The sequence below is a fragment of the Myodes glareolus genome, chromosome 15 (genome assembly GCF_982192425.1).
Source record: "Myodes glareolus chromosome 15, mMyoGla1.1, whole genome shotgun sequence".
NCBI classification, from domain to species: domain Eukaryota; kingdom Metazoa; phylum Chordata; class Mammalia; order Rodentia; family Cricetidae; genus Myodes; species Myodes glareolus.
The window spans coordinates 42,588,032-42,876,389 of NC_142040.1; positions in this window are offsets into that span (position 1 = coordinate 42,588,032).

Genomic DNA, 288,358 nt, shown 5'->3' on the forward strand with positions numbered 1-288,358 from the left:
GAATTTTTCTTACCTCATAGTATTTTTAGTTATATATACCTATAACTAATAAAATTATACACACACATACATTTTTAAAGACTTCAATCTATAACATGACATGTGGCTTATTTCCATAAAAGTGTTTTTTCTATGGGCTAGAGAGAAGACTCAGTGGTTAAGAGTACTTCTAGTTGTTCCAAAGGTCCTGCGTTCAATTCCCAGCAAGCTCATGGTGGCTCACAACGATCTGTAATGAGATCTGCTGCCTGCTTGAGGAAGAGACCTTGTCAATTATCCTCATCAATTTAGACCATGAAATTCAACATGGACAAGTTCAACAGAACTGTCATATATGGTCTGCCTATGCATGTTTCAGCATTGCCAGCACATAAATTTCATTCATTTTTCAATTTCATATTTTATACAGTCATTGAATACATGATTGAATTTGGGGAATAGATAGAATACATTTCTACCCTGTAAAACCAGACGTCCATGGCCGGGTGATGGTGGCTCCCACCTTTAATCCCAGCACTTGGGAGGCAGAGGGAGGTAGATCTGTGGAAAACAACAACAATAAAACAGACATCCAATTCCAAGCTTTCCACCAGTATGGCTGGTGCTGGACTGAAGTTTCATTCACATCCTCATGCTTCAGCTTCTTGCAAGAGGACTCACAGTGAAAAATTCCCCAGAAACAAGGACATTGCAGCCACAGAAAGGAGTTCTTCCAGTTTCTTTTTCTCAACTCTCTGAACGCTTCTATCTATTGTTCTCAGTACTTGGAAATAGGCTAGAACACAAATTTACTTAGTCAATGAAAAAATTATTGACTATAGTTCTCAATATATAAAAAACATAAATGAATGAGTTACTTAGTTATTGAACCCCATATCAGTATAAATTGTGACAAAAACTTATTATAAGTACCACAGCTAACACTAGCAAAGGATTCCTTTGTTCCAGGTGCCATGCAGGTAACTGTCTATACGTAATCTCTTAATGCCTGTTCATCATGGCAGTAGCATAATTCTCCTTTTTGAGAGAAATAGTTAGAGATTGAAGATGATATAAAGATCACCCAGGTTTGCTGGGAAGATAGCCGAAGCTGAAACTGCTAACCATAATCCCACCATGACTCTCCCTAAAGAAAGAGAAGCCACAAACTGTAAATAGTAAAGAAGAGTTTGGATGATGGAAAGAGGAAGAAATAATAAAATTTTATCATGTCATATATTGATATATATGAATACATATATATATATATACAAATATATGCATATGCATACATATGGCTGATGAGATGACTCAGACAGTAAATGACACCAAGTCTAAAGATGTGAGTTCCATCCTTGGGACCACACTTTTATGTTCAGTAATAGAATTGGTCTAGAATTCATGATTTTCCATGAGCTTGGTTCGTTTCTCTCTGTAGAATTCCCCATCATGATCTTGACCTCCCTTATGTATATATTTCCTCCTTCTTTTCTTCAACTGGATTTGTGGAGCTCAGTCTGGTGCTTGGTTGTGGATCTCTGCATCTGGCTCCTTCAGTTATTGGCTGAGGGCTCTATGTTGATAGTTGGGCTATTTACCAATCTGATTATACATGTGAAGGTCAGTTCATACACCATCTTCACTATTGTTAAGAGTCTTATTTGGAGTCATCTTTCTAGATTCTTGGGAGACTACCTAGCACCAGCTATCAATTCTTATAGGGAAAACATTTCACTTGGGCTCGCTTACTGTTTAGAGGTTAGTCCATTGTCACCATGGAAGGGAACGTGGTGGCATGCAAGCAGACATGATGCTAAAGAGTAACTGAGATTTCTACATCTGGATCTGAGGGAGCAGGAAGAGTGCGACACACTGGGCCTGGCTTGACCATCTGAAACCTCAAAGCTTACTCTCAGTGACACAATGTCTTCAGTAAGGCTTAACTACTCAAATAAGGCCTACCTCCTAATAGTGCTACTCCCTACGATCCTTGAGACCCTTTACATTCAAACTACCACAATTAACCAAACAGCAGTCTTGTATAAAAGTTTCTTTCACATTTTTGCTAGAAAGAAAGTAGGAAGATGTATCGCCCCCACCCCCAAACGTTACCCATAAGAGAATGACTTTCTTTCCAAACATCTCCTATAGGCAGTCATACAGGTATCTTCAAAACTGTGTGTGGATTTCAACTCTTTTCCATCTTTTCTTAAAGATATGTGATCCAAATCCTATATCTCAGAAAACCTTACCCATAATCCCCTTTTTGCAATTCCTCACACAATTCTGGGTTGCCGCCGTTAAGGATGAAAGGTCACTTCTACTTTCTCTTCTAACTTCCAGCACCTGCTCCCTCTGTTTCAGGTTCTACGTTCCATGCTGATTCTTAATTCAATGGAAAGGGTTGAATAAGTTACAAAGGAATGTGCATGCTTTCATAAATCTCTTCCTCTCCCTTATTGTCTATCAAGGATGAATAATCATTGAACCAAACACCAAGCCTATCACCGGATCTTACTGTTCTTTACCTTGCAAAGGCATTACTCTAGAAATGTCTTCACTCTTGTTGACATCACACCTTTTCATTGATGTAGTTTCTGCAAACCTAAAAACAAGCTGTTATCTCATATTATAAAACAAAACAAAATCCATTTACTTTCTGCTTCTTCTCTAGTTAGTGACTATATTGCCTTACCTTCAGAACAAATTTCTAATCATCTTCAAGGTCATAAAATGTTACTGGAGCTTGGCTCTACACTGTGTCCTAAAAAAATCATGTTACAAGTTTGATGCTCTTGAAGACGTTTGAATCTATAAATCATATGGACTTTTGGAAGGCCTTCCAGAAAATTTCCCTTGGAGTGGAAAATGGGCCTGCCCTCACTTTCTTTCGCTTCACAGTCATAATACAACGCAAGTGGCTTTATCCTCCTATGTATCTGCAGACTGGTGCACTGCCTTCTTTCTGGAACAAAGCTGTAGTCAGTCATGGAACAAAAACTAGAAATATGCAAGCTAAAGAATCCTTTAGTCTTTATTAGCTATTTATGGAAAATTGATTAAGACACCATATTCTATTATCTAGTCTTATTCTTTCTTGAGACCACACTCTCCATATCTTCTTCCTGACATGCTATTTTGTTATCCTTAGCCAGATGTTGACCTTGAACAATGACAAAAATGCTGCTGAGACCAATAATGAATTCTTTGTTCCTAATTTACTTAATGTGACACTGTTGTTTAATTCATCTGAGTACCAGGCACCAAACACTAGGTACCCTTCTTGCTATTTTATACCTTCATAGTCTTCCTTGTTGTTTCTGACTCATTTTCAATCCTTTAACTGCTAAAATTTCCACAGGATTAAATCTGCCAATGCATTGTTTTTCATTTCTCTAGTCAGATTTAAATACCAGTTATACATCTATATCTTAAAATTAAAGCATATAGGCAATTCCTCCAGGAAAATGTTTGCGTATCCCCACTGTATTTAGATACTTTCAATAAATTGCTACAATTGTATCTCATGGTGTCTCAAACTTGAAGAATCCAGTGTCTATCTTCCCTCCCAAATTCTAATCTCAAAATCATCATAATATGTTATGGTGGCCACACCCTGATCGAAGCACTTTAATATTAAACAATTTGAATGTCTTAACAGCACTGTGCTCTAATTATAATTATGCTCTTCAAAATCTACAAGTGAGGAAATAAAAATATTAAAAAGATAAATCACTTTTCTACAAGCAAAAGAGTAAGCGATTATGACTGTAATGCTAATAGTATGGCTTGAATGACTGAGTTCAATGCACACTTAATTTGATCATATCTGAATAAACTTTTGGCGCCTGGATTGAAAGACTGACTCCATGCACATTGTCCAAGCACTCTGCCATTGAACTACATCTCTCATCACAATATATTGCATTCAAATCATTATCTTTTGCCATGTCTTCTGTATTGTGTACTTCAAATCTTCAGTTTTATATCTCTTTTCTTCACATCGAATTTCTATAGAAAGTATTGCATTAATCCTGTTAGTGCCACTAGAAATATCCACATATATCTAGAAACTTACTGCTTTGTCAATACTTCTAGCTCTGCATTTGCCTCAGCCATCATCCTTCTTAATCCTAATTATTTTATGTATTTGCAATGTGGAAGCATGTGTTTGGCAAGTTCTCTACCACTAACTTAAACCCATAGCCATCATGTGTATTATTGAATGAGTCTCTCATTCCTCCTCTTGTTTCTGATTTTGTTCTTCTGTCTTAGACAGTAACACCTTTTTTTTTTTTTCAAATGTTAGCCATGGCCTCATTTTTTGAAATAAACTTGAACATTTTTTGTTGCTCTATAGTTGCCTTATGTATTTTCCATGTACCTAATGCATTCTCATCATCTCTGGTCTCTTTTGGAATATTCTTGCCTTGATTCCCTAGCTCTACAGGTTTCCATATTTTCTTCAAACATCCTAGTCACATTCTAGAGTCTTTCATTTATCCTTCGCAAATAGTCTCATCACCCACTGTCTTGATAGCTTTGGTTAATTTTTATGTTTACCTTCCTAGAGGCCAGTTCTGGCTACTCTTTCACATGATCACAGCCTTCAAGACGCTTCACCTTTTTGACTTGGTTCCTTGTAGTCTGTAATTTAATGAATGGTATGTTTCCATTATTAACTCGGTCTCACTCTCCTAAAATATTAGCTGCATGATGGCTCTTGCAGCCATTGTGTTGGCCCCTAGAGAAAAGGCAGTGTCGAACCAGTCTTTCCTGAAAGTGTGACCCACAGGCTTTCCCATCAGCAGTCACTCATTTTTTTCTAGTATTTTTAAGTTGTTTTATGCAATGTTTTATTTGGCATATGATTTTTATTTCAGGTTTGTAATCTTATTCCACAGATTAAAAGTCCTCTAGCCCATGTTTAGGTGGTGCGGGAGAATTTTCTGTAATCTGTCAATTATATTTTGAATAAATGCTGATTGGCCAGGCAGGAAGTATAGGCGGGAAAACCAGACAGGAAGTAGAGGTGATGCAATGAGAACAGGAGAATTCTGGGAAACAGGAAGCTCCCTCTGCCATTCCTGCCCAAATCAACAAAGAAGCAACATGTGAGCTGACAGTTGATAAAGGTACTGAGCCACATGGCTAACACAGATAAGAATTATGGGTTACCGTAAGATGTAAGAACTAGTTAATAAGAAGACTGAGGTAATGCACCAATCAGTTTATAATCTTATGGAGTCCTGTGTGTGGTTTTCTTTGGGGCTTGCCAACTTGTTGGGGTACTGAGAGGGACAGAAACCCCAACAAGCCGGCCCCTCATGTTACAGTTAGGTTTCCTCTGAATACTACTACTACTACTACTACTACTACTACTACTACTACTACTACTACTCTTATTATTATTATGTGTGTTATATGTGAGTGTGGACACATTAGTGCCACTGTACATGTTTGGAGGCCTGATTACAGCCTTATATGGACTTGCGTCTCTCATTCCTCATTCTTTTAGCTACTGAGATGTTTAGCCAGTTCTCCCTCAATTGCTTTGATTGTCTTGGCTCTTGCCTATTGTGATTGCTTCAGTTTTGTTATATTTTATTTCTTATTTTCATTAACAGGCAAAATTGTACGTACTTTCTGTACACAACATTGCTTTTATGTACAGATTGTGGAATGATTAAACCCAGCTAATAGGAAAAAAATTCCTTTTGCCAAGTAACTGACAATTCTTAAAAACTCTGCTACTGAAAAACAAACAAACAAAGCCAATATCTTCCTCTTAATTTCCACTGTGAACCTGCTAGCTCAAATCTCCATCATTTTTGTTTTAACACTGAAAGGTAATCCTGACTGCTATGTCTGACTTCACTCATGGCACCCTCAATGTATGCTTTATACAGAAACACGACCACTTTCAAAACTAAAGATCCATTCATGCTGACTCTGCTTTATGTTGTCAGTGCAACTAATTGCTCTTGAGAACATAAAGTTCGCATAGTGCTCCTTACCTACTCTCCAGTGACATTTCAGGCCACTCATTTTTGTTAATACTAGAGAATTATGCAAGATTGTTTCTTTTTTCAGTTGTGCTCAAGAAGAATGCATGCAAGCTTCATTTGGGCTTGGTGATCCCGCACTTATGCTGGTCCATGTCGTTCTCTGCCAATGGAAGATGTGCGGCAACCCTTAACAACAGGCTCTGTCCACACAATTTTTAAACAGCGTGTGATGACTTATATCTCTCTGCTATGTTTTGGAAATATTATTTCACATTTCATCAGCACCCTCTTTATGTCTACCATTATGGAGCTGTTATTTTGATCAGCTGTTAACGATCTTTTTCTATCGGAATAATTTTGGACCATCGTGAGCTGTGCCTATATGAGAAAATGAACTTAACTGGATTCTAATTGCTTCACTAACTGGTCTTTGCTTCATCATTCCCCTTTCTGCAAACCTCCTTATTCCCTATGACACATGCCTTCAAACTGAGCCAATGAATGTTCCAGTGAAGGAAAGAATTTATTATTTCTCCTTTTAAAGTCAAAGTTAGCAGTGTAATAATCATGTTCATGGCAAAAGAGGTGCAAATCCAAGGTTGTAAGTGAAGCCTCATTTGGGTGAGGTGGCACACTCCTTTAATGCAGGCTCTCCAGTGACAGATGCAGGTGGATCTCTATTTATTTATTTATTAAAATTTTCCACCTCCACCCCGCCTCCCTTTTCCTTCCCCCTCCCCACCTCACCTCCTCAATCTAGTCCTAAGAGCAGTCAGGGTTCCCTGCCCCGTGGGAAGTCCAAGGTCCTCCCCTCTCCGTCCAGGTCTATAAAGGTGAGCATCCAAACAAACCAGGCTCTCACTAAGTCAGTCCATGCAGCAGAATCAAAACCCAGTGCCATTGTCCTTGGCTTCTCAGTCAGCCTTCATTGCCAACCACATTGAGAATGTCCAATCTGATCACATGCTCCATCACTCCCAGTCCAGCTGGCCTTGGTGAGCTCCCATTAAATCAGTCCCATTGTCTCAGTGGGTGGACACACCCCTCGTGGTCCTGACTTACTTGCTCATGTTCTCCCTCCTTCTGCTCCTCATTTGGACCTTGGGAGCTAAGGAGCAGGTGGATCTCTATGAGTTTCAGGCCAGGCACCTGGCTCCAGGGGAACTGACATCTTTGGTCTCTCTACTCTTGAGCATATGCCCTTATAGAGGCACATAGGCAAACATACAATTGAATTGATAATCACAGAATAAATCTATATTAAAACATTAGGCTTCTTCTGCCGGTTGGTAATCCTAATCTGAAGACTGATCCAGCTTCCAGTCCTATTCAAGGCAAGAGAGGCACAGAAGCAGTAGAAGAAACTTCTGAGGTCAGTTTCTGAGGGTCTATGTAGTTTAAACAAAGAAATCACTCCCATAATGTCAAAGATGGAGCAGAAACTGCAGAAATCCATGAAGAGGGTCTAGGTAATACGGATGAGAGAGTTACCCCTACAAGCACATCTTCAACTAGAGAAAGCAGCTTCATAGTGGAAAAAGATGCCATCTGTGGCTCTCACTTTAAGGCTGCAACCATTGTCAGGGGCTATTGTGGATGATGACCTCGTGGAGAAGCTCAGAGTCATCAGTCCTTCTGAAAACTCCAAGGCTCTTACAAATGATCCCAAAATCCCTTCTGCCTATGCCCTATGAACATCACTCCATGACCGGATAGTACATCTGTTTTCAACATGAGTTCCTGAATATTTTAAGGCCACTGATGAGAGCTACATCTCACGGAAAGATGCCTTTTACAGTATCATTGCCAAACAGTGATGCTTCTGCTTCCCCAGCCACTCGGCTGTGTCGGTATAATGGGATTAGTCTTGTTCGTATGCTGCAGTTTCTGGGTCGGGGGTCACTTTGGCTTTTGCACCTGATTACTTAAGAACTGCTCTTCACAAAGCTGTGGCTACCATAGATGGCAAATCCTCAGGCAGAGATAAACATAGTCAAAGAAAAACTTTCGTGAAATAATAAACTATTCTAGATAAGTCTACACATTATCCTGAAAGAAGATATCTCCTATTCAGGACTATTCAGGAGAGGAGTTAAAGATTTCATAGTGTAGCCCTCACACATAACATTGAATAGCTCAGTCTCAGGGGTGGGTGTGGTCGGGAATAGCTACAGGTTCAGAATTGGAAATAGGATCTGAAAATGCACGTACAGTGCTGTGACCTCAGAGTAAAAAATTTCCATGGAAACATACTTGTTTCTTCTTATGGATGGGCAAAGAAAGTGTTTTTCTAAAATGAGCTTGAGGCTGGTGACAAGACCGAGAGCATGGTTGAAATGACAATGGATTTCAAATACCACATGGCCTAGTTTTATAAAGCAGTGGCAAGAGATGAGGAATGTGATTCCAGTTTTGCAAGACAGCCGATGGCGTTCAAATGCTAACAGATAGCATCTCATGCAACAGAGAAGGCCTTTTTAGAGAACAATCAATAAGCCCAGCAAACTTCTGTTTCCTAGTTTTAATATATTGCCACTGGCATCCACACCTTCAATAAGCATCACCTACCCAGTTCTCCTCCCTAACGGGACAAAATACGACCTCTAGAAGAAACACAGAGCATGATCATCCTGTGTTAGACTCACGCAGCAGAAAGATATGCACACCACGGTTCCTTTCTGTCACTATCTTTTCTTTCAGGCCGGCACCCCAGGTCATGGGATGCTGCTGCATGATTTCATGGTGGTTCTTCCCTCATCAGCGAGTGCCTCTTGAAACACCTTCATAGAGACGCCTAAAGCTGTCTGTGACTCTTTTAAATCCAGTATCACAGATAATGAAGACTAAATCGCATTGGAACATAGAAAAGTTTATGGTATTGCATCCATGTAATGTTCGACAGTTCTTTTAAAGTCAGTTTCCTTGAAATTCTCATCCAATCAAGTAGTCTTCAGTGTGACAATGAAAACAGTCATTTGTGATGAATTTTGTTATTTTTATTTATAAAAGTTTATTAATTTATAAAAGTTTCCATTTCTGCCCCTCCTTCCAACACCCTCCCACTCCCCCCACTCCCTCTCCTCCTCCCTCTCCATCCCTAAGAGCAGTCAGGGTTTCCTGCCCTGCGGGAAGTTCAAGTTCCTCCCCCCTCCCTCCAGGAATGTAATTCTACCTTTGAATGATTCTTAAGAAATCTTCAATGGCACTGAGTTTTGATTCTACTGCATGGACTGGCTTTGTGGGAGCCTGGTTTGTTTGGATGCTCACCTTCCTGGACCTGGATGGAGTGGGGAGGACCTTGGACTTCCCACGGGGCAGGGAACCCTGACTGCTCTTAGGATTGGAGAGGGAAGGGGAGCAGGAGTGGGGGCAGCGCGAGGGAAATGGGAGGTGGGGAGGAGGTGGAAATTTTTAATAAATAAATAAAAAAGAAATCTTCAAGTCAACTTCACCATTGAAAAATTAAAGTGAGCATTTAAGATTAAGTTCTCTTTTTTGTTTTTGTTTTATTGTTTATGTTTTTTTGGGCAGGGTTTCTCTGTGTAACAGCCCTAACTGTCCTGGAACTAGCTCTTATAGACCAGGCTGACCTAAAACTAATGAGATCCACCTGACTCTACTCCTCCAAATACTGGAATTAAAGGCATGTGTCACTACCGGCTGGGTAAGTATTCAAATTTAAATTATCAAATTTTTAACCTCAACTGAATACTTAGGTTGTAGAGCAGAAGTATATACAAACTGAATGAAATTTTCTTAATCTGGATTTTATAAATTCATACAAATTTGTTACTATATATTTTGTTCACAGACAATGAATGGAAATATGCAAGTGGTATACAGCTCCAGCTAGCTAGGTGAGTCTGGAGTTTTCCTATAAAGTCTATAATCGGCATTCTTTTTACATCTTTTGGTTCAAATTAGACTACTTATGTTTACTTTATCAGTCATACTGATAGCTCCCACCCAAGACTTGCTGTCTACACTGTAACTCGCTGAAATTAAAGCTAGCACCCTCCTTGTCATTATTTGTGGAAGAATTCTGCATCCTGCTTTGTTTTTGGAAGTCAGGGAAGGTCATGAGCTTAATTAAATGCCTTTCAGATAGCTTTCACTGACTGAGCTGCTCTACCTCCTGGGACATTATTACATACCATGTCATACTGTTGTCTCTACAAGAGCCAAACTAACTTCGAATGCTTGGGAAATTCCTGAGGTTAAGGAGTCACTGTAACGAAGATATGAATATTATGTAGGCTAGTGTTATAAAATTCGAGGCTCATAATTAAAACAATGTCAAATGACATTAAATTTTGAAAGTTGAAATGATAACAAAAGCTTTTGAAAAGTTAAACTTTGACTATGAATGGTGGTACATATGTGTAATTTCAATACAAAAGACAGAAGCAGAAAGATCAGTTGTTTTAGCATTGGCCTAGTCATCATAATAAGTTTTAGGCTCTCTAGGGCCATGTAGTAAGGCTCTGTGTCAGGAAACAGAAACAACAACAAAATAAACTCATGATACTAAATACATTAATTACGGTTAGATTTTAGATTTTATTTTACTAATAAGGAAAGATTATATAGCTTTTTAACAGAGAACTCACAGACGTGTGATGAAGCTATTAATTATAAGTTTCCAAATTTCTCAATATATAAGGCTCAAATGGTAGGCTTAAGAAATCAAATAATAGTTCCATCATTGATTTGGTCAGTGCACAAATAAAAGCATGACTAACTATTTTGTTGCATACTTCTTGTTAAGTGAACACTATATTCCAGGGCATAAATACACATGAATAATGATAATTATGATGCTATATAAATAATAGTATACAATTTGAACATTTCAAAATATTTGCTTACCTAATGGTGCTAATTATACCTGCATTCTTTATAACTATTATTAAAGATTTGTTAGTTGAGTTTTTGCAACTATCACCAGCGCTGTGATGAATAGCCGGCATATCAATTTTCCTAATTATAAAAACTTGACACTAGAAAATGGTAATGAATATAGCATGCATCTAATTGCTTCTACACCAACTGCAGGAATATTTTATTTAAGGCAATTAAGAAATTGTGCTTTGACAGGTTTCAGATTTCACCCATCTGTTTGCATATGATTTTCTGGATGGATATATGAATATTAATAGAGCTGTAAACAGGTGCTACAATTCTTCTCTCTGGGAAACAATTTTGTCACATGTGCATGGCCCTGGTCAGTAATGAACTAATTTTGTCACTGTTTACTACCTAATAGCTCGCATGGCAGTGACATCATTTATCCTATGGGTGGCATCTGCTGCCCGTGCCATAGCTATGCATTCATTCATATATATATATATATATACATATATATATATATATATATGAATTCTTAGAAACATTTATTGTAACAAACAGCAACTGCAGTGCAGTAAGGGTGGGGAAGCTAGAATGTGAGAAATGGTAATTATTTTTCTATTTGTGACACAAACATGGGTTCAGTAAAACATTTTATGTTGTAATGCTATATGTTAGATTTATTATTTTTTTCTTATGGATTATTTATTATTTGCAGGCTTAGCTATGACATCCTTGAACTGTTGAATTCAACCAATCACAGATAAGATTAGATGTCCCAAATTTCAATTTCACAAATTTTGCTATCAATGAGAAGAGTAAGAACAAACTCTAATGTGCATTCATCATTCCTAATCTACAAATTCATTCCACTGTTGTGTTTATAGTTCAACACAAAATACTTTTAAATACCCATAGCAATGCTAACATCATCGTGAATTTAATCTTTTCCATTAACTATATGACTTAGAGCCCTGTTTTAGTTATTTGCATATATTTCCTAGATCAGATAAGTTATTTAACTTGTACATGAGAAAAATCTCAGAAAATTCTGTCTAAACACCACTTATAATACACAGAGACAAATCTGTGGTTGTAAATGGTGGAAACAATGGTAGAAGATGAAGGGCAGTGGAAATCGTAATTCTTCCAGAAAAAGATGAGAGGGGTCTTTTAATGCTCCCACTAGAGAAGAGGTTTGTGTGTGTCCTCTAAATAGTCTCTAAAGAGATCGGAGCCCTAACATTCAAAAAATAACACCACTTTGAGAATTTAAACACAAACATTTATTATCCGTTATTATATGGATAATAAACTCAATCATCCTTAGAAATAAGGCAAAAAAAGAAAATATTTACTTAACACAAAAGTCTCACTCTTTCACTGTTGCACTTAATATTCTAGATTAGAAATATAACTTTAGAAACACATGAAGCTAGGTCCCTGTCTTTAAGAAGCTTCCAGTCTGCTCCTCTGAAGAAACATGCATTTATAATATGGAAATAAATAAATGATTATGGAAAGCACACACCGAATATAGATCTTACTTTTATGCACATATAAATGTAAAATTAAAAAATGCTTGAGAATTTCAGGAGATCCTTGAGAGTCTCAAAAATATATAATGTAGTGCAATTTTTATCTAGCACTATAAAGAGTTATGCATAAAATATAGCCAATATAAATAAAAAATTTTTCAGAAGTACATAATTTTAATTCAAAAGGCATTACTTTTCAATAGAGGAAATATTGAAGCAATTTAAATTTTTTTCATTTGTGAATAATTAGAAAACACCCCCCCATTTCAACACTTACTCTTTAAATTCTCAAATCAATATGACACACTCCATTGGAATTCTTAAATCCTGAGGGAAGAAAGGACAGGAAGAAAAAATGCAGAATGATTGACAACTTTGGATCAATTTGATGATTGTATCAATTTCAGATTCTCTGCTGACAATAGAAGCCTGATTGGACACCACTGACTTTATTGGGAAGTGGATGGAATATAATACACTTTGCAGTGCATTACTTGTTTGCGTTGATTGGATGAAAGACAGATTTCACATGGAGGAGAGTCTGAATCCCATCACTGTTGCAATTACACTGAACGCCAGTGGGCAAGGGCCCTGTTGCTCCTTCGACCTGATCAGAATGGGAACCGTTTCCCCCAAGCTGCTGCCTTCCAGAACTTCTTCCGATTTCTTTTCAATAAATTATATTCTTTTATTCTTAAGCATCCTTAATAGTAAATTAAGTAATGGACTCTCCAAAGCCATGTTTGCTTTTAAATAGACTTCTTTTTTCTTTCACTGTGGTGACATCCGATAGGTTGGTCCTTGAATCACACCAATTGAGAATTATTTTATTTTTTCCTTCTATTTTAAGTGATGACATGTGTTTTAAAAGCATGTTAATAAAGAAAATCATTAATGCTTCCTTTTGTCAGCAAACTGAAAACTTTGTGATTGTTGAGATTTGGAGACCGTATCTTTTCAGTGATGAATTTATAATGTCTATACTCCAGTATTTCATGAACGGGGTCCTTCACAAGGTATTTATTGAATTAGGTTACTAGAAAATGTAACATAAACACTTTGTAAACAAATAAATATATTTTATTGAGTCATTTATCTTACTCTTCAATTTGGTGCCATCAGTCTAGTTATGAGATACTTTGGGATGATCAAGTCTCTGAGACCAAACAACAGAGAAGTAATCTGATTGAAGCTGCTTTCTCAGTAACATTTTTAAAAACCATTTATCAAACCTCTCGGCTCTGGTAGGCTTCACAAAATGACAAGGCTATTTTAGAGTCATAAACCTCAATGCCCTGTGCAGTTATGGCATGCAACCAAAGACGACTGAAGAGAAAATGAAGCCATAATTGACTACAGCTGCTCACGCCTAACATTTCCTAATAGCAACCCAAGATTCGTAGGTTGGTGTTCTTTCTCCCTCCCCTGTGATAGACCTCCATGATTTATCAACTGAAGGAGTCTCAAGGTAGCTCCTGGGGTCTCCTCATGGCTCAGCATATGAAGAAGCGACCTCCCAAACCAATGATTGGTATACATTTGATTGCTATTCACTTGTTATATTCTGTTCTCGGGATGAAGGTGAAATGACAGTAATTTTCCATGCTCACGTGCCATTTTTAACCTGGTACACGGCCTTGCCTTCAAATCACAGGGAAGTGCTCTGTCCTTTGGAGGTTGCTATTAAAAATATAGAATGGAACCATTACAATTTATTGGCTTAGCCTTTCCCTGCACTACCTATAAAATCAGACACTGCTTTACAAACCTCTCCCTAATGTCCACTTCTTGGGGGTGGAGCTGACCTCATGAAGTTTACGGCTTGTCTGTTAGTGGGGACTAATTAACTTTGACTTTGTTGTTAGGGAGCCCTAATCTGGAGGGCCATCTTAAATAATCTGAAGAAAAGCTGCGTTCAGACCAAGCCGCAGAAATTGGTGATGTGTAACAGTATTCAGAAACTTCTTGTTCTCTACTCCATGGGTCATACTTAGAAGAACATTGTGGGAATGTGTAGCAAGTTCATCATTCTTCAGTCATGAAACATGTCATGCTGATGAACATTTACATTGTAACAGAGTTGAGTGTGATTGCATTTTGAGATCCTTTTCCCATAAGAAATGCAGTCCAATTAAAGCCATCACAAAATATTTGAAAAAAAATTTTTACTGATTACTGTATTGTTTGATAATTAAAACTCTAGAACTGTCCTAAATATTAATATATCCATTTTCACATTGATTTTTATTATAACATTAATCTGCAGTCATTGGAGGATCTACAGAATAAATAAGTTACATAATTTTCATCTTTAGAGAGTTTGCATTATATTTTATTTTGTTTAAGATAATTAATATTTATAAAATTCCATTTTAATGTATTTAAAATAACATAACAAGACTGTAAGTAGTTTTCTAGAGGAATTATGTGTATTATTCAAGTATGCCAGAATAAAATATTTTATAATTAGTCAAGGCTTGTTCATATTGGAATAAAAGTAAAAAGCAGTGTTGACTATATCTCATTTTAAGATACCAAAACAATCAGCATGACTCTCATGTTTCATACTCATCTTAAGTGACAAAAGTTACTATAAGACCATCATTACTAATATTAGTATTGTTAATATTTTTATTTAGTTCAATTTGTGTGAAAAGTGTTTATCATAATAAAAATATATTTCACAGACAAACCAAAGCATTTAAGAACTACATCTTTAATTTTTTAAAATAATGTTTTATTTACCTTTGAGAAGTTTATACAATATGTATCTACCATATTCATTCTCATCCCTCAACTTCTTTCCAATCTCCCCGTAGCTCTACCTATTCAACTTCTATTTTCTCTATCTCTCTTTCTTTCTCCTTCTCTGTATGAAAGGAACATGAAGTCACAAATTGTGGAGTCCAGCTTGTGATGACCAGCTTCTTCTTGGCACAGGGCCAGTCTGGAATGTGGTTAATACACATAGGAACAACTGTCCATTGAAGACATGCAGCAGAAAGCAAATGTTGATTGTCCCTGGCTATGGGCGTGACTTCTTTCGAAGCTCTCCTCCTCCCTTCTGAGATTCTGTTGGGCAGAAACCTGTGATAGTCTTGTGAAAATTATCACAGTCTTTGATGTCATATATGTGTCTGCCTGGTTGTCTCTGGAAAACGCTGTTTTCATGAAATTATTCACAACTTCTGATTTTTCACAATCTTTTTACCCTCCTCTGCTTTTCACATTGATCATTGAGTCTTGAGAGGCCTGGCTTAACATAAACATCCAATTTAGAACTGAGCATCCAAGAGTCTCTTACTCTTTGCACATGAACCCTTTGCATGCTGCTATGTTAATTGTCATCTACTGCTAGAAAAAGACCCTCAGATGAGGCAGGAGTGAAGCACTGATCCATGAGTATACCGATATGTCATTAGGAAACTTTTTTTGCTATTTTCATTTAGCATAATAATAAATAGCAGTATATTTTCTCCAGTACATCGTGACTTATCTTGTCTCAGACTCTTGTCCTCACTGACTGTCATGTACCAGTTCCATCTCATACACCAGGCCTCAACCTGGTTACTACCACATTTGTGCTCCTTTTTCGCGGGTGGGCATATCTTACAGGACAGGCTGTCTTTGTAACTTCCAGGCTTCAAAGCAGATAAGATTGATCATTGCATTTCTCTTTTGGCAGCAAGTCTAGGATCTCTGAAGAAAGTTAAACTAAAATCAAACTTGAAGTCCAATGCTCAAAAAGTCAAGCAAATATCACAGAGGTGTCTATCACCAGCAGGTTATATCAAGTGAAATAAAAGAATGTTATATCTCAAAAGTATGGTAAAGGAAATATATCACCCAGTGTGTGTGGGGGAACAGGTGGAAAACATTGAGGAAATATGGGACACTGAGAAGGAACAAACATAATTGATGAGCGTAGGAGAAAAAATTCAAATCAAAGATATAGCGCACGTTTTCAACAAACCTATAGAAGAAACTTATCCAATTCTAAGAAAGCTGTGCTTGCTAAGGTGTGCAAGACATAGAGAACAGGAAATAGACCGAAATGGAAAAGAAACCATCAGGGACATACAATAATCAAAACAAGAAATGTACAGAACAAAGGATACTGAAAGCCTCAAGGGAAAGGCAAGCCCCTGATAAAGGCAGCCCTGTTAGAATAACATGCTACAGGCTATGATTTTATTTGCAGCCCAGTCTTGTTCTGTTCCTGTGCAGGAAGACAGAGAGCTTCAGTGATTCTCAGCCCCGTTGTGCCAAGAAGACACCATTCCACAGCCCTCCTCTCGAGTTCTTACAATCTCACCATTCTCTCTACTGCAATGTATGTACCATTTGCCTTGGGCTGTGGAAAAAGTATGAGACAAATGTTTCCTTTAAGGCCAGCACACAACAGTCTCAGGCACATCACACTTTGAGCCTCTGTGAGTTTTTATAGTGTTTTTTACTCTGGAAAGAAGCATTTTGGTGAATGTTGAGAGCAGCACTAATCTTTGGGTAAAATGATATTATTTATATGTCATTTTGCTGTCATGTCCATTTAACAAAATAATAGTAGTATGTTCTTTCCTGGGATCTATGATTTTCTCAGGCATGGGATCTTGACTGGTTTTACAGTGGTACACCTGAGTTCTCCTCTGTGGTACAAGCTTTAAACACAACCAGAGAGCAGCTCATTACCCTGGTAACATCCACACCACTATCACCGTCACTATTGCACCAATGAACATATTTTGCCTGAATGGTTTTACAGCTGAATGCTTGAATTTTCTCCCCTAGCAGTCTATGGCATTAGGAAAACCAGTAAACATTAAGAAAGCTTTCAAGTCATTTCTAATTTGATTTCTTCATGTCTTGTGACCAAAGTTCATGGCTCTCTTCTGCAATAGGATCTAACCAACTTGTTTCAGTGAGAAAACAAGAACAACTTCAATAACTTTACTAGTTTGAGGTTTTCTGAGACCTCCTTGATGACCAAAATATGGGGAGGTATCCCATCTTTCATGGAAGAAGCAGGGACTATTGACAATTCATGCTAACTAAAGAAGGGATGTCACTCTCGTTGGTGGGCTTTCCCTTGATCAGTTTCCTGTAACACAATAAACAATCATCCCCCATGCTTGTGTAGGTAACCATATTTAAAGTGAGAACTGGGAAGAGGCATGGGAGAAAGAGTAATAGGGGTAAAAGAAATTAAGATTGATTATATACATGTATTAAACTGTCAGATAGTAAAATCAATGCATTAGAATAAATTCAAATCCATAGTAAGAGAAATTTAAATCTTTTAAAGAAGTTGGTGCTTTTTTTCTTTTAAATTACCACAAAACCACAGATGAAAATTGAGCCCCACAGACAAAGATCTGTTATTTTTCCATAATCGAGTTAGATTTCTCAGAATAACAGAAGCCATAATTTGTGGCAGAATCTTTTGTTTCTAAACACTAGGGGAGAGTAAAAGTTCATAGTGGGAGGCCAGGTATTCTGACACATGTCTTTAATCCAAGCAATTGGGAGGCTAAATCAAGCAGATATGTGAAATCCAAGCTAGCCTGGTCTACAAAGCAAGTTCATGGACATCCAAGGATTCATAAAAAAAAAAAACCTGTCGTAAAACAAACAAACAAAGAACAACAAAAAAGAAAGATAAAAATTTACAGTGAGGTAGACATATATCACTGAGTTGTGTCCTTACTATAGCATGCTATTGACAAGAATTAATTTAATTGCAATTTAGAATGACCATAGGAAATAATTGCATGGATAAGGTAGTAGTATTAAAGTATTTGTGATATACTTAAGGAGCTTTGGATTTTGATTGCTAGGGTTGGCAAGTTTCAAAGCTTGTAGAGATCTCACACGGAATCTGATGCTACAGCTTTAAGGTTTGTGGAAGACCTCAGTGATTTCTTCCAAATCCTTCAACTAGTTACAGGATGCACATTTACGTGTTTGAGGCCAATTTGCTTAAATTAAGCTCATTGTAGATTGTACCCGTAGCTATAAAATATGTCCACTACAACACCAACAGCAACAAAATGGAGACAGGATGAGATACCCACTAAGGCCATATATTCAGTAACCTCCTTCAGCTAAGACCTATCCCCTAAAGTTTACATAAACTCCCCAAACAGTACTACTATCTGAGGTACAAGTCTTCAACAAATGAGCTCTGTGCAGGACAATTCATACTCCAAATATGATAGCCTTTGGTCAAACAACTGAGCACTTGAACATAGTCAAACAAATGCATATAAATTTAATAATGAGATTCTTTTTCTTTGCTGTATTAACTCAAAGCTACATAGTTTTTGTGTTTGTGACATTATTTTTGCTTTATCAACTTACTTTCACTCATAGGAATCTGTGCTGTGTCTTTTCCAAACTTCTCTGTCTCCTATCTGTTTTCTTTTTGCTGTTATTGTTGTTTTGATTTATTTTCTTTCCCTGTGAATATAGGATGTTTTCTTAAATAAAACTTTTACTGTTGCACTTGAGCAAAAATAGAATAGACAAAAGATCATGTCTGACCTGCTTTATGCATAATTTTACTGGTTGTAAAACAGCAGTAAGATTCTAGTAGAATTTATACTATTTCTTTTTTACTATCTAGATGGGGCAAGCGTAGTCAAATAGTGAGACTGTTACCTGCATTATTGATATGCTCCTTGGTTTATGTGAAAGAAAATGTGAGAGTATGGCTAGTGTCCTAACCATGCTACCCTTCCTTTATTTTAATATTGTGACAATGCTTATTTCATGACTTGTATAATGCATTTAAAAATACTGTAGCTGTCTATGACACCGAATACTTTAATAGCAAGTGTCAACTGTTGCAATTAAAATAATACCTTTCTATTATTTGTGAATGTTTATATTGACATTGAAATAATTCTGGTGTCATACAGTAGAGTAAATAGAGATTTGTTAACCAAACAGCTTTGCTTTTCATGCTGGTTCTGTCATTTACAAACTGTGCGACCTTGGGCCAGTTTATTTAACCTGGTTGGCCCTCAGGTTCATTATGTGTAAAGGAAGCAAAATAAATCATTTAGGCTGGTTATTATAATAAATGAAATGAAATCAGGAATATTTGCTAGCATGCCATACAGTATGGCATGCTTACTTTCATGTCAGTGAAAGTAAGACACATGATGGGTATCAATTATTTTTATTTTTGAGAATATAATAGAATTATATCTTTTCCTCCATACAAACTCTCTTTTCCAAATTCATGGTCTGTTTTATCAATAATTGTTGTTATATACATATATGTATATTGCATATATAATGTATATTTATAAATTATATATGTTTTAATATATGTATGTATATCTATACAAACACACACGCATATATACATACATACAGGCTCACTTGTGCATGTGTGTGCGTGTGTATGCATGTGTTAGTCTGTATAATGTTACTTGTATTTATGTTTTCAGGGATGACCGCCCAGTAATGAATAAGCAATTGGTGTGTTTCCCCTCTTGGTATTCCTTCATTGTCCATGGTTTATTGTGTAGGGTTTAGGCATCCTGCCTCCTGGGCTTACCCTCCTAACTCTTCCATGTCAACTGCTGTTGTCCTTGGTCACTCTTATTTAGGTGAGACTTCATAGATGCAGCTTCGGACATGTCTAAAAGAAACAATCACGTAGCCCACTCCCTCTTCCTTTGGCTCTCACAATCTTTTATCTTTATTTTCTGCAATGATTTCTGAGCCTTAAGTGCAGTAATTGTATTGTAGATATATCTTCTGGTACAGGTCTCCATACCTTTGCAGTTTAATAGGTTGTGTTCTTCTGTAATGGTCTCCTTCTATTGCAAAGAAAAGCTTCCTTAATGAAGGATGAGGATGTGCTTATCTGGGAGCATAATAAAAGTATTTAGATTGTTGCTATGGTTACACTGATTTAGCAAAGTAGTATTTATTTGAAGGTTCAACTCAGGATCTATGACTTCACTAGCACGGAGTAGTTTACTATGTTACTAGCACCAAGAACGATTTCCTTCTTGTCCAACAAGAGGGTCCTTATGGGTCTGAAGATCAATTAGAGAGTTGTTGGCTGGCTTTATACTGCCCACGTCTGAATGACATTACTGTACCTTAGGATTGTTGGGCTGTCCTCATTGCTGCAATGGTTAATAGACATCACAGGTCTGTTGATTGCTTCAATCCTTTGGAAACTTGCATGGTACCACTAAAGCTAATCATCAGAGAGGAGGTTTTCAGGTGATGACAATCTACCTGTGATGTCTGTCTACAGCTTATTGCCAGGGTTGACTCAGCTGATTTAGTTACTAGATGGGAGTCCCCTCTTTCTTTCATAACTCTATGTGTGTTTGGTAGAAGAGGATACCTTCCCCCAAATGGAACACTTTGAAATGTTTCCTAACCAGCTTGTATTTTTTTCTTTGAAGAATTCTATTTAGTTCTGTATTCTAGTTTTTAATTGGATTGTTAGCTTTCTTGGTATTTAGATTTGAGTTCTTTGTATGTTCTAAACATTAATCCTCTGTCAGAAGTATATCTGACAAAGATTTTAGCATTCTGCAGACTACCTCTTCTCTCTAAAAACAATTGGTTTTGTTTTAGAGAAGCTTGTTTTAACTTTCAAGAGATCCTATTTGTCAACTGTTTTCCATATTTCCTATGCTACTTGAGTCTTACTCAGAAAATCATTACCCGTTACCCCGGGCTGTATGTTGAAATTCATTCCCTACTTTTTCCTTTAGAATTTTAGAGTGCCAAGTCTTATGTTGAAGTTTTGAGCTATTTATATTTGAGTTTCAATTAAAGTGAGAGATAGGAATGTTGTTTAATTCTTCTGCATTTTAAAATCAAGTTTTCTTGATTTTATTATTTTAATAAGATATTATTATTTTTCACTGTATCATCTTGGCATAGTTGCTAAAAAGTCACGTATCTCTAGTTGCATGAACTTAAACCTGGGGTTTTTCTTCTACTCTGTTACCTGTGTGTGCTTTGCACTGGAACCTCCTGCTTTATTACTATGGCCCTGTAGAACAACTTGGAATCAATAAGGCTCCTCAGAGCCGACTTATTTAGATATAACTTGGCTATCTTCGATCTTTTCTGCTTCTGTATAAGCTTTAAGGTTATATTTTATATCTGTGAAGAAAGGCCTTGAAATTTTTATTGAGAGTACAATAATACATAATTTGCTTGTAGACAGCTTCTCCTCCCCCCTAAAAAACCATTTTCAGAATATTTTTAAAAGTTGCTATTTTAGTGCACAATATTTAGTTGATTAAAATTTTCTTGATTAAATAATGTAAATAAATTTAGATATTTGTACCTATTATAATGTGTAAATGAAATGGCTACAATTTTATGATATATATATATATATTTATATTATCTTTCTGTGTGTCATAAAATGTATTTTTTCAACAGATCTATCTAGCTTTGGCTATCTTGGAATTCGCTATGTAGCCCAGACTGGCTTTACACTCACAGAGATCTGCCTGCCTTTTTCTCCTGACTGTTGGAATTCGAGGTGTGTACTCCCATACCCAGCTATCAAAACTTTATGCAGTGTCTTTTGAATAGGTCTTTTCCCTCCCTTATCTTTCATACTGACTATACTTTCAAGACATGGCATCTATTTCCCTCCATTTTAAAAGTAATTCTGATCTAATTAGAAAACGTGTATTCCTCAGTACCTCTAAATATAAAAATATGTCAGTTGTTTTGTATAAATCTATTGTGTTATCACAGCAAAATATATACAATGGACTACTTTGAACATTAATAAAAACAGTTTAAGTTTATTTGTTTATTAGAAAACCCTACAGTATCTGTGTACTTTCTTTAACTGTGGATGAGAATGTAGAAAGATACGCATCAAACTAAGTCCATGAGATATGAATATGGAAGCCAAATACATATGAGGTAATGAAATTATACTTGAGCATTGAGCAGCAAGTGGTTCCTAAATGGAACCCTGGGTTTTTAAAGACAAAGGAATTCCTCGTATCTATACTACTTAGATCAAGCATTGTAAAGGTAGTCTGCTCTTGTTACAAGAGGGTCCAACATGATGATGTAGATGTCGCCTCCTTTATCCAGATATTGGTTCAATCAGAGGAAAAGGCAATGTGTATTCTTACCTATAAAAATTCTCTGACAAGGAAATGAAATATTTACTCAAATCACAGGTTATTAGCTATACTGTTTTTCATTATAAAATATCCAGCAAATGTAACCTCCTACAGTACCCGAAGGTAAAGAACACAGATGATCATGACTATCCCCAAAGACATACCATCAGTAGAAACTCCTTACTAATTTTTCTTCATTCTTCTTTCTGCTGTTTTACACCCCTTTCCCTACTTCTGGAAATGTATAAAGTGCCTAAACATTTAGAGATAAGAGATAGGTCAATTTTTTACCATTTTCTTCACCATTCCTGCACTGAAAAGGGGGGTTGCAGAAAGACAGAAGGAAAGCTGGGTTTCATCAGACATTGTCATGTACTCACATATTGTTCGGAAGGTACTCTAGTACTCAGTAGAGCCTCTCTCTCATGTGCCATTTTTTCTTGATGAGAAAGTAAGAAGTGTAAGAACAGAACATAAGCCGGGCGGTGGTGGTGTCTGCCTTTAATCACAACATTCAGGAGACAGAGGCAGGTGGATCTCTGTGAGTTCAAGGCTAGCCTGGTGTAGAGAGTGAGTTCCAGGACAGACTCCAGAGATATACAAAGAAGCTCTGTCTTGAAAAACAAAACAAAATAAAACAAATATGACCTTAAACAACACCAACACAAAACAGGCAGGTAATCCTTTCCAGAACAAAGACACTAAGCAACTTTTAGGATTTAAACTAACACTTTGAGTCCTTCTTTGATTTTCCCTGAGGTTACTTTGGGGAAGGCTAGTAGACATGATGTACTGCTTTCTAATAGAGAGGGATGGGAGACTCAAAAATCCACTAAAATACTTGAGATCTTGTAGAACAACCAAAGATGGGAAGAAACCCTCAAAACTAAACTACACTGAAGAATGAGGGTTTCCTAAATCTATAAATGAAAGAAAGTTATTCTTAGGTATATAAAATGAAAATTAGGAGATGGTTGTTATGTAAAAGGGAGTCTATAACTAAGTAGTGAGGCAGAGAAAATGAACATTACATGCATTTCTGTCCTAAGCTGCAATGCCAAGCAGTGATTTTATACTGGCAGAGGCTAAAATGCAATGTGGCAAAATCCTACGTCTTCCTTCCCATCAAATTAGCACAGTGTCATAGGTGTTAAGGCAGTGAATCTAACTTGTTTGGATAGAGGTTCACATGGCATAATGCATTATTGTCCACTTCCAACCATAACTGAAGATTCACACCATAGTGCCCTTGCTACAGAAAAAATAATGATGTGCTTAAATGAAAGCAGGGTAAGTAAATACCATATTTGTTGTATTTGTGTTTTTAAAGAATACTTATAACAGCCTATATTTGAAATATGATCCAAAATACTGTGCCTATGTTAAAATACTGATTGACAATTATGTTTATTAATGTAAGGGGGAAATACAATCAAAGCTTCCTTTGTAGCAATTGATTTACTAATTGAGAAATAATGAAATTACCATGCTTGTGTTTTCATATTATGGATAAACAAGTGCACAAGGACTGACTTTTCTTTTGTAGCAATATTTTCAAACTTCCCTGCCTGCAAAATGTCATGATGGAAAGTGATATAAGTGAAGGCCAGAACCCAAGACTCACTGAAGCCAGCAAGTTGGTAACTGTGATATCTGTTCATTAATACTCCATTTATACACCGTGAGTTCTGCAGCATGAATCTGAAATTCTGTTAGGAGTACACTGGAGGCAGTTCTGATTTTAAGAATTCTGAAAGAAGGTATTCTTTACGATCTGGGTGAATATGGAGTGTCTCTTTGTGTCTGATATTTGCAAATGCCAGGGGAAAAAGCTCAGATGATGCAAGTGGAAATATCAAACTTAAGAATTAGACTGATGTCATTTTTTAAAATTAACTCCTAACTGCTAATACTAACTTTATGCTAAGGATTTTTATTCTTGCATTGTTTTGATTTGAATTTTTTAGATGTTAGGATCGCATTGTAAGACTTTCATTGGCCTTTAGCCAAAAATAATAAAATTCTGACCTGACCTGCCTCTCCCTTGAAAAGCAGAAAAGATCCCAAGGGAATGCAATTTTAGATCTCACACATAATTTCCCATTCCCCACCTATAAATCAGGCTTCTGTAGAATGCTGAGTTATACCATTCACATTTCCGCAGATACTAAAAATCCACATTCATTTTCCAGTCTGCATTCTTCAAGAAAGGATGTTAGCAGAGATTGTTAAAAGTTGTGGTAGCCAAAAATAATTGGCAGTGTTCCAGTTTGTATAACTTGTTGACATTCTGCCAATTCCTTTAAACCCAAGGAATAGTTAAAATGTTGAAATATTTCTATTCTAGTAGGCAAATAGCTACTACCCCATGCTTCCTTGTATCCGTGGCTTACCCCAGTTTAACAGGTAACCACCTCCCTGGTAAACCTCCTCAACTGAACATACAACCATGCATTCACAATGTAATATGAACACTGGAAAGAACATCTATGACCAGGATCCAGGTGGACTATGGATATATTTAGCTTGTTCGATGCCCACTCTCTGTCAGTTACTGAATATTTTGAATTTAATTTTTCCTGAATGTTTCTAAGCGTGTGCGACACAAAGAGAGATATGAAAAGGAAGTTCTAATAATTCAATGCTGGAGCAGCTGGGATGCCTTACAGTGTTGACAGATTGCCCCTCATTTCTTTACCAGCATCAGCAAATCTCCTTCCAGAATGTATTGAGACTTTACACTGTCCTTCATTTAGTACTTCTCGATAGCTTATTTCTCCCACATTAGGGTAAGTTTAGCTCAAAAAATAATCAAGAAAATAGTAACATTTATATATTGTATGCCAAGGGGTGAAGTATATTAAGTGCTAATTGAAGAGACTGCAAAGAAGGAAGCAAGAATGGGTTGATAGGCTATCCTTGAAGCAAACCTTTAAATGTCCAGGTTGATGTTTCACACTCACTGAAATTGTCTTCCTCTTCATTGCTTACAAATAGTCCACCTGGCCACCTCTTTTAAAATCAAGTATAAATAATACTTATTGAATAAAATCAATACCTTGAGCATATAATAATTTCTATTTTGAAGCTCTTTCTATCGAGTTAAGAATACTTTCCTTCGGCCAGGCTGTGGTGGTACATGCCTTTAATCCCAGCATTTGGGAGGCAGAGGCAGGTGAACTCTGTGAGTTCGAGGCCAGCATAGACTGCAAGAGCTAGTTCCAGGACAGGTTCCAAAGCTACAGAATATATGCAAAGGTTCATGATTCATAAATGACACAGCCGAGATACTAAGTTGGTCTTGTTCCTCAAGCCCTTTCTGTCATTTTGTGGATGCTCAGTGGTATTTACAAGCTGCTTTTTCTGCATTAGTCATCCGTAGGTCATTGCCATAGGTTATTTACAATCACCAAAGCTATCAGCCAGTCTGAGCCTATTTTAGATTTTATATTAGAAAATTGAGCATGTAGGAACAAGTAAAAGGTAATCTATGTCTTTGCTGGAAAGACTCACAGGTCCGCTTGACTAATCCATGAGTTTTATCCATGGAGACAGTCACTGTCAAGTTATTAGAACAATAGGAGACTCTTAAGCTAAAGAGACTCAACAAATTATTTGAAAACAGCAATCATATTTTCCATCACATCCTCCTATTTTTTTCAGGAAAAGCTCACCCATTGTGTTCATGTTTCATAGGACTTGGTCTTCAGGCCAATACAAAGCTATCATCAACTTTGGGTACCAGAAGTCACCATATTTCACCCAAATGTGACCAACCAGTGCCTATAAAAACAAAGATGTTTAAATTTAACTTTATTTAAAGTCAGCTACACCTCGGTTTATTTTGGTAAGTCACTGCCTCATTATATCTTCCTCACTAAATTTCACACATCTTTTTATCTATTTCTACTAATCAAATTCTCAGTTTGAGTATGAGTGTGGGAATTTAAACGTGCTCGCTTCAGATTCTCTCACTAGCCCTAGTTTGTGTTCCCATTGAGTGGCAGAACTTCATATTTCTGATATAGAAGCAAGTAATGTGCACGTGCTATATTTTTATATTAAGTTGTTTGAAACTGAAGCTTTGCATCTTAAATTCTGTTCTCTAGGATATCATAAGGGCCCAAGCAAGAAACCTCGCCACTATTCAGTGAGACCAATACGAAGTGGAACAATGTTAAGATTGATCACTTTCTCCATTAGGGATTCAGTTAAGACATACTATGAAGCAGTGCCCTAGTTGTTGGTGCAGCAGGAGAAAACTAACGGACAAAAAACCCTTTCCTCTATAAGCATGCATAATAGACAGCAGGGACGGGCTCTAAACAAATAGCTGAGGAATCTACAAAAGGCATTTGTAATGATGGCATGAGGAAAACACAGCAGGAAGTGAAAGATGGAGTGTCAGGTATTGATTGGAGGGAAGGGGACTGGCTTATCTTCTAAATTCTTACCAGAAACCTCTACCATGATTTGTGCTGTTTGGCCAGTCTCTTGACACATTGCCAAGCACAATATGCTTTAAAATCTTACATTGTGCCATCTGGAATTACAAGCTATATTTTATGAAAATCAGAGTTCAATCCAAGAAAATGCTAAACCAAAGCAAGCCAAAGTCTACCAAACCAACAAAAATCAATTAACTTACCCAAAATAGCATGATGTATTAAAGATTATTTCTAAAGGATAGTTCTTATGGTGGCATGCTGGATAACAGAGTAAAGAAAGATGGAAAGGAAAGAAAGAAAGAACAATTCTACTCCGCGCAAGTACATGAAGTACTTGCTTTTCCTCTTTCTAAAGCAGTGCAGTCCCGGGTCTGAGGAACACCAGGCAGAGGCCACATTAGCAATTGATAAAATGTATAAATCCAAACAGGGATCAAGGAGTCATCAGGGTCTTATTCACTGGTCATGCCGTAATGAGGCTGATTTCAGTGATAATCTACCACTCTGGCCAAGCTGCATGCAAGTTCCTAAAAGAAATAAAATGAGTTCTGGGCAGTGATAAGCAAAAGCCACAGGAGACAGATTACACTATAGAAGTGAATAGCACCTTGTCCACACTTATCTTTGCTCATTGCTCAATTCTTCCACCTCTGAATGAAGCAAAGTGCTGGATTCTGAAGACTACTGTCTCCATCATGACAATGAGAACATGGCTCAATTGTAGATTTACATCTTAAATTTGAAATTAGAAATTTTGAATAGACTTTTCAAATAAAAGATATACAAATGAATCTCACATTTTGCATGATTTGCTTTCACTATTAATATATGATTAAAAGTACTTAAGTTATAAATATTTTATGCTATTTATAGCCTTATTTTCAATAAGGCTATATACCCTCTATATTGTAAGCATTTAATGGTTCAAAAATGAAGAAAACTGGAATTATAGTGGAAGCACTGCAGTTCAAATTAGTAGTTTATTCCAAATAAAAATACATCCAATAAATACCACAACTACCACAGTATTTAAATGTGTTTTAATTTCTTTATTTTATAAGAATAAAGGAAAATTTATTGAATTTTAAAGATAATGTTGGATCATTTTATGTTTATGATTCTACCAGAATGGTATTTGATGAATAAAAATATGTATCTGAAGTCACAATGTGAATTGTTTCTCCTTTTAAGAATAATGCCATGATATTTTTGAAGCATAAATAAAAGTTATATACAGAATATGAACTAGGGATCTTTTATACATTACTTATTAATGAAATATGCCTAAAAGACAGATGCAAGAGGTTGAAGGAAATGGGACACGGAAGAGGAAAAGACAGCTGCATTTCAAGAAATGTGTTGCATCCACCTGCCTGTGCTGCGAGCTTTGTGACTTCTAGTGGTTCACACCCCATGCCATCAGCCACCAGCCACTGATAGATTGAGAGTGAATGAAATGCCTCTGCTAGTCCTCAGAAAGACGTGCAGTTATAAGGAATTAGAAACAGGGTGCCAAATTTGTGCATTACTTAGGAAGATGCAATGCGAGTGTCGTTTACTATTTACATATTCACCCTAAGACCCATTTTAAATGTGTGCATTCTAAAGTATTATACTTTAATCAGAATTTGTTTAATCATGACTTTATTTTGGGTATAGTATACTATGTGATATAGTGAGGTACAAATAAATAAGAAAATAAATCCAATATTCCACCACCAAAAATAAAATAATTATTTTTTGAATATAATTATATGGTAATATAGATATGAATATATAAAATGGGATTTCAGTATATACTCTGAAAGTTGTCAGTTAGTCTCAAAACATTGTACGATTTTAATGCAATTCCAATGAGTATTCCTAGGTTTATTTTTTGAAGTATATATACATGTATGCATGCATGTGTGTTTGTATGTGCATGAATGCAAATAAGTATTTGGTCTAATGTATGCCTTTTTAGCATACAAAAATATCATATCATAGTGCTATCCTTAAAAGTAATGCAAAAGACATGATTCTGGGTTAGAATAGGGAACCAACAGGTACACTATGTAGTGGTGGGGCATTTAATAAATTATCTTTTATTTATTTATTTATTTTATTGATTTTATTGAGCTATATATTTTTCTCTTCTCCCTTCCCTTCCTACTTCCTCCCCTTCTACCCTCTTCCATGGCTTCCACGCTCCCAATTTACTTAGGAGATCTTGCCTTTTTCTACTTTCCATGTAGAACCATGTATGTCTCTCTTAGGGTCCTCACTGTTGTCTAGGTTCTCTGGGATTGCGAATTGTAGGCTGGATTTCTTTGCTTTATGTCTAAAAACCACTGATGAGTGAGTCCATATGATATCTGTCTTTCTGGGTCTGGGCTACTTCACTCAATATGATGTTTTCTAGATTCATCCATTTGCCTGCAAAATTCAAGATGTCATTATTCTTTTCTTCTGTGTAGTACTCACCTTCCTCAAGGCCCAACAATACCACTTTGGGGTATATACCTAAAGATGTTCAATCGTACCACAAGAACATGTGCTCAACTATGTTCATAGCTTTGTTTGTCAGAGCCAGAACCTAGAAACAACCTAAATGCCCCTCCACCAAAGAATGGATGAGGAAAAAGTAGTACATTTACACAATGGAGTACTACATACAAGAAAAATTGTCTTTTAAAAGCAGATCATCCAACTTATACTAATTTTTTTTTTTGATTTTTGAGACAGGGTTTCTCTGTAGTTTTTGGTGCCTGTCCTGGAACTAGCTCTTGTAGACCAGGCTGGCCTCGAACTCACAGAGATCCACCTGCCTCTGCCTCCCAAGTCTTATACTAAAATTTAAAAGCTAATTTATGGTTACAAAAATAAAAGGAAAGCATCAAATAATAACATTCATATGATTTCAAGGTTGATAAATATGACTGAATTAACATTGCAAATTTCTTAGGCCAATGTGTTGCCTGGGCAGTTTAGAGCACTTATTTCTCTTGCATAGAACCTGAGTTGGATTTCAAACATCAACATGGCACAACTATCTACAGTCCCAGTCCCAGAGTATCTGATGCCCTCTTCTGACTTCCACAGACAATGAGTGTACACATTGTACACATATATACATGAAGAATATTTTTTTCTGAAAAATATCTTTGAATGAACAAAAGGAAAATATGCATCACAGGTAATAATTGAACATCTAACTACATTTAAACTACTCTCCTTCAATAAAACTACAACAAACAATATGACAAAATTAGAGAAATAATATAAACAGAATTCACAGAAGTCCAACTGGTCAGCCCAGTTCTCTCAAGGTCTGTGAAGAAGTTTGATGGGATTTTGATGGGGATTGCATTGAATCTATAGATTGCTTTTGGTAGAATTGCCATTTTTATTATGTTGATTCTCCCAATCCAAGAGCAGGGGAGGTCTTTCCATTTTCTGGTGTCCTCCTCAATTTCTTTCTTCAAAGACTTAAAGTTCTTGTCAAATAGGTCTTTCACATCCTTGGTTAGAGTAACCCCAAGATATTTTATGCTATTTGTGGCTATCGTGAAAGGTGATGTTTCTCTGATTTCCCTCTCTGCTTCTTTATCCTTTGTGTATAGGAGGGCAACTGATTTTTTGGAGTTGATCTTGTATCCTGCCACATTACTAAAGGTGTTTATCAGCTGTAGGAGTTCTTTGGTAGAGTTTTTGGGGTCGCTTATGTACACTATCATATCGTCAGCAAATAACGAAAGTTTAACTTCATCCTTTCCAATTTGAATCCCCTTGATCCCCTTATGTTGTCTTATTGCTATTGCTAGAACTTCAAGCACTATATTGAAGAGGTATGGAGAGAGTGGACAGCCTTGTCGTGTTCCTGATTTTAGTGGAAAGGCTTTGAGTTTCTCTCCATTCAGTTTGATGTTAGCTGTCGGCTTGCTGTAAATAGCTTTTATTTTATTTAGGTATGATTCTTGTATCCCCAATCTCTCCAACCTTTATCATAAAGGGGTGTTGAGTTTTGTCAAATGCTTTTTCAGCATCCAATGAAATGATCATGTGGGTTTTTTTTCAGTTTATTTATATGATAGATTACACTGATAGATTTGCGTATGTTGAACCAGCTCTGCATCTCTGGAATGAAGCCCACTTGATTATAATGGATGATTTTTCTAATGTGTTCTTGGATTCGGTTTGCCAGTATTTTATTGAGAATTTTCGCGTAGATGTTCATGAGTGATATTGGTCTGTAATTCTCTTTCTTGGTTGTGTCTTTGTGTGGTTTTGGTATTAGGGTAACTGTAGCTTCATAAAAAGAGTTTGGCAATGACTCTTCTGTTTCTATATTGTGAAATACATTAAGGAGTGTAGGTATTAGCTCTTCCTGGACGTTCTGGTAGAATTCTGCATTGAAACCATCTGGTCCTGGGCTTTTTTTGGTAGGGAGTTTTTTGATAACAGCTTCTAATTCTTCATGACTGACAGGTCTATTTAGATTGTTCACCTGGTCTTGGTTCAACTTTGGTATAGATAGAGACAGAGACACATATTGGAACACTGGACTTAACTCCCTAGATCCAAATGAGAAGCAGAAGGAGGGAAAACCTGAGCAAGATAGGCAGGACCAAAGGGAACATTCATCCTATCATGGATGGCGATAGAGACAGAGACCCACATTGGAGCACTGGACTGAGCCCCCAAGGTCCAAATGAGGAGCAGAAGGAGGGAGAACATGAAAAAGGAAATCAGGACCGCGAGGGGTGCGCTCACCCACTGATACAAGGGGACTGATCTAATGAGAGCTCACCAAGGCCAGCTGGACTGGGACTGAAGGAGCATGTGATCAAACCGGATTTTCTGAATGTGGTTGACATGGGGGCTGACTGAGAAGCCATTTACAATAGCACTGGGTCTTGTTAAGTCTGCATGTACTGGCTTTTTGTGATTCTAGTCTGTTTGGATGCTCACCTTCCTAGACCTGGAGGGAGCGGGGAGGAACTTGAACTTCCCACAGGGCAGGAAACCCTGACTGCTCTTTGGACTGGAGAGGGAGGAGGAGAGGGAGTGGGGGGGGGGGGAAGAGGGCGTGGGGGGAATGGGAGGGTATGGGGAGGAGGGGAGGAAGTGGAAATTTTTTTTTGAAAGTAAATTTTATTAAATTATAAAAGTTTCCATTTCCGCCCCTCTTCCCAACACCCTCCCACTCCCCCCACTCCCTCTCCTCCTCCCTCTTCGTCCCTTAGGGCAGTCAGGGTTTCCTGCCCTGTGGGAAGTTCAAGTTCCTCCCCCTCCCTCCAGGTCCAGGAAGGTGAGTATCCAAACAGACTGGATCCCCAAAATCCAGAATATGCAGAGGAAACAGGTCCCAGTATCATAGTCAATGGCTTTTCAGAAAGACTTCGGGCCAGCCACATTCAGAGAATCCGGCCAAATTCCGAGAATCTGGTTAGATCACGTCCTCGTTCAGACCCAGTCCAACTGGCCTTGGTAAACTCTCATTAGATCCGTTTCCTTGTATCAGTGGGTGATAGCATCCCTCGCAGTACTGATTTCGTTTTTCATGTTCTTCCTCCTTCTGCTCCTCATTTGGACCTCGGGGGGCTCAGTCCGGTGCTCCAATGTGGGTCTCCGACTTTATCGCTGTCCTTCGCCAGATGAAGGATCTATGGTGATAAGCAAAATATACATCAGTATGGTTATGGGCCACGGCCGATTCAGGCACCCTCTCCTCTGTCCAGAGAACAATCTGGGGGATCTCTGGAAGTGGAAATTTTTATAAACAAACAAATAAATAAATATATAAATAAATAAAACATTTAAAAAAAGAAAGAAAAAAAAAAGGTAATCTTCCCATCTCCTGCTGTGTGACTTTTGGTACCAATATGTCTTAGGAGGTTTTGCTCTAGTTCTCTAAAGCCAAGACTGTAAATATTGATCTAGAGAACTTATTAAGACCGTTGGTTTGGTTTGTTGAGTTCACAGCTGCAGCTTTTTTTGTACTGAATTGTTCTTTTTATCAGAGTAATAGACTTAAAATGTCCCACTCACGTCTGTTTTCATGGATTTTAAGACATCTTTCGGAATAATCTTAGAAGCAAAATATTAAAATAGACCTTAAGAAAGAAAGACGAGAAATTTGTTTGTCAACATCAGCTTTTGCGGTAGTTTGGGAATGTGACACTCATAGGCTCATTTGAATTCTTGATCCTCAATGAGTGAAAACATTTGAGAAAGACTAGAAGGAATTGACGTTGTTGGAGATGTGTCACTGGGGATTAACAAACTCCATACAGAACCCACTGGTGTTTCCTCTGCCGGCTGCCTGTGGATAAGAATGTAAGACTCTCAGCTACCGCTCCTGCATCTTGTCTGTCTGTTTTCCCCCGTGAAGATAGGAATTAACTGTCTAAAACTATAAGCACGATCCAATTAAATGCTATCCTCTATGAGATGCCTTGGTCATGGTATCTCTTCAAAGCAATACAACAGTGGCCAAGGCAGTTATTTTTGTTTGTTTGTTTGTTTTGTTTCCCTCATTTCCAAATGTTATTTTCCCTGTCTCCATTTGTCAAGCTGTCATTTGTATGTTCTGTTAAAACATACTTATCCACATGGTCAATAACACCTAATGGGTCAAATCCTAAGCACCACTCTTGACTATTTTTTTCCTCTTCAATTTCTAAATGTAATAGTTTATTTTTCCACATTGTACTAGAGTCCTATGAATTTCATATATTGAATCTTTCTCTTTTGAAAGTAACTTGAAATTCTAGAGGTGCCAATAATAATTATTCCTGATATCTTTCAACATATTTCCCTTCTTAATAGAACCGATCCTCATGTAAGAAGTTAACAACAAGACACAAAGCAGCAGAGGACGGGACCAGAAAAACCCAGATGTCCCATGATGTTAATATTCCCATCTTTTATCCTCACTGTCAGACACTGGTCTGTCTTGGTCCTGGCTCAATAATTTTGTTGATTCATATGTATGCATTAAAGATGCACCTGCATTAGCACCCTGTGGCGATGATGCTAACATGTTGACCGAGCCTGAGGAGCATTGGTTTATGTATATTCTACTTCCCTTGTAACCACAGCCCTACTAGAGAAAAGTCACTTTTACAAACTGCAAGCTTGCTGAAAAGTAGCACGTGGATGTCAAGCTATCTTTGAAGCAATTTTGAGAACCAATAACATTTCCTCCTTCCAGGGAAAGTATTTGTCATATTATTCCTGATGGAGGTAGAGGACCGTGGAGGTACAGATATGCTGATCAGATCCCTCTTGGAGAAAGGACTTTCTAGTCCATTATAATAAATACATCTGGAAGATGACTCCTAATTGTCACCTGCTTCAAGTGAGGGACTGAGGAGGGATATCTGCAAACGTCTATTTTATGATTCTATGAAAAGAATCATATTGGGAAAATGCATGATTTCTAGTTACTTTAAAATTGTGGACTAAAATCAGTCAGTCTTACTTTATGTACCTACAAAAAAAAAGCAAAAAACAAAACAAACCAAGCAACAAAAGACATAGAACTCGGTGGGTAGGAAGGAAAGGGAGTCTGCGAGGTGCTTAGGGCGTTTAGGGAATAAGCTTGGGGTGTGTTGCTTTATTTTTTTAATAAAGAAGATGAGAGAAGAGAATCAAATTTTAAACTACTTATCCAGATTATTTGAAATCAAAATTTATAGAAATATTTAACAAAGAGAACAATATTCAGTATTCTTATAGTATTTTAAAAAAAATATCTGTCCATGTTAGAAAAGGCAGAAAATTCTAGTAGGCCACAAACTCATGAGTTCATGCACATATGAGCTGAGAACCAGAAAGGGACTACACTAACACAGAAATACAAAGAGATAATCCTTTTTTCTTTTTTTTGGTTGGTTAATTTAAAATTTGGGATTTTGTCTGAGTTTTAAATACGAACCACAATGTAACAGAGTAGTCTGGGATAAATTTGGATTCAATTTGGTAATTCTTTTCTTGAGAATTAGAAATAAGATTTTATTTAAATTCCTACTTAAAATGCAGTCTTATTGAACACTTAAATTTCAATTGTATATGCAAATTCCACATTTTTCATACTGCTTTGTAATTATTACACATGTAAATAAATAGTCTGGTGGTTAATAATTCATTTGCACGTGCAAACCTACAATTTTACTACAGAGATGCCAATTGGTATGTGGAAATATTATTCTGTGAAAATAAAGTTTCGGGGTCTCTTTTTAGAGACAATGATCCTTAAATAGTATTATATCCATGCCAAAAATTACATCGATATTTAAAGATTAAATAATTTAATTAAATTTAAAATTACATATATATTTTTTAAAAAAGGATGTTAGCTTGGCACTTTCTAGGGAACATGCAATTTTGTTATTTTTGTCACAGACTTATTGCCTACAATATGCACATTCATGAAATGCCTGTTTATCTTTGATTAGAAATATAAACTTGTGATACAGCTGACTCCGAATTTATCATCCTACCACTTTCCAAACTTAAATAGCATAAAAGCCTTTTTTCTTCCAAAGACCAATATTTAAAGGGTGTTGATTTATGTAAATCAATAATTTATCAACTTGCTGTCTCTCCTTGCTGCCAGCCAGATGCTTCTTGCTTTGCTAGGCCAGACAATGTCAGCTGCAGCATATAATGGCTTCTGCTTCATGTAGAAATAAGAGCATAAATATTTTAAAAATCCTGCCACAGGAAGTAAGGAGGGTAGGGGTGAGGGTGAAAGATTTGGCTGGTTATTGTGAGAGGAGAGCAAGTCTACATGTTTTATGGTTTGTTTTTTATCAGAAGTGAAGTCAGGGGCGTCTCATAGCCTGATTTTTATCTCCTAACAAGACTGGCAGACCAAAGTCTTTTCATAGCAATTTGTTGAAGACATCTGGTGAAGCTTTCTAAGGGATGAACACACTGCAGAGTGTTCCTCTGGTATCAGTTGGCATGGCAACCAGTGAAAGACTATTCAGCATCAGTAGGTTTCAAAAAGGTTGAGGCATAGTTGAAAATCCATTTGGGCTCCTACCTGCAAAATTCTTTTGAAAATGCACTAAATCTTTTTCAGGGCTCCAGAGACTGAAGCAATATGTACTGCTGTAGTACCTTCAATCTTAAATAATTTTCAAAACATGGGATTAGTGATTACAGTCACCAGAGGTATTACAAAAGATAAGGACTTATAGCCACTGTGAAGAAGAGACTATTAGTTGAAATATGTTGGTTTTTTTCCTTTGTGTCTTATCATAAAGGAGAAAAAAGTGGTATTTTCAAATTTCTAGAAGTTTTAAAAGATTCAAATGAATGAACTAAAGTTGTGGCATGTAATTTTAAAATCATATACAATTATGTCAAGATAAAATAAGGTGGACAAACAGTTATCTATTCCTTTATAACTCTTTGGAAGTCAAACAAGCAATAGTAGCAACTTTTACAATACATCATAATAAGTTATAGCCAAGAAAAAGTATGTTAACCAAAATGTAAAAAATCCCCATTATGATTTATTCAAATATATGCTGACTTGTTTTGGAGATTTCTAGCCACAGTTCTATAAAAAATAAAGAAAATTCCAAAAGTATAATCTAAAACATATATTACATGAAAGAAAGTAAATCAAAATATGCTATATCATTGCCCTCGATCATGAGTTTTAGGGCCTAAAATTTCGTTCAAATTATCCATTTGCCAGAGTAGAGCTATTAAATTTAATTTTTAATTAAGGAATTTTAAAATTCAACTAATAAAGTTGTTAGTAGCTATTGAATCTTCATTTAGTTGTCTTTCTAGTCTAATAATAACTACCACTATCACCACCACAATATGGAGAAAAAATCAGTGGCAATGTCATATCACAACTCCTGGTAATATAACATAAAAATATGACAATCAGAATATCACAGAATACTCACAGTGTGAGTTTCCTAAGGTAATGAATTAAGCATATCCAAAGAGAAATGTATCTGTAGCATGTACAAGTCACCATGGCTAACCTGGGTCAGTCTATTGCCTCAAAGACAATGAAAATATTTCAAATGTTGATTCAGTCAAAAGTAGAGAACAAGAAGCCAAGGGTTTAAATGCTTCCCTTGTTATAAATCTAATCTGAGAGTCAAAAAGTTGCCCTGTACTTCCATATTATAATATTCTCAGAAAACTGAGGATGACTGTGTTTCCTACTAATCTGAATGTGGTGAATCTGGTCAATTTCGTGTGACAGAGGTTTGAGAACAGGCAGAGTTTTTAAAGTATATATTGCTAATGTGGCTTATGGAGTAAAGGAAGTTTGGAACTGAAATTCTAGGATAGTAATATTCCACATAATCAAAACCATTAATTTTGAAATATATAGAAACCCAATATTTGTATGATCCATGACACAATGCTGAATAGCAGATGCCTCTTCTGAACCTGGGAGAATATGTTGTCCTGCTAGATTTTTCTCTCATTCCCTATTAATTTCATTCTTACATTTGTCAGGAAATTGCCAAGATACCCTAGGTGTTTTGTTGAAACTGGAAATAAGAAATAAGAAATTGAAAAAGGATAGAGTTGTTCTTGCTTCAGATTACATTGACACTTTCCTTACTAATTCTGCTGCAGTGTGCTTCAAAACACAGTGCAATACACTGCTGATAATGACAATAATAAATAAATTAAATGCCAGGCAGTAAGTCATGATTGGCACATTACCTCAATACCTCCCTCATTTTTATCTACAACTCCTAAGGATATTTGTTAATGTTATGAATGTATAAACTGGGGTAGATAAAGATTAAGCAATTTCTGCAGGGAATGAGAAAGATTGTACAAAAGACTGGCTCCACATATACCCAATGATGTTCAAATTTGGGAAAATAGTCAATATTTTAGAAAGTTAGATATTTTTTATTTACTGAAAAAATGATGAATATGTCTAGAAATCTATGCTCTTGGACCCCCAAATGATGCAACAAAGCACGTGTTTGTGGCTCCAGAGCTCCAGACTTTTCTTCAGGATTAGAGACAGTAATTCATTGCTGAATAAAAGATCACAAATAGAGGTTTATCTTTCATGCAGCATGGAGTTCCTTCTTCCTACATCCTTCACACAGTTCTAACTTAAAGGGAAGATTGGTACAAATGATGCACAAGGCTTCAGTTTCCCTTCCCAGCTTCACTTCTCATCACCAGTCTTTGGTGAAAAGTTCCCTTCTCCAAGCTCAGCAGATGGATTCTGCTCCATCTTGAAGGTCATTGGATTCAGGAGCAAAGAATAGGCAGAACTAGATAATTAGCATGACACATGAACTTAATTTAAGTGGATGGAAATAAATTTTTAATTGGAACATATGTTGGCTACATGTCCTCAGGGAAGTGACAGTTGTGTTCTGTGTTATGCTGAACTTGCTACAGACAGTGATGTGACGATCCAATCTATTGCTAATGTGGAAGTTCCAAAAGGCAAGATGCTTCACTTAAGTATGTATGATGAGGAGCATCTTGGTGCAAAACGACATATTTGCTCACCAGTGAAGTCTGAATGGAAGAGAATTTCATCATGAGACCTGGTCTTTACACCATGCTGAGACTTCAGATGCATTATTCTGTTGTGGCTTGAGACACCACACACACACAATAACATCTATACTTCGAACAACGTCTGGAGATTGATTTCATACTAATGCCAACTTCCTACACAAATAACTGCTTTCCAAAAATCTAAAAAATAAAAAGGTCACAACATCAACTTTAGCATTTAGCAGTTTACCACCCTGAAGAAGCTAGAAAAATGGAGGGAAGTTAGTATAAAATAACAGCAGTATTCTGGGTGGTAGTGACAAAAGCCTTTAATACCAGCATTTGGGAGGCAAAGGCATTTTTTTGGATCTCTGTGAATCTGAGTTCAGCTTTCTCTACAGAGTGAGTTCCAGGACAGGCTCCAAAGCTACATACAGAAAAACATTGCCAAAAAAAAGAAAGAAATCAAAACAAACAAACAAATGAAAACCCTCAAGCAGTTTAAAAGGTATAAGAGGAGTCATATTGTGTTATAATTTCAACAGGATTCACGCACCATCCCTAGATAACTCAAGGATTACAATGTTTGTATAAGAATTTGACAGTTTTCTAGGCAGCGTAGTGAATAAGAATGCAGTGTCTAGTTGAAGACTAGATCAGTGAAGCTGGAAAAGTATGTTCTCCTGGAAAACAGTCAGGATGACACAAACCCAGAGCCCAACACATCTCAACCATGAAAGGCATCCTGAAAGCAGGACGCTTTGTCCTTGGTGAAACAAAATTAGATGCAATTTTATAATAAGTTTGAAAATACTGTTACTAAAGTGAAGTGATGAAAACTTGCACAAGTTTCCACCCTGGACAAAAAAAAAATAACAACATAATGAAGTTTTATCACGGCTCATTGTAACAAAAATTAAATCACATGTCTAAATATTCTAAAGAAATAGGGTTGGTTGTGAATGTCTAACACATTCTTGCTGAGAAAGGGTCACAAAACACTGGAGCAGTTGGGTTATGGTTCTAAGGAAGTTTCCTGTTGATAAGATGTCTTGTAGTTCCGACCCATCCTTCTGAATATTACATAATTGATGATGCTGTTGATCTGCATGTATCTTTTGCACAAACTTGGAATCATATTCAAACTAATTTTCAATTAATCATTTCTCGAGCAAATGATAAGGCATAATTCTACTCAAAAACTGATTGACATGCTCCAATGTGCATATAATTCATTCCAATGAAGCACATAGTTTTAACTTACTTTGAATTTTATATCTCTTGACACTTATGAGACATGATATCAGAAAATTAAAAAAAACACATGTCCTACTTCTTCCTTTAATTCAAAATATTTTACTTAATTCATTTTTTGGTTTTAGAATATATATTGATTTATTTTTAACTCTCTTTCTCTTTTCACACACACACACACACACACACACACACACACACACACACACCCTGTGAATAAGTATATATTGGCCTGAATTTGCATTATCATCTTTCAAGGACATCTTGCTCTAACCAAAATTGTATAGGCTTCACCCTTTATTGTTCTTTTGTTTTGTGGTATTTTGCTGAGCCATATCTCACTGTAGTTTCAGATGGGCATGCAACTTGCTATTTCGTTCAATCCTGCCTCCAACTCATTACCCCCTCCCTAAACACCGCCTTGCTGTGGGTGCTAGGATTACTTACACTTGCTAGTAATTACAGGTGCTAGCAGAGGCCACCATACCTGGCAACTTCACACTTGCATTGACTGATTTGTGTGGAGGCTCATCAGACCTGGAGACCCACAATGTCACCACTGACTGAACATCTTAAATTCCAATTAATTATAGCCATATTGAGTTTCAAAGCCACTTTCTTGTTTGCCTTGTTGCTCACTGAACCACTTAATTCTTGTTCTTCACATAGTTATGCAGTTTGAAACCACAGAACATTTAAGGAAAAATAACAGGCTGTAATCAACATTTATTGGGTCCCAAATATATTGTAGATGGACTAAACACAGGGATGTAAAAATAAATAAAAATGATGAAAGCTTCTCCTCTCAGATTGGGATCCTACTGCTTCCCGTCACTATGGCGTTGTGTCTGAGTGCTAAGGGAGCATGAAATAGGAAGTAACCTGTTCTGTCTGAAAGGTCAAGGAAGGGTTTCACAAAGGAAGTGATATTTGAGCTGCAATTTAGTGGATGGATGTGTCTCGTTTGGGTGGGAAAGAGACGGGGGAATTCTAAGAGGGAAAACAGTTGAGAAGAGACTGGAAGATGAAATAATTTGAAGAAATATTCTGCAATGTAAAATTAGGTAAGTGATCTTCCTGTAAGACTTCTGTGAATGGAATTTTGATTCTTTCTTAGCAAATAAGGATAAATGCAAACAGCTAACCTCTCAATAAAGGTCTTTTTTTTTCTACTAGAAGAAATAAACTAAGGATTTTCTTTGTCCTTCAGACTCGGAGTCATCCTCTGAAGAACTGGGTGAGAACAGGGAAGGAAGGACTCAAATAAGCCCCTCAGCATGGAAGTCCCTTGCGGTTATTCCTTCTCTTGTTTGACAAATATTTACGGACTCCTGTATTTGTGCAGTAGGAAAGAGTACGATTGTTTAAAATGTCAGTGGCGTCACTCTGACAGGCATCCCAACAGTGAGGAGAAAGACAGAGCAGAAGCAGCCTGAACAGCAAGAGTGAGCTGCACAGTGTGTTACTGGGTTTCCCAGTGACATGAGGATTTCTGGGAAAGACAGCCCAACCACTAAGTCATGATCAATGAGCAAGAAATACCCTTCTGAAGTCTGCGCCCAGTTAGCCTTTTCAAAGCCTCTTTCCTCATTTGTAATGACCAGAGGCTGGATCCAGGGCCAACGCTCTTTGTTGTGTCTTTGAATTATAGGAAGATTTTTAAATCCCCTACTGCCTGAAACTTATGCAGACTCAAAGAATAATGTACAAGACCAAAGTCAAGGCTTTGTTTAAAGAATAAAATTAACCTATTTTATTTTCTGCCTTCACTTTGAATTTTATCCAATATTACTTATATTTCATTTTTCTTCATCAGTATTTTATAAATTGCAATGCATCTAAATAACTTATCCACATAAGGCCTTCTGTCTTACTGAAAGTTTTATTTAATATTGTGTCACTTTTGAAATCTCTTAGTAAAAATTAATAAAAAGAAAATTAGATAAGTAGTAAAATTATAAGAAGTTAAGCTAAATTACTTTTATAGAAATACATATAGGTTACTGAAGATGAAAGCATTTTATAATTATAAAGAGTCACATATGTATAGTTTATTTTTATATAACATTTATTTATTTCAGAAATTTTAATAGGTCCTATTCTGGGTGCTGAAAATTTGGAGGAAAAGCTACTCATAAAAACACATATTTCTGAATTTTAAAGGAGAGAATACCACTAAATACACATAATTACATGTATGTTTGAGTGTACATGTATGCATAGTGCTATGTATCAATGGACTCATTGAAAGTTAATAAGGTTTAGTAAGATCATGGGTATGAGTAAAAAGAAGATATTGCAAATGGTTGGACATAGACTCTTTCTTTGAACTACCTAGGCATCCTGATTATTTTGTGATTTTTGCATTGATTTAGAGAAAGTGATGGGAGTCTACTTTTTCATTCATTAAAATAGTCGGAATCTTTCAAATGCAAGCAAATTGATTTATGATGACAACCAAGAACCGAGAAGTTTCCCCACATTGTACTAACTTTCAAATAGGCCATTTCTGTTCCTCATCTATCTGTAACTTTCCTCAGTCTGTATATGAAAGAAATTATCCTATGTTTATTCTTAATATCTGAAAGGATTCAATTCTATGATTAAGAGGAAATATTTATTTTAGTGTCTTAAGGTGTCTGGTAGGCTAGGTTTAGCCACACAAACACACATACACAGCTTGAATTTGCTAGGACTATAAAAAAAGTATCTTTAGTGTACCTGAAAGAGACTACTGATGGCCAAATATCAGTTAGAAGAAGACATCACGAGATTTAAGTCAAAACACCCTTTTTTTTCAGATGTGATAAGACTTTTTAACATCCAAGTAAAATGGGAGATGATTCGATTGTTTCTTTACAATAACATTCAAAGGAAGTGGCAGGAGGGTAATAGATGGAAAAAGCAGAATAAAAAGTTCTGCGAGTTCCAGCCACACATGTGTACAGAGGATTCAACTTTGATGGAAAACCGCAGGCACATTCTCATAAAATCAAACAGGGTTTCCCACTTGTGCTGCTGACAGGAAATGTCACTGCGAGGAAATAAGGCAGCATCAGCACCTTGGAGATAGATGAAAAGATGGGGGCCCTGTGTAAACAAACGTGACCTGTGCCCTGGATGGATACGTGTGACTTCCTGGAGCTTGTTTGTATCGTTTTAGGTGAGAAGGGTATTTAAAGAATTTTAGAGGAGTATTCTTTTCCTGGAGACAATGGATCACGTTGGAGAAATATGCAACAATGTTGGGAAGAAATCAAAATGTAAGGGAAAACAGAGAAAAAGGTACATAGTTTGGGATATGGTGTTGTTTATCAGACCCATGTGCAATAGCCAGCCACAAACTTTGTGTGCTATTAAAACACACTTGAAAAATTATGTGTTTGTTTATTCATGTATGTATAATTCATATGTAAATACATAAAATACCTAGAATATTCTACTCAGAAATAGTGTTGGGTTTGGTATAAAAAGATACATTCTAATTTTCCTCTGTGTGTGCACAGGAAGAACAATTTCAATGAAGATACTATATATTCTATTTTTAAAATACAACGTCTAGATTTGAAGTTTACATGTATATGTATACACTTAATCTATCTTAAAACACATTTCAGCAATCAATTTATATTTCATGTACTTTACCTAGAAGTTTGTACTTCACCAAAGGGTTCTAGAGTCCATTAGCTGATCTGAATTTATTACAATAAAGACCTGCATGTGCAGCTGTGATAGGAATTGCATGCCTCTAATGAGTAATAAATGTGGATAAGTCACGTGTCCCACTGGGATACTTGGCTAAATCACATTTAGAGGACAGTTAATTATCTAAAATTTATCCAAATCCAATACAAATTTTATTGCCACTAATTGCCTTTGCAGATTTGGGGACATTAAACGTGTTCAAATGTATCTGTCAGAGCACCATCTCACAGGCACAGTATGTGAATGACAGAAGCATTACTACCTAGTTTAAGCATTTCAGCTATTTTGGTATTTGACATTTGACCATGATGACTAAATGTGGGTGATCTTCCATTTTTGACACTATAACTTTTTTCATTTTTAATAAAATGTTTTTGTCATGAGTAACACATTCTTACAGTATGGCAGTTTTTGAACCAACTAACTGTATCAGCATTACTTATAAGTAAGATATTTTTAACACTTGTTAGCACCATTGTGGGTTAATTCACATTGCCATTTCACAGTAGTTGAATTCCTTTACTCAATGTCTTAGTTAGGGTTTCTATTGCTGTCAAGAGACACTATGACCCTAGCAATTCTTATAAAGGAAAACATTTATTTGGGTGTTTGATCATTTCAGAGATAGAGTCCCTTATTATCATGGCAGGACATGGCAGGACATGGCAGTGTGCAGGCAGACATGGCACTAGAGAAGTAGCTGTGAGCCCTCCATCTGAAATCGCAGACAACTAGAAGTAGTCTATGCTTGGCTTGAACATACATGAGACCTCAAAGTCCACCCCACAGTGAGACACTTCCTTCAACAAGGCCATACCAGTTGCAGCAAAGCCACACCTCCTAATAAGAGTGATACACCCTAGGAGCTTAGGGGGGCCAGTTCTTCAAATTACCACATTTCACTTTCTGGCCCCCATAAACTTACAAAAATATCATAGGGCAAAATGCAACCTATCCAACTTCAAAAGTCCCCATAGTCTATCACAGTCTGAGCAATGTTTTAAAGTCCAAAGTTCAAAGTCTCTTCTATGATTCGTGTAATTTCTTAACTGTAATCCCCTATAAAATCAAAATCAAAAACAGATCACATACTTCCAACATATAATGGCACAGGATATGCATTCTCATTACAAAACTTACAGAAAGGAGCATAGTGTGGAAATACTGGGCGAAAGCAAGACCAAAATTCAGCTAGTCAAAGTCCAAACTCTGTATCTCTATGTCAAATGACAAAACGCTCTTCAGATTTCCAGTTCCTTTTAGTCTTGTTTATTGGAACACACATCTCTCTCTTGGGCTAGTTCCATTCCCTTTTAGCATCTTTTCTTTGCAGGTCTCCCATGAATCTGGCACCTCTAACATCTTGGGGTCTCCCAGGCAATCCAGGATTCACCTTCACAGTTTCACAGAATGACCTCCCTGGGCCTCTATTCAGGGACACCCCTGAAACGTGCCTGCCCTCAGCGACTTTCTTTAGTCAGAAAAGGAACTTCCATAGCCCCTTTCTTTTATCTGACTCTAAAGCCAGAACCACGTGGTTGTAGCTGCCAAGATCTGTTGCTTGCTCGGACTGGAACATGGATCCCTTTTCCACTACATATTCACCAGCTTTATTTTTACCATGGTTTCCATCACTGCCCAAGCTTTGATGTTCTGGAACTAGCTCTGTAGACTAGACTGGCCTCAAACTCAGAGATCTCCCAGCCTCTGCCTTCTGAGTGCTGAGATTAAAGGTGTCCATCACCACACCTGGATCTAAACTTTCCTTTAATACCCGTTCACAAGTTGGAAACTCAGCTAGGCGGATCTTGCCCCAAGGTTACCACTCCCTTTATTTTATTTCTTAGTTTGTCTATCTCCTTGAACACAAGACTTAGCTCTACCCCAGCTTCCTGGGGCTCTTTTTCTCCTTAAATTGTACATTTTGTATTTTTTCTTGCTCAGATTATTCCTTTTCAGTAAAATCTTTATAAGCATGAACACTAATAAACAAATGACAGAGTCTACAATAGGCTGTTTTTGAGATTTTCTCTGACAATGGAATTAATCAACTCTCTTAATTTTAGCATTAGGCAGACTTTCTGAACAAGGGCAAAAAGAAGCCACTTTTTAAAAATCAAAATATCCCAAGAATGATCTGCAGACTACCTATTTATATTCTTCTCTAAAACTTCTTGAGTCAGGTCCCCAAATTTCATCAAATCACACGCAACACCACTGTCTTCCATGTTTCTACTGGTAGTACCCATAAAGCAGTACCTTAAGCATTCAACTGCTTTTCTAATCCACAGTTCCAATGGCCATAGTCCTTCAAACAAAAGCACTGTCAAATCTATCCCCGCAATACCTCAATTCCTGGTGTCAACTTCTGTCATAGTTCAGGTTCCTATTGCTATGAAGAGATACCATGACCATGGCAACTTTTATAAAAAAAAAATAAATAATTGGGTGGCTTAAAGTTTCACAAATTTAGTTCATTGTCATGATGGCAGAACATGATGGTGGGCAGGCAGACATGCAGTTGGAGAAGAAGCTAAAAATTCTACATCTTTTATCCCAAAGCAACAGGAAATGAACTGAGACACCGAGTGTAGATTAAGCATATATGAGACTTCAAAGCACACCTCACAATGCCCTCTTCCTCCAACAAGGCCATAGCTGTTGTCACAAAGCCATACCTCCTAATAGTGCCACTCCTTATGAGCTTGTGGGGGCAGTTACAATCAACCGCCACACTCAATTTTTAAAACTTTCATTTTTTAAAAAGTGAATCTAAAAAAATAAGCCAATATATAAAATTTCATGCAAGGCATATGATTTTGTATAAAAATATATTTCACTTCTTTTCATACTTTATTTTTTAATTAAGAATTGATTTTTAATACAATATCTCTTGATTACAGTTTCTCTCACTCTATTTCATCTATTTTCTACCTGTAGGTCATGGTCTTTTTGAAGGGCCTACAATCCCTTCACAGTGGTTACATATCAGATATTCTATGAATTATATTTTATATTATAATTCACAGCTAGCAAGTTTACAGTTATGATGTAACAACAAAAATAATTCTATGGTAGGGGTCACTGCAACATGAGGAACTGTATTAATGAGTATCAGCATTAGGTAGGTTGAGAACCATTACTCTATTTCTCCAATTCTTTCCTGCTTCCTCTTCCATCCATATCCACCAACTCTTGGTCTTTCATTAGAAAACAAATAGATATCTAATGGACAATCTAAACCAAAACATAACAATATAATATAAACAATCAGAATTGAACAAAACAAACATGCAGATGGAAAAAAACCCAAGAAAAAGCACAAGAAACAGATACAGACCCACTGATTTATCCATCAGGAATGGCATAAAACACAAACAAGGAAGTTATAATATATACACAAAGGACTTGTAGGAATAATAATAATAATAATAATAAATTTTTAAAAAGAAGAAAAGAAAAGGACCTGAGTAAACATTATGGAACAAAGAACCTTCAAAGATGTCACAGAGTTTCTTTTCCATTAGCTGTCTACTGTTGGGCATGCAGCCTACCTTAAAAGATTGTTGCCCCATTGAGACTCACTTTGAAAAAAACAATTTTCCATTTGCAAGTGCTTATTAACTTGAGATAGTTTCTGGCTGAAGTATGGGTATATGTTTTCACTTCTCCTCTCAGTTCTAAGACCCCACTGGGTTCAGACTCATGCAAGACCCTGTGCATGCTGCCTCAGTCTCTGTGAGTTGGTCTTGCTGTGTTTAGAAGGCCTTGTCTCATTTGTGTCCTCCATTCCCTCTGGCTCTTACATTCCTTCCCCCTCCCTGAATACTGAGGGGAGGGATTTTATGGAAACATTCCTTTTTGGGTTGAGTGTTCCAGTGTCTCTCACTCTCTACATGATGTCTGAGTGTGGGTCTCTGTATTGTTCACAAATCCTGGAAGATGTAACCTCTCTGATGATGGCTCTGCAAAGCACTCATACATGGATATAGAAGGATGCCATTAGGAGTGATTTTTACTTACGTGTTGCTTTAGCAGAACAGTAATATTTTCTTTTCCCCTGGATCCTTGAGGTTCTAGTCTCAGGTTCTTGGTCACCCAAGCAGTGTTGGGAATGGGTTTCATCTTGTGGAATGGGCCTTAAGTCAAAACAGATATTGATGGGTTGCGATAGTACCTCTTGTAGTCAGGGCACCACTGTAGATGAAAAAGTTTGTAGCTGCGTTGCAGTTTATATTTCTCCTTTGGTAGCACACAGAGTACCTTTTGGTATGAAAAACACTAACTAGTCCATATGGTTAAAGTATCAGTGGAGGCACCAGCTCAACATTGTGTTAAGTGAATCGTGTGGGTGTTGGCTTCAGTAATAAGGCCTTACTTTCAGCTTGTAGAAAGCACCTATATATAGCTTTGGCAACAGCCTGAATTGTTTGGGGTTTATTAAGTGACCCTTTGGCCAACAACTCAATTAGATGTTACTCATTGTGGGTTACATCTGATAACTGGGTACTGGATAGTGGATACTGAAGCATCATTTGATGGCAAGAATGTCAAGTTGGGGGTCTGTCACCCATTATTTGGCAATTTTATCTATATCAACTTCATATATGTATATATTTTAGGAAGCTTCTACTGTGCTAGGTTTCTAGAGTACCCTCAAATGGCCTTTAATTTTACCTAGTTCTCTCTTTATTCTCTCCCTCATCCCCCTCTTTCCTTGCCCTCTTCCCTCCCCTGAAAACCTTGATTCTCTTACCTATTCTAGTCCCTCAATTCCTCTACCAATAACTATCCAATTTCTTTGGCCTTTTTAGGGGGATCTATTTCTCCCACCTTGTCCCTCACATGGCTTAGATGCTTAGATGGCTTATAACTTACTTATAATTGATTTAACAGCTAATATCTGCATAAACGTGAATACATAGCTTATTTGTCTGTATGGGTCTGAGGCACCGGACTAGGGATGATTTTTGTTGTTGTGAACACGCATTTACCTCTGAATTTCAGGATTTCCATTTTAAATGGGTTTTGCAATATTCCATTGTGTAAATGTACCACATTTTCTTTATTTATACTTCTGTTGAGAGATCACTAGATTATTTTCAATTTATGTAGGTTATAAATTCCAGGGATCTCTGAGGTAGGATGAGACAACCTTTGGACATACATCCAAGAGCAGTATTACTAGATATTTAGGTCCTAAACGGATTACTAGGTGGATTGTGAGAAACTTCACACTGTTTTCCATGGTGGCTGTACAAGTGTGCAAGTCCTCCAGCAAGTGATGAATTTTGTCCTTGTCCATATCCTTGCCAGCAGGAGATGCCAATTGTTTTTGATCCTAGCGATTCTGACAAGTGAAAGGTGAAATCTCAAAGTCGTTTTGATTTGCACTTCCCTGATGATTAAGGACATTGAACATTCATTTAAGTATTTCTTGGCCGTTTGAGTTTACTCTTTTTTGAGAACTCTCTGTTTAGATCATTACCTCACTTTAGAACGGGCTTGATATCTTGATATCTAGTGTGTATTGTTTACTTGATATTTACTGTGTATGTGTGTGAGTGTGTGTGTGTGTGTGTGTGTGTGTGTCTTCTATCAAATGTAGAATTGGCAAAAAAAAATCTTTTCCCATTATGTAGATTGCTATTATATTATGGTTTCCTTTGCCATGCAGAAACTTAGTAAAAAGAAATTTTAAATTATAGAAAAATGTATAAATTTAGCTATACAAGCTTTAAATATGATACAATGTAGGTAGAAACTATATTTTAATATATTTCTATAGAAATTTTAAGTTTTATTTTATTAACAGCTTCATAAAACTATAATAAGTACTAAAATAGTTTATAAAACGGTATTTTTATATTGGAATGAACTTCAAAGAAAAGGCCAGTGAAGAATTATTCAGCAGAAAGCAGGATCAACACTAAGAAGGATGAATAATGGTGTGTTTCTAATCAAAACATTTAGAAAAATAACAATTTCAGGCAACATGTTGATTTTACTATGTTTTCCTATTCCACACATGAAGAAATTTTGGGTAAAGTCTAAAAATTATGCATGAATACTTAAGTGTGTGAGTGCTGAGAAAGGAAATCTTTGATTTAGGAATGGAGCAGGCGCCACTCTGGTAGGCACCAGGGTCAGATACACTGCTCATTGCAAGTGGGAGTTGGAGGGTTGCCACCTAAGTCACCAAAGTCATGGTGTAGATGGGACTGGCACTCTGCACAGACACATGGCAAGCCCCAGCACGAAATCTAAGTCTCACTCTTGGTCAGAAGTGGATCTAGAATATTATATATACCAAATCTCTGGATAATCATTAGGCACATTTCCTAGTTGGTTGTTGACATTTGTTTTCTTGGAACAGTTTTATTTTTAAGTATCCTGACGTTTTCTTGCATGGGAAAAGGTCATCCTCCAGTGCCTGTGTTGAAGATATCCAAACAAAAATCTGTGCAGTGTTCAGTACTGAGGCGACGTGAAGATCTAATACCAGAGAGCTAATCTTGTCTTGTTTGCCCCTGTCTTTCAAAGATTTCAACTGTTTTGATGAGACTCCAGCTACGAGTAAGAATCCTGTTTTCTGGAGCAGAAGCCTGTGAAATAAAATCACCCAGAAAACACGGTTTTAAACTTCTTGACTGTGCAGACATTGTGCTTAGCGGAGAGTTTGCAGTGGGCTTCTGAGTACCAAGCTTGCTCTTAAATCTTTGTTTTTTCAATACCAATTCTTTTCTGTCAAAGCAATAGTCTGCAGTGAACAGATTACCACGCTTGGACTCATGACACTAGCTTTTTAGAGTTTTCTACTTAGTTTATTTTATCTTATTTTATCAATTTCCTAGTCTGATTTTAAATTCTTTTTATTTCTAGAGAATACACTTGAAACCAGTGTTTTGCTTTATAGACATTATCTTGCTCATATTTGGGAAAATATATTTCACTGACATTTTGTGTTTACATAGTAGCTAAGAATTGCTTTTATTTTTGGAATGCCCAAAATATTAAATAGAATGTTAAATAATATCAGAGAAGTTACTTTTAAAGCAAATAAAACATCAAAACAAAAGAGACATTGAAGGAAAATCTTGTAGAAAATCAGATAATATATATGTTTTGAAATTGAAACTAATAAAAAAACTTCTTGATAGAAATGGTAACTAAAATTTATTGAGATATTGATAAAATTGATGTTTCTAAATAAAGTTTCACAAATGTACATTCAATAAATTCATGAGACATTAAAATCTTTCTAGACTGAATGGATGTACTTTTAAATTAAAAGTTATAAACAATTAAAAATTGTGTATAAATATGCATATATCTTATATATACATGCATGTATTTAATATATACACATATGTAAAAACACATGTATATACAATATGTACATATATACATCTAGTATAATACATACTATTAATTTATAACACACACACATATATATATATATATATATTAGTTACCTTTTTCAAATCTTAGACTTTCAGATTACGTAAATATGGGAGAAAAAAAATCCTGAAAAAGATGTAAGATTAGTCAACACATAGCTTTTAAAAATTAAATGCATCAAAAATGGATTAACCAGTGCATAAGACAAACATTAGTATCAAGTCATCACAGTGACTTCCAGAATTTTCATGTTTTGTATAATTAACCCAAATGTTTCCATACATGCCTGCCAATGGCCTTACACATCCTGCCTACCTAGGAAAGTTCAACCTGAGTGTGCTATTCTCTGACTTGAATTTTGCTGCTACTGAGCAGGTTTTTCTGGGCAGCTGTTTCATACACAATATGACAGACGTTGTGTGGACCAAAGAAACCCTCTAGTATCCCTGCATGACAGGCGGCTTTTAAACTATAATTTTCCTTTTTTTTTTTTTTTGCAAGGAAGGAAGTTGATTTAAACCTTTGCTATATATACAGAAGAAAAAAAAATCATGCAAAACTGAGGTAATGATCTCAGGCACCCGACTGATCAGTTAGGAGGAACCGCACCACTTTTGTGTCTGTGCTCACCCACACGCACTAGCAACAACAGCACATGGGGAACTGCACGGAGAAAGAGATTAAGTTTAGTCATAAACTCAGAGGCTCAGAGAAACAGAAAAAGGTAGTGAACAGAGGAATATTTACAGGGTGTAAACATATTCTATTCTCATTTCTCATAGTTATGGTTTTTATCATTCACATTTCAATAGTGTCATATATACATTTTTATATGTATTTTCACTACATGTTACTAACAGAATTGCACAATCAACAGTGTTATTTGAATTTTGATTCTGTGAAGTTGAGTTTAAGTTTAAGGAAGTGTTTAGATTTTTGGTTTGTTTTTGGGTTTCAGATTTTTTTTTTTTTTTTTTTTGCTAAAGTTTAAAATAGAAAACAAGGGAAAGAACAGACAAAATTCTAAATTCAGGAACAACACCCAAACGGTGACACATGTTTTATATAAGAACAAAGTGCACAAAGTATCCAAGTTAGCTAGAAGGAAAAGGCAGAGGACTGCAGCTAGCAAGTCTTTTTTGTAGTCGATGGAAACAGGCTGAGCTGTTTAAGAGTTGTGTGTGGCCGTTACTGAAGCGAAAGGTCAGGTACAAGGTGGTAAAAGCTTTCTGAAATACACACGAGAATTTCCCGCACCGCCAGCCCAAATGTCAGGCCTTGATCGAGATAAATAAAATGAGTAGCTTTAGAAATTCTGATCGACAACGGGGCTGAGCATCTCAAATGGTGAACAAACTTGACAGGTGTTGCCCGTTTATAAAATGATGAAAGCTAATCAAAGGGTGACAGATGAGGAGACGGGGGGCTGTTTTGATAGCGAAAACTGAAACTGGAGGCATTTGGGGAATAGGTGATGCGGCGCGTAACAGCGCTCAACGAGAAGAAAAAGGTGACTCAAGCAGAGAATAGGACACAGCTTAATAAACGCACCTACCTGACTCTTCCAAACAAGTCATAGTTGGCTCAAGAAGTTAAACATAAAATATAGTTTTAACAAAATGTGATATAAGAAGATAAAAGTAAAACTCTCGCAGGGAAGCCGGACGAGACAAATGTAAAGAAGGAAAAGAGCTCAAGAGAAGGCCCAAAACGCAAGGTGCTCCTCCTTCGCATACACACGAATCCCATAAAACCACTGAACTGGAAGCTGCAGTATATGTGCCGACGACCTCCTGCAGGTCCATGTATGCCATGTGCATGCTGCCCTAGTCTCTGGGATTTGTATGAACTTTGACCATGGCCTTGTCTCCTTTATGTCTTCTTTCCCTTCTGTGCTTTACGCTTTTTCTGCCTCCTCTTTTTCAGGACTCTCTAATCTGTTTCTATTTTGTGGAATAATGTGAGAAACATTGGCTTTAAAAAACATGGCTGGTAGAATCCTGTGCTCAAACAATCTATCCTTGGACATTTTTATTGGTTGGTAGACTTTGGTACAGCTTCTATTTTACTAAGGGATTATAGGTCTGTTAAAATTATCTGGCTTTGGGAGAGAGCTGAAGGGGAGGGGAGAGGCAGGGAGGGCAGCAGAGAAAATTGTAGAGATCAATGAAAATCAATAAAAAAGAATTCATAGATCAAAGATAAAAAATTATCTGGTCTTGGTTTAACTTGTGTAACTGCTTTTCCTCAGTGTCTGTTGTTAGGTCCCTCTTTTAACTTGTAATGTTGTTAATTTGCATATTCTTTCTGTCTTTTAGTTAACTTGAATAAGGATTTGTCAAACTTACTGATTTCCTCAAAGAACCAACTTTTTGTTTCATTTGTTCTTTGTATTTTTGTTGTTATTGTTGTTTCTATTTTAATTTTTTCAGTGCTGAGTTGAGTATTTCATACTGTCTACTCCTTTTAGGTTCAATTTCTTCTTTTTTATTCTAGAACTTTCGGTTATGCTGTGAAATTACTAGTATGAGATCTCTCCAAGTTTGTCTTCTTTTCTCTCTCTCTCTCTCTCTCTCTCTCTCTCTCTCTCTCTCTCTCTCTCTCTCTTAATTTGGACACTTAGTGATTTGAACTTCTCTGTAGACACCTTTTTCATGTCCCAGAAATTGGTTATGTGTTTCATTCATCCAAAGAGCATCTTTGATTTCTTTCTTAATTTCTATCAACTCATTTTTCATCCAACAAAATACTCCTGATCTACAAGTCCTAGCACAGAAATATAAACAGCATGAAAAACAAAGATATGCCCCTTTCAGAAATTACTCCCATTATAATGGCGCCTAATAAAAATGACCTGGAAGAACTTCTAAACAACGAATGCCAATGAATGATTGCAAGTCCAGCTCAGAGAGGATGTAAGCAATCTCCAAGAAAACAAGAGCAAAGGCTGAGTGAAATAACAAAGTCACTCTGAGATATTTAGATATCAACATTCATGCTAAAATGAAAGGAGGGAACTCTCTCAGGATCCTAGACAAAAATTTATTGGCAACTAACTGCTGATAGAGAATTGTCTCTCCAGGTGATGAGCCCCCTAATTTGTTATCCAGTGCAAAGTGGTGAGCCCTGAAACACACACACACACACACACACACACACACACGAACAACAAAAATGGACTCAGAAGGTTATCATATATATGTACATATATACATATAAATACATATATATTATGAAAGGAAATGAGGCTATCAGGTTTTCTCGAGTGGGGACTGGGAAGAGTTGGAAGGAGGGGAGTTGGGAGAGTCTAGAGGTAGGAATAAAAGGGGGAAGTACTGCAGTAATATTTTAATTAAAATGTATAAGAATAAATAAAACATTCTTTTTTTCAAAAAACTCAATAAAGAAATTAAAGCACTTAAAAAGTGTCAAACAGAAATAATGCTGAAAAAGTCAGTAAAAACTTGGTTTAAAGTCTCAGCAATAAAATGGGTCACAATCTTAATATTTCTGTACAGCTGTAATAAAAATTAATCATTGATGACATCTACTGAATAATTTACGTATATATGTCCAAATTATTGGACATATTTTAAGGAAATCAGCAAGACCCAATGTTCAAGTTCACAAGTGTTGGCATCACACTGACCAAACTAGAGCTCCATTTTGGCCAGTCTTTTGGGGGTGGCTTAATCCTCTTCAGTATTGAAATAATTTTTGGGAAATGTACACGAAGAAACAATGAACAACTAAACATTTTAACTAAAGCTTACAAGATAAATTGGATAGTCTGCCTAGAACCTCCCTTTTTGTATATATATATTTTTAACCAGATGTTTTACCTCACTGTAGAGCAGTGTCCATAATATAAATGGAAGATCACGCAGTTGGGGATGTGTGTGTTCCTCAGACTAGCATTGATGCAGATAGAGAGCCTCCAAAATGAAATCTTTCATATTAGATAGTTTCTAGCAGAACACTAACATTTTATTTGCATAGTGCATTTGTTTATTTTTTACTCCATTTTATTAACATATGAAAATGGTTTCTGGAAAGCTTTCCGCTGTACATTATTCTCCTAAGAAATCTGAGATAAAAGAGCAAAAACAGACACTTATCACAGGATAAGTACATATTGTACAATGTTCTGATTATATTTCTAAAATATTGTTCCCAGATTCATGCATACATTTGTGGAAAATAGCCAAACATATTTATTATGTATGTTTTAAGTGGGAGAAATACCATTAAAGTCCATGAAGTAAATATGTAGCTATTTTGTAAATTATTTAACTGGGAGTCTCAGGAGCATGTTGAGCTGTTTCATCTGTCAGTTAAATTTGTGTTAGTAGTATAAGTAATAGTTTTCTGATATTATTGTATAAAGTATCCATGAAAGTATGTGCAATTTACTTGCATGAGTGATCAAATAAATAAAGATATAAGGGTATATCCTGTCTTGATCAACATCTGTAACTTCATAATAATCAGACTTCTGCTTCTTCTGACAACACAGTATTTATTCATTTCTAAAAAGTGAATTATGTGTCATATTTTAATGATTCAGATATTCATAGAGTTGTATGTAAAGGAAATAAAACACTTAAAATGAATTATTATTAATGTACAGTGAAAATATTGAAATAATCTAAATATAATCTATTGCTTTCTTTCGGCTCACCTAAAAAGATATGTGGAGGTTATATGTAGTACTGATTTGTGAGAATAAAAAACTTAAATAATCAGCATACACACTTATTAAAAATATATGTTGTATGCGTATACATTTTTACATAGTATACATTGTATTAAAAATGGTTATTTTAAACATATTTCCCTTTTAAAGATACAAATTTAGAGAGCATTAAGTAACGCTTCAGAAGGTTTTCTACAGAAACTTAATGTGTCAGGCTTGTTGACTCTCCATGGGAGACTTTATCTTTTCTGAGGAGTGGATGGAAGGGGTGAATGGGGGGGAAGGTGGGGAAGAGAGCAAGAGGATGGAAGGATGGAGGAAGTGTGTTTGGTATGTAAAATGACTAAAAAAATTAATTAAAAAATCTCCTGCTATGTAAGTCATAGTGGACATACTCACAAATGTCCCAAGCAAACAGTAGTAATAACAAAATGATACATTTTTAAAAATTTAAAGTCTTGGAAACCAAAGAGCAGAGCTCTCAGCTCACACATGTAATCCCACCACCATGGGAAGGAGGCAGGGGCAGGAATAAGTTCTGGCTGTACTTGTCAACACTGAGCGATTCTACCTAATAATGAAGCTGAATAGAAATCTACAGATATATATCTGTGTGTATATGATGGAAACAACCATATTCCCTACGTGAGTCTGCAGTTTGAAGGAAGAATTTATAACTAGCAATATAATAAATGAGAAATCAATGTTCAGAAGTTAATTTTATCTAAATCAAAGATGAGAGTCTGAGAGAAATAAAAATAGGAAGGGTAGATGAACTGACTTCAACTTTTTAAAAGTGATTTTATAAATAACGGAGGAAGAGCAACAATTAAACCCAAAACTGACAGTTAAAACCAAAATAAACAGTGAAATCTAAGGAAAAATGTAAAATAAAGGCACAGTGATGCACAAGCAAACATGAATTGTTTCAATGAAGGAGGAACATCTCTATTAGGCATCTTTGAAAGGCTTAAGGAGATATACAAATAGAAAACTGGAACTTAACAAGATGGGAGTCAGTAATAAAACTGACAGGATCAGTTCCAACATAAGCAAAGAGTGTAAATATATGAACAATATGGCTGCCTGGTTAGTGTGAAGTGCACAACACACATGAATGACAAATTTAAGTGTCCTGTATATTGTAATATAATCAACTTTTTATACTTATTTCACATCTCACATAAATTATAAATTTAAGTGATCTATAGATTGCAAAATATAATTAACTTTTTATACTTACTTTTATCTGACCAAAAAAGGAAAAATCCAATTGTACTAGTTTGTTAGTTTTACCATTACAGCCTTCCAGCCTGGTAGCTTAGACCAAACATTTTTTCTTACAGTTTTGCAGACTAGAGGCTTAGATCAAACTTTTGTGGAGTGTGTTTTCTCTGGATATTTCTCTCTCTGTCTAGCCACACAATCTTCTCATGGCATTAATTGGTATATAGGCATCTCATCTCTATAAAAAAAAACTTGGTAGCTGAGTTTGAGTGAAGAATTTAATTATAGTACATAGTCTCAGAGTTTTGAGTCCATAGATTTTGGTCTCAGACACTTGGGTAGAACATTATGGGTGAAAGTGTACATTGCAGAGATGAATAGTTCAATATTATGGAAGACAGGGGAAACAGGAATGGGCCAAGAATCAAATAAGCAAAATCTTGCTCCCAGGGAACATGTTCCTTCAGGGAGAAGGTTTTCTGGTGTTTATACAACTTCTCACATCATCTAAGAGTCAAAGCATGAGCCTGGAGGGGGGGCTATTCAGATTCAAACAACAATGCCTGGATTTTTTATTACGGCAGCTCTCATATTTTAAGTCAAACTACAAGTCTGGAGAAATGTGTAGAGGATTTGGCTGACAATTTAAACAGAAAAGAACCATGACCTGTTAACTTGAAATGATTTCATCTTCACAACCACCATCATATCGATTTTAGTTTGTGCAAGAACTGTGAGCCATTTCTGGAGCTTTTGTGGTCCCCAGTTATTCTTTATCTAAGAAGCTGGGTGCACATTTGGAAAATTGTAACCCCATATCTTCAATTTCTCAGGTCTTCGTAACCTCATAAAACACCCTACCAAGAAGTAGAAGGGTGATTCTTTTTCTTTTCTTTTTTAATGTGGAACTCAGAATTCTTTTTTTTCAGTCATTTTTTTATTCTGTTCATATCTCAGAATCTCAGAAAAATGGGAAGACCCTGGTTATTTGTTGGCATATATTTCTATTCTATTTTTGTTTCTTCTTCTTCTTCTTCTTCTTCTTCTTCTTCTTCTTCTTCTTCTTCTTCTTCTTCTTCTTCTTCTTCTTCTTCTTCTTCTCCTTCTTCGTAGTCGTCTTCTTTTTTGTCATAGTTATCATTTTTATTTCCTCTTCTTCCTCTTCTTGTTTTTATTAATTCTTTTGTAACTATTCACATCGCTTCTGAAATCTGCAGCTTAGAATATCATATAAATCACTGTTTTGATCATGGACTATGGGACTACAAGTGGGTCTGTGTTGATAGCTATTCTTAGTAATTTTAAGCTTCTAGTTGCAAAATGCTGCTACTCACTATGCTTATAATTTAAATGACGTGAAAATTTTAACTCCTTCCTGGGGGCTTCTAGAAGCTTCAGATGGATGTCGAGTTCTCAATTATTTATCAAGTGATGTTATGAATTTCCCTGTCTCTACAGAAGCCAGTTGGATACTGAGGTTTGACTAGACTGCTCGGAGAGCTACAGTAAAACCATGGAGAATGTGATAGCTCACCTGAAGCTTTGGGTTCAAGGAACTAACTCAAAACATTTCGAGGACCTGTCTCCTTGCCCCTAAGCTCTGCTCTGACATCCTCCACATCCAATGACTCTCCCGGCACACATTAGTATCTCACTATTCACATAGTAGATCGTTCTAGGAATAGTTTTATTTCTTCATCTATTACATACATCAAACTCTGCTAGCAGTGAACTTACCCTCCAATTTTTAAAGCTTTTGCTTCAGTTGAGCTCTGGAAACTCTTCTCTGTTGGATTTCAGGGCACCATCAACCACTGTAAATTTGCAGGCTCATACACAAGGACATTTTCTGATTCTCACAGGGAAGCGTTGTGAGTCCCCAGGACAAAAATTGTCTCGATTCTACCATCTTTTCACTGAAAACATCTCAGTATCTAGACACCAAAAGAAAGCTTCTAATTTAAAAACAAAAGTGACAACAACCTCTGTTTCCATGACATATTCTGAGGGGAATAACATCTGTATTAGATTGGATGTGACAGTACTGACTCTCAATTTGATACAGAGAGCAGTGTCCTATTTTTATTTTAGTCTTACCAAATACTCTTTAATAGTTCAGAAAAATTTCCCAGCCATGATTTGAACTAGTCCATGTGTTCCTGCTTCCAGATTTTCAGAGCTGGAGGGGAAAATTAAGTAAGATACCTGATTGATTAGAAGTCAAACTCACTTCATCATGTGTTTTTCTATTGGACAGTTTAAAAAACAACAACAACCTGACCTTATATTCTTTTCATTGCCAAGTGGAAGCCAAATACAGATCACTGTAATTTAAACAATTAAATAAAAAAAGGTTTGTGTTTCCAGTGCTTTTGAATTGTTCCACAAACCAGTGACTTTCTGTTCCTTTAATTAATCTTCACTCTGTACTCTAATTTTCAATTGGACTTAAGAACTCTGGTACTAAGGTGCTTCTCCAGAAGCTACTGAACTCTTTTAGAACTAACAGTTTACTCAGTTCAACTCTCATACTTTTGAATTCTTACAATATCCATGACCTGTTACGTGCTCATGAGATGTCTATGTTTTCTTTCATTTCTTCAGCTTTTTAGTGTACAAGAAGAGAAAACAAAGGACAGAAGAACAAAGCATGCACACCGCTTGGACTCACCTTTTGAGCAGACTTCTACCGCATTCATTTTTACTTCAGGCTTATTCATTCTACCACTCTTTACAGTCATTGTTGTATCCATCTAACTACCATCCTCCCATACACATGCTTGTGTGTTGGTGAGCATGTTGATATTTTCTGCTGCTATGACAAAGAGCATCAGAAAAACAAGAGCCAGGTGTGGTATCTCATGCCTTCAATCTCAACATGAAAAAAACCTGAGGCAGGAGGATTGCTATTTTATCAAGTCCAGTCTGGGACACATATCAAATTGAGACCAACCTAGATTACGAGTGACTATCTGTATATAAAAAAAACAACTAGAGAAACAGAGAGTGGAAGATAAGAGAAAAAGAAAGGGGAAGAAAGGCAGAGGGAAAGAGGAAAGAAAAATGTGTGAAAAAAGGAGAAAGGGGGAGAGAGAGGAGAAAGAGAGAGAGAGAGAGAGAGAGAGAGAGAGAGAGAGAGAGAGAGCAAGCAAAAGAAGAAATAATAAACAAAAAGAAAGAACAATACAATGAAAATGGCTCTCTGGGGGAAAGTCTGCTGTAGTTTCAGAGCACCAGTGTGTAATCAGTGAACTCCATTGATTTGGTAAGGGTGGTGGGAAGACATAAACAAAGTAGTCAACTCATATTTGTCATGAATCAAAGAGAGGGTAGGAAGAGAGAGGGAAGGTAAAAAGATAAACCCCACTGACTTGTTTCCTGCAATTAAGTCCTACCTCCTTCATTCTTCTCTTACTGATAGCCCACCCAATGGTAAGGATGTCAGTGAATTAATCCACTGAGATCCAGACTTTTGTGTCCAATCACCTTCAAAATCCTGCTTTTCTCGATCCTAGGAAACAGGCCTTTAACGCAAAAGTGTTAGATGTTATTCCAAATAAGATATATAACAGGAAAAATTAAAGTCAATGCAGACATTATGACATTTCATCTTTGAAACTGCCATACTAAATATTAAGGATGTATAAGCTACTTCTGCAATGCCTAGAAAACATTTTAAATACAAAAAAGCAGTAATCAATCTTGAAAAAGTTGGGAATTTAGATTTGTTTTAATTAGTGAATAATTTGTGTATCTCTGTATGTGTGTCTGTGTCTGTCTATCTCTGTGTCTGTCTTTCTCTCTGGCTGTCTGGTTCTCTCTCTCTCTCTCTCTCTCTCTCTCTCTCTCTCTCTCTCTCTCTCTGTGTGTGTGTGTGTGTGTGTGTGTGTGTGTGTGTGTAGTGATAGTCTATTGACTTGTTAGCCTGTGGAAATGGATAATGCTTCTGTTGTTAAGAATATCTGTCAGAACTGTTGCTTCACTTTTTTTTTTTCAAATTTGCCCTCCATTGCTTAATCTTCCTCATTTGAGTATTTGATGTTACACATATTTTTTATGCATATGGCACTTATTTCTTTTAATGTTGTTTATGTGTTTGGAAAGACAGAAGCCAACAAAATATGTTTGACATTATTTATAGGTGTGTAAGGATTTAAACAGAAGAAGAAATTATACACTTTCCTCGTAAAATTCTTTATAAAGACTTTGGACTACTGAAGACTTGAACACAAGGATACAAAACATCCTTGCATGATAAAGTTAGATATTCTTTTCTCATATCTAAACAACAGATACGTGATAGAAGAGTGTCACTTCACTGAGAACACTGTCATATAAAAATATCAGGACTTTATTAAAATACTATGGGAATGGTAAAAGTCTTAACATCAAATAATGCAGCTATTGATAATAGAATCTAACAGTGGCATGTTTAATACCATATTGTAGGAAAAAAAAAACCTCTTCTTGTTTGAGATACAAATGTTTATAACATTTGTCAACAGCTAGCTTTAAGAATATTACTTAAAACTCTTACTTAAAGAATAGGAAGGTTAACATTTTCATGTTGAGCTATAAACTTTTACATATTTATGATAAATAATAGTGTTGAAGATGCCATATACACACTTAAAATTATTATTGTCTGCTTGGGCCATATTGAAGCTTAAGAATTCTAAGAATACACAATGCCTTATATTAAAAACTTGATAAAAAAGAGTTCGATGGATGAGCTTTTAGTATAAAATATAACCAGGGTTTTAATTGTTTCATAGAGTGACGTTATTATTTTCCCTGAGAACTTGCCTTTTCTACTCTTTCATTTTGCCTCCATGGTTTCTATTCATATTAAATGGAAGAACACTGGAGTTCATATTTTTTCTTTTGCAAAGACTACTTTTTGTTTAATAAGGACAGGTAGACATTTCTTTGTGGAGCTAATTGACTGTCTTGCTGTGCACAGAGAACTGCAGTGTGGTAATGAGTTTTAGATAAATAGTGGAAGCTCCTTAACTTTATCACAGTATACTTTCAACTGATGCTGGTACTTTATAGTACCATCAATGAGAGAAATTGTTTAAGTATTAAAAATCATAGAACAATTTTATGCTCCTGTTGTTTAAAACATAAAATGCATTCTTTCAAAAAACGTTAATATAAACTATCCCTAAAGAAAGTCTAGCATAGTGTTGTGTCCATATATTTAAATATATGAATGATATTAAATAATGAATGAAAATAAGATTAATTCTTCCGAAGAATATATAACAATTAGTCCAGTAAATCTTAGGATAACCTGGACAACATAACATATGTATAAAGATGATTGTGTGTATGCAAAAGTTTTGTTGTTAGTTTTGCTACAGAACATGAGTTATAGAGGAATATTGATAGTACATAAAGTTGACGGGTTGTTTAGAAGATACTGCATACAAAAGAAACATATTAGTACAGCATGTTTAGATGAAAAGTGTTTTTTATTCCAGTATAAATGCATACATAACAGTGGTTATACTTAAATGTGAAAAACCAAGGACATCTGTAGTGGCATTTCAACTGTATTTTAATAGATAAAGCCTGCCTGAAGATGTGAGACTAAATCAGCCCTATTGGTCAGCCTTCCACACCAGGTGATGGTAACGCACCCTTTAATCCCAGTAATCACATGACAGACACTTTTAATCCCAGTAGCCACACTAGTTGCCACAGAACCCAGGTGGTATAAGCTTTTCATCATGGTGGTGCATACCTTTAATCCCAGCCCGAAACAGAAATATAGAACGGCAGGAGACAGCTCTCAACACAGTCTCATTCTGAGATTCCTGGAGGCAGAAGCACCTTTTCGGCTGGCATGCTGTATAATTCCAAAGCTAATAAATTATAAATGGGAAATATAATAGCTATACAGTTATTGTGCACATTATGGAAAAAACATCTGATGGGCTTTCAATTTTGTGTTTGGGAATGACAATGAAGTCCTTCTTTCTGGACTGTCAGAGGTTCAAAGGTTTGGAGAATGAGTTTTCACTGTTAACTTCCAACATGTTGAAGACTCTTGAATAGATTCAGATTCCCATGTGTGAAATGCAGTATCTAGTCTTTATGAATGCAGTATCTAGTCTTCACAAAAAGTTCTCTACCTCTTATTCTAAGCAATGATCATACGAGGGGATATGTCCAAGTATAATTATAACAATTAACAACAGGTAAGAAAATGGTATATTCCTTTACATATGATGAAAGCAGTTAATCAAGAAATAAAATGTGATTTATATATAAATTAGGTAACAGTACAGGGAGAAAAAGCAAATAAATATGTTTTGTTTTTTATTTTTGAAAATAATAATATTCACATTCACCTTCAGAATATTGTTTCATTGATTTTATTTATTAAATACTTCTATAACAGCCCGTTTTAAAATGCTTTATTTACAACCCATGAGATATGTCCCTTAACTTCTTTAATCTCTGAATGTATTCTTTAAATTGGTACTTTTTACTGCCTAGGGGTCCTGCAGATAAAGAGAGACCCAGGATCAGGACAAACCTAATCCTTTGGACCTTTGAAAAACTGAAGGAGAAAAGAATGAGAAGAAGAACGATATGAAATGGCAAAAAAAAATCTCAACAGATAAACACTCAACAGAGAATCTGAAAAGACAACCATATGGCAAGACATTTCAAGAAGGCAACTTTGGAAGAAGAGCATGAGGAATGGGAAGAGGAAGTTGGCAATAACTAAAAAGCCATAATACTACTCAAAGTGCAAGAGAAAATGATATGCAAACTAAGAATGGAATAAGGTCTAAGAAAGTTACTAGAAGGTATCTATACTGAGCAGCACTTAGTGCTTAGTATTACTAACTAAATCTAGAATGCTCACCTCACCAGTCATCAGCACATCTTTTTACACAGCTTTTCATTCATGAAAATATATCCTTTATCTATTAAAAAAGAAGTTTTTTCTTATAGAGAAATGATGGGGAACCTCAGCCAATCACATTCTGCTTAGGGTGTCCCCCTGGGGCCACACAAAACAAATAAAAGATCGAAGTGCTCTTGCCTCTTCCTCTTTGCCACCTGCGTTCTCGGATCGTTGGAACGCTGGTTCTGTAAGTTTTCTGTTCTTCTGTTTATTAAAGCTAAATCTTTTATATTAAGCTAGTCTGGTTAATTTTTAACTACCGACCGACCACTCCCACTCAGAGAAAAACTTAGATATAATCAGAAAATGGTTGGTTGTCTCATGTTTGTAAACTCACAACTGCTATGAAGAAAGGTACAACATCTGTCAAAGCTCAAGGCAGAAAATTCCATCAGGGACAGAAGATGTGGGCATTAAGTCCTTCCCTTAGCTGAGAACCCATTGCCAGTTGTTAGCTGCTGAGAAAGAGAATGTGCAATTTTTCTAAAAGTGTAGCACTAGGTAGATCAATGTGTTTCCTCTGGGATGCCACACATCCATGAATATATGGGCAGCATGGATTAGACTTTATGACTTTATAGAGAAGGAGAGAGGTGGGGGGGGGAGGGAGGGAGGGACGGAGAGGGGAAGAGGGAGAGGGAGAGGGAGAACAAATACAACATAAAACTGGACATGTCAAGAAGGTAGGGAAGACCAGGAAAAATCAAGATAGCAGGGAATATGACTAAATTATCTTGCACAAAATTCTCAAAGAATGAATAAAAATGAAGGAAAACTACTAATCAGAACATATAAAATAGGCAAAGGTAGAAAGTCTTAGGTTTGACTTTCTGTCCAAAAAAAAAAAAAAAAAAAAAAGTGGAAACAGTGAACTGCTATAAAATGAATCTATTATTTTCATTCCAATTGTCAATTGTCGTGTTTTTCAGAAGCTGGAGGACCTAATGAGTCAGTGTGAAGCCTAACAAAAAACAGTCTTGAAAGAGAAAAAGAGCAGCCATGTTCCAATACATTTAATCGTAATATTATATGACTCTAAGACCACTAAGAACAAAGATATGGCAGTAGGAATAGAGACATAATGCAATGTCAAAGAAGAAAGAAATAAGCTACCATATCCAGTTAACAGTACTCAGAAAATCACTTTGTAAAAGGATTGGGCTCTATGGAAGCAGGACATCTATTAGAGATGCGGCCCTGGGACAATCATCTTAAATATGTCGCATAAAAAATTTAGATATATTTCTAAATCTCATCACACATGAAAATTAGTTCCAGGTATCTAAAAGATCTAAATAGCTAATAAACATCAAACTCTTAATAGAAATTGTAGGGAATGCCTCACTATGCAAATGCACAGATTTGTTGAAGCATGAAATGAAATACTGCAATTAAAAACTCAAAGATTTGACTGTCTCAGCAACACAAAGATTGATGATCTAGGATTTCATAGACACATTTTAAAATCACGAATATCAAAGTGAATACAAATTTTAGTCTCTAAAATTCATACATAACTTCTGCAAATAAGATAAAAAAGATGACAGTCTAGAAAATAGCAACATGGCCAAACTTAAAGAACAAACACAAACAGAATGAACTTTGATCTCAAGCAAGGGAAGGATAATCCACTTTCTGAGAAATCAAATAAATTTATACGTACTATGTTTTCAACCAATATTCTTACAAAAATCTAAATGCTAATAATAAAATTGAATGGCAATAGAGTATCGACAATGTTGTTGGGAGAACAAGTAGAATCAACAACCCTTAATGAAGATAGGGACTGATTGTTAACTGCTGCGGGGAGGTTTACAGCTAGTAACTACACGCCTACTGGGGCATGGCCTCATAGACTATGTCCCCGGACACAGAAGGGTGTCAGACCCTTTTTCTCATCCCCCTGGTTCCCACTTGGCTAGATCGGATTGTTTTGGATCTCATCTCCATCCGCCATTTAAGCAGAGAATCCTGGCTTTGTAAGTCTCCCCCCTAAATAAATAACGGTCTATCTCTCAATTCTGAGCCAGTGTGAGGTTTCTTTTAAGCGCCCGGATTTCTCTGCCCATCAGTTAACGACGAGCGTGGCGATGTTCAGCAAAGCTGGACACAGGTTACCACAGTAGAGGTATCCTTCAACTCATTCACAGTGGAGGCCGCAGTTAACAGCTACATAGATGCTGCTCATATGAATTCTGTGGAAAAAAGAATAAAAAACTTTAAACATCCAATTCATGGATAAGTGAGGTATACATTGTCACATTCAAAAATACAATACTGGAATAATCTAAGTATATCTATCTATATAAACAGCCAATGATTTTAAACAGTAACACACAGTATGACATATTTATGTTAGGATAATAGAGCATATAAGATTTTCCCTATGTTGTCAAAGTACTGCTTTGAATTACAACAAACCAAATTTAACATCATGCTGACTTTTGAGAGAGAAAAGGAAATACTAAGCCTTGGAAGAATAAAAGTTATCTTGCTGTTTTTCAGTGGCTTCATTTTACCTCTTACTTACAGAAGAAATGTCGAAAGCAAATCTCACCAAAGAATATCATGTCTTCTTTGATTATTTTTAGGTGATTTTTTTCATATTAGTATTAGAATTTTTCAGGTTAGAAGATTAGCAGTATAGTCATCAGCACCACCATTTTATTCAGTAAAATATGCTTTAAGTCAGGTTTGTCACAACTTCCATTGGATCTTAGAAAGATGGCTCTCAGTTTTTACTAATAGTGATGACCAGATAATGTACAATAATGGAGAAATATTGAGTGTGTGAAACCTGAATAAGTATGGGACCATCAGAGACATTCTGATAAGAGTTCATCAGGCACCTGTTTCCCACTAAAGTTTCAAGACAGGGTTATGAAGTCAGAGCATGATTTGTATTACGGAAAGAACCACTGCCATTCTTTAAGGCAACAAGCACCTCACATCAGCCACCTTTATGTAACTGACAGGAACTCAATAATACCCACCAATACTCCAATAATTAGCTGAGGCTGAGAGAGCACAGAATAGAGGATAAAGGTTTTTATTCCACGCCAATCAGAAAGCAGCCAGGTCCCACAGCGAAAGGGAGAATTGCACTGTCAGATTTGTAGGTTCCCGAGAAAAGAGCCAAACCACATGTCCTTGGAGAATTCCAAGCCCTTTATCTTACCTTTTCTTTCACTGACATCAGAATGCTGTCTTTGTCCCAATTTCTATCTGAATAATTATGAATGAAATTTGGTACAAAATGGCTGTGGAATTTCTGATTTATTGAATTCTAAAGGAACCCAATACTCTGCCATAGTATTGGATAGGCAAGAAATTAATTCTTTGATGAATAGAATTGCTACTTAGGGCTTTGTTTTTCCTTAAAGTATAACCTAAATTGACATAATTATCACTGGAAGTCAGGGACCAAAAGTGGCCTGAATTATATTTCTTGTTCAATTCAACAATTGTACTTGTAATAATAATAGCATTTGCGGAGCTCCAGACATTTCAGTTTGTTAAGGAATTGTTTAATCCCAATCATACGTCATTAATGCATGCACCAAAACAAAGGGATGGAGGGGGTTTCAAACAAGCGGATCAGATGGGAGAAATGAAGGAGAAAACAATTCTACATATCTCTTGATGAAATATTAGGAAGAAAAGGAAATATTTCTTTTAAACATCCTCCTCATTTTAGAAAATAACCCCTATGATGATTTCAAAAATGCACGATGTGACATGATATATATAATATATTAATATACATATATTAATATATATAATATATTAATTTTCCAGAAACAAATTAAGCTGGTAAATGTGAGTATGACCCACAACACAGTTTGGCAGGTTCTTGGCTGATGTGCATAATAAAAAAAATAATACTGTGGGTTCTGAACCATGCACTTCCTCCTGTGCTGAGAAATTTTGTGCCTCCCTCTCATTACTTCACTAAACATACAAATTTCAAGGTGTATGTTTACAAACATTTTGTTGTGTTTCTCATGCTATTAGCATTCTGAAGCCCTCTCCTTCCAGGTTTCTATGGCAACCAGGGTACCACACATTCATTAGCAAGAAGTTCTGTTTAATTGATCTACTAATGTGTTGCTTAATAGTAACTGTTAAGCAGTCTTTTGTTTCCAGGTCATATTTAGGGGTCATGAATTTGCATAAAAACATTTCATTAGCTCAAACCAATTATTAATAGTAATTTTCTTTCTTTAGTTTTAAATAAGTAAACCCTCATTGACGGTTTCAGAATAGCAAATATTTGTAGCTTTCAGACTCCACTTGCTATATTGGGCTTGGCTTGCTTTGTTTCTGTGAAAATTATACAGCTTGAAATGTTTGATCTGAGAGGGAAAAAAAAGATGTCTCTCCACTGCAAGTTAAATTTAGACAGCTAGAAAAGCAACTCTAGGTCATATTGTATATTTTTATAACAACAGTAGTTATCAGTTGTCTCAATGACAAAGTATATAAAATATGAACGTAAAATTCCTACTAGAATATATTTTTAGTTCTCAAGGGACATCCTTACACTGTATGTATATTTACATATCTATGGAAATATTTTAGAATATACATATGTATATTTATATAAAAATATTTTAAGTGAAATGAAAATGCCATTTTATTTAGGTTTGAGTAATAATTTATCTTAAAATACGAAGTGGAGAACTTAGAAATGATACTATTTTGTAAAGAAAGTAGGCTTATGGTTCTTGAACATGACTATATATATGAGAATGATTGCATACATATACAACTTTGAGTATGGACTTGTTTATATATTAAGTTATATAAAATAAATATTTTATGACCTTCAGCAAATGTTAATTCTAATAATTTGGATGAACAGATTCATTCTCAATACATTTATTATTGCTGTAATATTAAAAACATTAATTCGAAAAATTAAATATAGAAAAATCCAAATACCAAATATTCACATTATTGGACAAAACATTTCTGTAATATATGTATTCAGATCACATTAGCTTCAAAATTTCAATGCTGTAAATTTTAAATCCTTTAAGTTTACCTTTGGTTGGCTGTCCTCCAGTCTGTCATTTGCAAACTCATATGGAAATTATCATTTTAATCAGATCATACTCTTATAAACACAGTCTAGTACAGTTTACAAAAGGCAGTCACATCATCTTATCAAACTACCAAAAAATGTAATTAACATTTCCTTTATCTTTCTTTCTCCTCTGTTCATTCAAGAATGTCTTATCATTCTTGACCTCTGTTCATCTTTACAGAAACATTAAAAGCATTAACGTTATGCTGTGATTTAAAAACTAGATGGAACAACAATGCCGCTTGACAAGATATTTTTACAATTATTTTTGATGCTATTCATTTAAGAATGAATATCCTTTGAACTTTTGCAAATTAAGTAAATGTTCATCGGATACATTTTTCTATCAAAGTTCTCCTAGCTATCTGATAGATGTTTCTGCTTTGCAGGGTGAAGCATTAGTTGTAATTCACACTACCATACCTATAATTTTGTTTTGTAATCATCATGTTCTTATTGCACAGGCTTCAAAGTTAATTTAGAAAGTGAAATGAAAATATGTCTAAAATGCGTGAAAGTTACATTCTTGATTTTTGGTTTTCATTTGAGGTCACCAAGCTGATTCAGAAAGAATGTAAAACTTTCACTCTGCTTGATAAAAGATATTTTCATATATGACAATTAGATGCAGCTGAGTAAATGTTAGAAAAATATTAGTAATTTACTAATTATAGTAAATGCAAATAGAAATTTTCTATACTGGAAGGTGCATTGCCAACTGTAAAAGTGCATTGGCTAAAAATGGTATATGTATAACTTAATGTGGTAAACACATAGTGTTCAGTCTTATCAGCACTTGAGAATTTTTGTACTTGTGGAAAATGAATGTTGTGCTTGATAAGATTCAAAATCTGAATTTAGACTATTATTACTCCCTAGTCTCTCCTAGTTCAGGCTATCAAACTCTAGGTTTGCAACAGAGAAATAGCACCATTTAATTGTGCTAAAATATTAAATGATTATGACTTTGAGATTCAAAATTCTGAATGAGTTATATTCTTTGTATTTGAACATTTATTTAATTTTTTTGACTAAAATTGTGCTCAGTGCATATTAACTTGACATGTAGGTGAGAGGGTAGATTTAACATAAATGAAGCATATATGAAGTAGAATAAATGGAAAATGCTATTCTCCGAAGATGTGGATTATTAAACAAAAGTCACAGTGTAAGACACAGGATCCCCTTCTATAGGTTATTGGTTAGGGGAGGTTCCAGAGATCTCCAAAACAATAACGACTAATGCCGTTGCTGTTGTTACCTTTCATAATGGCATGGTAAGACTCTATTGCTGATAACATTACACACTTAGGCTGCAAGATAAATAGTAATAAATCTTGAACTGGGTGGGAAACCTCCTTGATGGTTAGTTTTCACAGTCCTGTAAGGTGTTATAAAGGCTGCTGGAGAGGAAAAGACACTTACGTTCTTACCCAGCACTAAACCTGTACTCTGCAATACTGACTTAACAATCAAGATGTCCACAATAGTGCAATGATAGTGTAAATGTTATGGGATAACCAACTGATTTCTGATTGAATTTTTGACTTGCTTAACTGGTTATGTGGGATGTATCTATATGCTCTGGATATGTTTTATTATCATTGGTTAATAAAGAAGTTTATTTGACCACTAGCAAGACAGAATGGAGCCAGGTGGGAAATTCAGAGATACAGGGAGAAAAAGAGTGGAATCAGGGAGATGCCAGCAGCCTCTGGAGAAGCAAGATGTGAGGTAACACCATGGTCACATGGCAATATATAGATTAATAGAAATTTTAAGATATAAAAATTAATTAGTAAAAAACCTGAGGCATAGGCCAGTTTGAAATTAGTATTAAGCCTCAGAATGAATATTCGGGGGCTGGCAGGCAGGAGAGTATTGCTGGGTTCTTCCTCAGGGGAGGGGGTGAAAAGCTTCAACATCAACAAACACAAATGTGAGGAGTCAGGTAAAAGGTTTACAACAGACTCATTTATTTAACAGCCGGGAAAAAGTTATATACCCTCCTGGTACCCAGGTATTCTGATCCATTGACAGTTGACATTTCATGCTTGTCTCTCATTGGCTATGTATGATCAAGACCTCTGACAAGGCCTGTTGCTAGGCACTCAGAAATACTGCTTGGTTGTTCCATATTGGCTAGGTACAGTCAGGACTTCTGACAGCTCCAGGCGGACTCCAGGTTGGCTACTTTTGGCCTGGTAGGCCTTAACTTCCCACATATCCACCCTTTTTTATTTATTATATAGGGTGCTCAGCAGGAGTCAGAGTTCTCTGCTTAGACCTTGTTGACCTAAGCACCTCAGGAGGGCTCAGTCCCTGGACTGTGCCTGTCTTAGGTTGGCCCTCTAAGACCATTGTTCCTGTAAAGGTAAAGTGGTCCCTATTCTGTGGTGCAAGGGGATTTGAAAAAAGCAGTCCTTAATATCTAAAACTAAAATATATTAAGATGGAGGAATAGCATTAGGGTGTGGGAGGCCTGTTTGCGTTGACCCTATTTTTTCTATTTGATCATTAACTGCACGGAGATCCTTCAGGAGGCAGTAGAGTCCTGATCTCTTGGGAATAATAAATCTATGGGTATGATGTTTACTTGTAGTTGATTCTATATGCCCCATCTTTAGCTGTTCTGCAACTAATACCTTTAGGATTGACAATTTTGTTTTAATTACAGGCCACTGTTGTACCCAGATATCATGATTTGAGAGCCATATCAATGGAATATGGCTATAAAATTCAATCATTGAAGGGGCGGGGTTGATCGGTAGTTAAGGATCAACCAGACTAGCTTAATGCAAAAGATACAGTTTTAAATAAACAGAAGGAAAACTTACACCAGAGTTCCCACAGTCTGTCCAGAATGCAGAAGCCAAGCGAGAAAAGGCGGGGAAGTGCACCCACCAGGTTTATAGGTAAATTTTTGCCTTAGGGCAACATGCCCCATGGACAGAATGTGATTGGCTGAACTCCCCTATCAAATCATAGTGGATTTCTGAGGACAGTGGCCCTTAGAATGTGACTTACGTGTAGGATTGCAATTTGCCAAACATATGTATTCATGGATGTAAAGGTTATAAAAAAAACCCCTCTATCATCAGTAGTAAGGATAGCACCCATATTCTCAGAATGTCTCTGGCCCAGAGATTTCCCAGTTCTGTATAAATAATAGGGTGAATGACTCCCTTATTGCCATCAAGATCTCTCCAATGGACCAGATGGGTGGTCATTTTTGAACCTTGCTGACCTCCTACTCCACTAATGGGAGGCCCGGGAATAAATTTCCAAAGAGGGAAGCAGAGCACCTCCATTTCTGTTAATATGGTTACATCAGTACCTATGCTTCCCAAGCCTCTGACAGCTTATCCACCAAGATAGACAGTCATCATTGGGAAACATGAAAAAATGGACAGTATCCAATAGATTTTTAGATTACCAGAGTCTTCTCTAACTGGTTGGACTGAGGAGTGCCCACCTGGACTTCAAAGAGTCGGGTGCTTCAGCAGATTGTGATCTACAATCCTTTGCCCAGTGAAATTCCTTATTATATCTGGGGCATCGGGCTCTAGGTTTTTCTTGGGAGCAGTCACACCACAGTTGGCCTGGTTCACCACAACCCAGCAAGACCTATCTACTTGGGGGCCCTTGGGTGCATCATAGGTGCCATAGCAAGTGGTGTTTCCTAAGTGCCTAGCAGCAGGTACTGTCAGAGGTTCTGATAGTGCCTACCCAATGAGAGATGAGCATGGAAGCTCAATTTTTAAGAGATCAGAATCCCTGGGTACTAGGATGCTAACTGCATACCGGAACCCGGCTAGCTTTATACCCGAAATAATTACACAGAAACTGTATTCTTTTAAACACTGCCCGGCCCATTGTCTCCAGCCCCTTATTGGCTAACTTTCACATATTTATTCAACCCATTTCTAATAATCTGTATGTCACCATGAGGTCGTGGCTTACCGGGAAAGATTCAGCATGTCTGACCTGGCAGCTTCATGGCAGCGGCTCTCTGCCTCTGCTTTCTTCCTCCCAGCATTCAATTCTGTCTTCCCCGCTTACCTATGTTCTGACCTATCGGGCCAGGCAGTTTTCTTTATTAACCAATGAAAGTAACACATAGACAGATGACCCTCCTACATTTTCCCTTTTTCTGTTTAAACAAAAAAGAAAAGCTTTCATTTTAACATAGTAAAATTACATATAACAAAACAGTTATTAAACAAGAATTACAGTTACAATATCGATATCTATTTTATTTTCTATCATAAAAATGAAAAACTATAACTATCTATTTATTCTTCAATTCCATCAAAGACTCCAGAAGAATATAATACTACGTAGGTAAACAAGAAAAAAGCAACTTCCAAACTCTAGAAATGACAGAGACATCTCGCTGCCTGGACAGTCACCCAAAGTTCCTCTGTACCGTTGGGCCATCCATCTTCAGCCTTCAAGCCCATAGTATCCAGCAGACTTTTCCATGAAGCAGGAATTTTCAAAAGCAGTACAGTCACTTTCTGCTGTGTCCTGCAGAATGTCTCGCAGACTCTTTCATGAATCAGGAACCCCGAAAGACCATCTCATCTTTAGGCAAGTTCAGCAGTCCTCTCTGTGGGTTCTCTGTGTCCAATTTATGCAACAGTCCAGGCAAGAGCAGTTTTTTGCCCAAATGGCTATCAAACTCCATAAGTAGCCTCTTCAATGCCCATTTTCCTCTTGAAGTAGATTGGTGTTGCCAGGAGCAGACGTGTCTCATTGTCATGAAAAACCCTAAGTTATTAAAACACTAAATTCTGTAGTCTTTGAAAGATATGAAGAGTGACTATCTGAAATATATCTATACACATCTAGAAAGCCTAACATGACTACAAACTCAACCATTATAGATAATTATCTACTAACAACCTATATTTCCTAATTATACATTACATTTTTAAATGAACTACACAATCACAATACCTTAATCAAGAGCAGAAGTATATATACATATAACAAAATTGACCTTAAAATCCATACCAAAGCAAATTATTCATATCTATATCATATTCCCCTTTAAATGTAAAAGAACATTTATAAACCATATCTGGGAATATGGATGTAGTTATTTCTCTCCAAACTTCTTCCTGCTGTATAGGGGTGCTGTTAATCAGGTCTTTTATGGTGTATCCTATGTGAAGTAATTTTTTGAGGGTGTTCATAACAACCTTTCAGGAGGGCATGGTCTGTCAAACCATATTGAGATAGAAGCAATCCACAGGGTCTCATCCTCTGTGAAAACAAAAGAAAAACCTCCTTTCCAAAGCATCATGTCCTTGGACCCAAATTCTGCAGTCATAATAGTTTTATAATAATATAAATGGTGGTTTAGCCTAGCAGTCCATACAATGAAATGTCTCTCTGTACTTAGTTCCTTCACAGTCAAAAATTTTAAAGAAAACACAATATATATTGTTCCACCCTAATCTGTACCACCCTCCCAGTATGGTTCGCATGCCTCCGTACAGGCCACGAGCTTGGGGCAAAGGCCTGGGGATTGAACAAAAGACACGACACAAAGAGACCTAGGTCATTTGTCAAGAGATAGCCGAATGTCACTTTATTTAGCTTTCTGCAAAGTTAATATACCTTTGCCTCAGTAGAGGAATTCTCTCCCAGCCAGACGGGAAAGCACAGTGCGAGGAACCTGGCGCTGTGTGGGAATTCCTTCCCAGGCAGACGGTTGGGGGCAAAGAGAGCAGCGACAGACAGTGGAGAGGGAACTTGGTGCTGTGTTCTCCCAGGCAGGTGGGAAATTACCATACCAAAAGTAAAACAAAGCCCTGCAGCTAAATCACCAGGGTAAAGCAGAACAGGAGCACAGAAATTAGCAGGAAGTGTGACTTGCACCTCAAGGAGCAGGGGGAAAACCCTGGATCTTACAGTACATAATGCCAACTTTTTGTAAATGTTCCATTTTTACATGACTTATTTTTATTTATTTCTTTTAATCTATAACTATCTGTACTCTGTCTCTTTAAAGACTTTACCCTTTTTTTAAGACATTAACTTTATTCTCTATATTCTTTTTCTTTTCTCTCCCAAGCCTACGTACACTCATCCAACATTGTGACCCATTTAGAGGTCTTTTATGTCTGAATCTGTCCTATTGTGAATCTGTAAATTTTTACTATCCAGGAGCATTTTTGCTTTGAAGTTTTAATTCACTAAGCACTTAAGAATCTAAGCTGAGACATTCCTAGGTCAAAAACAGGTACTGCCTGTTTGCCTCTCCCAGACCAACATGGCGGAGCTGCTTGTGCCTCTGATCCTTGCACATTGCACTGCTAGCATGGCAGAGCTGTTTGTGCCCCTGAGCTGCAGCACGCAATGACCCCCGTTTAGGCACACAGCAAGTCCATTTGCCATCAAACAAATCGTAGCACTTTACTCCAAATGTTCCATTCAAAAGCTCTGTTTCCCTCAGGAGCCAGACAGAGATCGTGATGGCGGCACAGCCCAGAAACCAGTATTACAAAACCGCCATGTTCTAGTAGACCTGATCCCACTGCTTACTCAGGCAGAAAGAGCCAAGCCATGGGCATGGTCTCAGCTACTTTGTTCCTCACCCCAAGTAGGCACACAAACGTCTGGGCCCAGAAATACTCCATAGCCTGTACTAGCGACAGGACCCAGGAAACCATGTTTTAAATGATGCAGCGTTTTTTCTGCTGCTGTTGCTGAATCAGGAAATCTCTCTACAGCACGTCCTAGCAAAAAAGCTATGTTAAACTCTCTTTTCTTTTTTTTCCTTTCTTTTTTTTTTGTCCTCTCAGGTTTTACGTGGTGTTCATTACCACACTGGGAGTCAATCTGTTAATGGATGCATTCTTTTAAACACTGCCTGGTGCCTGACCCATTGTCTCCAGCCCCTTATTGGCTAACTTTCACATATTGATTCAACCCATTTCTAATAATCTGTATGTCACCATGAGGTCGTGGCTTACTGGGAAAGATTCGGCATGTCTGACCTGGCAGCTTCATGGCGGCAGCTCTCTGCCTCTGTTTTCTTCCTCCCAGCATTCAGTTCCGTCTTCCCCGCCTACCTATGTTCTGACCTATCGGGCTAGGCAGTTTCCTTTATTAACCAATGAAAGTAACACATAGATAGATAATCCTCCTACACTGGGAGGGTATATAAGTTTTTCCCCATTGTTAAATAAATGAGTCTGCTGTAAGCCTTCAATCTGATTCCTGGTGTCTGTTCTTTGAAGCTGTACCTTTTCCCCCCCTCCCCCCAAGGAAGATATTAAAACCCAACAACAGGAGAGAAACCTCCAACTACAAACAGAAGAGAATTTTAGGACACTATTGTAATCCTGATCAACAGTCCATGGCTGGGAAGATCATAGGCCCAAGGGACAAGTATGCTTTGGTAAATGGTAAAGTTGTGTTCTTAATACATTTATACACATAGGCCTGGGCTGCTCTCAATTTGGTCTGATAAACTTTTTGCAGTAGTCTGCTCTCAATTTGGTCTGATAAACTTATTAAAGTAGTCTTCAATAAAGGTAGAGGCACATACCAGGTCATATTGCTGAGAACAGGTCACCATGACTACTCCGATCTAAGGGAGCCATCTGTCATCTACTCTGCCAGTTGCCTTAAAGTGAAGATCTGATCAATTGTGCTCCTGTTAGCGCTGAATTCACACTGGGTCTCTGCTATAATTTCCTCTGTTCTGTCCTTATCTTTTGCAGGATAAAGGAGGAGAAGATCTTGCTGCTATGTCACAACAAAGTAATGTTCCTGTAATTTGAGCAGTCCAGAGTGTCCTTCTTCTTGTGTATTGGTATTATGACTGAGTGCTTCCATTCTGAAGGCATCACTTAGTGTTCCCATATCCCTCTTAAAAGTCTAAGAAGTGCCTCGACCCCTGAGCCTATTGTAGAGCCTCTTGCTCCTCCTCCGTGCTGTCATCCAGTCTTGGAGCTTTCATGCATTTTTCTCTCTTGATAGCTTCCCCTGTCTTGCTCCTGTCAATATTTAATATTTCCTCATCATCTCTTGTGTTTGAGTGTTTGCTGAAGTGTTTCTTGTTGTAGTCTACAATGACAGCATTAGAGTCATCATATAGGGTATCAAGGTATTGCTTCACTTCCCCTGTGTCTGTTGATCAAGGACATTACCCATCTTTAATCACCCAAATCTTTTGAGCATATATGGCAGTAATATGTCAGATAGCTTCATTGACAATATGTGTTTATTGTGGAGTGTAGCCTCTTCTTCGTCTTTGCATGTACCTTGTATATGCAGCTCTCTATCTTCTTCGCTCTTCTTTTAATCTCCCTGCACAGATAGTTGTGGTGTTTTGCTGCCTGTGGATTACCTCTCTATTTATTCTTTAGCTTCCTTCTTTCTTTCTAAATTCCCCAGGTTTCCAGGGGACCAAACTGGTTGTTTCCAGTCTTACCATTGAGGAGTCATCTACCAGGAGACCTATGCTGAAAGTAGCTTACACTTATTCATCAATTTCAGTCAAGGCTTTAAATGACCTTGAGAGGCCAAAATGACATTTCTAGATGTAACCACTTGCATGGATGGAGACTTTTCTTTTTAATTAGAATGCTGAATGACCTATTGAAGGGAATAATCCCAGGAAGGTGGGGTCATATTAACCCATGTGAGAGAAATAAGTGGAATACACTTAATGAGATGACAGACCGTTTCCTCTCAGAATTCTGACCCCATGCACATTCTTACATATGGCAAACATGTTCAATAAACCTGCTCTTTTTTCTGATTACACAAAAAGGTAGAAGATTCCCTTTTTCCATATCTGCCCTTAGCATCCATCATGTATCTAACCTACTTACCAACATAATGCAAAGGACATGGCTTTGGTCCATCACTCTGTCATTTTCCTCTTCGGGGTGACTACAAAGATTTATAGTAAGCATACTATGAAATTTTCTTTTAAACTCCAATAAAATTGTTTTTGAGCTCTAAAAAAAACAAAAGAAATGACTGTTTCCTGAAGAGAAAATTACATTAGTAGAACGGAATACAGAAGTCAAAAAACACACGCACATGTGCACAAACACACATGACAAACATGCAAGGACAATACAAAGGAGAAAAATATTCTGAAAAATCAATATTCAAATGAAAAGCAACAAAAGAATCCATCCCTTACAAATTGTAGAACAGTAGTTCAAATATATTTGAGACAGAGATGAGAAATGTAAAATTATAGAACTAATTTAAAATAATAGGAGAAAATCTACATTATGTTAGAGATGAACATTAATTCTATAAAACACTAAAGATATAATACATAAATATCATAATCTTAATATTATTATTTTATACTATAGAGATGATAATGCAAAAAATAATAAAGTAAACCGAATATACTTATAAAAGACATACCTGACAAAGGACTGTTACTTAACACATATAAAATTTATCTACACACAAACAATTTACAAACATCAACATATGAAAATCAGCATCATTAAAAAGGGACACAAACACTTGAACTTCACTAAGAAGATAAACATATGGAATATAATATATGGAAATATGTTTCACCTCATACGCCATTAGAAAATTCAAATTAAGCAACAATGAAACACTCACTCCTTAAGGTAATCTGAGATCAGAGCTCAACAAGAGCATATATTGGCAAGACCCTGAAGCAGCAGGAGCTCCCATTCACCCTTGATGGGAATGAAGATAGTGCAGCCAGCATAGAAGACAGCACGAGGCTTCATGCAGAACTATGTATGCTATGTGTACAGAACTATGTATAAGAGTTTAGCCTGGGATCTCTCAGCGGATCTGTGGTAAGGTCTTACTGCTCTAGTACAGCACGTGTCCCTTGTCGCTGTGCTTTAAACTTTGACCTTGTTCCTGTCCCATCTACCCCCACATTGCTGCCTTATTAATATTCCTCTTTTTCTTTTCTTCTTTAGTTTTAGGAAACACACGTACTATCATTTTATTACTTAGAGCAGTAAGACAGTCTCAGGAATTACATGAAGTTAAATTGTGACTCCACGTAGTTTGTACTAAAGACCGTAATGTTCTTTCTGTTTCGAAAAGGTGAAGAATTATTTTAATACCGCAAACTCACCATTGTAAGTACACTATTCAGTCATAGATAGATAGATAGATAGATAGATAGATAGATAGATAGATAGATAGATAGATAGATAGAGTGCAAGGTCATTGAGGTAACCAGAGAGCCATGACAGGAAAATGTCGATATCTTCAAATTCTATCATTATAGCTGGCCTCTCTTTAATATTCCTTGTAAATAAACAATAAAAATAATTTTCCTTTTGTTTCTGACTCCATTCACTTATCAAAATGTTTTGAAGTCTTATTGATGCTGGTGCGTGCTGATTCCATTATTACATTATTACATCAATGTTCACATTAATAGCAATTGGTAGTACTTCCTTACTGTCATGGTATATTGGGTTTTGAATCCTTATTCTAGAAGTGCATGTGAAATTATCATGTTTTAATTAAAGAATGCATAATATGTTCAGTTCCAAGATAGAGTTACTGGGACAGATGTAATACAACACCCGAGAAACTGGCCCTTCAAAGTGAAAATGCTTGCTGAAGAAGTAAAAAAAAAAAATTAGTGCAATTCTTCCACAGAGATATCATATGTTTAGCTTTCAATTAAGTTCAAAACGTTTGTTTGTTTATATATTATTTTGCCTTCTAAATATGCTTATAAATGTATACCTAAATGATTTTTAAACAACAATGTAGCATAAATTCTATTTGGTCTTAATCATAAAAATTGTAGTGATATTTTGTTTGCGAACTAACAACTAAAGCTTGTCTGAAGATCAGAGTGCAGAGCTAAGCCACTAATTAGCCATAGATGCCAGACTCTAATGACACATTTCTTTAATCCCAGCACTTGATAGATAGATGCAGATGTATCTCTGTGAGTTCAAGGCTACCTTGGGTACACAAGATTGAATCTGGTTAAAAGACAAATGGAACCAGGTGATAGTAGCACCGACCTTTAATCCCAGTACTTGGGAACACATGCCTTTAAGCCCAACACTAAGGAGGTGAAGACAGGAATGATATGGCTGGGCAGAGAAAGGAAATTAAGGTGGGAGGAGACAGGAGCTCAGTCAGTCTAAAGTTTTGAGGAGACAGCATACAGTCTAAAAATTTGTAGGAACAGGATCACATTGGTAAAGGTAAGAACTCTCTCATGGTTGGCTGTTATGCTTCTCTGATCTTTCAGTATTAACCCTTTCATCTGACTCCAGGATTTTTTTCTTTAATAAGAACAATTAGAATTTCATGCTTCAAAAAAACTTGAGGTCATTCATTAGGGGGTGAAATCTGGAGGATCAAAGAAGCAGAGCAGCCATCAAGTAGTTCTTACCTCTACAAAACCCTCAGACCTTGTCTTGTCTGTACAAGTCCTCAGACTGAATGCCCTGAGCTTCTATCTACTCCTGCCTTATAATCCTATCTCTGCCCAGCCTTATACTTTCTTGTCTCCACCTCCCTAGTGCTGGGATTAAAGGTGAGTGACTGTCAAATACTGGGGATTAAAGACATGAGCCAGTACCACCTAACTCTTTCTCTTTTAGACTGAATCAATCTGGTGTAGCCCAGGGTGGTCTTGAACTCTGAGATTCGTCTGCCTCTGTCTCCCAAGTGCTAAGATTAAAAGGTGTGTGCCGCCACTGTGAACTAGTATACAGCTTTCAATCTAGTCTTCAGGCAAGCTTTATGTGTTAGATCATAAAAAAAATCACCACACAGCATACAATTTGATCTATTGGCACAAAGAGCATCCAAAAAGAGACAGAGACCTTGCTCCCATCTATTGGATTTAAACAGTACTGATGTGGGAAGTCTTTTTGTATATGTGTTCACTTTATTAATCAATAAATTTATTAATGAATAAAGAATCTGTTTTGGCTTGTGATAGGGCAGAGTGGAAATAGGTGGGAAAACTAAACTGAATGCTGGAAGAAAGAAGGTGGAGTCAGGGAAAAGCCATGTAGCCACCAATGAAGGAGACAGACACCCAGGAACTTAACCAGTAAACCACGAGCCTCATAGTAAAATATAAAATAATGGGAATGGGTTAATTTAAGATATAAGAGCTAGCTAGCAATACACTTAAGCCATATGCCAAGCAGTGTTTAAAAATACAATTTCTGTGTGGTTATTCCAAGTCTGGGCAGCCAGGAATGAACAACAATCCTCCCCCAACACAGTACTTTGCACACAATAGTATTTATATGCAATCCATATTTTATCCCATATATTGTGTATATGAGTAAAGAAATAGAGAGCTGTTGACCTATGATTTAAAACCATGCTGTCAATCATTATGGTAAAAGGCGATACCCATTTGAAGGCACTGGTTGTGATTTGCTGCTCATAGTCATCTTCTGGGTGACAAGAAGACAGGGAAGTTGAAATAGCGAGATTATCTGGTTCTGAATCAGCATCAAGGATAGAAATCAGAGAGTTACTTAACTAAAAATGTATCCTAGTTTATGCTACCAAATGTGCTTGGACAGGATATGTGTCATTTTTGGGAAACTGCTTTAAAGAATTTTCTGATGAATTTCAATGAAAGCAAAACATATAGCCTTACTATATCGCCTCATCATGCTACCCACTGACTGTGGTAAGTAGCCCTTCTTCTCTTTCTAAACCCTGCTTTAAAAGACAGGATAAATTGAAATATTAGAAGAAAACTGTATATATTGGAAAGTCAAAACAACACCAAAGTGTTCTGAACATTTAGGAGTTCCCGAAGAGTGTGGGGTACATGCCTAGTAGTGAAACTGCAGAGCTCAGAGAGTTCCTGCTCTGCCCAAGGAACACACAGAGCCTCCCAGAAAATGAATGTTTACAGAAAATAAATCACAAAATACTCTAAGCAGTGAAGAACAGAAGGTAAGATGGATATCAGCAAGACAGCTATCTACTCAGAGCCTATCTAAAGGCAGGGGAGCAGCTGCAGGAAGATCCATTTTCATGACAGCTGTTACGGCATTTTCACCAGGACAAAATTCACTAACAGATTTCCTCAAAAACATCAGGGCGTATGCTGAGGGAGACTCAAGAGTCATGCCTAGAGGGCAAAGATGGAAGAAGAATGATCCCCCATCGTCATATGTTCCACTCCTAAAATCAGGGTTTCTGTGATCAGAACCGGTCTTCCCTAAGTGGTCCTTCTTGCTACTAAAATATTATTCAGCCAGCTGGAAACATTAGTCTACTTAGAAAGAGATATACATCATCAGCAAACAGAATCTTTCTGGTAACGAGTGGTCTGAACAAATCAAGGCCATCTCAGGCTAACAGTTGCTAAACCTCACCAAACTAAATGAATAATACTCATAGCATAAACTAACTAAACAATAAAAAAATCAAAATTTATTAAGTCTCAATGTAAGGTCTTGGTGTGGGAGAATTGTCTGTATTCTGTCAATCATGTATTTTAATAAAACGCTGATTGGCCAGGCAGGAAGTATAGGCGGGTCAACCAGACAGGAAGTAGAGGCGGGACAATGAGAATAGGATAAGGCTAGGGAGGAAGAAACTCCCTCGGCGACTCCTGCACAGATCACTGAAGAGGCAGCATGTAACTTGCCCAACTGAGAAAGGTACGGAGCCATTATGGCTAACATAGATGAGAATAATGGGTTAATATAAGTTATAAGAGTTAATAAGAAGCCTGACGTAATGGGCCAATCAGTTTATAACCTTATGGAGTCTTGTGTGTGATTTTCTTTGTTGCTTGCCGGCTGTTGGGGTACTGGGAGGGACAGAAACCCCAACAAGCAGGCCCCTCATGTTACAAGGTCTAATATCAGAAGATATCATTGAGCTTCATGTTGCTATCACAAAATACCTGAAGCAAATAATTAACCAAGAATAAGGTCCACTTTCAATTTTTTGAAGGTTCCAATCCATGATTGTGTGATATCATCATTTTGGGTCTCTGAAAAGAGCAACATATCATGGTGGAAATATTTGGTGAGGCAAGTTGATGTTATTTTTACCCAGTAAACGGAGAGACACAGAGATGTCAGGGCCACACAATCCTCAATCAAGGGCATGCATGGTTCCAGTAAGCCAAGAACTTCTCACTAGATTTCCCTCCTGAAAGTCCACAGCGCCTCACAATTCCACCACCCTGATGACTAATAGAACTTTGGATGATACTCTTCTAATTCACAGTAACAAAAAAGTGAATGATAAAAGATAGCCTGTATCATAAAAATTGCTGGTGCAAAAAGAATTAAGTTACAATATAGGGAAATCCAGTTTTAAATGATTTAAATCCATTAAAAATTGCCAAAATGGGATAAATAATAGAGGAGATTGGTAAAGGTACTGAGAAAGACAGGCCTGAAAAAGTTCTTCCAAACCCAATGCAAAAACTGAAAAATAAAAGAGAGAGAGAACATTTTAAAACTACTTTTGAAAACCTTAGAAAGTACTAGAGCTATATATGCATAAATCCTACAACATACTGTATTGAATCCAGAAGATGATTAAGAGACTATAAAGGAGCAACAAAATATTTCCAGAAAGACATTTTATGCTAATATTTAAATATGACTAAATCTGATAAGTATGTATTTGTTTAACGATATAAAAATGTAAATAAAGCACTTTAAGGACAAGGCATGGGGGCCACCTATAGATTCCATCATTGTTCTGACCCTTTGGAGCCTGCCTTTCTATTTGTGTTTATCAATCCAACATTCTGTGTGCCTTGAACTTGAGCACACAGATAAGCGTGTGAAGATAGAAAATCTCTGTATTCTTTAAAAGAACTATATGTTGACAGATAGGCAGTTATTTCAGGGAGACTTTTATGGACTGAATTTTTAAAAATAAACGAGTATGATGTGGTTGCAGATCAGTTGGCAAATTGCTTAACGCAAGTATAGAGGCCTGTGTTTGATACTCAGAACAGCATAAACCAGATAGGTTAGTGTATAGCTGTACTCCCAAAACTCAGGAGGAGAGGATGGTTGATGAGGAGTTCAAGAGCATCTCAGAGAACTCCTGCTAAATGAGACCCTGTCTCAAAAAAAAAAAAAGTAAGGAAAGAAGGAAGGAAGAAGGCAACAGAGAGAGAAAGGGAAGCAGGGAGGAAGAGAGAGAGGAAGAGAGTAAATGAAATCTCTAATAGAAAATGTGTCTCCCTTCAACTACAAAGTAGTGCAGCTTTTTCTAAATCAGTACTTTCCTCTTGAGATTTGCCTGGCCATTCTTTTTGCCTAGAGTTTTTGATGCCCTTCTAGAAAGGTCACCTGACACCAATTACAAGTTGCATTGCATGTGAAACTGAAAGAAGCCTTTAACATGAGTACCGGCTTGTTGGGGTATCTGTTCCTGCCCGGTACCCCACAACCTGCAAGTCCCAGAGAAAATCAATCACACAGAGATCTCTATAAGTTATAAAGCTGATTGGCCCATTAGGCCAGGCTACTTATTAGTTCTTATGACTTATCTTAACCCACTATTCTGATCTATGTTAGCCTTATGGCTTGGTACCTTTTTCAGCTGTCAGCTCACATGTTGCTTCTTCAGTGATCTGGGCAGGAATGGTGGAGCAAGCTTGCTGCTTCCCAGAATTCTCCTGTTCTCATTGCCTCACCTCTACTTCCTGTCTGGTTTTCCCGCCTATACTTCCTGCCTGGCCAATCAGTATTGATTTAAAATATGATTGACAGATTACAGAAAATTCTCCCACACCAGAAGCCAGGACTAATGTGATAACTGATCAAATGTCCTCACAACGCTACACGCTAGGACAAGTCCATTGAACCTGACCTTGTCTGGTAACATATTAACTTCCCCACCAGCATTTCCCAATTCTTCTTAAGTTCAGGATATCCTATATCCCACATAAAATCCAGACAGGCATCCCTGGCTTCAGATTGATCCTAGGAACATATTAATGTTAAGCAGAATACCTTCCTGGAGCTATTATTACTTTGGGGTTTTTTTATGAGTTTCCACAAAAGCCAGTTAGTAATCATTCAGGAAGAACTAGGTTTGACATGATTGATGTCTAGGGAACTTTGATCAAGGGAAACAGGACAAAGACCATCTCTCTGCTCTTTGGGAATATTATTTGGGGTGCATTTTTGTTATATACATCCCGATAACCTGTATGTGTGTTTGTTGTGATCTTTTCATTCACACCCCCCTCTTTTATGTCTTTTCTTCATCCTTTTCCTTTCTTAATGGTGAGCTTCCTGCTTTTAAATAAATGGCTATCAAATAGGATTTAGCCTGGACTCTGCATTCTGAGAAAGATGTGGACTGAAATACTCTGCGACTTCTGAGATTAAGATATGATATTTAGGGCCGGGCGGTGGTGGCGCACACCTTTAGTCCCAGCACTCGGGAGGCAGAGGCAGGCAAATCCCTGTGAGTTCAAGGCCAGCCTGGTCTACAAGAGCTAGTTCCAGGACAGGCACCAAAAACTACAGAGAAACCCTGTCTCGAAAAATCAAAAAAAAAAAAAGATATGATATTTAAGCTGGGCAGTGGTAGCCCATGCCGTAAAGTATGGAGGCAGGTAGATCTCCAGGACTGAGGACAGTCTGTTCAACATAATAAGTTTCACGGTAACCAGGAATATGCATATAAAAGCTTTCTCGAAAAGCAAACAAAAAGGAAAAAATATATCAAGTAATAATAAAATTGGGTTGAGGCGATAGTTCACGGGTCATGCCTGCTGTATTAACATGAGCAAATGAGTCCAGATCTCTAGCCACCACGTGAAATAATAATGAAAATAAAAATAAAATAGCCGTACTAAAACCAAGAGATAATTACAATATAGTGGTTAAAAATGAGAAGCTCTCCATGAATGTGGCCATTTGAATACTTGATTCCCAGTTAGTAGTGGCTTGGAAGGGATTAGGAAGTGTGAGCTTATTGGAGGGGCTTGTTACTGTGGGTGGGCTTTGGGCTTTCAAAGAACAGTGCCATTTCCATTGTGCTATCTGCCTTAAGCTTGCAGTTCAAGGTGAGCTTCTCAGATGCTACTGCAGCCTCCTACCTCTTGCCTCCTGTTGCTGTCGCTGGACCATCATGCACTAAACCCTGAAATCATAAGCCCAAGATAAACTTTCTTCTGGAAGTTATTTTGGTTATAGTCTTCATCAAAGCAATAGAAAAGAACTAAGACAAATAGAAAACAATAATCAGTGAATTCTTTCCAGTGTTAGACACTGATCCAAGTATTTCCTATCTATTAATTCTTAGCCACAGATAGGAGTGGTATTTACAGCTTCACTTGTTGATATGACAGATATAAGAAAGGAAAATAAACCCCAATGAAGCCACAATGGCAAGCACTATGCAGGAAGATATTACAAACTATTTCCTAATAAGCATGAAGTAAAACAGTATTTCTCTAGATTCAGTTAGCAGTATGGTTGTGCTCTGGAGACAAGTCAATGTCCTTACAGGGGAGAAATAGTTATTTTGATGACCAACAATACAGGGTCAGTGATCTGGTAGCTTTTCAGAGGTATCCATTTCCCCACCTTGACGAGGTATAACAATGAACACTGTGGCCCAACATTCTTACAAGGGAAATGAAGTAGCTCAGGGAACCCCAGATAACATGGCAGATTGGGGGAGCCTCATTGGCCTGTCACAACCTAGGTACAACTTTATAGTTGTCTTCAATCTTGTAAGAGTGCAGGGGACAGAGAAGACTCTAACAGTACTGTAGGTCTTTATCCCATCACCCTTTGTAAAGTGCAGAAGAGCAGCTGTGATCACTACATTGTGCTAATATACTAGTAAGCACACCAGAAATTATTGTTTTTTTTTTGTATATGATGCTGAGGGTTTAGCCCAGATTTTTACTCATAATAAGCATGATGATTTCTACCACTGATCTACATCTCTGAGTGATTTGAGATGGGATAATTTTAACCCAGGCTGGCCTCAAATTCATGATCTTCTTCTTTCATCCTTCAGAGTTAGAAATCCTTTTAGACACCCTTTCACTAAATGAGTGCCAGATGGAAGAAACAGTGTTTGATGCAATGCCCCACAAATGCCAGCTCTTGGGAGCCTAGGGGCAGTATTCTGTTTTCACCAGCACAGCTTCATAGAGAACTAGAAAACTGACTAAACCACTTGGTTTGCTCCAGTGTGGTGATGGTGAGGATTATGTGAAAGAAATGGTACTCCAACCAGAGCTTCATGCTTAAAAGAGCCCTGGATGACCAGAAATATGCACTCCAACCAGAATTTGCGTAAAAGAATAACCAGCCCTGATTCAGAGCCACAGATACCCACACCTGCCTTTGGGCCTCCTAAAAAGGAATTTTTGAGATTTTTTTTTCAAACAAAAACAAAGTAAATATCGAGGAGAACAAAACTGATATTCCCACAACTCAAAAAGTAGAGATTTAAGTGATTATATTTAAGTAATTATGTGAATATCCAGACTCTATCAGTCTATGTATCTCTGTTTGCCTGTCTGTCTATTTGTCTCTCTCCCTCATTCCTCCCTCTTCTCTCCCTTTCCTTTCTCCTTTCTCATCTTCCCACTACCTATCCCTATCTGTCAGATTATCTAATAGCTAAACTCAGCTTTACCATATTTTGTGTTTATTCTCCCAAACTTACGTTTAAGGTTATATAACAACATAGTTTAATGCACATAATAGAAAATTATCTTCCTAAATTTTGAGTAAGGAAAGGTAGAAACAGACTCACAGAAAACTATCTATTTGTACATTCTACCTATGAACAAATTTTTTAAAAAGGAACTCACTTTAGACTTGTCTTAATTTTAACTTAATTTCATTTTCACACTTGTGTTTGCAAACATTTCTAGGAATCTTTCTGTAACGATTGGTTTCCATCAGATTTACCAGCAAAATTAGTGTGAAGACTTTGGAAGTATGGTTCTGATTGAATCTGCATGTAGTTCACTGCACTAATTGATTTGACTGCAGATTAGAGTCAAGGCATTTTTAGGTTATGTTGTATTACACCCGTGGAGACATAGTCTTCGTATCAGCTGACACTTTCTGTCAGGGTCCACCACACTTACAGAATACAGTCTGACTGTGGAAAAGCAAAACATGATTTTGACAGATGAAACACCTAAATATATTCATGCTCTTTAAAATCTAAACCCTCTAGGTGGGTCATTAGAAACAATACTTCAAAATCGAGACTGACAAGTCAAGGAATAGTAAGTATTGCTCCATTGTTAAAGCTCAATATAGCTTCCATACCATTAAAAATGGGGGCTTTGATATACTAACAGAGTGACGTTTTGATTTTACTGCCTCTTCTCACAGCCTCCTCACATTGACAATTTGTAGCAAAGAAAGAACAAATCAAGCAGATAATTTGAATATTGGCTTTTGTCTTCCTTTCTGTCTGCCTTTTCTAAAGAGTAAACTGACAAGGGATGCCTTGTTTTATTCAATCTCAACAATTTCTCTTTCACTTGACATCTTTCATGAGCTCATATGGACTTTTTCTCCCTTTGGATTTTATATGAGATGAAGAAATTGTAATTAAAATGAAACAAAGTATTAGCAACACTAAATCATTTATAGTTTCTAAAAAAACCTATGATCACTGTTGCAATATCATTTAAATAATGCTTTTAAATGTCTATGTATTTATATTTTTAAACTAAATTATGATATATAAATTTCCTTCAGCAGAAATCGCTCCTCCCAAAAGACATCAGTTAGATTTTTCTGGATGTTATTTTTTTTATAAAATAGTTTTTTATTAGTATGTATGACTCCTTTATCATCTATGTCTTAATATCATTCTAAACTTTGAATTTTATTCGTTAACATAAATAAATTTTTATGTATTATTTATTAACATTATTTTAATAATATTTATTATTAACATTTATTTATTAACATATATAGGTATTTATGTCTTCATTTCAGTAAATGAATATTTAAATTAGTGAAACTTACTACTGGATATAGATGTTATTTCTGGTTTCCCTTTTGGATTACAATACTCATACAGAGTCACACGCATATGAATTTTCTGAAATACTTGGTTATTAATAAGAGCATATCACACTGTTTATTCAGTTTCTCCAGTCCAACCTTCAGCTACAACAAATTAAATAAATGTTACTGACTTTGATTGTAGTCAGAAGTTTCTGTACTGCCTTGTCCCGAAGCTGTTCAGTCCCAAGGAAACACACCGAGGCTTATATTAAATATAAACTCTTTGATCTATTGTTCAGGCTTATTACTAACTACCTCTTACAACTTAAATTAACCCATAATTCTTATCTATGTTTAGCCATGTGGCTTTGTTCCTTTCTCAGTAAGGCATTCTCATCTTCTTATTTCCTCTGCATCTGGCTGGTGACTGCATCTCTGCCTTTCTTCTTTCCAGAATTTCCTTAATCTGGTTTCTCCACCTGTACTTCCTGCCTAATTACTGGACAATGAGTATATTACTAAACCAACATGAGTGATAATCTTTACAGTGTAAAAGCACATTATCCCACAGCATTGAACAATCAAGACATACCTAAAGATGTGGTCAGGCAGGAGTGGTTGTTAAAGCCAATGATGGGCAACAGCAGAGCAAAACAGATGGGTCTGATTCTGTTGATGGTGGGAAGCAGGTTGGAAAACGTGAGACATGATTTCTTTGCATTTTTCCCTACGAATATGAATCCCTGTTACTTTATTATATCAAAAATGAAAAATAACAAAATTTACAGGATAGTGCCTAAGTGGAAAACAGGTGAGAGAAGCCCACCTGCACAGACATTCTTTTCTTCTTTATTCTTGTATAACTATAACACCTTAAGGAGACTTTTGTACTGACCCAGTCAGTTTCATTCCAGGTATTCAACTTGATTCATTCAGTACATACAATTCAATAAGTATAATTTATCACATAAATAGATTTAAGGTCACTGATCAAGCGATCATCTTAATTGTTGTGTGAAAGTACTTCTCAAAATACAACACCTGCTAATGATACAAACATTAGGAACAGAAAGAGCTTGCTGTAATATAAAAAGGCAGAATTTGACAGACTTGTTGTCAATACTATATTAAAGAAGAGGAAAACAGGGCCATTTCCTCCATAATCTGGTATGAGACATGTGCTGTGGAACAATGGTTTTGTACTTTATAAAGATTTGTCTCTCGTACTTTAATAAAATGCTGATTGGACAGTAACCAGGCAGGAAGTATAGGTGGGGTGACCAAGCAGGAAGTAGAGGCAGGCAATAAGAATTCTGGAAAGAGGAAAGGTCAGTCTGCTGTTGTAATCTATATACAGAGGAAGCAAGATGAGACTACCTTTCTGATAAAAGGTACCAAGCCATGAGGCTAACACAGACAAGAATTATGGTCTAATATAAGTTATAAGAGTTAATAAGAAACCTGAGCTAGTAGACCTACTAGTTTATAATTAATATAGCTCTCTGTGTATTTCTTTGGGACCGCAGGACCAGATGGGACAGAAACCTCTGTCAACAGACATGGTTATCTACTCTCTCTACTTTTGCTCTGTATGTTGACTGGAACTATATTAAGACTAATTAGACATGAGAATACAAAGTATATCAGCAGTATAAGAAGATTTTAAATTATTTCTACTTGCAGATAGTATTTTTCCAGAGCAAAAATATCATACAGAATCTAAAAGAAAACTCACAGATGTTATTAGTTATCACTTTCAGAAAAGTAGAATAGAAAATGCACAAAACCTGTTAGCTACTTTTTGTAGCAATAATGAATTTACAGAGAAAGCAATGGCGTATGGAACCCAGTCACAATACCGTTGTTTCCTAATTACATATAAAAAAATTCATCAATGAAAGACTATGTAATGAAAACCTTAAAACATGGGAAAAGAATCTGAAGAGGAAACTAGAGGATATAAAGACCTTCAAAGGACAGGCAGGATTAATAGTATGAAAACAACTACATTATAAAAGTGATCAACAGATTGAATAGAATCCCCGTATAAACCCAAATTCTAGTCTATATTAATTTATAGAAAAGCAATTCTAAAATTCGTGTAGAATGACAAAATACTTGAGCAGCCTAAACAACCCTTACCACAAAGAAGATTCATAGAGAGCTATTGCAATGTCTAGTTTCAAAACACATTATAATACAAGAGTAACAAGACCAGCACAGTTCAGTAATGAAACCCACTTAGATATACTAAATATATTGTTATATATTAGAGAATCTAGAAATTAAGCAAACAAACACAGACAGAGAAAAAACAATTTAACCATAAGGGCTAGAAAAAGCTGGATTTTTTATGTAAACAATGACTTTAGACCCTTAATTTTCACCATGATTAAAAATGAACTTAAAGTGAAGCAAAATCTTGAAATGTAAAGACAATAGAGGAAAATTTGGGTATGTGTTCTTGTGTGTTTGTGTGTGAAGGGGTGAGATGTGTAATGATAAGAAGAGGTAATAGAGGTTGCAAATTTGACAGAAAAAAGGAGAGGTACCTGGAGAGTTTAGAGGAAGGAGAGGGGAGGGAAAATTATATAATTATATTTTATTCTCAAAAATTAAAGGAAAATATAGTAAAACTCTGAAAGATACAGATATAGACAGAATTTTCATCAAATGACTGGAATAGTATAAGAAAAATAAAAAAAAGAGTTGAAGAACTGGATTATGTAAAATTATAACACTTCTGTAGAGGGAAGGAAACAATCATCAGAGGAAAAAGGACAAACTAAAATATGGAATAGTTCTTCAGAAACTACATATTAAACAGAAATTAAAATCTGAAATATTTTATGCAATGTAAAACCTAAACACCAACAGAACAAACAATCCAACCAATACATAAGCTATTGAATAGAACAGACAGATCTCTAAAGAATAAAAAAAAATGGCCACCACATTACTGAAAAAGCTTTCTATATTCTTAGCTCTCCCAGAGTTCTAAGTTAAAATGGCTTTCAGATTTCATTTTATCATAATCAGAATGGCATCATCATGAAAATGTGTGGTGACAGTAATATAGGGGGAATGAAGCTTGCTGATGATAAGAATATAAATTTGTGCAGCTTCTGAGGAAATCAGTATGGCAGTGTTTCAGAAAACTAATATCGGAGCTACTCTATGACCCAGTTATACCATTACTGGTTATAAATGTGAGGGAACTAAATCAACATATAACAGTGGTACCCATACATCCATGTTTACTCTTGCAATATTCATAATAGTCAAAGTAAAAACTCAGCTTTGAAGCCTATTAAAAGAGAAATAGATGAGAAAATGTGATCTATATCAAAATGTATACATATACACACATAAAATGTATATATGTACACATATATGTAGAATTCTATTGTACTGTAAAAGGATATAAAACCACAGCATTCTAAGGAAAATGAATGGAGCAAAAAATCATTATGTTAAATGAGATAAGCAATACACACAAAATTAAACATGTCAAGTTGTTTTCATATATCATACCTCAATTTAAAATGTGTGCATATACATGTGTGTGTCTATGCATATGCATATACCTGTGTGTGCATGCATATACATATACCTGTATGTGTTTCAGTCACAATACTATAACATGGATCATGAGAAAGTAGGAAAAGATCTTAAATCAGAGGGAAAGAATAAATATATGTGACAGAAAAACAATGGGAAGTAAGGGAACCAGTCAGAAGAAGGCAAGCTATAATTAGGGGAAGGCAAAAATTGGGAACAAAATAAAATGGGACAAAATATAAAGACAGATACACATGAAAATGATTTAATGAAACCAATTAGCTTCTGCTAACTTAAAAAATGTATTTAGCCCAACAGAGTAATTTTAATTATACTTCTTCTAAGAAATGTCCTCTATCACCTCACATTCTTAATTGAAAGGGAATTACACATGTTCAAAATGGCTGCCTTGAAGCCCTACCAAAATGTGAGATTGGTCTCTAATTAGCATTTTAGTATTTATTTCTAATTAAATACTCACAGTAGATATAGATTACAAGTAACTGTAGTAGGCAAGTCAATGAAGCCACATTTCTTTCAAGCTAAGTGAATGTATATCTGAATGGCAAAAATGAGACAATAAAAACTTATGTCAAGAAGCATGCTAACAGCACATGTGCGGCTAAGGTTACTCCCTTTGACATGGAGAAAAGATTCCTTTGTATGTGCATGGCTAATTCATGAAACAGAGAAACATTATGCATGTAAGTACAAGTGCTTGAAGATTTAAAATGATTCATCATAGACACTATGTGCACATCTGCACATACATATGTGCACACGCATACACCTATCATCTACAATAGTTAATCTTTCTCATATTATAATTATGACATTTTCTATGTCAATAATCAGTTTACTGTATACACTAATGACTTTAACGAATTCATCTTATGCAAAGGAGTTTAGTAAATGTTCAATATAAAAGATTAATTTTGATTTTTTTTTATTCCTGCTAAGAATGTCTCAGGATGAGCTCCTAGATTGTATAAAGCTATAGAGAATAGATTAATAAATATCTCTTAAGCTTGTGATTGGGTGATAAGCCACCGCAAGTATTGCCTAGAAAAGGATTCACAATTTGGTCACAATGTGGAAGATTCTACTCCCTGGGGCAGTTGTAAGTGGCATTTTCTATGCAGCGTTCTCACCAGCATCATGTCTCTGCCATATGGACACCTTATGGAGGACCACCTGTTGTTATTTCAGGAGCAGCAACTTGGCCCACACAATCTGCTTAAAGCCTTGCAGTTTTTCACATTCACCCATTTCTTCTAGTAAGATGTCCTCTGTGCCTAGCTGTAAGTCTCTTGTGAAGATTATTAGGTTTAGGGACTGCACTGTAGCTTCTCAATTTCTGTTCACCACATCTACCTCATAACTAATCCATAACCACACATTTTTACTGTATAAAATAAAAGAAATAGATCTTATTGGCCCATTATATCTGGTCAACTGATAGTGTACAAAGGCAGCACTTGGGGAATACATCCTGCCAAAAGCAAAAAAAGACTTTACAGTGAGAAAACGAACAATTTTATTGTGCTTAAATTCTGCCAAAACATGTTGAGCTTGTTTTCACATATTTTAGGATGAGAAAAATCTAAAAGAAAATTTTCTAGCTATAAGTCCACGCACATGTCCCCAAGGGACTTCAGAGTATATGACACTAATTCACTTCTCCTTAAATCATGATAATGTTTCCCAAGAGTTAGTGATTTCTTAAGCTTTCTTTGGTTCTATTTTTTTATGAATTAAAAAGATATGTTTCACTTATGTCTAATGTCTAAGAGAGGTTATAGTTCAGGTCTGAGTTAAGATATCAGAGAATGTTCTTAAAAGTGCTTTTAATAAATCACATTTAAAAGATGGTCATATTAGTGAGTTTTAGGAGTACTATTAGTGCTCTCTGTACTATTCCTGCTAGAGACTACCAATAGCAGAAGAGACAAGCAAAGGTAGACACAATACATAGATCTCAGGCCCTACTAATGATGCCTGTATGTTTCTTTGAAAAAATTGCAGGTTCCTTGGGATTTAGACTTATAAAGTCTAGAAGTTTTCACATATACTCCTATTAGATTATATGTGTCAGTTGGTGTATTTCACAGAATGAATCTAAAAGTAAGATCATTAATTAGAAAGAATTAATAGGTAAGTCAGAACAATAACATTGTTCTGAATGTCAGAACATGACATTGGTTCTGGGGACACAGGATGAAGTTAAAAACAATGACAAAATGACTACATTGTTTGTTTATTGAAGGATATGAGTTCAAGGAGTGTAAAAAGGAAATAGGACCTGCTATAAAGAGAATAATGGTAAAATATGGGTTCCACCCGAATCTGCGCCTCCCTCCTCCTGGTACGGATTGTATGCCCTCCGTACCTCACCACGAGCTTGGAGCAAGGGTCTGGGGATTAAACAGACACACCCACACACACCCACACCCCCACACCCACACACACACACACACACATACACACACACAGATCTGGGTCATTCGCCAAGAAATAGCCGAATGCCAAATTTATTTAGCTTCCACCAGGTTAATATACTCTTTTCCCCAGAAGAGAAAACTCCCTCCCAGCCAGATGTGAGAGCACAGCACGAACAGCCTGGCGCCTGTGAGGAATTCCTCCATAGGCAGGGAGTGCTAGCAAGGAGCACAGTGACAGACAGTTAAGAGAGGATAAGGTGCCCTGGGAACCCTACTTTGCAGGTGGGAAATTACCATATCAAGGGTAAAACAAGGCTCTAGGCTAATTAACCAGGCTGGTAGAACAGCACAGAAGCTAACAGGAAGCTTGGCTGGTTAGCATAAATAGTCCTTGCATTTTGCATTTTGTGCCTCAAGGAGCAGGGGGGAAACCTGGGATCCAACAGGCCCCCCTTTTATATAAATTTATGCGATTAGGCCTGTCTTAGGTGGCAATGGACGTCAGGCAAAAACTCCTTACCCGTCATGGGAAAGTATCCAGGTTTAAACACATTTTTTTGTCTTAGGTTGGGGCTGCCTCCCATAAAACCTAACCCATCTCTGGCTCATTAGTCATTCATTACCAAGTTTAGCCAGATTTATGCTGAAAGATACTCCAAGGCGAATGCTAAAAGGACTTGCCATGTGGCAACATTGACCTGAGTTAGCCACTGGCTTTGGCATCATGAGATCATGAAGATGGCGCACCAGCACATATAAGCATTCCTAGAGGAGACTGTGCCTGTGCAATCCTTTAAAAGTCTGCTTAAAAGGGAGCCTTTTAAATAGGGACTTTAGCATTGGTGAAAGACCCTGGTATAGATAATTAGAGTAACAATTACTAGCCAATTAGTAAATCTTGTATTTCAGGGTCCATGAAAAACAGCAAAATTTATCCTGACCAAGCAGAGGTCAAAAACCATACCCAATCTGTAAAGATTAATTGTAGTACTCAAATGTAAATTTAGCTTAATTTGAACAACCATGGCATTTGTAACCTGCCCTTGGAAGGTACCCATAGTGTACAGCAGAAGCAGCTGACAGGATAAGGGAAAAAATACTGGTAGCAAGCCGCTTCTGGTGGCTGCAGCAATGACTGACAGATCATGGGGAGGTAGCTGGGGAAGGGAGAGTCCAGGCGCTGGACTACTTTTTAGGAATCCATCAGCTCCACAGTAGACAGGCTAGTGTCTGCTGGACCTCCTGGTTTTGTCCCGTCCTCAGGCCTCTGGGCAGGAGACTCCATAGCATGTACAGCACAGCACAGCATTCTGTGGGAAGACATAGACAAAGCTCCTCTCCCAAATTAATACATGAACTGGACCATATTATATTAGTACATGATCCAGGATCATGTCAGATGCCATCGGCTAGATGAGGCAAATCCTGCCAGCATGTACCACCATAACCGGCTCCCCTTGCCGGTCTCTGGCTGTTTTAGGAACTTAACTGTAACCAGGCTGGCCTTGGACTCACAGAGATATGTAGGTCTCTGCCTCCAACGAGCTGGGATGGGAGGCACGTGCCACCATTGTCCCCCGCAGGGCTGCTGTCCATCACAGTGGCCGCCGGAGCCAAGTGCACACTCGGGTCCCTCCCTGTGCTGCCTCCTGGCTCTGGGCCACTTGCAGGCTCTGCTCCTTGCGGCTCTGTGGCTTGGGCTGGCTTCCCATAATAAAAACAATTTCTAGATCTAGCTCTGTCTGGAACTCATAGATTTTACTTTTTAAATCTCCTTAAGGGTTTTGTTCAAAACTTCTAATTGTTCTTTCACTATCACATCATTATTGAGGAGAGCATCTCTGATTAAACGCCATAGCGAAAAAACTGCTAGGGGAAACGCTCTAGGTCCTCGTTCTTTCTGTGCAATATGAAGGTCAGCCTTTACCTGTTCCCAATTGGTGTGGGAGAATTATCTGTATTCTGTCAATCATGTATTTTAATAAAACGCTGATTGGCCAGGCAGGAAGTATAGGTGGGTCAACCAGACAGGAAGTAGAGGCGGGGGACGATGAGAACAGGAATATTCTGGGAAGCAGGAAGCTCCCTCTGCCATTCCTGCCCAGATCACTGAAGAGGCAATATGTGAGCTGTCACACTGAGAAAGGTACTGAGCCGTGTGGCTAACATAGATAATGATAATGGATTAATATAAGTTACAAGGACTAATAAGAAGCCTGACCTAATGGGTCGATCAGTTTATAATCTTATGGAGTCCTGTGTGTAATTTTCTTTGTTGCTTGCCAGCTGTGGGATACTGGGCGGGACAGATACCCCAACAAGCCGGCCTTTCATGCTACAGATGGTGCCCACATGGATAACCAAATCCACAGAAAGCTTGAGAAAGCTTGGGAAAGAATAGAGTAAAGCATGTTTTCTTGGTGCCAGCAATTTCTCAGGTCTGCGCTGCCTGCTAGAGGCAAGCAAGTGCTCTCATCTAAGAGAGACTTCCTGACTCAGCTTTAGCTGCAAAACCCTGCTGCTCTTTTAAGTGGTCCTGCCATGAAACACTTAAATGGTGTTGATGAAAAGCTGAATGCATGCTTTTCGGTTTTCAGTCATAGCAGGAAAAAAGCTCCGCTGCTGTTTTAAAATGCTGGCTTTCTGGGATGTCCTGCCAGGACAAGCTCTGACTCTTGCAGGCAGGCAGTCCGACTGAGTGTGGTCTGTGAGCAGAATGCTGCAGCTTGCTTGCTGGCAGGGATCTTGAAACACTGTAGAGTTGTGATGATAAAAATGGCTCTGGCGGGTACCTCTGTCATGAGGCTGGAAAGCTAAGGAATAGGCTGGATCCAGCCCTCAAAGCCACAACTTTATCCTCTCCTTAAAGACTCATGTGGTCAGAAAAAGAGAGATATACAGTAAAGAGAGATTCAAAGACGAAGAAAACCTTTAAATGGTTTATAGTGTGTTAAAAATAAATGCAGGATAAAAGTTAAAGCTCTTAAAGTAAAAAGAGAGTAGTTAGGTGTGGTGGTACATACCTTTAATCCCAATGCCCAGGAGGTAGAGGTAGATTGATCTCTGAGACTTCAAGGGGCAGAGGTAGACTGACCTCTGTGACTTCAAGGTGTGGTAGCACACACCTTTAATCCCAATGCCTGGGAGGCAGAGACAGACAGATATCTGTGAGCTCAAGGTGTGGTTGCACACGCCTTTAATCCCAGCACTGAGGAGGCAGAGACAGTGGGACTCTGTGAGTTCAAGGACAACCTGGTCTACAGAGTTATTCCAGGACAAAGATATACAGAGAACCTGTCTCAAAAAGTAAAAGTAAAAATAAAAGAAATAGAAGTTAAAATAAAGCCGAATAAATATGGAAAATACACAGAGAATCTTAATACTGTATGCTATTATGCTCTCTTTGAATTGTTTGAATGCTGAGGATGAAGCAAGAGCTGCTAAAAGATATTTGCTTATAAATGCTGCTGAATTAATCCAAGATAGATATTTTGAAAATACCTTGGCTTCAAAATTGAAGTCAAAAGGTATGCTACTTTGGAGAAGAAATTGTGCTTTTGTTTCCACAGGAAATGAGAGGCTGTGGATTCATTCTGAATTAAGAAAAATTAGGTTCAATCAAGAAAGACCACCTGAGAAATCTCCGATAGAAACAGATGGCCCAGATGACAGAGTTCTACATCCAGAACTGATTCAGGATTGCTGCCTGTGGTGATCAAGACTCACAGGATACTCCAGTCATGACTTAATTATAAGTCTAAATTTTCTTTAGTTCCCCATAAGATTATCAGCGCCCCCATCCAGCAGGAAGTAGCCTGAAATACTACGCCCACATTCCCAACAAATAAATGTACTATAGGTATTTTCCTTTGTTTAAAAAAAAAAAAGAGGAAGTGGTGTGGGAGAATTATCTGTATTCTGTCAATCATGTATTTTAATAAAACGCTGACTAGCCAGGCAGGAAGTATAGGTGGGTCAACCAGACAGGAAGTAGAGGTGGGGGCGATGAGAACGGGAATATTCTGGGAAGCAGGAAGCTCCCTCTGCCATTTCTGCCCAGATCACCGAAGAGGCAACGTGTGAGCTGTCACACTGAGAAAGGTACTGAGCCATGTGGCTAACATAGATAATGATAATGGATTAATATAAGTTACAAGGACTAATAAGAAGCCTGACCTAATGGGCCAATCAGTTTATAATCTTATGGAGTCCTGTGTGTAATTTTCTTTGTTGCTTGCCGGCTGTGAGATACTGGGCGGGACAGATACCCCAACAAGCCGGCCCTTCATGCTACACCCAATTTGTGATATTAAAACCTCCTGTAAGTAGGAACCAAGGACTAAACTCTGAAATCGTCTTAGCGATCTCCTGTGCTGTCTCAATTTTGATTCTGGTGTCCAGTCTCTCCAGAAGGCCCAACAACTGATTTGTTAATCTGTTTTTTAATGTTGAAGCAGACATAGCCTCACCCATTGTCAATCCTGGCCAATCCATCCTCCGCTATTCACTTAGCTGGCCAGCCTACCGAGGGTGACCCCTTTGGATTCTTACCTTCCCAAAAACTCGCAGATGGGTTCCGCAGACGAGTAGAATGTAGCTGATTGTTCTCTGCTCCCAGTGGGGCCTCCAGTTGTGGGATCCACCCAAATCTGCGCCTTCCTCCTCCCGGTACGGATTGAGCACCTTCCGTACCTCACCACAAGCTTGGGGCAAGGGTCTGGGGGTTAAACAAAAACATGCACACACACAGAGATCTGGGTCATTCATCAAAAAATAGCCAAATGCCAAATTTATTTAGCTTCCGCCAGGTTAATATACTCTCCCCCCCCCAAAAAAATACTCCCTCCCAGCCAGATATAAGAACACAACACAAACAGCCTGGTGCATATAAAAAATTCCTCCGCAGGCAGGGGGTGCTAACAAGGAGCACAATGACAGACAGTTAAGAGAGGATAAGGCAACGTGGGAACCCTTCTTTATAGGTGGAAAATTACCATATCAAGGGTAAAACAAGGCTCTAGGCTAATTAACTGGTTGAATGCGCACAAAAGCTAAGAAAAAGTTTGGCTGGTTAGCGTAAATAGTCCTTACATTTTGCATTTTGTGCCTCAAGGAGCAGGGGGGAAACCTGGGATCCAACAGTAAAACTCACCTGACTAGTAACACAAAGAATTCATATCAGAAACTCAAAATACAGTACAGACAAGAGATGGATTCTGAATGGAGATGTCTTGTGTGGAGTTTCTATTGTTGTGTTTAACACCAGGAGCAACATAAGTCAAGGAAGAAAAGGTTTGAGCTTATGGTTCACAGTTCATCATTCATAAAATTCAGGACAGAATTCAAGAAAGAAACCTGGATGCAAGAGCTGGAGAAGAAGCCATAGAGTAATGATGCTTACTGCCTCGTTCCCCAAGCTGGCTCAGCCTGCTTTCTCTTATATTATCCAGGATGACTTGCCCACATGTGGTATCACCCACACTGACTTGGATTCTCCTATATCATTTACCAATCAAGAAAGTGCTCTCCAGACTTACCTAGAAGCCAATTCTATGAAAAAAGTTCAATGTTCTAAATTAAGATTCATCTTTCCAGATGGAACCCACTTGAGTCAAGCAGATACAAAAGTTTACCAGCACATGAGAGCTGCACTAATAAGAGCTAGAATACGAACTACAGAATAAAGCCATCACATTACAGATGATGTTTTGAGACTCAGCCTCAGAGCTACAAGCAGAGTGGTGGTAGGATATAAATCCGAATGATAAGATTTAAAATGAGATACTTCCTTAATTTCAGTTGTAACAGAGAGCTGTAATAGTCGCTGTCAGGACAAAAGACCAGCGGGATTGCTCCAAAAATTCAACTGTGATACTGATTGTTTCAATTGTATACAGAATTTCAAAATGATGACAGCAGAATTTTTTCTATGTGTAAAATTTTTCTAGAACAGTGGGCTCTGTGAATAGGGCCTTTGAGTCTCATCCTGAAACACAATAGTTTATGCAATAAAATGGGGTCTCTGAAAGATCAGATATCTTCCCCATAGATTTCATTTATGGGAAAAATGATGTCACAATATAAATAAACTATAAAATTGTAGTTTGAATGAAATATGACTATTTTTCTCATATATTTATTGAATATCTGAACTCTTCCCACTATCAACTTTATCTGTGTTCCATTTTGATGTACAACCTTCAGAGAAGTGTCAATTAATTTGTTCTTATCAAGAAGACCATAAATCAAGATCTACTTCTCAACATAATAGTCACCGATGGAGTTTAACAAATGGAATTAAGAGAAACAAACATAAAAAGTTTTAATCTGTATATTTTAGCCAAAATAATTTACTTAGGGAGATATACGGTAAAGCAGATTATATTCACTGTGATTTGGATAGAAGGAAATATATTCATTAATTTAATTGTTCCTGCTATTAATTGAACTGAATAGAGAAACTACCAGTAAGAGATCAAGATAATATATGAAAATTATTAGTAGTTATCCAAGGAAATTTTATAAATCAGAAAGGTATTTTTATTTCAGAATTTTAAAAAGTAGATGGCTTAAGCTAGCAGGATTGAATCAGGATTCAATCCATGTAGAGGAGGAAACTATGAAGCATGATCATGGCTAAGTGAAAGTCATGAAATCCTCCTGAATCCTGGGGTGGTACCATGTCCAGATAACATGTAACATGTTCTACCCTCCACAACACCTCATATGCAAATGTACACACACATGCGTGCACGCATTGTGCATGCACACATTAAAAATCCTAAGTGAACCATTAATTGACAAAATGAAAGACTGAAGTGTTATCTGCAGGAATACTGGGCTGGTGTGGGAACTGCTTCACTGTGTATTTTTAGAGGTCTCCTACAAATCCTCAAATTGAACTCAGGTGATCTTAAAGAAGGTGATTTTATGTTATAGAGCCACAGAGGCAGCATGTGTGGGTACCCAAATACTTTCAATGCTGTGCTTGTATTTTTTATAAATGTTTTATTTGTTTATATGTATAGAGGAACTTCTTTTTCTATAGCTATTATTCACAGGTTTGGTCTTTTCATGGTGTCCCAGATTTCCTGCATGTTTTGTGTTAAGAATTTGTTGAATGTGTCATTTTCTTTGACCAATGAATCTCTTTCCTCTATTATATCTTCAATGCCTTAAATTCTCTCTTTCATTTATTCTGTGGTTCCTGTTCATTTACCCAGAATTTTTATTTCTAGCCCATGTTTGTGTTTTCTTTATTGCCTTTATTTCAATTTTTAGTTCTTGAACTGTTTCCTTCATCTCTTTGATTACTTTTTTCTTGTCTTTCCTGACTTTCTTTAAGAAATTTATTAATTTCTCCCATTTTTTGCCCTTTCCTCCATTTCTTTAAGGGAATTTTTTCATTTCCTCCTTAAGGGCTTCTATATAATCTTCATAAAGTTATTTTAAGGTCATTTTCCTCTGCTTCATCTGTGTTGGGAAGTTTAGGTCTTGCTCTTGTAGAACTCCTAGGTTCTGTTGGTGTCGTATTTATCTTTATGATGCTGAATGTGTTCTTACAATGCTTTCTACCCATCTGGGTTTGGGGTAATTATATGTACACAGGCCTTGATTCTTCCTTCAAGTGGTGCAGGCAGTGTCTGTGCCTCAGGGTGCTCCTTTCCCTCCAATTGGTTCAGGTGGAGTCTGTGACTTTGGGTGGCCTCTGATGTCGCTGGGGCTGGTAGTGGCATGGCCTAGTTGAGGAGTTTTTCCTGTTGACTGGTTGTTGGGGTTCTTTCTCCAATCTGTACAGGTGGAGGCTGGACTGTCTGCAGGGGCCCCTGATGCAGCTGGGGATGGTGGGGGAGCAGCATCTTTCTCTTATCAATGAAGGTGTGTGGTAATATCTTGTTTGTACAAATAAAGTTTGCTAACAATAGAGGTCTGAGGTCTGTACAGACAGACAGGAAGCAATATTGTTGGGCAGAGAGGAAGGGATAAGGCAGGAGGAGACAGGAACTCGGTCTCTTTTCAGCTGGGAAGTCGAGTAGGTATGGTGGCTATAGGTTTACTCCTTTGTCTCTCTGATCTCCTAACAGTTTCCCCAATATTTGACCCTGAGCTTTTATTAAAGACCTATTTTATCTAAGACCTATTGGAGCTGATGCTGCACAGGTGGAAACTCTGCATCTGTGATGCACTGATGCAATTCCTCCTCCAGTCAGTGCAGGTGGGGGCTGAAGCACTTTTCTTCATCAACAGTCAAATTATCCTATCAACCATATTCCACTGTGGTAAAAATGTAAAACTTATTCATTCTATTTGAAATTAATACATATTTGATAATTATTTAATGGAATACAGAATAAATTATCATTTCATAAATGTAAAGGTTACACTGAAGCATTCAAATGTCTTAATCTTACCAGCTTATTAGTGTAACGTTCTTTTAAGTGAAATGCAGTCTTTAATGTAAATGAAATTGAGCCTGTATTGATCTTTCTTCAAATTTTCTCTGCAGTGATGTATTTTATGAGGGTCTTGGTGCACAATTAATTATGTATTGTTGCATGAGATGACACTTTCTTTGTGCCAGACTCTACTCACACTCAGTGAGTGTCATCTCATGTGGTCTTGGCAGTGATCCCCAGGGAGTTTTGTCATTTATCCTCAACCTTCCAGTGAAGACAGGAAAGCACAATGAACTCAGGTCACTTACCTGTTGCTAATGTGGCGGATGAGTGTCCTAGGTTAGAGGCCAGGCAGTCTGTCTACAGAGACCATTCTCTTAAGCACTGCCTTACAGTTTCTGCTCTCACAGAGAACTATATCATCTGCAGGAGAGAACTACACCAGAAAAAAATAAAATAAAGCAGTAAGCCACCAGCTGGGTACCCATTTAAATTGAAGTCTCAATGTAAATATATTGTTCAAATAAAATGTTTCTAATATACTAATAAAAATTTCTAGAATGTAACGATAATGTGAAATTTTTTTAAATCGATTTAGTGTTATTCTGAGATTTAAAAAAAAAACATATGCGACTTTCTACAAATTATCTTTTTTTTTCTTTCCTTCTTATTCTCTTCTGTGAGAACAAAGGAAAAATAAAGCTCTAATTCAGAGTCATGTTGTTAGGGGCAATTATCATTTCTTACTGAAAGTTACAGTTTCAAGTGGAAGAAAATGAAGACAATCATATGTCACATGACAATGACTTTTAAATCTCTAAGTGCAGTACACAAATGAAAGCAATATTCAGAGCAACTAGAAAGGGCTGTACACTATACAGTTTTAATAGAAATTGATACATGCCCTTGTAAAATTGCCTTAGTGTATTTTCACATTCAGTCCATTGATAAATGTCATTTCTCAAAATTATTTAAGTGATTAAATCTTCAATCTGACAAATATGCCATGAGAAATATCTCTACAAAAGACTAAAGCTGTAAAACCCCAGACCACTGTAGACAGCCAGCAACACAAAACATTGATTTTGGTTTTTATACCAGCTTAGCATAAACCTACAATATGATCATGTGTCTCCAAAATAGCTATGTCTAGAGTAAACTTTTTGTTTTTCAGAGTCCTAGAGTCCCTGAAAGTATACAGTGGAGAAAATTCTACTCCAAAAATTAATTTTGCAAGGCAAAACTTGGCAATATTTTTAGAGGAGTTAAAGATAAAGATGAATGTTATTCTCCTCACCCCAGCCCTGGCTAGTGCCCTTAGCTGTGCATGGATGTGGAAATGAAGGATTCAATTAAGTATCAGATTTAGGTTTATAGAAGTTATATCAGAAACTCCTGGACTGACCATTTTGAGATTTAGAAATCCTCAAGAGTATAAAAAAAATTCATCCTTATATTTTTCCTTTCTTGCACAAATATACAGATATATACAAATTCCCAGAGGAGTCACACTATGTGATGAATATTTATCTCTGTTCAAAATTCATGTATTGAAGCCCCAAACCCAATACAACAATGGGATGGGAACTTTGGGAGGCACAATGGTGTGGGAGAATTGTCTGTATTCTGTCAATCATATTTTAATAAAACACTGATTGACCAGGCAGGCAGTATAGGTGGGAAAGCCAGACAGGAAGTAGGGGTGGAGCAAAGAGACTGGGAGTATTCTGGGATGCAGGAAGCTCCCTCTGCAGTTCTGCCCAAACCACCGGAGAGAAAAGATGTAAGCTGCCCCACTGGAAAAGGTACTGAGCCATGTGGCTAACATAGATAATGATAATGGGTTAATATAAGTTACAAGGACTAATAAGAAGCCTGACCTAATGGGCCAATCAGCTTTATAATCTTATGGAGTCTTGTGTGTGATTTTCTTTGAGATTTGCCGGCTGTGGGGTACTGGGCGGGATAGACACCCCAACAAGCCGGCCCTCATTTTACAGCGCAATAGTGGAATGTTTGTGTTCTTCCAGACACTCATGGAGATGTCCAGCCTCCATGGAGAGATATCACCTTTGGAAAATTGGTTAAGCAATGAATGATTCAGCCTCACAACATGGAGTAACAATCCTAGTAAAAAGCTCTAAATCAGTCTGTCCTTTTATCTTTTTCACCAAAAAGGGCCACAGTGTTGGGGACATCTGAAAGTTGGAAAGTATCATCATGACAGAATAAATCTCACCAACTCACCTACATCTTGGACTTTGCAGTTTATCATAAAATAAATGTCTGATATTAATGATGACATATGCCTGGGTATTTTTTTTTAATTATCAGAAACAAACTAGCACAAAAGATAATTAGGGTTAGAAGAGGTTACTTGGTCACTGTCCTTTCAGAAAGGAGCTGGGAAGACTAGGGATGGCTCAATCAGCAAAGTGCTGCCATTCCATCAAAGAGAGCTTGAGTACAATCCACAGTGATTTGTCAACAGCCACTCAAGATGTGGAGGCAGGGGAATTGTCATGTTCTCTCGCCCATCAGTCTAGCCAAAGTGGTGAGTTCAGGTTCAGTGAAAGACTGTCTCAAAACACAAGATGAAAAGAAATTGGGGAAGATGCTGAATATAGAGCTTCAGTCTACAACACATACACATTCATGAACACACACATATGTGAACCTGCACACATGTAAACACATGCATTTAAACATGTAGCACACATATGCAGATATACACAGAAACAGACCAACCTTTTCAGTCCTGGTAAGGACAGAAGAAAGCTATATTTTCAACCAAGAGGAGCTCTGCCACCCATCAATTGCCCCTGATCACACTCTGATATCCTATTTTTCAGTCTCCAGAAAAATAAATGACTGCAGTGAGAAATAAATGACTACAGTCGGAGCTACTCGACCTGTGGGATTTTGTTTGAGAACACACGTAGTAAGAATTACTTCTTTCAATTAACTCCTTACTTTTGAAATATGGTCTTTCTGTGTAGACGGGCTGGTCTCAAACTTGCATCATTTTTAACATTTATCACATTTTTTGAAAAAATTGTCGTCAAATAGTATCTCATGTGGAGGAACTAACAGTTAAGACTTTCCTATGTAGAATTCTGGGGAGACTTAGTTTGATCGTGACCATTGAGGAGAACTGGAGTGGACAGTGGAGAAAAGGATGGAGAAACAGGCAGTGAAGAAAATGAGAGTCAATGTGGCTTTTGTATTATGAATGAGACATATTCTAATTTAATGTGCTTTTCTCCTAACTAAATCTCTGGTGGCAAAACAAAGAAAAGAAAAAAAGAAAGAAAGAAGGGAGGGAGGAAGGGAGGAAAGAAGGGAGGTAGAGAAGGAGAGAGGGGGGAAACAACCATAATGTGAAAGAGGCGGCCATCATTTTTGCATTCCCAACGCAATTCTAAAGTTGACCAAACATAGGAAAAATGAAGAATAAATATGAAATTTCATTTTAATGTACCTTCCAATGAAATATGTTGCATGGATACATTAAAAATCACTTTTATTAACGAAAGAAAATTCTTTAAAAAATAATCCCCTGAAAAACATTAATTTAAAAAAAATCCATGAAAACCATAGTTCATAAACAAACTTTTTCCTCTGTTGCATCTTTGGAAACTGATCCTGGTTCCATGCAAGGTCGGGTATACTGCAGTACACTAGGTATTTGTTGTTAGTCAGTGAGCCTCCACTTGCCCCAAAGCATTACCACCTGTTAACAAAGTCTTTGGTTACTGACCTGAACTTCATCATAAGATGAAAACATCAAACCCTTGGGGTTCAGGTCACAGAGCATTGAATCTGGAACTGAGCTGAAGGTTTTCTCCCTGTGGTCTAGTTTCCATAATGCCATATGGATGCTTTTGCAGGGGAAAAGTCATTACCAACGCTTCCCAGCTATGGACCAAAAGAGCTATGAAGGACTGCCCGTTTGCAACGGTACGCCTATAGGTGCAATAGTGGCACCAATGATTAATGTGAGGTTTACTAATGCACGTTCTTGGTTGGATTTGAAGCCTGCTCCACCTGAGAGAACGTATAACTGAACTCTTGGTCAGGAATCTGTGACTGTAGAGGTTGTAAATCTACGGCTGTTTTGGTGATGAACCTTCATCATAGGGCTTTCTAAATACATATGTTTATATGCATAGGCTAATGCTGCTCTCAGCCTTTATCAGAGAAGTTGGTAGCAGTCAATGGTTAACTCAAAGACTCATAACTGGTCACAGTGCAGAGACCAGGTGACAGTTCAATATTCATCCCCTGCATCATTTCTTCCAAAGCTCAGGGAGCATCACAAAAATGGCATAACTTAGAAAAATGAAATAACCAGTGGTTGTGGAAGAGTGTCATGAAAAGAGTGTCTTTGGAATACTGCATGGTTATAATGTTCATAAACGCACCACATCTGTGTTTACCTGCATGAGCCCTGAGCAAGACTTGGACCATTCCACCAAGCATGGGGGAGGGACTCACTAAGCCCCAACCCTCAGTGAAGAACTATTGGCAGTTAATGATTCCTCGGGAAACGGTGCTGTGTTCTTCAGTGATGTAACTATTGATAGCTTTGCCTTGTTTCGGTAAGTAGTACTACCTTTGTTCATGCAAGCAATCATAATTAAACTCAGTGATTCACACATAAAAACAACATCAAAGCAGGAGAAGGCTTGTTGGGAAGGAGGGCTTCAGCAAGAGGGGGGGTATGGGAGTGCAATAAACGTTGAAAAGTGACAAAAATTCATTATATATACTTATGTGTGTATATAAAATGATCAAAGAATAATGACAAAGTATAATGTCTATTTAGACAATAAAAAATTGGATCACTGTTATTCCCCTTATATTCTGAGAAACAAATATGTTAAAACAGTTTGACAGATATTTAATAATATAGTGCTTCTAATTATTTTAGACACATTTCTTGAGATGAAAGACTTTTCATCTTAGAGTATTTTTGACAAAATGACACTATTTCTAATTTTCATTTCATATATCATTTGCCAATAACAAATGCTTTGATAAATACACAAAAATGGTTCTCAAGGACAAATATAATTTACCTAAAAACTGAGAGCATCATTAAGATGGAAGAGTTACTGATCTCATATTTCACAGTCTCATATTTTAAGTACAGAATGCTGTAAATTGATCTCATTAGAATCTTTAATGAAACAAATTTGATGCCATAATATGTCACACTTTGAATCTTAATGTTTTCCTCAATTCCAAGATTTTTGAGATAGGAAATGAACTGAATAGATATATAAAGACTCCAGCTGGCTTATTCACTATCTAGCCTGAGTAAAATTATGGTATGGCAAAGCACATACATATGCCATGTGTCATATCATGGAGACAGTCTTTATGGCTACTAGAAATTTTACTTTATCTGTTATGGTACTACAGTTATTTACCTAAGTTATTAATTGCTTATATATCTTGTGTTACTTTTCAATGCTGTGTCAAAATATCTAATAAAATTAACTTACTAGAAGAACCCTTTAATTAAGCCCACAGCTTCAGAGACTTTTGTCTACCCCAGGACTGGTGCCAGTACTCTGGCCTTTATGTAAAATGAAATATCACAACAGGAAACTTAAGATTGAATGAATCTGCTCATTTTATGGTGTCTGTTACACAAAGAAGCAACAACAGAGGACTGGGCCTTGATATCTCCTCTGTGGACACATCCCTGTTGATGTCCCCTCCATCTGGTTGGTATTAACTAAATAGAAAGTCTGTTTAATTAATTTGAAAAAAATTTGTGCAGTTAATATATTCACAATGATACTTGTCATTCACGGGGTGCTTACTATATGACAGTTGACACGAGTGTTTGGTTGCATGGATTACTGGGTTCTTTTCCTCACAGTAACATAATCTTACAGCATGGATATTGTATTATATTTAGAAATCTTATGAAGATGATTCAGTTAAGAACTGGTAAGAGGGCTGGCTGTACCAGCATGAGGACATTAGTTCACATCCCCAGCTTCCAAATGAAGGCCACACATAAAGTGGGTGTCTGAAGCCCCAGTGCTAGAGAGGAAGAAAGAAACAGAGACTATGGGATCCCTGTAGCTCATAAGCTGGATATGCTGCTGGAAAAGCAGGTTTCATTGAGAATAATTTCTCAAAAAAACAAGCTGAAGAAGAGATTGAGAAGGACATACTAACCTCAGCTTCTGGCCTCCAGATACTCAATGCACCGACATACATGTGCATCCATGCATATCACTCACCCACATACAATATTCATTTTATGATCTTGTAGTACTGGAATCTGAATCAAAGCTTTTGTTTTTGAAACCAAGGAAATTAATGAATTATGGTGTTCAGGAGGCTGGCATGCATAGCCCCCAACATTCACAGCTATGCTTCTTATCAGCCCATGGAAATTTTATAGAAATGTTCTAAACTCCAGCATCCTACGATTCTTGTGCCTCAGTTTTCCATCGGAAAGTTAGGAAGAGTACAAAATACCTATTCATGAGTTGTGCTGAGTTACAATGACTTATTACACTCGAGCACTTAAAATCATCTCCCACTTGGTAGTAAGTACTGCCGGAGTGTTAGCATTTTTATGATCATAGATCACTTTCATTGGATACTACACATTTAGCATTGTAAATTTTTATTGCCTAATTTGCCACCTTGCTTTCAGTGCCAGAATGCATTGCAAACCTGCTCTATGGTTTTCGCTCTGCAGCTATACTGGCAGTGTTTACAGGAGCCCTAATCATTTTCCCTTGAGATAAAATCCCTTTAATTCAAAGCTTGGGTCAAAACCGAGCAAGACCCTGCAGGTGTAACTTACTGCTACCTAAACAGAACGGATGAATAGAGGAGGCGCCTGGGTATTTCTAGGCGGAAACAGAATCAAATAAGTGAGTGACCGCAGGCATCGTATGTCGTACGATTACAAGAGCAATTTGTTAGTCTACTAAACACGTTAGAATATTGGGTTTTAAGCAAACAAAGGAAATAATGAAGGAACATCAACTAATTCTCTGCAAGCACTGCATGTATTGGGTTTAACACAGATTTAAATAATAGGATGCCAAGGAGGAAGAGGACATAGAACTGCATTTCAATGACACTGAATAGTAGCTCTGTTTAAGGAAGGTTATTTTATCTTTTAATGGTGCCAGGTGTAAGAGACAAGGAAAGAATTCCTGAAGGACATCTCAAGAAACAATGGCCAGTCTCAAACAGAGAAATCTCTTGAACACCAGAAATAACCAGAATGATTTGTTGCTTATAATATACAATATCCATTTGTTAGCTACGAGAAAGAACCAGTCCCTCTCCTAATTAGTACAATAGCTTCCACTAATCGCGATCTGTCACACCCTACAATTTGCTCTTCATACCAAATAAAATATTAAAATGTGTGACTTTTTATACCATCAGCCTTAAAAAAAATCTCAGTAAGTTATTTTAATCAATATACTTGTTTTAAGTAAAAGCCATTTACTCTCCTGACTTGTACATTAACCTTCCATTAAGTATTGGTGAAAAAGTTAAATGTACCTTAGTCAATAATGCTAATGCAGGAGCTGTTGTATTACCTATGGAGAAATGCGTATTCATATTATGTTAAAGTGGCTGTTCTTAACGATTAGCCATTATGTGTCAGGAAACTGATAATAAATTTGAAATATTCCACAAGACAATGAATTATAATGTTGAAACTAAGTTCTCTGTACTGTAATAATTTTGAAATGAGGTCATCAGCTTCTTCTGGTCAGTACCTTTTAAGGCAATGATATTGAAGTGATGAAGACACCCTTGGTGACACTTGAACTTCACCTTGCAGTTTCACATCGTGGTGGGTAATAAATGGGTCTGCTAATTGAAACAGAAGCGCGCGCGTCTACTGTGCGGCAGTGGTTTTACCAGCACCCCTTTTAAGTAATGTGCCGAATCTCTAAGCTGCTTATGCTAACGCGGAAATTCTTCTATTTGAAAACCATGACAGAAATTTTTGTTTATCCAACGATCATGAAATGATGCCCATTTTGAATTCCCTATTCCTGAACATCGGCATACACCCTTAAGACTCTGCAGAGTCTCCTGATTTTACTTAGAGTAAAATAAGCGAAGTGAATTCTAATGGACTTGTAAAATCTTGCACAAGTATTTACTCTTCATTGAAAAAAGCTAAATATGTAAATAAAGAGGTGCTTCCAAGTTAGGCAAGAAAAATAAGCAGTTTCTAAATAGTTTTTCCAGGTATCTCCATCTACTGCTGCAAAACGTGGATATTCATTTCTCCTCAGGCCTTAGTACCCACAAATATTCCTTTATGTTTGCAGGACTAACCATGACACATATGGGTGGAGAAAGGTATTTGAGTGTTATAAGTCACTTAAATTAAATTAATGACTGTTTTTGTCTTTTCCAAGTGTGTATACACTTACTTACTCTATTAAAAAAGGAAGCTAAAATTTTACATATACAAATATATACATGTGTATGGCACCTATAAGTATATATTTTCCGCATAGATTTTAGTCTCTAGAGAAAGTCTGTATATGCTAAATATTCATGAAAATTTAACTTTCTTGTGAATCCTTCATTTTAGCATAATTAAAAACGAAACAGAAATGAATGCCTAACCTGAAAGTCAATAAAATGTTTTAAACCCCATGCCATCAGTCCTTTCCTAGCAAACAGGTTAAAAATGCCTTTTCCTGATGCTGATGTTAACACAATGGTGGTCTTATTCTGCACATCAGTTCCCAAGAGTCTCAGTTTGTAAGGAAAAGTAGGATTCCATGAATCTTATATCATCAGCTATATAAGATACTTATTTGTTATATGTTATAATAAACTTAATCTCACCATTCACATAAATTATTAACTCTAGACAGAGCAATATATTTTTGTAAGATCAGCGCTCAGGAGACTAAAGCAGGAGGATTGCTTCAAGTTTGGGTCTAGATCTGAGTTAAATGCCATGTGCCAAGTTGCACAGAATTATATAGGAAGACCTTGTTTCACACACACACACACACACACACACACACACTCACACAAAGTTTGTATTACATCATTTTATGAAATATGTATGAATGAACAAAGAAAGTAGTCAAGGATATCATAGTTTATAATCATGGCTATGTAAAGTTTCTTCAATTTCAAGTAATCATATGTCATTTTCTTTTAATTGTTCTCATCAATAAAACTGCTTTGAGAGATGTAAGGTTTCATACAAGGAAATATTGTAATCTTCTGAAATGAAATGAGAGCATGCTGGGAGAAGGAACAGGGCAGAAATAGCCTAAGAGTCAGAGATTAGATAAAACTGTTGTAAAACCATGTCTTCTGGACAGAAACTTTACACTCATGAATCCACGGTTGCAGGCACTGCCTGCACAAGATTGATACAAGATCAAACTAGACAACGGTCCAGCATGGATACGAAAGGGGACCATGAGATCCAGCCCCTCACTGAGTGACAGTCAGTTTCATCTTTGTTTTTGTTTTCTGAAATGTAGCCCATGATAAGATTGCCCATGCTCCACTGACTGGCCCTAAACCATGAATATACAGACAGTAGTAATTGGATTGATTTGGTTATTAAGATAGGAAAAATATACGGAGCTGGAAAGAAGATTGTGGAAGGACCAGGAAAAGTTGGAGGGGGGGGTAGAAACTGGATATTATCTCAGAAAATGATATGCATACACATATGAAACTATCAAAGAATAATTTTTAAGAAATTGAGAATATTTGCTTAAATAGACTCAAATTTAGAAAATCCCCATGCCAACATAATTTATCATGCTCATAGCATCATCTTGGTTAGCTTTCTGTAAACTGGGTTTAAAACACTGAAACTATTGACTTAGGTAAGGACAATTATATACATTTATACTCTTTGCGTTATCAATTTTTGAGAATGTACAGAGACTAGAAAAAACATAACTACAAACTAAATTTATTTTCTTTGTAAAAATTTACCTTATTTGAGATTAAAAATCATAGGGAGAACAGGCAGTACTCAAACTCACAATGTCCCTTAGTCTCCCAAATGCTGATGACAGGCATGCAGCATCACACCCGTATACAATTATTCTGTTGTTACCATGGTAATATGTGTCCTCAATAGCTTGTCCTTAAATACCATTCAAAATTCTATTGTGGGGGTTGGTAATTATTTTGTCAGGTTGTTTTCCATACTTCAGAGTACAGTCCCTTACTGAGTTGTTACCATAGGCTAAAACAAAAATTCTCCCAACCTTAAATATTTTCGCATTTACCTATTTTGATGGGGCACTGAGCGTGCAAGCGTCAGTTCACATGTCTGAAAAGGAAAGAGAGACTTAGAAAAACATAAATTCATTTTCAGTGAAGAGCCACATGGAAATATTTGGCATTCTGGATAATGCTACCCAAAACACACATTCACCAAAAGGTCTTGAGAACGGAGTGCCAGAAAATTCCTATTCCACAATGTCTTACTTGTCTTCTAATCACGTTGTGGTAGAAACCATGGTTTCAGTCCTGCCAGACACGGGTGGTGAACTGATATATGAGTGTGAGATAGACCAGAGATCTGTGCTTTATTTCTTCCCTATTGAATTTAAAAGATATAATGGACGTAAATCCTTTAAAACTCTTCTGGCAGAAGCAGCCTTCCATCCTGGAAGGAGCTGTATATCATGAAGTTTAACTGCAGACGCTCTGCTGCCAGGCTGCCTGGGTGTGAATCCCCACTTTGCCACATTTCCTTGCTCTGCTCTGAGTAACTGTGCAATCTCTTTGTGTTTGTGGGATTTTTCATCTGTGAAGTAACGAGAGTGATCAGGGGACTTCACAGAATAGATGGAGGATTCAAACAAAACAATCCCTGATGAGTATTCAGAACAGAGCTGTTAATAAGGTCTTAATAAACTGTTATTAGCATGTTATGATTACCAATGCATATAGCACTTAATAAATATCAGCCCGTTTCCTCTCACTTTCCTCTTCTACTTATTTCAAAGAGGACTCGTTTTTATTAGATTTCTGTCTTTTTTTCTATTATATAATGTACTGAATGTTATTTTTCCCTTCATTTACTCCACTGGTGCCTTATCATTATTAATAATGCATTATTGTTGTGTTTAATATTTGAAAGAATATTCAAACCCTCCTTTTGTTTAAAAGAAACCATTCCTATTCAGGGTCTTAAGAAGTGGATTTGCTTTTGAAATGACATTGCATTTTCAAAGAAGATTACTTCTGCTTAGGGAGGATGATATAAAGAATTCATTCTGACCCTTTAGAGCATAAACAAAGACTCTATTCAAGTTTCATAAATTCTTTCAGCATGCCAGATGTAAAATCAATCGGCTGTAGTAGAAATATAGGCTCGTATTTTAAAGGCTGCATGATTCTAATTGCTTGGTCTGCAATTTTTTGAAACAGTAATATGAGGGGTGTTGCTTGAAACACGTTTTTAGTTTTAGAATGTTCTATTTGGTTTTGGAAGGTGCCCTTAGAGCAATGTATCAGGACCCTCTTTTAGAACCTTTATAAGACAAATACACTTTTTATTTCAAAACAACCTCTAAGAAAGTTTGCTCTCATGAAAACAGATAAACAGTGCTCACCATTTACCATGACTATTCAAAAATGAGGGCATATATCCAATGAGAAGTCCTAAAATTTATGATTTAAAAGACTCAAGAGATTGAATATTTTCAATGACATTTTATATTATAAGAAAAAAGAATACATAGCAAACTCAGTTTCAAACTATAATACCAAGAACACAGAAAGTAAGAAATTGAGTGGCCAGTTAATGACTTTTGAAAGGACAGGTTGGCAGGTATTAAAGAACTCAGTTTCGTGTGTCTAGTCTCTATAGATCATAATCATGCTCTAGGAAAACAAAATAAAGGGAATTGCCTGATTCACTTTGGTCATATACAACAAGCCATTAACAAAACAGTTCCAATGGGTAATACTGATAGCACAACCTTCATATCAAATCCTTTCCAGAACAAGGCCTTGCTGAAAATGCTTCCTGCTAAAGACACTTTTATCTATACATGCAATCTAGATCAAAAGCAAGACATTAATTTTCCTTGTTAAATTTAATGAAATTGGAAATCATTCATCTGGAGTGCTTCAGGTCAAATTTATTTTAAAATTTACCTGTTTCTATATTTTAGAAATAAAATATGATCCATATAGAACATTGATATTATAATATTAATTAGTATATCATATAAGTTTACACTATATATAAAGTACATATATATATATTGAAATAAATACAATAAAACCATCAAACTTACAAACCAAAAGTATTTTATTTGGAAGACATTAGGAATTTCTCATTTATAAACAAGTAATTATGAACTTATGATGCAAAAGAAGAAATTAAAATAATTCTTGAATATAGAGTGTAATTACTAAACTCTCATATTTAACCATTTTAGTAAGTGATATGATTGTTGAGGCTGGGAAGATAGCTCAGTCAGCAGTGTTTGCTGTTCCAGTATGAAGGCCTGAGTCTGATACCCAGAACCCAGATTGCGAAAGTTCAGAACAATATTGACGCATATAATCCAAACACTGGTGAGGTTCAGAGATGGAGAGACCCCTGGGGTTCACTGACCAAACAGCCTTGTCTTATTCCTCCCACAATGATTCAAAAAGTAAGCTGGGGCAGTTCCTGAGGAATAGATTAGACAATGACTTCTGGCTTCCACATGAATGTACACACTCCTGCACATAACACTGCATACCCATACTGTACCCATATGAACACACACTCGTGCACGCCCAAAGAGAGTATTGCGACATATAATTTATATCACTCAATGTGCTATCCAAAACTATCAGACAGAAATGAAGAAAAATATACCCAAACAAATTGAAGAAGCACACAGAAAACCAAATAGATATAGCCAAAAAAGTAACTCCTCATAGAATATTATTTTAAAAAACTAATACATACATATGTTTTATAGATATGTACAACATATATATATATATATATATATATATATATATATATATATATATATAAAAACAAAGCATTAATATTGAATACTTCAAGAGAAAAAGCACAAGTCCTGTAAAAAAGGAGTGGCAAACCCCAAATTCTAAGAGGTAACAGATGTCAAACTGAACTAGTACACAGAGTCCAACTGTTAGCCATATTTGAAGGAGAAAGAAAAACTTTCTAAAAGCATTATCATGGGCACCACGTCAGATTTAAAAGTATACCTGAAGCAGTACTTTGTCCAAAAGAGAAGAAGCACAGCCATAGACTTCAGAAAGAAAACAAAGCTAAGCTATAATTACTGAAATATTAAGTGACTAAGAACACAAATAGTAAAAATAAATAAATAAATATCTCCTCAGAGATTGAAAGCTATGAACCACATGAAACAAAAGGATATAAAAAGTATTTCAAGCAGGTGGGAAACGAAAGCAAGAGGACATTGCTATTGAAGCACATGAAAAACACTCCAAACTATAATCAATAAGAAGAGATAAAGAACATTTTATTCAAATCAAGATAAGCATGAGAAGCACTAATTAAGAAGATATTACAATCATAAGTACATGTGCAATCAATCTTGGTACACCTGATATCATAAAAGACATTACCGCTGAAGTGAAAGACAGGATAGTATCAGCATATTAACGGTTGGTTTCAGTGTGCTCGCTTTCTCAGTGTACAGGACATCTGGGCAAAAAGAGGGAACGGAACAAATGAGAACTGAAGAGGAAAACATTGCAAAAAAGAAATTCTGATCATTTGAAATAAATATTTTAAAAGCCTTTGCTTCATTAAATGGGAAATTCTAAAAGAAACAGATGATTGTTTAGATCCATTCAAACTACCAAAATTAAACCAAGAATAGATCCATAGCCTTAACAGAAAAAATAAACCAAGGAGGGCATTGAAACAGTAATAAAGGGTTTTGAAACCAAAAGGAAGTTTAGAGCCAAATGGATTCAAAGCAGAATTCTATCATGTTTTCAATGAAGATCTATAGACAATTCAAAAATATAAAGAGGAATAAATCCAAATTCTTTTCACAAAGTCAGTATTGCTTCAATATCAAAATCAGGTAAAGACACAATGAAAATAAACTATAGTCCAATATCCCTGAAGATAAAGTAGTCTGATATTGGGATTCAAAAATCCTTAGTAAAAATGTTTGCAAACGCCATACATTCATACATTGAAAAGATCATTGATCATGACAATATTGGCTTCATTCTGGAGATGAAAGGATGAATCAACATACCTAATAAATGTTGCACATCATATTAAATACTCAAAGTCAGAAATCAAATGATAATCTCATTAGATGAAGAAAAAAACCTTTAAGAAAATTCAGTTTCTTTGTGAGTAAACTTTTGGAGAGGCCAAGAATTATCATCCTCACCATCATTACCATAATTTTCATAATAATCATTATTATTACTATTCTTACTAACATAGTAAACTATCTATGGGATGGCCTATATCCAACATCATGCTAAGTGTAGAAAAAGTCAAGTCATTCCCCATCAAATCAAGAATAAGACTGTACCATCTGTGCTACTACATATATTATGATACTATGTACGGTACTATGACTTTAGTACAGAGCCTGCCCTACAAGATTTTTCCAAGTTCACGAGCCAGGAAAGGGGTTGGAGCTATAAATGCACAAAGACACACAGACAGAGACACAGGTCATCCTTGAAACAAGAATGCCCCCTTTATTGTCAGCTTATATACTGCTCTGGCCACGCCCCAGCTCTCGATATCTTTCAGCTTCAGGCCTCACCAGAAATCACTCCCGTGCCATCAGGGTCTCGTGCTCAGAGCAGCTGCAGGCTGCACACACTAGTTGTTTATAGAAAATTCAGGGTCTGGTGGTCTGCAGTCCCCAACATATGACAAAGTGTTGCTCTCCCCACCCCTACTCAGTAGTGCTTGATGTCCTAGTTAGAGAAAGAAGACAACAGAAGAAAACAAAAGGGACACAGTAGGAAAAGAAGAAAAGTATTCCCTTTGCAGATGATCTGAATCCATGCATAAGTGACCCTAAAGACACTACCAATAACCTCCAAAAGCTGATAAATGTTTTCAGCACGGTGGTAGTATGATTTTAATCACTAATTATGATTTAATTAGTATGATTTTAATTAGTAGAATTTAATTTTAATTCTGTTCTTAACAACAGAATTCACAAGACAGTAGAGTGCAACCTGGGTCTCTGTGGGAAGAGTGGGTTAGGAAAGGGAACAGCTGATGTGAAAATCTTGAAGTAGGAAGAAGCGTAGCATGCTTGAGGAACAGAGGAGAGCAAACATGATTTGAGAGCGTATGACTAGGGAGAAGGTGCTTTGTGAGGACACAGAGCAGCTTTGGGTCAATTCAGGAAGAGGGTGAGGTAGGAATTGTCTTCTGAGTATCACAATAAGTGATTGCAAAGGTTTATATGAAAGAGGTGGTAACCATTTATCATGCCATCCCACATCATGATTTCTATCTTTTAAAGATAAATATGCTGGGAGGGTAGATTTATGGGAGAAGAAAATAGAAACAGAAAAGTGTTCACTAGACAAGATTGATGGGAATGAATTTCTATTGGGAAATAAAGAAGAAGAAGGGTTCAAGGCTACGTTTATGTATATTATTGAGCTCTTATAAGAAGTTTTGAGGCTTTGTTTAGGTACAGGATGGAGCTCTTACTAGACAGCAAAAATAAGTGAGACAAAGATATCTGCGGGTAGGTAACTGAACATGAAGGAAAGAGATCTGCTTGTGTTGTTGTTTTGTTTTGTTTTTGTTTTTGTTTTTGAGACAAGGTTTTTCTGTGTAACAGCCCTAGCTGTCCTGGAACTAGCTCTTGTAGACCAGCCTGGTCGCGAAGTCAGAGAGATCCACCTACCTCTGTCTCCCGAGTGCTGGATTAGAGGCATGCACCACCATCATCCATCCAAGAGATCTGTTTTTAATGTGTTAAAACTAAAGACTTTTGTGAGACTGCCAAGAAGAAAGTGTGAAGTAAGCAGTCAGCTGTATGAAAGTGAAAGTTGGAAAAGTTATGGATTGCAGCTATGAGGACCTGTTGCCGTAGATGTGATTGCTTAAGGAGAAACGTGGGCTAAAAGAGATAAATGGCTACCCATTTAGCCTTCCTGTACTGTAAGTTTAGACTGGCCTGAGAAAAAAGAGATGCAGAAGCAGAAACAAGAGAATACAAGAAAACCAAAATAAAGTACTTAGAATGCAGTTATTCATTGATTATAATAAGATTCATGTTTACCTAGGACTTACATACTCCTGGTGAAAATATAATGAACATGATAAACATAAAATATGAATAATAACAAAGAATATTTGTTTCCATAAGGAAAATTGATTAAAAAAATAACACTGATGAATATTGTTGCCTTTAGAAAATAATGCTTACAGTGTAAATATTATGGTAATAGGAAATTCTTAACTTTGTCAAAGAGCAAATTAAAGATAAAATGATGTTAGTACAAAAGCTTCTGTATTTGAAGGTATCCTTGAATTTGATAAAGGCAGTCTCAGAGCATGAGACAGTTAAAGTCTGTCCAGAAGAAAATTATTGAATAGGGTGTAGGAAATATCACGGGGGAAATGTATTTCCAATATTAGCTTTGAAAATGCAAAGCTGAATACATTGTTTAGGAATGCAATACTGTCAACGGTCATGGTATCTGAAATGATGTGAGTTAGGTTGAGAGAAATAATCCATTTTGAATCATATGAAATTGATGAAGTAAAATACCTGGAGTGTGTGAAAAAGCACAGTCATTGGGGAGATGAGAAAAAACTGTATCCCAGAGCCTGGTAGAGAGGACACTACCACATTGGAAGGACACTATCACAAATCACTCACAGACCCTCCGTAAAAAGATGAAGATATGGGATCTAGGATTGGTGAGTGTGGAAAGCTTGAGGCAGGGGAGGGGGGAACTGATGACTCCTCCTATGAATGTAAGCCCTTGATTTGGGTTTTCTCGTATCCTCCATTACATATCAGACAAGCTTCTTCCCTGGGTATAAAAACTCACGAAGGAGAGGAGCACATGGCTAAGTGTAAACAAAGTATATGTCTTTGTTAGTTAGTGAAACATCAGTGGAATTACACATAGGTAATAGCAGATATTTGCATCCAGAGATCAAAATGAATCCTAATCCAAAAGTTTTAAAGTATTATCATGTTATTTTCTCTTTTAATTGGTACTGCCTTTTTAACTACATCTATCCTAGTCATCTACAAAAAGAAATTATCTAAATCTCTGTCCCTTTAAGGAACTCAAGATTCAAAGGTTGAGATGGAATTCTGTTCCCCAAAGCGGCTGAATAGCAAGCTGGTGTCTAGCTCACCTCCCCCTGTCTACCAAGAAGTTCTTCTTCTCTTTGCCTCTCCTAGAAAACTCTTCTCCCACAGGTTCCTCCTCCCTATAACTTCCGGTCAGCTAGTTGTGATACAACCTCCTGACCGCAGGTGAATTTTATTTAATCAAACACATCTTTGTATGATTAAACAAATGTTCCAGAACATAAACAAAAGTAACACAGTTTAAAATAATATTCTACAACGTTGTTATTGTGTTTTAAAAGCTTGGATTTAAATGAATTTACCTAGGAAGATAATATGGCACTTAAAACCGTAGAAATACATGTTTTAGGAAATCTCAGCTCTCACGGGCAAGGAGAAAACCTTGAACTTGATGGTATACAACTATAATACAAATATTTCAAATTCTTACATACATGGCTATAATATCGAATACCAAAGAAAAATCCCCCAAGCTATTAAGAGATAAGGACATACCAATGAGAATCCCATTAATAACTGGTCTAGTCAGCTTTTTTGCTGCTGTAAAAAATATACGAAATTATCAAGTCATGAGAAAAGGTTCATTTTCCTCACAATGCTGAAGGTCCTAGTCTGTGACTGTTTGGCACCCTTGCTTTAGTCTTTCTTTGGTAAGTAACAACAGGAAAGCAAGAAAGCATGGAAGAGAAAACAGTTTTCTCCATGGTAAGAGAATAAAAACAAGTAAGAAAACAGGGCCCAACATGCTCTTTTAATATCGTTTCTGAGTGAGCAAAAACTAGACTCTATCTGCCAAACATTTCTACCACCTCCCAAAAGTGTCTTCATATAAGTACCAAATTTTTGGTACCTGAGTCTTCAGGAAACACTTACAACCCAAATGGCCTTAAAAAGCTTAGCAGAGAAATTCTGAAGGAAAGATTTGGGCCTAGAGGCCAAGAGATTGAATGCTGACAGGGAGTGAAGAAATCTAATGGTACCGAGATAGCTTTGTTGCGAGAATCTGAACCATCCACATACAAAAGTAGAAAGTAAGATTGACTTTCAGAACTCGCTATTATGTCCTATGACTTTTATATAGTTTAAAAATAGAAAATTAATCATTTGTATTTGCTAAGATCAAAGTATTCAGTGGGATTTTATAAATGTAGAAGAGAAAATAATTAGAGAAAACAGAAACTAAGAATATGGGTGATATGATGATAATAGCAGGAGTTACCAGAACAAATCTAAGGCAAATAAGTACAATAACTTGAGAGATTTTATCTGAAGTTCAGTTTCATTAATGAAATGTGAAGCAATAAAAATCAGAATATGTTTAATATGAGTTGATGAAAAGCTAAGAAAAAAGACCCTCTTTTCCAAGAAGGCTATGTAGTCCCGGCGTTGGGGGAGAAAAAAAAGGAAAAAGAAAAAAGAACAGCAATATTGACATAAAAGTCTTTAAGTTGAGATACTCAATAAAGAGTTAGTGCCATAAATGAAAGTATTTTTATTAAGAGACTTCTTGCTCCATAGGTGAAAATGATTTTTTTGTGTACAGCCTTTCTGGTCTCTGGATTAAAATCAGGATCTCTTTAAAAGGCATGTGTTAACAGCACAACTTACACGATGAACCAAAGGCTATCAGGAACTAATGGCTCATGTCTATACAAGTTATGTTGTAAAGGAGATAGAACATAAGAAAGGAAATGTAGTTTTGTTTGTTTGATTGGCTTTTGTTGTGTTAGGGATCAACCAAGGTCTTCTGCTTGCTAGACAAGCCTTGGATCACTTAGCTGCATTGCATCCCCCTACCCCTTCCCTTTTGAAATCATGAGATCTGGCTTATGGAGAGCCAGGTTTCTTTGGGGTCATAACGTGGTGATAAAGTCTGGGAATTATTAAGAACATATTTTTAAGTTGTACAAAAATAGTGATTTTTCTGGTTAAGATCCAAAAGACTTGGATGGAAAAATGCCATAGATGTAGCATAGAAAATAAGGCATTTAATTGAGACTTTTATGATGCTCCTGTTGATCAAAGTTGACTTGATAACTGATCTACCTAGAAGAATCGGTTGCCAAGTAACTGACTGATAAGGGGTAGAAGCAAATCTCAAAATGAATTATTTATTGAAAAGTACAATTTTCAAACCTGCTTACTGCAACCATTTTATCAATGAATTAGATGCAATAATATATATGGTATTTATGAAGAGAAGACAAATTATAAAATGTATTAGTGTGCATATAAAGAGAAATGAAAGAAGGGAGGGAAGGGGAAAAAGAAAGAAAAGGGCAGTGAAATGTATTTTTAAATAAGGACGTACATAAAATTTGTCTGCATATCCATAGACTTAATACTCATGACCACCACAGTTCTTGAAAGGGACACAACATAACCATTTGATCTATATCCTTTGCCAAATATTTATGGTTTGATAATTTAGAGAAAAACAAATTTAGAAAGTAAGTAGAAATAGGATGGTAGCATACAATGGTTTGCCAACAGCGTTGGCTCATGTACATAGCCCTTGCCAATAACAGATATAGGATTTAGACTGTCCGTTTACTACACATATCACAGAATTTCATTACTATTTCTAGTCCTCATTTTCTTTTTCTTTGTATGGTTTGCATATCACTGAAACATCAAAGAATAGATACTGTGTAGGTGTGGGTGTTTCTCATATATAATCAATTTGTTCCTATTAAATTGATGTGCTAAATGAACACACGTGTATTTGGGAGTAGCTTTAAAGAGAGAAGAAGTAGGTGAGAGAAATGTTTGTAACAGTTATTTGAATAGTTGAATACTTATTGTTTCAAATTACACCTTTAAAATTTTGGTTTAGATAAATACTTTAGTGTGCAAAATAATGACTGATATGTCACAGAACGAAGACTTGGGGTTATCCAAAATTTAGCTCTCAGCTAGAATTGTGTGGTAACATGCAAACCGTCTAGGAGCAGGATAAAATCGGTCTCTGAAGAGACTCTGAATGAAGATGGAAAGCTGTATGGCTGTAGTTCAGATTCTGAGGAGTAAAATGGGACACAGGGTAGGGGTTATGGAATTATTATCAACAGTTTAGTGCTTCAATTTGAATAAAAGTTTTCTCTCATTCATTTAGAACTTGAAATTTAAATTATATCAGATTTAAGACAGCTGTGATATAGCCTTGTATCTTAAATAAATTGAATGCAGCTGAGTTCTATTGTTAACTAAAGATGTTATCTAACATCTAACATTTTAGCTATTTACTTATGGACACACATCCATACACATACCTTTTAAAGGAGCCATGTAGGCTATTTGACATATGTAACTCCAACGATGGAAAGATTATCCATTGTATTAGTAATAAAATGAATTAACAAGTTTGACTGGGTTTTACTTTTAGAAAAGTCTTAAAATAGGAATCCATTTATAGTAGCTATAGTCTCAGCATCTAAGTTGAACTTAATATATCAATACAGATTTCTTTTCTTAAATGTTGGTAAGTGCATATATTACTGAGGAATACTTAATTGTTTCTTTTTTACTTTTTCTCAACATCGTTGGTCTAAATTGGGGCAAACACTGTCATGCTGAGTATTTCTATCTGCTGGTCTGTAACAGAAAAATGTGTTGATTTTTTTTTCCCCCTCCAAACCTAAGAGAGGAAAATCTATAGTTGTTTTTCTTCTGCTCCTCACCTCTCTTTAGGGACAAGAAATAGAGATAATAACCAAAACACATGCAGTACTTAAATGTTGTCCAATGGTCATCATATTTATATTATTTATGGATGCAACTGTTCATGGCGATTTAAAACTACATTAAAGTCAAACCTGGGAGGACATCATAAACAGCTCTTGTTTAAAGGGCATTGTGAAGGAGAGCCTTTAATCTGATTGATGAAATAAATTGAAAGTAATCTATCCTCTATTCAACAGCTTGTTGATGATATGAAAGAATTCCTACTCGAGCAAGCAAGGCTTTAAAGAGAAAGGACCTCTTTCATCCTGTCAGCCTCTCATTTTTAGAAAAAAGTTAAGTTTTTCATCATGGTTCAGGGGAGTCCTTGTAAAACGTTCATTGAAAATTTAAGAGCAATTACAGTGTCAGACAGCGAGAAAAATTGCTTTTACTGAGTGAGAGTTCTCTGACAGATGCATTGTGGGAGAATTGATTCTTTCTAAGGGATAAGTGAATTGTCATTGTTAGGCCCTTCTCATGACATCTAGCTAGATGGCATCTGCTTTGTAACAGAAGATTTGAATCAGACAACTGTACTCAACACTAGACAGTGTCGAGATTATTTCTGCAAAGAAATGAGGCTTTGCTCTGCATGGCATCCACTGAGCTTTTAAAGATTACAGATGAGCAAGGGTTTCAAAAAAAAGTTAGAAAAATCAAAAACAAAGCTTTATAGCCACTTCAGAAAGCCTGGATGTTTAACCCATAAGGAAGCCCGTCAAATCCTGTGGAAACCATAGAGAGAAAAGATCAATAGGATACCTACTGGCTCCATTAGCTTGGTGTAAAAGGGGGCGAGGGAAGCTGCTCTTCCGCAAGAGAAACTACATTATTCCAGGGATTATGCGGGATCAGTTCACTTCGCAGAGAAGAAGAAGAGAAAGTGAATGAAGATTCTTGGTGGGCCAAGCCAGGAGAGAAAGGGCTTGCCAGGTAATACAACTGGTGATAAGAAAGTGGCTAAGTGACTGGGAGGGGTCTCTAATTAGATGGTCATTTGCATAAAGGAACGTGTCAGTGCTAATCCCGAGTGAGGTGTGAGAACGGAGAGTCAGAGATTCACAGACAGTGCCGTCACTCAAATCTGCTGCACGTTCAGCTAGCAGCGCTAGTGTGCTGTTTGTGCTATTGGAGTGAAAGAAAGGATATGCTTGCTTGGGAAAAACATGCATTTTCATCAAGAAAATAATGCCACATCTCATAAATCGTCGCAGCTGTATGGGTATTGGCTTTAGAATTTGTGCTAAGCGTTTTGTTAAGTACACGGCCATAAAATAACATTACCTCATGTTATAATTGGGATAAATTACAGGTAATCGGTATTTCAGAAGGTTCATTGATAATTTGAATCTGTGCTTCATATTTGTTGTTTAGCATAAATGTTGTGGTTAAATGATCTGACCTGAAAAATCTTTGCACAAAATCAGCTTTTGACATGTTCAGTTGAATTTGAATTCAACAATGGACAAAACTATTTCACATGAAGCATCATGAAAATTTCAATTTAAATAAGGGTTGTTGAATTGACTCACAGATATCTGGTATTCATAGAGCAGTGTAAAAATTTTTACTATTGAATAACTGTGTTTGAAATTTCCAATAAATTTATGTACTTAAAATTCTATAACTTTAACATATACTTTAAAAAATATTTTATGGATCTTATCAAAATGGGCAAAATATTAGCATTCTTTTTTGCCCATTTCATTTATCTTAGATTTATTTTGTACAACTAAATGTCTTAAGAATCTTTAGAAGTACACAATGCCAGCCCAATCTTTGTAGAAAAATAGGTGTTCCCCAAAGAGTGGCATTTGTCCTGATTCCGACTCTGAGCATTCTCGTGTTGAAGTTTTCCCAGAATCCCTTACCAATGTTTGTTTGACTCCTCAAATGAATTGACAATGACTCAAAAGGGCAAATTTGAACGCCACCAGCAGAGTACAGCTAAAATTAAACAACATGCGAATCTCACTGCTTTCACTTCCGGTATTTTTCTTTTAATATCCATACACGTTTGTTTCTCTCAGGATGGCAAAGTGCACTTAAGTACTTTACTAACAACTGAGTTATTTCATGTGTTTCTACCATAGGAAACAATTCATTGCTTGGAGAATTGCACATGGAAAGAGAATATAACCTACCCAAGGAGTTACGATTTAAAATCTTTGACAGAATAAATATCACAATATATATCAAGTTCAAAAGAACGTGCTTGATTGCAGAGAGTTGCGTAGCGATGAATTTAACAGTGACATCAATGCAGCTGAACTGAATGCAACAAGCACAAAAAATGCTGCATCTATCTGGTATTTAAAAACTAATAGGCAAAGAAAATCATGTCTTTTAGCATCACAAGGGGCAACCTATGAATAGTATTATAGGGTCTTTCACTTAAAGCTTGTGGGACAATCTTAAGACAGTTTTTGATAAAGTATTATGAAAACCAAAACTCAAAGGACCTAAATGGACGTATTGTATTTAAATACTTGATTTTCATTTGGTAAGAAACACTGAAGAGTATTCTCAATTCCAAAGTAACAGCATTTTAAAGGGGGTGGGGAAATGTGATGTCATGTGATCTGTGTGCCCCTCAATAGTGTGAACTCTGAAGCATTCCAGAAACAGGTTTAACTATCAACTCCTGTGACAAGACATGTATGGAATTATAAATTCTATCTGATTAATGATCACAGTGGTGCAAGCGAAGTAGGCTATGAACTTCTTTGTTTTAAATAAAATCCGGATTAGAGTTCTATTTTACCTGGAAGTTCATTTTTCCTAAAATTCATTATTTAAAACTATATATTTATTATTATTCATATTATTGATATTGTTATTAATATATGTCTATCATTTTCCTTTCAAGGTACATTGGAAGATGAATATAAGAAAATATGAGATTTTTCAAAGAAAAATGATATAATCTTAATAACAACAGTTAAATATGAGAGTCATTGCCCCATACAGAGAAAGCATTGCTGAGGTCTGGAAGCTGGAGCCCTTCTTTATGACTCATATCCTCCAAGAGCAACCATGGCTGCCATGGTTTACTCCCTGGCTGTCACTGACAACACACAGTGTTTTGCCATATGATGGAGTTTCTAAAACACATGTAAGGCAAACTAAGATATCTAAAATTTTGGTCACTTTATGGTAAATTTGTGCTTTTGAGAGACACAAAAAGTAACATGTGTTACTTCCATTCAAAATGAATGGTTCTCTCGTCCCTTGAATTCTGTCACTCTAGCTGATCATGTGCTTGTGAAACTTTGCCATCTGTGGCAATGTGTGTTATCCAGTGTCGCTATGAAAGCAGCAGTATAGCAGCTTCCTTTCTTCCCAATCTGTGTAGAAGAATTACTTTAATCTTTTCCCTCTATGAGAAAAGATAAATGCTATCTGCTGTATATACCCGATGAAACACTTATCTGTTTTGATAATGAATGAATCCATTTTAAACACATGCTATACTATCCATCTTTTGTGGTTCAAAAATGGATGACAGTGTGATTATGTCTTCATGAGATAAGCAAATGTGTGTATTCTTAGATCCTCTGGCTTTTAAAATACCAGCAAAGTACAACTGTGCAAATTAGTCATTTTTCTTAATGCAGACTTCAAATTTGGTAGCCTTTTATTTCTTATTGAATGTTATGTCATAGTACATTTTAAAGAGATTAATTTACACTTGAGTGGAATGTACTAATAATTTATCACACTTTTATGTAATTATTTTGTAAAGTATATATCATAAAATGTCATCTCCATGACCAGGGATACTATAGCTATGAGAAAAGATATTATCAGTCCTATTTATTGGTCTGAGAAGAAAGTATTAAATTAAATGTAAAACACACAGCTTCCTGATATGCCAGACAGACTAAAGATTTTAACAGAAAGTTATCACCATTCACGAATATAGAACACAGCCATTCAAGCTATAGAAATACAATTTTGGATGTAAGAACAGAAAATACAAATGTATAAGATTTGAAGACTTTTTTTAATTTTTAAACTTAAAAAATTTAAGAAATTTTTCTATGATTATTTATGCATATTTGAAAAATATCCAAAAACAGGCACGCTTAAGGTACTAAAGACATGAAAAGTATTTTCCTCAATGCTAGCTCATCGTCTCATCTTCAACACTGTCCTTTCTGAAAGTCCCTTGCTGTGCCTTCAAAAACATTTCACCCTCCTTGTGCCTTGCCCCAGACATGAATATCTGGAGTTGTCAATCAGCTACCAGCCATGAGAAATATTCTTGAATATGGCAAAAGTACAAGATGGAAGAAGTAAACCTATGTCAAACTCAAAAAAAAAAAGCAGCAAGGTTTGGATGGCTTTTAATTAAATATACTTTCAAAAACTGCTTTTCCTCATCTTCTGTTTCTTACTGTGTACTCAAGATATTTAAAATTAAATGGTCTCCCCCACACTGTGATACTTGCTAACCCCAGTGCATCATGCATCTGAAAAGTTGAAGGCAAAAATTCACCCAGGCTGCTAATCTGCTTATAATAAAATAAAAAAGGAAGCTACAAAACCCTCTCATCAAAATATATATTGTATAAGGGGAGAGAAGAAACTGCTTAAAATGCCCAGAGATTAAGTAAATACCTTTTTCTAACTTTTAATGTGAAACATAAAAACTCTGGTTTAATTTGATCTAAAAGAATGCATTCTTTCTCCTTGAATCAATCAGTTATTTTGGCCACTATTTGACAATGGAGTGGGCAATAATTGGACCGAAAATAGTTTAAACTTTGAGCTTCTTCTACTGGAGCAGCTTCGTTATCACCCTGTGTTGTAATGGCATGCCACCATGGGGATTTGCTTTCCCAAAGTGATTAAAGAAATGGGAAGATAGAAGAGGGCAGCTGGTAACACTGGTGATAGCAGGGTGTCTCTGTGAGTTATATTTTAAGCCGTGATGACACTAAATTGCTCCCTCGAAAATACATTGTTCTGTGTGACATGTCTCGTAGAGTGTAAGATTGACAAATTATGTGTAATATTGAGAATTTTGAATTAATCATTTCTCAATGAAGAGGTGTTTAATTAACGACAGTCTCAATACACTCAAGATGATATATGTTCTCACAGTAGAGAATGTCAATTATGTTTACATGCAGATTCATAAAATTTGAGGTTATTAAGAATTCTTGGAGGTTTTACAGTCCTTATTCAAAGAAGCTTTAACTTCATAGTTCAATTAAATTTACTTTGGAAAATTCTGTCATACTTTTATTAGTTCATGTAAAGTCTATATCCTAAAAGAAACAAGTTATACCCATGCAGAGTACATTAGAGACAAAGCTCCTAAAGCATTTGATCATCATACATGGCTCTCAACTTCTTAGAACATCAAAACATATGTGTTTCCAAATTCTACAACTTGCCATAGGAACAGTCTTGAGGTTAGTTTTGAACAAGCTGTGAAGCAGAACTTAATTTGAGTATCAGGAATTTTGGTTGTAAGCCTAGCCTTTAACGGCTGAGCCATCTCTCCAGCCCAAGTATTTGGAATTTCATTAACATTTTTCCTCTGCCTCTATTTCCCTTCTCTTCATTGCAAATTTAGCCCCATTTTTAAAAGTACTCCATTTGTCTGCATTTGTTCCCTCATCAAGATCCATTTGCCTTATACAATAGTTTCTGAGAACATTAAACAATTTAAGTAAATATGGAGTCAAGAAATCAAAATATTAATGAAGATCGTGCGTTTCCTTTGAAAGTAACAATTTGTGCCACCTGGAAATCTCACTTGATGGAAAAAGAACTAAAAGGAAGCAATCACATAAATTTTGAATTTATGGAATGTCAAGGTGATGAACAGATGTGAAGACATGTCTGGCAAGAGGGGTAACTATGCTAAAGCAACATGACAGTATAACTACAGTATAGTTTTTTAGTTATGTTTCACGTTTAGCTCACCAAAATGCTGACTGATGGAAACTGAGGTTCAAAATGAATCACATATCTCAACTGAATTTATTTCCATGCCCCATTTTGAATCCAATAGATTTAATGTTCTACATTAAAGAGACAATGAACACATTTCTGTTACTCGTCTTTCTGTGTTGTCAAGAACAAAATTAACAATGGAAGGGATTCCTGATTCATAACTCTACTACTGCCTCATCTGTTTGTCAACTGTTTTTCAGTGTCCCTCCTGACTGCAGTTCATAGAATTTTGTAAGTGGAACTGGTGTGGGATAATTGTCTGTATTCTGTCAATCATGTTTTAAATAAATGCTGATTGGCCAGGCAGGAGGTGTAGGTGGGAAAACCAGACAGGAAGTGGAAATGATGCAAGGAGAGCAGGAGAATTCTGGGGAGGAGGAAGTTGATTCCTCCCACTACTGCCCAGATCACCAAAGCAGCAGGATGTGAGATGCCCCACTGCAAAAGGTACTGAGCCATATGGCTAAAATAGATCAGAAAAATGGGTTAATCAAGATGTCAGAGTTAGCCAGTAAGAAGCCTGACCTAACGGGCCAATCAACTTTATAACTTACGGAGTCCCTTGTGTGATTTTACTTTGGGACTAAACAGCTGGGGGAATGGGCAGGACAGATACACAAAAAACAGGCCCCACTCATGTTACATAATGGCGCCCACGTGGATAACTGCATCTACAGAAAGCCTGAAAAAGCTTGGGAAAGAATAGAGTAAAGCATTTCAGCTTTCAGCCGTAGCAGGAAAAAAGCTGCGCTGTTTGACTTTCTATGCCGTCCTGCCAGGGAAAACTCTTTGACTCTTTCAAACAGGCAGTCTGGACTATGGAAACAATGTTGCAGCTTGCTTCCTGGCAAGGACCTTGAAAAGCCATAGGAGCTTTTGAGTGTTGTTTTCTCCATATACCTTAGCAAATTAAAGACCCACATGGTCAGAAAGAGAGAGATAATACAGTAAAGAGAGATTCAAAGAGTAAGAAAACCTATAAATGGTTTACATTGTGTTAAAAATATATACAGGCTAAAGGTTAAAGTTCTCAGAGTTAAAAAAAAAAGAAAAAAGAAAAGAACGAGTAGCCTGGGAGGCAGAGACAGACGGATCTCTGGGAGTTCAAGGATAGCCTGGTCTACAGAGGGAGTTCCAGGACAAAGATATGCAGAGAACCCGTCTCAATAAGCCAAAAGTTAAAAGTAAAAATAAAAGAAATAGAGGTTAAAATAAAGTCACATGAAGATGGAAAATACACAGAGAATCTTGATACTGTATGCTATTATGCTCTCTTTGAATTGTTTAAATACTGAGGAAGGAGCAACAGCTGCTAAAAGATATTTGCTTATAAATGCTGCAGAATTAATCCAAGATAGGTATTTTGAAAATACCTTGGCTTCAAAATTGAAGTCAAAAGGTACATTACTTTGGAGAAGAGATTTTGCTTTTGTTTCCACAGAAAATGAGAGGCTCTGGATTTATTCAGAGTTAAGAAAAATCATCTTTGATCATTTTTTCAAGGCCACCTAAAAAAATCTCCGACAGGAATAGATGGCCCAGATGTCTGAGTTCTTCATCCAGAAGAGGTTCAAGACTGCTGTCTGAGATGATCAAGACTCAGAGGATACTTCAGTCAGGACTTGATCATAACTCTAAATTTTCTTTAGGTTCCCATAAGATTATCAGCGCACCCAACCAGCTGAAAGTAGTCTGGAATACTATGCCCACATCCCCAAAAATGGACTATAGATATTTTCCTTTGTTTTTCTTTTTTAAAAAAGAGGGGGAAGTGGTGCGGGATAATTGTCTGTATTCTGTCAATCATGTTTTAAATAAATGCTGATTGGCCAGGCAGGAGGTGTAGGTGGGAAAACCAGACAGGAAGTGGAAATGATGCAAGAAGAGCAGGAGAATTCTGGGGAGGAGGAAGTTGATTCCTCCCACTCCTGCCCAGATCACCGAAGCAGCAGGATGTGAGCTGCCCCACTGCAAAAGGTACTGAGCCACATGGCTAAAATAGATCAGAAAAATGGGTTAATCACGATGTGAGAGTTAGCTAATAAGTAGCCTGACCTAATGGGCCAATCAGCATTATAACTTATAGAGATTTCTGTGTGATTTTTCTCTGGGACTAAACAGCTCAGGGGAACCGGGAGGGACAGAAACCCACAAACAAACAGGCCCAGCCCCCTCATGTTACATGGAACACAAAAGATGTATATTTAGTCTTACTTAATATGAGTGACTTACATAATGTTTTGTCTCTGAAATTAACTTAAAAATGATATTCTGTCATTTGTCTGCAATTTCAAATACCCTTCATGTTCCTCCCCTTGCCTGAGAGTTCACTGAAGAATTATTTCAGACTTAGCTTTGCATCATTTTAGAATCACAGGAATACATTTAAGAACTATTGGCAATTGTATTTGTGATGAATGAGGCATATAAATTAAGGTGGGTGGTGTTTGCTTGTATGTAATCAATGTAGTATATTTAAACCTGAGTAGTTGTCCAATGCAGAGTGGCCAGGCCTGAAACTATAAACACACAAACAAAAAAAATGGACTTAGTGAGTTCTATTTAAATGACCTACACACATTCATACGTAGCAGTAATAATCAAAGAATAAGAGACTATCAGTTGAGAATGAAGTCATGAGAGGTTGCAAGGGAGTGTATCTGGGAGGGACTGGATGGAGGGAAAGGAGAAGGGAAAGTGATGTAGTCTATTTAAATAAAATGTATTTTTAAGAAAGAAAAAGATCTTTGATTTTCCTCCTTTCTGTATTATCATGCCAATCATTTACTATACAAACGTGTACATACGCACAAGAAAACATACATAAACACATACACATACATAATTCTTGCTGTCTCACCTAGAAATTCTGTCAGGTTTCGAAAAGTAGTCTTCCATGATAACCTGAATAGCATGTTGTACTAGTATCCCCGATAATTGCAAATAAAATTCATAGATGATGAGAACACAAAGGTTGGATTCCATAAGTTGTGTTATTATTTGTAAGAAATGGTCTGGGACCTTGCATTAGGGAGTGTAGAATTTAAGCAGATAGAAGCTTCAACAAGCAGAAAACGAATAAATTTGTGGGGTGAATGACCACCATAACAATTATTTACCCCAATAATGGAAACAACAATTGTTTTTTTATTTCAACCAGTGCCAACAGCAAATTACAAGCTGACAATAAAAAGTGTTGCGATGACAAAGACACAGCAACTTGGCGCTTGACTAGATAACCAGATACTGTAGAGAAAGCAAAGGACAGCCCCATACGAAGACCTCAGAGGCTTCAGTGTGTCACCTATAAGCCTGATAATCACTGTAATCCAGGAGCCTTAAGACACCTGACCCTGTAGTCAAAGCAACATAGTGCTTGTAAAACAGACCTGAGTTTAACTTAGATACCATGCATGGTTCATTTTCTGCAGCTGTGGATGATGGATAATAATGCTGATGGGAAAAACCTTGAAGATATGGATCAAAAGCTTCAATTTGTATTTAGACCATTGACAAAGTGTGAGTTCCTAAGAATTAGGTGAAGATGTCTTTTAGGAAGACACACACAAACTCTGGTCTGAAGACTACAAAGGCTTATTTGACTTCTTCAGAGGCATTTCTTTAGTCAAGTGTACTAGAAGAATGACTGTTCGGTTTAATGATAAAACAAATTGACCACCTAAAAAAAAGTAACTATCTTTTTTCCTATAAAAAACATTTTTATTATAGTATTTTTAAGATTGATTTTATTGAGCTCTACATTTTTCTCTGCTTCCCTCCCTTTCTTTCCCCTCCCTTTCAACCCTCTCTTATGGTCCCCATGCTCCCAGTTTACTCAGGAGATCTTATCCTTTTCTACTTTAAAAATCACTGAGCACATCTGTATTCTGAATTTAGATGTGTTTTCTAACTTTGGGGAAGAAAAAGAAACTGATGAAAACTTTCCAGCATGTGGTGATCACCCAAACAGTTGGAGAAGTTATGTGATTTTTACAATATATCAGTTGATGGTGTCACCACATAATAAAGCAAAATGTGAATCTTTAAGACTCTGTCTCATTGTATACATAGATGATATAATATTTTGCTGAGATCCTAGGCTTTACATCTGCTGCTAGAAAACCCCTTGACCTTGCAATTTGTCTGTCACTATTGAATAAGTTTATATAATATTTATACAAAGCCATAAAGACTGAGCTTATATAGATGAAACATTATAGGGTTTTCTTTCTCAGATACATCCCAAATATTCTTAATAATGTCATACAAACCAATTGTTGACCAATTTCCCATCTTCTCAAGTCCTTCTTTCAAATCTTACAGAGGTGAAATACCACCAGGCAGGAAAGAATCTAGGTGCATGTCTCACACTGCTTTTAGTACCTCTTTGTGCATCATACACATACCTTACACCTCTGCACTCAAGCAATATCTCAGTGGCTGGACTTTCCTAGCACAGTGGAGGGACTGTGCATCAGCGTTTTTCCATGTGCAGTTTTGTTTCCCGAGAGTTCCCTTTTGCATCTTTCTCCTTTCTAATCCCATTACCCTCGGGTGGTATGCTCCCTTCATCTGCAGTGCATACTATCTGGATTTTTTTTAATTGAAGTATCTGCACTGTATATAGTATTTGGTGTGAGTAATCAATGTCTGTTGATAAAGTAAATCAGCAGTATCTCCGTGTAAATGTAGTAAGATGTCTTTCATTTCTTATAATTTTAACACAATTTCTGAAGCAAATTCATATGGAAATTGCTGTCTAGATTTTGTATTTTATTTAAAAGTCTAACAGGCTTTGTCTGTGAGGCATTGCACGTGCTCTTCTATTTAACATATTCTCATTTTAATAACTGTAAATGAGGCTCAAAGAGAATATTTCTTGACTTTTCAATGAGATCTGTGCTCATAATTCTGGGGAAACATAAATTATATACACAGAAACTGTCATCGCTAAAGTGATATGAAAATGTTTATTAATTATCTTAACCTTGGAGCTAGGTCCAAATGAAGTAGCTGATTTAAATAGTTGAATGTACCATATTTCATTTTCCATTAAAGAACAACATGACCTCTTAAGGTGAAGCATAAAATTATCTGTTGTTTTAAGCAGTAAAACAAATATCGTTTGCTTCATTTTGTATACTAATGGTACCAATAGGTTTGGTGGGTGTCAAAAGATTATGGCTTACTTTTGCTGAGACTAAAAAATAATTTAGCTTTCTTAAAACATCTCTTGAACTACAGATACACTGCTTTACAATCAACACTGAAAGCAGTTATGTATTAGGTTTTGAAATAATCTTTATTCATCAGTGAGGGGAAGCAAGACTCCCAGACTTAGTGGAGGGTAAAGAAGAGAAGGGGAACATATTCTCTTTGTACAGCTATTATCTGACTATATCAGGAGATTTCTGCAGACGAACTGTATCAGAATTCACGCAATATATTTTACAATAGCGCTGAAGCACTCTCCTTGGTTGCAGGCTATTTTGTGGTCTTGATGGTGGAACACTTAATAGAACCATACTGCAACAGGGCTCTTTGTAGTCATTCTCAGTATTGAGGATGTTTTCTAAAACTCTATCCTCAATCATGTCTAGTCATACTTTGGAAATTGGGTTGGATGAGAAGGTCCATTAACTTTGGTTTTTGATCCAACCTTTAGCATTAAATTGGACTGGCAAACAAAATAAATATAACTCTGCAGATATAAAGTGGACAAATGGAGATTTTGGTGTACTGTGATTCCAGCAGGAATCAGCAACAAAAGTGGACTGCAAACTAGCAAATAAACTCTTAGATTTAGTGATAACTCAGGGCTCCTTAATAAGTCCTAAGTACATATACTTTGAAAAAATATACTTGCATCTTGGGTCATATCTAAGAATAGTGACCAAATGAGACAAAATAATCTTTGAGTTAGAAGCAGAATAATTGACATCTTTCCCTAAGCTGAGGAAGGTTATAAGAACAAAGGATAATTACTGTAATGTGATAACCCCATGTGGCTGGACTAAAAATACACAATAAGGGGCACAAAAGCAAGACATAGAATGCAGTAGTATATATGTTTGCCTATGTACACTACCACCTCCACACGCAATCAATCAAGCTTCCATCCTTTTTAGCCATCCCAGCACTCCAAAAATGAAACGTGCTTCCTCAAGAATTTGGGAATCTCTAGTGCTGTTGTAACTTGACAATTGACAGAAACTACATTGTACCATTAATTCAGGAATATTAGAGACAAAATTTAAATATTTCATATAGAAAATATGACAGTTGGATTAAATGACTCATGAGGATTCTTTAAGCCGGGAGGGTCATATTTGTGTGTAAGTACCAGTTATAAAAAAATTAAGAATAATACTAATCATAGTAGCAGCCATGGAAGCGTTGCTCATAGCTGTGACACACTGCATACTTGTCATTTACAGCCTCCATAAGCAATGTAAAGTCAGAGTCACTGTTAAGTTCAATTCATAGACATAAGAAGAAGGTTTTGGAAGCTATCTGACTTTCCCGGGAACACACTGAAACAGTGAGTGAGGCTTTAAACACAGGAAGCCATGACTCAGTCCGAACAATCAAGCTGAATTGGTGAACCCAAGAAGCGCAGGGCAATTACAGAAAATCAAAGCCTGTTCACGAAGTTGCCACTGGCTCCAACTAGGAAGAAATTCTTGCCAGTAATCAGTTTTATACACTGGTCTTGTCTCTGCTGTCTATGCTTTGACAAAGGCAAAAACAAAAAAATAAAAATTCGTAACTAGTGAAAATGAACAAGTTAAATACCTGAGCAAATTTTATCTCACCGAAAAGTCTTCTGTTTCCTTCTGTCATCGGAACCATCACATTCTCTCATGCTCTCCTCCCCCTCCACTTTTGTCCCCCCTCGCCTTCTGCCCTCCCTTCTCCCACCCCTCACCTTTAATATAAACATCTTAAGGTAAACATTGAATGAAAACACATCTAGGGGACTTAATTGTAACTCAGTTGGTCGAGTGTTTGCTTAGCAGGCGTCTGCTCAGTCCTCCACACTGCCAAAGCTAGGTGTGATGACACATGCTTATAGGCCTAGCACTAGAGAATTGGTAAAGGATCAGAAGTTCAAAGTCACTCTCTACCACATAGGAAGTTCAAGGCTTATCTATGTAAGGCTTTGTTGAAAGAAAAAAAAAGGAGAAGAGAGAAGGGAGGTAGGTGATGAAGGAAACAAGAAATAAAAATGGGAAAAAATGACAATATCGATTAAGTTTGATAAAGGGACAATGTGGTCACAGATGTAAGCTTTTCACCAAAGATCTTAGCTTATATTTCAAGTAAACAGGATGATAATTTGCCTGCCTCCCTTACTCTGCTTATGCCCAAATGGAGGATGTCACATTATTAGCCTATCAAATTTCATTTGTCATATAACTGGCAAATATTGCTTTTTTGATTCTAAAGCAAATGTAGAAAAGAAATTTACATTTTCTATAAACTTCTATACTGTTGAATAATAATATTCAAGGGTCCATATGTAGTCAGCATGATTTATGAAATACTTTCTGTTCTAAAAATGTGAAAACAAAGAAACAGTTTACTACCACTTGATACACACACACAAGCACCCATACATACACACTGTACTGGTTAGTTTATATGTCAACTTGGCACAGGCCAAAGTCATTTGGAAAGAGAGAACCCAACTAAGGAAATGCCCCTACCAGATTGGCCTGTAGAGTAGTTTGTGGGGCATTGTTTTCTGTTATTGATTGATGTGTTAGGGCCCAGCTCACTGTAGGTGGTGCCACCCCTAGGTGGGAGGTCTTAGATAGCACTGAATGATATAAGAAAGAAGGTTCAGCAAACCATGGGGAGCCAGACATTTAACAGCTTTCTTCCCCAGTTTGTGTTCTAGGTTCCTTCCCTAACCTCCCTCAGTTGTGGACTTAATATTTGTAAGATGAAATAAACCCTTTTCTCCACAATCCTTTGGGAATGGGGGAATGGTATTTTATCACAGTAGTAACACACACACACACACACACACACACACACACACACACACACACACATTTACACACACCCCAAAGGTTAGGACCTGAATTCAGCTCCAGCCATCAAGTCAGGCAGCTCACAGAAGGCTGTAACTCCCAGTCCAGAAGATCTGAACACTTCATCTGGTCTCCAAGAAAACTTGTAGACATGTGTATACACACTGCCCCTACAGAAGCACATGAGTGTGTATACATCCCCACACAAAAACACACAAATGTGCACATACCCCATATGAAACACATGCATTTGCATAAATAAGAATAATAAATACAAATTTTAGGAAGAGAAAAGAGAAGTAGGAAAGGCTAAAAAGAGATTTCTAGTACAGATCTGAAGAAGAAAAGAACTTACAAATGGGGAAAAAAAAGGCAATGAAATTCTTGAGGCCAAGAAAATTAAACAAGCAGATTTCTAAAACTTTCAGATCTTATAAATAATTTTTACAGATAAGAAAAAATGAAACAAAGATATTGCTGTAGAAATAAACAGGGAAATTTCCAGGTTTTAGGCTCTCAACTCATCCTGGTCGAACTTTACTGCTATTTAATGTGAATTTATCGCACACCCCAGTGGAGTGTGCACTCTTAGTGTGGTGTGCATCACTCGTGGTCCCCAAAAGCCCTTTGCCAATCCCCATTTGCAGATCAGTGATGACTACTATGACTCACAATTAAATCAAACAAAAAAGGGAAGATATACACTGACATTTTCTATCTTGAGACAAAAAGAATTTCAGTCATTGTTCTGATTTAAGTAGTAAAGAAAGTTGAACATTTTACTGAAGATACTTGATACAAAAATGTAAAACTGTCTAAAGACTTATAGCATACACAGATCTCCTATAAAACAAATGGCAAGCTTGTTTAAAATCATACACTTTCTCTGCTATGAAACATATCCACTCCATACATTTTTGAAAGAGTGGAAAATCCCACTAGGTCATAAATTTTGGTAGTTCATGCTACCATGACAACTCACTGCTATGAGATGTTCCTCCCTGCTTCTGACCAAACAGGTTTGAATTGGCCATCTTCCAGACACTCCCTGCCAAGACAGGACTAGTCACACTCAAGTCAGAACTTGGAAGCGTCAGACTCACGAGAAGTTGCAAACGAGAAACAATTATTTGATATTGGCCACTGGTACGTGAGAATGTCTGGTGATGTTCTACTGGAAAGGCTGTCAGGGACTCGTACACATAGATGAAATCAAGACTGTCTCATGGGTTAGTTAGGAAGAAGGTTTATCTGGTGGGCACTAGAAAATCCTTAAAAATACAGAACAGGAAATCAAATGAGTGTTCATAATAATCCCAAAGAGAAAAGGAATCTCAATATCAGAGCCTCTGGAAACAGAGAGACAGGGAAGTCTACTCAAAGACACAAACTTAAGATTTGCTTGCTAAAATACAGATGAACTGCTTATTTTTATAAACAGTGTTCATCTAGCTCTGAGCTTTTTCCTTCAGGTTGTTGAGTTCTGTTCATTAAATCTCTGAGACATGTATCATCTTCTCTGACAAAGACCAGGCTTCTCTGTATTGTGATTGATCTATTTGTTCACATGCCTTGGCTTCTTATCACTTTCACTAGAGAGTAATTTTGAGCTTTCTCCCATCTTTAGAATCTAAGTTGATGTTCTTCCACAGTCCTGGGACAGCTTCAATCAAAGTACCCTAGCCATGCTTATTTAGGGAGTTTTCTATAACCCCTGTGGCACTGTAACTCAGAAAAGCAGGGACTAGGTCTAATTTGCTCAATCTTGAATCTCAACTCTTGAAAACAGCACTCCACTTCTTGGAGGAGTCTTCAACATTAAAGAGAACAAATAAGTTGATGAAAAGTATATGTATTAGTCCAGAAATATCCATCCACTGTTTTGTAAATAAAAATTCATACTTCTGCATTTCCATTAAGTACTAAGTTCCAGGCTTCATGGATAAAGCACATTAAAAACACAGTTTAAGTTCCCTCTACAGTAATAAACAGAGATTTGTAGAGTTAGGAAATGTTCCTACCAACACAGAACTAATAACACTGAAAGCTTCTATCTGGACTTAGGAAGACTTAGTTTTCCATTGTCTAGACTTATATAGCATTTGTTTCGTGGTTTTCTATTAGGTTTTGGACTCACTGACACAACTGCGCTCTTATTAAGAACTTACTGCTCATGAGTCAAGAATTCATCATATGATGGTCGTCCAGCAGCAATCATAGCATTTCTTTCTATTGGGGCTCTAGATTTAGCATTACACAATTAAGAATATTCTTTTTAACTCATGCCACAAGTTTATTATTGTGCAGGTAAGGGAGCAGTGGAGGAATTGACGCATACAAAACTCTCATTTACTGAAATTTAGTTTGTGGTTGAATTGTGCGGATCTGTGGAGGACCAGATTCAGAGCAGCACTCGTGCAGCGTTTGTCAAAGTGCTGGTTAAAGTAGTGGACTTGCAACCAAACCTGACTCACATTGTGAACGAAACAACCACAGTCGATGCCATCGCTCGTCTTGCCTCAGGATCAGGTAAGTCACCTGATGGAGCACCCCAGTGGTCTGAGAGCAGCAAGGCTCAGTGGCTCATCTGCCCGCTGTTGTCAGGCAGAGTCAGAGAGAGCAGGATCCCAGGACTCTGGTTACTCAGCGTGGTGGGGCATGCTGGAAACAGAACTTTTCTGCTGTCTTTATAAAGAAATCCATCCTGAGGATCTCCATGGGGACACTACAGAAGTACTTGAGTGTCCAGGTTTTTGAAGATACAGAATCTTCAGGAATTGATGAAGCAGGCTGGGGAATGAATAATAAGCAATGGACCAGGGGACCTCAGAGGGAAGTCTTGTAATGTGCACAGGTCTGCTGTCCAAAAGAGTAAACTCTAATCTGACTATTAAAATCCTGAATTGTGAAGGATATTCAGTGAAATGTACTTCAAGTGTGAGATAAACATTAGGTTCCAAAGAGTCATATGCAAAAAGAAGATAAAGGGTTTCATGGAAAATTGAAATGTTTATTATATGTGTTGAAATAATACTTTAGGTATAAATGGTTAAATGAACTATATTATCAAAATCAATTTTACATGTTTGTCTTTAACTTTTAGAATGTGATCCCTGGAAATTTTAAGTCTATACGTACAGCTTTCCTTTGTGGCTCACTTTTTAAAAATTACTTTGATTAGCATGCATATATCATATGTACCACTGGGTCTCAACATGGTATTGCAACATGTACATAAAACATGACCTTGTTAAATGCAGACTCCTTAACCACTTACTCATACTCTCCAATAACCATCAGAGTATATTCAGATGAACTTCTCTAAAATTTTATTTGGCCTTCTGTGTCTACTATACAGCCGTGTTTCATGACATGGAGACATATATTTTCTTTTAATAGTATTTCAAGCATATCTTTAATTTTCTTCACTTTTAAGGAAAATATAGAATCAAATTTATTAATAGAATGCAAATCAAGTTAAAAATCTTTTAAAATATTTAACTTTGGGGTTTTACTTAGCAGATAACATGGGCACACACAGGAAGTAGTCTACAACATATAGGCACAGGAGGCCTCTTCCTAAGTAGGACCCCAGCAGCACAGACAATAAGAGAAACAATGAATAAATGGGATCTACTGAAACTGAGAAGCTTCTGTAAAGCAAAGGACACTGTCAGTAGGACAAAAAGGCTGCCTTCTGACTGGGAGAAGATCTTCACCAACCCCTCATCAGACAAAGGTCTGATCTCCAAAATATACAAAGAACTCAAGAAACTAGGCACTAAAACTCTAATTAACCCAATTAAAAAATGGGGTACTGAACTTAACAGAGAATTCACAACAGATGAACTTCGAATGGCCAGAAGACACTTAAGGTCATGCTCAACCTCCTTAGTGCTCAGGGAAATGCAAATCAAAACCACTTTGAGATACCATCTTACACCTGTCAGAATAGCTAAAGTCAAAAACACCACTGATAGCCTATGCTGGAGAGGATGTGGGGTGAGGGGAACACTCATCCATTGTTGGTGGGAATGCAAACTCGTGCAGCCACTGTGGAAATCAGTGTGGCGGTTTCTCAGGAAACTGGGAGTCAACCTCCCTCAGGACCCAGCAATTCCACTCTTGGGAATATACCCTAAAGATTCCCTAACATACTACAAAAGCATTTGTTCAACTATGTTCATAGCAGCACTATTTGTAATAGCCAGAACCTGGAAACAGCCTAGGTGCCCCTCAATAGAAGAATGGTTAAAAAAAGTGTGGAACATATACACATTAGAGGTTTACTCAGCGGTAAAAAACAATGACATCTTGAATTTTGCATGCAAACGGATGGAAATAGAAAACGCTTTACTGAGTGAGGTAAACCAGACCCAAAAAGAGGAACACGGTATGTATTCACTCATAAGTGGATTCTAACCATAATTAAAGGTCTTTGAGCCTATTATTCGTGATCCTAGAGAAGCTAAATAAGAAGATGAACCTGATGAAGATTATTTAGCTATCCACCAGGAGGTAGGAAATAGACAAGAGTCCCAGGTAACCTCGGGTGCATGGGGGGGTGGGAGGGTTGCTGGAAGGGGAGAGGGTTAGAGAGAAGGGAGTAGGGGAGGAATGGGGAAAGCTCGGTGGCCTGGGATGGGGGGGGGAGGAAGGATGAATATGGGATCAGGGAAGAATATATTTCAACTAAGGGAGTCATTTTAGGGTTTACAGGAGACTTGATTATATATGGGATCCCAGGTCCAAGGAGAGATCCCCCAGATTGTTCTCTGGACAGAGGAGAGGGTGCCTGAATCGGCCGTGGCCCATAACCATACTGATGTATATTTTGCTTATCACCATAGATCCTTCATCTGGCGAAGGACGGCGATACAGTCGGAGACCCACATTGGAGCACCGGACTGAGCCCCCCGAGGTCCAAATGAGGAGCAGAAGGAGGAAGAACATGAAAAACGAAATCAGTACTGCGAGGGATGCTATCACCCACTGATACAAGGGAACGGATCTAATGAGAGTTTACCAAGGCCATTTGGACTGGGACTGAACGAGGACGTGATCTAACCAGATTCTCGGAATTTGGCCGGATTCTCTGAATGTGGCTGGCCCGAAGTCTTTCTGAAAAGCCATTGACTATGATACTGGGACCTGTTTCCTCTGCATATACTGGATTTTGGGGATCCAGTCTGTTTGGACACTCACCTTCCTGGACCTGGAGGGAGGGGGGAGGAACTGGAACTTCCCACAGGGCAGGAAACCCTGACTGCCCTAAGGGACAAAGAGGGAGGAGGAGAGGGAGTGGGGGGAGGAGGAGGGTGTTGGGAAGAGGGGCGGAAATGGAAACTTTTATAATTTAATAAAATTTACTTTAAAAAAAAAAACATGGGCACACACATACACCATACATTGTATTCATTCTTGTATTAGCAAAGAATTGTGTCATATTAACCAGAATAATTACCATTACTGTCACCTCAAGTACTTTTTCCTTTCAGATGTAAATATTTAAATTAATATCTAAACATTATATAAAGTATTTATTGCAACGTTTCTATCTCAATTTAACTTGTAGAAATTAATCATGGCATTTGTAAACCAGTGTAACATTTCAACAGAAGCCTGAAAAAGCTAGAGAATAATAGTCCTTAACCAGCAGCTATTCTGTGTAAAAGAATTTTTAAAGTGTACAAAATAAATGTAAAATGAAAGCTAAAAAAGAGAACTATAGAAATTAAATATCAATTTATCTTTACTCCCGCTGTTTTCTCATGAGAAACCCATATCCACAGAGATACACACTTTCAACAAAGTTAGTCAGAACCAGTTCTGGGAGTGCAAAGGAGGCATATTGAGGTAAAATGCATGCACAGATCATAAATTTCTAATATGTCTAAATGTGTTTTCAATTCCAATATTAAAATCTTAATGTTCTTAGGATTGTTTTTAGGCTCTGCTATCTCTGGGCTCTTTTGGAAGCCGAATGTTCCCTGGATATTTTACGAGATATTTAAGAATAAAATAAAATGAGAAATAGACTAACAAGGGCAAAATGTCATCACCGCTGACAGTGTTGATGGGACAAAAAAATCAAATGCTTTGACTAAGGAGTAAACAATCTATATGCTAAGAACAGGAGTCCTCTGAGCTACCTGTGGTCAGGAATGCTGGCAGTACCAAGCAGGGATGTAGCATAGATGGGTCCTGCCTTTCTATCCTATTGACTCTGCTCTGCTGGAAACTCTGGTTCAATGAATTAGAGGATAGAGAATAAATGGAGAAATAGGCTATAGTAAAGAACAGTATAGTAAAGAACACACTCATGGTCTACTCTTTACCCAGGAAAATTACATGTAAGATCTAAACAGACATAGTAAGAAACAGAAACAACTAAATGTCATGGTGCGGTCTAACAAAGGAGTGGTCAGATCTTTAACAAATGACACACAAGCATGACATCTTCAGTGTGGAATAGGTTAAGTTGTGGAAACGGAAATTCATGGTAGGAAAAGGCTACAGTAAAGTAAAAGAGAAAACAATATACAAAGAGATACTAGAACACAAGTTATTCTCTTAGTTTGGAAAGAAAAACTTATAATGTATTGCAAAGAACAAGATTAAATTAAAAACAATGAAACTTCATTTGGAGAGATACTTCCCTGAATAAAGTACTTTCTACAGTAGCGTAAGGGTGTGATTCTGGAAACCCAGCAAACACATAACAGCCAGGTTTTTGATCGTAGAATAGGTAAGGTAAAAACAGAAGTTGATTGTCCAATCTAACTGTAATGGAGAGGTTCAGCGTCAGGGAGAGGCCTTGTTTCTAAGTAATGGGGTAAGAAGCAAAAAAGGAAGATATCCATGTCAACCATTAACTACCTGTCCACACACAAGAGTGCATCCACACATATGTGCACACACATGCACACATCACACAAATGAGAAAATAATCACACACAATTGTGTGTGTGCTATATTAATTGTAGTATTGAAGGTTGATTTTTGAATGCAATAATTTGCACTTGGTTAAAATTGTTAATTTGAAATCTCAATGTTACCATAGCATGGGGACCTTTTTCAGTGTTTCCTCACATCTTGTGCTTTATAAGACCTAATAATTATAGACAAGTGAAACAGACTAAGAAAACAGAAAAATATGTGCATAAAATCAAGTTTAACATGAGCCTCTGAATAATTTTCATGACCTGACTTTAATATCCCCACCCATTTTTGATCTCCTAGATAGGGTTTAATCAAGCACTAAGGCTAAACTCCAACTTTGGAAAGCCTTCCTAAGTCTTTCATGTCTGGATCTCTACCCCAAGATATACATGTGAGACCAGAACCATAGTTAAATTCATACCATAGACTATTATGGTACAATGAAAAAGAGAAAAGTGAATAAATGCACTGTTTGCTCTTGCATTTGATTAAAATGGTCTCATTGTTATTAATTTTATAAAATTATTGCACTTCAATTCTCCAGCATTGTAGCATTAAGATAATATTAATTCTATACTGATATTGCAGAGAGAAGAGGGAACCAACAACCCATTTTAGAAAAATTTTTACTATTACAGTACTTCATACTTAGTGAGTATACTTATTATACTTAGTGAGTATATACTTAGTGAGTATACTTATTATTATATTAGTGAGAATACTTATTAAGTACTTCATACTTAGTGAGAAGGTCACAATGTTCATACTGTTTATTTGGTATTTTTTTCTAAATGCACACACAAATACATCCTTGAAACACTGAATTGTTTATCTGTAAGCATCAGGTAGTTAGTATACTTGCAAACTTTTGTTATGTGGCTACTAACTTGAAAGCGAAAACACATATTTCTGATGAGACAAGATCTGTTGTAGAAAAGGGGAGGAGGTCAGGAAATGGGACCAGGACTTATCCTGGATACATATGGTGAGATAGCTTGCTCTGCCTTTATACAGTAGGGAGGGACTTGGTTGTGCCTCAGCCTGGTATGTTAGACTTTGTTAACTCCCCAAAGAAGGCCTTACATCTTCTAAGGAGTGGATGGAGATTGAGAAGGGGGAAAAGGGAAATTGGGGTTGAAATGGAAAATGAAAAAAAAATTGATAATAAAAGAATAAGAGCTTTGAAATGTTATGATATATAACTGGACAAGTGTAATCAATGAATAAATTATGAAACTTAAGAATTCTAATATACTTTACAAATATAAGAATTTAAATATATCAAACAAAGAGCTAAAACTGTCAGGATATAAGTACCAAATTAGTGCATCTTTGGTTGTTTGTACTAGAATGAATTGAACTGACTTTGTGTTTCCTTTGTGTAGGTCTTTTATCCTGAAGCTACAATAAATGGAACATTTTTTAAAAATTTCTTTTTGGCCAGTTTGTGATTGTAATACAAAACAACAATTGACTTTTGTTTTTTTATTTTATTTTTTTATTTAATTTTTTTGCAGATTTAATATTATAAACACAATAGCTGGAAATGGCTATAACTAGTTTTACAGGGCTGATTGATACATAGATTCAAAATATCCCAAAGCAAAAAAGTTGATCATTACAACCAGACAAGTTCTAGGCGTAGTGAGGAAAACCCCTCATGTAGATTGCAAACCTTCTCCCCATGCTCAACCTCATATTTTGAATGTTGAAATTGGACACTATCACTTTGCTGAAAGCGATCAGAAAATTTATGAGTTTTCTGACTAAGTTCAAAGAGTCCTTTAAATACAAGATCATCTTATTTTTGCATATAGATATTTTACTTCCTTTCTATTATTTGTACTATCTATTTTTAAAACTTTAAAATAAATCATTAATTAATATCCATTGACTGATTTACTCATGTCTCTGACTATATTGTGTTTGACTTCTCTATTCAATTTTTGCTAGATTCTCTAATCTTATAATATTCTATGAAAAATATACAATTCTTGTAAAGTAATGAAAAACACTAGGCTAAGTATCTCAAAATTTTTATTCAGCAAATCTAAAGTGGCTGTGAGTATAGTATTTCCAAGAAATCTACCTAACTCCTAATCGAAAGGAATCCCATATTTAGACAAGTCTGAATAAATCTACTGTTATACAATAGCCAGCAATGTCTCGGTTATTTTGACTTAAAGTAATCCTATGAACCATATAATTTTACTCTATTCCTAATAAAATTATCCCATATTAAATAAAATTTGCTGTTAAATTTTTTCACATCTGTAAGGGATTGTCATGTACTTTCAAAATTACATTGCATGTTTGTGGTTATAGTTAGACATAATTCTTAACTCAACATTCATAAGATTTTAAAGAACCAACCACAATTGGAAATAATTATTATGTGTTATGAAAATCATCTCTAAATATTTAAAGCTTTTAGCTTAAATAACTGCTTTGCATATAAAATATTGCTTACAACAAATTACATTATTTGTTACAAAAAAAGATACATGTGTAGACAAAGAATTCACTTTCATTTCTAGAACACCAAGACCCAAATAATTGCACAGAAACTATATTAATTACCACACTGTTTGGCCAATGGCTAAGGCGTATTCCTAGCTAGCTCTTACATCTTAAATTAACCCATTTCTATTAACTATGTATTGCCATGAAGCTGTGGCTTACTGATAATGCTCTGGCATCTTTCTCCTTCGTCAGCTACACAGCATTTCATTGACTCTGCTCTATATCTCTGCTCAGACATCCTGCCTAGCTTTACTCTGCTAAGCCATTGGCCGAAACAGCTTTATCCATCAACCAACAAAAGCAACACATATACAGAAGGGCATCCCAAGCAAATATTGTTAATTGTTCTTTCATAAATGAGGAAAACGAGGCTGAAAATTTAAGTAAAATGTGCAAAATACAATATTAGGACATCAGTTAAAACAGACAATTTCTCAATATTGTCCTGTACTGCTACTCTAGTGAAAAAAAATGGACTGTAATAAACTAATATTTAAACCCAAATCATTAAGGAAGATTTCAATGTTTTCTCTCAGCCTTTTGTTTTCATTATCATCATTGTAAACCTGTGACTTGAGTTACTTTTACAGACATACAGTCCATGTCTAGAAATTTGGCAGCTTGTATATCTTTCATTTTAAATTCAGCTGTCAGTGTAAAGCTGTTGATATCACTGATTTTGAGTGGTTGTTCAGAGGTAACACTGTGGAGAAAATGCATGCTTCATTTGGTTCTTAAGAAAAGTCATACAATGCGTTTCTAGATAAAAATAAGAAAATCCCCAGGGTTGATAACCAAATCAATGAATTTACAATCACCTATCAAGGATGTTTAGAAATAGAAGTAAGGAACCACACTGTTTAAATATCGTTACTATCAATTGTTAAAATTGCTGTGATTTTTAAAATTTTCATTGCTGGCTATACAACCCGTTGATCCTCAACAAATAAACAGGGAAAGCAATCTTGATAAAGTCTTAACTCATCAACAAAACTATTACTGACATATCATTAATATTCTCTCTCTGGATGTATAAGTGTGCATGTGTATGTGTGTGCATGTGTGTATGTGTACAAGCATGTATGTGTCTAAAATCTCAGAATTTATTTACAAACACACACACAGACACACAGACACACACACATGGGGAATAAAGAAAAACTTATTTTTGGTGACTAAGTCTCAGACAATTCTACTTCAAGAAAAAATTTTCCCTAATAATGGACTTTGAGTTCAATCCTCAATACTCTCTCAACACTGAAACATATACACAGTCAGATAAATAGGCATTAGAATAAGTCAGACTATTTATGAGGAGGAAGGAAAAGGTGCAGAACAAATTTTTGAAATGTGTGTGTGTGTGACTAAAAATCCAGTCTCCATAAATTTACTTAGATAATTTCACAAAGAAAGAAAATTTCATTTCACTTTTTTTTTACATTTGTTACATACCTTATCTAGGAGAACACAACATCTTTGTAGTTGATATTAAGGCTAAACCATGAGATTTGAAGTTTCTGATGTCATTTGTCTCTAAAAATATCTGACTCTTATAGTAAGTATATATCATAGAATTAAAACAAGTAACAAGTTTTATTTGATAGTAACAAGTTTAATTTATCTCTCTTGTGTGTGTGTGTGTGTGTGTGTTGTTGAATATTGAGTCCTTGTCAGCACATATCCTAGGGAAGGAGGTATCATTGAGTTATACCCTATTTAGGTCATTGACTCTTTTTAAAATGAATATAGAAATATAAATAATAGTGAAGATTGTATTCAAAATTGACTAAAAAAATTCATGAACAACACTGTCCATATTCACATGTTGTAATGCCAACTTTTTAGAAGATTTTCTCTACTCTAGTAATATTTACATACAATATTCACAGTATTATTACTTTATGTTGTCTCATGTTGGGTTAAAAACAACTGCTATACATCAACAGTTCTATATAATTTGTCTAATTATAAATATTGTCACATAAGATGTGGGGGTAACAACAGTAACTTTATGAATTATGCTTATAGTACAGAATGATGGATTACATTATGCATTAATTTATATATGTGTGTCATTTTACTTTTTTATATTCACACTGACACATTTCACTTTTTTCACACACTGTCCCCAAAATTTTCCTCTTTTGGGTCCATTTAATTTCCCCAAACATTCCCTTTGAGTCTAATATCTGTTTTTTCCATTACTGAGAATTGAACTCAAATCCCACATATACCAGAAAAGTTCTCTGTCACTAAGCCACATCCTCAAACCTAATTTTCATTTATGTATATTTGTTTTTGCTTATTGCATAGAGTCTCTTTGTGTTACCTGGTCTGAACTGGAACTAACGCTGTATACCAGGTGGGTCTGAAACTTGCAATTTCCCTGTCTCAGACTCTCAAGCAGATGAGATAGCAGGCACTGTCACCTCAACCTGCTTCAGACCTTGTTGAAATAAATCTGGTTACTATATATTAGAGAAAGTATTGCATTTGTGTTTCTGATTCTGTCTTATTTTTTTTCTTTTTTTTTTCAGACTCTTCCTGGGAAGTCTTGTGGTATAGGAGTTTCTTCTGTTCATATGTTGCTCTCATTGGTTAATGAATAAAGAAACTGCCTTGGCTTTTTGATAGGGCAGAATTTAAGTATGTGGGGAAAATGGAATTGAATGCTAGAAGGAGAAGTGTGGAGTCAGTGAAGCCATGGATCCTCCACCTGAGACGGATGGTGATTAGAATCTTTCCCGGTAAGCCACTGCCACATGGCAATACACAGATTAATAGAAATGGGTTCAATTAAGATGTAAGAATTAGACAAAAAAAGCTAGAGATAATGGGCCAGGCAGTGGTTTAATTAATACAGCTTCTGTGTGGTTAATTCGGGTGTAAGCTAGCCAGGCAGCCAGGAAGAACACGTGGGCCCTCACTCTACAACAATTGGCACTCCAACGGACTACATCCACGTAAAACCTGAGAAGACTTGCAAAAGGAATTCAAGAAGAAAAAAATATATGTAGAAAGTTTAACTTTTTGCTATTTGCTGGCAGTGTGGCATAGCTCCTTTAAGAGAGATTTTTCTGATTCAGCAGCTAAAGCAGGGAAAAGTGGTGGTTTTAAAATTCCGGCTTTCTAGGCTATGCTGCCAGCGTGACCTCTGCTTCTTTTGGGAGACAGAGTATTTGGATGGGATTTGTGGCAGATTGTGCTCCTCCATGCTTTCAGCATTAACTCATGCCCTAACTTCTCCAGGTGATAGATTTTGATTTGGAAATTCAAGCTGAAATAGACGCTTTTCCTTCCATGTTGCTTTTGGTCATGGCATTCATCACAGTGTTAGAAAGTTGCCTATTTCTCATAACCTAAAAATCTACAGTTCATTCTGTACCTGTAAATTACCACCCTGTAATTATAGTCTTGGTGGATAAATATTCCATATGTACATATTTTCTGTATCAGCTTATTTGTTGAAGGCCCTATAGGCTTATTACACAGTTTGGTGGTTATGAATATGGTTGTCCAGAATCTCTGTGGTATACTTATTTAGTTTACTTCAAGGATATGCCCAGGAGTGGTGCAGCTGGACTGTATTTTCATTCAATTCTTTATTTTATGGTATAACCAGCATCCTCTTTTCTGTATAAGTGGGTGTTAATTTTTATTATTGCCTTTGAGACAATGAAGCACACAAATCATGGACATCTTTAGGAATAACCTTAAGCAATAGAAACATATTAACAATGTGAATTTGTTTTATATGTAAAACATTGAAGCTCATAATTTTGTTAAATGACCTTCCTTCTAAAAACTTGTCATTTAAGCACTCCAAGTAGATATACACAAATAAATTGTGTTATTAGAAGTGCTGTATAATGTCAAAGCAAAAAATTAACAAATGCAGTGTTTAAAACAGTTATAACATACATTCCATGACACATTTTTAAACATGGTATTTTCAACCATCATGATATATGACATGAACTCACTATAAGACAGAGGACAAGAAGCAGAAGTAGCATTGATAGCATTTACTTTCTTTTATGTGTTTTAAAACATGCTTTTGTATATTCATTGTTAAAAACGAGGGGCCAATGACAATGGCACTGGGATTTTTCTCTACTGAATGTACTAGCATTTAGGAATCCTATTCTCTTTGAATTTATACCTTGCTCAACCTGGATGTATTGGGGAAGGCTTTGGAGTTTACACAGGGCAGGGTGCCTTGCCCTCTCTTAAGACTGGAGGAGGGTAGGTGGGAGGGTGTATGGAGGGACTGGAAGGAAGGGAGGAAGTGGGAATTTGGATTGGTATTTTTTAAAGTAATAAAATAAAATAATAAAAATGGATTTCAACACAGTATATTCATGCTTGAATATCACATTTTCCAGTTGAACAAACACCAAAGTTTAATATTTTTAAGACTTTGCAACTTCTATACTATTGCTTTTTCATGTACCTCTCCTACATCACAAGCTTCTCATTTTAGTGTGCTTGGAAGACAAGAAAAATGATTCCTAAAAACTAGTAACTCTGCATCATGCTAGATTTAATTTTGGAAATGTTAGTATCACTAATCTTGAATTCACATTTTTATCAATGAAACTGAAGAAAAGCTCTTTCTAAGAGAACCTTAGAAAATGATAAAATAATGAGTGTTAATAATATATCAGTTGATACCAGATATTCATTGTTACCTATAAGTCATCATTGTGAATTATAAAAGTGTTAACTCATATGTTTAATTCACATTATCTTTGCATAAACTAAATTCTGGGCCTTATCCTCTTATTACTTCAGAATAAGATATTAAACTATCTTTCTAGCTAATATTCTCTTCAGTAAACCTTATTTTCCAGTAACCCACATACCATTTTGCCTCCAAAGTAAAGAATACAAATAGCCTTAAGTAATTCAAAAATGTTTGGAAAGGAAAAGCAATGAAGTAAAAATGTTCAAAGCTGTCAAAAACTTATCACAAACATTAAAGCATCTCCAGAGATTGATGCTTTTTCCCATGACTTAGTCCAACTTTTGAAGGCACAGATAAGGCCTCTTCTATAGAAAATTCCTGAAAAACATTGATAGTATAAAAGAAAATTGCAAAATCACTCTTAACATAATAACAATTCTGAAAATAAAAACTGACAAAGAATATAGAAATGAAGTCTGTATATCCAATTCTTTATGACCACAAAAAGCCTAAACCCTAAACAGACTGCATCAAAATGGTCTTTCTTCCCAGAATCAAGCTATTAATCAAGATGAGATCCAGTAATAAAATGTGTCACATGATAAAGTTAAAGAAAAATACTATATAATCTTTTCCATTAGATCCCCCAAAAGACTCCAACAAAACCCATGAATCATTAGGTAGCCTAAGTTTTTAATGCACTGAAATGAAGGCACTTCCTCAACACAATGAAGAGCATCCATCCTGGCCCAGAAGACAATGTGGGCCCTTGACCTCCAGCCACAGGAAGACACCATTACCATCAAACACTCTCTTAAGCTTAGCTTAGTGAAACTTGGAGAGGAAAAGGCAAACTAATTGTTTGCAGATGACATGAGGTTAGCTTTTCAAAATCTAAATGTCTACATGGTGGAAACAGTATAACATTTAAACTTCGCAAAAACAAAACATTCACACGGCAGACCCAGAATACAAAGGGTACCTTTTGGCAGTTAAATTATTAGTATTTGCTTTTTTGTAATTTTGTCCAGCAAATTTGATGCATATTTACTACCTTAATAATGTTTACAAATTTGTGGAAAATTATCTAGAAATGTGGGAACTACACTGTGAATAGAAAAAACTCACTCTGCCTTTCATGTGGACTCACATGTGTGTGTTTAACATTCACATATGAGCACCATCACATTGAGCACATCTTTAGGTGTGAATTTATATTATGAACATTTTCCAACCTAAAAATTTGTTGACTTCATGCCTCATAGGCATTATTTAATATAAATATGTAATTTTGTCCCAATATGTCAATAGTAAGATACAAGGTGTCTTATATGATTACCATAACTTTGCTAACTAACTGCTTCCTAATGAAATTTTCATTGCTCCAGGATTTAATTCTTACAGGTAATGCTTCAGTGAACATTCTTACATATGCAACACTTTGCTTGAACATGAACTTCATATTGCTGAAAAACGGAGTATCAAGAAAGTACAGGCTTAAATTACAAATAGGCTCCAAGGCTATACCTGCACACTGCTCCTTCTTTGTGTAGGCATTGAAGAAAGAGTACCCTGGGACACAGCTTGTCAGTATGTTTTCCTTGCCTGTCTCCCCACAAACAAACACCATGCTAACACAGCAACACATGCCTGCACATATACACAAATGCACACACACCATCACCACCACATCACAAACGCATACACAGACACACACAGAGACACACAGAACACACACACGCACACACACACACACACACACACACACACACACACCACCACCACCACCACCACCACCACCACCACCACTACCACCACTGCCACATCACAAATACACTGACAGATATTTATATGTTTTGTTAGGAAGAAAGGACAATGTCTGAGGTCTCAGTCTTCCCAATGGATTGTTATTCTTGTTTTTCTGTTTTCTGAACAAACATTTATTATGTATTCTTTTGCATGTTTTCTTGTGATATCTTTCTTTTAGTGAGATAAAGGCTTTATCTCCCTACCACTTTCCCTACTCTCACAACACAACCAAATTCCTTCTTGTTCTGCTTCCAGAAGGTTTTCTGCAAGTCCAATTTTCTATTTGTGACCCTTCATTATTTGACTTTACACTTTGGTTTAAGTCAGAAGTAGTTGGTATATAAAATGAACACAAAATATAAAATAAAAAAATTCCTGAAGAACTGATTAGACACATATGCATATAATTGATCATATTTTGTTGTAAATATATCACACCGGAATATGTATCTCATGTTTGAAATTATTTGAAAATAAGTAATTATCTTCAAAACTAAAAAAAATGTTACACTGAAAATATCTTTTTTCAGAAAGTTGGCATAAATAAGTTTAAGGGTAAATTGAGAGAAACTATTCCTTAATAATAATTTCTTGGGGCTAGTAGGAAGACTCGGTTTGTAAAGGCATGTACCACCAAGATTGATGACCTGATTGTAACTCAAATGTTAGAAAGACAGGGTATGGACTCCTGCAGGTTTTCCTGATAATGCCACACACATGCTTACAAGCATAACACACACACACACACACACACACACACACACACAAATACAAATGTAGAATGCAAAAATCTCATAATCTCTTAAATTTTTAGAGGAACTTTATCAGCATCTTTCCCACGGCCCATAAGGGAATGCAACTTCATCTCCTTCCCTCTTTGTGAAGGACCAAGAGGCAATTCTAAAATCCAAGAGAGTACTGTAAACTGAAAACTGGGCAAAGGTCCTCAGGATCCAAAACCAGGAATTCTTCTACATTTGTACAACTCACAGAATTCCATCCCACATGTTTTTATGTAGTTCCCAGTATGCCCAAGGTTATCCTTCAAAGGACAATCATTGAGCTATTGTATCATAAGATAAAATGTAACATTAGCTGTGTTAAATAATAATTAGAACTATGCTGAGACAATGTTTTAGCTTTTACAATCAGTTTAGGTCGTACAATATAAATATGTATTTTCTTGTTTTCTTTATTTTCACAAAGCAGGTAAAATGAAAAATCATTTTTCTTAGTTATAATGCTATCCATTTGTCTAACACAATCTAAAAGTTTCACTGGGAAATATGCCTTCTTCAAGAAAGAGAATCCACTTTAATATGGCTTAATACAAAGTAGTGAGAGCTGCCTTAACAAGTTAGAGTCAAGTGGCTTCAAGCAAGGTCAGGGATCATACGACTTGTCAAGGAATCTGTGTCTTTATGTCTTCCACCTCATCACTCCTATCTGTTGGGCAGTTGTCTTCGTGGATATTGTTTCATAGGAAAAGCAGTTGCTTTGGCTCCAAAACCTGAATTGACGTTCAAAGCTTTTAAAAGTTGAGAATGAATTCTTGGCTGGAGATACGGCTTGCCTAAGACAGGGGAGGCCTTAGATCTAATTCCCTGCACCATCAAAAAAGAACAAAAAAAGGAAATGACTAGAGTATGAACTCATCTCTCTTGTTATTCCTTTTCATACAACAGTTTTGTGTCAGGTCCACCATGACTCATGCTTGATCACCTTTGCTTTTGAAGAGGCTTTAAAACATATGACCTGGGGCTGATAGTAGCTGCCTTTTGTGAATTGGACAAAAATGAAAAAAATAAGATATGATTTTCTGGTTATAAAACAGTTCTTCTATAAACAACAAAGCAAAATGTGGGTTGAAATCAAGGGACAGGGTAGCTGGCGCACACTTAACATCCCACCGTCTGTGTCTTGAGTTTCGATAGATAGATGGATGGATGTGTGAATGGAAGGGTGGATAGATGGAAGGATGGATTGGTAGGTGGGTGAGTGGGTGGATAGATAGATAGATAGATAGATAGATAGATAGATAGATAGATAGATAGATAGATAGACAGACAGACAGATAGACAGACAGACAGATAGGTGATAGATAGATACACATATATAGATACATAGATAAATGATAGGTAGATTTATTGATAGATAGGTTGATAGATAGACAATGCTCTCTGTGTTGGTCTTTCTGTTTCTCCTTCCCTCTACATCTTCATTTAACACATTGCAAGCATTTTCCCTTGCAGTTTGTTTACTTTTTATTTGGAGTAAAGGACAAGAAATTTCTCAGACAGTGAAATGACAAGGGAGGGGCAGAGAAATATAACTAAGGAAAGAGTAGAAGAGGGGAATGGGAGAAGAGGAGGGGAGAGAGAGAGAGGATCCTTTGTATACCTAGGTATAGAAGCAAAGTTTATCTTTTGGCACCTATACTAATTATGAGTTTGGAATTCTCAGTTAAATTCAAATCTTATTTTTCATTTGTTAATGAATCCATGGCAAATCAATTCATTTGGTGTTCTATTTTATTAATTCATTATGGTTCTATTACTGAGTAACTAAGATCATATTAGACTTAATTAAATTGCCATATTCCTAACCAGGACTTTCTCACACCACAGCACAGTGTGCTAGGCAAGGCAGTACATCGTCTGTAAGCTAGTCCATCAAATTTCCTTTTTATTTTCACAATCAGGTGTATCATTGTTGAGAATAGAAATAGTTTGTCCAAAATTTCTTTAAAAACTCCAGGGCCACAAATCAGACATAGTTACACTCAGTTCAGTTTCTAGATGTTAAACCACTGTATCATTAATTAAATGAGGAATATCTCAAGGAGCTCTGAGAACTGCTTTTCATAAAGAGTATTTAATTCCTCTTTTGTTGTTGGATCTTCCTGTCTTCCCCATTTGGTTCAGCCTTGATACTGGTGAAGGGGCTTGTTCTTACCTCAATTTGGTGAATCAGACTTTGTTGGCTCATCCTTACTGCCCCTCTGAGGAATGGATGGGGGGAGTGGGATGGGGAGAGATGGATGGGGGCAGAAAATGGGAAGGGAGAGGGAACTGGAACTAGTATGTAAAATGAAAATATTAAATAAATAAAGACCATTTAATTCAAATCTTACGGAAACAAGAATATAAAAGCAAATACAGAAATGGGAGGGGAGAGCAGAGAAAAATGTAGAGCTCAATAAAAATCAATTTAAAAAACTAAAAAAAAGCAAATACAGACTGAACAGGATTATGCTAGAACAAGATCTGTATTTACTTTTAAAAAAATACATAAGTATTCTGTGTGGATTCCGCAGAGAACAACAGCTTAGTTCTAGGGGAGGTAATTTCTGAAGAACATAAGTCACACTGGTGTTCTGATCTTTTCTGACTCCAATATCAGAGCAATAGCCTTTAAAGCGGAAGAAGAGCACAGGACAACTTGTGATAAGATAAAATAATGGGAGGATTTGTTATATTTCTTTCAAGCACTAAGTAGATTAAAAGGTGGCTCTGGTCAAGGCAGAATGATATGCAGGGAATCAGATGCAGCCGATATGACAGGAAGCTTGTAACAGCCCGAGGATGAGAAAGAAATGGGGCCTTTGCCAATGCAAACTCTTGCCAATGAAACTTCTGCACCAAATGGGTTGGCAGCCAGCCCGTGGTGTTCTGTTGAGGGCCAGACCCCACGAGGGATGCTGTCCAACTGCTAGTAGCATGCGTGGAAAGGAAAAGGTAATCTTTTATTTATCTTTTTTTTCTTTTGTTGCCACAACTGAACCAGAAAATATTTTCTTTTTCTTTAGTCATGACTGTTGGAAAGGTGTTCCACCCAGCCATGCAAGGACGCTTCCTTCTGAACAAAATGAAACCATTCTCAAAGTGGGGATGAGTGTTGAGGCAGACAAAATCTTAGCCCCTGTTTAGTGACGCTTTGAGGAACTTACATGTATGCTGAGACAGGGCCCTGTGAAAAGCTTCAAAAACAGCTCTGTCTAAATGAAGTAAGATCTGCATCTTACCAACAAAATCAGAACTGGAATAATCTGTGAATAAAGTTTTTTTTTTTTCCTTTTCTATCTGAAGCTAAAGCTAGGATGGAAAACTTTGGTATATCCCATTTGAAAAGTTCAGTGTATTAATAATATAAAGCATAGCATATAGAAATCAGAAGAGCAAAAGTCATGGACACTCTGATACATCAATAACATTGTTCTTTAAAAAACAGCAGCCAATTCTCAATGAAGGTGAATGTGAAGATGGGAAAGCAGAGACTACAAACAAGACATCAAGACAATGGAGAATCTACCCATGCTACTGCTCAGAGATGTGTCTGATTTCAGTGTTTACTTTCTGAAATCAAGTATTAATTGTGTACCTGAAACAGTAGCAACATCTCTAAGCCATGAGACTAGAAGACAGAAAGAGAAGTATGCAAACTGGATGAGACCGAACACGTTTTCCCTGTTGCTTCTCAGTAGCAGTGCTCTTTGCTTGCCTGTCTGCCATTTCCTAGTTGAATAGAGATCTATAAAGTGCATACATCAATATACCACATTATTTACGTGAATATAGAGTTTTTGTCAATTAAAAATAAATAATAAAATATCGAGATTAAAGAAGAGCTGAACGTAATGAGGATGCATTCTGCCAATGGGGTAGTCACAGTCATTATCATTTGGACATAGATATTGTCATGCCCAGCCCAATTTCTGGTTCAAGAGACAGGGAAGAATAGGGCAGGTGTGCTATGGTGTCAGACTATGGCAAAGCTGATAAAATGCTGGTGACATTCTCGGGAGTAGCATGGAAAAGTATTTTCCTCACATGGAAATCTTACAAGCCAGGATTACACAGAAAATTTTCATTGCCCCTGAAGTTTTTACAACGTGCATTGACATTTTCACATATTTCTGCTTTACAACCCTACTGTGAAATTGAGGTCATTTCTTTTTCAAATAGTAAACCAATAAATTTATAAAAACAACTCTGAGATCTTTAGCTTGTTTCCACTATTAGAAACTCTTTTGGCACAGTGAAAATGAACCCATGTCTCCTGTCTATTGGAATGTTCTCACTGGAGACCAAAGACCTTGAGCAGACTTTTCTAGAAATAAGTAAGCGCCTAAGTGATTGAAAGAATGATCACGAAATTCTCCACAAACACACATGTGACCTTTTGCATCACATGACTCACCACTGCTAGATGATCCTATGGCTTAGGAAACCCTACCTCCAAGTGACCTCATGCAAAGCAAATGCCACTCTTCCTATCAGTAGTCTTAGCATGAAAGAGGTTAACTACTCTGTTATTCTGTTCCTAAGAGGCCAGCACACAATCAGAAGGCTGCTGCTTCATTAGAAGAGCAGAAAGCTCACATTAGTCTTTAAAAATCTAGTTCAGTTATCATTTCACTATGTTTATCTCAAAGGGACTCCACTGCCTGTTTGGGTTCCACATAATAACCCAATTTAATTTATTATCAGTTGGAAATTTCATAGTGTATACTGTGTTTGCCGCATTTAATCTAGCAAACATCACTGGGTCGTGCCATAATAAAGCAGTGTATTAGCTGTCTACTCTTCCTGTTTACTGCTCAAGACTATGATAAAGTACCTTACCACATGTAGTTAACTAAAGAGATAAAAATCTGTACATTCACTTTTGAAGTTTTGTAAAATAAAATTTAAAAAATCATACCGAACTATAAATCAGCAATTATTTCATAACTATGATATGAAACCAAGCAGAGTAAGTGTAGAAAGATAAATACAGAGAGTCAATGGGATCACTCAGGGAACTAACTATACCAGGCAGTGCATAAATGAAAGAAAACGTGTCCCATCAAGGGGATGATCAAAATGCAGTTGCATGTCAAATGAAAGAAGTAGAGATAATCTATTTGAGATTTGTTATGAAAGAAGTAGATTTATTCTGAGAAATTTTTAAAAGAGTAGCAAGCCATCAATACAAAATTCTGTTTTGTTTTGTTTTGTTTTGTTTTTAATTATACCACAACCTGGCTAAACCAATCTTGGTGATCACATATTCCTGCCTTCAGGCACCATTTCCTTCAGAGTATATTTTCATCCCTTTCATTCCAAGAACTATTCGCGTTTCTCAGTTTATCAACAGGATCATCATCATAAACATTAATCAAACTGTTCAGGTTCTAAACCTGCCTTTATTTCTACTAGACATAAAATTTATGCATGGTACATGTTGAATATCTATAACGCTACTGTAATATGCCTAGCCTCTGTTTTCTTTTAAAACCTCAGTGAATAAAACAAGTCAAAAATACAAGTTGAAGTAGTTCTCATTTGTCCCCTAAATTCATTTTCAATAAGTCAAAAGTTGGGAATCTATTGCTTGATCAATGATTTTTTAAGTTAATAATCTATGTAAGTATTTTAATTTGTCAAAAATGTGTGAGGTGAATGTGGTGACAGGACTAGCTTATCGATTGAGAAAGGCCAATAAGTAAAATAAATGTTCACCCTCAATAAATACTTTTACAGTCATTGTATTAGAGAGTGAAAACTAGCATTATATATAAGGACCCAGCTATGCTTGCTCCAACTACAAACTTAATGAAGACAAAAAGAAAGATGTATGATTTACCTTTTAGAAAGATTCTATACACAGCATCTGCTGCCAAGTATTTTCAAGATTGTATCACTCACAATTGCCACACTGGACTCATTCAGTGTTTGGTTGTCATATAAAGAATGCCATCTGCTGATATCCATTTATGCCAGCACCATTTGTTGAATATGCTTTTTTTCCATTTTATATTTTTTTTGCTTGTCTGTCAAAAATAAGGGGTTCATAGGAGTGTGGATTAATATCTAGGTCTTCGATTCGCTTCCATTGGTCCTCCTATGAAGCCAATACCAGGCTATTTTCAGTACTGTGGCATTGTAGTAGAGTTTGAAGTCAGGTATTTTGATGCCTCCAGAATTTTCTTTATTGTACAGAATTATTTTGGCTCTCCTGGGTTTTTTGCTTTTCCATATGAAGTTGAGTACTGTTCTTTGGAGGTCTGTGAAGAATTTTGCTGGGTATTGCACTGAATCTTTGGAGTGCTTTTTGTAAGATTGACATTTTTTACTATGTTAATTCTACCTACTCAAAATCATGGGAGATTTTTCAATTTTCTGGTGTCTTCTTCAATTTCTTTCTTCAAAGATTTAAAGTTCTTGTCATACAGGTCCTCTGAGAGGAAACATTTAGGTCAGAACCAGCTTAGGTCTCTGAGTCCTGTCAGAAGTTCATGATATTTTCAGGAATAGGGACATAGCTTCATCTCAGGGGGCCAATAAAGGAAAAGAGCAATGACTTATCCTGTTTTAGGAGTTTCTTGGGCATCTCTGACCAATAACTCAAAGGAGAGTTTCTCATACATGTTATAAAATAGTTTATGCCTCTTATAGAGATCTTTATCAGCATAGATGGGAAAACTTTATATATACACACATATGTGTATATATACATATATGTGCACATATATATTTGTATATAGATATACAATATTTATCTGTAACATGAGGGGCTGGCTTGTTGGGGTTTCTGTCCCTCCTGGTACCCCAACAGCCGGCAAGCAACAAAGAAAAATCACACACAGGACTCCATAAGATTATAAACTGATTGGCCCATTAGGTCAGGCTTCTTGTTAACTCTTATAACTTATGTTATCCCATTATCCTTATCTACTTTAGCACATGGCTCCGTACCTTTCTCAGCTGGGCAAGTTACATGCTGCCTCTTCAGTGATCTGTGCAGGAGTGGCGAGAGAGCTTCCTGTGTCCCAGAAAACTCCCAGTCTCTTTGCTCCACCCCTACTTCCTGTCTGGCTTTCCTGCCTATACTGCCTGCCTGGCCAATCAGTGTTTTATTAAAATATGATTGACAGAATACAGACAATTCTCCCACACCATTTCCCTCTTTTTTTTTAAACAAAAGAAAATACCCATAGTCCATTTGTTGGGAATGTGGGCGTAGTATTTCAGGCTACTTCCTGCTGGTTGGGGGCGCTGATGATCTTATGGGGACCTAAAGAAAATTTAGAGTTATAATCAAGTCCTGACTGGAGTATCCTGTGAGACCTGATCATCTCAGGCAGCACCTTGAATCCGTTCTGTATGTAGAACTCAGACATCTGGGCCATCTGTTCCTACCGGAGATTGCTCAGGTGGTCTCCCTTGGCCAAAGATGAATTTTCTTAACTCTGAATAAATCCAGAGGCTCTCATTTTCTGTGGAAACACAAGCAAAATCTCTTCTCCAAAGTAACAAACCTTTTGACTTCAGTTTTGAAGCCAAGGTATTTTCAAAATGTCTATCTTGGATTAATTCTGCAGCATTTATAAACAAAAGTCTTTTAGCAGTTGTTGCTCCTTCCTCAGCAATCAAACAATTTAAAGAGAGCATAATAGCATACAGTATGAAGATTCTCTGTGCATTTTCCATCTTTATGTGGCTTTATTTTAACCTCTATTTCTTTTATTTTTACTTTTACTTTTTGAGACAGGATCTTTGTATATCTTTGTCCTGGAATAACACTGTAGACCAGGCTGTCTTTGAACTCACAGAGATGCTCCTGTCTCTGCCTCCCCAGTGCTGGGATTAAAGGTGTATGCTACCACACCTTGAACTCACAGAGATCTGTCTCTGCCTCCCAGGCATTGGGATTAAAGGCGTGTACTACCACACCTTGAGGTCACAGAGGTCAATCTACCTCTACCCCTTGAAGTCACAGAGGTCAATATGCCTCTGCCTTCCAGGCATTGGGATTAAAGGTGTGTACCACCACACCCAACTACTCTCTTTCTTTCCTTTTAACTTTAAGAACTTTCACTTTTAGCCTGCATATACACACTGTAAACCATTTAGAGGTTTTCTTCCTCTTTGAATCTCTCTTTACTGTATATTTTTCTTTTTCTGACCATATGAGTCTTTAATTTACTAAGCAATATGGAGAGCTGTGGCTTTGACGGCTAGATCCAGCTCATTCCTTAGCTTTTCAGCCTCAAGGCTGAGGTACCAGCCAGAGCTGTGTTCACTGCCACAACTCTATGGCGTTTCAAGGTCCTTGCCAGCAAGCAAGCTGCAGCATTCTGCTCACAGACCACACTCAGTCGGACTGCCTGCCTGAAAGAGTCAGAGTTTGCTCTGGCAGGACAGCCCAGAAAGACGGCATTTTAAAACAGCGCAGCTTTTTTCCTGCTACGGCTGAAAACCGAAAAGCATGCATTCTCTGACCAATAACTCAAAGGAGAGTTTCTCATACATGTTATAAAATAGTTTATGCCTCTTATAGAGATCTTTATCAGCATAGATGGGAAAACTTTATATATACACACATATGTGTATATATACATATATGTGCACATATATATATTTGGCGCCCAGACGTGGATAACTGAATCCACAGAAAGCTTGAGAAAGCTGGGGAAAAATAGAGTAAAGCATGTTTCTTCACACTGGTTACCCCATCTGACTCAAATGCATGTTTCAAATTTAATGGATATACAGTTGACCCTGATTAAATCAATGGGTCCTACAAAAAGTAAAAGTCATGAAAAGACATGTTGGGAAGAGCAGCAGCAGTAGATAGGGAAGGGAGTGAGATAAGAGTTAGGAGAAAAGTAACCCGAATACATTATACACATCTATGAATTTTTCTAAGAACTAATTTAATAAAATAGTAACAAAATTATATTTTAGTAATTAAAAATTCTGCAGATAAAAAATAAAAACTACTGTATTTTACCTCTTATAAAATATAAAACAAATATCACAAATTAGGATGATTAAATTTTAAAAGTAATGGAAGTTATCATATGTTGCTTTCCTCTGAGACATAACCTTCTATGTCATAGGATGTTAAAAAGTATTGGTTTTCAACCTGTGGGTCACAACCCCTTAGAGGGTAGAACAATTCTTTTATAAGTGCCACATTTCAGATACCCTGCTTATCAGATATTTACATTATGATTCATAGAAGTATCAAAATTACAGTTATGAAGTAGCAATGAAAATTTTTTATAGTTGAAGGGTCACCACAGCCTGAGAAACTGTATTAAAGGGATGTAGCATTAGAAAGGTTAAAAACAAGTGTACTAAAGGAAGGTGATACATTCCATTCAACAGGGAAAATCATTAAGTTCAGGAAGCTAACAAGGCAAAGCTTTCAGTAAGTTCCTGAAACTGAGTAGATTCACTAAGTCCCTTCCTCCCTAGCATAGAAACAGTAAGGACTGCTAAGCGACATTCTAAGAGAAGTTGAGCTGCCTGGTATAGGCTCAGTATAGTGGACCATCAAGAAGTAGAGAACAGCCAAGCTGCTAAAAAGGACACTCTTCAAGGACACTGTTCAGACACTTGTAGGTTGTATAGTGTATTCTAAGAAAAAGGATGCTATTCACTACCTGTAGATTGTTCACTGCACCCCTGGCTTTCTGCTTGCAAGAGCTGACACATGCTTTTGGTGATGCAACTGTCTTTTAATCACTTCCGCTCCTGTAAGTAATTCCTCACTTAGAGATAAAGTAACCCTAATAAAAGTCACTGGCTACTTTTGTTATTTCCTTGCATTGGCCTTCCATCAGTTCTCTGTCGTGGTTGAGTGTGGGTATATTCTTGTCTAGCCACGCATAATATCAAGAATGGAGTTAGTAAATTTCAGATACATTAAGAATTTTTGGATTTTTTTCCCTTTAAAGTAGACCCTTTTGCTATTGATGTGTGATTCCCCTCTGTATGCTTGAATGCCGTTGATGAATAAAGAAACTGTCTTGGACTGTTGATAGGGCAGAACTTAGGTAGGTGGGGAAAAGTAAACTGAATGCTGGGAGGAAGAAGGCAGAATCAGGGAGACACCATGGAAACACTGTCTGAGACAGATGCACTGAAACTTTGCTGGTAGGCCAAGACCTTGTGGTGATGCAAGAATAATAGAGATGGGTTAAATTAATATGTAAGAGTTATCAAATAAGAGTCTAGAGCAAATGAGCCAAGCAGTGGCTTAAATAATATAGATTCTGTGTGATTATTTTTTGGGGGGGTGTCTGGGTCACTGGGAAAGAAACAAGCAAACAAGCAGCTCCTTATAAACAGTCTATGAAAAAAGTAATGGCTTTAGAAACTGAACAAAAAAATCACAGAATCCCCAGTACTCAATTATTTCACTCTATCTTTGATGTAAAGAATTAATGCCACTGTATTCTAGTGGGGAGCTGAGGAATAAATACATTGGACATTGGATATCTTGTCTATACTTAGAACTTAGCTTGTGAATTTATACTTGAAGTCACTGTTTGTATTCTCACTCTATTATTATGTGCCAGAAAGGCTAGATGAAATAATCCTGATATGATTAGAACAATTTTGGACACATGATACACACTTGATAAAGAGAAACAGAAAGCATATAATTTAATTCTCCATGAAACCCTACAAGGTAATTATTATATCGATGAAGAAATTTAAACTAAAGTAAATGAAATTTATTATCTTTGGTTGCACAGCAAAGGTGTGGTTGACATGGGACTCATATCTCTGTCTTTACAGCTTAGGCCCAGGTTTGCTTTTCTTAGATGCTGTCCATAGATGGAGTTGTATTAATAAACAGCTTTCTTTGGCTGTCATTTCTTTTTTATTATTTGGTGACACTGAGGTGGAGTTTGAATGTGAACAGTGAGTAGTGTTGATGTAGTGATATAGTAATACATTTCGAAAGGAACCTCTTTTCCCAAAATGGAGCCCTGAGGTAGAATAATACATAGAAAATCTCCAGAGGCATAAGCACAATGGTGTTTCAGATCACACAGATCTATGGACATGCCTATTCCCCATCTTACTGACACATAATCTTCGGCAAGTTACAGACTTTCTTGAGTTAATTATGTCCTATGTAGAACGGGTGAGATAACACCTTTCAGATATACTTCAGTAATATGGGCATTTAAAATGTCAGTTCCGTTTATGTTCAGTTTGTGGCCCACTCTTTACTTAGAAAAAAACATGGCTAAAGTTCTCCATTTGCTGTCACATCACCTGCATCTCTAATTAGGACATCTGTGCCTCACCTGGGGACACAGTGTGGCTATATTCCTGTCAAGGTAATCCTGGTGTCTTAGGGTTTCTATTGCCATGAAGAGAGATGATGAGAGTGAAAACTTTTTTTAAATTGATTTTTATTGAGCTCTTCGGTTTTCTCTGCTCCCCTCCCTTCCTCTCCCCTCTCTTTCAACCCTCTCCTAAGGTCCCCATGCTCCCACTTTACTCAGGAGATTTTGTCTTTTTCTACTTTCCATGTAGATTATATCTATATATGTCTTTCTTACATTGAGTCCTCACTGTTGTCTAAATTCTCTGGGATTGTGATTTGTAGGATGGTTTTCTTTGCTTCATGATTAAAAAACACTTATGAGTGAGTATATGTGATAATTGTCTTTCTGTGTCTGGATTACCTCACTCAAAATAACGTTTTCTAGCTCCATCCATTTTCCTACAAAATTCAAGATGTTGTTATTTTTTCTGCTGGGTAGGACTCCATTGTGTAAATAGATCATATTTTCCTTATCCATTCTTCAGTCGAGGGGCATTTAGGTTTTTTCCAGGTTCTGACTATGACAAACAATGCTGCTATGAGCATAGTTGAGCACATGTACTTGTGGTATGATTTAGCATCCTTTGAATATATACCCCAAAGTGGTATACTGGGTCATGAGGAAGGTTGTTTTCTAATTTTCTGAGAAATTGCCAGACTGACATCCAAAGGTGCTGTATTGTACCAGTTTGCATTCCCACCAGCAATGCAGAAGTGTTCCCTTTACCCCAACCATGACAACTTTTATAAAGGAAAATATTTCATAAGGGTTGACTTGCAATTTCAGATGTTTAGTCTATTACCATTATGGTAGGACATGGAGAAGGAACTGAGAGTTCTACGTCTTAATCTGCAAACAATAAGAAGTGAACTGAGTACCACACTGAATGTAGCTTGAGCATACATGAGACCTCAAAGCCCACCTCTACAGTGACACACTTCCTCCAACACATCTACTCCAACAAAGCCATATCTCCTAATAGTGTCACACCATTTGGGCCAAGTTCTCAAATGCATGAGTCTTTGAGTGCCATACCTATTCAAACTACCACATCACGATAACTCCCATCTTAAGAAATTTTATTCAAGAAGGCGAGGGAGAGGGAACTAGAGTTAATATATAAAATAAAATATAATTTTTAAATAACATTGTAAAAAAAATAAAGGGTAAAGTTTTAAAAAATTAAAACAATCATATCTTTGAAGACTTACAGGTCACTTTTAGTAATATTCATAGGTACTGGGGATTCTAAAATGCTGATTTTGTGTTGGAGCATTGGTCAGTCTACTGCAAAGGATTCATAAAGTTTCATCCTCTATTTCTGCTAGTCTAAAGGAGTCATAACAGCATTAATAGCAAGATCTCATCTATACATATCCTCAAACATATTCAGTGTTTCACCTCTTAGCTTTCTAGTTCTCATGGTTATGATCTACAGTTCTGTTGATGAGGAAACAGAGGCACTGAAATATTGTCTGGCTTGTATCCAATCACATTTCTATGATTCTAAGAGAGAATTTTGTTTTAAAATCTTGCAGTCAGAACCCAGAACTCATGATCTTGCAGTGTTACTCTACTACTATTTGACTTAAATTCTCTTATCTCAAACTCTTGATTTTTCTTAAAAATTACACCCAGGGTATTGTTATGTTAAATTCTTTGCCAGTGAACTGGTGGCAAATTTTAACTTGTGTGAAGAGATCCTAGTACACAGGTTGAAACAGGGAGGCATAACTCTTTATTTTGATAGCTTCATTGGCTAATTTAGCTTGAATTACTATAGTATAATATTATTCTTAATTAATTTAAAAACTTTTTTCAGTTATTACCAAAGAAATCAACTAGTGTGAATCTTTCACTGTCCAGGTTTTGATTATAGTTATTTTTGTGGTAGAACAGTACCAAAAGGTTATGGAAAGGGAGGATTAGCCACAGTGAGCAGTACAACACTCATGGGAATCTTGGATACCTTGTAGAAATAAATCTACTTATTTTTTCTTGTGAATTCTTTTACCATTCCCTACTCGATACAAATATGTCTGTTAGTCTTCAAACACTGCTGTATTGTTCATTCAATTCAGTCTTTTGGTTATTCGAGAATGTATTTCTCTTTTCTAACAAGATTAAGGTCCTTGCCACCTTGTACTTCTTGTAGAATAGACTTATTGAGTCTAATTGCACTTAGTAAGTAAACCTTCCCTAAAAAACAGTAACTTGACTCTATTGTGAAACTTTTTTTCACTCATGATTTACCTTTCCATGATTTACTTTCTTCAGTAGTGGGGCATTTAGGTGGTTTCCAGGTTCTGGCTATGGCAAACAATGCTGCTATGAACATAGTTGATCACATGTCCTTGTGGTATGATTGAGCATCCTTTGGGTATATACTCAAAAGTGGTATTGTTGGGTCTTAAGGAAGGTTGTTTCCTAAATTTCTGAGAAATCACCATACTGATATCCAAAGGGGCTGTACCAGTTTGAACTCCAATCAGCAATAGAGGAGTGTTCTCTTTACCCCACATCCTCTCCAGAATAAAGTGTCATCAGTGTTTTTGATCTTGGCCATTCTTACAGGTGAAATATAGAATCTCAGAGTTGTTTTTATTTGCATTTTTCTGATGGCTTAAGGATATTGAGCATTTCCTGAAGTGTCTTTCAGCAATTTTAGATTCCTCTGTTTAGGTCTGTACCCATTTTTATTAGATTATTTGTTCCTTTGATGGTCAATTTCTTGAGTTCTTTGTATATTTTGAAAAACAGACCTTTGATATGGAGTTGGTGAAAATCTTTTCTCATTTTGTAGATTGCAATTTTGTCTTGTTGACAGTTTCCTTTATTTTACAGAATCTTCTTAGTTTCAGAAGGTCCTGTTTATTAATTGTTTCTCTTAGTGTCTGTGCTACTGGGGTTGTGTTTAGGAAGTGATCCCTTGTGCCAATGTGTTCAAGTGTACTTCCTCCTTTCTCTTCTATGTGGTTCAGTGTGGTTGGCTTTATGTTGAGGTCTTTGGTCTCCTTGGGCTTGAGTTTTGTGTAAGGTAATAGATATGGATCTATTTTCATTTTTCTATATGTTGGTATCCATATCTATTTAATGTAGTTTGCTAATGATATGATTGTTTACATAAACAATCCAAAAAACTCTGCCAAGGAACGTCTATGACTCTAAACACTTTCAGTAATGAAGTAGTATACAAGATTAACTCAAAAAAATCAGTATCTCTCCTTTACACTGATGATAAATGAACAGAGAAAGAAATCAGAGAAATATCACCCTTCACAATAGCCACAAATAGCATAAAATAACAGAATAACTCTATGGGGGTTTTCGAGTAATCTACCTACAGGAAGCTCACCTGCTGTCTGGTTATAGTATTACATTCTTAAGGTTATATCGCCATAGTGGTCATTGTAACACAGAAACCACATTTAGAAAAGACTATTTATTATCTGCTTCTCTCCTTTGGAACCTTGCATGGTTTCTTCCTAGATCTCTGAGAAGTCTCTGCAAGGTACAAGACCCTGCAAGACCCTACAAACTACAATTCTCACTCCACCTTCAAACACTGCTATCCCCCACCTACGGACAACCTCAGTGGAACTCTGAAACACAGCCTGCAACTACAGAGAGAGGACCAAGAGATGAGCAACCACACACCTGGCAGGAAACCCTAGTCTCTAGGCCCTTCATAATGTGGCAAAACCCCAGAAACTGCCTCAGCTTATCTAGCCAGCCAGCAGGCAAGTTTCCTGCAAATAGGCTGTTCCAACACCCCCATCCCATCCATCGGACTCTGCAAGCTACAAGTCCCACTCTGATCCCAAACTCTCCTATTCCTGCCCCTCCCACAACCTCAGAGGAATGCTTAAACACAAGCTGCAACTACATAGAGAGGACCAAGAGAGGGGATGAAAAGAGGAACTCTAATGCACAAGCTGTGACTTTACAGAGTGGACAAATAGAGAGAACCAGGAGAGCAGACCAAGAAAGTAGGACAAGCGAGTAACCAAGAGTCACCTCGGTGGCTCCCAGAGACACAGGCAGTGACAATACAGAGCAGATCAAGAACAGTGGTCTGAACCCACTGGTCACACAACAGGAAGACTTGATCAACCTAACCCAGAAGAAGTAGAAGAAAATGATTTCAAACAAAATTTTATGAGGATGATGGAGACCCTTAAGGAGGAAATGAAAAATTCCCTTAAAGAAATGGGGGAAAAGACAAACAATTAATTGGACAAAATCAATAAATCTCTCAAAGAAACCCCTCCCCCAAAAAACAAGAAAAAAAAACCCAATCAAATAGGTGAAGCAAACAGTTCAAGACTGGAAGATTGAAATAGAGGCAATAAAGAAAGCACAAATGAGGGAATTCAGGGGATGGAACTTCTTGATAAATGAACAGAAAGTACAGATAAAGCATAACCAAAAGAATACAAAAGATGGAAGAATCTCAGGTGTTGAAGATACTGTAGAGAAAATTGAATCATTGGTCAAAGGAAACATTAAATCTAGCAAATTCTTAACACAAATCATTCAGGAAATCTGGAACACCATGAAAAGACCAAAACTAAGAATAATAGGGAGAAAGGGAGAAGAACTGCAGCTCAAAGGCACAGAAAATATTTTCACCAAAATCATAGAAGAAAACTTTCCCAACCTAAAGAAGAATACCTTGATGAAGGTACAAGAGGCTTACAGAACACCAAATAAATTAGTTTTTTAAAGTCTCCTCACCATATAATAATCAAAACACAAAATATTAGAGAAATACAAATCAAAATTATTCTGAGATATTATATTACACCAGTCAGAATGGCTAAGATCAAGAACACCAATGATAGCTTATGCTGGAGAAAATGTGGAGTAAGAGGAATACTTCTCTATTACTGGTGGGAATGTAAACTTGTACAACCACTCTGGAAATCAGTATGATAGTTTCTCAGAAAATTGGGAATCAATCTAACTCATGACCCAGCAATACTACTTTTGGGCATATACTCAAAGGATACTCAATCATACTACCAGAACATTTATTCAACTATGTTTATAGGAGCATTATTTGTAATAGCGAGAACCTGGAAACAACCTAGATGCCCCTCAACCAAAAAATGGATAAAGATAATGTGGTACATTTATACAGCAGTAAAAAAACAGTGACATCTTGAAATTTGCATGTAAATGAATGGAACTAGGAAAACTAGCCTGAGTGTGCTAATTCAGACCAGAAAGATGAACATGGTATGTACTTACCCATAAGTGGATACTAGCTGTAAAGCAAGGGATAATAAGCCTATAGTTCATAGAGAAGCTAAATAACAAGGTGAACCCTAAGAAAAACCATTCATAAATCTACCTGGAAAGGGGAAATAGATAACATCATCTGACAAAATTGGGAGCATAGGGGTGGGGGGAAAAGGGAAAACAGAAGAGGAAAAGAAGAGTGGAAAGGGGTAGGGGATCAGAACTTGAGGGAATGGGTTAGACGAGATGGAAGAAGGACAGAGATGAGAGCAAAAGAAGTGATATAGGGAACCTTTATGGGACTAGCAAGAAACCTGGCACTATAAAAATTCTGAGAAATCCACAAGGATGACCCCAACTAAGAACGTAAGCAATAGAGAAGGTGTCTGAATGGTCCTTGCCCTGTCGTCAGATTGATGAATATGTTAAATGTCACCATAGAACCATTATCCAGAAACTGTTTGAAATAGAAGCAGAGACCCTCATTGGAGAACTGGGCTGAGCTCCCAAAGTCCAGTTCAAGATGGGAGGAGTGATAATGGAAAGTCAAGACCATGATGGGGGCATAAACTGAAACAGTTCACCTGAGGTAATGGGAGTGCACCAACTCTAGTCAAATAGGAAAGGAACCAGCATAGGTCCAAAATAGTCCCACTGAATGGGGGTGACACTTGTATGACTTAGGTAGACTGTGGGGCCACTGGCAGCAAGACCAGGATTTGTCCCTATTGCTTGTACTGGCTTTTTGGGAACCTATTCTCTCTGGAAGGATACCTTGCTCAGTTTAGATATAGAAGGGAAGGCCTTGGACCTTCCCCAAGACAATGTACCTAACCCTCTCTGAGGAGTGGATGAAAGATGAGTTAGGGAGGTAGGTGGAGAGAATGGGAGGAGGGGACAGACTGGGAACAGGCATTGGTATGTAAAATGAAAAAAGATAGTTTGTTTTCATTTTCAAAAAATAAAATATAATAAATTATATAAAAATATGAAATCCAGTATTCATGTAAGGGTGGTGATCAACAGCTCTCTGACTGGAATTATGCTTGCTTGCTCAATAATAGGGAAATAATTTCTGTTACTGTAAACCTAGCCAGCTATCCAGGGTTACTGACATCATGGATATCCTACAACCACCAGTTTACTAAAGCAGCACCAATTCCTAACTACAGTGTAAACACGAATTCTTGGATCCACAGGTAAGTACAGTTCTCACTAAAAAGAAAACTTATCATTGAAACAGGTAAACTATTACAGAGAAAAGAACAGTAAGCAATCAAAATGGAGAGTTATAATCTTTCACTGCAATCCTTTCTCCTCTAATATTAGGAATACCATGTCTTTGGACATTTTCATTACAGGGATGTCTTCCACCTTCCCTTCATCTCAGAGTGCTGTCAAATCTTTCCTTGTTTATTCTGTTAATAGGTGTTAGATTTTCACAATATGCCAGCAACAGCAAGAGTTACTGAGAAACCTAGTACATTTTCCTCTAACTTTATCATCCTGTCCAATTGTTTTCTGCTTGTCCTCAGCTCCCAAAATACTGGTAGGAAAAGGGCCAAGGGATCCAGTGCGTTTCTCTTCAGTTTGTTTGCTTTCATTTGTCCTGGGGGTTTTCTTTGTTTGAGTTTTGATGGAATTGGTTGCTTTCCTTTTTCCTGACATCCATTATTTTGTTCTTTATCTTTCTTTATGACTCACTCGCATCTATCTTTCTACCTGTACTCTCTGCTTTCCTACCCATTCTTCAAGAATATCTAAGTAACTCCAATGACCCAGCGGAGAACTACCAATGCTTGAATTGTGTCATTTCTTTAGATGTTTATCTGAATTCAATTCTGCAAGTGGAAAGAAAAGATAAAATGTATAAATTTGTTTGAGACTATGAAGAAAAGAATTACATTTTACTAAAGAACCAACCAAGAAAATGAAATTATCTAATAATCAGATTTGATCATTTGGACCTGTAATGTCAGCTTTCCTCAAATCATCTGGAGGCTTAAGAAAGACACAATTTGGAAAGATATGATATTTTAGCACAGGTACCAAATTTCATTTATGAAAAAGTGATGGGTTATTATCATTTTGACTCACCCAGGACTGCATTTCCTGTTCATGCAATCTGCAATAGGTGGATGAGAATAAGATGTTTAGTTTGGACAATACAGCTATAGTTAATTGAGTATCAGTTTGACTAACATTATTAACCTGGAATCTTTATTGTAAATGAAAATCAAGTGGTTCATTCCTAAAGTTATTTAAGTCCCAAGACCATTCAATATATTTTCTTTGGTTATTTTGTAGGCTAAGAGGTAGCAAACATAGAAGAAGACAAATCCATTAAGAAGGAGGATAGCAAAAAAGTTAATAATTAAACAGATAATATTAACCCAAAACATGCATGTCTTTGGACAAGAACAATAGTCCACAAAATATATGATGATTAACTAGTTCTTAATTTGATTACTCCAAGAAATTAAAAAGAAATCAAATGATCAAATTATTACCTCATAACCAAACAATAAAAATTAAAATGGCAGCTAATTAGAAATTATGAGAAAATTTCTCTGTACATGGTAATATCTAAATAAACATTAAATTCGTGACAGAAATATTCTTAAACTGGTATGTGTGAATATGTGTTTTATATATATATAAACATGCACAAACATATATTTTATATAGTAATATATCTTGTGTATATAATGAGAGAAAGGAATTAGTGAAAATAATAACTTTTAAAGTATTAATATTCTCCTACATAGTAGTATGAAAAGAAGGTATATTTTAATTGGAAGTTATTTACCCAAATCTGCACATTTTGATCTATGTGATCAGATTTAAAGAGGTAAATAAGTAGTTGATCTAATGAACTAGTTCATCTACATTAGACTATAACCTTTTAAAAAATGTGAAACGCAGGATTGGAAAGTACATAAACATGTTTTAACCTTTCAAAAGATACAAATGCCTGGAAAATATAAATGTAGACTTCCTTTAGACTGCAAAAGGCTAAGATATTTTTTAAAAAGCATTGGAGTAAGTTTACACTGTTTTTCTTTTCTTCCTAAAGCAGATTAACTACTTTTCTTTCTTTCCTTCTTTCTTTCTTTTTTTTTTTCTTAACTAGCTTAGACGGTTCAAGTTATATCTGGCAAAGTGAATAGGTAATGATATATGCCTCATTCACCAAAGAAACAAATGTTTTGTTTCTCAACTCTAATTCTGTATTTAGTAGTAAGCTGGGGTGGTATAATACACACTAGTATTATTGTAAAACAAGAGTTTATTACTTGGCCCGGTAAGCTGATCTTTGGAAAAGTGTACAAGTGCTTTGAAATAAAATAAAAACTACTTAATCCAATCTTCTCTCATACAATTTCTCTCAAGGAGAACAGACACAGCCTGTTAAAATAACAAAGGATGCAGAGTTTCCATTCCTGGACAAAGTGTCCTCATTCAAACTTGTTCCCCAGTGCTGCCGTGGAACTCTTCTCAACTTTCTTCGCTGCGGGGAAACGTGATGCCCTGGAACCTCCTGGATTTTTCTGTTATGCGAACTGGCAGAGCTTTTTCACGTCTCACAGACCCGGTGACACCTAAATGGCGCGCACCCTGGATTGTCTTGTTGTGTGTAAAAGGGAGATAAAGGGAGGAGGAGAAACCTAAACCAGGTGGGCAAGGGCAAGGGCAGTCCAAGGCAGTCTGAAGAGCTGGGGCGAGTTTAGGATCGAGATAGAGGAGAGACAGAGCCATTGCTGCAGTGAAATGATTTCACAAGGAGGGTTCAGTTACAAACTCAGTCCTCAGACATCGTCAACCTGGCAGCTGTAGAATGGGACTTTCTTAAAGAAGAGATAAAATCTTCGGTCTTTAAGCAAGATCTGAGCAGAGACTAAGATAATTTAAACGCGCTAGTGCGGGTTTTAGAGTAGTTGCAGACACGGGAGGATGGGTGTGAAATGCCATGCCCAGCTGTGCTAGAAAAGAAGAGGTAATCTTATAATAAAATTCTACTTAGTCTCATATCTACATCATGGCTAGATTTTTATCTATGGTTGTATACCAACTATTTTGTATTATTTGGGAGAAAGTATAAACAACACCTGTTTCTAGGTTCGGAGTGATTTTGAACAATAAATTTCCTTACCCACTTTCCCTATGACTTTGTAACTTTATTGCAATATGTCTTTAATGCCTTCCTTCCCCAAAGGCTTTTGCAAAGTGTATTCAAATAGAAAAATCATGAAGGTTGAGATGTGATTTCCACAAGATTACAAAAACATAAAACAAATGTCAAAGGAAATTTTTGCAATTGCTTTTGATTACAGCATTTTGTATCTCAACAGCGTTTTAGGAAATTTTTAAACCGGCATTTTTTTTAAAACTAAACATAACCTTCTGCGAACCTAACCACATTTCTTTTCTCTTCCTGTCAGTCAGTTCCTTGTACTTCTTTTGAAATACTGTTTGTTAGACCGGACCCTGGGCAGAAGGTATTTGTTGGGCAAGTTGGCATTATAAGAGGACCTTTCTGTGAACTAGGAAAGCCTTCAGTAGTAACAAGGAAAGGCCTCTGTATGTGTTTTAGGAGACCCCTTGTTCCCACCTTCAATGCAAGCATCTCACAACTTCTCCAAAGGAGAAAGGAATGAAGTGTGAATACAGGGTACAGCCTGGGGAGCTTTCATAGTCAATGAGGGTATTTGTTTTTCTCTCTCTGGAAGTTCAGTGGTGGCTAGAATTACTAATGGGGCTGATCATTACCAAAACGTATCTGTATCATTGGCTGTCTATTTTTGCCCAGTTCTGAACACAATTCTATTGTAGTAGCACAATAAAGCGCTTCCTTTCAGCTAATGAGTTCAAAATTGAATCTAATCTTAGTCGTTATATGAGTAAGCAAGGCCGCTCATTCCCACTGGGGAGAGCAGTTCCCTGTGTCACAAAAGGAGGCCGGGTGGAAGGAAAGCACACATCTCCTCCATCTCTTCTTCAGGAGAGCCTGAGTTCCACCAAGGTTCACTCCTTCCACTGCTGACTTGACATTGTGCTTACTAACAGAGAGTTAGATCGTTCTGTTTATCAGACACCAGCGATCGTTTGAGGATTGTAATTTTGAACTGGTCTATTTATACCAAATTGCCTGAAAATAATAATTAGAGACAATTTAACATAATGAGTACAGTAGTTCCAGATAAATGACTCCTAAAGAACATTAATTGTATTCATTAAACAGAAAGGAATAAAATTCTAATGTCACACCTGTTATAGTGCTGTTTTTAGACATCATCTTTAATTTCTCTACTAAAGATGTAAGAAAAATAATGTTATTCTTCGGTAAAAATGTGGCATTTGAATGTTAGTTTTAATATAAGATTCTATTTAAATTCATTAAAACATATTCAAGTTTTGTTTCTGATAATGTTTCAAGGTTTCATGTTTTTGGTTTTTCTCTTATCATTACTATGGGTTTTCAAGCTAGTATCAAAATAATATAAGATTTTGCTACTCAAGTTTTTTTCAGTTGTAGCATTTTTCACTGTCTGGAATAGCACGTGGCTATTAATTTACTGGAGTGAGTGTATGTGTGTGTGCATGTGCACATGTGTGTGAGGCACCCACACTAGTGTGCCTGCCTTCGTTCACATGTCTTCCTCAATCACTCTCCACCTTAGTTGTTGAGCACGGTCTCTCACTGAACCTGAAGACAGGATAGCCGACCAACAGGTCATAAGGCTCCTCTCGTCTCTGCCTCCCTAGCAATGGGTTTAGAGGTGTGGGTCATAGCACTGGGATTGTCTGTGGATGGTGGAGAGTAAACAAACACAGGTCTCTCACGCTTACACTGCAGGCATCTTACTGACTGGGATAGCTTTCTATCTTTTTGCTTATTTTTGGCTGACACATTACTGCACTGTCAGGTGTACGAGAGCAGGAACTAGGTCTAACTCTTTCTCCAGTAGAGTCAGGCACACAGCATAGATGCTGGATAAATATAACTTAATGAACATAAGAACGCTACACTTGTTCTTTTTTTTTTTTTGAAAGTAAATTTTATTAAATTATAAAAGTTTCCATTTCCGCCCCTCTTCCCAACACCCTCCCACTTTCCCCACTCCCTCTCCTCCTCCCTCTTTGTCCCTCAGGGCAGTCAGGGTTTCCTGCCCTGTGGGAAGTTCAAGTTCCTCCCCACTCCCTCCAGGTCCAGGAAGGTGAGTATCCAAACAGACTGGATCCCCAAAATCCAGAATATGCAGAGGAAACAGGTCCCCGTATCATAGTCAATGGCTTTTCAGAAAGACTTCGGGCCAGCCACATTCAGAGAATCCGGCCAAATTCCGAGAATCTGGTTAGATCACGTCCTCGTTCAGTCCCAGTCCAACTGGCCTTGGTAAACTCTCATTAGATCCGTTCCCTTGTATCAGTGGGTGATAGCATCCCTCGCAGTACTGATTTCGTTTTTCATGTTCTTCCTCCTTCTGCTCCTCATTTGGACCTCAGGGGGCTCAGTCCAGTGCTCCAATGTGGGTCTCCGACTTTATCGCCGTCCTTCGCCAGACGAAGGATCTATGGTGATAAGCAAAATATACATCAGCATGGTTATGGGCCACGGCCAATTCAGGCACCCTCTCCTCTGTCCAGAGAACAATCTGGGGGATCTCTCCTTGGACCTGGGATCCCATATATAATCAAGTCTCCTGTAAACCCTAAAATGACTCCCTTAGTTGAAATATATTCTTCCCTGATCCCATATTCATCCTTCCTCCCTCCCCCCCAATCCCAGGCCACCGAGCTTTCCCCATTCCTCCCCTACTCCCTTCTCTCTAACCCTCTCCCCTTCCATCAACCCTCCCACCCCCCCATGCACCCGAGGTTACCTGGGACTCTTGTCTATTTCCTACCTCCTGGTGGATAGCTAAATAATCTTCATCAGGTTCATCTTCTTATTTAGCTTCTCTAGGATCACGAATAATAGGCTCAAAGACCTTTAATTATGGTTAGAATCCACTTATGAGTGAATACATACCGTGTTCCTCTTTTTGGGTCTGGCTTACCTCACTCAGTAAAGCGTTTTCTATTTCCATCCGTTTGCATGCAAAATTCAAGATGTCATTGTTTTTTACCGCTGAGTAAAACTCTAATGTGTATATGTTCCACACTTTTTTTAACCATTCTTCTATTGAGGGGCACCTAGGCTGTTTCCAGGTTCTGGCTATTACAAATAGTGCTGCTATGAACATAGTAGAACAAACGCTTTTGTAGTATGTTAGGGAATCTTTAGGGTATATTCCCAAGAGTGGAATTGCTGGGTCCTGAGGGAGGTTGACTCCCAGTTTCCTGAGAAACCGCCAAACTGATTTCCACAGTGGCTGCACGAGTTTGCATTCCCACCAACAATGGATGAGTGTTCCCCTCACCCCACATCCTCACCAGCATAGGCTATCATTGGTGTTTTTCACTTTAGCTATTCTGACAGGTGTAAGATGGTATCTCAAAGTGGTTTTGATTTGCATTTCCCTGATCGCTAAGGAGGTTGAGCATGACCTTAAGTGTCTTCTGGCCATTCGAAGTTCATCTGTTGTGAATTCTCTGTTAAGTTCAGTACCCCATTTTTTAATTGGGTTAATTAGAGTTTTAGTGCCTAGTTTCTTGAGTTCTTTGTATATTTTGGAGATCAGACCTTTGTCTGATGAGGGGTTGGTGAAGATCTTCTCCCAGTCAGAAGGCAGCCTTTTTGTCCTACTGACAGTGTCCTTTGCTTTACAGAAGCTTTTCAGTTTCAGTAGATCCCATTTATTCATTGTTTCTCTTATTGTCTGTGCTGCTGGGGTCCTACTTAGGAAGAGGCCTCCTGTGCCTATATCTTGTAGACTACTTCCCACTTTCTCTTCTATCAGGTTCAAAGTGGACAGATCGATGTTGATGTCTTTAATCCATTTGGATTTGATTTTTGTGCATGGTGATAGATATGGATCTACTTTCATTTTTTTACAGGTTGACATCCAGTTATGCCAGCACCATTTGTTAAAGACGCTTTCCTTCTTCCATTGTATACCTTTAGCTCCCTTGTCGAAAATTAGGTGTTCATAAGTTTGTGGGTTAATATCTGGGTCTTCTATTCGATTCCATAGGTCGACTTCTCTGTTGTTATGCCAATACCAAGCTGTTTTCAATACTGTAGCTCTATAATAGAGTTTGAAGTCAGGGATGGTAATGCCTCCAGAAGTTCTTTTATTGTATAAGATTGTTTTGGCTATCCTGGGTTTTTTTGTTTTGCCATATAAACTTGATTATTGTTCTCTCAAGGTCTGTGAAGAAGTTTGATGGGATTTTGATGGGGATTGCATTGAATCTATAGATTGCTTTTGGTAGAATTGCCATTTTTACTATGTTGATTCTCCCAATCCAAGAGCAGGGGAGGTCTTTCCATTTTCTGGTATCCTCCTCAATTTCTTTCTTCAAAGACTTAAAGTTTTTGTCAAATAGGTCTTTCACTTCCTTGGTTAGAGTAACCCCAAGATATTTTATGCTATTTGTGGCTATCATGAAAGGTGATGTTTCTCTGATTTCCCTCTCTGCTTCTTTATCCTTCGTGTATAGGAGGGCCACTGATTTTTTGGAGTTGATCTTGTATCCTGCCACATTACTAAAGGTGTTTATCAGCTGTAGGAGTTCTTTGGTAGAGTTTTTGGGGTCACTTCATCCTTTCCAATTCGAATCCCCTTGATCTCCTTATGTTGTCTTATTGCTATTGCTAGAACTTCAAGCACTATATTGAAGAGGTATGGAGAGAGTGGACAGCCTTGTCGCATTCCTGATTTTAGTGGAAAGGCTTTGAGTTTCTCTCCATTCAGTTTGATGTTAGCTGTCGGCTTGTTGTACATTGCTTTTATTATATTTAGGTATGATCCTTGTATCCCCAGTCTCTCCAACACCTTTATCATAAATGGGTGTTGAATTTTGTCAAATGCTTTTTCAGCATCTAGTGAGATGATCATATGGTTTTTTTCTTTCAGTTTATTTATATGATGGATTACATTGATAGATTTGCGTATGTTGAACCAGCCCTGCATCTCTGGAATGAAGCCGACTTGATCATAATGGATAATTTTTCTAATGTGCTCTTGGATTCGGTTTGCCAGTATTTTATTGAGAATTTTCGCGTCGATGTTCATGAGTGAGATTGGCCTGTAATTCTCTTTCTTGGTTGTGTCTTTGTGTGGTTTTGGTATTAGGGTAACTGTAGCTTCATAAAAGGAGTTAGGCAATGACTCTTCTGTTTCTATATTGTGGAATACGTTAAGGAGTATAGGTATTAGCTCTTCCTAGAAGTTCTGGTAGAATTCTGCATTGAAACCATCTGGTCCTGGGCTTTTTTTGGCAGGGAGATTTCTGATAACAGCTTCTAATTCTTCACGACTAACAGGTCTATTTAGATTGTTCACCTGTTCTTGGTTAAACTTTGGTATATGGTACTTATCTAAAAAAATGTCCATTTCTTTTACATTTTCCAACTTTGTGGCATATAAACTTTCATAGTAAGATCTAATGATTCTCTGAATTTCCTCTGTGTCTGTGGTTATGTCCCCCTTTTCATTTCTGATCTTATTAATTTGCATGTTCTCTCTCTGCCGTTTGATTAATTTGGATAGGGGTTTGTCAATCTTGTTGATTTTCTCCAAGAACCAGCTTTTTGATTCATTGATTCTTTGGATTGTTTTCTCTATTTCTATTTTGTTGATTTCAGCCCTCAGTTTGATTATTTCCAGTCTTCTAGACCTCCTGGGTGAATCAGCTTCTTTTTTTTCTAGATCTTTCAAGTGTGCTGTTAAGTCTCCAATGTGTGCTTTCTCTGCTTTCTTTAATTGGGCACTTAGTGCTATGAACTTTCCTCTTAGCACTGCTTTCATAGTGTCCCATAGGTTTGAGTATGTTGTGTCTTTGTTTTCATTAAATTCAAGGAAGAGTTTAATTTCTTTCTTTATTTCTTCCTTGACCCAGGGGTGATTTAGTAGTTGACTGTTCAGTTTCCATGAGTTTGTTGGCTTCCTGGGGGAAGCATTGTTGTTGAATTCTAATTTTAGTCCATGGTGATCTGACAAGACACAGGTAGTTACTAATATTTTTTTGTATCTGTGGAAGTTTGCTTTGTTACCAAGTATGTGGTCAATTTTCGAGAAGGTTCCATGAGCTGCAGAGAAAAAGGTATATTCTTTCCTATTTGGGTGGAGTGTTCTATAGATGTCTGTTAAGTCCATTTGATTCAATACCTCCAATAAATCTCTCAATTCTCTGTTTGGTTTCTGTCTGATTGACCTGTCCATTGGTGAGAGAGGAGTGTTGAAGTCTCCTACTATTAGTGTGTGTGGTTTGATGACTGCCTTGAGTTCTAGAAGAGTTTCTTTTACATATGTGGGTGCCTTTATATTAGGAGCATAGATATTCAGGATTGAGACTTCCTCCTGTTGAATTGTTCCAGTTATGAGTATGAAATGTCCATCTCCATTTCTTCTGATTGATTTTAGTTTGAAGTCGATTTTGTTAGATATTATAATGGTCACACCCACTTGTTTCTTAGGTTCATTTGCTTGGAAAACCTTTTCCCAACCCTTTACTCTGAGTAGGTGTCTGTCTTTGTGGTTGAGGTGTGTTTCTTGTAAACAGCAGAATGTTGGATCCTGTTTTCGTATCCAATCTCTAAGTCTGTGCCTCTTTATAGGTGAATTGAGTCCAGTGATATTAAGTGATATTAATGACCAGTGGTTGTTGACTCCGGTCATTTTTTTTTTTTTTAGGTAGTAGAGTGTATGTGTTTTTCTTCTTTGATTTGTGCTTGTGAATGGTCGCTAGATGTTCGAGTTATTGTAGGCCGTGTTGGGAATGTTGGATTCCTTCGGTAGTGATTTTCCTTCTAATATTCTCTGTAAGGCTGGATTAGTAGCTACGTATTGTTTAAATTTGTTTTTATCCTGGAATATTTTGTTTTCTCCGTTGATAGTGAACAATAGCTTGGCTGGGTATAGTAGTCTGAGTTTGCATCCATGGTCTCTTAGTTTCTGCAGTACCTCTATCCAGGATCTTCTGGCTTTCATGGTTTCCATAGAGAAATCCGGTGTAAGCCTGATAGGTTGACCTTTATAAGTTACTTGACCTTTTTCCTTTGCAGCTCTTAAAATTTTTTCTTTAATATTTATGTTTTGTGTTTTGATTATTATATGGCGAGGGGATGTTTTTTTCTGATCCAGTCTATTCGGTGTTCTGTATGCTTCTTGAACCTTCATAGGAATATCGTTCTTTAGGATGGGAAAGTTTTCTTCTATAATTTTGTTGAGTATATTTTCTGGACCTTTGAAATGCAATTCTTCTCCTTCTTCTACTCCTATTATTCTTAGATTTGGTTTTTTTATTGTGTCCCACAGTTCCTGAATGTTTTGTGATGAGAATTTGTTGGATTTGCTGTTTTCTTTGGACAGAGTGTTTAATTTCTCTATGGTGTCCTCAGAGTCTGAGATTCTATCTTCTATCTCTTGTATTCTATTGGTTAAGCTTGTTTCTGAAGTCTCTGTTTGTTTACCCAGATTTTCCATAGCCAGCCGGCCCTCGGTTTGTGATTTCTTCATTGACTCCATTTCAGTTTTCAAATCTTGAACTGTTTCTATTACCTGTTTGATTGTTTTTTCTTGGTTTCCCAGAATTTCATTTACGGATTTACTCATTTCTTCAAACTTTTCTTATATTTCTCTTCCATTTCTTTACTCATTTCCTCAATTTTTTTGTTATATTTATCTTCCATTTCTTTACGGCAGATTTTCACCTCCTGTTTAAGTTCCTCTATTATTTTCATAAAGAAGCGCTTAGAGTCGATTTCTTCTATTTCTTCTGGAGTAGGGTGTTCAATTCTTCTAGTTTCGAGCTCCCTGGATTCTGGCGATGTCATGTTGCCTTTCAGGTTGTTGGAGGAATTCTTGCATTGGCGCCTGCCCATCTCCCCCACTCTGGATGAAACTCCTCAGCACTTTCTGGATAGAACTCCTCAGCACTCTCTGGGTAGGACTTCACAGCACTCTCTGGATAGAGCTCCTCAGCCCTCTCTGGGAAGAACTCCTCAGCAATGCAACAGGGCTAGCTGGTCTTCCCAGGACCCAGGAGACAAAGGGCCTGCAGCAGTGGGGGGAGGGGAGGGGTCCCTTGGAACACCGAAGACCCTGCCGCAGAAGCTGAGGGGGGAAGGGCTGTGCTCCCTTCCCGGACAGGCAGGCAGGCTGCCCAGGCTAGCACCCACTCAGCTCTCTGGGAAGAACTCCTCAGCAGGGCAACAGGGCTAGCTGGTCTTCCCAGGACCCGGGAGGCAAAGGGCCTGCAGCAGTGGGGGGCAGGGGAGGGGTCCCTTGGAACACCGAAGACCCTGCTGCAGAAGCTGGGGGGGGGGGGGCTGTGCTCCCTTTCTGGGCAGGCAGGCTGCCCAGGTGAGCACCCACTCACCTCTCTGGGAAGAACTCCTCAGCAATGCAACAGGGCTAGCTGGTCTTCCCAGGACCCAGGAGACAAAGGGCCCGCAGCAGTGGGGGGAGGGGAGGGGTCCCTTGGAACACCGAAGACCCTGCCGCAGAAGCTGAGGGGCGAAGGGCTGTGCTCCCTTCCCGGACAGGCAGGCAGGCTGCCCAGCTACACTTGTTCTTAAGCAACAGGTTTACAAACAGTTGGCATTGCGTAACATTCAGGGTGTTTCTTTTTACCTCCAGTTCTGTATTGCTCACAATAATCTAGAATGAAAGACCTGACTTATATGCAACGCTTTGATCAAACCTGGCTAAGTGACTTCTGTGCTATTTTACTCAAGGTGTGATTTAAATCCTAGTTGAACCTCAGGAACAATGACACCTGCCTCCATGGCATTTGTTAATCTGAATCCTCGAACATCTACCAAGCTGTCTTTCAAAATCTACTTCAGTTACCTTCTCTTAAGTATAAAAAAAAAAAAATCACTTCTCTTTAGCCTAACTGTACTGGTTATCTCATTACACACAGAATATTTATTGTTTTGATCTATTTGTTGGCTGGTATATCTCCTACTAAAGAGTAAATATTTGGAGCCTATAATATGATAACTTCTGGATCAAAATATGCTGAAATCTACAAGCAATTATGAAATATATGCAAGTTTCCTAAGTATGTTGCAGTAATATAGAGAAGACCAGAATAGTCTGAGAGAGAACAAAGCAGAGCTGATAAATCATATGGACCAGGATTCAAGCATGTTGGATGTTGTAGTAAATGCTAAGAAATTAAACATCTTTTCATAACTGTCAGTGAATTAAATGGCATTGGAGGTTTTAAAGAGGGTCATTAGAAAGTTGGAAAAGACTACAAGACTATGTAGGCTGTTAGATAACCAGTTGAAGAGGTCAAGATGAGAGATTGCATTCATTCACACACTAACGTGTCATTAAAAAAGAGAGAGAGAAGCTGGCAGAGCTATTTTAGAAATAACGTCCACACATATTAGATAAGAGGAAGAGACCAATTTGGTGTAACTTAGGGGATTTGTTAGAAGCAATTTGAGTGTTTTACAGTATCATTTGCTGATTGGGTTGGGTTGGAATTATATTTAAAATCAACAGGCATTTTTGGTTTGATCTACTTTTTTTGGCCTTTATTTTTATGTTTTATTTTTAAAAACTTCTGATATATGAGAGAGTAATATACAATAACTTTTCTTTCTTTCTTGTTTTCAAGCTCAGGCTTGATGGATACATTTCTGGATGACTTTTTAGCCTCCCAGAGAGGAGATAGAGAAGGAAGACTGGAAAATATATGTATCTTTTTTCGGCAAGGGCAATTTAAATTTCCTGTGGGAGTGGTCTTGAGCATCTCTGGGGGAGGGATCATCATTTGGTGGGCTTTCTGAGATACTGCAAGATTTGGAGAGAGATTGGGGATGGTACTTGGAATGGAGCTTCTATCAGAATATTTCAGACTCTTTGAATATATGTATGCCATGGCCTGGGATGAAGCTTTCCATCCAAATATTCCAGACTCTTTGAATGACAGGGACAGGGGTGAAACTTCCACCAGAACATCCCAAACTCTGAGTATATAGACTCCATTTTATGTCTGGCTGCTTCCTGTAGGCATGGGGTGATGTGGAAGAGGTGGAAGATAATGGGCTCATGCTTAGTGGGAGATGTGGGTGGAGAGGCATTACGTTAGCTGCTATCCTGGAGACCTCAGGCACCTGTTCCTTGATAGCGGACAATGCGGGAGAAGAAATATATTATTATTATTAGTCCTTTGAATGGGTATAGCCATGGGAAGGGAGATCAGCTATCAGAAAGAATAGAAGAGAAAGTAGAAAGTAGCCTACAATGCATGGGCACAGGAGACCACTTCCTATGTATAACCCCAGTAGCACAGAAAATAAGAGCAACAATAAATAAATGGGACCTCCTGAAACTGAGAAGCTTCTGTAAATCAAAGGACACAGTCATTAAGACAAAAAGGCATCTTACTGAATGGGAGAAGGTCTTTACCAATCCCACATCAGACAAAGGACTGATCTCCAATATATATATATATATATATATATATATATATATATATATATATATATATATCAAGAAACTAAACAGTAAAATTCTAAATAACCCAATTAAAAAATGGGGTACTGAACTAAACAGAGAATTCTCAACAGAACAATTTCAAATAGCCAAAAGATACTTAAGGACATATTCAACTTCTTTAGCTATCAGGGAAATGCAAATCAAAACAACTCTGATATACCATCTGACACCTTTCAGAATGGCTAAAATAAGAAACATCAATGATAGCATTTGCTGGAGAGGATGAGGAGTAACAGGAACACTCATCCATTGCTGGTGGGAATGCAAACTTGTGCAATCACTTTGGAAATCAGTGTGGCAGTTTATCAGAAATTTGGGAGTCAATCTACCTCAGGATCCAGCAATACCACTCTTGGGAATATACCCAAGAGATGCCCTATCATACTACAAAAGCATTTGTTCAACTATGCTTATAGCAGCACTATTTGTAAGAGCAAGAACCTGGAAACAACCTAGATGCCCCTCAACAAAAAAATGAATAAAGAAAATGTGGCACATATACACATTAGAGTTCTACTCAGCGGTTAAAAAAAAAATACAAAAAACAAAAAACAATGAGATCTTGAATTTTGCATGCAAATGGATGGAAGTAGAAAACACTATCCTGAGTGAGATAACCCAGACCCAAAAAGATGAATATGGTATGTACTCACTCATTAGTGGATTCTAGCCATTAACAAAGGCATTGAGCCTATAGTTCATGATCCGAGAGGAGCTATGTAATAAAGTAAACCCAAATAAAAACATATGTAGATCCAACTGGAAATTGGAAGCAGACAAATTGCCAGGCAAATGTTGGGAGCATGGGGGAGGTAGAGGGAAGGGGAGCGGGGGAGGAAGAAGGGAGAAGGGGAGGGATGGGGAGAGCTTGGGGGAGTGGGATTGGTTGAGGTGGAGGGAGGACAGGTATGGGAGCAGGGGAGGAGTTATCTTAATTGAGGGAGCCATTTTGGGGTTGGCAAGAGGCTTGATTCCAGAGGGGTTCCCATATGTCCAGAGGGATGATCCCAGCTAGGACCCTGGGTAGTGGAGGAGAAGGTGCCTGAACTGGCCTTGTACCTTAGTCAGACTGATAACTATCTTGAATATCACCATAGAACCTTCGTCCAGAGACAGATGGAGACAGAGACACAGAACCACATGGGAGCACTGAACTGAGCTCCCAATGTCCAGTTGAAGAGCAGAAGGAGGGAGAATATGAGCAAGGAATTCAGGACCATGAGGGGTTGGTTAACCCACTGAGACAGTGTGCCTGATCTAATGGGAGCTCATCAATTCCATCTGGACTGGGAATGAATGAGCATGGGATCAAACTGGACCCTCTGAATGTGGTTGACAATTGAGGCAGTCTGAGGGGCCAATGATACTGGCACTGAGATTTATCTCTATGTATTGGCTTTTGGGAATCCTATTCTCTTTGGATGCATACCTTCCTAAGCCTGGATGTAGTGGGAAAGGCCTTAGACTTCCCACAGGGCTGGGTGCCTTGCCCTCTCTTAGGACTGGAGGTGTGTGGGGGAGAGGGAGGGAAGTGGAAGGAGGGGAGGAAGTGGGAATTTTGATTGGTATTATTTATAAAGTAATTTAAAGAAAGAATGAACAGAGAACTGTCCTGGTTGTACATAAGAGGCAAGGGTGAATGAGCAAGACATGAGAGCAGATATGCCCTTTAAATTTAGATTTCAGTTGATGGGTAGGGGCCCATTTGAGTCTGGAGAAATGGTACCAATAGTGAAGTCTCAGGAGCTGGTACAGGTGCTGGTGCTATCTGGAGAAACCTATGCAACAATAATTTTTCTAACCAGACTTAATCACACTAAATTTTAGCTTATATCTCATATACATGAGAGTTTAGTAATAAATGCAGATTGTATATTGATATCAATTATTCAAGTATAATTTGATATACACTTCTTTACATCATTTAATTATTCTATTATGAACTTATCACTCAGCTGTTTTAAGATTTAATACTAAGATAGGATAGTATTTAAGGAGATTGTTCACTTGTAAACAAGTGAGACCTGTTTTCCTGGGGATACTATATGGTGTTGCAAGCATCGAGATAATTCTGACTTTTTTCTTTGTATTTTTTTCTTTAAAGAGTTGGAAGTCAGTTAGCAGTAAAAATGTTTCTATAAAGGATCAACAGATTAAAAAATACACAATAAATATCACAACCTTAACAACAGATGTTTTATTCTTAATAATCTGAGAGGGAAGAATGTGTTTTATGTTTAAAATCCACCAAATCTTTATCTAAACTTGCCACTAAAAGGCCATTGGACAAGTTACTGAGATAGTACCAACCTTGTGATACCACTAAGGTAAAAATAAAAGTTCTATTCATTATCACATATGATAAAGAAAACATTGCATGACTTAAAAACAAATACTATGCAAAGTGGAAGTCGCATAAAGGAGACAGTAGATTGATTTTCATGGCTTATAATAGCACATTGTGAATTCAAAACGAAGCTGTTCTCCACCTCATAATGTTCACACCTGGTGCTGTAATAAATTCATAACATTTCGTGGACTATGACTATAAATGCTTTTCTAATTCTCACTCATGCATTTTTAATATTGTTTTAAAATAATTTACAGGTAATTTACATATAATTTAATAAAATCTTATTCTACTGAACATTTTCTTTTAGTTACCTTGTTGGAAATTTTTCTAAAATATCTTCACCTAAAAAAAAAGGAGAAGAAGAAGGTGAGGAAGAATTCCACAATCCCTAGGGCTCTAAGATTATTCTTCTGGATGTGATTAAGTAATGATTGTGTCTGAGTGATTTAAGTTTTTAGAAGCCAGACAGCATATAATAGAATAATAGGGTACATAGGAATATAGAAACTGACTTCTAGTTCACATTTCCACATTAAAGAAAATACATGATAGAGTATAAAGAAACTAAAACTTTCTTGTCTCCTGAACATCAAAGTGATGTATCACACACATAGACTTATTTTAAGTTAGAAAAATAACATACACTCAAACAATTTTGAAAATTCAAACACTGCAAATTAGACAGATGTGAAATTTCAAACATTTTATTTCAGCTGTTTGAATATTTTACGCACAGTTCAGTGACATGTACAAGAGAGTTTGCATACTATATATTATTAGGGAGTCACATCACATATACGAGCATCTCTGTTCGGTGTTAACACTTAACCATAAGCTCTACAATCTTTGCATACATAATTCTCATCTACTGTGTATGGCATAGTTTAAGCAAATGACTTTAAAGAAGCAACAGGTTTTTCAAGCACTTTTATTTCCAAATTTTAATAATATATTGTAACAATTCTATAACCATCCAAATCACAGTATTTGTTGGGATATATCAAAGGTATCAATATGATCCCACATTTGTCAGTAAAAGGTTATTTTATACAAAGATCTGCAAGTGGATCTGAATTAATCACTTTTTGGATACCTCATAAGGTGTTTGCTAGGCTATTTATGTTGTCTTCTAGATGCATACGATAAAAATTTACTAATTAATACTTATGCTAAACATTGGCCCCTGTTCGGGTAAGCCTGATTTTTTAATCCTCCTAATAAAGAAGGCGTCTGCCTTTGCGTTCATGTCATATTCAACAAATATCTACCGAGAAGAACTGAATTTCGATCACTCTTCAATGACGGAAACAAACACATAGTTTGTGCTGATCAAGTAATGTGTTAACTGGAAAGCAAAATATGAGCAAGGTAAGACAAGCAAGCTTATTCACCAAGAAAACTTCCAGATTAAATCTCACTTTCTGTGCAGCACTCTTCACAAGTAAAAATTTAATCCATAAATTACTAACATAATGCTCCCTAAAAATTGTGTCTGCATTAGCAATATGAGAAGACCAAGCACAACATGCGATAAATATTCCATTCCTTGATTGTGAATAATCAATATTAAAATAGACTATGATATCCAGTTTATGATTCTTGATTTACTGAATCAATTTCACATTCTTTCTTTCTCATTTAAAAGTTTGTAGGGAGATGGTAGAGAATACATTAAAATGATACAACATCATTGTAGGAACTGGTGTTCTCAACCTGAAAATAATTCCTGTTATTATAGCCATGATTGTCCAGCTGTCTTCGTCATGGTAGCAGCACTCTTAGACGACATTTTCAGGACAAGAATCATAAAAACAATGTAGATAAGAATGGTTTATACATATGTGGGGTGGTAAAGTGGAATTAGATCATTCACATTGAATATGTGATGATTTGAGAAGGAGACAGAAGCCACAGATTCAATGATTACTCTGCGAGGGTGATGACAATTTATTATAGGCTTCTTTATGGATCACTGGGAGTTTTAGATATAAAAAGAGGAAATGGAACTCAGTTGTCGTAGTAGGATATACTTAAGATGGATGGCAGAGACTATTAAAGTCTGAGTTTCCTCCCTGGGAGGTGCATAAGAACAGAGTGAATAGTTACTTGTGGTAGTATTTTTATAACATCTTTGCTGGCTAATTCCACTTCTTGCTTTTGCAATATATAATGCCATGATTTCTCTCCTTCCTATAGTTTTTCACAACCTAGCTAGTAATTCTTTCATCTGAATTCTGCATATTCCTTAACTACCCAAGTGGCACTGGCTGATAATAATGCCCTCACACCCCCACATCCATGTATAAGGTCATCAGCAGACCAAATTTTTTCTGGATCAAAGTGTTGGAAGGAGAAAAATGGAATGGATATTTTTAGATAATTTTAAGGTTTAAAATCCATCAATATCATCGTTTAATTTAAAATGTGTTTTAATTGAATTAGAATTATATCATTTCTCTGTCTCCTTTTTCTCCCTCCATCTCTTTCCCGCTACTTTCCCGAAAACCCCTCCTATGCTCCCAATGTCAATTTAATAGCCTTTTTCTTACTAAGGTTGCATACATAAATGTATGTATGTATGTACGTGTGTATGTATGCACAAATATATAAATACTCTCTGCTGAGTCTGTTATTGTGTGTGTATGTTTTGGGGACTGACCACTCTGTTTTGGACGGCTGTTAACGGGGTTCATCAGAGGGAAAGGCTAACTCTCCTTTTATTAGCTGCCATTATTTGTTGTGGTTCTTTAATAGAGGTGGCATTCCACAAAAATATCTCCCTTCCACAGTAACATGTCCATTCAATGTCATCATTCTTAATAACAACATCCACACCCAAGATTTCACCTAAAATTATAGCATTTAATTATCTTTGAAATACTAAATATTAGTCTTCCTTTCTTTAAGAAATGTCCATCCATATATTGTTTTAATCCAAAATCAAAAAGGACAACGTGTGATGATAAATCTGGATATCAGTTTATAGTTTGTTTCATATTTCATTTCTGTTTAAAATATCTTTGTTATTTTGAGAATTGTATGTACTATATTTTGATCTTATTCAACCCCTGCACCACATCTTCCCAGATGTTCCACTCCATACACACTAAATCTTGCATTTTGATTTTCTAAGCCCATCATGTCTCCTTAGTATTGCTGATTGTTGGGTGTGTCGCCATCCACTAGAACATGTTAGTCATACCAGAGGCCACACCTTTAAAGAAAGTTAGCTCTCCCTGTCCTGGCTGCTATTAATTATAAACACTTTTTCAGGTTGGGGTGATATTTTCAGGTCTGCCTCTCTTCTCTGTGCTGGCTTGCTCTCTGGCTTGAGTTTGCACAAGTATTATGCATGATATTGAAACTGCCCTATTGTGTCCAGAAAATACTTTTCCCAGGTAATCGCCTAGTGCCCCCGGCCCTGACATTCTTTTTGTGTTCCTGAAACCACACATTCATGCTTGTACATAAGGAACTAAGGAGGAAGCAGTTAAAAAGTACTAAATAGTCTACAGATGGCAGCGGGAATCTTTAAAAGACAATCTTGTAAACACAGGGCAGATTCATCTTACACATACTTCAGAGTTCAATGACTGCTCACATGTTAATGCACATCTGAAGACTGTTAATCGTGAGTATAGTTGAAGTGTGGGATGATTTTAGCCTCAATCTGATTCAATGCACCTTTGTGAAATTAATGTATTTGTTGTTTATTTAGGAAAAAGGTTCTTCTTGTTGCTTTATTTAAATTAGGTTAGTGAGTGTTTTTCCTTTTTTATTGATTTTGTTTGTTGAGCTATACATTTTTTCTCTGCTCCCCTCCTTTTCTCTCCCCTCCCCTTCAATCCTCTCCCATGGTCCCCATGCTCCCAATTTACTCAGGAGATCTTGTCTTTTTCTACTTCCCATGTAGATTAGATTCATGTATGTATCTCTCTTAGGATCCTCATGCTTCTTATCGAAGTGAGATGGTAGTCTTTAAAAATAAAATGAAATCCATAATAAAATTGTATTTCACCTACAGTCATTATACTTCAATGACAATTAACTTCTTTAGTTCTCTAAAAGGGAGTCATGAGTACAAGAAGACAGGGTGAGGCTTTCCCAGGAGGAGCATCACTAGGAGATTGGATAGACTGAATACAATGAGAAGTAGTTGATTTACAAGGTAGGCGCAATATACACAAGAGTGCTGAGAGCTGGGATGGTGGCACTACAGGGCTGTCATACTTAAGGAAGTCAGTCTTTCTACTTCATCATTGAATGGTACTAGATGCAATCTGCTTCCAGGATGTGAGGAATGATTGTGAATAAATATTTCATCAGCAAAGGTTAATTCTTGGGGGACTTAGTTAAGGATCATCAATCACCAAAATATCCTTCATCCAATAGTAGTAGTAGTAGCAGTAGTAGTAGTAATAATAATAATAATAATAATAATAATAATAATAATAAATAGCATCATATCTAAGGGATCATATTGTATACTTATTGTGTCACTCATTGCAATAGTTCTGTTTTTATCTTTCATAAGGACATTACTCCTTTAGCTGATTAAAAGAGATTTTCCACACATTGCTGATGCTGATACCTTTTCCAGCTTTCAAGATCATCCGTTATTTTCAAGTTTACTTGATAGAACTCTGGGCAACATATTCTTGAATATAATTTATGATCGATTCTTCCTATGTACCCCCTTCCTTAGATTCAAAAATTTTGCCGCCATATAAGAAATATAAGAAATTGTCCTTTGATTTTTGTTTCAATTTAGTTCAGGGAATTTGGTTAATCTCATCTGAGGTAAGAAAAGTTGAGGCCTGTCAGGGCAAAAGAAACACTAAATCTGAAAATATCCTGTTGAAATTGGGAGACTGATTTGTACCCAGATCTTTTAAAACTAATTTAATATGTTTTTAGGACAGATGCAAAGGAACAAGAAAATTAATGGGATCGAGATACATGATGTAAAAGACACATAGACTAAATAAGATAATAAAATGTTTTTAAATGTTATATATATATACATATATATATATATTTTACTTGCATATGACTGTGTGTACCAGTTATGTTTCTGGTGCTCATTGAGACAAAAAAGAGGATTTTGGATTCTCTAGAACTAGAGTTACAGATGGTTGTTTATATAGATGCTGGGAATCCAACCCAGGTCCTCATGAATAACAGCCAGTGCTGTTAAACACTGAGTCATTTCTCCAGCCGCTAATTACTTAATTTTTTGTAATATTCATTTCTTCCTCATCCCAATCCCTTCCCAGAAGTATTAACAGACATTTCTGGATAGAATGTTTAAACGAAGGAAAGACAAAGATTTCTCAAACTCCCAGTACTTTGAAGTAATCACTCACTCGCTGCTCCTTAAAATGGGATTGCAAGCACTAGATTTTGTGGAACTTTCCCTATATCAGGAAGGATCAATTGTACCTCTCAAAAATAGTCACACGCATCTTATAGCATCATTGTTGCTTTTTAAAACTATTCATCTTCCCTAACTTTATAACTAAGTAACTAGATCACGGAAAAGGTTCTTCACTTTTGAAGACTTTCCTTGTACTCTATACTTATTCTATCAAATTTACATTGTTCTTCACAGACTTCTTATCAGAAAATTGACCCTCTCACATTTTGAATTCTGAGTGCATGACATATATCCCAAAATAACATGCTTTACTTGTTTACTTTTCTGGATGGTTCTTTTATCTCCAAATGCACTAGACATTTTTGCCAAGATGTTTGTCTCCATTATCCTGAAGGAAACATGTGAGAATATGGCAGTTTTAAAAAACAAGTCCACAATATTTTATTTGTAGTTTTAAAGAGCATCTTTTAAAACTACTAGTAGGATTATTATATAATATGGACAATATCACAACATTATTTCTTCTCCAAATATGTTATCGCTAGAATTATCATGACACCAGGATCACTGAACCCTAAGCATGTAATGTCATAACTGAATTGCTATTCTGATAGTCTCTATTTAATAGGTAGTCAGTGAATATTCATTGTTTCCAACTATTTTCCTTTATTATGTTTTATATTTTATTCGCTACAAGATACTTTAAGTTTTTGTAAGCTTTTAAATTGTCTTCTATTTTAAATGTTTTCAGCTTTTGAACACTCTAAAATATTATTTTGGAAATCAGTTTTCTTACAATGTATCTTTAACATAATTCTTTGCTTTTTAATGCCAAGGAAGGATGCAAAACACAATCCTAAATATTTGCTCTGAAGTTGGGGACTTTCAAAGTACATTTACAATGTTGTTGATCATCCATTACTCAGTGCATCATCTTCTGGACACTGATGCAACCATGAGAGCAGTATGCATAAGATCCCCAAGTCAGGTGAGTTAAAATAATATGGAAGATGTAAATTGGATAGTTGTAGGTGCTAAGAGGTAAAATTAACTGGAAGATGACACTGAGTTAAGTGATATGATTTTATACAGACCAAGTGCCTCATTCCATGTTACAGCTACAAACTCCATGGAGAGTGATGAAGTAAGATTTATTCTTCACAATTCTGGACCCTGAAAAGTGCAAGACTTAGGCAGCAATAGAGTTTCTGTTGAGGACTTGCTACCTGGTATGCAAGTGGTGCCTTCTCAATGCATTCTTACAGAGTGGAGACAGATATTAACGCTACTGTGTCCCTTATTATGAAATATAATCCAGTTACTTAGTTCTTCACTCTTAGGGCAGATTATACTTCAAAGATCTCACCTTGACACACATTCAAATTGGAGTTATTCAGCTTACGAATGAGGGGCAGACAGACACAAAAATTCTATCCATAGATGTTGAGTTTATCAAAATGGTGACTAATGAGTTATCTGAAGAAATGGGAGAAGAGTACTAGAGACAGAGAGGATGATAATTCCAAAGATTTCAGTTTTGTACCTTATTAAGCAGGTATATTTCTGATAGAACAAACTTGGATAGAGAGAGAACTCCTATATACAATGTTACATGAGTGGAATTCATTTTTGAGTGGTCATGGAAGCTCTCTGGGTAGTGTCATATCATCTGCATGTGTCCCTCTTGTACCACAATGGAGGAACAAAGAAATTAGCTCAACTTCAGACATACACCCAGAAGTTTTAGAGCTTACCAGGTTGAAGCAATGAAGGTTTTCTGTTCTGAAGAGAACTTAGAGTCATTCAGAAAATAGGCAAAGGTAACTGTGGTACAGATGAACAGTGTGTGTGGTTGTCTTCTGAATATACTTTGAAGGTTTACTAAACAAGACTGATAAATATAGGAAGGTGGAATTAAGATGAAATAAAAATCAATGATCAGTGAGCAGCAATTACAATAGAATTAAGTTTTATAATAAGGAGAACATCACAAGAAAATGTGGCAGCAGAGATGAGAGGTAACAGCAGAAGTTTGGATCTGCACACATTTCAATTAGTAGTCTTTTAAAGAGGAGATTTATTTTATTTTTAATATCTATATGATATATAACTAAGTGTGTGTGTGAGTATATGTAGCCATAGAGTACAAAAAAAGGGATGTCCAATATTCTAGAACTAGAGGTTACAGGTGGCTGTGAGCCAGCTGATGTAAAAGCTGAGAAGTGAACTCAACTGTCCTTAAACAATGAATGCACCATCTCTGCTGTCCCTCTGTTTCTATCCTTTGTTTAATATTCAATTGTTGATGGATTGTAGGTAATCAACCACATGATTTTGTAACTGAGTATGAGATTCAGAGAAGTTGGGGTGCTAAGGAATATGGTTTAGTGTATAAAGGTGCACAAACAACAGGACCTGAATTCAGATCCTTGGCATACATGTAAAATTCAAGTTGATATAAATATACTACAGAGATTTGAATTGGTATGGATCTTGGTTTATTGATACAAACTTAAGGACAATTTTGTTATACATATACTTCTGCTCTTTATTAAGGTAATTTGATTGTGTGATTCATTTAAAAATGTAGTGTAAAATTAAAAATATAGGTTAATAGATAGTCATCTATAATAGTCAAGCTGTAGTCATGTTAGCTAGGTCTTCTAGCTATATGGAGATATATTTCAGTTAGATAGGTATTCTTCAAATCTTTTAAAGACCTTCAGAATATGACATTTAAAATGTTTTAAAAACTTAGGACTTTTCATAACTGTGAAACATGTCTGCTCCTGACAGCATCAATTACTTTGAGAGATGATTTTTGAAGAGGCTCCTTATGGAGTTTGCTAGCCATTTGGGTAAGAAACTAATCTTGGCCTGAACTGATTAACTGGACATGCAGGACCCACAGAGAAATGACTGCTAAGCTTGCCTAAAGGTGTGATGATCCTTTTGGATTTCTGCTACATAAAAGAGTCTGCCAGACATTCTGCCAAACACATAAAAATGTGACTGACAATCTGCCAATAAAGGCAAAACTGTCATTAAAATTTCCTGCTTCATGAAAAAGTCTGCTGGATATTATGGGCCTGTAGGCTGAAGATGGATGCCCCAACAGTACAAAAAAACTTTGAGTGACCGTCCAGGCAGCAAGATGTCTGTCTCAATTCTAAAATTTTGGAAGTTGCTTGCAATGCACTTCCCATTTACTTAAGTAATAGTATATCCTTCTGGAGTCTTTGATGGAGTTAAAAATAGATATAGTTTTCCTTAGTTATGATAAAAAATAAAGTAGATATAAATATTGTAACTGTAATTTTTGATTGATAACTGTTTTGTTATACATAATTTTACTATGTTAAAGCTAAAGCCTTCCTTTTTGTTTAAACAGAAAAGAGAAAATGGTGTGGGAGGTCATTCTGTCTATGTGTTGCTTTTATTGGTTAATGAATAAATAACTGCTTTGAGCCTATGTCAGGGAAGAACAGAACTAGCCGAGAAAAGCTAGGCTGTATGCTGGGAAAAAGAAGATCAAATAAAAAGCTAGAGCTAATGGGCCAAGCAGTGATTTGATTAATACAGTTTCTGTGTGGTTATTCCAGGTCTAAGCTAGCCGGGCGGCCGGAAACCAACAAGGCTGCTTCTCCTATACCAAGTGATAATAACAGATCAGCAAACCAGTACAGGAACTGCAAATTAAGCCATATTTGTGAGGTAACATTGTCCTGCAAATCTATTTTAAGCACTGAGGTCTAGGTCTTGAATTGTCATGAATGACCATGTCTCCAAGGAACTGCTGATGAACTACAGACAAAGACACACACAAACACATATGAGCACATGCACATACTCTCTCTCTCTCTCTCTCTCTCTCTCTCTCTCTCTCACACACACACACACACACACACACACACAGGCACTTGTTGAGGGAGGGGATTAAAATTCAAGGTGATACAGATTAGAGATATAAATTTGGAACATGATTTATATAAGCCATAGATAGTGTATTTAAATTATATCACCACTGAAATAAATGTAAAGAGTCAGAATAGCAAATTAAAATACAGAAAGAAATAATAAAAGCCTAGTTATGGTTCCTTTGGAAGAGAAGGGAGTGGTCAGTTGTATCAGTGTAGGTAAAAAACCAAATGGCTATGATTGCTTTCAACTCATCATGAAATTTAGACTTTCAAAGACATATGATCCTTCAAAGACATTTATCCTTCTAAAAATTATTTCAAAACATCAAAATATTTACATGTATTCCCTTATCAACTAAAATTTTAGTTGTAGTGTTTTACAAAATGGCAGATTCCCTTGAGTTTTTTTTTAATTCCCAGTTAAAAAAGTTGCTTTTCAATCAAACCAATTGGTATGAATCTTTAAATTTTTAATGATGACATATTTTGTCATAACTTTGACAGAATAATTTATATTAAATATTTGATAATTTAATAAAATATATTGTTAAATTACCATAATATTTGCTTGAAACAGCATAGGTAAGTGAAGAGTGTAGACTACTTCAATAACTCAGGTGAGTTACTGAATTCAGAAATAAAATTTTGGTAATTTTGCATCTGACTTAGAAAATGCAATCCTTTTATAATTTTGAAATTCAAGCACATTTCCATTTTTACAAGACAGTCCTAACTTCTACTGAATGTAATCTAACATGACAAGGGAATCCTTTTGTGACCAAAAAGGAAAAAAAATCCTCTTTATTTTGTTGGTCCTGTAAATGTTTAAAGATAGATGGCTATCATATTCCTGCAAGCATTCTATAGCCCCATCACTCTTTCCTTTTGCAGACTAAACATTCCAGTTTTTTCTAAACATTCCTTATGTGACACCATGTCTAGCCCTTTTACTATCTCAGTTGCCCTGTGTATTAGCTCCAATTTGTCAATGTCTCTTTTAAAGAATGGCAAACTGAAACCAAACACAGACTCCAAAATGCTTTGGGTCAGTGTATACAGGAGTGCAAATTTTCTCCCCAGTATTACCACAATTCAAATTGGTTAAAATGGCCTGAGATTGCAATTATTACTGGCAAGCAAGCAACTTCTTTTTGAATCTCTTCCTTGAGCCATCATGAATTAATGGAATGAGCATGATTCAACACAGATAATACTTAATTCTTAGACAGCAGTATAAGAATGTAACTTTTACCCATTAAAAAATTTCCTGCTCCTTCTTTACTGCATCATGAATTTAATAACATTGCTAGTTCAACTAAAACATGGCAAGTTGAAAATACAAAAGGAATTATAATAATATATGTAAGAATAATGTCAAACTACGTGAAAACAATCATTCTTAAATGTATAAATTCTACAACAAATTGAGAAGTTATTGCTGAAAGAGATCAAAAGTTTCAGAAATGATAAACTGTGAAACTCAGAGTTTGGTTACAAAACATAATTCAAATACAAAAGTCATTCAGATAGAGAATATATAAATGAAAGAATGAAAAATATACCAAAACTTTTCCTTTGAATAAAGAACTTTGTTTTGGTATTTATATAAATCCATTACATAAATTTGAGAGCTTAAAATAAAAAGATACAGACTTATTATATTTTACTGAGAATTATTAAATTGTACATTACAATAAATAAGGTTTAGAAAATGCTTTTGTCAAAGAAATTGGGAAATTTTACACATAAAACAATCTTATTTAAAATGAGGACTCAATCTAGGCAAAGTGGCATATGTCTTTTTTCCAGCGTTTTCACTGGGCTATACATTTTCCCCACTCTCCTTCCTTCCTCTCCTTACCCCTTTTGGCCTAGTCCTAGTACTTGTGTTACAGAAGCAGGTAGATCTCTGTGGTTCAAGGTCAAACTGATCTACATAATGAGTTCCAGGACAGTCAAAACTACATAGTGAGTCCTGTCTCCAAAATAACCAAAAATAAATAAATACATAAAAAGAGCAATCTATCTCAAACAGGTTTTTTATAAAATAATACATACACAAAGTAAAAAAAAAAAGGAATCCAAGAAAATGATGCCCCATTATCAGTTTCCACAAAATTAAAATTCCTGGAACTGCCCAATACCAATGTATATCCAGAGAATATCTGAAATAAAATAAATAAAAATCATAAAGAAGCACTGCCAAAAAGGTAGAAAAAATTTATCTGAATGGGTATGTAGCAAAACATGGGAAATAAGTAGAGGTAGCAGGAGAAAAGAACAGAAAAATAAGAGAAGAGGGTAAAAGAACAATAAAGATGTCTGAAAAAGTCATAAAAGATCATACTATAACTACTTAAAAACCTATAGTGCACATAGCTATAATATATAGTTTAAATAATTTTTTTGCTGAATTGACAATGATCCCTCCAGAGCGATACACCATCTAATAAAATCCAAAATTCTAAGCATTGCCAAGGTTGTCCAAGAAACTCCCAAAACAATATTAGCTATTAGTATTGTTTTTGGTTGTCCTTAAAAAGATGTAATGTAAGTCCTTACTGCTGAAAAGACCATATACTTCAGTTACATGGTACAGAAACTCTTTGACTGGATCTAATCTTAATTCCTCCTCATTGAAGACTACCTTCCCTGATATCAGAAGGAGCCATGTAAGCCTCCAAAGGAGTAAAGCCACAATCGTTCCTCCAAATTATAATTCCTATGAACAATGACCAGCACATCATACCCTAAGGGTGCAGTAGTGTCATACATACCTGGGTGATAACCTAAAGCTCTCTAATTAGAGTTAAGACCTGCTCGACATGAGAAAAGTCATTCCTGATACTGGAAACCTAGCCAACTAGCTAAGACTAATGACTTCATGGATCTTGGAGAGGAACCAATTGAGACTTTACTAAGTCAACATAATTCCTTAACTCTACTATAAATGTGTCTCTAGGAAGAAAAATGCATTTCTCACTCCATATCAAGGAAATCAGATTTTGCAATAGACAAGGATCTTAAGAAGAAACCACAACTGATCAAGATGCAGATTTGTGGAACTCTTCTCCAAATGATGAATTCAAAACAAAACTCTTGAACCTAAGGCTCAAGGATCATAGAGAAAGATGGGGCCGAAAGACCATAAGAGCTGGAGAAAATTTGCTGTGAGATTGTGTCTCCTGGAAATGTCAGAGGAACTATATATATATGCAGTCTCACCAACATTGCTGTCTTAACATGACTTGAACAAGAACAACATCAGTAGACACACTAATGTGTAAACAGATAAATTCAGGAGTACTAAACCATAAGCAAGAAAAAAGAGGAAATTAAAGAATGTTGAGAGCAGAAGATATAGTCTTCCCCCGGGAAGTACAAGCCTATTGATAGGTTATTCAATACACAATGGTCAGACTTGAAAGCACAAATATGAAAGTAGAATTGTATGGAGTAGGAAGGGTGTATTTATATATTTAGCAACACACACACACACACACACACACACACACACACTGAACAAAAGTTGGAGAGAATGATGCCACAATTTGACAGAACTCATGGTGGAAATTATGGAATTATAAGATGGAAATTATGTAATTATATTATAGTTGCAATATATATGGATATACATACATATATAATATAAGAATCTAGAAGGCATATTGATGATGAGACTGAAACACACCATAAACATTCCAAAAAAGTAAAAAAAAAAACTACAAAACTGATATCCTGTGTCCATGAAGAAATGTGAACATGATATAAGACAAAAGGTTTCCAAGCCTTCAGCAATTACACTACTCATTGTCTATTTAACTGCTTTAAGACACATCTATAGTAAAAACCTATGCATAATCCTTTAGGAGAATTTTATACATAGTCACTAAAACTGGAAGCAATAGAGTCATCATTTAACAGGTGAATTTATTTAAAAAACTATAGGACATATACAAACAATAGAATGTTTTCTGCTTTTTAAAATGTTATTGTTGCCATTGTTTGCAGTCAAACTTTCACTCCGTTACTCAGTCTAACCTGATCACTCTGTCACCCAGGCTGACCTCCAACTTGCTATGATCCTCCTGTCTTCATTTCTTCTAAGCAGGGGTTATACGCATGAGCTTTCATGCCCAGCTTTAGACTGCTTTGAGGGATAATATTGAATGGTCTTTCATACAAGGCCAACAAAGATATATTTTTAATGCTTCAAATATTGTGACATGTAAACAAGTTTATCTGGAAACACTACTGTGTTGTCCTATTTATTTGACCTTGCAAAAGATGAAACACTGAAACTGCTTGACCAATTCGAAGAGTGGAGATGATTGAATAAACGAAACGCAAAGAATTGTAACTGTTCTATATGTAGCTGTGGTAACATATCCATGACTATTTCTTTTCAAGCCCAATAGAAGTATACAACATAAAGTAACAACTTCGATGGGTGGGGATTTTGAGTATTTATAAGATCAAAAGGTACAGGTGATGTGGAGTGTGTTACATTAGCCCCACATTGCACTGATGACAGCACACCACGGAAACAATTCAGGAAAGGTGCCTTCTGAGTCACTCTGTATGACTGGAAACAGCTGTCTACTTCCAGAGACAAGCACACGAGGACTGCACTATGGTTAGAAAGTTGCTTCACAAAGCAATAGTTCTGCAAGCACTACACCAATACCTACTAATCAGGTAGACTGTGTAAGATGGCTAGACTCGGGTTTCTTACTGTTTCCAATGTATTTTCCATATCATCAAGGGAATGGCACTAAACTAATTCATATTTAATGGATTATGTCCAGGAGACATAATATTAAATCATATTTAATTTGGTATCCAGATGGTTACATATAGAATTATTAAGGACAGCCCAATACACAGATGATAAAAAATAAAATAGTGGAAGAATGGAACAGGGATATAAGGCTATGTAAAAGATGGCTCAGTCTCTAAGGCTGGACCAACATGAACAAACTTATGAGATATTAAGCAACAATACAAACTATCCCACAAATATTAGCCTAAGATACTATAATTAATTAAGCAATGAACTCCTGTGGAAAATGGAATGTAAATGTTTTATTTAGAAGCTTCCCTCTGAAAGAATTGAATCATAACAAAATGCTACCCTTTATATGGAGACTACACATAAAATTTCCTTCTAAGGATTGTAGTGTGGAACATGAAAAAAAGTAAATTTTATACTAAAGAAATTATAATGTTATAAACATGCCCTCAGCTAGATAACTCAGTAACAAAATTAATGTTAATAAACTATGTCAGGACATGATAATAATTGAACCATTATCTTTATGGTCTTTCTTCCCCAAACAAAATAATCACTTTCTGCTCTTGAGAAGCCTTCATACAACCACCAAACTTGGATAATAGTCTTTGAAAAATTTAGATCACAAAAACTCTTCAAAGTAACAATGTTATCAAGACTGTGAACAAATTTTACAGGCTAGAGGCAACCAGGAGGACACCAACTACAGAAAAATGGCTCATTGGAAGGACCGCAGTTCACAAATGATAAAATATTAAAATCATGAATAATGTGTGCTCTCTAACAATAAGCTGTCAACATTGATTTGGTTCATCTATTATTGCATCTACTAATAAAACATTATAGGAGAAGGAACTTGGTATATGATATATGGAAATTATTTGTACAAAGTAATTTTCTGTAATTTAAGTCTCTTCTGAAATGAAAACTGATTCAGAAAACTCTGTGTGAATATTCAGAGCCACTTTATTCATTAATACCTAACTGAAAACCAAGCAAATACCTTATATCTGGTAAACGGTTAAGCTGAGGCCCATATACACAATGGGATTCTAGTCACCAACACAAAAGAAACAACCTATGGACATGCACTACAATATGCCTGTTCTCAATGGACTATCTAAGTGTAAGAACACTCATTCAGAAGGCAAGTTGTGATAATGAGTCACCTTACGTGCTGCACTTGCAAGGCAAAGCTGCGCTGATGGGAAATGTGTCACTCGTTAGCAGGACTTGCAGCCTGGAGATGATTAGCTACAAAGCGGCAGAAAGAAGACATTTTTCTCAGATGGCTAAAGTATTTTGAATCTTGATCATGGCAATATTTACACAGCTTCATATGAATGTATCATCTTATGAAGCTGTACTCCACAAGGAGAGCATATTATTGTACTCAATACTTCTGAACACTCTTTTTTTAAAGAATGACTGTTAAGGCAGTCATGGTGGGGAATGCCTGTAATTGTAATATCAATATTCAGAAGGCTGTGGTAAAAGGATTGCTTTGAGTTTGGAGCACCCCAAGACAGTGTAGTGTGTTCCAAAACGGCATGGAACATAGTGTGAGAACATGTGTCCAAACCCTGGAAGAAAACAATAACTACCAGATTAACAATGTAATGTACATTTTTTCAAAGAAAAAAAAAAGAGAACATGCTAGAACAAACAGAACTGTACCCCTGGGCCGTTTTCCTAATTCAGGAAAAAGAAGCTGCATATTCAGCCATGTTAGGTTCTTAGGACTTCTGTCACAAGGTACTACATGCTACAATAGCACCTCAACAGCTAGAAATGCATTATCTTCCATTCTTTATTCTAGAAGTCTAAAATCGGATGTGTGCAGGATTGACTGCTTTTCCTTGAAATTATGAATACTGAAGCTAGTCATTCTTTTCATACTCGTTCCCAGTAGCCTTGAAATTCCCTGGTGTGTAGGGATTTTTTATATGTGATTTTTCTGTTCTGATCTTCCCTACACAGATCTGCCTCTGGAACTAATTTTAACTTTTAAGAAAATAAGGGCAGACATGCATTGGGTTGAAGTCCACTTCAGTGATGCCATCTTAACTTGATCACACCAAAGACCTTATCTCCAAATCGGGTCACATTCATTGAAGAAAATAAAGAGGATAACAAGGAAGAAGGAAAAAGCAAAAAATAACTGATTAATAATTTCATCACTTTCTAAATAATAACACTAACTGGGGACAATCTGAATACAGGGCAAGGCCAGTTCTGGCAGCCTCTCCTCTATTGCTTAGGGTCTTTGCTGAGGTCATTCTTGTAGATTCCTGAAAAATTTTCTCTAGTGTCAGGTTTCTTGCTAGTCTCATAATGGCTCCCTCAATCAAGTTATCTCTTTCCAGGTTGTCCTTCTCTGTCCTTCCCTCATCTCAACCATTCAGTTCCCTCTAGTTCTCCTTCCCCTCCCCTTCTCTCCTCCTCCTTCCTTTCCATCTTTCCTTCTCCCTCAACCCCCATGCTCCCAATTTTCTCAAGAGATCTTGTTTATTTCCCTTTCCCAGGGGGATCTATGTATGTTCCTCTTAGGGTTCTCCTTGATACTTAGCTTCTCTGGGGTCATGGACTATAGGCTCCTTATCCTTTGCTTTACAGCTAGTATTCACCTATCAGTGGATACATACCATGCTCATCTTTCTAGGCCTCGGTTATCTCTCTTAGGATGGTTTTATTCTAGTTTCATCCATTTTCATGCAAATTTCAAGATGCCATTGTTTTTGCTGCTGAGTAGTAAGCACTCCTTTGTTTAAATATATCACATTTTCCTTGTCCATTCTTTAGTTGAGGGGAATCTAGGTTGTTCCAGGTTCTCACTATTACAAATAATGTTGTTATGAACATAGTCTAACAAATGTCTTTGTAGTATGGTTCAGCATTCTTTGGGTATATGCCCGTAACTAGGCCCTCTGAATGTGGGTGACAGTTGAATGGCTGAGGCAGACTGTGAGGTCACTGGCAGTGTGATCAGGATTTATCCCTACTGCCTATTTTGTTTTGTTTTTTTGTTTGATTTTTTTTGGAACCTCTTCACTCTGGAGGGATACCTTACTCAGTCTGATAAGTTTATTAATATCATTCTGCTCGTTGTTAAAATTTGTATTTTTAGATCATCACCATAAAATACGGCAACACTCTGCCTCATTCAATAGTCCGTTTCCCATAGTCTCATGACAAAGAAAGCCCAGCAGCTCATTCTGTCTTCAGTATTATATCCAACTGTTCTATACTTCATTTATGCAACACTTTCAGGCTGGAAATAAATCTGCATAAAAATAGTTCCTTGTCTGGGGCATGTTAATTATCTTGCACTGTGATTACGAAGAGTTGGTACACCTATATGAGCATCAGAGCTGCTTCAGCGAGAAAGGAAAGACTGCAGCAGTACCAGCAGGGAAGGCGCCTTTTCTCAAGCAGCAAATGTCCTTGAAGCATATTCTCCTGGAGCATATTAAAAAGAAGTAGAATGTCGGGTTAGTGTTTGGGTCACTTTATAAGATCTCACATGTAGACTGCCAGTTGTAGCCAATGGCGGCTGCACAGTGAAGCCGCTGGAGATTTTAGTCTTGCCTACTCTCATTGTTCTGTCCATCACTCAAAACAAGCTCGTACGGTTGTATTGTAGGATCTCTACTCTGGGAGATCTCATGGGGAGTGGGGACCATTTCCATTTAAAACTAGGAAGCAGAAATATCTTTGGCAAAATCTGTTTTGAAGACTTAAATGTCTATTATTGCTAATTTCTGAACAGAAAGCTTTCCAAATTTAGTTTCTCGACAATGATTTAAGGGAAATTTAAAAAAAAATTCTGAAACTTATTATAGATGAACATTATAAAATACTATAATCATTCATAATACATTTTGATACAGGTGTAAAATCAAGAAACCACTTAGTTTGGTAAATGTATCTATTTCGATGAGGTAACATGTTTTACATCTACAACCATAAGAACAATTACAATCTTTTCAAATTAACTGTTAATAAGTTTTCCTGATCCTTAAGTGAGATCAGGTAAAGAATGAATACGCATCTGATTTCACTGGGTTTCATCCAAATCTACAAATCTTGAGAGTTCTTGCATCATGACTCAGGAGTTGGAAATTCCAGCCAGGAGCAGCAGGAAGACAAGAGCTGAGTGACTTACAGTGCCTAATAGTTGCTGCTCTGGGAAATATTGATGGCAGAGTCAGGCCTGGAGCCAGGCAGCTTTTACACATTAGAATCAGACACACAAACCATGTCTGCCCAATTTTAAGGGTATGATAGAAAGTATAGAGTCTAACTTACAGATAACTCCCATGAAGAACCTAATTAAGACCACCTTATCTTCACTAAACCTCAACGGAAATCATTCCACCTCATCTTCCATTTTCCACAGTATTTTAGGAAATCTGGCATTACTATTAGCTGTGAAAGTCCTAATGTTATACCTAAGAAAGGCACATGCTTTCCATCCAAGCTAATTTAAAGCTATAAGAAATTATTTGTATTCAAATCTTTTTGTCCAAAGTACAGGTGTCCTTTTTCAAATAGAAAAGCTAGTTCAAAGCCATATAATTGCAACTTGGAATCTTATAGAAGATGAATTTATAAAGAAAATACTTCATGTGTGATGTGCAAGGCCCTTTAATGTTATTGCACATAGTAGTTCACATATGTAATCCTGACACTTGGTAAGATGAGACAATAGACTTCCCCAAATCCAAGGTCAGTCTGATCTACAGAGTATGTCACAATAGTCAGGGTAGCAAAGAGAGGCACTATGTCAGAAAATACAATTCCCCTTCTGCGTCATGCAATTGCCCTCTCTTTAAGTGGGTTAAGTGTGATAAGCATTGTACAACTGGCTTATATTAGATACTTTGAACTTCCTTTCTCATTCACCAATCAGAGAGTCACAAAGTTCTGATTTTATTATTGCTGATATTTTCTAAGGATGACATAAATACAATGACTTTTTGGGATTGAAAAGACAAAGGAAAAGTCATCTTTCTGTGAAATATGAAAACTTAGTTTCTCCTTCTCTTACTAGCAGTAGTTACTGATGATCTACTCTGAGCATTTTGTGATTTGCCATTAGATGGCCACAAAATATTGCATAGAAAATTTCTCTACCAGAGCAGAACCAATAGTTAATTTAATCTTCAAATGCTACCTTGTTACATTTCTTCATTAAACTTTGTATATCCTTAATGAGTAGTAGTTGAAAAAATGTTACCAAAGAATAAGCAAAAATTATGTTTTTAAAAGCCAACAGAATTAGCATATCATAAAATTTAAATTCAATGAGAAACTCTTTGTAACTTGTGTAAAAGCGGACAGTATACTGAGAAATTTGCCTACTTAAAATATGATGAAAATGGTACTTTTGCTCATTCAGAACATAACATGCATTGATGAATGTTGCATGACAGTAATCCCTGCATATGAATTCTAGTATGTGCATCAATAATCACAAAAATACTAAAATAAGAATTTATAGGGCTGGAAAGATGCCATATAGGTTAAGAGTACCTATTGTTCTTATAGAAGTCCTGAGTTCTAATCCCACTACCCATAGATCCAGGAGATACTGATGCCATCTTCTAGCCACTGTGAACACACCTACACACACACACACACACACACACACACACACGTTTTAAAGAGAATTGAGAAATAATGTGAAGAAAATGTTTCTTTAGTTAAAAATAATAAAGATAAGATGAGTCATACTGGGTATGTTAATCAAACCTTCTTGGATTTCAGTTGTTATAGGTATAAATGCAAATAATAACACTAATTATCTTAAATAACAAAATAATTTCTAAATATTTCCTTATATTTAAATTTAACAACAAACTTATATTTAAATAAGTTTGTTGGACTATGAACAAGCAATTTGTCTTCTAAATTGATGTTTATTTTCTTTAAATCTTTTCTGTTTCAAAATACTGGCATTTTAGTGGTAGCTATATAAGAAGAAATTACAAATGTTATTACTTTCTATTAGATGTACATTAATGGTACATGTTGATAGGCATATAGTAAATAATAATATACTATATAAATTTCAGTGTGTATATACAGTTGTTATCTGCTAATTAAATAAAAAGGATTATTCTTTGCATGTGCTTCTTAATTATGTTTGGAGCCTTTTAGAAACTCTGCTTTAGGAATTCATAAAATATTCACTCCCTGAAAAGTACAGTCACTCACATGATGTAGAACAAGGAAATTTATTTGTTCTATGAAACTGTGTTTTAGTGCCTATTGTGTTAATGAATAATTCTCCCACACCTTCACACCTGCTGCCTCTATGAATCACTATTTTACAATAAATTCTAAATAGAATATTCAGAATATGGCTCTGCATCTTCTTGTTTCACTTAAACAAGTGTCCTCTACTGTTATATGTTTTGTTGCAAATGTTGCTATGGATAATATTTCACTGTTTATGCGTATGTTTGCATCTATAATATATGAATATGTTATGCTTATTGTATATCATGTACTTATGTAAGAACTTTCTGAGTCGGAAGTGGATAGCTCAGGAATCAATAGGAAGAATCAGCAAATGACATTGGATAAAATTAAAATGTTTTTACACAACAGAGGAAAAATATTAGCAGAGAAAGGAACCTAAGAAATATGATAAAATATTTGCTAGCCATCTGAAAAATAATTATAATCCAGAACATATAGAGAACTCAATAAATTGATGTCCTGAAGGAATAATAATCTAATTAATAAATGGTCAAAGAGTAACTAGATATGTTTCAGATATGTTTCACCTTTAGGAAAGTGTAAATCAAAATCTGAGATTTCATCTCTTCCCAGTCAATGGTTAATATCAAGAAAATAAAAATAGCCAATGCTGGTGAAGATGAGTGGAAAAGTGAATCCTTCTACACTAGTGATGATGAAATAGTTTAGTCAATCCTAAATCAGTACTAGAAATGGTTAAATACAAGAGTCATACTGTGTATGATGTGGTGTGTGCGGTGTGTGTGTGGTGTATGGTACATGTGTATATGTGTGTGTGGTGTGTATGATGTGGTGTGTATGGTATGTCTGTGTGGTGTGTGTGTATGATGTGGTGTGTGCATGTGTGGTATGTATGTGTGTGTGTGTGTGTGTGTATGTAAATGTGATTGTGAATGCTATGCTTGTGGAGCACAGAAGCGGACAGTGGATCCCCTGAAGTTGGAGCTACAGTTAATTATGAACAACTTTCCACCATAGTAGGTGATTGGAACCAAACTCAATATGCTCCAAACTTCCAAGCCTTCTCTCCAACACCCCTTCTATGTATAGAAAACCCATTATGGGCTTCAGATACCTTAAATTACCACCCCTTTGTCTCTATAATATGCATATGCTAAGGGAGTCTTGAGTGAATATAATCTTCCTAATGAAGAAATTCTTGGAAAATCTAATGTGGCGTTAATTGCAAATACATAGAAGTAACAAGACAATATATGTCTGTCTTTTCTTGTTGTTCCTTCAAACTACATTTCATAGCACTTTAATACTTAAATTAGAACAAAGAAATGTATGTTTTCCATGATACTTTGTAATTGTCTAACTTTTGCTTTAGTCGAGATGAGAAATGAGTAGACTAATCTTCAAAGTGACTCCATTCAGAAAAGTATTTTAAGACCCCTAACTATATTGATGACAAGTGAATCCTCTTAGATACTAAGGACCTTCCCATCACACACCCAGACAAGAGCCTCCATTTAAAAGTATTTAACACAGAGTCAAATGTCACAAAACAAATATAGTATCACTTTCATGGATTAAACTCTTATAATGCAAACTCAGGTAAACTTGATTTACTACCTAAGACTCATGTCTGAAAGCTTTTACAGGACACTCATAATTTTCTAAATGAAAATGGTCAGGACAAAGACATATGTTTGATGTTCTCCTGATCACAGAGCCAAGCTACACAGTTAGAAATATATGTCTTCAGGACTACATAGTTTCCTAGGCTAAAAAGATACATTCATTCTTAATCCCCCTTCCTGCTAAAGAAAGAATAGATCTGATTTTTATAGTCTCACATGAATTATGCTGTTATATTGTCATATTTCATATCTATTTTCAACTTTTATTAAATTGTAAAAAATATTCTGTAGCATATTTCAAACAATATAGAATACTACTATCGTGAGATTTATCTACCAGATTATAAGCATAAATTTTGAATGTAAGTGTTTAATTCTTTCACCTTTGTAATGAATAGAAATTTATTTCTGAAGGAAGAAAGTATGAATATAGTATATCCTTTTTCCACTGTTGATTAGTGTAGCCAAAAACATTTAGGCTTACATATTTCTTTCCTTCTCAACATTTACTGAAGCCATTTTGGAAGTTGATATGTAATTGGTTTTACATTAATTAATTACACATTTATCAATAACTTCTACAAACATATTTAAACACATAGATATTATCAGGTTCTTATTGCTGATTTGTGAGATTTAAAACTCCATGTGAGTTTCCGTTTGTCAAAATTCATGTTTGTTGTAGATTTACTTCTCTATTCTGTATCTCTTGTGTGTGTTTGTATGTGCATGCCATGATACATATATGGAGATCAGAGAACCGTGTTAAGGAATCTTCTCTCTCCTTCCACTAAAGGGAGTCCCTCGGATTGAACTCAGGTCATCAGCATTGGCAACAGGTGTCTTTACCCTCTGAGTTTTCTCACCGACCTTAGATAATATCTACTGATTTATTATGTACTATCATAGAAATAAATTTCAAGTATTAGCAAATCCATGAAGTTTTTGAGTTTCTCTTTTATTTCTCCACATTTTCACCAGTATACTTAGTTTACCCTGCCTAAATATATATAAGTATTTGTAAAAGTGCTATGTAGTTTTTATGTCAACTTGACATATTAGGGTAATCTGAAAAGAAGGAGTCTTAAGTGAAAAGAACAAAGTTCCAGAGAACTGTTCTTTACAAAAGTCAATAGGGCATCTTCTCTATGGTTAGCTTATGTGGGAAGGCACTTCTCAATGTGGTGGTCTTACCCTTAGGCAAGTGGTCCTGAAATGTATAAGAAAGCATGTTGATTTGCATTTCCCTGATCGCTAAGGAGGTTGAGCATGACCTTAAGTGTCTTCTGGCCATTCGAAGTTCATCTGTTGTGAATTCTCTGTTCAGATCAGTACCCCATTTTTTAATTGGGTTAATTAGAGTTTTAGTGTCTAGTTTCTTGAGTTCTTTGTATATTCTGGAGATCAGACCTTTGTCTGATGAGGGGTTGGTGAAGATCTTCTCCCAGTCAGAAGGCAGCCTTTTTGTCTTACTGACAGTGCCCTTTGCTTTACAGAAGCTTCTCAGTTTCTGCAGGTCCCATTTATTCATTGTTTCTCTTATTGTCTGTGCTACTGGGGTCCTACTTAGGAAGTGGCCTCCTGTGCCTATATCTTGTAGACTACTTCCCACTTTCTCTTCTATCAGGTTCAAAGTGGACAGATTGATGTTGATGTCTTTAATCCATTTGGACTTGAGTTTTGTGCATGGTGATAAATATGGATCTATTTTCATTCTTCTACAGGTTGACATCCAGTTATGCCAGCACCATTTGTTAAAGACGCTTTCCTTCTTCCATTGTATACCTTTAGCTCCCTTGTCAAAAATTAGGTGTTCATAGATACCATCTTACACCTGTCAGAATAGCTAAAGTCAAAAACACCAATGATAGCCTATGCTGGAGAGGATGTGGAATGAGGGGAACACTCATCCATTGTTGGTGGGAATGCAAACTTCTGCAGCCACTGTGGAAATCAGTGTGGCGGTTTCTCAGGAAACTGGGAGTCAACCTCCCTCAGGACCCAGCAATTCCTCTCTTGGGAATATACCCTAGAGATTCCCGAACATACTACAAAAGCGTTTGTTCGACTATGTTCATAGCAGCACTATTTGTAATAGCCAGAACCTGGAAACAGCCTAGGTGCCCCTCAATAGAAGAATGGTTAAAAAAGGTGTGGAACATATACACATTAGAGTTTTACTCAGCGGTAAAAAATAATGACATCTTGAATTTTGCATGCAAATGGATGGACATAGAAAACGCTTTACTGAGTGAGGTAAGCCAGACCCAAAAAGAGGAACACGGTATGTATTCACTCATAAGTGGATTCTAATCATAATTAAAGGTCTTTGAGCCTATTATTCGTGATCCTAGAGAAGCTAAATAAGAAGACGAACCTGATGAAGATTATTTAGCTATCCCCCAGGAGGTAGGAAATAGTCAAGAGTCCCAGGTAACCTTGGGTGCATGGGGGGGGGGTTGTTGGAAGGGGAGAGGGTTAGAGAGAAGGGAGTAGGGGAGGAATGGAGAAAGCTCGGTTGACCGGAATGGGGGGAAGGGAGGAAGGATGAATATGGGATCAGGGAAGAATATATTTCAACTAAGGGAGTCATTTTAGGGCTTACAGGAAACTTGATTATATATGGGATCCCAGGTCCAAGGAGAGATCCCCAGATTGTTCTCTGGACAGAGGAGAGGGTGCCTGAACCGGCCTTGGCCCATAACCATACTGATGAATATTTTGCTTATCACCATAGATCCTTCATCTGGCGTTGGATGGCGATACAGACGGAGACCCACATTGGAGCACCGGACTGAGCCCCCCAAGATCCAAATGAGGAGCATAAGGACGAAGAAAATGACGATGGACTGCGAGGGATGCTATCACCCACTGATACAAGGGGTCGGAACTAATGAGAGTTTACCAAGGCCAGTTGGACTGCGACTGAACGAGCACGTAATCCAACCAGATTCTCTGAATGTGGCCGGATTCTCTGAATGGGCTGGCCTGGAGTCTTTCTGAGAAGCCATTGACAATGACACTGGGACTAGTTTCCTCTGCATATACTGGATTTTTGGGATCCAGTCTGCTTGGATACTCACCCTCCTGGACCTGGAGGGAGGGGGGAGGAACTTGAACTTCCCACAGGGCAGGAAACCCTGACTGCCCTAAGGGACAAAGAGGGAGGAGGAGAGGGAGTGGGGGGAGGAGGAGGGTGTTGGGAAGAGGGGCGGAAATGGAAACTTTTATAATTTAATAAAATTATTTTCAAAAAAAAAAAGAAAGCATGTTGAGAAAGGCATGGGGAGAGTAGGCTAGGAAGCAAATCCTGCCTGGCCTCTGCTTCAGTTCCTGTCTTCAGGTTTCTGCCTTGAGTTCCTCCTTTGTCACCTTCAGTGACAGACTGCAATAAGGAAGATGCACGCTAAAATCAACCCTTTTCTCACCAAGTGTTTTTGGCCAATGTTTTTTTTTTTTTAATCACAACAATAGACAACAGACTAAGACAGTAGCTAAATACAAGTATTTATAGTATCTAAAATTCAGAATACTTATAAATATTTAGTTGCTTTCTTATGGAAGCAATTTGATGTGTTTGAATTTTTACAGGTAATTTTCCATAAAATTATTTTACTAGTTTGTATAACTCCATTTATATCACATTAAAATAACTAAATTATTCAGTATGAATATTACAGAATACAACAAGTGCCCTTTTGTTAAGAATGCAAAGAACTGCCAGAGGCCATACGAATGACAGTGATCCATGCTTCCCCTGTAAGCCAAGTTGATGTCTGAGGTCTGTGCTGTTGTCGCCTGTTATGAACAAGGGAGATTTTTTGTACTGGTATTGATGATTGTAGGCTCATAACTGAAAATAAGAAACATTGAAACCTTCTGTAACAAACTCTCTCTTTTATGCCTAAATAAATTAATTAATTAATTAATATTGAAATAAGAAAGGAAGGAAAGAAGGAAGGAAGGAAGGATGGATGGAAGGAAGGAAGGAAAGAAGGAAGGAAGGAAAAAAGGAAGCAAGGAACGAAGCAAGGAACGAAGAAAGGCAGAGTCTAGACAGGAAGCTGTGGAAACAAGTTCTTAAAAATTATGATAGGGGGCTGGAGAGATGGCTCAGAGGTTAAGAGCATTGCCTGTTCTTCCAGAGGTCCTGAGTTCAATTCCCAGCAACCACATGGTGGCTCACAACCATCTGTAATGGGGTCTGGTGCCCTCTTCTGGCCTGCAGGCATACACACAGAGAGAATATTGTATACATAATAAATAAATACGTATTTTTAAAAAATTGTGATAAAAATGCTGAAGTGTAGCTCTTCACAGTTGATGGTTTCTGGTAGGATTGGGGTGTTGGGAGAAATTCAGTATTCTTTAAAATGCTTGTCACTGGGAGTTTGACCATGTTTCAATAAGTATAGGGGCAATACAATTTTGACTTGGTATTATCTTTTCCTTTCTTTGCGGGGAGGGCTGGGGTAGGGGAGGGCAGGAAGGATGAACCTACCTTTGTGCCTATCGTCAGTATATACTGTCAGTGTCATCTCATAAATACTGTTTTTTTGTTTTTCTTATTTCAATTAAAAAACAAACAAACACGGAGAACCTGCTCAGTTTGTGGATGATTCCAACAATCTGGAACATTGATCCTATAATCCTAGACCAATCACTTCCTCCTCTCTCCCTCAGGACAGTGAAACACTGTATTATCTACAGACACAAAGTTGACCGTCATGATATGCTCAAAATTTCTAATGCTTTTGCTTCTGCTACTGCTAGCTCATGTCCTACTTCTGCTCTTCACTGGATGATGCTTGCTCCTCTTTCTGTGATACAGTAGACCATCTTATAAGATGTCCAGCTTAAATTCCTAAAGTAACCTGTTCTTTATAACTAGGAAATGTTCATGTGCTCCTTCTTTCTAAATTATTTATCAAAAATTTGGAAAATATCTGTACATATGATAAGAAAATAAGAGGAAAAATATGTAGGGGGAAGAGGGCATTAAAGTGAGGATAAAAAAGATAGAGGTGATAAGCTCAAGGTGCTTTATAAAAGGAATATAAACTAATAAAAAATGTTACTCTGAAATAACTGAATATAAACAAAAAAGTTTAAGTAAATAAGTACAAATATTTTAAAAGAAAAATATTGCTTGTTATTTATGCGGGACAACCTCTACAAGATTATTGAAAAATCACTTACTCTAGAAAGAGAAATCATACAGTACCCACAAAATGATTCATTAATTTTTTTAAGCAATTACTGTATTCTCGAATTGTGATCTGGGTTGTCCCACCATCTAGTCCCTTCACGGGACCAAATTTATAGTCTACAGAGTTAAGTAGTTCTCACTGAAGCATCTAGTTGATCTATGTTCTCTGAATTTCACCTTGGATGCCATTTAACAAAAGCAAAGTCACCCTGTTCTAATTGATTCGCAATTACCCTGGCACCTTAATGTTCACAAAGCTAGCCTTTCCTGCTCACAGTGAATCAAATTTAAAGTAAAATTTATTTCATCAGAGTTGTTTTAGCAGAGTGCTAAATAGAAAGTTTTGCTTGTGGAGACTAGCATAGCATTTGAACTAGAATATAATATTCTAAGGGATATAGTTGCTCATTAAATAATAATCTCTTTCTCATTCCCCTTTTCCTGATGCAATGTATCTTAAAATAAAAGAACGAAAAGACATTTAAAGAACATTGTAACTCACAGCAATAAACTCAAACAAATGTCCGTAAAATTTTGCTTGTTTTTCAAAAGTTTTCTTTCTATTACAGACTTCCATTGCCTAAATTCACGTTTCTATTAGCAAACTGGCAAAGTGAAAGTTTAGGTTGTGGTTTAAATACTTGGTACATCCACTGAAAGAACAGTGGAAATAAAACATCAAATGTGGCATTCAAATGTAACTAACACATCTCAATAAATCATATCACTAAAGTGAAGAACTGAATAGAATATATGTGAATCTATATAGAAATTCTCAGCTTTGTATCTTCAACTATGCGCTGTAGAGCTCCATCATTATCACTGCCGGTCCCTGCTGGCACAGCAAAACTAACTTTCTTCTTTCATTCCTCCCACTCATGCTCTTCCAATAATCTTCATGTGATCTGTTTACTAGTTCCTCCCTGTGCTAGCTTAGAAATCTTAACACAATGCCTACCATGCAATGCTCGTGAAAATAATTACTTTATGGATAGCTGAGTAGGAAATTTATAATCTGTCTTCCCATCAGTCTGAGGTCGTGTGGAAGTTGCGGGTTCAAAATACAAAGCATTGTTTTATCTTTTGATTCTTAGGATGAGGCACAAGAACTACTATGAGGTCAAGGCCAGCCTGAGATCCGTCTAATAAATAGGCCCAAGGAGTAGAGTCAAGAGCAGCCATAGAGCGAGATCTAGATTCTGGTCTTTAAGTATCCTGTTGGTTGCTCTGTATAACTTTCATAGTAGTTACATCATAAAAGTTTTAATTTAATTAGTGCTGTGTTACTGAGGTAGCACAATATTTACCAGCAATTGTTTAGTAAAATAAGCTTAGAATTATCCCTGTATTGCATATTTTCTATAATAAAGTATTATTCACTGTGTTGCATATTTTCTGTAATGAAGTAATTTTATAGAAGGCAAATCAGTGTATCATCGGTACAGCCCACTTTAAGGTTCCAATTGTTTTTAAAGCAGGGGAAATTTGGCTTTATATAGAAGCATTACTGTGTCTACATTGAGTGGCACCAACCAATCAAAGATACAGGACCAGATTACCCTAGAGAAGGCAGCACACATTGGTGGGTTTACTGTCCTCTTGACAGGAGTGTCAAGGGAGCTCCTGACTTCTTACAACAGGATGTTAATGGCTGATGTCTCCTCCACCTTGACAGCCCTAAAGGGAGTAGCTGTTAATCTCTGTTTGTACTATTCACATTCAGGCGGGGGTAAGCATTTCTTCTTAAGCATGGGATAAACATTAACTGTCTAAAACTTCCAGGAGAGTTCCACGTGTCTGAAAGTAAGAGAAGACAAAACAGCAATGGATAAGAACTTGGTTTGGGGTTTTTGTTTTTGATTTCTGTCACTCTGGAACCAAAATGCATGATTAAAATGGAATGTGGTTTGCAGGGTCAATCAATTTAGCAGTCAGATCGTATTAAAATGGCTGTATATGTGGCGTGAAAAATTCACACGTGAATTTTAATGAATATTTTGCATCTATAGGTAGACAGGGGTTGTACTAAGAATAGCCTCTAGGTAGTCTCTAGGTTTTTCTTTGCTTCCTTTTATTTACTTTTATTTATTTATTTTTTTGTAAACCCTATCATAAAAGAATCTTTGCTAGGGAGGCTGATACTTCAGATCTAAAATTGAATCCGTTCATTAGCGTTACATTATTCAGGACTATAAAAAGGAGACGTTTAAACAATCCCAGGCTCAATTAAGCATCAACTGCTATCCTGGCAGAAACCTGGCATGCATCTTGTTCTCAGGAAGTTTAGATGATGTTATTTACAATTTGTTCCTCAGGGAATGCCCTTTTTAAGAAAAAAAAAAGTCGGCTTGCCATCATAACTTATGTACTAACCTCATAATTCTTTACCTGACAGCTCAATTGTACATCCCTCATTTAATTAGATGGCGACACACTGCTGTTTGAATGGCACGCACTCACTACTATGGTTTCAAGAAACATGGCAAAGAGGGGATATTTTTGAAATCATGCTATTGAAGCATCAACTCGTCTGAAGATGAACACTGGTTTAAAAATAAAGGCAGAGTAGATAGTCTCAATAGCTCTGGAAATCTAATTGAATTGTGACATTTTCTAAACAATTGTTAAATTTGCAGTTACCCCTATTGCAATTATTAAATTGTTGCTTTCAAAATTGCCCATTATTTTACCTATTTAGGTTTTCTCACGTGGAAACTGTCCGTTTGTTTGCCATAACAAGCACAGTTCCGTAACTGACCACATAACATTTCATCTTTTAGAAACTGCGCAAACTCAAATCAAGAGGTTTTTAATTGTTCGTTAAATAATGTCAATTATATGTGCACCAAGTGATGTTTGAGAACGCTGACTAGGGATGCATTTCTATCACCAGATTTTGTGGCAGAGTCAAACATGGGGTTAAATTTGAGAAATTAGTTTAAATTCTTTGTATTTGTGCAGATTTTACATATTGTTCCTTTTCTTTTAGTCTTGCTTTAGTTCATTAGATGCAGTAATACCCCCCTTGTCTGGGACAATTTCCATTAATATCTCAAAGGCAGCTATTAAGTCTCATTACAAGAAAAGATTCTAGAAGGGTAGTGCGCACGCTCACGGTAAAAACAAGGACACCCATCCCATTTTCATTTATTCCTTTGTTCTTCACACACAAATCGATGGAGAAGTCCTCAGCCTGCTCTGCTCCATTTATACTTTGAAACCTTTTGCAAAAGGAAAAACCCGCACAGCTAAATAAATTCTAGTGTTTGGATTGTTTCAGTTTTCCACAAAGCAGAAAAGAAATGTGTCTGCTTTCAGAAATTTACCACGCCTATTATGCTCAAAATCCCATTGTCATGAAATTTAGGAAAGCTTTGCGAGTTTCACCATTTACATAAGTTATCCGTAAGAATTAACTCTAAGCTATAATGAAGCTAATTAGTGGTTGCTACAGTGAGGCTTTATAAAGTGTTCATTATTACCAACAATAGTCCATCATTCCATCAAAATACTTAAAACATTAACTCCTAGACAATTACCTAAACATTCCCATGGAAACTGTATTTGAGTCAATTTCTGCCAGTTCTCCATGAAGTAAACTCTTAATGTTTTTTTCATCTAAAATGATACATTAAAAATAATTAAATTGGTAAGTCTATTGGTAGCCCATTTTCCTATTAAAATGTTGATTATTAAATACCAATATCAGATGAATACATTTCTACTCTTAAAATAAAATGAAGAATATACATAGGTCAGGACCCCTCCTGCCTTTCTGTAATTCTTAATTTATCTGAAATATTATTATTTCATTCTGAAATTCTAGATGGACTGATATAAAAAAAGATTTAAATCATTTATTTTTATTTATGTATTTAATTATGTAATTTTAATTATATAATTAACAATTTAATTGTTTAATTCATATAATTGATTACCTCTCTTCCAATCAATCAATCAATAGGTTCAATTATTAAAATTAATGAATTAGGAAACAAAATGTTTTCATTCACAGGCAGCAGTCCTAAGAAGTAATACGACACATGGGATTTTGCCAGGAAATTAAGTGTCAGAACAACTCACAAAATTCTGATATAAACTGATTCTGAAGCTCATCAGTGTGCAGAAGTATGGCTTGCTTTCCTTCTGTTTCAAAACAGTGACGTCATTTAGCTCGTACAGCCAGAACGAGCTCTCCACTTCCTCCTTTCTTAGCCTTCAATCAGACTTTTCTTTCCTCTCACTTTTTGAAAAAATGTCACTGGATAATAGCTGGCATTTGGTGATTTGCCTTCCAGTGCCCATCAGTCTGTTTTCATCACTCATCCAAAGACGTGCTCCTGTAGGTCTGCACTTGGGTTTTCATTAACATGTTCAGTGGCCTCAGCTCAACATACTCGTTCATTCGAGGAACTTGTAGATCACTGTGGATGTCAGCTTAAAGTTGTTGAAAGCATTCACTGCTCCTACTCTTCTTCCTTAACATTTTGTTAGATATTTAACAAATCTTACAATACTGTACGATTTCCGTCTCACCTTTGGTTGTTCCTCGCTCCTGAGCTTCTCAACCTTCCTAATGCTGCAACGTTCTAATCCACTTCCTCGTGTTGCGGTTGACCCCACAACATGAAATTATTTCATTGTTCTTTCATAATACTTTTGATACTACTAAAAATATCTGACATGCAGGATATTTGCTATGTGATGCCAGAGGGGTGACAAACCCCAAATCGAGAACCACTGTCTTACTGCATCCTTTCGTCGCTGTGGCTTCCTCTACTTCTACACTTGCTGTCTCATTTTGAACTGAAATTTATTCCTGTTACTGCTTCCTGCTCTGCATCAACATTTTCAGAATCTTTTTTATTATTTCTTTCATTTCTTGAGATTATAATATAGTTATATCATTTCCCTTTTCTCCTGCCTCCTTCCAAACCCTTGCACAACTCTTCCTTGCTCTTTCCAATTCATGGCCTCTTCTCCATATACCTACATGTATAAACACATAAATTCCTCAATACAGAAATTTAATCTGCTAAGTCTGCATAATGCCACTTACATGTTTATTTTCAGGGCTGGCCACTTAGTAATAAATAATTCTTGTGCTCTTCCCTGAAGAAGACTATTTTTTCTGCTTTTGGTATTCTTTAGCTGCCTGTACTTCTTTTTATATAGATGGGACCACCTAAGTATTCCAGTCTATGTTAGTCTCTGGCTATTATGAGTAGAACAGCAACTGCACATGGTTAAGCAAGTGTCTCTGTGGTAGGATGAAGTGTCCTTCAGATATAAGCCCAGTAGTGGTAGAGTTTGAGTTTAACTTAGACTGATTCCTATCTTCCTGAAGAACCATCTCCACGGTTTCCATAGTAGCTATAATGATTTGGACTCCAACCATCAGTGGACAACTGTTCCCCTTACTCCATATCCTCACCAGAATGAACAATCCCTTGTTTTATTGACCTTAGTAATTCTGGCACGTTCCTTTTGTTTCTATTCTGTGGAATAATTTGAGGAGCATTGGTCTTAACTATTCATTGAAAGTCCAGAAATTCTACAGTAAGCCCAGCATTATTGGAAGGGAGAGATTTTTAAGAATTGCTTCTATCTCATTAAGTGGTATAAGTCTTTTTAAGATGACTTTCTGACCTGGATTTAATTTGGTGAGTGGTTTATATTAAGAAAAGCATCCCTTTTTTTTTAGATTTTACAATTTGGTAGAGTACAGGCTTTTAAAATATTTCCTTATGATCCTATGAATTAGCTTTTCATTTCTAATTTTGTTGATTTTGATATTTTTCTCTCCAACTTTTAGTTAAGGCTTTGTTAATCTTACTGATTTTCTCAAAGAGACAATTAATTGTTCACTGATTATTTTTTATAGTTTGTTTCGATTTTTATCAATTTCAGCAATGAGTTTGATTCTTGCAAATTATTCATTTCAAACAAACTACAATGAGTTTGTTTCTACTGCTTTGGGGTATGATTTCACCATTTGTTCTACAGCTTTCAGGTGTTCTGTTAATTTATGAGTATGAGCTCCCTCCAAAATTGTTCATTTGTTTTGTTTGGCTTTTATATGAACTTTCCTAGTAGAAGCACTTTATTGTGTTCCATAAATTAGAATATGTTGTGAACTAATTTCCACTCAATTGTAAAAACTCTTTAATTTCTTTCTTAATTTCTGTCTTGATTCATTTTTCATTCTGTGAGTTGTTAGTTCCCATGAGTTTGTAAGCTTTCTAATATTTCTTGATATTGTTAATATCTAGCTTTAATCAATGGAGGTCAGTTAGGATGCAGGGTGTTATTCAATTTTTTGGTATCTGTTGAGACTTGCTTTGTGTCTGAGTATGTGGTCAATTTGTAAAAAGTTTTCATGAGGCACTGAAAAGAAAATATATTACTTTGTGTTTGGGTGAAATGTTTGGTAAATATCAATTAGGTCTATTTGCTTTATGATAACAGTTAATTCCATTTTTCTTCTCTTTGGTTTTTGTCCAGATGACCATCTTATTGGTGAGAGTTGAGTATTAAAATCTCCCACCATCAGTATGTAAGGTTAATATGTGATTTAAACTGTAGCAATGTTTATTTTACTAGCTTGAGTGTCCTGTGTTTGGGGCACAAATATTAAGAATTGCAATGTCCCTTTTCTGGAATTTTTACTTTTGATGTAAATGTAGTATCTTCCCTATCTCTTCTGACTGGTTTTAGTTGGAATTTTATTTTGTAACATAAATACATTGACTTGCTTTTTAGGTTCATTTGCTTGGAATGTCTTTTCCAACCCTTTATTCTAAAGTGATGTCTAATGTTGATGTCAAGTTGTGTGTCTAGTATGCATCAAATGAATGCATCTTGGTTCTGGAACCTTGTTAGTCTGTGTGTTTTATTGGGAAATTGAGACTATTAATGTTGAGATTTATCAATGACTAATAATTTTTCCTTTTGTTTTATTGGTATTGGGTGTGTATATGCATGTTTTCTAACTTTGATTTGAGAATTTAGTATTATTTTTTTCTTGTGGCTTATTTTTGGTTATGGTTAACTTCTTAGGCTAGGATTTTCCTTCTAGCAACTTCTATAGCGTTGGAATTGCAGGCTGATATTGATTAAATTTTATTTTTATCATGGAATGTCTTATTTTTCTCCATCTATTATGTTTGAAAGTTTTGCTGAATATAGTAGTCTGGATGGGTAACTGTAGTGTTTTACAGTCTGCAACGTATGTGTACAGGACCTTCTGCCATTTAGAGTCCCCATTTAGAAGCTCTGTCGTTATAATAAGTTTACCTCTATATGTTACATGGTCTTTGTTCTTGCAGTTCATAATATTCTTTTGTTGTTGTTGTATACATTCAGTATTCTGATTATTATGTGGTGATGGAAATTTCTTTTGTGGTCCATTCTATTCAGTTTTCTGTAAGCTTATTGTGCTTTGATAGGCATCTCCTTCTTTAGATTAGGGAATTTTTCTTCTATGATTTAATTAAAAACATTTTTCTGTGCCTTTGAGCTGGGTTTCTTCTCCTTCATCTATTTCTACTGTCCTTAGATTTTTGTCTTTTCACAGTGTTACAGATTTCCCAGATGTTTTCTGCCAGGAGTTTTTTAGATTTAACATCTTTTGTTTTGTCTTCAATCCTCCTGCTTCTGTTGGTAAGGCATACCTTGAAGGTTCATGTTTGAGTTCATAATTTTTTCACTTCTTTTTTCCCTTTCTTTTGAGTTTTATTGATTGATTTTATTTTCTTTTTCGGATATTGAACTGTTTATTCATAACTTTGCACTCTTTATTTGTGTTTTCATAAATTTTAGATAGATTTATTTATTTAATCTTTAAGGACCTCTTTCATATTCATAAAGACAATTGCAGTGGTAGAGTGGCTTAGCCATGGTGGAGACATATTATTCTGGTTGTTATTGACTGTGTTTCTCTGCTGGGATGTAAACATCTGGGTTTGGGAAGATTAATATTTCTAGGTGCTGATTATCTCTTCTTGTCTTTATTGTGTGGGTGTTTTGTTCCTTGGTGCCTTGCTCTCCTTGGTGCTTAGGAGAGCATAGTAACTGTATCTTGCCTTAAAGTAAATTCTTCAGGGATTCTGATAGATGTGGGCACTAGGAATTCCAGGTAAAATGTGTTTCAAGGAACTGGGAGCTGATATTTAGGGATGGGGGAAGGGAGATCCAAAGGAAGGATGAAAGAAGGGTTCTCCCCATAATTTGTTTAGTGCCCAGAAAATGGGGCAGAGAGTCAGGAGAGACTTCAGCAGGTGTTCTGTTGCCGAGCTGGAGATGAGCCTAGGGAATTGGACTTGGTGATTTGGAGAGACAGGTGAAAATCTGCAGTTAACCCCCTTGCTTTGCTGACTGAAATGCCTTTAAAGTTCTCAGTATAGGCTTATTAGAGTTGGTGCAGGGAAGGAAGTTTGAAGAGCAGATCAGTGTGAAGCACTACAGAAGTGGGCATGTGGGCTGGGGCTGCAGCAGATATTAGGATGTGATATGGACATGAGACTGGGGGACTGGTTTTGGAGGAGCTGAGGGGATAGGTAAAGATCTACAGTTGGCCTCTTTCCCTGGCCAGAGTGGCCTGTATGATTCGGGGAATTCCTGCTGTGCTTGGAGTCCTGGATAAAGTAGTGAGCTGGACGAGGGAAGTTTGAAGGGGAAGGTCTGTGTCATCCACCAGAGATAAGGGGCAGAGAGAAGGAGGAGGCCAAAGCAGGTGCTCTGCTACAGAGCTGGGAAAGAGTCTTGGGGGCTGGACTTGGGGGAGAGGAAGGGTGAAGGAAGGTCTGCAGTCCATCCACCTGCTTCTCTGGCTGGAGTCTATTTGATTTTCCTACTGAGATTGCATTCTTGGTACTCAGAAAACGCTCTCTAGTGAAAGCACAGTTATTCAAACATGAAAATCAACTGAAATCATTGTACCAATAAATGTTTGATTTGAAAGTAAATAAAATGCAAATTATAGTACAATAAAGTGATTTGTAATTATATTATATTTGTCTCCAGTGTTTGCGATTAAATTGAAAGTTAAACTAATCTATGGTGTTGTAACTCTGAGAATTCTTTTCAGAACTCTTAAAGAAGGCATTTAGGACACATGGTCAAGTGACTATATTAACAGAGCATGTGTTCACTTGTGTATCTCTCATTCCTTTCTTCTAATAATATTGTTGAATTGCTTAAGCTAACTTAAGTTGAAAGGAATAAATTGTCCTGAAATAGTTGTTGTGGAACAATGTTGGAATCTTCTCCACTACTTGATTGCCAGAAGAATTTCAACTCTTTGATCTTATGGTGCTGCAAATGTTAATACATACTGTCAAGCAGCCCCTCCTTGAAATTCTTCAGCAAGACTCTACAGATCAATAGCAACTGCAAAAACCACAATCGTATCTGAGGCAACTTCCAAAGAACACAGGCCACAACCTTTGAGTTAGATAACAATGTCTATAAATCCAGGTTTGACCTTGAACCAATTTTTAAGACCATGAAGATATCTCATGCTTTATTTTTGTAATAAACCACAAAGCAGATTTTTAGCGTTGATTGTTAAAAGAAATAGTGTTGTATTCCTTTAAGATGTAATAGATATAGAAGATCAATTAGAAATGTATTTCAGTCTAGTTAGAGATTAAAAATATACTTAGTTACCACTCAGTACAGAAACAGAATACAATTGTACCAAGAGCCAAGTGCACTTCACTGGTCTCTATTGGCAATCATGAACACTTATATTAATAACTCTCTATATTGATAGTCATGACCACTTAATTTTTCAGAAGGCTAAAGTCTCTTTTTTTCATGTAAATTCCTTCTTTCACAATGGGAAGTTTCAAGTTGTCAGTGATTAACCTGCTAATAAAACTGCTCCTAGTGAGATAGCCTACTACAAGACAGAAGGATCCACATCTATTCTCGAAAACAATGTAAGTATCCTCCTCTATCTCCTGAAGTTATATAAACCCCTGAGACTGAGGGTTACTGAATCTTTCCTTTCTAGTTTTGCAGCATGTATACATATAAACACTTCCCTAATATACAGGCCTTCTGAATGTTTGTGTCAAAATGGACTTTGTATTTCATACACCCCAAGATGAAGGTAGCAACATGAGGATGACACCTGAGCTGCCTCCTGAAGACATGTATACGTACACCTGCACACACACATGCTTGTTATCACAGATGCAAGAACACATGGTTGAGCAAAACTATGCAAATCATTATTCTATACAGTGGTGTTTTAACCCTTCAATAAATAGTTGCATACATATTTCATGTACATATATAAATTCATCCACATATATATTTAAGATATTGTCACATTGTAGTTCAGGATAGCTGGGAACAATAGGTTGGCCTTGAATGCATGGCAATATTTTTGTTATTCTTGCTTCCTCAACCTCCTGCATACTAGTATTATAGGTATGAGTCCCAAGTACCTGCTCATACTTTACATATTCAGATTTATTTAGGTATGAGAATATTGATTACCTTTTAAAATTCAATCATGCCTTTTTTATATGGATTTATGTTTCTCATTCTTGGAATTCATCTTGACAATGTTCTTCAGAAAGGTTCATTGGTGGGCTAATTTTTACCTTACCTTTATTCTTAAAATACATTTTTATTTCTTGTCGGATATTGTGACTCATTGAGATTGGCATATACTTCTAACATATTATGTGTGATGGCAAATAAATGAGTTGTCTAATCTGCTTCATGGGAGTTCATTTATATTGCATGATTGCTTTCAACATCTTAGTCTTTCATGATCTACAGTATGATATTTACATATCAAGGTAAAAGATGATTACTACAATTTTTGCTTTTTTAAAATGTAGATTACACTGAGTTATTATCACTTCATATATGATAAGTACCAAAAACTTATTTTCTCTGAAATTCTGAGTAGATGATGTTCTTTTGTTGCTCTGTTCTATGAATCTCTCTAGTATATACTCTCTATATGTTTTTATGCTGCATTTTTAATTATGTACACTTAGCTCAACATCTAAAACCTTCAATTTACTGTTTAATAGCCACCACATTTATTACAAATATCTCATTCTTGTAATTTCAAGAATTACTTTGGACTCTTTCTAGAATTTCTCAGTGTCTCTTCCAGTATCCTGCTACTTTTAAATAATTTTTAGTTTGTCTGAATTTCATAACAGACTGAAGAATCAACATCTAAAAACTAATACACATTTGCTTATACAATTCTTCTTTCAACCAAATCTGAATTTAGAGATGCATCCTACTTTTGAGCTGTCGATACTTTAAAAATCACACTGACTTCAGACAAGGTTCTCTATTTGAGAAGACACATGAGTTTGCCTTTCCAGTCCTATGGAGACATTAATATGCTGAGACACTTGTGAATGTGTCTTGGGGTATTTCACAAGAGAAGTTTGGGCTGCATATCCACACAATGTCTGGCTAAGCATTACAACTTCGTGTGTCATTTTCTTCCTTCTCTTTCTGCTCAGAAACTAAAAACGTTTTCTATATAAAGATGAGAGGAGACCTCTCCTTTCCTTCAAAATTGCAAGGAAGAGATATCCTTCCTAGGCCTGTCTTAAGCGGAGAAGTTTAATCACCACTGTGAATGTAGTAGGCTTCTGGTTTTTGTTGTTTTTTTGTTTTGCTTTGTTTTGTTTTGTTTTTGTCTTCTTCTCCCACTAAGGCCTTGGGAAATACATTCCAACCTCTCATGCTTCTTATGAAACGTTAAACACAGGAAAAGTAAAAGTAAAGCATTCTCATCTTCTGAATTCTCCTCTCCTTGCACATTTTGGCCTAATTGGATCTTTTTAATGTGCTTATTGTTTTGATACTTGAAAGAATAATTTCAATAATCATATTTCAAAGTTTTCACAAAAAGAATTTTGTGCAGATGCCTATGGAATCTTTAAAGACTATCTTGGGCTTTAGAGAAAAGTTCAATTGTTAAACTTCTTGTCACAAAGCATGAGGACTTGAGTTGAATCCCAAGTGCCCACATAAAAGCTTGAACATGTTAGAGAGCTTGCAACCTCAACATTTGGGAGGTGGAATAGGAGACTCTGGGGTTTGCTGGCTGGTCATCTTACCCTAATCAGTAATTCTCAGGATAATGACAGAGCTTGTCTCAAAACATAAGGAGACTGTTCCTCAGCCACAACACAAGGTTGTTCTCTGACTTCTACATGCACATACACCTGCATACATGCATATACTCACACATGGACACAGAAATTATCTGTGAAGAAAAGATGATTTTTGATTCATAACTTGAAACATGGATACCACGAACGAAAATAACTGATACATTTGAGTTCTTTTTTTTTCTTTTTTTTTTTTGAAAGTAATTTTATTAAATTATAAAGAGTTTCCATTTACGCCCCTCCTCCCAACGCCCTCCCACTCCCCACCTCCCTCTTCTCCTCCCTCTTTGTCCCCAAGGGCAGTCAGGGTCTCCTGCCCTGTGGGAAGTCCAAGTTCCTCCCCCCTCCCTCTTTTTTTTTTTGTTTATAAAAGTTTATTAATTTATAGAAGTTTCCACTTCCACCCCTCTTCCCAATACCCTCCCACTCCCCTCACTCCCTCTCCTCCTCCCTCTCCATTCCAAGAGCAGTCAAGGTTTCCTGCCCTGTGGGAAGTTCAAGTTCCTCCCCCCTCCCTCCAGGTCCAGGAAGGTGAGCATCCAAACAGACTGGATTCCAAAAATCCAGTATATGCAGAGGAAACAAGTCCCAGTGTCATTGTCGATGGCTTTTCAGAAAGACCCCATGCCAGCCACATTCAGAGAATCCAGCCACATTCAGAGACTCTGATTGGATCACGTGCTCGTTCAGTTCCAGTCCAACTGGCCTTGGTGAATCTCATTAGATCAGTCCCCTTGTATCAGTGAGTGAACACACTCCTCATGGTCCTGCCTTTCTTGTTCATGTTCTCCCCCTTATAAGTTCTTATAAATTTAAAAATTTCTCCATAACAACTTTTAAAAGAAGGATTTAATAAACTACTTTTTCCTATAAAGAGTTTATAATTCAGATGTTTCAAATTCATTTCTACATGAACATTAATATTAGCATGTGCATGCACATAAATTACATGTATATAAATAAAGTACTTAAATGAAGTTCTTGTGGAAAAATAATAACTTCAGAGTTGTATAGAATAAAGAAAGAATGAAAGGCAAACAACTTAACAAATTATGACTTAAATGGTTTGTTCTTCTCATTCTTAAAGTACAATTAAATGTTTATATACAAAGAATAAAACATCCATATTTTAAATTGAAGAATAGTTTCTTTATTCCTTATTTCAGATATAAGTACTTGCATAGTATTACTAATAAAATGTATAATTATCAAATTGTAAAATATACTTAACTATTACCAAGCTTCTTTACTTTTAAAAATATGTTTTACAGATATGTGCATGAGAAAAATTGTACCCCAGTGTGTAGTGGAAAAAATTTAAATGAGTCAGGTAAAAAATCCATTGCAGTATTATTTGTGAGAATATCTCTAGAAATTAACTTATGTTTGTGTTCGAATGTGAAAATTTCCTAATATAGATTGAAATGTTAAGTGTCTTTAAAAACCAGGGAACATATATAAACTAAATGACTTCATTTAAAAAATCTGAAATGATGCAGAAAAAAAAACTTTTAATGTTCAAAATGTCAGAGACCTGTAAGGATGGCTTAGTGGTCAAGAGTATGTGCTACCCTTCCAGAGTACCCTGCACCCCTCTTATGTAGCCTACAAGCATATGTATTTCATTTCTAAGGAATTAGACTGTTCTTGCTTCTCTGGGCCTCAGTATTCACATACACAAACAAAAATACATACATATAATTAGAAATAAAGTAAGTATTTTACACACTTATTTTTTACTTACTTACAAATACATATCCATCAGTCCATGGATTTAATTAATCCATTAATTAAAGCAGTGATTTAATTAATACAGCTTCTGTGTAATTATTTGGGTTTAAGTTAGCCAGGTGGCTAGGAACCAACAAGCAGCCTCCATCCTACAATATACTATCTATCATCTCTCTCTCTCTCTCTCTCTCTCTCTGTAGATAGATAGAGAGAGAGAGAGAGAGAGAGAGAGAGAGAGAGATAGATAGGTAGTTAGAGATAGAGATATATAGATACATATCTCCATTAGAAAAAAGTTAGAAATTCATACTAAAGTTTATTTGCATTGATGCTCAGTACTATTTTAAAATAATAATAAATTTAAAAAGTTAAGCTTAGGTAGATTATAATACTTATTTATCTTCTATAATTTTTGCTTTTAAGTTTGCAATTTAATTTTTAAAATTGCAATTTAATTTTGCAATTAAATTGGTTTAGCATTGCATGGTAACATGGAAAAGGTACATGATGAATTGAGAAAAGTATATATATATATATACATTTATTCATATTTAATATCATTTTAATATTTGAAAAGAGAGAAATATACACATATACATCATAGTTGACAAGATGTTTTTAAATATTAGTAGCTTCCACTATGCTTATTTTTAGTTTTTAAATGATTTTCAAAGTTTTTAATAACTGGAGTAAACAACACATTAGCAATGTATTTACATATACATTTAAATATAAAGACAAATAATGTGCTCAACTGCTTTTCCTAGAAAGTGTTAATTTTTTTTGTCTTTTCTGATCTTTATAAAACACATAAAACTGGCAAAAGAACAAAAAGTAATTACAGAAATCTCTTATACGGATCTACTAATCTGCCTGCTGAGGTAGACCAGAAAGCACAGCCCAGGAACTGTGAGGGCTATCTAATTGGAATCATGATTCATTCGCACTGCTGTAATAACATCTAGAAACTAGTCGGTGTTCAGAATGAGCACATAGAAAGACGTATGTGAGGGGCTGTCGTGAATGGAAGAGAATAACTAATAATGTCAATCTTGAAGAACAATGATGTGTGTATCTTGAAAGTAATAGTGTGATAAGGTGTGTGGTCAGCTGTGTGCTCTCTGTACAGAAAAGCAAACCAAAAACTACATATATAATTTTGAAAAATCTAAAGTTTTCTGAGTTGCCCTTTCACTGTCTTGAGAGAGACATTTTCACAGAAGAGCTTGGCCTTTCTTTCCTACTTAAAGATACTTTGCCTTTATGTTATTGGTATCAAGGTCCCATTCATTCACCCTTTAGTTTTTCTAAAAATATGTGACTTTTGTCCTCATATTTAGGTCTTCTATCCATTTAGGGTTACCTTTGTATATGAATTCAGACCCATCCTCATTCTTTGGCAGGTGGATATGTTGCAGTTCCAGTACAATTTTTTTGTAAACCTGGTCTGATTTTGTACAAATCTCATGCTTGTTTTACAGCAATAAGATTAAACAAGGGCCTCGGATATATGAGGTAGTTGGAGAGATGATATTATCCATCCAGGGTTGAAAGTATTTATGCACATGAGAAAGAGATTTGTCAAACCCTGTTCTTGTTGCTTAAATTGTGAATATCTGCACGAGGTATGTAAAAGTCCTAAGAAGTTTTCAGTCATACAATAAAGTTAAAGACTGTATTTCCTAATTGAATTAAGCATTCTTATATATTACTGTATGTTCTAGAAGACTGCCTGCTAACAAGGTACCTGGTGACTTCAGTCAATCCAAAAACAAACAAGCGAGTAAACAAGCAAAACCCCAAGAAACTAGTCTTTTTGTTTCCTCAGTGCATGTTATGGCTGTATTTACATTGAAGTATAAATGGTGAACGAGTAAGTGAACCATAAAGGCGAGTCGAAAGAAAAATGAACTAGAAAAAAATATAATTCGTGACTCATAAAACAATCATAACTAAGCAGTTAGAGGACTGTATGATGGTGCACATTAGAGTTTTTCATGTATCATCTTCACTCTGAAACATTACAACCTTGGGAAGTCTAACTAAATAACAATTTCATTCAAAACAGTCAACCAAACACATCCCTTCTTTGTCTCCCTTCCCCTCTTCTCTCTTCCTCTTCTTCCCACTTTATGAGGAAAAAAAGAATCTTCTAAACAAAAGCATTCTACTACTTTATTAGTTGTCACCATAAGGTCTAATAAGCACACTATAGCAAAATTTGACTTGTTAATTATTCTTAAATAAGCATCAAATGTTCATTTTTGTATCTATAACCATAAGCATATGTAATTTTATATGCTCAAAAAGTTCTACTCTTCTCTTCAGTATTTTAATTGCATCTAGTTATTTTCATATGAAATATTAATCTTAGCTTTGTGACAGCTCAATTGCTTGCAAGCACAAAAAATTGTTTGAAGCTTAATACTCTTTACCTGCTTCAGGGAAGTTTTGAGACAATAAGAAGACATAGAAAAAAAAATCTTCAGTTAATGATGATGGCTCAAGGAGCATTTAAAGTAGGCAGTGCCAGGGATAAGCAGACCTGAATTCTGCCAAACCCAAGATTTTAGCTGTTAAAGTTCAGGTTTCCCTAGTACTTGATAAGGTAATTTCTCATGCACATGTATTTGCATCCAAAACTCACATTTTCCAGCTCAACACTGAAGCTGAATGGAATTCTTTTGACATCATGAAAGCAACTTACTTCTTATGTGTTGCTCAAATTTTGCATGGCCTTGGATCGTCCCCCTAGATTTTGCAAAACGCAACCCACAGATTTTGAACAAAATTTTTAGTTTAGCTTTTTGCATTATCTGCATTTGCTAAGCTCAAATATTTACAATAATCTAATTATGTACATCCATTGTATACTGAATGGATTATAGCCAATAATGTAGTTCTGGTTAGTCTATGCAGTTGAAAAGTCATGCAGCGGATGAGCTCATAAATAACTAGGTGTCTGATAGATGCATTAGTTAATTAAATATGAATTGCTGAGTACATGAAAACCTTTGAGTTTTAGCAAACTTGTAGATTCTGAAGATAGTAGAAGATATTGATAACCTCTGTTCAGTGAGTCTACAGAAAGAAAAACAGACATGCTACACTATAGCTGTAGGAAGTTTATGTGTGTTTATGTATTTCTAACTACTCATAACTAAGCAGAAAATAAAGACATTGTTAAATTTCTTGACTGTTTCCTTACATTGGAATGTTTATGATGAGGTAATACTGGACTACTTCACAAGACTGAAATAAGTTTAAGGAGAATTTTAACCTGACATCTAGAAGGAATGTGTTCTCTTAAGTCATCCTTAACTACACTTGGTGTTGCTAAGAACACTTATTTATTTTATGTTTATTGGGTCCTTTATGGATCTGTGCTTAACTATTTAGTCAGACAAGCTTTTTAACCTAATGCAAAAGCTTTTTTGCCTACAGTTACATACCAGTGATTCTACAGAGATCTTTACTTTTAATTGGAAGAAACATTTGAAAGGTAAATATTTTAAAGGATAAGTCAAAATCAAATCACAGCATGAAAGCATCTTCCTTTATCGAAGCTTTTTTGATGATATATATTTCCTTCCTGCTCCTACGTGTTTGCTGTAACTTCATGTTGCAGCATTCTTATAGCTAAACCATACTCATCACATTTAAAATAAAATGCACAAACTTTGAATATTTAACATTTATGTTAACTTGTCATACGATATAATAAATTGTGAGTATTATATGAGAAAGAGCTCCTTAATACCAAACACAGGTGAGAAATCACTAGAAGTAAAAGAAATATAACATGTTTTGATTCAAAGATTATAAAGAAAACATGTCTATGAGCATAATGTTTGTATTTTTGAAGGATTTTTTTAATAAAGAACATAAAGTTAGTGTTGAAGCTCAGAATTTTAAGATTTAAAAAGCTTAGTGCTTGTAATTATTTTAATCAGTTCTTAGAGAACAGAGCTAAAATTCTAAGTTAATTTGATATAACTGTGAATAATCTTTGTTTTTTACTTTTGAAAATATATTTCTAATCAAAAAGCTTTAAAATGTCACAAGTCTGAGAGGTTTTTTGTTTTATTTTTCAATTTGGTGTTATTGTTCGACTAGTTTACATCATCCTATAGCAGGAAACAAAGAGAGTGAGTGGCTGTCTCTACAGACTCGGTATTTATCTGCCTTCCCCAAGAATGCACACTGGGACCAAGATGGCCTTCTGGTCACTCTGGACATTGTTCCCATTTTCTCAAGTGTCCATAACATATCCACAGTTTGTAATATTAGACTTCGATTATCACGATAAACTAAGAATGTTTCACATATGTGTAACCAATACTTTAAGGAATATTAGGAAATAAAAGAAGCTAGAGCTTTATCAGGCAAAGAGCCTAGCAGACATTTTAGAAGTAAGCAATTGATTAAGCTTGAGAGACTCAATGTACAGAAAACATTGTTCTCGTGTATTTCTTTAAAGTTTTTCTCTCAGAGCGAAACAGACAATTTGCTGGTTATGATGCATCATTTTATCCTAAGGAGGGTATTCGATAAAGCACATTGAAATGATTGAGACCTTGATTATGACCTTTAATGGAAAAATAAAAATTAAGCTGCCTTCACAAGCCGGGAAGGGTCACGCTGGTTGAGGCCTGCCTGCAGATAAGAGTTGATCTAGCTGGGTCTCACCCCAGGATCTCAGCACACACAGGACTTTGTCACTGTGACTTGTGCCAATTGTTTTTAACTCTTTGGAGGAAGAGAAAATATTCAGCCACGAAGCAGCAAAAAATCTATTTGGGAGCATATAAATTTGCTAAAACTCAAAAGCATTTGGATCTTCACACAATTAGTCCTTTCAGATGAACAGACTACAGTGTTTAAGCTTTTGCAACCATTTTCTGCCATCAAGGGGAAAAATAAATCACAATATAGAAATAATTTCTTTAAAAAGCTGAAGGGGAGAGGAAAGGCAAAGTGCATTTCCGTTCAACATAGGTTGCATCAATTACATTTTTAGCAGAAGACCCTTTTGGCGTCATTATAGTTTTTATTCACTGGCTCATGAATTGGTGATAATTGCGTTAGTTTCATGTTACGTCACCACAAAGTCAAGCCCATTCAGTGATGCCTCTCTGAGCATTCCAGTTCCTCAGGGCAAGTTGCAGAGCAGTTCCTCAAGTTAAAGCCATGGATTTGCTACTTAAAGGACAACTAATAGAACTCCTAAAGGAGGTGCCTGGGAGTCCATCTAGGAAATTTTAGTTTAATGGCTTCTTTTCTTGATAGCGGAGTCATTCTAAACTCAAAGGAATGGGATCCTGAAGGTAGGACAAAAGAAACTGCGATTGTTTGATGTCAAACACGTGGTGCCAGGAAAAAGATAGTTTCAGATATATTTAGAGTATGACATGTGGCAGATTAAAGTTAAAAAATAATTTTGGCCATTATTATAGCAAATAAGTCAGCCTAAATATCCTCCTAAAACTACACCTTATTAAGATTAAACAATTACTATTTGCATTCTATTTCTATGAACACCTAATGAAAATGCCACCACAGATAATCCTAAAGGCATCTATTGTTTCAATAGACTATCTTAGAAATCATTTTGCTTCAGATATTTTTAAGGGAGATAACTTAGAAATCATGAGCTAATTATTATTCAAAGTATGCAAATTTGTCAACTTCTTAAAATCCGAAAATGGAGTTTCTTAAAATGGAAAAGTATAAACTATTTCATTATAGAATCTGTAAACTGTCTTTTTCTCATGACTCTCTTTTCCTACAAAAAAAGCAGGGGATTTATAAAAAAAAAAAAAACATTTCATTCCTACGAATTAAATATTTGAGGTCTTGAAACTGAACTCCCTGACTAGGACCAATATGATATGACTCACTTGCCACCAATACCCTTAAACAACGATAAACATCCATAATCCGTGGAATGACCAAAAACCACCAACCCCGCCTCTTGGAAATATGAACATTCTGTCTGTGGATGGGGGCATCTTTAGAGGATTCTGAACAAAACGAGACTATGGTCAAGTCCTGGGGGAGCAAGCTGTCGTCCAGTCTCAGTGGGATAGGTAAGTACATGGCTGTCTGAAGTCCTGGCCGGAGTTGTCTGTGAGACTTAACCACCTCAGCTAATCTCTTTGAAACTGTCCTAGCAATTTGTAGTCCAAAACTGTTCTTTGAGTGACGTTTGTCAGCTTAATGGCATTACCACAATCCAGATGGAACCATTGTTTTGGGATCCCATCATTCTTTTGGAGACTTCAAAGGTTGCTGTTAGGAATGTCCACAGCTCACTGTAGAAAACTTAAACATTTGAAATGTCATATGCAGCAGATTTCAGAGAGGTCAAGTTATCACAATCCATTAAATACATCAGGCATAGACAAGACTAATTCCTAGTTACCTAAATCAGACTCAAGCCAAAAATCATGTACAAGAAGGTAGATGAAGCATATTTCTAGAATTAGTACTCTATCTGACCATTAATGTCATGACAGAAAGTTTTTATATATATATATAGCAAATTATAGATTGAGAAAAGTGTTTATGAATATTTTCAAAGGGTTGTACAAAACATTGGCATAAGGTAGGGCCGATTAACGTCTCTTGTGGAAGAATTTTCCATTGATATCTTTTAACAAACTGGGATTTACAGGTAATCACTGCTTCTCATAAAGGTATAGTTTTAAAAACCATTATTTTAAATTAATCTTTATAATAGATCATCCTTTAGGTAATAAAGAAGGCAATTCCAGGTTGTAAAGAGGCCATTGGCTTGATCACCTTGTTAATAGCACTTATATCTGTTACCATTCTCCATTTTCCAGGTTTCTTTTTAATGACAAATATAGGAGAATTCCAAAGACTGGTCAATTCTTTAATATGCTGAGCATTTAACTGATCCTATACCAACTGTTCAAATTCCTGTGATTTTTCTGATGCCAAAGGTCATTGTTCCATCCAGACAGGTTTGTCAGTTAACCATTTTTAAAGTAGGGCTGTCAGTACCTTTGGAAGATCAGCAGCTTCTGTGATCTGCTTATGTATAACCTGAACTTGGTGACCATTCCTAATAATACTGTTCAATATGTTTCTCAGAAGCATACATTAGTTTACCATTTGTTTCTGAAATTGGAGGAATATTAATCTGTGTTTTCTATTGCTACAACAAATCACATTCCTATAAATTCATTGCTAAGTTAGCCATATACGGTTTTAATTTTCACACACGTCCTTTCCCTAAGTGCCTGACTCCTTTTGTACTTCATTTCACCTGAGATAAAATTCTAATTGATAGAAGAATATTTTACCTCCTGAAAGGCCTGTCTGGACTTTAGTAAAATTATTGTTACATCTGCACCAGTGTATACCAAACACTCAATTCCAATGCCATTTATTTGTATTTTTAGCTTTGGCCTTTGAATATTTATAGAAGTTTGTCAAAAATACCTGTTGTGTGGTCTCTCCTGAAAATTTTGTTTTATCAAATGAGTCTGTCCTTTCATCCAAACAAGTATGTTTTTTAGAAACAGGCATTTAATTGCTCTGTGGAGGGGTTTTCCCAATTCATTACAGGTAATGATTAAATAAAATTTGACACTGGGACCTGTGAGAGGCCCCCTATAGAATTTCCCAATGTCAAACAGTTACCTTGTCTGGTTCATGGTAATCTGCATTTATTAATTCATTGCCAGCCTTTTTGCCAAACCTTCTGCATGTTCCAGAAGGCAGGGACCTTCTGTTTGGATTATCTCTAGGAAAAAAAATGTTTTTAGGAAGGAATGTCTTGCCAACAATCTATTTTCAGTTTGTTTAGTGCAGTTAAAACATCTTTTTTATTTTTCTTAAAGTTTTTAGACATCACTTTTTCTCTTCAAATATTTTCATAAGCATGAGATCCAATATCAGTTGTATTTCTAATCCATTCATCTATTGGTGCTGATCTTGTCTATAAAGGTCTAATCACCTTGTCACTTTCTGAATTAGCAATTTCAAAAAACAAGGATTCAATTAAAATTTGTCTAATTTATGGATTTGATATCATTCTATTTATAGCTAAAGTGAATCTTTGTAAAAAAAAAAAAAAGTGAAGGCTTCTTTTGGGCCTTGTATAATTTTAGTAAATGACTGGGGGAGAAGGTCTTTCTTTTCTGTTGGGAATAGGAGAGGTCCCCAGATTGTTCCTTGGGCAGCAGAGGAGAGGGTGCCTGAACTGGCCTAGTCCCATAGCCATACTGATGAATATCTTGCATATCACCATAGAACCTTCATCTGGCAATGGATGGAGACAGAGACAGAGACAGAGACCCACATTGGAGCACTGGACTTAGCTCCCTAGGTCCAGATGAGGAGCAGAAGGAGGGAGAACGTGAACAAAGGAGTTAGGATCACAAGTGGTGCGTCCACCCACTGAGACGATGGGACTGATCTAATGGGAGCTCACCAAGGCCAGCTGGACTGGGAGTGATGGAGCATGTGATCAAACTGGACACTCTGAATGTGGCTGGCAATGAAGGCTGACTGAGAAGCCAAGGACAATGGCACTGGGTTTTTATTCTACTGCATGGACTGACTTTGTGAGAGCCTGATTTCTTTGGATGCTCACCTTTATAGACCTGTATGGAGGGGGGAGGACCTTGGACTTCCCATGGGGCAGGGAACCCTACTGTTCTTAAGACTAGAGAAGGAGGGGGAGGGGGGGGAGGGGGGGAAAGGGAGGCGGGGAAGAGGTGGAAATTTTTAATAAATAAATAAATAAATTTTTAAAAAGGAAATAATAGTAGGCTTCTTGCTACAGAGCTGAGGTGGGGGGGAGGGAGATTATATCTCAGGAACAGTAGGTGTGGGTCTGTGTTGCCCTGTGAGGAGCAGACCTTGACTTACCGGGGGATTGATGCTGGTCTTGAGATCTAAGACAATGCAGTGAATAGGAAGAGAAAGGTTAAACTGGGGAGGTATGTGGAATCCACCAGTGATGGAAGAAGCCAAGGGTGTTCTACTGTAGAACTAGGGATGTTACTCAGGAATCATATCTAAGGGAACAGAAAGATAAGGTCTTTGGGCAGAATACTTGATTTTTTGGCTGGCATGCCTTTTGGATTAAGAGGGGCAGACTGCCAGAGATAAAATCTGGGATAAAGAGACTGAGTAGGGGGAAGTAGGCTAGGAGGGAATGGCCTGTGGAGCCCACAAAAGTTGTGAGCAAGAGAAAAGGAAGGATGGGAGATTGGATCTGGGCAAACAGAAAGCCTCATTTTCATTACCCATTCATTGAAAGCCACTTAGGTTGTTTGTATATCCTAGCTGTTGTAAACAGAGTTGCAATGAACATGATTGAGCAATTATCTGTGGAAAAGAATGTCGAAACCTTTGGGCATATGCCAAGCCTTGATATTTCTGGATTATTTGGTAGGTTCTCTTTTATTTATCTATTTATTTATTTTGAGGATTCTAAACACTGACTGCCAGAGTGACTAGACCATGTTTAATCCTACCAAGAATGAATGAGGGCTTCTTTTTAATAACAAAGGGATTTCTGGGGGCCTAAGGCTCAACAATTAGGCTAGGATTACTGGCTAGTAAACTCCTTGGATGTCCCTATATCCACCCTGCAACCCTGGGGTTATAGAACTGTACTACTGTCATACATGACTTTTATAAGGATGCTGAAGGTTTGAACCCAGGTCTTTCTGCCTTCACAGCAACTCCTATTACCTATTAGGCTATTTTCCAACCACTACCTTACTTTTATGTTTGTTTTATTTTCATGTGTACAATTCAGCAAGTGATGGTACTCTGTTTATCTAACAGTACAGGGTGAGTGAGGTGTTTGCAAATGTCTTAGGTCCCCAAATTTCCACAGTTTACATGGAATACTGAAATTCATAAGTTTTTAGTCTGACTATTCATAATCAAAAACCAAAATTCTAATGAAGCTCAGCACTAGAAAGTATATGACAAGGAGAAGTTGGGAAATGGGAAATAATATGATTAAACTATAATGAAAGAAATTATCAAGGACTAAAAAAGACATAAAAATTGAATTATTTTGAAAAATATCAATGATCATTTTATGTAATGCTGTTTGATAATCAAGCAAGAAGAAATTGAACATATATTTATAATTCTAATGTACTTTGCACATGTGTAATATTTAATCATAGTGGTTGTATCTCAATTGTATATAATTACATAATAAAGTCATTCTCAAACTGTATGCAAACATATTGATTATATGTCATACACAGACAAACAAAAATCAAATTATAAATCCATTTTCAAATTTTTTCATTGCATTAGGAGAGAATATACCCGAATTTAGACAGGCTACAGCTCAATTCCAGGTTATGCATGCCGTCACAACTGGTATGGGTTCACAGGGGAAACTTCCCTACTGTATTTACAAATAATTATCCCCTTGCATTCATTCCCTCTCACTGGTTCTTACTCTTTTCCTCCCACTCTATTCAAAGATCCTTGAGCTTTGAAAGGAAAGGTTTGTGGTACAAATGTCCAATACAGCACTGACCACTCCCCGTCAGTTAGTCTCTGTATTTGATAAGCTGTGGGTATCTGTTTTAATCATCATGTACTAAAAGAAGCATCTCAGATTTGGATTGAGAGATGTGTTGATCTATGGGCATAAAGCGAAGCAATCTGGCGTCAGTTTAACACTATGCTTATTTAGTGGGCCAATAGTAGTTGGCCCTTTCCTAGGGCCTGTGATCTAGCTAAGCACAGGTTCTGGGGTCTGGAAATACTGCCATCTTGTGTAATAGATCATAAGTCTAATCAAAAAGTGGTTGCTTGTGCTAATATCATTCCTGCCATTTTTGCTTTAGTGGACATATCTAGCCTGGTATGTAGTTACTGTCGCATTAAGGGTTCACATATGGTAAAATGTGATGATTATTTTCTTGTCTCGTAGCATGCGGAATGTTGAGATTTCCAGAACGTTGGGATTTAACCAATAGGAAGAGAGCTTCCATGTTACCCCCAGTATGATTTCTCCTTGTTCTATGACTCAAGAATTTGAGGTTTTCAGCAATAAGGGCTTACCAAAAATTCTGGAGAATAATATTTGAGGGTGTATGGGACTTCACTGGCTAACTCAAGTAGAGATAATCCATTTCTAACATTAACCTTTTACATGTTAGCCTGTGATGCCTAGTTGGAGGGTTGTTGCCTATTATATTGTGACTCCATTTAAGCTATTTTATATATGTGTATATGTTTATCTTTAGTTTTGAATCATTTCAGTTATCTCAATATCATTCTTTATAAATAATGGTTATATTTTTACTCTGTTGAAAGAAATGAATAACAAAATCTACATAAACACAAAAACCTCCACATTCACATAACAAAGTTTCAGGAAATACAAGATACTATTTTACATATGCATATAATTTATTCCAAGCAGAACAAAACTTTTAGTCAATAATTTTTTTTCTTTGTATGTTTCCTTAGCAATTAAAACAGCAGAAGTCTCTAAACAGTCAAAGAAAGCAGGCAATGTTAACACATTTTTAAACTTTGAACATACTAGAAATTAATAAAGGTACTATGTTAAATTCATTCACTTAAATTATTTTTGATAGATATTTCTAAAATATCAGTGAGACTGTCAAATAAAAATAAAAAGAGTAGATATAAATTAATGAAAATCAACAAATAAATGAAGGAAAAAGACTCCAGTTGTTAATATATCGTTCTGACATTAAGAGGTAATATTTGTTTCACTGCTGACTTTGAGCTTCTGAGATGAGTCTTATAGAAACTATACAGGAGACTGCACCCTCAGTAATTTTAAATAAAATGTTTTGTCTTAATGAATGATAAGACACCACGGCTTTTTCTTAGAATGTTATTTCATTATTAACAAAATTGTTGTATAGTCAACATACTACAAATAATTTTTACTAAGTTTTAATAGTGGACAGATTTCTAAAAATGGTAAAGATTGAAAGGACAAAAGAGCCTATAAGAATAAGATTCTCAAACCCATAACCCTTGAATCTATAACTGGATAATGAATATGTGCTGTAAAATTCATTTAGTAAGTACTAATAGCAAAAATAATGGGTATCCTACATGTTTGTTCAGAATGGTTCCTTACAACTTGTTCTGCTCTAGATGGGTTACATACAGCATTAATTACAAATCGTAATGTGTGTTTATAAAATAGGATTCTTTCATCACTTGAACAGACAAGGTGATTATTGATCATAACATTATAATGCTTCAATTGTTACAGGCTCAAAAGATATTCTGTCAATCAAAATTTTAAAAATATAGTGAAATATCTGAAAAAAAATCAAAATACTGCAAAGAATGTTACCGTTACATATATCACACTTCCTGCTTTCCCCAGATGTTGCTATGGGTGTCTATTTTCTGCTAAGAATCACATTTGCCTGTGGATGGAGAACACTCCTCTCAAAGCCCTTCCTAAGCTCTCTGTAAAATCTTGACAAGAAAGGAGCTTCTTTCATTTTGTGATCATATCTGTGCTTCCCTTTCCCAAATTCTAAGTGTTTGATTTCTCCTCTCTTCCACTGAAATTGAGGAAAAACAGAGGAAATGGATAAAGGCAAACAGATAGCATTTGGAGGAAATATTTTGCTTTACAAAAGGTCAGTAAACTGTTAATGGAAGTTAACGGTTTTACTCTTCAAATGCAACAAAAGAGAACCATTTTTTTTTTTTTCCACTGCATCTTTGGTCTAAACTCGAACAGTTAGTTTGGCTGACTGGCCCATTCTGGGACTATAGACCTCAGCTCATCATCCTGGCTTCATTTAATTGTCACAAACAAATGCCTCTTGGAGGTAGAATTTTCACAAACATTTATTTTCTATATCATGCACACTATTTTCTTTCTTAACCATAGACTGCTTGCTAATAATCTGTTTTGACAGTAGTTACATATAAATACTGTGTTAAGTATTTTTAGTCATAAGAGAGTATGGACATATGGGGACAGCGATGTGGGTCTTGCCTAATTATATGCATTATACGATTTGCTATTGTTGGAAACCATCTTCTATTCATTTAATAAGGCTTTTGCAAATTGGCAGATAACATTTGGGCTAAAATACACACAGGATATTTGCAATGAAAAAGAAAAAAAACCTCCTCTGCCTTTTCTCTAGTGTAGAGCAATTTGTCAAGTAATTAGCCAACCTAATTAAATTTTTGTAGCACTAATCAAACGAATATGCTAAAATTTTCTTTGCACAGCCAGTTTGCTGTCTGCTTGCATTTAACTTGATGGTTTGAAAGGGGCCTACTCTGTCTGCCACTCCACTTAATAACCTCATTTGCATTTTATATTGGTAAATCAAATTAAGCACCAGTGGCTTTTAGTATGATTGACTGTGGTCAGGCCTTTTCAGATGGAACTTTTTCACAGAAAATTAGGCACATTTTAATATGACTGGGGCTGTGCATTCTGTGTTCAGCAAACTGCATTCACTCAGCTAATTAAAAGTGCCTGCCTCCTCCACCCCCTACATATGATAGATTTATCCAGCTGGTGTGTCCATTTTCTTTTGTACAATTTCTTGATGGAAGTTTTTTTTTTCCTTAAATATAAGATTGTCTAAGCAACACTTCAAACCAATTTGCATGAAACGTTTAAACAGTACTTTGTTAGAACTGATTACTCTGAGAAGCAGGAGCAACTGGGTGTAAATGCAGTTCCACAAAAGGGGTTGCAGGTTTTAGCCTACGCTTGAGCAGCCTCAAACTTAAAAATGCCTGTTTGTTTTTATCCTATAGTGACTGATTCCGGTGAATGATCCCATATGCTAACACAAGGAAACTTCCTACATTGTTTATTTACACTTTAATGAGGAAAACTAAAGTAAGCACAAACTTAAGAACCACTCTTGGGCCACTGGGAGACTCAGCTGGCAAAGGCACTTGCTGCGAGACTAAACCTGTGTACAATCTCAGGGATGCACTTGGCGAAATTGATGGAAAAATGGTCCCATCTTGTTGTTCTTTTCCTTCTAGTGGGCATCATGGCAGGTGCCCCCATACATATAAATGAGCAAATATATAAATATGTAAATATCAATATTTATTAAAAAATCACATAAATATATGTGACCATATTATTAGCAACAGCATGAAGAAAGCTTCCTTCAAGCTGAGTCCAAACTTGCTTTAAACAGAACACTTTCAAATATGGGCAAGATAAGTCAATTTCTAAACACCATTAGTTTAAACTAAGCCAATTCTTTGACAAACGAATAAAAAAAGTCGTCCCCTGCCTACAAGACTCCTCATCTTAGGACTTGTATATAGTCAGTCATGGGGCTCTAGATATCTGTGGGAAAGAATGGGACAAGGTTCATGTGCAGTGTCTTCTATAGAGGAAATGATGATATCACTTCTGAGCAGAATAAAGTATTATGTTTTTAAATATATGACTATGTCATGATGGATGACATCATAACATTTGATATCAGATAGACATCACAGTATTACATCATTAAATGTGTTGAAGAGCAATACATTGTCATTTTCCCTATTATAAGTATTGCAAAATTACTTTATATTCTGTCCTTAATAATTTACAGGTACACCCAATGTTAACCAACTTAAGAAAAGGCAACAATCCTCACTTACAGACAATTATCATATCACCAATCTTTCTCTAGGTCATGAGCACAAAATCATACATGGCAAAACGTTGCTAGCCATATAAATTTAGCAAGAAACCTCCGTTTCTTCATTCTTGAGTTTTATAGTTGCTCGGAACTTAAAAGAATAATAAGCGAACGTATTTTAAGGAGTAATCGTTATAAAAATGCGTAGATTATTTTATATTGGTCATTAACTACATCGAATGCATCGGTGTTACAGGAGGTAGTTAATTAAAGTTTGTGGGTGGTTTTAATTTTGTAATTTTAACAAACTACAATTCACAAATAGGTACAAATATGATGTAAGAGATGCCACTTATTCTCCATACAAATTTCCTGATTATTAAGCATTATGAATTAATAAAAATTATTTTATGTGAAGAAAACTGTATGTATGCATGTAAGCATACATGTGTAAGGGTGTATATACACATGTGCACATATGTATGCATACATGTGTAAGGGTGTGTATGCACATGTGTATGCATACATGTGTAAGGGTGTATATACACATGTGCACATATGTATGTGAAGGCCAGTGGTTCACATAAAATGTCTCTGTTTATTGATTTCCACTTTATTTTTTGAGACAGAGTCTCTGAACCTAGAATTAGCCAATTTGGCAATTTTATTAGCAAGGAAGTAGTTCCCAGGGGTTCTCTTGCCTCCTCCTCCCCTCAATGTTGGGGTAAAAGAAACATAATATCATTTCTGGCTTTATATTTAGAGGCTGGAGGTCCATACTCAGTTCCCCATGTTTGTATGACAAGCACTCTAGTAACTAAGCCATTTTTCAGACCCATATTAGCACATTTTTAAATAATAAAAGATAATTAATTTTTACGTATAATGTAAAAACCAACAAGTTAACACTTGGAAAATGTACGTACAGTTTATGGCATGTTGTTGCATGCTGAAATCCAATAAACACATAGTCCAGTTGTAGGGACAAGACAGGCTATGAAGCTCAGAAGTAGGGCTCATGCTTAGCTTGTTTGAAGTCATGTGCTTGATAATCAGAACTAAATATAATAGTCAAAACTGGTGATAATAATGAAGTAATAAAGGACTAACAATTCTATCCCCTTGAACTGCCCCCATTTGCGTTCCCAGCCCCCTCTGTCCTTTCATTCTCCAGAAGCTGCTGTCGTGACCAGCAATCTTCTAGCTCTAAGATGTTACACAAACACAATTACACTGATGTTCTGAGATTCTTATTGTTTTTCAGTGGAGAAAAGAACTGTTGTGTAGTGTAGAAGGCAACCATTCAAGAACTTACACATGAAAGGATGCTGGGTTTTTTTTTTCTTAAATGAAAACCTATTTATGTGGTGTTTGTTTTACATTTCCTGGAGTAAATGGCCCAGAATTTAATCGCTGTATATTTTTAAGTTGTTTAGAGACTGCCAAATTGTTTCCCAGGGTTTATGTATCATGTTACAGTTTCCCAGTATTTCATAATGGAGAGATCCAATTTCTCTATATGCTCATGAGCTTTTGATAGTTCTAGTTTTATAAAATTGTAGTTAACTGATTCAATAGTAATGTTACAATTATTGTTATATTGTTACCTCGTTTGCACTAAAGACAATATTTTTAAATATTTTATCTATTTATTTTGTATATGTGCTTTGCTTTTTTGATAAAATGACTTCACTTCTCTCATCTTCTGATTGCATTGTGTGTTGGCATATAAACATGTGTGACCATTTGTGCATTCTGTTCAGTGTGTGCATTCTGCTCTTCTGATACTCTCCAGTATTCTGCATACAAACAGTTTGACATTTTGATGAAATCCTATTTGTTGTTTCTTTCTTTCTTTTAGAAATTAGTGGCTCGGGTGTCATATCTGTCTTCTCCAAATATATCCTAAAGATTTTCTTCAGTTAGCGTTTAGCTTTCAACACTTGAAAATTGTCATATAACTTCCTCAGGAAAATGGCGTGGTTTCTATCAATCCACGTTCTTGGGAGGCTTCATTTTTCTCTTATCACTTCTAAGGTATAATCTGTTTAATATGTGCAGATGGTTAGTCAAGGAGTATTTATTTCGCATACATTCCTTTTTATCTTGATTGCTGTTTGCCCAGTTTACTGCACCTGTACAATTTTGTCTAACGGTAAATTTGGAAATTTTTATCTATTGTTTATTTGCATATTTTTCTATCCCCTGTTTATATCTCTTGGGACTCCAGTGACAAGAATATTAGAACATTAGATCTTGTCCAACAGTTTGCCAGATTCTTGAGAACTTGTGTGATTTATTTTTGCATATTGTCTTCGATACTCAGATGACTAAACTCTTCACTTTCCTCACTGTTATTTCCCCTGATCCTCCCACTGTGTTCAGGAGCTCATGTGTTGAATTTTTCATTTGATTGTATTTTTTAACTTTTAAATGTTTCATTTAATGAAATTTCTTCCATTTCTTAAAATGTTTGTTTTGTTTATGACAAGCAATTAGTTATATTTTTCAAGAGTGTTTGAAAATGCGTGATAGATGATTCTGACATTTGTTTTGTCTCCATGCAGACATCTACTGACTCTTTTTTTCTGTTTAGATTTTTCTCGCTTATGATATGATAGATGATTTGCAATTGAAATCTGCAAACTTGGGCATATTATAACCCTCTGGATCATATTTACATATTTACTTTATACTGCACTTGGCAGAACTCTGGAATGCAAAATGAGGACAGAGGAGAGTTATTGATAGGTGCCATAGAAATTCAAGACCTCCTTGCAGCCTGGCCATTATCCAAAAAAAAAAAAGAGAGAGTACCTGGCTTCTAGTTCAGCCTTAACTGAAGTTACCCTATCTGGCAAAGGGAGCAGGAGCCCATTAATTCTCGTGTAGCTTCCACTGACACCATAGTGAATGCCATAGAGCAGAATTAAAACTCTTGACCACCCCTCAGGGAATGCTACAGCAGTGAAGAGGGAGTGGCTACAGGAGTGAAGAGGGAGTGCCACGGTTTCTTACCTTCCATTGGTGGTAGAAGCTAAAGATCCGAATGTGCTGCCCACAGGGAATGTCCTATCCTGACTCATTTGGAGTTAGAGGTACATGTCTAGACCTGGCCTACAGAAACACTCATATTTTAAGTGATAACAGTCAATTGCAAAGAATAAAACATGGAAATTTGCTTCATTTGCTATGTTGTATGTTATATGCCACTACTACTTGAACTCTCACGGCCCTTTGTTCAGACGTGAGGTGTCCACTTCTCCCTACCTAACTCTCTCATGATTGCCAGCAAATTTGCTCCAATATACTTATTAGTCCAAAAAAAGCAACAACTGCATTTGCAAAATTTTCTTCCAGGCAGTGATGATGTTTACAGTTTTTACATTATAGTTAAGATAAGGAATTACACAAATTCCCAATTTTATCAAAATAGATGCCATTTATTAATGACAAACGTTAGCATTTTACATTGACATAGATGGTACATAAGACATTGTTCTTTCCCATGTGTGAAACAATATTAATGCTGAGTTAATTTATAATAATTAGATGAACATAGACATCTAAGTATATTACTAATTTTCATCTCCTTAGGAATAAGATTAATCTTGCTATGTATTCATAAAGTTTTTTAATTTTTCTTCTCCTGGAAACTTTTTACGCTTCTTCTTTTTTATTAGTTTATTTTGGGTATTAAATAATTTAAGTTATAGACAAATCTGAATGTTTCCTACTTAGTGTCAGTCACGTGCTCAATTCTGCATTTATCTTAACAGAAAAGGGCTCTTGAAAGTAAGAGTATACTGTAATCACAAAGTTATAGGAGAGTCACTACGCAGGCCTAGTCATTCATTTGCTATTGTGAAGAGTGTGTGGGTATGTGTGTGCACGCACACACATGCCTGCAGAATACAGAAGAGGATGTTGCATAGCCCGTAACTGGAGATACAGGTAAGTTGTGAGACAACTAGCCTGACTTCTGGGAACAAAGTAAGGTTTGCTGAACTCTCATAATATTGCTCTGGTTTTCAACATGCTGTGTACTTGAATCCTCACATAAACAAACAGACAAACAAATCCTGCACCCAAGGTTCTAGCTATTCACAGCTTTCAACTCACCTTAAATATGTTTTCTTCTATGTTTACCAAATTCTTTTTTTCCTGCATGATGAACTATCTATCCTACAAATCACCAGATATGTTTCAATTACACGCTAACACAATGAAATGGAGAACTAAGGAATATTTTATAAGCAAAACTGAAACAAATATATTAGAGCAGATGCAGTTAGTAAAGGGGAAATGTGGTTGATAATTTTCAGAATAGTTAGCGATAAATCTGTGTTATATGAATCTAATACTTGTCTTCTTTCTTTTTTTCTGCCATTCCAGAAAAGACCACTTGTTATATGTTTTAATTTTAGATACAAAAATGTGCTCCACATGGTTGGCAAATTTGAATTATTTAAGCAAAGAAGATTTTTTTAAACTATTTTTGTACAATTTGCAAGTAATTTAGTTCTTATTTTACTTATATACACCGAGACTCCAAGAAAAAAACTTTATTTTTATATTTGTGTAAAATGTAAAGTACCCTAGATATATTAAACAAAACTTAATATTTTACTTTTGAGCCAGTTCTCTGGGTTTATGATAACACAGACAAGGAGATAGTGACTTTCACAGACCAAGTGCTGTCATCAAAAAATGTATGCAGTCTAGAAAAATAAATAATATTGTCTAGCTTTGTGCACTGTGGGGAAGGAACTAAGCTGACTCTACACATAGCCAGCAGCTCTTAAAATGATTCTGTCTAAGGCCCATACCAATGAGGGAAAAGCAGTATCACAGTGCAATTATCTGAGGAGCTGGTTCCATTTTCCACTTCACTTTGAGAGTTTAGACTTGTCCTAATACAAAAGAATAAATTTATGATAATAGAATTTCGAGCAAAGAAGTAGGATTTAAAAGGCGAGAAATTGCCATTAATTGAGATATTGCAGTCCCCAAAGAGATAAATTTTGTCAAAATCTATGTCTTATTTCTTCTATGACCAAGTATAAAAAAATTCTTACTACTCTTAAGAAAAGGCATTTCTTCTTAAATTTTAAAGTAAGCTCGACTCAGGACTTCATCAAGCTAAGTGAAAATTGAACAATCAATAGAGCATTCCCTTTAAAATTCACTTTGAGTACAAATACTTCATTTTCTTAATATTACAGTTTACTAGATGATTAATCATAATTATTCATGCATTAAAAACTGAATGGTTGATGTTGTGAGTCATCCTTGATTGTCTCTTATGCTCTTTAATAGAGGAACTTCTTGTCCACAACTTAAAGTTTGCTTACACGCCTTTCCTAATCAAATTCCTTGTCAGATATATTGGCTGCCACTTATTATATATCTGAGTGATAACAGTCAACAACAGCTGTAGCGCATGCTCGAAGCAACCTTGTTTTGAAATTTCTTCCACCCCCAAGAAAAATTCATCCATGACTTTTAAATTCATCCTCATTTAGGCTCTCAGGACAGAGGCAGAAAGCAGCAGATTATTTGTCAAATATGGAACTAAGTTTCTCCAGTCTAGTTAAAGCAGAGTTCTTGTTCCTCTTTTGTGACTTTACCCAGAGATCCAAAAGAACTACCCCATATAATTATAGTCTTTCGTTTTACAGAAATGTTCAAAAGTATTATTTTCTTCTCAGCCCCCAGCCTGTTGAAATCACTAACTTAGAGTCACAACATTCACAAGAATTAAATCAGGAATTTCAAATGCATTTTACATGGAGAAAAGAAATTCTGAGGGTGAATATTTCTAATAGGTTTGCTGATGCTGGAGCTGGATCTCTAATATAACTCTATCTAAAATCATTAACGACTCATAGAAAACACTGATAATTTATGCCTACATGACCACCTACTTTGGAAACACCTCCTTAGAGAAATAGAGTTTCATTTCTCAGTACCTAAAGTGAATTAGTTTACCAATTCAATCAACCATTACAGTGAGCAGTTGCTTATGGTGGAAAAAAACCAACGAACCATTTAGTATATATGTTATCTATGCCAAGAACAAAGCAAAACTTATTTGGATCTTGAGGTACATCTCCTTAGTAAAGCAATTGATTTACACGCATGAGGCTATAGGTTACACCCACATCAACACACTCAAACTAGCATGTCTATGAAAGAAGAGAAAATTATTTAATCTGACTCCAGAACAGGTACTTGAGTTGAATTTCTTTCTTTTAATTCTTCATGATTTTGTAAGATTCCACATTAAACAATGATTTTACTTAATAGTGCCTCTAGATTTCAAGTCTTCCTTTACTGCCAATTGTAACATATTGCAAAAATAGTCTCATTGAATTGCAAACATATTCTCATAACTCCCTGGTCAATTCAAATTATAGGAAGTGCTTCAAGGTAGATAATTTATACACTGACTACCACCATATAGTATTTATGAAAGGATGTCTTTTAGACTCTATGCTAGTGATCATAAATCAAAACAGCCTCCAGTCTCATCCTAAGATTTTGGAGATGGTTCAAGTTAAATTGCCTTCACAGAAGCTACCTTGTCAAGCTAATGTATGTGCTCACAGAAAAGGAAAAGAACCCAATAACGACGGATTAAGGCACATGTAAGTAGAAGCTTGATAAAAACGCTACACATTGTATATGTATCGGCATGCTGTGTCTTCTGAATGTGAGTTGAATGATGACCCCTAAATTTACCATAGATCTCTTTGACATTTCACATATAATATTTTCTGTTGATCTTGACATTCTTCAGCACATTCTGTCTTTTACTCAGTAGAAAGTGTTTCCTGAAGGCTTTCAAAGCCAACTTTCCTTAGGAACTCTGTGCTTATGTGTGAAACCAGCTCAACCTCCAGCAGCAGCTTCACTCCTCAAAGCAAATCTTTTCCTGAAAACAAACTGGCAGCTCTCAGATCACTGGAGGCATTCCTGGAATGAGCAGGGGTGACAGCAAGCTCTTACACTGAGTCACGGTTGGCCTCTTCAGAAACAATAACTGTCCTCTAGTTTTTCACTTTCTTCACTATTGACAATTGAATTCCGTTCATCTCTCCATCCCCAAGGCTATGCACGATCAGTCCCTAACTGCAGTACTTGTGAAGGTGAACTTTGCTGAAAATGTGGTAGTGACAGATGCAAAAGATTAGCAATGAAAGTTCAAAAAGGTCATAAGAGCAGATCATGCACGATTAGGATGACCTTGAAACTAATGACTGCTGTTCTTTACAAGAGAGATTTGATGATTAGAAAGAGAATATGACAAAGAGAGGAGTGCAGGCCTCTTTCTAAATTAGCATATGAGGATAACTAGCTACCAAGGAGGAAGGCTGAGAAGTTTCCCAACCCAACCAAGGCAGCATGGGAGCAGAGAGAGGCTCTCCAGAGTGTCTGAAGTTGCCTGTAGATCATTGCAATAAGAAAATACACACCCTGGGTGCATTTTAAGACATCTAATGAGATATTAAAGTATCTAATGAGATGCTCAGTGTATGAATGTATATATAAAACTACATGTAGCATGAAGCCGCAGGGCGACTGGTAATGAAAAGTCCCCAGACTATCTTGATACAAAATATACAGCTTTAATAAACAGAAGTAAGACTTAAAACAGCTTACACCAGAATCCAAACAATCCGTCCAAACGCAGGAGCCAGGCAAAAAAAAGGGGCTAGGGAGCACACTTGCTAGGTTTATAGGCAGGCTTTAGCCTGAGGGCGGCACGCCCCAAAAACAGAATATGATTGGCTGAACTCCCCTATCAGTAGCAAACAGAGTATGCACAATAAAACTGAAACTGCCAATGAACCAAAGCCTTTGATGTATGAGACAAAGGCCCAGCTCTTTGCATTGTTGCCTTGTAAGTGTCTAACCTACTCCACCAAACCCCAAACCCCACTGATCCATGCTTCTTCCCTTGGAACTGTACCTGTATCTATTAAACTGTGTATGCCTCTGCTACTATATGTTCAACTCCTTTCCTGAAACACACAAACCTGAAACCCTGGAAGTGTCCACTGTATCCCTATATTTGTTGGTATCAATGCTGTAGACCCACAATGAGAGAAGTTTATAGAAGTACAATGACAATAATTAAAGATAAGGTTGTAACTCATAGAAAACCGAGGATCACTGCCAACAATTAGAAGCTATATTCTAGCAAAATATAACTCTTCCTTGGGGTCTTCACTGTTAGCAATTCTATCAATACCTTGATTGCAAGCTTTTAGTAAGCAGGACTGTGAGATTATTCTTATCTTGTATTGAGCCTCACAATTCATGCACATTACTTATGATATCCCTAGGAAATTATTACAGTTTCAGATTTTGAATTAATATTAGCATGAATTCTATGTACTAGCATCTGAACTATATTTAAAAGGAAAAAGACAGAATTTAATCTTGTCTTTCCTAATTTCATAAACAGAAAATTACATTTTTCTTACTCATGAATTTTAAAATAGAGGTACACATCAAAAGTATAGATGTGAATTATTTTCACACATAACATCTAAGAAAAATTAGTGAACTTTAAACAACTACTTACTATGTAAGTGGCAGATTTCATGCTGTAAACTGACGGTGGTATCTGTTATTCGATTTTATCAGTTTAAGTAATAATAACATCTGTTTCTTCCTTGATATTTTAGATTCTCGTGTAAGTGGTAGCACTCATTGGAAGTACATGGTACATACCAATGTAATATTTCTTCGTGAGACTTGAAAAGTTATGCAAGGTGAAAAGTCATTTTATATTTAATAGTTTACTGTAGGTACACAGGTCTTTCCCCCTTTTGCTCGAGGCACTATGCAAGGCCATCCTTCCTCTGCTTCCTGGTTTCTCTGCTCCTCTGCTCCGCTGCACCAGCCTGAGGGTGTAGCTTAGAAAGAACTCTCCCTCTTCTGTTATGGTAATTCCACCTGCAAGTAAGGTTCCTGCCCGCAGCTGCCCTCCGACCCTGGGCAAGGCCACCTGACTTCCTCTTTCCCTGATCAGCTGCTCTTGGGCGCAGGCCGCCTGATTTTTTTCTTTGCCTGTTCCTGATGGGGGGGCTGGTGTCCTTCTGCCCCACAGTATATATACCCGACTTATGCTTAATAAAGTTGCCATTTGCCATTTGCTCTTTTGGTGAATGAGCCGATCTCCTGTGTCTGTGTGTTTCAACCTTTTGGATATTAATCCATTCTCGTGGGCTCAGTTCGGGAAAGTGCAGCGCCTGTTTCGAGGTCCGGGTGTTCACAGAAAAGTGCAGGCAGTAGTTTACATTTCTAAAAATCAAATTTCCCGATACTAATATATCTATACAACATTTTTTTACTAATATTTACATGGTATAAATATACTTCTTGCCAGCATATGCATGCTGTTATTAAAATATCATCTAAGAGTTAATGAGTTTTAACCTAAATGTTTATTAAATTTGGATTCATATTGATGTATTTGAATTGTCATTCTACTCTTTTCCATTCATCTGATCTATTTTATTTGTTTATTCTTCTTTATTTAAAGTATTTTTCTCAAAATATTTGTTTTTCTCTTCATTTGTTTTTAGTTGTTTAGGCTGGGATGAGAATCTCATTCCTCCCCTCACTGTATCAAGTAAGTACTCTGCCACTGCTACATCCACAACGTGAAGCATGGTTTTAAATACTTTTACATTTTTATTATAAATACTGTTCATGCAATATATGTTGATCGTATTCTTTCCCACTCCCTCAACTCTTCCCATATTTTTCCCACTCCAATTCATTTATTTCTTTTCTTTTTAACCAAACAAAGCAAAACATTACATAAAACAAAAATAAGACCAAAGTTTAGAAAGAGAAAATCAATAAAAAAAAACAACAAAACAAACATACACACACACACACACACACACACAAACACAAAACAAACAAACAACCAAAATAGCATGGAGTCTCTTTTGCATTCGCCAACCAGTCTTGGCCATAAGACCTGTCCTGGAGTGTGGTTGATATTCCAGATGACACGACTGTTAAAACTGATTTTGCCTTTCCCAGAAAGTAGCAATTGCAAATAACTTCTCAGTTAATGGTGGATCTTTGTTTCCACTTCCCTTTCTCAATTAAAATCGTATTTTATTATTTCCTTTTGCACGTCCTTCTATCAAGGCATAGTTTATACTTTATTTTTCTATTCTTTTATAGGCACCCTGGAAAGTATAGCACCCTGTCCTGTCAAAGGCTGCTCTATTTCATCCTTGTCATAAACTTTAATCTCACATACATGGTGTAATCTGAAATCATTTTAGCTATTTTTTCTATAAAATGGTAATTAGCTTATATTTATCCATTCATTATTTTTTCTGCTGACTTCACTGCTCTGTATCTGGTTTTATTCATGATCCTATTCCTTATACTTGAAGAGTTATCAGCAAGAATCACAGATTTACCAACAAATTGGCTAAGGTTATGTGTAAAGATGTTCTCTTTCTCCATTTATTTTGAGAAGAAAATATAATATTCTCTTTAGTTATTTCTAAAGTAGCATTCATTTTCTCAAAACTCTTGGGTATATTTTTTTTTTCCATTTTGGAAAAGAATTGTAAGTCTTAACGACACTGTAAACTTGCAGATGATGTTGCTATCCCGAGAGACTTTCAGCTTGACCTGTGTTAGGAGATAGAAAGAGAAGAACAGAGCCGACCATGACGCTATCACATAGAAACTAAACTGAATACAGGCTAAGTTTCAATTTTAGAAAGGTTTGATTGACACTCGGCCTCCTTTTCTGTTTTTAAAGCAGGCTTCTGAGCGACTCGGCGTGTATATCTAGATTGCAGCCCCTAATAGGGCTTGAATCATTTCTAATAGACCTGAAAGGAAATCAACCATAAAAGTATCTTGAATGTAGACTTTCAACCTCAAGAACTGTAAGACAACGAATTCTAGAGTTGTCTTTAAGCCATTTAATTTGTGGCATTTGTTAGAATTCCCAAAGACAACCAATAAAACATTTAAGGCAGAGTGTTAGAATTGATTTTGTACAACCCCCTTCCTAACAAATATTTTATGCCTGTTAAGTTTTACATTCATAAATATTTTCTGAGGATAATAACCTTTTTAATTACACTGTCTTGCATAAAGTAGATGCCTGTCTTTTGGAAACCATTACTGTATTGTTCTCTGCTTCTATTTGTCCTATGAATATAGATACGAATCATGAAATTGTACAAGGATAATTGAGAGAGGGTATGCAACGTAAGACAAATTTCACTCCTATTATACATGCATTAAACTTTATAAGAAAATGAGCCAATACTAAATTCCAGGCACTGTACCAGAGAAGAGAACAATGTTATCTAAATTATCATACATCATCTGCTCAAGATACTTCAAAGAAAAAATTCACGTAAATCATGTGTAGGTGAAGATGAGACCCCTATGATTTGGGGGGGAATATGTGATATGTGCCGAACAGAATGCAGCTACAGCACAGAGGGAGATCAAGATGAGATATTAGAAAGATGGTGTGTGTTGAATATAAACATACAAATTTCTAATCTGGCATAGATACTGGTTGTAAAGACCTGCTTCATGTGCATGTAGAATCTAAAAACCTGTAAGATTTCTACGTGGTAAGTTAGAGACCCAAAAGGATTGATAATGTAGTTAGACTTAAATCAACATTCTAAGAAGCAGGGTAGCTAATGTTGTAAATTCTTGTCTGTAAGGGAACAAACTTATATTCCAGCTTTGTGATAATCTATGTGGCAGGAAATGCTGCCTTCATTAGTTTTTTCATTATTCTGGCTTTCAGCAAATTGCATATAAACCAAATAGGACATTGAAGGTAATGTTATGCAGAAATAAATTCAGAGACACATTAAAAAACTAAAGCTTATGCTAATGTTTAGATATACCATAACCTAGTCAAGATGACACATGCAAGTAACCATCCTATCTAGATTCTCCAGAGATATCAATTGTAGCAATAATTTTAAAGATTATTTTTAAAACCAGTCAATGTAATCTCGTACTTAGACATGACTGCCAAGGCCCTTGACTCTTGACTCTTTGCTATGTTAATCATTGTTGAAATTAGAATTTCACAATAGACATGCATTTATTTATTCTACTACACTTTCAGAAAATATTCAGTTGCTTAGACTTCTATCACTGTGACAAAAAATTAAAGGCAACATCTTAAACTATCAGTAAAAGATGTAGCTTACAGTCATTTTTGTTTACATTTTCATAAAATGAACTTGCAACCAATTGTGAGTAAGGTCCAGACAATCAGGGTAGAAATATCTGGTACATCACTTTACTTCTCTGAGGTCAAAGTGCTTTATGAAGCATCAGTTACTATCTGTTATAACATCTTGAGAAACTTCAGTGAACATGCTGTTGAAAGCTCTCTGTCTGGTCATACAGTGTAAAGGATCAATTTCCTGGCCAATGTGTAGGCTAAATGAAGAAAATTTGTGAGTTTACCATAGTTCTTCCCACAAGGATTGTGCTTTAGTTAAAAACATTAGATGCTAAACAAAAACTAATATAAGAGGATTAAATAAAAACTATGCTTAACCAAGGATGAACTGAAAACATTGGGAAAGGCAGACAGTTAAATTAACTACTGGAGTACTATACAGTTCAGATGGTTGAATGCTTGTCTTGTGTGTATACAATCCATGCATTCAATCCCCAAGATCACAGAAACCAGGAGTGGGGGCACATACCTCTAATCCCAACCATCAGAAGTAGAGGCAGAATTATCAGATGTTCAAAGACATCTCAGCTATGAAGCAAGTTTGAAGCTAGCATAATCAACTTAGTAACTTACCTCAAAATTATCTAAATGATCATCATAGGCAGAAAATTTCCTGCTAGATAGTCAGGGAAAGAGTAGCCTTCTAAGACTGATGAGAAGAGTGCTTGTAAATATACACTGAATAGTGCGGATGAACAAGATGTGCTGTGGAGAATAAAGAAGTCTCTGAGGTCAGAAGAACCAACAGGCTAAAATAAAGTAGTAGATGGTTAGCACGCTCAAATAACACTGTTTTGTTTTTAAACCCAGATGGAGAATATCACCAATGTTATTGAAGATGCTTCAGAAAGAAAACAATATTAAACAATTAATTATTTAAATTTTAATTAATAAACAACTAATATTATAATAGTAACAATAAATATTAATATTATTAAATATTTTCTTTCTAATGTGTAAGTGGAAGATTGCTAAGGAAGAAGGGGCACTGAAGAACAGAAGTTTGAAAACCGCAACCCATTGCCAAATCCAGCTTGTGACTAGATTTTAAATGTAAAGTTTTAATGGAATGCAAACACTCATCTGTGTGTTCTTGGCTAATTTCATGCTGCAATGTACAATTGTATAACAGTTTCAAGGATAGTTAAGGGGGTGCACAAAGCCTAAAATACTTTCTAGAATCCTACAGAAAGCAAAACAAAATAAAACAAAAAGAGTCTAAGGCTTGTACTAAAGCAAAGAAGAAATCCAGTTTGGATATACACAGTTTAAAAGTTGGTAGATGAATAAATATTTGAATGGAAAGTAAGAGCTGGTGTGACAGGATATTACATGCCTGGTTACTATGAGAAATTTTACATTTGAGTCCAAATATACTGAGATATTCAGATAAGAAGCTAATTATGAAATGAATTCGTGCAATTCTTAAGTATTACCTTGTACAATGTTGAGTTCTTGTGTTTGTGCGTGTGTGTGTGCATGTGTGAGTGCATGTGTGTGTGTGTGTGTGTGTGTGAAAAGTGGAGCACAAAGCTCTTTCCTTTGGAAGAACTTTATTTCAAATCAGAAACACATCTTGCTTTAATGAAAAAAACATACATAATAAAATTCCGAGAATTTTGTCAGAACCTTGAGTGCTGTTGTACGTTTTATAAAGTGTTCTACTCATACTTAGGTCATCAAGAAAACGAAAATAGGAAATCAGGAAAACTAATCGCTTAAAAATGCTCCATCCTGTGCTCCAATGTGGGTAGCTTGTGCCCTGAAGCCTAAAATACTTGCTTGGGTCAATTAACATAATGCGGACTGCTTTAAAGTGGGGTGGCTGAGCCCGAATGACTCAAGAAAATTGCTCCATGTGGAATATTTTGTTTCTTAAGTTTGTATCAACATTTCTAAGTATTTTATGTGCCCATGGGGGAGAAAGTCATCTCGATACAGTAGTTTGCAGGCTGAGGCTGCTTAGTGCTTTATTTAATGATTCTTTTAATAAGTCCAGTTTCTTCCTGTTCTGGTTTTTGTGCAGTCATTATGAGCACTAAGTAAAATTATGATCTTCATTCAAAATTTCTCATAAATTTTCAGCCTTATTCTACTCATTTATTATAAATTTTTACCTTGCCACATCTCTCTTACTGTTTTTCGCACAGGGACATCTGCAAATGAATTTTTCAAAAATCACTCAATGGGATTCACGGAGCTATGTTAAAGTTACCTCATTAAATAGTAACATAATCAATTTTAGCTCCAAAAAGGTGCAATAAATTGTTTGGCTGTACCATCCAGTGCACCAAGTAACTCTTTTAGATAGATCAATTTTCACAAAGCAAACTTAGAAGTTGTATAAAATGTTGTGTGCATGTGCTTGAACATTTTATCATCATTGGAAGAGACCACGAGAAGAAATGAGGAAAAGAGCTGAGTGAAAGGAATTTCTACATATGATATATTTTTGCATCTTGAGTTTATGTTAACTCTAGGATGAAGCTGAACAGAACAACAGCACAAGTAATCTATATGCCATCAATAGATACAGAAAACTTCATACAACATTAGAATATATTTTTTTCTGAATCACGCATGGGACGTTCTCTAAAATAGAGTATAACATAGTTCTTTAAAATTTTTCCTATTTAAAAACAATAGAAATCGCAGTATATATCCTTAGAAAATATCAGGATTAAAATAGAAAATAGTAACCAAAAGTTAGTTGAAAGATCACAACAAACTCTGAGGCTAAACAACACACTTCATTTTAAAATATATTTTTATTAATTCTTTGAGAATTTCATACAATGCATTTTGATCATAATCACCTAGTAGCACACCCAACACTTTGTAGATTGACCCCTTATCACCCTGCTCCCTCCCAACTTCATCTGTCCTTTTTTTTTTTTAATCAACTGAAGCTAATTTATGCTTTCTATGGGTGTGTCAACCTAAGATAGCCTCACCCTTAAAGAGAACTGAATCTTCCTCCTCTAGAAGCCATCAACTTACTATCAATAGTTCATCAGTTACGGGTGGGAGCTCATGACCCCCTTTTCTCTCAGTGCTGGAATGTTGGCTAGCCTGATCTTGTACGTGTCTTGTTTAAGCAACCCCACCTTCTGTGAATTCATGTGCGCAGCTGTTCTGTCATGGCCAGAAGACATGTTTTGCTCCAGTTCTCTCTGACCCCTGGCTTTGACTGCCTTTCCATTTCCTCTTCTGGGATGATTCCCAAGCCTTGTGGGGAGAGTCGTGATACAAAAGTCTCATTTGTGGCATAGCACTCCAGTGACTCTTATTTTCTACCTTTTGATGAGTTGTGGATTTTCTTCATTAGCAAATATACACTGCACAAGGAAAGTTCTCCCATGAAGTCTGCAAGGTACAATAATCTACGTGTGATGTTACAGTTTTAAAATAGCTTTAGACTAAGTCCATTTAGCAGAATAATAGCAATAAGTTTACCATTAAGGTTTTGTAGCCCCCCCCCGCAAGATTCTTATGCCAAGCATGTTAGCAGGCTTTAAATCAAGTTAGAAAGTATTTAGTTACTCCATAACATTCATGCCAGTGTTGTACCAATGAACATATCTTGCCATGCCAGTCATTATTGCCGTTCACAAAGTTCAAGGATGGGTGAAACTGTTCATGACTTTTTCCCCAGCAGTCTTCATAGTACCTATTTATACCAAGAAAGCTGTCAATAGGCAGGAAGTTACCAGGTCATTACCAACTAAATTTCTACACATCCTATGAGTCAATTGTGAGATGTCTTGAGCAATAAAGACTTACTATCAATTTCTGAAGAACAGCTGAGAGCAATAGCAACAATCTGTACTATTTTAGACTCTTGGGTACCCCCTGACTAACAAGTATATGGGGAGTACCGGCATTGGGATTTTTGTGTGTGACAAGTCAATGTATGACAATGGCTTCTCAGAGGGCCATTAGTGCCTGTGTAAGATAACTACAGGTAAACTAGTGATTAAATGATAGAAGAGTAAGCTTCCATATGACTTTGTCAAATATTCTTCGTTGGTACTCATCCCGCTGCCATGGTCTCCACTTATCCTAGTCTCCTTTCTCCCACCTAAACCTCCCTCCACGTAATTTCCTCTTTCTCCTTCATGTCACCTCCAATCATATATTCTAAATAATATATTGGTTAAAAAATTTTTCAAAAGAAATTTTAAAGTAGTTAAGACTAAGTGAATAACCAAGTTCCGAAATTCTCTAAGCTGGAGAAAAGCAGTACTCCAAGAGTTATTAACTCCAAGAGTTATACAAGACAAGAATAATGTGTGAGAGCATTGGACTTTTCCCTTAACAAAGTAGAAGAAAGATAAATTAAATCAATAATAAGCAAAAGATGAAATTGAAAATTTGTAGTTTGAATGTTAAGAACATATGCTTTTCTTCAAGAGTACAACAACTTTGGTTCGAAGTTGTATTCTTGGCTCTCTCTCTCACACACACACACAAATAGATAAAATAAAACACATTAAAATATATAGAAAAGTCAAAAATGAATATAATTAGATAAAAATCAGTAAAACCAAGAGGTAATCCTTTAAAAGATAACTTGAATTGAAAAATTATATCTGATTGCTAATGAAAGAAAGAAAAGATATTCACTACAATTATTAAAATGAGTGATCACCACTCATCCTTTAGACATTAAAGGGGTAAATAACTAGCAATTCCATGTTCACATATTTCATACCATATAGAATGGGCCAATTCCTTAAAATATACAAATTATCAAAATTAATACAAACCAAATAGTTAACTCAAATAGCTATCTAACAAAAAGTGACTTTAAAACTAAGTTTTAACACTAGATCTAGAAAGGTTCGGTAGTGAAGCCTTTAAATATTTCTGAAAGAAAAACATCAATTCTGCTTAAGCTTTCCAGAAAACAGAATTTAAAAAAAAAAACAGTACTTAACTCATTCCATGAGGCCACTATTACCTTAATACCAAGGCCAGATAAAGGCATTAAAGGAAAGAAAAACTACAGACCAATATACTTTATGAACATAGATGTAAAACCTCAACAAATATTAGAAAATTGAGTCTAACAAAGAATAAAATATGCACCATGACAAAACGAGATGGATTCCAGGTATGCAAGACTGGTCCAACATTTGAAATCAATTAATATAATCCACAACACTAACATTTCAAGAAAAAAAATGTATACCTAACAATAGATGTGTAAAAATCTTTGACAAAATCTAGCCCTGTTATTGGTGACTGAACAGTTCTTAGTAAAATAGAACTAAGAGGAAACTTCCTCAACTTAGTAAAGAGTTTGTGTCTAGTAGTATCTGAAAGACAGAAAAATAAAAGACGCCAAATATCTCTACTGCATCACACAGAAAAACAAGAACGGCAAACACAGACAAACAAACAAAAACCAGACAGCAACCAACTCTTAAGAATACCTTGGTAAAAATTCTAAAATTTTGGAGTAAACCTGAAATAATCATTGAGTTAAATTAAATCTGCATGTGAAATATAAGTAGAAATAGCACTTATTTCTCCCTCTCCCTCTTTCTTCTCCTCCCTCCTCTTCTACCTCCCCCTCCCTCCTCCTTTCACTCTCCCTCTTCTTCCTCTCTCTCCCCGTTTACCACTTCCTCTCCCTCTTCATCCTCCTCTCCCTTCCTCTCCATTTCTATCTTTATATTTATTTCTCCTTCCTTCTACAGAGTTTGCATACCACTAGAGAAAAAAGGTCTTGTAGACAAAACTTTCTGTTATTTGGAATGAACTACCTAGTTCCTAGCACTCTTAGATACCTCTCTGAGAGTTTACCCCTTTTTCATAGAGAAAAGCCGATAATGACCTGCTAGATGCCCTGTGATCATTCAGACACGTCTCACCAATCGGTACTTTGTGGTGATAGCTGTGTGTTGCTAGCAATGAATAAGATATAACCTGAAAAGCCAAGCTGGTTTATCTCAGAAACACTGTGGAAAGTTCAACTTGATTTTAATGCCAAGATAGCTAGTATCAGACCTTCTCTCTAACCTAGACAAGAGATGAGAATGCGTGCCACAGAGTGTCCGTTGTATAACAGTGTCCAAGAGCCAGCTGGGTGGCCATACTTCTCCTTTTCTGAGAACAGGCCCTTGAAGTGGGGCAGCATTTTCCATCAAAGTACACTGGTTATCTTTGTACTACCAAGTAAGTATTTACATAGTGCCTCACTTCAGGCTCAAGCCAAACCGCAAGGTGATCACAGCAACTCATTGTAATTAGCTGCAGGTGAGACAGCTCAAGAGGCAGGTCTGTCCAAGACTGCTGGAGCTGAGACGATTCCAACAAGAGTCCAAGGTGCTAGAGATGGAGCTGCAGGCTTTCCCTCCATTTTCCCTCCTGGATTTCAGAACATTGTGACTTACCCTTTCCTTGCTGTGCCTTTATCCTCCCTGTTTAGAATAGAAGCGCTTACTCTGAGGGGCCACTGGCAGTGGCACTGGGATTTATCTCTACTGCTTGTACTGGCTTTTCAGGATCCTATTCTCTTTGGATCTATACCTTGCTCAGCCTAGATGTAGTAGTGAGGGCTTTGAATCTTCCACAAAGCAAAGTGCCTAACCCTCTCTTATGATTAGATGTGGGTGGGGTGGAAGGGTGTGTGGAGGGAATGGGAGGAGGGGAGGGAGTGGGAATTTGGATTGGTATTTTTTTTAAAAAAAAAGTCTGATCAATTAAAAAAAAAGAAATGTTTACTCTGTCCCACTGGATATTGGAAATCTATAACATATTTTTTTAACTGAGGCTCATATTTGAAAGATTATCTTCAGTCTCAGAATTGTCTTCAGACTTTGGTCTTATGAATAGCATCGGGATGGTTAAAAATATAGGAATGTTTGAAGTTGGAGTTAATGTATTTTTGGACGATGAGATGACATGAGTCTACGGGAGCTAGGGGGACAATGTCGCTGGTTGTGTGTTACCTGTCCCCCATGGACTGGTGTGTTAGAGCACTGGTTTCTTCCTGGTGATATTTCTTTGCAAGGTTGTGAAGCTTAGTAAGCAGAGCTGTGCTAGAGGAAGCGGGTCTTTAAGGGAAGTCTTTGAGTTTGTATAGTCCGGCAATGTTTCTGCCGTCTCTACTTCCTGACTCTGGTCAAATTGTTTCTCATTCAAATTCTGGTCAAGAATTTGGTAACAACAATAACAATAATAATGAGGTAAATAACTAACACCTGAGGTGTACATCAACAAAATATCAGGGGAAAATGTGGTGCATAATCACACAATCAAACTTTCTTAGCTATAAAGAAAAATAAAAGTGTGTCTTACAACAATATGGATGCAAGTGGAGACAACCAAATTATGTATATTGGGTCAGTCTCAGACAGACAAATATCATGTTATTTTTTCATTTCTGGGTCTTAGATTTTACATGATAGACAAACATGTATATCTGATGTGAATCATTAGGAGAATGAGGGCATTGATGAGAAAGGAGAAAATGGTGAATGCTAGGGCATTAGATGGTCAAAGTATGTTATGATTCTGCTTATGTCCTGGTGAGACCAAATACTATGTACAATCAATATAGGACAGTGTTAAAAAATATTTCTAAAAAATAGATAGAAAGTGTGAGCTAAAAATGCAAAGCCTCTCAAATAGAAATTCAATTTGGTGGCTTCTACCATAAAATTAATGAAATAATTCATTTTTAAACTTTTACAAGAGAAAGAAAATGAACAAAATAATATTAAATTACCTTTGTGAGGCTGGCCCTGCCTTAATACAAAAGATAGTCAACTGCACTATGAGAAAAGAAATTTCCACCTCCTCCCCGCCTCTCTTTTCCCTCCCCCTCTTTCTCTCCCCCTCCCTCTCTAGTCCTAAAAGCAGTCAGGGTTCCCTGCCCTGTGGGAAGTCCAAGGTCCTCCCCCCTCCATCCAGGTCTATATAGGTGAGCATCCAAACAAACCAGGCTCCCACAGAGTCAGTCTATGCAGTAGAATCAAAACCCAGTGCCATGAGAGAAAATGGAGGCGGGGAGGAGGTGGAAATTTTTAATCAATCAATCAATCAATCAGTAAAAAATAATTAGATAATAAAAAAGAAAAGAAAATAAATTTAAAGGCCACTATCCTTGGTAAACATAAAGGGAAAAAAAATCCAAAAATTATTAGCAATCCCAACTCAAGATCATATTAAAGAAATCATCCACCATAACAAAACAAAGTAAATTTTATTCCAGAGATACAAACATTGAAGGGTGTTTCAACAGCTACTGACCTGTAAGTGTGATTTACTGTATGTTGCATATCTACATCCCCCAAATTGAAACATATCCTCCCAGAGAAGGGAGGGACACTCAGAGATTCAGAAAACTTGCTAAACATATAAAACTCGTGAAGTCCCGCACAAGATTATCGAAGTGGTAAAAAGACATGTTAGGAGAGGTGGGAACTCCTTGGCAGAGTTCCAGGTAAGTCTGTGCAGTGTTGAAGAGATGTAGCTTCTGTGGAGAGTCACCCGATCTACGTTTGGGTGGTGTAACTGCTTTGGTCACCCTTTCTCCTATAAACAGGCTGCTTTGAGTGACCTCAATAAATTCATTCACTCACCAATGTCTATCTTTAGTATTTTTGTAAAATTATTCTTATAATACTAATGTATTGTTATAATACTATTATGTTGTATGTATACACACACACACACACACACACAAACTCTCTACATATGAAAACCAATAACATATACTTACATGTAATGGTGTTAAAAACTTAATATTACATTGTTAGAATTTGCTTCCATCCATCATCTTCTCTCTGTTGACAAACACCTTGTAAATATGTAATACCTGTACATATAATAGGCCTAGATGTATAGTTTAGAAATATTATCTGGTACAAATGTTATTTTCTGAGACAGGGTTTGCTATAGATGTGAGACTGGTCTTGAACTTAAGATACTGATGTCTCATCATCCTGAATGGCTAAATTATAATTATGCACTTCCAGCCCTGGTCTTACAAATTTTTAATAAATTAAAAGAATAAAGGAAAAATATATATTTCAGCATATTTATAATTGTGTAATTATCTTTTTGATACTTTCTATTTTGTATGAGCATCAATTTGCACCTGATAAAATCTTTTACATTCAGTCTGAAAGCTTCCTCTAATATTTATTATAAATGGTTTTGTTGAAAATGAGTTCTATAATTTTTTATTAATTGTGGAATATTTGTTTTGTTATTATTTTGCAAGATAATCCTAATATAGAAAAGATATTTCTTAACTACAAGGAATTCTATTTGGATATATTTATTCTCTTCCTTCTGGGGCTTTTGCTTATTATTCCATCCTTCTGCCTGTATCTGTTTATTGAGACCCTTTGTTTATCATTATTATTTCTGATGTGATGATTTCTTTCTGGTGCATATATGACTTGTTTTTCATCTTTGACATTTAGTATCAGCTACAGTGGATCTATTTTTGACTCTTGTTGTCATTTAATCGCTTTTAGAGCTTTCTGAGATGCTTGGATGCGCATGTTAGTGTTACACAATCATTTCACTCAGTAGTTCCATGTCTACTTCTCTATATGTGTGTACATGCACACATGTGTGATATATGTGTAGTGTATATATGTATATGTGCTTGTATATAGCATATGCACAATTGTGTTTGCAGGGTGTGTGTGTGTGTGTGTGTGTGTGTGTATGTGTGAGAGAGAGAGAGAGAGAGAGAGAGAGAGAGAGAGAGAGAGAGAGAGAGAAAATAACGAGGCCAGAGAGAGAGGGAGAGAGAGAGAGAGAGAATAAGGAGGCCAGAGAAGGCACTCAGGTGTCCTGCTCTATCACTGCTATCACTGTATGCCTTGTGTCCTTGAAATAAACTGTCTCTGAATCTAAGCTAGGACAAAGCCCAACAAATTGCAATGATTCTCCTGTTTCTGGCCCTCCCAGTGCGGGGACTACATGTGTGCACAAAACCATATCCACATTTATTAGTAAGGTTGCTGTGGTTTGAACTAAAGTCCTCATGCTTCTATATTAAATGTTCATACCCACTAAGTCATCCCTCCTATCTCCTTTGTCTTCTTTTCGTGCTCTTGCCCCTCGTCCTTTCTGATAACCATGTGATGTGATTCATGGTCTCCTGTTTCTATCAGGTTCTACATATCTTTCTCCAGAAATCTTTTTTTTTTTTTGTTTTCAGATTGTATATTCCTCTTCAATCAGCTTTTCTTTCTAAGAAATATTACTTCGAAAATGATTCTCTTAAAGACTTTTGTATTTGTTAGATGAGTGTCTTGTCAAGCCTAACTTTTTATTTAGGAAAAAAGCAGTTTATAGTACGCATGCCACTCAAAATGTCCTCCTCACTGGAAATTCATTACTTGCTTGCAGGAATCATATCTTCATTGAGGTGAAAGGTATCCTTGTTTTTGTCACTTGAGACTTTTTGACATGTCGCTGTTCACTCAACTAACTCACTGTATATACAAATAAGTACACATACACACATATGGTGGTGGATTATGTATATTGGAAAGTCTCATTGCAATAACACCTAACTTCCCTGGGTATACAAAACGCCAAACAGGGAATTCTTACTTGAAGGATTAAATCCTAATTGCAGATTTAGGGCGAACACTTAATAACAGTAAGTAATCCATAGTAGCATGTACTACTAACACTCAGTGAATTATAGCTGCAGTGTGTGTCTTGAAAGTACCTTCTACTTACTGAAAAGAAGAATATCCTGCTAGGATAAGGTTGTGTCAACATCTAAATCCTAAAAGGACCAGTGGAGTAGAAATTTAAAAGGGGGGTCTCTTTGGAGTGCCTTTAAAATGAGTTATTTTCAGCTTTTATGGCCTTATTCTCCTTATCTTTAACCTACCCTAGGTACAGTAAGTATTTTAATGAAAAGTTTTTTTCAAGCCACCAATTGTTTTACCAGACCATGGCTAAATAAAAAAGTGGAAACATCATTCAAAAAGATTTGCTGTTTCTGGGTGCTGTGTTCATTTTGTTGATGGTATTGTTTCTAAGACAAAGCTCTGTGTCTGGAACATACTGGATATTTAATAGACTCTTCATAAGTAAACGAGTAAAGCTACAGGCTAGTTGCCAAAAATTATTTATTGAAATTTTCTGTTACCTGAAATTCAAGTATAAGTTAGAAAATTACGACCTGAGGAAGAAACTCCTTGCTCTTAAAATAATTTAAATAAATATGTCTAAGTAAATAAAAATTTTACTTTTATTAATTCTTTGAGAAGGAGTTTTGATCATATCCATCCTATTTTCCCCAACTGTTTCCAAATATACCCACTTCTCCGTCCCACCCAACCTGTGCCTTTTTCTGCATACATCAAGCTTCTTGTTTACTAGCCAAATAGTCTTGTATGTGTGAGCTTAGAGGTAGTATAGTAGCTTCCTAGAGGGTTACACTCTTAGAGAAATCTGCCCTTCCTTTCCACGGAGCGAACAATTGCCCATAGCTTCTTGGCTAGACATGAAACGCCGTGCCCAAATGCCTTCTTCGTGCTGGGGTTTGGTCTGGCATGGACTTGCAGGGATGCTCTTCATGCTGTCACAGTGGCTGTGAATTCATAAATACATTGTGTCCTTGCATTCAACCACCATCTCTGGCTCCTCTACTCTTTCTGCTCCTACTGCTCCACTGATTTCTGAACCTTTGGAGGGGCAGATACGATTCCTATGTTCCCTAGAGGCAGTCTCAGGCTCTGCACCTGAGTCAATTGTAGGTCTCTGTGTTAATCACATCTGCTTCAAATAGAAACCTCTTTCATGAGGGTTGAGAAGGGCTTTAATCTATGGATATGATGATAAGTCATTAGTAATTGGCTTAATAGATCCATTTAGAAGACTAATAGTTGGTTCTGTCCTAGAGCCTGTGTCCTGCCCATCCATAGTTTCTTGGCCTAATACTGGTATCAGATATGGTCTCATCTTGTGGGACTCACCTTAAATCCAATCAAAAAGTACTTTTTACTCCAATGATTTTCATCTCATGCGCCGATGGTATGTGTTTTCAGCCCAATCATTATAGTAGCTCACAGGGTTCAGATCTGGGTGAAATTGATTATTGTTTCTCTCCTCTGATAACATGAATAGTATCTTCCAGCAACATGAAAGCTATTTTTTTAAGTTGGTATTTACTGTAGAAAGCTTCAGCTAGTTAATAACTCGTTGGTATGGTGCTTCCCAGATTGCACAGCACACCAACACATTGGATTGAAACTTTCGCATGGGGGGGGGGGGCAGAGGGGAGGGAGAGAGAGAGAGGAAAAACGCCAACTTGAAGATGTAAATTAGCATAAGCGGTTCTATCCTAGGTCTCTGGGTCATCCAGCATGAATATGAACGCTTAAGAAAAAAATCATTTCATCACCCAGATTCTAAAATAATTTGATATAGATTTTGGCACTGGTTACAGTAAAATATATACATATATAGGGTTAAGGGGAAAAAATACTATGGCAAAATACCCATTGACTAGTCCATTTCTTCCGAGAAGATGCTCCTTGAAGTAGATGACATTAACACAGGAACCTTGAATTGGTCAGTGTAGGGCCTAAGAAACAGAGCTTTCAGCACTAAATGGGATGGATACATCACATTCCTTGTTGCTAGGCTTAAAAGAAGAAAGATTGCAAGTGCTGGAAGTCCTAGGTAGCTTCAAAAAAATTGGTGTTTTCTCATCACAGCAGGGAGGTCATGCCTGTGAATTCACAGCCTGTGACGTAAGCACAAAACCTGCACAGGCTCAAGCCAGACAGAATCCCGACGTTGAAGAGAGACAGGTAGGTATAAAAGCACACATTCGGCTGGGAGTGGGGCTGGGGGTGGGGCTACTGGTGTTTGATAGCTTCTCAGAGCGTGAGATTAGGTTTTCAATGGTGTGACCCCTGGTAGGTTGACCACACTTCAGCATACAACCCTCCCTTCAAAACGTAGCCGGAGAGCATAAATTGGACTCAATGAGTTATTGTTACTGTTGTTGTTGTTTAACATAGAAAATGAACATTAGCAGTTGGGTAGGTAGGGAGAAGAGAACGGAGAGGGTGGTTCTGAGAGGACTTAGGGGTGAATATGGTCAAAATACCCTGCATGAAGTTCTCTACAAATGAACAAAATACTATGTTTTAAAGACCATAGCGAAATAACTAAGGAAACACTAACTCCAAGTGCCAATTAATTAACAAAAAGCAAGTAAATAAGTAATTCTGAGGCTGACTTTGAAGCAGGGAATTCACTATTCTTTGGTAGTCTGGTTTTCCCTCCCCAGATCCAGCTGCCCCCTCCCCAGACCCTGGACCATCTTTGCTGCTCCTAACAGTCACCCTGTAACCAGAACCCCAATTCTATCTCCCTGGAATGTACTGAAGTAATTCAGGTCTTTCATCTTATTTAACTACTGAGCCCGGGTTTATATAAATTCATAATTGTGATTCTACACTTCATGAAAAAACATAAACAAAATTAGGAGCTCTGGACGGCAAAGATAATAAATGTTCAAACGGTGCCCTACAGATAAATCACATAGATACAGGATTTCAAACATCAGCCAGTGTGTGGTTCCAAGTCCTTTGAAAAGAAATAGGTTCTCTGTGACAAGCTGATGTTAACATTTTAATTAATGGGAGAAAGTCAAATAAAAAAACTATTATTCTCTATTGCATGTATCTGAATTAAACCACAGTACTCTTGTGTTTAAATTTTATTTTCCATTAATAAATTCACTTAAAGCTATAAATATAGCCTTCAAAATGTTGATATTTGCATCACTCACTCAAGCGTATTCTGAAAATGACACTCTCTAAACTCTGGACTTCTGTAAGCTTTCTGTCAGCTGGAATGGTCAAATACCACTCCAAGGTCACAATGTTGCTTTTCTCAGAAAGCCCTTTTGTGAATCTGCACTTACAATGCAGTTGAGCAAATTCTGTAAAGTTTTTTGGTTCACTTCCTGAACATCCCAGTGGCACAAAGTAACCCTTGCTTGATGTATCTTTATTGTTTCTTTGCCACTGTTATGGCTACTAAAAGGTCAGTTGGAGCCTGTGGCACCGAAAGGTCACCTTTGTTATTCTAAAGAGAGAAGTTTTGACATATGATATATTGTGAGGAGAAAAGAGACCCCCACTGATGTACTGTAACCTTAACCACCGCATCTTTTCTTTCTTTAACAGAAAAGACAAAAGTAGAGCCCTTTTATCTGCAAATAGTTTTTAAACATTCAAAAATATAAAAAAAGATTTTTTTTCATACTCTGTGGTTCATTTAACAAAGTTTCTAATTTTTAAAAATGCAAGTTAGTACCTCCAAGTCACAGCATTAAATTCTTTTTCATTCCTCACTCAGTGTTTACTTAATGACGTTATCTATATTTCTGCTCTTATTGATATCAGACATGACTTGCAGAATGATAATTTGAAATTGCGATTTTATTGCTAGTAGAATAAAAGTCAACTGCCAGGTGCCTTTTTAACAGCTTTCTTCCTCTTTACAGCAAAGGATGGCGCTGACAGCTGAACTTGGATCACTGAAAATTCAGGTTGTTGACCCTAGGAATGCTCCTTACAGACAGCAAAATGCTAAAGCAATGGGATGAGATGTTTATCAGAAGAAGAGCCAAACTCCTAGGCGGGGTTCACTAAAGACTGATTGCACTACTTCAAGCTAAAGGGAGATTCTAAATCTGCAGTCCTTTAGTACCTGAGACCTTACAGGAAACTGAACACAGAGGAAAAGTTCAACCATGTTTACATGAACAGCCTAGGTCCAGAACTCACCATGGCAGGTACCAAAATTGTAGCACACATATGAATTAAACAATACTAGCACTGGAGCCGTGACCATGGAGATAGCCAGACCCTCTTCTACACTCTGTAAAAATTCTTGCTCACAGAAGAGGGCACATCCTAAAGCAATAATGATGGAATTTATGGCATGATCATTCCAGCACAAACACTTGGCTAAGTATCTTAACATGGCTTCATAAATTATCTGTAACATAAATTAGATGTAAACATTTCACATATTGTCCTTAATTGTTACAACAACTCTTGAAGTCACCTACTACAATCATCATATTTTAAACAAGGACATCAAAAGTGTATCTTTTACACTGGTACTTAGAATAGAATACCTAGAACTGTCTTTTCAAGTTTATTTACCAGCTAAACCTTTTCCTTTAAATAAAAAGTAAATGACACGCGGCAGTAAGTTTAAGTACATAAGAAGTAATGTATTCATATGCATTTATTTCTTAATACTTTTTCCTAGGCAATGGAAGAAAACAGAGTGGTTATTTTCAAAACAAAAATCTCTAAGTTGATGTTTAAATGAGAGATGGCAGTGTAGAGAAGTTTGAACATGTTTTATTTTGTCTTTCATGATATAAAAACAATTCTGTGTTACACAGAACAATTGCAAATGATAACAGTTTTTAAACAACTCATCCTGCAATTTCAAGATGCTCTTCAATTTAACTCATTGGGAAGACGAAAGCAGAAGAGGCAGAAAACAGTTTCAAGGTTGAATTGCTAGCATTATCTAACATCTGCTATCAAACCTTAATTGTTAAATTTTCAAGCTGGAATTAGTTGATGAACAGTTCCTCATCCACTGCAAATTATCATTCTTTGGAAAATAGTGTTGAAACGTATATTTTACCCATTCTGTGTGCAGCAATGTCAACATCTAAAATTAGACAAATCATCCTGTCTCTACCAAAGTATCAAAACAGTAAATATACGTTCCATTTACTTCAAGACAAATTTTAAAGCTCTATTTTGAATACTGACATATTTTTCTTACAGTTTTAAGGAAGTAAAATTGCATTATGCTCATATCACACTGAAAAGATCATCTTTGACTTAATCCAAAGAGTGGTATGATATATGTAGGGGGAATTCCCACTATGCCAGGGTTAAAGTTGGCTAAGACATTATCTTTATTTGAAAATAGAAGTCCTTCTCTCCCTTTTGAAATATTCTTGTTGATGTCTTGCCATGGAAGAGCCAACTGTCATAAAATACATAAAGTGGAATGGGAGCCTTACCACTCACGGTTTTCACAAATACTATTGCACAGTCAGAAAATAAAAAAATCAGTCCATAAGCATAGCTATGATTTATAGGATAGTAGTCTAGGAATACCCACGTTGACTTTTGTCTCATAGAATAAAATAAAACCCAAACATAGTTTTCCCCACAGCATTATTTAGAAAATAAACACAACAACTGCACTACTTGCCATTGTTTTTGACCACAATAGGCAGCACTAGGTCTTGGTCAGGTTGTAAAAGGAAATGTCAAGATCTTACCTACCATTTGGGGGCATATGTACTCTCAACTTAACAAATAATTGGATTTCTTCATGTTGATCCATGTCATGCATTGAACAACAACAACAAAAACAATTTGTGGAAATACATTCAACACCTTTGCTCTTGCATGGTTAAGTCACTAAGATTTCATTATGATATTAAAATTCAGTTTAGTTGCATCGTGGATATATACTCTTGAGATACTCCTATACTACATGGTTAGCCAATAAGACTTAGTTGTATTTTCCACACTCACTGTGCCCATCATAGGAAACTTAACACACATTTTTTTCTAAGCATATCTCATTCTCCTTAGATTTGATGTTCTTCTTGATAAAGATAAAACACCTTAATTGGTTCTATTTTCTTCATTAATTTTAGTTGAAATATGAAATAATGCCTCTTACTGTGAAATTTCCATACATTTATATCATTGTATTTCAATAAGATGCATTTCAATTAATATGGTTAAACTTGGTTGCATACAGTTTTATGACACCATATTGATTTTTTTTTTATGCTGCAGTGGAGAATCTCATCTTTGTGCTTCTTTATCTGTGAGTCAAAGGATTTGGCAGGAAGAAGAAAACACCTTTTTACATAAAATTTTACTTGAACACCTCATTGAGAAGATAATAATTTACCCAAATGAATGACTATGCACTTCAAGTAGACTTGAAATTGGTGTCTAGTCCTGTCTTCACAGATATTTTACTGATTCCAGTGGGTCACTTAATCCGCTTAGTATCTCACCTTCCTTCCTCCTACAAAACAACAGCTTAATTCCTCTAGGCACTCCATGGAGGTAAGCTGAAAGAGCAACACGTTTGGTCGTTCATCTTCTCTACATTTGATTTTGATGCTGTCACATGCTTTGGAAACAAGTACAACAGCAAGCTGAGAAGGACAATAAAGTCCTCTTTGAAATTAATACCACTGCAGCCCAAACATGTTTGTTTGTTGACTCCACTCCAACTGAAGACTTGTTGTGAGGGAAGTCCTGTGTAAATAAATGAAGAAGTGGTCATCTCTTACGGAAGGTCACTTAGATGATTCAAAGAGAAGATGGAATAATATGGGCTAATCAAGGTCACATGGAAGTTATTTGCTAGTCCATCATGAATTAGGTAAATCTGCTCAGGGGTAATTCGTAGGATGACAGGAAGAAAGACTTTGGTCCTGGGGGAAGGGGAGGCAGCATGTCCTAGGCAGCAAGTGAATTAGAGAAACCAGGAAGTGTAGGAAAGGATGAGCTAGCTGCCAGGGAAGGAATGAACTATTGATGGGTAATGGATTCCTTTCAACGTGGACATGTATTTGATGATCTTTGTGAGAGGAGGCCCAAATTCTCTGTTACACAGACTCCCTTTTCAATATTCTTACTGACATATTTATATTGCTGCTGCTATGCTTGGAACACAACATTAAAAAAATAGTAGACATAGTGCAGCAACCCTGTACTGTGCAGAGGACAGAGTACTGAAGGCTGTATCAGAGGTAATTTGAATGTATTAATCAATTGTATATAATGGGGTATTTTCCTTTTAAAATCTATACTTGTGATTTCACGGACCAAAAAAAAAATCAACATATCTCATTTTGCATTACCAAAAAATATTTATTTATTGTAACTTAAAAAGCTACAGATGATAGTATTGCTGTCTTCTAACAAGATTTTGAAGCATTTGTGGCCATTTTTCTCCTAAATGGCAAGTATTTGATTGATTATTTGAGTATATATTTAACCAAGTCAAACAATTTAAATAAAATTGAAAACTCTTAACAACTCTATATTACAGATAATTATTTTCAAATAAAATGTTGAGGTATTACTGTTATAACTTAATCATATTGATTTTGATCATTCACAGATAGTAATCTCAAAGTTTTAATTAAGAATTCTGTTGAACTCTGCTATCTTGCAGCATAAATGATAGACAATTCAAGTGCACAAAGGAGAGAAATTATTACATTTTAGAGTTGAGAAGATCCAAGAAACTCTCTTTTCTTAATTATTCTAAATTGATTTTTTGAAAATCACACCTTTCAGAATATTCTGGAATTCGCATTTTGGCTTTACAGTTTTATTTGCAGCACATGTTTAGAAGAACTACATATCGCATCCAAAGTGGAATTTCCACAGGACAGCTTCTCTGGTATCACTAAAATACTTACCATTTCTTCCTTTGAATCAGTATAGTTTCTGCATAAAATATATGCATTTATACTTTGTCTATAAGCCAATAATTCATTTTGGTCCAACTTGATAGCTTCAAACTTTGTCAATAAAAGTTCTTTTCTGTTTAAAAAAGAATAATTCATAATGTTTAGTCTTAAAATTATTGTTGGAGCCGGGCGATGGTGGCGCATGCCTTTAATTCCAGCACTCAGGAGGCAGAAGCAGGCGGATCTCTGTGAGTTTAAAGCCAGCCTGGTCTACAGAGCAAGTTCCGGGACAGGCTCCAACGTTATGAAAAACCAAAACCAAAAAAAATAGAAAAGAAAATCAAAGAAATTGTTAGACTATTGACCAATAAATAATAAAAAATATTTAATTATTCAATAATAAATGCTTTGTCAGTATTTGAAATTTCAATTCGAATACTGATATTTTAAAGGATTAAGAAGAATTCAAATATGTAAGTCAATACCAACAATGTAGAACCACCTCCATGTACTATTCTCCAGTGTATAAAAAGGGAAGAAAGAAGTATGCTTACTTCCACATTGGTATTTTCATTTTCTCAATATAGGTTACTAGAAGTTTTTCGTAAGCACACAAGTGACTTCCTTCTCCAATGAAAATGATGTTAAGAAGCAGGAAGTGATATCAGTTTGACTGAAAGGACAAGGGGAATGGGGAGAAGAGTGAATGCTCGCGGGGCAGAATTTCCTCTGCACCACGTGCTGTGCAATCTGAGAGAGCTACGGCAATCATAAATACACAGATTGAAATCATCCCAAAACGAGAGTCTCCAACTAGCGTATTAAGTTTCGCTGCTCCTAAAAGAACACTGGGTTTCATAGCAGCGCTGTTCCTTGTAGGTTCCGTCTGAAGGAGAGGTGGTCGGGGCTGTCAAGGGAGGACTTGTTTGGTCTCTTTGTGTGGTATTTATAGCCAGGTCTGGTTAATGTCAATCTTCACTTTATTGGTATTCTCTTAAAATCCTGAAATTTTCCCCAGACTTTTCCTCATAAGCCCAGTCTTCTCAGAAAACTCTGTAAATTTTCAGCAATATAAAAGTTCCTACTTCTTCCTCACCAAATACTTTGTTTTCCTGCTTGCCTGCCCCAGTCATGATGTTCATTACAAACTTCACCTAAGACCTCAAGTTCAGCTTGAGTATTTGCTGTTTATATCCATACACACTTCTCCCCCATCCTTCAGTAACATAAACAAACAAAAATCCCTATCCGAATCTCAAAGACCGACCCTTTTTAAATGGCCATTTTTAGTAAGGAAGGTAGGAAAACCCAACCAATCAACTACCAAGAGATGAGATCTGAAGGTAATCGCTGGGAAATTTTTTAAAAAATTTTATACATCTTTGAATGTATAAAATAAAATAAGCCATAACATATAACATACAACATAAAATCACATTTTCTGTTCACTTAAACATTTTATTAACTTTTGATATTTTCCCTTAAAAATATTTACACTACTCACACCCAAGTCTCCTTAATTCTACACCCAAGATATTAATCATCTTAGTCTAGATTACAATAGGATAAATGATAAATAAATGGAATGAATTAAAACAAAAAGATTGTTTAAATCCAATATTAGTAGAAAATACAATCAAGCAATCAAGCCCAGAATCAGAAGACACTGCATGTTTGCATGTGTAGTATCAGTAACATAATATTGTTTTCTTTTTTTTCAAAATATACTAAAACTTGAGATTTTTAGGTACTGTAATAAATAGAAATTAAAGGTTATTTCTTCAATTAATACTTGTTCAAACGCCAAAAATGAGCCCACACTGAGACTGCAGAGTTCTATAACGTTGTTTTGCTTTTTATCATGTGCAGTAATAAAAGTAAAAAAATATTTGTTTTAATTTGACAGACAGAGGTATATAAAGGTAATGAAAAATGCTAATTTATAAAGCTTGTTTCCATTTGATTCACTGTTATGATAAACAGTGTATAACCATTTGGCCTTTTAAGCATTCAAAATTATCAATAATATTTTTAAAAATCAATGAGGACAAAAAATGGTTATCTTTAAACACTGAGCTTATGGTAGAGTATTCATTTTTGGTAGTATTTCATCCATGGCGTAGACTTCCTTTTTCTTAGATTTTACAGTAAAGAGCTTTGAATTATCCAGTCTCTTTGATCAGGGAGGGGTGATTACTTAGCATCTGTTTTTAGAGAAAAAATAGTTAGAAAAGTAGGAATGGCAAAATTTTTATATTTCATGTGGCTTAATTTTTAAGTCATAATATATTATAGAAAACCAGTGACTTACCTGAAAGAAGATCCGGGCAATGAATTCATGATTTTCCTTGGATTGTGGTAGGACAGCTATCTTATCTTTCAAGAGCTATGATTTTACACAATCACTGAGTACTCTGTATAATTTTTACTATAAATGCCTTCATTTCCCAAAAATATTTATTGACTAATTTTAGCACTTCCTTTACACCTACCTTGAAGTGTCTCCTACAAACAGATGCAGTGTGTGTCCTTTCCTATCCAGTTCATTTAGTTGTCAATTTCATGGTTTATTCTCTTCCGACTGAAATAGCTCTGGGGTAAAGTACCCGCTTCTGACCATGAATGCATTTTGCAAGATTGATTTTTCACATATTACTAGTATGTGGAACTCTGGTAAAACTGTACATTAATATCTAAATCTTTGATCTCATTGTCCTAAAACTATTACATTCACTCTCCTTCAAAGCAGTCACTAAGTTAAAATGGGCATTAAAATCTGTATTTTGTATTCAAATGTCTTCATATATGCATACATGAAGTGTCATTTATACAAACCAGTTAATAGTTATACGATATATAAAATATCAAACATTGGAAATATACATTATTCACTTTGCAAAATAATTACCAAAAATGCTACACAACAAAACTTCTTAATAAAACCTCTATGGCTACGTTGTAGCATAACTTACTTTACAAATTCAAGATTAATAATCTTTTCCCAAACAAGAAAATGCTTTTCAGAAACTTACAAATAAAACCATATGCACAACTGAAAATTCTAAATGATCAATATTAAATGTAAATTAGTCACAAAAATGTCTGAACTGCAAAGAGTAGACTGGTTGTTTTCATGTGAGGGACTTCACACTATGCCAAGGAGGCCAAACCAGAAAGAAATGCATAAATAAAATATACTTTTAACACATATGTATCAAATTTGGGAACAACAATTATTCTCGAGAATAATAAAACTGAAAACCCTAGAGACTTTCCAGATCAATGCATTTGAGGGACTCTTAAGTCTCAGTGAGATTTCTTTTAATTGAATTGCTTTTTAATTAGGAAAATATCAGACATTTACTGAAAATTCCTATTGTAATGTTCCCAATGTACCGGAAAACAGAGCTGATCTGATTCACAGCGCTGTTGCTGATCTCCAAGTTCAAAGGTGCTTCTGCAGTGTCCCAGGCACTGTTTTGCAAATCTGACTACAGGCAAGGAGCTGAGCCTGGCAGCCTGTATTTCAGGCTACTCTCAGCAGGGGCTTCAAAACACAGAATCTGGATGCAGAACCCAGTAAACTGAGTCTGAGAGACTCATGGGAGTTGTTTGTTTGTGGGGACTTGCTCTGTTTGCTTTTCTGTGTCTCTTATTATTTTCCTAAGTTATTCAGCAGTCACGTTCTATTTCAACAGTGAACACAGCTCTGTAAACTCAGCCCTGGCCAGATCATAAGGGAAAGCAAGCACTCAACTTTGACTGAACTCATGACATAAATCGCCCCACTTTTTTTTCTTTTTCTTTATCCTTCACTGGAGATCTCCCGAAGAAAGTTCTGAGGGAGATTTCTTGACTGGCCTTTGGAATTTTAAGTAAAATACTGAAACACTGTTCCGGAGAAGCTTCCCCCACCCCTGTCCATTTCCTCCACTTGTTTTACTGAGTCTGTTGCCACTGAGCTTCATGAGAAAATACTAGAAACGCAAAGCAAAAGAAAATTTTAAGAATACAAATTGCAATCTTAAAAAATGTAAGTCTTGACTTTTTTTAAAAAAAAAAAAAGCACCAATTGTAGGAGAGTTAGTTTGCAAAGAAACTTTTGCCAAATAGTTTCTCAGGATAATTCTTTCCAAGTCTTAATCGAGCATATTTAAGATATAATTATTTTTCCAGAGAACACCTATACACACATGATAAAAAATACCCTACAGTTAATGAAAATAATAGCTTCAAAACCACAGCAGAGACAACAAGCACTGATGCTACATGCTGCTCTTACTTTAAACTGGCTGTGTACATGAAACTTTCTATACTAAATACAGGAATGTAGTCACACAAGTTAAGTAGACTGAGCAACAAAAGCAGAAAGTAATACATAGAACCATTGAGTTATGGGGGAAAATAATAGATATTCAAAATAAGTTTTTCAAATGATTTGCTTGCTTATTGAACGTGTATCAGGGGTTTTGCCTATACGCAGGTCTGTATGATGATGCTGGATCCCCTCGAACTGAAGTTGCATGCCATGTGGGTGCTGGGAACTGAACTGTCAGGGCTCTTAACCACTTAGCCATCTCTCCAGCCACTCAAAATAAGCTTTACTTATCTTCATTTCACACTCAAGAATAAAACATAGTAACTTTGAGTAAACTTAGAAACAATAGCTCTTTTCTCACCGCAGTCACACATGAGGCCTCAGCTGACAGCTGATCTCATGCATCATGACAAAACAGAAACAACAAAGCTCATACATTTTGGAATAATATTGCAAGTTCACCTAATTTAGTCAGTCAACAGATAAAAAAATTACACACAGCAGAAATACCTAACAAAGGAAACAAGGATGAAAATTTTTCTGGATATAAAACGATCCAGAAAATTCTACATCCTGAATTTTAAAAACTGTTGGAACTCATCAAACATCTATCAGCAAATGGATGACATCACATGCAAGTCAATAAGAAACATTTCCTTTAATCAGCCTGGAGTTTCTTGAAAAAATAGAGTCTGAACTCCTAGACTCTAACTATAGAACTCCTAGGCGTATATGCCAAGGGTGGGTGCAGGTTGGAGAGATGGCTCCGTGGTTCTCGTCCTACTAGAGAGATCCTTGCACACACATGTTCTTTCCTTCTCTGTTTGTACGCTAAAAAGTGTAATTATACGATAAACATAAGGAATGAAATTTTATTCCTCTGTAAGGAAAAATGAAATCTTCTGGGGAAAGGATGACAACGGAATGTAATACTCTGCGTGATGGAATCCAGAAACACAGCTCCTCGTGGTCTCTCTCATATGTGAATCGTCGCTTTGAGCTATTTTTGTTTACCTTAAAATCACTTTAGAAACCAAAGAGTAATAAGGGGATCATGGGTAGGCGGTGTAGAGACGCCTTAAACCAGCAAGGATAGTAGGACAAACACATGCGATATGAAAACAGAGAAAAGAATAGAGTGGCAAGATTCACACAGGAGAGTGGGTGGATCAGAGGGGCGACATATTAACTAGAACAGTAAGTGAAGTGAAGGAGAGAATAACAACAGTTTAAATTTCCTTACAGCAGGTAATATGATTCCAGGAATAAAGACCCCAAAGACTCCACCAGAAAGCCCCAACATAATTACATTCAGAAAAGTAATAGTTGATTTGGCAGCTCTTGATTCCCTCTGAAACATCTTGTGCTAGGCTCTCTCTTCTCTCAGCGCTAATGTCTTCCAGGCTTCTACCAGAATGCTCTGTTAAACACTGCCTATAGCTTCAACTATTCCTTTCTCCTCCTCCTCCTCTTTTCCTCTTCTTCTTTTCCTTCTTCTTCTTCTCCACCTCCTCCTCCTCCCCTTCCTCCTCCCCTTTCTCTTCTCCTTCTTCTCCTTCTTCTCTTCCTCTTCCTCCCCCTCCTCTTCTTCTCACTTCAAAGCTTCAACATACCCCCCACCTTCAAAAACAAAAGTGCACACACTCACAGAATAATGGCTGGTCCCGCACAGGTCACCTCACCTTCTGGTACCAACTTTTGCATTAATTGCTCTTCGATATCTTCCGTAGCTGTGTTAAAATATTATGACCAAAAGCAAGGATTTTATTTGGATTTGCATTTCTTGAGGGTTATGAGGCAATGATGGCAGGAAGGCATGAGAGCAAGCACCAGGCATGTTGTCATCACAGAAAGCATACAAAGAGTGGAAACTGAGGGTGTGACTCTGCCAGCCTATTCCCTGAGATTTGCTTCCTGCAGCAAAGTAACACCCCTGAAAGGCTCCATAACTTCCCCCAAACATCACCGCCAACCAGAAACCACACACTCAAGTATTTGAGCCTATGGGAAACATTTCTAGTTTAAATCACCATAGTAAAAATAGATTCAGAATTTTAATGAGCAAATATGTCACCATAGGCTATCAAATTGATAAAGCACCAATATATCAGTTAATCACAATGTCAAATCAATGAACAAAGAATACCAAAAGTAAGTATCCAAGGTTAGTAAGTTCCAAACAAAGCAATGTAAATACATTTTACCATACTGGATTGTTTTAAACAAAACTACTACCTAAGTTTGTATTGCTCTTGGACTTAAGAACTGTATCACAACATAATTCCATTGGTATATATTCATTATGCATAGTACAAAGTACAAGATAATGTGCCTAATTTATTCCCAGTTCCAAAAGCCAGACATTTCTGTAGTGAATTTTTGATTTTTACCTTTTGTTCTCGACCACATAAAGATGCTAACCATCAATGTGCCTGAATGTATTTCTACAATTCTAAATTCAGCTCCTTTGGTGCACATGATTAACTGATCTGACTTTGCAAAGTGGTTTATGTCCTTCTAGAACTTTCTCTGAGCATTCATTGACTCACGATGCACCACTTACATGTTCCTGTCTTTAGGTCTTACATCACAACTGTTTCCTTTGAACCCCAAGTATTTATATTCTTTGCTCTTTTTGTCTGACTTCCCAGGCATTAGAAAACCAGATCAATATTTCTGGGAATTTGGTATCTTTTTATGTCACATTTTTTTTCCTCTACTGAAAATGTATACTGTTAAAAACCTGAGAGGTTAATTTTAGTAACTGGAACAAAATTAAGAATGATAACTACACTGGAGCAGAAGCTAAAAATGCAAATGCTGAGCAAATAACAGACATGAACAAATGAGGCTCTGTGTGGGATATTAAGGAACTGCTTGGACTCTGGCTAAGTAGATAACACATATTCTTATCCAGAGTGTTGATTCTTTTCAACTCCAAGCAGTTAGCTTCAGTGTCATTGATTCTAAACCACTAGACATGTGGCCATTAAATCCTATTTAATTTTAATTTAAAGAAAAATAAGATTATCTGGTCAGTAGAAAACATTCCTGACACTCAGAACCAGAAGCTTTGTGTATTTTTCAAGAAATCCATGAACCTTGCGGGCTGAAGAGACACCTTCCCAGTTAAGCGCACTTCCTGCTCTTGCAGGGCACCCAAGTCTGGTTCCTAGGTCCCACATGACAACTGAAAAACATCTGTAACTCCCATTCTAGGGGTTCCTACTACTTCATCTGGTACCAGGCTTGGTACCTGTGGTACACATACGTGCATGAAAGCAGGCAAACACTGACACACACAAAATAGAAATAAAGAAATCTTCTAAAAATACCAAATGATCATCCCTTGAAGCATACACACAAGTACAATCTGGACAAATGACTAGGCTATTTTTATGTATTTAGGAATATATATTGATGTGCATTGAATACATGCTTGAAACAACAACCAATAAATAAAATCCCATGATTTTGAAAGAAAACAAAAGAGAGCTATATGAGATTGCTTGAAGGGAGGAGATGCAAGACAGAAATGGTGTAATTATACAGTAATCTCAAAAAATAAAGAGAAAATGCAAAAAAAAGAATTTAAAAATAAATAATTTTAAAGACCAATGAATTATATTACAAGTATGGACAGAATGTAGATCTATCTTGAAAGTGTTTTGAGCTAATTAATATTCCCTGACAACCAGTAATGACTTTATGAGCTAGTAAGATGATTATTAAACCACTATTTAAATTTGACACCTCATATATAAACAGAGCAGCAATGATGAAATGTTCTAATTAAATGAAACACTTAAACATGTATGAGATCTTAGTGCTCAGCAAATTAACTCTCAACCAATGCAAATTTCCTTTTTCTCACCACTACAGAAAGAATACTGCCCTGTTCTAGAGTTCATCTTCCTGATTCTAGAAATATCAGAAGCCTGGTGATGGTAACAAAGATGCTTTGTAGCTTCTGGTATTCTCACCATCCTGCTTAGCCATGGATGTGCAGCTCACTTCATCTGAAAAACAGCTTTTCTTGATAAAATATTAATGTTTTTGATTCACTTAGCTTGAAAGACATAGAAAAGGACTGTGAACATCTGTCTGTCTATGGAATATAAGATGAACTTCTCTTTCATCTGCTTACTTCAAAATACAGATGACTGCATGTAGGTGAAATAGGAAAATGTACTGTGCATTCTGGAATTCTGTGAATAGGGGAGGAGAAGGAAAATTATGACAATAGCACAAAGAGTAGGAGTGACTAATAGGGAAAGCGTTGTTGTTAGGTCTGTATAGTATACTTAATGGAGCAAAATTTTGTTATAGTGTAGACTTCCCAAATCATGCTGTGTGCTCTAGAAATCAAGAATGCTTTCCAAAAAGTACTAACTTAGGTCAACAGAGAAGATAAAACTAGATTACACAAGGCACACAGTGCTCTAGTTTACTTTCCTGTTGTTGAGCGGAACAATGTGACCAAAAGCAATGCAGGATGGGAAAAGGTTATTTCAGTTTACACTTTCAGGTCGGAGTCTACCATTGAGTAGAATCAGAGCATAAACTCAAACAGGTCCTGAAGACTGAATGGAGGGATGCTACTTACTGCTTAGCTCACTCCCTGGCTCAAGCTCAAATTTCTTAATACAGTCTAGCCCTACCTGCCTAGGAAGGGTGACACTCAATGTGGCAAGGCACTCTACACCAGTCATTAATCAAGACAGCCACAGCTTAATCTGATCTGGGAAATTTTTTCACTGACATTCCTCAAAAGGCCACAGACATGTCCAGAACTAAAGTCAACTTGCTTACTCTACATCAACTTGACATGCAAACCCATGACTGTTAACCCACAACCTTTCTTTTCATGTTTGTTTCCCAAAATATATTTTAATATAATAATATAAAATACAATTAAGACTTTTAAATTTTTATTTTATTTTCGAGATTTTAATATAATCACATCATTTCCCTTTCCTTTTGCTTCCTCCTAACACCCTATAGACTACCCCTTGCTATCTTTCAAATAATATAGCATGTTTCCATCAACAAATGGTGCTGGAAAAACTGGATGCCTACATGCAGAAGAATGAAACTGGGCCCATATCTATCACCTTGCACCAAACTAACTTGAAAAGTACCAAAGATCTAACTGTGACACCAAAAATACTAAGAGCACCAGAAGAAAACATAAGCAGTATCCTACAGGATAAAGATGTGGAAAACATATTTATGAATAGACTCCATTTGCCAAGAATTCCAGTCAAAAATTACCAAGTGAGACGTCATAAAACTGAAAAGCTTTTGCACAGCTAAAAAAAAATTAAAGGTGACGAGGAAGCCCATAGAACGGGATAAAATCTTCACCAACTACACATCTGGATTAATATCCAGAATATATAAAGAATTGAAACAACAAAGAGTTAAAAAGTGACCCATTTAATAAAAGGCCCTGGGACCTGAACACAGAGTTCTCAAGAGAATAAAATGATTAGCTAAGAAATATCTCAGAAAGTATTCATCATCCCTAGCAATGAGGGAATTAGGGGGAAATTAAAGGTACAACTGTCTTTTTAAAATTATAACCTTTAAGAGTTCAGTATTTCTTTTTTTCTTTTCTTCTTCTTATTATCTTATTTTATTAGTTTAAAAATACCAATCCAAATTCCCACTTTCTACCCTCCTCCCACTTCCTCCACACACCCTCTCCACCAACCCCCTTCAATTTTAAGAGAGGGTAAGGCACCCTGCCTTGTGGAAAGTCCAAGGCCCTCCCTACTAAATCCAGGTAGAGCAAGGTATACATCCAAAGAGAATAGGAAACCAAAAAGCCAGTACATGCAGTAGAGACAAATCCCAGTGCCATTGTCATTGAACCCTAGTCTGCCCCAACAGTCAACCACACTCAGAGGGACTAGTTTAATCCCATGCTCATTCATTCCCAGCCCAGTTGGAGTTGGTGAGCGCCCATTAGCTCAGGCACACTGTCTTAGTGGGTGAACCACTCATGGTCCTGACTTCCTTGCTCATACTCTCCCTCCTTCTGTTCTTTAACTGGACCTTGGGAGCTCAGTCCAGTGCTCCAGTGTGGGTCTCTGCCTCTGTTTCCATCTGTTGTTGGGCGAATGTTCTATGATGATATTTAAGATAGTCATAAGTCTGACTACAGGGCAAGGTCAGTTCAGACACCCTCTCCTTTATTGCTTAGGTTCTTAGCTGGGGTCATTCTTGTGAATTTCTGGGAATTTTTCTAGAGCCATGTTTCTTGCTAACCCCAAAATGGCTCCCTCAATCAAGATATCTCTTTCCTTGCTCTCATATCTATTCTTCCTCCATCTCAACTATCCCATTCCCTCAAGCTCTCCCCAAACCTCTCCTTCTTCCTTCCTCTTCCCCTTCTCCCTTTCCTTCTATCCCCACCCCCATGCTCCCAAATTTTGTCAGGCAATTTTGTTTGCTTTTGACTTTCAGCTGGATCTATATATGTTTTTCTTTGGGTTTACCTTATTATTTAGCTACTCTAGGATCATTAACTATAGGCTCAATGTCCTTTGTTTATGAATAGTATCCACTAATGAGTGATTACATACCATATTCATTTTTTTGGGTCTAGGTTATCTCACTCAGGATAGTGTTTTCTAATTCAACCATTTGCATGCAAAATTCAAGATGTCATTGGTTTTTTTTTTTGCCGCTGAGTAGTAATTTAATGTATAGATGTGCCATATCTTCTTTATCCATTCTTCTATTGAGGGGCATCTAGGTTGTTTCCAGGTTCTGGCTATTACAGATAATGCTGCTATGAACAGAGTTGAACAATGCTTTTGTAGTATGATTGAGCATCTTTTGTTCAACTCTTTTCCCAAGCTTTTTCTTCTAACTCACTGCCCACCCCCACCCCCACTTGTCTTTCTTCTCCTTACAAGACCCTTCTCACACTTTTATGTTTATGTCACCTGTGTATTTGCACACAGGAAAATTTTAAATCTAGGTTCCCCATCTGAAAGAAAACATAGAGGGTTTGTTTGAGTCTGGGTTACTTTACAGAAAATAATCACTTTCTAGCTTCTGCAAATGTTATAATTTCATTTTCTTTATATCAAAACCAAACTCCCTTGTCCATTCACCAGCAGATGGACATATAATCTGGTTTCACTCCCTAGATATAGTTAGTGCACAGAGCACACAAACACGGATATGCAAGTGTCCACTAGGTAAACACCTAGCAGTGGAGTGAGCAGCTGAGGCACACAGTGGGTCTACTTCTAGTTGTTGAGAAACCTCCACACTGCTTCCCACACTGGCGCCACAAGTTTGCCCTTCTAACCACAGCTTCTCTTTCCCCACCACTTCCCCAGCATTTGTTACCATTTGTTCTCTCATTAGGGTATTCTGACTCCATGAGATGGAATCTCAAAGATGTGTTATTTTGGGTTATCTCTGGAGTCTAAGAATGTTGAACAATTTTGAGACGTTTATTATTCATTACACTTCTTTATTTGAGAATTCAGTGGTCCATTTGATGACTGGAAGATTTGAAGTTTGGCGGGTTTCTGTTTTAGTTTAGTTTAGTTTTTAGATTTTTAAAATTTATTTATAAAAATTTCCACTTCCTCCCCTCCTCCCAATACCCTCCCACTCCCCCTACTACTTCTCCCCCTCCCTCTCCAGTCCTAAGAGCAGTCAGGGTTTCCTGCCCTGTGGGAAGTCCAAGGTCCTCCCCCTTCCCTCCAGGTCTAGGAAGGTGAGCATCCAAACAGATTAAGCTCCCACAAGGCCAGTCCAAGCAGTACCATCAAAACTCAGTGCCATTGTCCTTGACTTCTCAGTCAGCCCTCATTGTCAGCCCGTTTTTTGTTTGTTTTTTATATATTCCTGATTTTAGCCCCTGTCTGATAGAGTATATTTGTATTGTTGACATTAGGTTCAGAATTTTTATGAACTCTACATAAAATTATGGCCGATGATATGCTAAAGAAGTCAAAAATATTGGGTCATTTATTATGATTATAAAGACATGAAACTTCAGAGACTATAATTCTTAAATAAAGTAATAATGCCTTATTGATACAAAAATACATTAATTAATCTGTGAAAACAGGGCTTATCAAAATTAATAATTTCATTTGTTAATAATACTAACCATGATTCTAGAATGTGTGATTTTTTTTAAAGATTTATTTATTTAGTGTTCCATGAGTATGTGTGTGTGCCTGAGTGTGTGTATAGCCTGCTGCATGTGGAGAACATGTACCTACAGGTCAGAAGAGGATGTTGAAGCCCCTAGAATTTGAGTTACAGGCTGTTGTGAGATGCCTGATATAAATGCTGGTAGCCAATCCTGGGTACTGGGAACCAAACTTGGTCCTCTGTAAGAGCAGCAAGTGTTTTTAACTTCTGAGACGGCACTCTAGCCAAATATATGAGGTTGTTTGTTTGTTTTTCAAAACATGGTATCTCTATAGTTTTGGTGTTCTGGAACTCATTCTGTAAACCATGCTGTCTTGAACTCACAAAGATCTGCCTGACTCTGCTTCCAGAGTACCAGGATTAAAGGCATGTGCCACTTCCTCGCTTGTGATTTTATATATATTATATAATATATATATATATATATATATATATTAGTAAACAATAATATTGAACAACCTATCAAGGAACAATTTTTGCTAACCATGTAGATGATTATGAAACATAGCTTTTTCCACGGCCAAATCAACCCAAGAAACACATTTCTCTGAATTTATTCTACCGATAGAAGGTCTAGGAGGTGCAAATGCAATTAGTGACGAAAGCTGTAGACACTCTTCAGACTGCAAGAATCCTCAGCAGGAAGAGAGGTTAAGAAGTTAAATCCCAGCAACAATGATGCATCAGTGAAAGGCGTGTTCCCTTTCATGCCTACAGTTTAAACTAGAAAACCTGTCATTTGGAAGAATAGATGTTCTTTGAGTCATGGGTGGCAGCGTAAGTCACCAGCTTATCCTGACTTTTTAGCCTGAAGCTGAAGCCTTGCTTCTCATCCTAACGATCCCCGGCAGCATT